Source organism: Lygodium microphyllum, chromosome 29 (genome assembly GCF_053477565.2).
Source record: "Lygodium microphyllum isolate KBCC chromosome 29, Lygodium_microphyllum_v1.1.10, whole genome shotgun sequence".
NCBI classification, from domain to species: Eukaryota; Viridiplantae; Streptophyta; class Polypodiopsida; order Schizaeales; family Lygodiaceae; genus Lygodium; species Lygodium microphyllum.
The window spans coordinates 77,174,074-77,462,431 of record NC_141163.1 but is presented as its reverse complement, the minus strand read 5'-3'; the positions used below and the strand labels follow the sequence as shown (position 1 = coordinate 77,462,431).

Below are 288,358 nucleotides of genomic sequence, written 5' to 3'. Positions count from 1 at the left end.
ATGAAGGTAGAGCATGAGGTTAGCCTCGGTTTACCCTCATTTCTATGTTTTTGTCCGTATTTATTGCTTTCTCTACAAAGAAATACACATAAAATGACTCTTACACCTATCAACGATTGCAAAACATTAAACGATAGGCTGAGAGGGGAGTTTGAGCGTCAAAGTACAATCTTAAATCTGATTTATGTGTTGCATCATGGCTATCGGATGTTGTTTTAAAATAAAGGAAAAGGCAGCATGAGTGTAAGGCCCGGTGTCTCTCCTCGTTTCAATATATAGACGTTAGTATGGAAATCATGGAAAGATTGCTTTCGCACGATGCACAATGCTGATTTTCTATTTTTTGTGCACTAAACCATTCACATTATGCACTATGCATGGTTCATGGTATCAAAGGAAAAATCTCCTGGACTGCATAGCAATTGTTTTCTTAGGACTTTGACCCATGATTGAGAGTGTGAGGTTATCCCTTGCTGTAGGATAGAGGGTCGGTTTCCTAAGGGACTGTTAAGTGAGGAAGCATGGTATATCTCCTGGAAATACGAGAAATATAAAAGAGAGGAGTTTGTGTTTGTATGTGTTATATGTTTAGCAACACATCAAAGGGCCAATCCCTGCGATGTAGGAGAGCTGCAGTGGGGCCGCGGTGTTTCTACCATGAGGTTGCCTCCCTATGTTGAGATATCGAGCTCCACTCATGATATGCTAGGGTGACCGTTGTGTATTTATGTCACCGACGTGTCAGTTTGCAGATGCGGTTGATACACCGCCCATGAATAATAGCTACATGACAGCTATTCTTATCTACTCTAGTTCGTGGCTCAGTTAGTATGCCACCTTAGTTAGTTGAGTTTGGTTTGAGACCCATATATAGGGTTCTTCTATTTCTTTGTATGTGAGTTCTTTTTGGCTTACACAACTAAGAAGAGGAAAACTATTTTTTCAGCCTCCACCTTTGTGTGTATTCCCCCATTGTGCAAGCAAGAAAGCTACAAGTGAGACTCCTTCCTTCTCTCCCACAATCTTGACATGGTATCAGAGCCTTGTTCGTGGTAAGGAGCTCAAGAAAGCAAGCCAAGCTCGTGGTGTTCTGGTAAGAGGAGTAGTGTTGCTTTCATTTTCTATTTTGGGAGCAGATCTCTGCAGGTAGCACAGCCGGAAATTGCAAGAGTGCATTGTCTCAAGTTGAGACACCCTTCGCGGTGAAGCAAGAGGGCAGTATATGCTGCGGGACAGGGTTTTAGCCCTTGGCGACCCTGTTTTTTTTATTTGAGGCCATTTCGGGGCCTGTTTTGGAGGTAGAAGTTTTCTGCACGCACTCAGGAAAAGGCCCAGTTTTATGCTGTGCAGCCAGTGTTCTACAGGTCGGTGAAAAGTTACTGTAGAAATTGCATCGTATGCTTGTGCGCAGAGACATTGGGAGTTACAAAATCATCCATGTTGCTTGTTGATGCAAAATCGTCACTAGGAAGTGACTATGTGGTCAAATACCACTTTCGTCAGTTTTGCAGATTTGCCTTTGTGAGGCTGAAGCTGTGTTCTTTGCAGTGATAGAATTTTTTGCAATGTTGTGTAATGGCGTTTGATTCTCTCTCACAGATTGTCACTGAAAAGCTTGACAAGAATAACTTCCAAGCATGGAAGTTTAGAATGACAAATTTCCTTATGGGAAAAGGATATTGGGAATTTGTTGCAGGAAATTAAGAAGAACCAGTTCTTCCTGATGTTCCCAATCAACAGCAAATGCAGACATTTAAAGCATGGCATGAGAGAGCCAGGAAAGTTATGTATTGGCTGTCTATCAGCATTTCAGACTCTATGATTGTGCATATTCAAGATGCAAGTACGCCAAAGGAGGCATGGGATACTTTGTCAAAAATGTATAGCACAAATACGCAAGCCAGGAAAATGCAGCTCAAGCAAGAGTTGCATAATGTGCAAAGAGAAAATATGAGCATCAATGACTACCACATGAAGGTGAAGAAGATTGCAGATGCACTTGCTTCCATTGGGTCGCCAGTGGAAGATAATGATTTAGTTTCTGTGACCTTGAATGGTCTAGGAAAGGAATATGCACAGTTTCGGACATCCATTTCAGTTCGATGTCGTATTGCTGCGCATTCGAGGTGTGAAAACCACCCAAAAATTGTGTGTGTGATTTGATACTTTGTATATACTCAGTTGTTGTGTTTACATTTATTTTCTGCGCATGAGTGAACATGATGAGATGCTTTCAGCCTATGTTGATACATGATGCTGCAAAAGGTTTGGAATCATTGCTTGCCAAAATCCATCAGCACTATTGCTCGTAGACTCAGCAGAAGGGAGCCATTGACAGTAGGACGGATTCACGGTTTGAGCTCAATGACTGAGGCTGCTCCAACTGTGGCAAGACATGTTGTGCTGAATTACTTGATGACATTGTTTAAAGTTGCTTTCCTGTTGTTAATTGAGCTTGGAGTGTTTCCTTTGATGTGCGGGCGGTGGTTGGACATATGTACTCTAAGCTTGTGGGACGGGATTTAAGGAACACATTGTGTTAATTTCAGATTGTGTCTGTTCAGCATTTTCATGGTGACCTTTTGGTTTACTCTGCACTAGAACAAAGGAAGGGAGATGAACTTTTTCAATGGAAAGGAAAGGAGGAGACTAAAAAAAGAAAAGGATTTTTGAAAAGCTAAAGAGGGAGGGAAAAAAGAGGCGTATGTGACAGAAAAAGAGGGAGAGGAATTACGCTAATGGAGGGAGGAACAGAGCATTAGAGGGAAAGGAGTGCTTGTTGCATTCCTGGGGAAAAATTACCAGTAGAGGACTGGTGTGCTCCAGAGGCAGAAACGAGCAGGACCTTGGATCTGCTCTTGCCGCCTTGTCTCTCTAGCTTTCTTGCCTTCTGCGCTGCGACGGAACTGAAGAAGCATGGCGAGTTCGGAAGGATATGATGCTTGTGTTTATGATGCCAAGATGGAGCAAGTACAGCATACTGAACACACGAACTTTTATTTAATTGGTCAACCTGACTGCAGACGGGGAAGAAATAAGCTCAACTTGGAATGAGGTCTGTGAGAGTTTTGATGAAATGGGACTACATGAAAATCTTCTGAGAGGCATCTATGCGTATGGTTTCGAGAAGCCATCTGCTATACAACAGAGAGGAATAGTGCCCTTTGCCAAGGGCTTCGACGTTATTCAACAGGCACAGTCTGGAACTGGGAAGACTGCCACATTTTGCTCTGGGATCCTACAACAGCTTGACTATAGCTTGTTTGAGTGTCAGGCGCTTGTTCTGGCACCTACCCGAGAACTTGCATAGCAGATTGAAAAAGTTATACGAGCTTTGGGGAACTACTTGCAGGTGAAAGTTCATGCATGTGTTGGTGGTACATGTGTTAGAGAGGACATTCGGATTCTTCAGAGTGGAGTACATGTTGTTGTTGGTACTCCTGGCCGCGTGTATGACATGCTTCGACGTGGTTCTCTACGTCCAGATTACATCAAAATGTTTGTTCTGGATGAAGCCGATGAGATACTGTCTCGAGGTTTCAAGGATCAGATTTATGACATCTTTCAGTTGCTTCCACAAAAGCTACAAGTTGGAGTATTCTCAGCAACCAAGGCCACTGAACCTGCAGGGCTAGTTCCAGTTTTTTAGGAATCTGAGCAGAATGTTTTGAGCTTGTTGGTGATTCAGCATAGCTTCCATTCAGTGAAATTTATGTTAAATTGTTTGACAGAGACACCTTTACAGCAGATGATCCTCTGGGCTGCTGTGGTTCCATTGAACAAAGTGTTTGTGAAAGGATTTTTAACTGCCAATCTCTTACAAAGTACTCGGGAAACAAGGACAACCACAGGGAGAAGTCCAAGCAGGCTTTAAATTTGATGTCCAAGGTGGAGTTTCAAGACAATTTCAGTGCCTTTGACTACAAAGTTTGGTCTCACAATTGAAGATGTGCTTTCTCTTTCTGCTATCAAGGCTGCTTATTGTTCCACAGGATTTGTTGAGTCAATGATTTAAAGAGTTCCAAGAGAAGCTTCATAGGGATTCAGACTACATGAAAAATTCGTTGATATGAGTCTTTGTCTTTGTCAAGACGTTTATTGAAGATGCTCATAATCAGATGTAGCTGATTGTATGTTTCATATTATCTGAAATTGAGCTTTCAAATTGAATCCGAACTCGCTAGATTGATATTCTATCTTGAAATTTATCAAGGTCTTCTGTAGACGCGACTTTTCGAAAACCCTTTGACATCTTTGGTGAACCCGACGTGAAAGCGTTGCAGAAATTTCAGGATGGGAGATACTTTAGCCTCTATTTCAGCTTCTTCTACAACTCCAGCTGCATCTACTTGAGCTCCATCAATGACTGCTGCGTCAAGTACTTCAACAGAGGATCTAAAGCAGATTTTGCAGAATATGTCCATGTATATGCAGCTCCAAAATCAGCAAAGACAATTGTATATGCAGCAGCAACAACAATTGCATCAACAACAGTTGTCTCAACAAAGGCAACTCTATTCAGAGCAGGAGAATGCAAACAACGCGATTAAGGCTATTGAAGCAGTTGAGAATGAGAAGAAGCTATTTGACGGGCATAATGTTTCAGCATATTTGAAGACATATGAGATCAAGATGGGGTTTTTTGGAGTTCCTGCTGGACTTATGAGTAAGTACTTCCTTCGTCTTGTCACACCCGCTTTGAGGACAAAAGTGACTGATCTTTTTATTCAAAATACACATTGGCAAGATTTTAAGAAGGCCCTGAAAGAAGAATACTTCCTTGAGGACTTTGGTATGGCTACTCGGCGGTCATTCCGAGAGTGGGTCTACATGCCAAACAAAGGTCTAGCTGCTTCGAAATTGATTCGAGAATTTAAGGAAAGGTATAGTCAGCTTGATGCCATTGAACAAAGAGCATTGGATGTTGAAAAAGTTTAGCTTTTCTTGCAAGCTGAAGATCCTGCTCTTCAAGAAGAATTGGGTGAGCTTCTTGAGGATCGCACGAAGCCTATGGGTCTTAAAACTGATTGGTAGGATGCTCAGGATGCAGTCTCGACTTTGACCAAGAGGAGGATATGGAAGACCCGCCTACAGAATGGTTCCATGACACCTACACCATCATCTGCTCCTATGCCTACTTCTATCCCTGTTATTTCTTCTCCTCCTCAGCTAGTTTCTTGGCCTATGCCAATGCCTACTGTTTCTACTCCACCTATTCCTCCTGTTCCACGACCGATGCCTACACCTTCTGCTCCAAAACCATCCGCTCCATCGGTGCCTACCTCTCTTGATGACATAATCAAAGGCATAACATATTTGACATTGGAGTCAGTCAAAGCAGAGTTGGTGGGAAAGTTGAAGGAGCAGTTTGCTTCGACTGCGCCTACTACTTCTTCTAGTGCTCCTACTGCACATAGGAGTGCTCCTAGTGCACCTAGGAGAGATCGGAGATGTATTTGGTGCGATAGTACGGACCATCAGCATTGCAGGGATTGTGAGTCTTTTCAGGATGCAAGGAGGAAGAATTTGGTATATTGGGGGCAAGATGGTAAGATTTGGTTGACTGAGACAGGAGCTCCACTTGCTACCAACTTTGGTAAAGGTGGAATGAAGAAGTTAGTGGATGACATGGCTGCGCGTACTTCTTATGTGACAGCTAGAGGTGATGCTTCTGCATATGGAGTCCAGATTGAGAAAGGTTCAGAGACTCAGTCAGTGCTATGGACTTATGCTATGGAGACTACAAACAAGGGGAAAATTTAGCAAACTGTTTTGACTAGTGCAAGCTCTAGCATCAGATCAGAGACAGGTTGGGACTCGCCTGTTGACAGGTATTCTATTTATGCTTATTTGGCTAAGTCTCATGGTGCAGATGTACTTGTTGAGGAGAAGCGTAAGAGGGATGAAGAAAATCCAAGTGCAGCTAAGAAGACTAGAGGGGGTGAGTTTGTTACTCCACCTACTGCAGGACCGTCTTCACGATCAGGGCCAGATCGACAGATGGAGGATGCTCAAAAGAGAGAAAAGAGGCAAGAGCCTAGAGAGAGAAAGCAGCCAGGGTTCAGATTGATGTCCGATATTGAGACATCTACAGACATGAAGAAAATCTTTAATGATAAGGTATTTGGGACTGAGGTGACTTTCACTATTTCTGAGGTTTTGGGCATCTCAAAAAGAGAGTTTCAGGATCAGTTTTAGGAGGTTTTGAAGAGGAAAAGACATTCATTGTCTACCACTGATACACAGGGAGTTTTGATTGGGGAGTTGGATGAGGATGAGGATGAGGTTATGGTTGAGAATGCTTCTGTTTTTCCGCAGGAAGAGAAGAGGGTTCAGCCTATGCATTATGCTGAAATTGATGAGCATGTCTTGATACCGCGTAGTCACTTTTCGCGGAGCCATTGGGCTAGGGCAACTACAGAGACGATGGTAAAGATTGGAGAGAAACATGTGCCTTATGTTGCATTGGTTGATTGTGGTTCAGAGATTAATCTCATAGTTCATGGAGTTTATGAGAGTAACAGATGGCCTATGGATGTAGAGCATGGGTGGCGTATGAGAGCCGCCAATAACACTGCAGGTGATTTGTATGCTGCTTGTCCTAGTGTCAGGGTTTCTATTGGTGATGTAGAGGAGGATTTTCATTTCTTTGTGCAGGATTCATGCTCTTATCCCATAATTCTTGGTCAGCCATTCATCACAGAGATGCGCATGGAAACAAAGGTAATGGATGATGGATCTGCTTATGCACGGATTCGCAGTAAAGATGGTATGAGAGTAGTTCAGTTTATGAATGTATGTGTGAACCATGTTAGAAACAGAGATACTCTCAGAGATGCACCTTTGCCCACTGTGAGGGATTCGGGTTTTCATTAGGTACCGCCGTTTCGCGAGACGATGGTGGTACAGAGGAGAGGAGATTGGAGTTCTCACCTCCTGGCAGCGGTGTTTTCTCCTCTGGGTTTGTTGGGATTTCAGCAAACAGTTCGATGAGCTATTAGAAGACTTCTAGGTTGCCTAGAGCTGCCAGGCAGTATATATGCAGGAAGGAGAAAAATTTGAAAAATGTAGGAATTTTGGAGGATGATGAGCACATAGATGGTATGTATGACAGTGTGATTTGTGCAGACACGATGACAGAGATGGGAGATATGCTAAAAACTGATATGCTGAATTGTCATGGTAATGTATTAGTGCAGTCCCTGGACATGTTTCATGAAATTGCAGATTTTATGTCACAGATTGAGTCAGAGGCTGAGGTAACTCAGCAAAGAGTATTGAGTGCTGAAGAAATTCAGCAAACAGAGTTTCCAGCTGGTTATAATCAGCTTTCAGAGAGACAGTGTTGAGATATCGAGCTCCACTCGTGATACGCCAGGGTGACCGTTGTATATTTATGTCACCGACTTGTCAGTTGCAGACGCGGTTGGTACACCGCCCATGAATAATAGCTACATGATAGCTATCCTTATCTACTCTAGTTCGTGGCTCAGTTAGTATGCCACCTTAGTTAGTTGAGTTTGGTTTGAGACCCATATATAGGGTTCTTCTATTTCTTTGTACTTGAGTTCTTTTGGCTTACACAACTAAGAAGAGGAAAACTGTTTTCAGCCTCCACCCTTGTGTGTCTTCCCCCATTGTGCAAGCAAGAAAGCTTCAAGCGAGACTCCTTCCTTCTCTCCCACAATCTTGACATGGTATCAGAGCCTTGTTCGTGGTAAGGAGCTCAAGAAAGCAAGCCAAGCTCGCGGTGGTCTGGTAAGAGGAGCAGTGTTGCTTTCATTTCCTGTTTTGGGAGCAGATCTCTGCAGGTAGCACAGCCGGAAATTGCAGGAGTGCATTGTCTCAGGTTGAGACGCCCTTCGCGGTGAAGCAAGAGGGCAGTATATGTTGCGGGTGAGGGATTTAGCCCTCGGCGACCTTGTTTTTTTGATTTGAGGCCATTTCGGGGCCTGTTTTGCAGACGGAAGTTTTCTGCACGCACTCAAGAAAAGGCTCAGTTTTATGCTGTGCGACCATTGTTCTACAGGTCGGTGAAAAGTTACTGTAGAAATTGCATCGTATGCTTGTGCGCAGAGACATTGGGAGTTTCAGAATCATCCTTGGTTCCTGTTTATGCAAAATCGTCACTAGGAAGTGACTGTGTGGTCAAATACCACTTTCGCCAGTTTTGCAGATTTGCCCTTGTGAGGGTGAAGCTGTGTTTTTTGCAGTGACAGAATTTCTTGCAGTATTCTGTAATGGCGTCTGATTCTCTTTCACAGATTGTCACTGAAAAGCTTGACAAGAACAACTTCCAGGCATGGACGTTTAGAATGACGAATTTCCTTATGGGAAAAGGATATTGGGAATTTGTTGCAGGAAATGAAGAAGAACCAGTTCTTCCTGATGTTCCCAATCAACAACAAATGCAGGCATTTAAAACATGGCATGAGAGAGCCAGGAAAGTTATGTATTGGCTGTCTATCAGTATTTCAGACTCTATGATTGTGCATATTCAGGATGCAAGTACGCCAAAGGAGGCATGGGATACTTTGTCAAAAATGTATAGCACAAATACGCAAGCCAGGAAAATGCAGCTCAAGCAAGAGTTGCATAATGTGCAAAGAGAAAGTATGAGCATCAACGACTACCACATGAAGGTGAAGAAGATTGCAGATGCACTTGCTTCCATTGGGTCGCCAGTGGAAGATGATGATTTAGTTTCCGTGACCTTGAATGGTCTAGGAAAGGATTATGCACAGTTTCGGACATCCATTTCAGTTCGTGAAAGATTTCCTGATTTTGAGGAGTTGATTGCTCTTCTAATTTCTGAGGAACAGAGAAATGGTGGTGCATCTTCTTCAGGAGGAACTTCAAAAGAAGCTGTCTTCTACTCAAATGCTGGAAGAGGTAGAGGCAGAGGTAGAGGAGGCCGATTTGGAGGCCGTGGCAGAAATCAGAATATGCAGCAAACTCAAGAAAACCAGTCCTATGGAGGAGGACGTGGTAACTCTAGAGGCAGGGGGAGCCAAAGAGGTCGTGGTGGATGGCAAAGAGGCCAAAATGCAAACAGTAATGTTGAATGCTACTACTGTGGTAAAATGGGTCATATGGCTAAAGACTGCTATAAAAAGCAGAATGACATCATGAATGGAAAACTGCAACAAGGGAATTATGCATCTTCTAGTAGACAGGGTGATGACAGAAATGAGCATTTGTTCATGGTGCAGCACATGAACAATTCTATGACAAGTGCAGAAGAAAGCAATGATGTATGGTATGTTGACTCAGGTGCATCAAACCACATGACAGGTCATGCAGAATGGATGGAGGATGCAAGGAAAATGGAAAAACCAGGATTTGTGGAGACTGGTGATGATACTGCACATCCTATTGTGCAGATTGGAAAAATTCCCTTGTCTATGCAGGATGGGAAAAAGAAATACCTGTCCGATGTATTTCATGTCCCGAATATCACCAAGAATCTGGTTTCAGTTGGTCAAATGGTTGAACAGGGCTTGCAGGTCAGATTTAATCCTCATGGATGCTTTGTTGAGGATATGAAAAATAAAGGTCGCTTGATAGCAAAAGGAAAGAAGAAGGGCAGAATGTTTACATTGGATGCAGACATGTCTGAATTGAGTGCAGCAATGTTTGCACATGGGACCGGTGTAGTTGCAGATATTGATATCTGGCATAAACGCATTGTTCATGTTAATGTACAGCGACTTAAATCAATGCAGGCCCAAAATATTGTTGCAGGATTGCCCAAATTCAAGGTTGCAGAAATGCATAAGGTATGTGAAGCCTGTCAGTTTGGAAAACAGGCAAGGAAACCATTTCCTAGACATGTTCAAGAGAGTGAGAAGCCATTGGAATTAATTCACTCTGATGTGTGGACAACTAAAGCTGCATCTCTTGGAGGCTGTCATTATTTTGTCAGTTTTATTGATGACTATAGCAGAAAAGTTTGGGTGTATTTTATGAAAAAGAAAAGTGAAGTTTTTGGGCATTTCAAAACTCTTAAAGCTATGGTTGAAAAAGAAACAGGCTTGCAGATAAAATGCCTAAGGTCAGATGGAGGGGGAGAGTACCTCTCAAATGAGTTTGCAAAGTTCTTGCAGGAGCATGGCATAAAGCAGCAATATTCATGCAGTTATTCCCCACAACAAAATGGAATTGCAGAAAGGAAAAACAGGCATATTGGAGAGGTATCTCGTGCCATGCTCAATGAAAAAGACTTGCCAGATTTTTATTGGGCTGAAGCAGTTGCTACAGCAGTCTACATAATGAACAGGACTCCCACTGCAGCAATACATGGAATGACTCCAGAGGAGAGGTATACTGGTAGGAAACCAGATATTTCTCATTTGAAAATTTTTGGTTGCATTGCCTATGTACATGTGCCAGATGAGCTGAGATCCAAGTTGGATCCAAAAGCTGAGAAGTGCATCTTTATTGGTTACTCTCTGCAGCAAAAAGGGTATAGATGCTATAACCCTTCTACTCGTAAGTTTACAGTGAGCAGAGATGTTGTTTTTGATGAGATGAGTAGCTGGTATAAACCAGTAAATGTGATTGATGATGAAGATGCACAAAATGGTAATGCTACACAGAATTCACAGCAGCAGTCACAAAATATTAGTGGACCTGGAGCGTCCTCTAGCAGTGGTTCACATTCTTCGCCATGGACAGGCAGATTGAGATCAGGAGAATCTTCTCAAAGCAATGCAGATAGTGGTATGCAGGTATCACGAAAAGGAAAAGAGAAGGTTGATCAGCCCATGTTTGATGTGAATGCAGGTCACTCTTATGTGGATGGTGAATCCAGTGGCTCAGAACAGAGCATTGATGATGAGTTGGGTATTCCTTCTATTGTTACACCTGGAGTAAGGAAGACCAAGGATTTTTTGAGAGCACCTGGGAGTGAACCTACTTTGCGCAGGTCTACAAGAGCTAGGTATCCTGTGGATAGGCTGAAATATGATGGATTTACAGCCATTCACTATGCATATATGGTCAAAGTGATACAGGAACCAGAACCCACATCTTTTGAGCAAGCCATGGGAAAAGAAAAATGGGAGAAAGCCATGGATGAAGAAATGGATGCCTTGGAAGCAAATGCTACATGGGAGTTAGTACCTTTGCCTAAAGGTAAGAATGCAATTGGCTGTAAGTGGGTTTATAAGGTGAAGCACAATGCTGATGGTTCTATGAACAGATACAAGGCAAGATTAGTAGTCAAGGGGTATGCACAAACATATGGCATTGACTATGAAGAAACATTTAGTCCGGTTGCAAGGATGGCAACCGTAAGAGCAGTCATTGCTATGGCTGCATCAAAGGGATGGTCTTTACATCAGATGGATGTAAAGAATGCCTTCTTGCATGGTGATTTGCAAGAAGAGGTCTATATGGAGCAGCCACCAGGTTATGTGCATGCTGTTCATCCTGAGTTTGTTTGCAGGTTGAAGAAAGCCTTGTATGGCTTGAAGCAAGCACCTAGAGCATGGTCTGACAAGATAGGACAGTATCTTGTCACTATTGGCTTTCAGATTTCCAAGGCAGATTTCTCACTTTATGTGAGAAAAACAGAGAAAGGTATTATGCTGCTTGTCATTTATGTTGATGATTTGATTATGACAGGTGATAGTGATGAAGATATCCTTCATGTGAAAATGCTATTGAAGCAGAAGTTTGAGATGAAGGATTTGGGAGAGCTCCGTTATTTCTTGGGCATTGAGGTGATTAGATCACCAAGTGGGATACAGCTCTTGCAGAGGCAGTATGGATTGGACATGCTGTCCAAATATGGGATGACAGGCTGTAAGCCTATTTCAGTTCCTTTGGAGCAGAATGTGAAGCTGAGCGCAGATGTAGGTGAGCTTCTGGAAGACCCTACTATGTACAGACGCATAGTAGGAAGCTTGATTTATATGACTATTACCAGGCCAGATTTGAGCTATGCTGTTGGATTGGTAAGTCAGTTTATGCAGGCTCCAAGGAAATCGCATTTGGATGCGGCTAGACGCATACTCAGGTATGTGAAGTCCACATTGCAGTATGGACTATTTTATGAGACTGGGGTTCAGATACAGTTGCATGGATACACTGATGCTGATTGGGCTGGTAGTATTTCTGATAGACGATCTACCAGTGGATATGTGTTCTCTTTTGGGAGTGCTGCAGTCACTTGGAGCAGCAAGAAACAGCCTACAGTTGCCTTGTCGAGCACAGAGGCTGAGTACAGGGGTGCAGCAATGGCTGCATGTGAGGTAGCTTGGTTGCATAAGCTACTTTATGATATGCATCAGTCTACAGATGGGCCAGTTGTCATTTATTGTGACAACATGAGTAGTATACACTTGGCAAATAACCCAGTCTATCATGCTAGAACAAAGCACATTGAGGTGCATTATCACTATGTGCGAGAGAGGGTTTTACTGGGTCTTATTGATCTAGTTTATGTCAGCACAGAGGATCAGGTAGCTGACATATTCACGAAGGCATTGGGCGCAGAGAAGCTGCGCAAGTTCAGAGACCTGCTTGGTGTGCAGGAATTGGGATTGAGCTCGAGGGGGAGTGTTGAGATATCGAGCTCCACTCGTGATACGCCAGGGTGACCGTTGTATATTTATGTCACCGACTTGTCAGTTGCAGACGCGGTTGGTACACCGCCCATGAATAATAGCTACATGATAGCTATCCTTATCTACTCTAGTTCGTGGCTCAGTTAGTATGCCACCTTAGTTAGTTGAGTTTGGTTTGAGACCCATATATAGGGTTCTTCTATTTCTTTGTACTTGAGTTCTTTTGGCTTACACAACTAAGAAGAGGAAAACTGTTTTCAGCCTCCACCCTTGTGTGTCTTCCCCCATTGTGCAAGCAAGAAAGCTTCAAGCGAGACTCCTTCCTTCTCTCCCACAATCTTGACAGACAGAGGGCTGAAAATTTTCAGCCAACAGAGTTTACTGCTGAAATATTTCAGCATCCAGAGTTTGGGGCTGTTTCTATGCAGTCCATAGAGCAGAGGGCTGAGAATATTCAGCCATTGGAGTGCAGAATTGCTGATTTACAGCAAGGTTTATGTAATGCAGAAGAGCATAATGAAGCCAGGGTTGACACGAAATACAAAACTGTGGATAAGAAGGTGAAGCCGGTTGCTGTACCGCTTCCACCTGACAGTGATCAGCAAATAGAGAGGGCTGCTAAACAGCAAATTTTGAGGAATCCGGAGCATATTGGTCATAAATTTTTAGTAGAGACACTTGCTGAATTGAAAATTGGAAATGGTGATTTCTTGTTACCCATAGAGAAGCAATGCTTTCAGGAGATGCTTTTGCATCATGGAAGGGGATTTGCTTTTTTGCCACATGAGATTGGATGTGTGAATCCTGATATTGTTGCTCCTATGGTCATTTTTACTATTCCTCATATTCCATGGAATCTCCGACCTATTCCAGTGCCTAAAGCACACTTGCCAAAGCTGATTGATTTATTGAATGAGAAAATCAGGATGGGAATCCTTGAGCCTTCATCTACACCATACTCAAACAGGTGGTTTACAGTTCCAAAGAAGAATGGTACTCTTCGATTTATTCAGGACATGCAGCCAGTGAACAGAGTTACTATCAGGAATGTTGGTATAGGTCCAGTTGTGGATGAGTTTGTAGAGGCATTTGCTGAACGTGCCATCTATTCTTTGGGTGATTTGTACTCAGGTTATGATCAGTTTCAGCTGGCTTTGGAAAGTAGGGACATAACCACCATGAGAACTCCTATTGGGCTTGTGAGGATGTGTACCTTGCCTCAAGGTGCCACTAATTCTGTTGCGCATATGATGAATGCCATGCATAAGGTCCTTTGTGATTACATACCTCAGCTTACTATGCCTTTCTTGGATGATGTGCCTATTAAGGGGTGTGCAGAAGAAGAGAAGAATGAGAGCCTAAATGAGCAGGGATGCAGATACTTTGTGGTTGATCATATTTCAGCATGTGAGAAGATTTTGGCCAGGTTAGAAGAAGTGAACTTGACACTTTCAGGGCAAAAATCTGTTTTTGGAGTGAATGAGGTTGTCCTTGTTGGGCATATGTGTGGATATTATGGCGGAAAACCCTCACCTGATAAGGTGAATGCTATAGGCAAGATTGCAGAGTATTGTTCTACTACTTCAGAGGTACGGAGATTCATTGGTGCTTGTGTGTTTTATATGATTTGGATACCTCATTTTGCACACATAGCAGATTGTTTGTATCAGCTGCTTCGAAAGGGGCAGAAATTCTATTGGGATGAGAGCCACACTAGAGCCATGCGAAAATTGAAGAAGTTATTGCAGAATGCTCCTACTCTCAGAAAAGCGGATTATAATTGTGATAGGCCTATTGTATTGACAGTTGACACTAGTCCAATTGGCATAGGTTGGGCTGTGGGTCAAGATGATGCAGATGGAAATAGGTATGCTATTCGGTTTGGGCGAAAGTCTTAAACGAGAGACAGAGGAGATATCCACAAATCAAGAGGGAGTTATTGGGGATTGTCACGGCTCTCAAATGTGACAAGGAGTACTTTATTGGAGCTTCAGTTGTGGTAGAGACAGATTGCTTGCCATTGATTGGTATGATCACGAGTTGCTCTACTCCGGATATAGCCATGTTGAGATGGATTGCATACATCAAGTCATTAAATCCGGAATTTAAACACATAGCAGGGAAGGATAACCCAGTGGCAGATATGTTGTCTAGAGCCAGATATGATGATGAGGAGACTCTACTTGCAGAAGAGGATGATGCAGAAATTTCTGCCACTATGGTTGATCATGTTTGTCGTGTTTATGATATTGTGGCTTTCACAGAAGAGCTCTATGTTGGAGATTGGTTACAGATTGGCAGGTACCTTAGTACACTAAGCAAAAGAGATGAATGGACAGATGAAGAGTTCAAGAAGATTAGAAGGAAAGCCTATGGTTATTCTCTCAAGGACAGATTTCTTTGGAAGCATCCGAAGAAAAGAGGCGGATTACCTTTGCGGGTTGTCTGCGATAGAGAGACACAGTTGCAGGTGATGAGGGAGTTTCATGAGAGTCCTTGGGCTGGTCATAGAGGAGTGTGGGCTACTTATGAGAAAATCAAGGAGAAATATTGGTGGAAAGGCATGTATAGAGATGTTTCTCACTTTGTTGAGACTTGCAGAGACTGCCAGATGTATTCAGTAGTGCGTCATAGAGATGAGCTTCATCCGACCTATCCGCTATGCATTCATTATAAGTGGGTAGTTGACTTGGTTACCATGCCTATGGGTTTATGGCAGATGAGATACATTGTTTTGGCTAGAGAGGATCTTACTAATCATGTTGAGGGCAGATCTTTGAGAACGAAGACCACTAGTGCAGTGTGTAAGTTCTTATTAGAGGAGATTTTCTGCAGGTATGGTTGTGTGGGTAAGATCACTGCGGATCGTGGTGAATTGGATGCAGATGAAGCTAGGGAGTTTTTCTCTCAGCTAGGAATCAAGTTGGCTCTAACCACAGCATATAATCCAGAAGGAAATGGGAAAAGTGAAAGAGGGTATCCGCCGATAGTGAAAGCATTAGCCAAAGCATGAAGAGGACGGATTGGAGAATAGCCGAGACTTCTACCATTTGCTTTGTGGGCTGATCGTACGACTCATAGTGTTACCACAGGATATATGCCTGCAGAGTTGATGTATGGTTAGAAACCTGTTATGCCGATTGAGACTTGTGCTTTGACTTGGTCAGTTTTACCTTGGCAGGAGAATTTGACGAGAGAGGAGCTCTTAGCTCTTCGGATTCGACAGTTGGAGAGGAGACCTGAGGATATTCAGCTAGCTATTGATAGGTTGAAAGTTGCTAGACTAAGGAACAAGGACAGGTTTGATAACAGGCATCGCTTGCGGCCTAGAGCAATAGAAGAGGGAGATTGGGTATTGGTCTTTGATAGCAGCCTTGAAAATCAGCATACTGCACTTCCGAAGATGGTGAAAAGATGGTTTGGGCCATACATAGTCAGACATGTCTTTGATAATGCAACATATGAGCACAGAATTGGATGGGACAGTGCTTAGAGTGCCTATTGCTGGAAAAAGAATCAAGATTTTCAAGAAAAGGGATGATGAAGACTATGCATTGGAAGAATTTTCAAGAGAAGAGCAACGACAAGAAAATCCAATGGAAGAGACAGATAATCTTGTTGATCTACCGGAAATGCATAACGAAGAGATTGATCTGTTTGTAGATCTTGATGATAATGATCATGGGTAGTTGGCCCATCCGGAGGATGCGCAGGATTAGAGGGGGTGGATGTCGTATTGCTGCGCATTCGAGGTGTGAAAACCACCCAAAAATTGTGTGTGTGATTTGATACTTTGTATATACTCAGTTGTTGTGTTTACATTTATTGTCTGCGCATGAGTGAACATGATGAGATGCTTTCAGCCTATGTTGATACATGATGCTGCAAAAAGGTTTGGAATCGTTGCTTGCCAAAATCCATCAGCACTATTGCTCGTAGACTCAGCAGAAGGGAGCCATTGATAGTAGGACGGATTCACGGTTTGAGCTCAATGACTGAGGCTGCTCCAACTGTGGCAAGACATGTTGTGCTGAATTACTTGATGACATTGTTTAAAGTTGCTTTCCTGTTGTTAATTGAGCTTCGAGTGTTTCCTTTGATGTGCGGGCGGTGGTTGGACATATGTACTCTAAGCCTGTGGGACGGGATTTAAGGAACACATTGTGTTAATTTCAGATTGTGTCTGTTCAGCATTTTCATGGTGACCTTTTGGTTTACTCTGCGCTAGAACAAAGGAAGGGAGATGAACTTTTTCAATGGAAAGGAAAGGAGGAGACTAAAAAAAGAAAAGGATTTTTGAAAAGCTAAAGAGGGAGGGAAAAAAGAGGCGTATGTGACAGAAAAAGAGGGAGAGGAATTACACTAATGGAGGGAGGAACAGAGCATTAGAGGGAAAGGAGTGCTTGTTGCATTCCTGGGGAAAAATTACCAGTAGAGGACTGGTGTGCTCCAGAGGTAGAAACGAGCAGGACCTTGGATCTGCTCTTGCCGCCTTGTCTCTCTAGCTTTCTTGCCTTCTACGCTGCGACGGAACTGAAGAAGCATGGTGAGTTCGGAAGGATATGATGCTCGCGTTTACGATGCCAAGATGGAGCAAGTACAGCATACTGAACACACGAACTTTTATTTAATTGGTCAGCCTGACTGCAGACGGGGAAGAAATAAGCTCAACTTGGAATGAGGTCTGTGAGAGTTTTGATGAAATGGGACTACATGAAAATCTTCTGAGAGGCATCTATGTGTATGGTTTCGAGAAGCCATCTGCTATACAACAGAGAGGAATAGTGCCCTTTGCCAAGGGCTTCGACGTTATTCAACAGGCATAGTCTGGAACTGGGAAGACTGCCACATTTTGCTCTGGGATCCTACAACAGCTTGACTATAGCTTGTTTGAGTGTCAGGCGCTTGTTCTGGCACCTACCCGAGAACTTGCATAGAAGATTGAAAAAGTTATGCGAGCTTTGGGGAACTACTTGCAGGTGAAAGTTCATGCATGTGTTGGTGGTACAAGTGTTAGAGAGGACATTCGGATTCTTCAGAGTGGAGTACATGTTGTTGTTGGTACTCCTGGCCGCGTGTATGACATGCTTCGACGTGGTTCTCTACGTCCAGATTACATCAAAATGTTTGTTCTGGATGAAGCCGATGAGATGCTGTCTCAAGGTTTCAAGGATCAGATTTATGACATCTTTCAGTTGCTTCCACAAAAGCTACAAGTTGGAGTATTCTCAGCAACCAATGCCACTGAACCTGCAGGGCTAGTTCCAGTTTTTTAGGAATCTGAGCAAAATGTTTTGAGCTTGTTGGTGATTCAGCATAGCTTCCATTCAGTGAAATTTATGTTAAACTGTTTGACAGAGACACCTTTACAGCAGATGATCCTCTGGGCTGCTGTGGTTCCATTGAACAAAGTGTTTGTGAAAGGATTTTTAACTGCCAATCTCTTACAAAGTACTCGGGAAACAAGGACAACCACAGGGAGAAGTCCAAGCAGGCTTTAAATTTGATGTCCAAGGTGGAGTTTCAAGACAATTTTAGTGCCTTTGACTACAAAGTTTGGTCTCACAATTGAAGATGTGCTTTCTCTTTCTGCTATCAAGGCTGCTTATTGTTCCACAGGATTTGTTGAGTCAATGATTTAAAGAGTTCCAAGAGAAGCTTCATAGGGATTCAGACTACATGAAAAATTCGTTGATATGAGTCTTTGTCTTTGTCAAGACGTTTATTGAAGATGCTCCTAATCAGATGTAGCTGATTGTATGTTTCATATTATCTGAAATTGAGCTTTCAAATTGAATCTGAACTCGCTAGATTGATCTTCTATCTTGAAATTTATCAAGGTCTTCTGTAGACGCGACTTTTCGAAAACCCTTCGACATCATGTTGAAAGACTTCCTGATTTTGAGGTGTTGATTGCTCTTCTAATTTCTGAGGAGCAGAGAAATGGTGGTGCATCTTCTTCAGGAGGAACTTCAAAAGAAACTGTCTTCTACTCAAATGCTAGAAGAGGTAGAGGCAGAGGTAGAGGAGGCCGATCTGGAGGCCGTGGTAGAAATCAGAATATGCAGCAAACTCAAGAAAACCAGTCCTATGGAGGAGGACGTGGTAACTCTAGAGGCAAGGGGAGCCAAAGAGGTCGTGGTGGATGGCAAAGAGGCCAAAATGCAAACAGTATTGTTGAATGCTACTATTGTGTTAAAATGGGTCATATAGCTAAAGACTGCTATAAAAAGCAGAATGACATCATGAATGGAAAACTGCAACAAGGGAATTATGCATCTTCTAGTAGACAAGGTGATGACAGAAATGAGCATTTGTTTATGATGCAGCACATGAATAATTCTGTGACAAGTGCATAAGAAAGCAACGATGTATGGTATGTTGACTCAGGTGCATCAAACCACATGACATGTCATGCAGAATGGATGGAGGATGCAAGGAAAATGAAAAAACTAGGATTTGTGGAGAGTGGTGATGATACTGCACATCCTATTGTGCAGATTGGAAAAATTCATTTGTCTATGCAGGATGGGAAAAAGAAATACCTATCCGATGTATTTCATGTCCCGAATATCACCAAGAATCTGGTTTCTGTTGGTCAAATGGTTGAGCAGGGCTTGCAGGTCAGATTTAATCCTCATGGATGCTTTGTTGAGGATATGAAAAATAAAGGTCGCTTGATAGCAAAAGGAAAAAAGAAGGACAGAATGTTTACGCTGGATGCAGACATGTCTGAATTGAGTGCAGCAATGTTTGCACATGGGACCGGTGTAGTTGCAGATATTGATATCTGGCATAAACCCATTGGTCATGTTAATGTACATCAACTTAAATCAATGCAGGCCCAAAATATTGTTGCAGGATTGCCAAAATTCAAGGTTGCAAAAATGCATAAGGTATGTGAAGCCTGTCAGTTTGGAAAATAGGCAAGGAAACCATTTCCTAAACATGTTCAAGAGAGTAAGAAGCCATTGGAATTAATCCACTTTGATATGTGGACCACTAAAGCTGCATCTCTTGGAGGCTATCATTATTTTGTCAGTTTTATTGATGACTATAGCAGAAAAGTTTGGGTGTATTTTATGAAAAAAACTCGTGATATGCCAGGGTGACCGTTGTGCATTTATGTCACCGATGTGTCAGTTGCAGATGCGGTTGATACACCACCCATGAATAATAGCTACATGACAGCTATCCTTATCTACTCTAGTTCATGGCTCAGTTAGTATGCCACCTTAGTTAGTTGAGTTTGGTTTGAGACCCATATATAGGGTTCTTCTATTTCTTTGTATGTGAGTTCTTTTTGGCTTACACAACTAAGAAGAGGAAAACTGTTTTTTCAGCCTCCACCTTTGTGTGTATTCCCCCATTGTGCAAGCAAGAAAGCTACAAGTGAGACTCCTTCCTTCTCTCCCACAATCTTGACACCCTATGTATGTGATCGAGGTGTTATGCCTAAGTACTTTGGGATCTCCCTTTGAGGAGTTTAGGGAAATGTTGGACTATGAACTATAAATGCATGAAATAAGCTTTAGGACAGTTTGTCCTTTAGCATTTGATAGATGCTTCTAGTCCATGAGGCCATGAGGGTGTTTGTGTGTAATGAGCATGAGGTCCGGCTAGTGCTATAGCTAGTGCCGGCCCATTTTAGGTCCCATCAACAATACAGTATAGTACCAGAGCAGATATAGAACAGTTACATAGCAGAGATAGAGGCTCTACAGAAGGTCTACAGGGGGTTACAGAAGGTCATCAGAGAACATCAAGTCCTCATAATTCATACTAAAACCATTCCAAACTATCAAAAACTATTCAATAAGCTTCCAAAAGATCTCAATCTTTATCAATCATCAATCCATACTTCATACAGAAGAAAATCAGAACAAAAAAGAAGCTATACAGAACCAATTAGAACCTATCAGAACATCATAGAGCTTCATATCTCCACTAAAAATCATCATGAGCTTTGAAAACATAATCAATATCATCCAAAAAACTCTCAAACACTTCCATTATCAACCATACATCACTTTAAATCCATCAAAAATCAATTATTTAGTCCTCAAAAACAACAAAAATTAGTAAAAAAATCAGTATTTTTCCACTCTCAACATATCCCCACACTTAGAAAGGAAGCGTCCTTACGACCTAAGGAAAATAAGAATATAAGTTCACTAAAGAGCTCCAATTAATCTTCTGTAGGATCTTCAATAATCTTGCCAAACCACGACCCCAACTTATCACCTATATCTTTAGAAAAAATACTACTAAAGGAAAACTTCGTTATTCATTAACACATTTGATCAACATTGAAAAGGCATAACAAATTTGTAAAGGATATAAAATATTTTTCTTCAGCTTTCCACCATAGGCTTTCCATCCACCATCAATAGTTTGAAAAGAGCTCTTGAACAAATTATTCAACCAGTAGGAACTCATCACATACAAATATTACAACACACATACTAACACAACCATCTGAATGACACCTCCAAAAAGAGATATATATCATTAAGAATCATCCAAAATATATTGCAAAGGTATCAATGAAAGTGATCCCTCTTGAAGGCTTGGTGGTTTTGAAAACGATCCATGGAGAAGGACTCATCCACAAATGTCTTTGGAGGATTTTGAAAGAACTGCAGGTAGCACATCCTTTCTAGCAAAACAAGGTATCTGCTAGGGAAACATAGGGCATGAAAATATAGGACATCCAAATGTTGGGAATCAATGTTCACATTGACACTCATACAAAGATTTGGAATGGCCTTTTGATCGTTATGGGAATGCCTATGTATGTATGCTAGATACCAAGCAAAATGAGCTGTCAATCTCACTGAAGGATCTAGAGATTGTGAATATTGGTGAGAAAAATGAAGGTAATTCTGGTATGCTTGACTAGCAGTTGTCCAGTCTCCTAGAATTAATGGCTAGTTAATCTGGGGTCTTGTGAGAGAATTAGTCAAGCTCCATCCTCTTCTTCTCAGAATTTGCTGATCAAATCCTTCGTACTCACTAACCAACTGAGGGGGTTGAGAAATAGAAGTAGCAGGAGATGGAATTGGAACAAGTAAAAGAGGATGAAGAGATGGGTAGGCAAAATCATAAAAGGAGGAATATGCTAAAGAAGGAGTGGCTGAAAATTTAAGCGAATCGGTTAGAAAATGTGTCAATTGATAAACAGGAAAAGTAGAAGGTATATGGATAGATGGAGAAGGGCATGGTGGAGAAGGAAAAAAGACTCAATCTTCGATGAAAGAACAATAGGTAAATATAGGAATTTGAGGAAAACCCTGGGGTTGGAAAAGGAGAGGTAAGATAGCTACTGAGTTGGTTTGATAAAGGGAAAGATAGGTATCATAGAGATGATCCATTTGTTGGTAGTACAATAGGCTAGGAACAGAGGGACCTAGGACAGATCTTCTTTGGTAGGCATAAAAAAAGGATGAATCAAATGGATGGTTTTTGGAAAGGTAAGCTAGGAGATCCACCCTCAGTTGGTTAGTGCTCTACACATAAGTAGAAGCTGTATTCTAACGTTGATTCAGGACCACATAATCAATCATTGAATGCCATGAATTGTCAGGGCAAGTAGCCACTTTTGAAGAATAACACTGAAACATGTCATCTATCCGCAACTCCAAATAGTTGACATACAAAACAGCTTGCAAAACCACATCCCCCACATACTAGGCCAGATCTACATCATCTGAAATCAACAAATCACCTCGTAGATACATGTAAGATAGCAACATGGTATCCGTCATCACAGAATCTTCAAAAACCATACGGACCACTTATGTCAGTAAATCAGAAGACCAAGCCCCACTCCAACCATCCTCTGGAAAAGCAAGATCCATCGTTGAAAGCTTCATATAGAATGCCAACTTCTGCAACTGATAGTGGACAAAGAAAGAATGGTTCGGAGGAACATAATCTTGAAAGTGCCCAAATGTAGACCATAACAAATCCATCTTGGACTGTAATCTTTCCACTTTATCTTGAAATAATGGACACAACATGGCCTGTCTCTAGAGAACTGCCAAGTCCTGTTGAGAGATAAAAGGAATCATAGGAACATTGGGGCTTGGAGGAACACACTGCGACTGTGCCAGTTGGTCTTGCAACTGCTTAATCTAGGAAGCTTGTGATTCCACTGTATTATGAGCAATCTGTAAGGCTAATAGTTTTGCATCTAAAAGAGTCTGAAACTCTTGAGCTTCTTTGGACATCCTCTCTTTCTCCTCTGAGACTCTAGTGACCTCCGACTGAGCTTCTGTTAACTAAATCTTCAAAGAAGATATTTCTTCTCTCTGGGTCTCAATCATTTGGGTCTGCTGATCCATCTGCTTAAATAGATCTACAAGTGTGTCTTTAGCAGAGGCTAACTCTGTAGTTGCCTTATGCAACTAGTTTTTGGATTGTATCAGTTCTTCATGGAAAGAAGCATATAACTGTTGAACACATGCTGTCACTAACTGAAGGAAGGATTGAGGGAGTTTTATCTGCCACACGCTTCAAGCACTTCTACTGAATGACCAATGGAGGAGGAGAATCAAGATCCTCTATGTCAATAGGTTCTGAATCCTCTGAAGGTGGAAAGGGAGGTACTAGATCAGATGGAGGAGGTGGAAGCACACCCTTCTGAAGGCCTGAGCAATATCATGATGCTTTCCTCTTTTAATTAGTGTCATTTTTAGTCCACTACACAAGATTGTGTTTATGAGTCCAAGCTTCCATATTGGAACCTAATTCACTTGTGTAATAGTTGTCTACTCATTGTCTATGTCAACATGAATCTAACCTTCATCTTCTATCCACCATAGCTTTTGCCATGATCTAGATTCAACATTGTAACATGGTATTAGAGCTGAATTGAGCATGGCCTAGCTCTCCTTTCACTCCTCTCAGCTCCTCTTCATACCACATTGGATGTTCTGTTTGGTAGTAGCAACTCTCGCAACCTCCAACACTCTTGTATCTCTGGTAATACCTGACCACCTTGTCGCTTTAGAGCCATTGTTTGCAAGTGGATTCGAGAAATAAAAAAGGAGGAATGAATTTGGGATGGGAGAATATAAGAGAAGATGGCTTAGTCGAAGATCGAGACAGAAGGGGTTGAGCTAACTCTCTCCCTCGCATCCTCTCGAGATAACTCCTCTCTCTCTCTCTCTCTCTCTCTATCTCTGTCTCTCTAGCTCCATCTTGTAGCCTCTTGGAGGGGTATCCTTCTACCTCCCTCTCTCTACCTTCCTCTCACAAGAGCCCTTTGTTACAGCTAGATAATTATTCTCCAACGATGAGATTTTCAAGCAGTTACAGAAGCAAACCAAGGAGATTCTGGATGTCAAGAAAGTGATAAACACTTTAGGAGTATCTTTTTCCATGATCACTGATCCTCTTTCAAAGTTAGTCTGCCAGTTCCTTCAAGACAGGTTTATGCCTGCCAAAATTAGAGAAGAAGGGTTATGGCTAAGAAGAAGAGCTCTTTATGGAGGGGATCTTGGCAAAATCAATAATCTAAAACTGCTAAGATGCAATCTGATGCTCAAATCACAAATCTGATGGTTCTGTTGGCTCCGAAAGGGGGGTAAAACCCCAAGACACTTACTCAAAAATCTTCCAAATCACTCCTTCTTTTTCCTATTTGGAATGTTGTTTCCTACCTGTAAACTATGATCTCGACACGTGCGATTTCCCCAATACTTTCTTTTGCATTAAATCTCCAAAACTCACTGAAAAAGCCACTTACTTCTTTTACATGACACCTTGTTCTAGAAGTTTCCATAGCTTTTATGATCCAAAATATAAAAAATATGCTAGTTTTGTCTAAAAATCTAGTATTTTTTTACCATCCATACTATACATACTGACACTAATGAATTAATATGGCTCATAACTCTTGTTCACGTGGTAACTTTTATGATGGTGGGAGACTATAGTCCTTGTCAATTTAAAAAAAAAAGCCAATTATGATCCTCATTTTTTTAAATTAAATTAAATTTTTAGTTAGTTAGTTATGAATGTTAGTTAGTTTTTTACTTTAGTTATTAGTCTTTAGTTAGTAACCTTACTAACTTACTAATTCACTAACCAATTTTCAAACTAACCAACTAACTTTTAATTGCATGGAAGTATTACACTCGAGTTGATTTTATGTACATGAAAAGAATCATAATTTGACACTTGCTCACAATCTCAATCGCAATCACATTCATAGTCTCAATCTCGAATTTTGGAAGAAGATGATGACTTTTCTCTCATATTTTCCCCAAAACGAGTTTACATCTCCAAAATAGGTATTTTGCAATAACTACACACTTTTCAAAAAAAGTGCATACCAAAATGGGTGTGATCCTCCTAAATCATCACTCACATGCAAACCTATCAAAAATGGGTAGAAGCATAAATAGCATGATACGTTTTTTTTAGTGTTGGAAAAATTTTATTGTTCCTTTTAGAAGACTCATATCTCTAAAACAGTGAAGAATTGGATCAAGCATGTGAGACAACAAAATATTCTCCTTAATCTCTTCTTCAAACTTTGTGAGGGGAACTTTGACTAGATTTTACTCTGTTTGATCACAAATCAGCTTTTAAAATAGGTCTTATACTTAGAAGTTGAACTTTTAACCAAAAACTTGCCATCACCAAAAATTTTCAACACACTTAAAATGACCTTAAAATAATTTCTAGACACTATCTATATACATGTCAAACAAAAGTTCAATATGCCTTTATTAGATATCACACTTGCTTATGCCACATTGAGGGTAATTTCCAAGCAAGCATTCCTTTGCATGATATTCAATGTTGACAAGCTTTGGGCACAATATGAATTCCCATGAAATACTTATGTGAAAACACTACTCTAAAAACTCATTATTTGTTCTGGTTGTGCCTACTGCAAGCCATCTGCAACCACCCAATAATCAAGTACACCACCTTGTTGTGCTCTATCCCAACACAGATCGAACATCGTTGCATGTTCTCTTCATCTCGTGTGACTGAACTAATATCTAAATGCCTCAATATAGCTGCACCTTAAAACAGGGCCAACTAGCCTATCTAGGATCATTTGTCCTTAAGGATGAACACACTAGCTGAGCATAATGCCAGAGATTGACTACTTTTCTTATTGGCTATCTTATTCTCGATTAGTTGTTGCTTGAGATAGGAGTCAATTGCTATGAATTAAGAGCTCCCTCCACCCCCGTCCCCCATCCCCCCATTCTATAAGGGCTTTGTAGCTATACCATGCCATTGCTACCGAATGCACCTATATAGGGAGTAGTAGTGACTCAAAGCCTTGCCTTGTTTCCACTCTACATGTGATTCCCTATACCCAGTGGTGAACCTTCTTATGTGCGGCATCACGAGGGTGTAGTCCTGGGATGTGTCTATGTTGTCCCACTTTTTGGATTGAATAATACAAGAGTATACCTTGAGCTCATATATCATGTTACCTTTTTGTGCCGTGTTGAGTGTGTAATGAGTGCAGGTTTATCACACTTGGTATCAGAGCGACTCTTGCTCGAAGTGAAGGAGTGCTCACGGAAGCAGGAGGAAAGATCCAGTGCCTCGAAGAGATCAAAGTTGTAATGACCCATAGCACGACGCCCCACATCGCGTCGCCCCACATCGCGATGCCCCACATCGCGTCACTCCACGTCGCGATGCTCCCTGATGTGTCGGCCCCCAGCTTGGCACCCCAACCTCGACACCCCACCGTCTGAAGACGTGATGCGGCTTCCCCGCGGCACAAGCCACACCACCACAGGTGAAACATGACTTCCTCGCATCGACACCACCACCAACCACATGGAGGACGAAAGGGAGAACATCACCCTCCCAACAATGGAGGAGAGGAAGAAGAGTAGAGGGCAAGAATGGAGAGTGGCCCAAGAGGAGAAGGTGGCCGGACTGGAAAGACAATTAGATGGTATGTCAGGCATGCTGGAGTCAATATGGAGGAACATGCAGATGAAGGAAATGGAGGAAGAAAGGAAGAAAAAACTAGAAGTGGAGCAGGGCTATAGAGAATGGGGGATACAACAACAAGAAGAGGAGAAAAGACACAGAATGCAAGAGGAGATGGATAGAATGGGTAGAGAGGAGACATCTAGGAGGGCGCAAGATACAAGAAAAGAGAAGGAGAAAGTAGTAGAATTAGGAAGTAAAAAGAAAGACAAGAAGAAGGAGAAGAAGTACCACCGTAAAGAGGAGGAAGATAGTGATAGTTCAGAAGATGATTATGGAAAATTCAAGATGCCCCAACCAGCCAAGTACAAGGGAGAGAGAGATGGGTTGGTTCTGAAGAAATGGATCGCAGAGGTGGACAGGTACTTGATGTATTCATGAATAACTGAAGACAGGAAGGCGGAGGTGGCAGCCATTTACTTGGAGGAGGACGCTGCCAGTTGGTACCTGCTGGAACAAGAGCAGGGCCACACCATCTTTTCGTGGGAAGAACTCCAGGAAGAATTGAAGGACTACTTTATTCCAAAGATGGAAAAATTCAAAGTGAGAGATGAATGGAGGAACCTCAAGCAAACACAGGGGAAGATGTAAGAATATGTAAGCAAATATAGGCAAATCATGCTGCAGCTACCAACCATGGATACAGACACTAAATTACATGGATTTTTGTTTGGGATGCAAGAATGGGCTAGAAGAGATGTGGAGAGACAGGAGCCAATAAGCTTAGTAGAAGCCATGAGAATGGCCGAAAGACTAGTGGACCTGGAAGGAAAAAGAACAGCACAGGGGAACCAAAGTAGGTTCAACAACAACAACTTCAACGACAACTCATGGAACCAAAGGCCCAATGCCCCTAGAGGGGCATTCACAGATACAAGGAGCCAAAACACCACCACCACCATGGCCGTGTCACAAACCACTTTAGTACCAAGAGGAGCAGCAGGAAGATGGGGAAACAACCACTACAAGCCAACCCCTAGCAAATCGTATGGGCCCGTAGGATCAAATACATCATGGTGGAGACACCCAGGCCCATCCGTCGGAATCAGATGCTTCAGATGCGGGGGTCCACACTACCAAAACAGATGCCCAATAGAAGATACAGCTTCATCAAGTGGATCAAGGGTGAATGCAACTAGCGTATATGGAGGAGAAGAACCACAACCACCGCACATCCAAGAAATCCCAAATGGAAGTGAGGAAAGCATGGACCACCCAAGGGTAGGGACAGTTAGCGCCCGACCCCAATGCATGGCAGCCAGAGTAGCGGCAGTTCACCATCTATACATCAAAGGCCGAGTGGGTGAAGGAAACCAACCTATCATGGTGGACACAGGAGCAACTCACAACTTCATGACACTAGGGTGTGCAACAAAACATGGATTAAAACTATCGAAGGCCCCAGAAGGATTAACAATAACATTCACACAAGGAGAAGCCAAGGAAGTGAAACAAATCTTTGCAGTCCAAGTAGAAGCCGACAAGTGGAAAGCAAAACTCAACTTCTTAGTAATCCCCATGGATGATTTTGAAGTGATATTGGGCTTGGAATTCTATGACAAGTATGTCATTTCAATGTTTGGTAAAGGTATAAATGAAATGATGCTAGATATGCAAGGAGAAGGCATCAGAGTACCATGTGAAAGAATGCAACTACCTGGCACGACCCCAATCAAAGCGCAAATGAAGGAGAATAAGCCAGGAGTATCATGCCAAACAGTGAAGCCAACTACAACCCAACCAAAGGGCAAGACCCAAAATGCACCGGTCCAAGGGACCATTATCATGCCATGTATCATGACATGCAATGCCAAGCAGGTGGAAAAATCAGTCAAACAAGGAGATATGGTCTATCTATGTATGATGACCAATTGAAGAAGAAGAAAATGGCAAGAAACCCAGACAAAAGAGCAGGAACATAGAGATGGCATAAATACTTGAAGATTTCAAAGATGTAATGCCAGCCGAGCTACCCAAGGGTCTACCACCCAGGCGAGATGTGGATCACAAAATTGAGCTGATCCCAAGGTCTGCCCCACCGGCCCGAGTTCCCTATCGCATGAACCACACCGAGCTCATGGAATTGAAGAAACAACTACATGAACTAGAAGAACAAGGGTTCATTCACCCTAGCAAATCCCCCTTTGGTGCCCCAGTGTTATTTATAAAGAAGAAGGATGGGGGACTTAGACTCTGTGTAGATTATAGGGCCCTTAACAAAATCACCATAAAAAACAAATACCCCATGCCCCTAATGGAAGACCTCTTAGATAGATTGCACGGGGCCAAGTACTTTAGCCATATTGATCTTAGATCAGGATACCACCAAATCTGCATAGCCGAAGAAGATATCCCCAAAACAGTCTTCCGCACCCGACATGGTAGTTTTGAGTGGTTAGTACTAGGATTCGGCCTAATCAATGGGCCAGGCACATTTTGTGGCCTCATGGATGGAGTATTTAGACTGGAGATAGATATCATTGTCATTATCTACATAGATGACCTCCTAGTCTACAACAAAACCTTAGAAGAGCACAAGCAACACTTATGCCGAGTTTTTGAGAAACTGCGACAGCATCAGTTATATGCCAAGCCTGAAAAATGTGAGTTCACAGTGAAAGAGTTGGAGTTCTTAGGATTTATTGTAGGAGCAAATGGAATCAAAGTGGATCCTAAGAAAGTGGAAGCTGTCCAAAGATGGCCTGTACTGAAAACTGTAAGAGAAGTGTGGGAGTTCCTCGGCTTCACAGTATTTTGTCGGAGATTCATCAAAGATTACAGTCTCATCATTGCCCCCCTCTCTCACCTCACCAAAGAAGATCACTCTTTTACATGGGGGAACATGCAACAGGGAGTCTTTGAGCAGATGAAGAAGTGCATGAGCCAAACTCTCGTCCTAAGGGTGCCGAATTTCACCAAACCCTTTGAAATCTCTACAAACGCATCTGACTACGTCATAGGAGGTGTACTTGTATAGGAAGGTCACCCCATTGCTTATGAGTCAAAGAAATTTACCGATGCTGAAACAAGGTGGAGCACACATGAGAAGGAGATGTTGGCAGTCATCCACTGCCTTAGAAAATGGAAGCATTATGTTCAAGACAAGCATACAATAGTCTTCACCGACAATATCTCCCTCAAATACTTCCAATCTCAACCCAAGTTATCAGCAAAGCAAACCCACTGGCTAGACTTCCTAGCAAAATTTGACCTGGAGATTAAGCACAAGCTTGGCTCCACTAACAAGATAGCAGATGCCTTGAGCCAGAAAGTTGACTCGAAAGCTGTCAGTGTGGTCAGCAGCAATTTCATAGAACTAGTCAAAGAGGCCCTAGAGCAAGACCAAGAAATGCACATGATAATCAGAGATGTGGAAGCAGAGAAGACCCCACATGGAATGTACACCTTAGAGGAGGGTAACCTATTTTTAGGCAAGAGATTGTATATCCCCAACAATTTGGAGTTGAAGAAACTCATCTTGCATGAGATACATGATGGCAAAATTGGAGGCCACAAAGGGCAAAGCAAAACCTTGGAGGCCCTTAGGAAGTAGTCCTTTTGGCCGAATATGAAGGAAGAAGTAATAGACTACATCAAAACTTGCCCCACTTGCCAACTGGTCAAAGCACCACGATCAAGACCAGCAGGACTACTACAACCATTACCGGTACCCAACCGCCCATGGGACGTCATCAGCATGGACTTCATTGTGGAACTACCTGTGTCCCATGGGTACACAATCATCTTTGTAGTGGTGGACTATTTTTCCAAACAGGCCCACTTCATCCCGGCCAAACCACCACTAAATGCCAAGGAGGTAGCACGCCTCTTCTTCACACATGTATTCAAACTTCATGGCTTATCACTGGCCATTGTATGAGATAGAGATGGAAGATTCATGAGCGACATGTGGAAGGAACTTTTCAAGACCCTGGAAACACAATTGAGATTCTCATCATCCTTCCACCCAGAGAAAAATGGACAGACAGAATGAGTCAACCAAGGTATCGAAGTCTATCTCCGGAGCTATGCCTGAGTGGACCAGAAAGATTGGGCCTTGTACCTTGATGTCTTGGAATCTCACTATAATAGCTCCATCCACTTGGCAATGGGGTACACCCCCTTTGAGTTAGCCACAAGAATCTCACTATAATAGCTCCATCCACTTGGCATCCGGAGCGGCCAAAGCGGAAGATCAAGATGCAGAAGAATTCCTAAAGAAATGGAGAGATCGAAATGCAGTAGCTAAGCAAAGCCTCGAGCAGAGCAAAGTCACCATGATCAAGCAAGCAAACAAGAAGAGAAAGGTTGTACTATTCGCCAAAGGAGACATGGTGCTAGTTAGCTCTAAGAATATGTCACTTCCCAAAAATATGACCCCCAAGTTCAATCACCGCTACTATGAACCCTACCAAATCACTCAAGTGCTGAATGAAGTCACCTACAAATTGGACCTGCCAGACAGTGTTTGTGTTCATAATGCGTTTCAATAGTCAATGGGGACGGCGCATACCAATGCTCCATTCCAACGGTCCCTTCAAAGTAGAAGCATTCCTACGACGCTGGGAACAAAGAGGCTTCCTCGAATACCTCACCAAGTGGCACGGGTGTCCACTCAAGGAGGCCACTTGGATCTCAGAAGCGGAGGCCTGCGAACACGGAAAGGATGCCTTCGGCCTTTGGCTCGAGGAGAACCCCTTGCCCCTTCCAATGACCCTTGAGCCTCTCTAGAAAACCAAAAACAATGCGGTTCTCAATCATAGACCCCAAAATGCCTCCACTCCTCAAATGTAATCGAGTCAAGGGTGGACCTGCATGGTAACAATCATCAAATAACTCTAAAAACAAAGCCCCAATTTTTCAGTCCTAGTGTGGCAGCTTGCTAGAAAAGGTTGTGTTAAGACCCCCAAGTCCTAGTGTGGCAGACACTGGCCAGTCTGATAGTATAGATTGTGTTAAGACCCCGCGGTCCCCTTAGACCGACAAAAACTGACCAGCTTGCTAGGAAAAGCTGTGTTAAGACCCCGGATGAGTCAAATAACAAACGCTACCCTTAGATTTTTGAGGACAGCAATCCAGTAAGCGGGGGTGAGTGTAAGGGCTTTGTAGCTATACCATGTTGTTGCTACCAAATGCACCTATATAGGGAGTAGTAGTGACTCAAAGCCCTGCCTTGTTTCCACTCTACGTGTGATTCCCTATACCCAGTGGTGAACCCTCTTATGTGCCGCATCATGAGGGTGTAGCCCTGGGATGTGTCTATGGTGTCCCGCTTTTTGGATTGAATAATACAAGAGTATACCTTGAGCTCATATATCGTGTTACCTTTCTGTGCTGTGTTGAGTGCGTAACAAGTGCAGGTTTATCACACGTCCCCCCCCCTCTGACCTACCAGAACCAGTTGCGTCAAGATAGCATGCCACATCCTTATCCAGCTGCTTCCATCCTACTAGCACATGGCTTTCTCCTATGCACTCTCGCCAATCGCCAAAACAAGACGTTGATTGTTCTCCCCTTTGGTGTCCCCCATCAACCTTAACAAGAAGCCATAGAAGCTCGGCTTTCCTCGAAGCTTCCTCGCTTAAATTGGAAAACCTTGACTTTCATAATCTACGATCCTCCCACTCTCTATCTTTGGCCTTAAGTTAAGCCTTCCCTTTCCTTCACCATTGAGCTTCTTCTGCTACTCCCAAACCTCATCTTCATCTTCTTTTGGATAATGCAAATTGATTCACTGGGCCCATTAGAAAAGGGTATTTTTAAGCCTTAATTACATGTTGTTCTACTTTAAAGCACACATACACACACACAAGCATGCACACATACACCCACATTAAATACATACATACCCGCATGCATCCACAATTATGGAAATAAACATACCAAAAAAAAACACTCAACATTTCAAGCCTTTCCAATTGCTCATAGGTGGTTCACATATGTAATGTCCCCATTACTTAGTTTATTTTAATAAAAAATGTGCATATACATTCTAAAAATTGATTTATGTTGAAAAAAAATTATACATTTGAAGATAATTGAGGAGGTATTATATGCTAGTTCATGGAAGGAAGGCTTGGAAAACCCTCCCAAGACAAGCTTATTAAAACTATGTTTGTAACATTGAAGTTCTATAAATATTGAATTACTTTTAGGGATAGGGACTTAAGTTTAGTTTATCAACTCCCTACTAAAGGAAAAAAAGGCATAACTAATCCTATCTAGATTAGAAAAAGAGCCTCAACATGGATTATAAGCCTTCCAAAATAGCTATTGAAAATGCTAGTCTTCTCCTTTCGACCATCAATAGTTAAGATTAAGTAATTAGATAAATATGGTAGAGATAGAAAGGAGCCCCACGTGCATATAGCAGTTATTTCCCTTAATTGTGCATGAAGCGAGACTCTTCATGGCATTGTAAAGTATGAGAATTGAAGAATCATCATTCAAATAATTTTGATAATCTTTTAACTCTTAAGTATTTGATTTTAGAAGCCAAAGGTTCCCAACAGAAAGAAATCAAATATGATTTAAAGACACTTGAGGTAAAGAAACTAGAGATAGTCAAGAGATTGAAATCTCTTCTAGGTTTAGGATAACATATTCCCTTAAGTTCATGGAAAATCTACAAGAAAATGGAACCTCAAATTGGAAGGACAATACTTAGATCAAGTTCCTAGACACATAAATTGCATCTCAAGGATTGTTTGATGCATTGGAAAAGCTTTTTAATGCTTGTGTATTCTAATTAGGATTCATATTAAACTAGGTTGAGCCTCGATATGCACTACATCTCCCCTAAGGATAGTTGTAAGAGCCCTCTATCAAGGGTCTATTCTTGTCTACTTCAAATACTAGAACCAACTATGGATACGAGAGGTCTCTCTATAGGGTTCAATTACTAGCTAGGAGATGACGAGGGTTCACATCTTAGCTAGGAAATGACAAGGGTTTACACGTTAGCTCTCATTGTGGATCCCTCAAGCATGTAGGGTTAGTCCAACCCCTATAAGCTCGGGATGGTTTTCCCAAAAGGCCCTGATACTAGATGAGGACAGATTGTTGGTAACACGTTTGGAGAGAGCCTTATATGGATGATTGATTTGATGTAGATGTTAAAATATTAAATATTTGAAATAAAGATTTTTTTGATTTTTTTTTCAAATTGTTTTCATATAGTGCAACTAAATTACATGAATGAATCTTATGTCTAAAAAGCTGATTAAGGAACTTACTTTTATGTATTGAATTAGATATGCTAGGTAATTAGACAATGAAGTTACTCCATTATAAAAGAGTGACATATGAGGACAGATCTAGTCCTATGATTGGTTGGTTTCATCAAGTCAAGATGTTTTCATCGAAACATTAGGAAAGGTGCAACTAGGGAGTATTGATACATTGGCAATCATAGAAAGATTACTTTAGAAATTTGACCTTGTGTCATTTTAGAGGGGCCACAATGGTACTTTTCCTTATGGACATAGGGGCCAATATGCTAGCTGCCTCTCATTTCACACCCTCTTTGAACCTAGTGTGACATAGGTTCTCTTTGGTTCGAGTTTGTTTACTCAAGCAATTCCCTATGACCAACACTAGATAAACATATAGATTACCTTACTAGTATTTAAGAGCCTTATGTTTAGGTCCAAACAATCCTCATGAGAATAGGGTATAGTTTCCATTTCAAAAGGTAGAATCAAGTGATGATAGGCAGTAAAGTCAATGATATTCTAAAGGAGTTTTGGATGGCATCACCTACATTGTCTCTTAATGTGCTATCAACACTCATGCTCTCAAGGGAGCATGTAACAAACACTTTATACGTGGTATGAAAGTCGAATTAAAAACTATAGTGAATGACACGTAGATAGACCTATTTGCAAACCCGTCTAAGATGGAAATTTTTATGACTAGACCCTCCTAATTGGTGTAATACTTCCACGTAATAAAAGTTAGTTGGTTAGTTCAAATGTTAGTTAGTCAATTAGTAAGTTAGTAATGTTACTAACTAAAGTAAAAAACTAACTAACGTTAATAACTTGTTAACTAACAACTTAATTTTTTAAAAAAAATTGAGGATCCTAACCCGACGTTTTTTTCCAGATTGACAAGGATTGTAGCCACCCATCATGGAAGTTACCATGTGAACGAGAGTTATGAGCCATATTAGTCATTAGTGTCAATGTGTATAGTATGGGTGGTCCAACTATTGTGGATATTATTTTTTGTAAATATCCTAGAAGCTATGGAAACTCCTAGAATAGGATGTCATGTGAAAAAAGCAAGTGGTTTTTTCAGCCAGTTTTGGAGATTTAATGAAAAAGAAAGAAGGATTGGCAAAATTGTGTACGTCACGATCACAGTTTACAAGTAGCAAACGGTACTCTGAACAATGAGAAGAAGGGGTAATCTAGAAGATTTCTGATCAAGTATCTTAGGGTTTTACCCCACTTAGGAGCCAATGGAACCATTAGATTTGTGATTTGAGCATCAAACTGCATCCTAGAAGTTTTAGATTTCTGATTTTGCTAAGATCCTCTCCATAAAGAACTCTTCTTCTCAGCCACCACAACCCTTCTCTAATTTAGCTATAAATAAGAGGCATGGAGAATAGTTTAGAAAAGCATAAGGAGACCCCGAGAGGCTACAAGAGGGAGGTAGAGAGAGGGAGGTTGAAGGGTACTCCTCCAAGAGGCTATGAGACAGAGCTATTGAGAGAGAGAGAGGTTTTACCTCGAGCGGTTGCAAGGGAGAGGGTTAGCTCAATCCCCCCTATCTCAGTCTTCGACTAAGCCATCTTCTCTTATTCTCTCCCATCCCAAATTCAGTCCTTCTTCTTCATCTCTCAAATCCACTTGGAGACAATGGCTCCAAAGTGACGAGGTGGAAAGACCATGGGAACCACTGCAACTGATTAAGAAACGAGTATTGCCAGAGATACGGGAGTGCCCGAGGTTGTCAAAGTTGCCACTACCAATAGAACATTGGGTGTGGCAAATGCGAGTATGAGCAAAGATGAAATTCCCAATGTCGTCGTGCCAAACCACGTTATTTACTACTAGGTTATTATTTTGCCACTTAAAATAATAAGGTTTTTACCAAAAAATTGCATAAAAATATTACCTTCCATATTTTTCACTTACACAAATTGACAACTTCATCTAGAAAGCATACTAGTAGACACATAAATGATTAATTACTATGAATTGCAGCTAGATTAATTGAGATTCTAAATTGTAGAATCATGTTTGAAATAGTTGCTAGAGGTTATTGCACATATGTCTTTATGCACACTCGATATAGTTATGGTCAAACGTGACAAGGTTAAGGTTGATTAATGCTTGTTATGAAAAGTGAATGTCTATTTAAGGGTCTTCTAAATCATCTCATTAAATTACTATCACAATATTTTTTCTAAAGGAAATTCATTTATGTTGGGTAAGTTAGCCCCAAATGGGAAATTCTTGACTTGCTTAACATGTTGTAAGAGATGTACTCAACACTTCTTTATGGGGAGGAGAATCCTCATTAGAATGTAAGTTTACCTTAGGATAAGGTCTACGTTGGCTATGGAAGTTGTGAGCTGTACGATGGTGTGATTGTGGTTGCATCATTTGATATACGTTTAAAAGGACTGTTTGTGTTTGGTAGAATCTAGATCTCTAATTGAAAACATTGACAAATAGGATAAAAGGAAAGTTAACGCTAGGCTACCTCCAAGCTAGCTACAAGATCACTAAAAATTTATTGTTTGTTGTTGGACAAATGGCAACAACAGAGCAAAATCCGCAAGTCGGATTTAATAGAGATGGTTGTTTTATTAAAGGAATGGTTGCAAGCTTATTGTTGCTAATGGTGGCTGCAACCTTGAATGGTACTAATCCTTGAGTTTGAGGTAGCCATGTTTGCTCATGACACTAAAGTAGTTAGAGATCTGGGACTCCGGCATGAGCACATTAGACATGTAAACATACAATGGTTGAAAATCATACATCAAAAGGAGATTATACTTGGTTTGCCAAAATTTAAGTATATGGATTTAGGACATATATACTTTGCTTGCTAGTTTGCGAAGTAAGACTTTTGTTTGTTTGTTAGATATGTCTCTGTGTTTATGGAGGAGGATCCATTACTAATCACTTTCCTCACAAAGAATAGTGCACATGAAGCTTCTTGAGTCTTGCCTGCAAAGGTGGCAATCTCAATCACTGGTGAGGGTCTAAAGGTGACAGGAAAAGGATAAGAGATCAAATATGGAGGTCTACAATTGTGTATTCAGATTTGACATTCTTCTCCTCTACCCTCAAATGCAAGAGGACTGCTAACAACAATATGTATCTAGGCCTTATCAAATCTTACACTAGCCTAAATGATGCACACTGTAATGTGCCCACCTATCGGCTATCTAAGCATGTTTTTAGTGGTCCATCGAGAGACAAATCTAAGCGATGCCACCCAACACTCCCATGTGAAAGGTGAGAAGGATTGAAGCTTGCTTGGAAGAGCTATGGTGGGAGAGCAAGAGCAAGAAAGAGAGAGAGACCAAATGGGAACTCCAACAGTCACAATGTGTGACTGGGCCTTCCTTTATTCAAACTATCACTAAAAGAATAATGAATAAAGTGATGGGTGCCCACCACCTACAATGTGCAGTGGTGAATACTGTCAGTGTAGTAATACACGAGCGGATAAGAGGAGGCACCTTTACCCCCAACAACCTCCCACTTAAAGGCGAATCTGTCCCAATGCAGAGTGAAAATAAAAAGAAAAGACCGTACAATGTACACATGTACAATAAGATTAGGAAAAACATCATCTCATCCAACACCCATCAATCTCCTGAGGAAGGCAAAGCACTCAAGTGAGGCTTTTCATGAGCAGATCTGTAGGATTTTTGTCAGTGTTGGAGATCTTGAGAAGGTCAACAAACCTGTCCTCCACGACCCCACATATGAAGTGATACCTCACCTCAATGTGTCTCATCTTCACATGGAAGACCAGATTCTTGGCTAGCTGAATAGCGCTCATAGAATCCAAATGCAGCGTAGGTATAACATCAATCCCAAGGTCATGAATCAAACGGCCTAACCATATGGCATCCTTGCAGGCCTCAGTGGCTGCAACATACTCGGCCTCAGTGGTAGAGAGATCCGTACACTTCTAAACCTTGGACATCTAAGAGACAACACCTCTAGCATAGGTGAATACATAGCTAGAAGTGGACTTTCTATTATCTGCATATCCTACATAATCAGAGTCTGTGTACCCCACAACTCCTATATCCTAGCTGCCATAGCAAATACATATATCTACTATGCCCTTTAGGTATCTCATGATGCCCTTCACGACATCCCAATGCTTCTTGCCAGGTTTAGCCATATATCGTGCTACAATGCCAACTGTAAAGGCAATATCTGGTCGAGTAGCTATCATGGCATACATCAAACTACCCATAGTTGATGCATAAGGGATCTTAGCCATCTTGGCCCTCTACTCATCTATCTATGAACAATCGACCTGTGAAACCTTCACATAAGAAGGTAATGGATAGCCAATAGGCTTCACATTCTGCATGTGAAAATGCTCAAAGACTTTATGAATGTACTCCCTCTGTGAGAGGTAGAGTAGTCCCTAATGTCTATCGTGCTTAATGCGCATACCAAGAATGTGAGAGGCTTGTCCCAAATCCTTCATCTCAAAGCTCTTCTTCAGCTGAGATTTAAGAGCATCCAACTCATCATGAGCTTTCCCTGCTATCAACATATCATCCACATAAAGTACCAAAATAATCAGTGAGCCATCATGGGTTGTCTTAATGTAAAGACATGGATCCATAGCACTCCTGCTGTTGTAGCCCTGTGACTGCATAGAGGCATCAAACTTATGATATCACTCCCTAGACGCCTACTTCAAGCCATAAAGACTTTTCTTCAACTTGCACACTAGGTACTCCCTGACAAGTTCTGCAAAGCCCTTAAGCTGCTCCATGTAAATCTCATCATGCAAATCCTTGAGCAAGTCAGATATATTGGGTGGCTGAAGCAGCTTATGGACCTGTGCATGAAGGAGAATATGACAATATTTGCTCATTTGAGCCAGTTCCATGCTATTCTCAACCCAGAACTTGATTTCTCAAGGCATTACCTTTAATGCTGAGGTTACTCCATTGTTTTTTCTTGGGACTTTGAGTGAGTCATGGGATGTATTCCGCACTGCCTTATGTGCTCATGCTAATATTTTGAACTTGCCTGATTTAGAGAGCGCTCTTTTGTAGGAAGAGATCAATCATAAGAACTTGGATGTCTCTCATGTGTCGCATGCTTTGACTATTAGAGGCAAAGATAGTAATGGAAAGAATGACCATGGGAATGGACGTGGTAGAGACTTACAAAAGTCTAGGTCTAAGTTGTGTGGTAAGTCATGCAACAAGTCTCATGGGAGAAATGCTAATGTGACATGTCATCATTGCAACAAAAAGGGTCATGTATGCTCATAGTGTCATGAGTTGCGCAATGAGAAGCGCAAAGAGAAGGGGAAAGACAAAGTACAGGAAAAGTCCTCTAATTGCAGCATTATGCCTGCGAAATCTAGTGTGAAAATCAAGGAGATAAATGTTATGTAGACCAATGACTCCAATGGAGAATACATACTTGCAGCTAGTTCTTGTGATGCTATGCTATTGACTAAGGTTCACTCTATGTATATGCAGTGCTCAATTTTGGAATTTGGTGCTTCATTTCATGTTACACCATGTCGTGAGTGGTTCCATTCCTACTGCACTATCTCTGGTTCAGTTCACTTCACTTGCTATTGTTGGCATTGGGGATGTATAGCTGCAGTTCTCTATTGACAGTACTTTTCTATTACAGGATGTACGTCATGCACCTGTGCTTACATGCAGTCTTATATCTACAGGGTAGCTTGATGATGTTGGGTTTCATGGTTCATTTGGGGATTCTTCTTGGAAGATCACACGTGGTAGACTTGTGCTTGCTAGAGATGCCAAGGTTGGAAGACTTTATCCTCTTGTACTTGATGGGTCCTCTATTGATTGTGTTTTGTTAGTGAGTTCCATTCCACATATATCTCTTTGGCATGCCTGTTTGGGCCATATGTCCTTGAAGGGAATGCAAATGCTTTCTGGTTTGCACTACTTACTGCCCCTTGACTATGCATGTTTTGATTCATGTGAGCATTGTCTTTATGGCAGACAAACTAGGAATACACATAAGAAGCCTGGTAGGACATGCATGAGTGAGCCCTTGGCATTGTACATTCGGATGTCTGTGGGCCCATGCCCTATCAATCTATGGGTGGTGCAAAGTATTTTGTGATGTTCATTGATGATTTTTCACGTAAAGTTTGGGCTTACCCCATTAAGCTTAAGTCAGATGTCTTGTCTATGTTTCAGAGACGGCTTGCATTGGTTGAGAACCAGATTGGGCATAGACTGAAATGCCTTAGGACTGACAATGGGGGAGAATATCTGTCATGTTCCTTTGAGCAGCTATGTGACGAGAGGGTTATTAAGTGTCAGTTAACCGCCCCCTATACCCCACCCCAGAATGGTTTGGCTGAGCAGATGAATAGAACCATCTAGGAGCGTGTACGCAGTATGCTCAGCCATGCATGCCTACCATATAGCTTTTGGACTGAGGCAGTCAGTACATCTGTGCATGCCATAAATAGATCACCTTTCAATGGTTTGGATTTCCAAGTTGCAGAGGAGGTATGGAGGACAAGGAAACCTCCCTCTTATGCACATCTATGTGTCTTTGGATGTGAGGCATTCTGCCATGTGCCCAAGGGCAAGCATAGTAAGGTGGATCCTAAGAGTGTCAAATGCATTTTCCTTGGCTATGGAGATGCAGGCAAGATGGGTTACTACCTTTGGGATTTGCATGTGCGGAAAGTCATTTGCTGCCATGATGTAGTCTTCCATGAAGACAAGATGCATAGGCAGACTGAGAAGGTAGTAAAGGTACGCAAGGTTATATTCTAGGAGGAGCAAAGTGTGCAATGCTAGACAGGTAGCAGAGTGTGCAGTGAGATGGTCCACTAGAGCTAGACGTCCACCTGATAGATTTGAGCCCTTGATGCATTATGTCTTGGTTAGATGCAAGAGAGCCTCTCACTTGTGATGAAGCTATGCATAGGGGTGACAGTCACTCTTGGGAGAAAGCTATGCAGTCTGAGATAGAATCCTTGCATAAGAATATGACTTGGGATTTGGTTGCATTGCCTAACGGCAAGAAGGCTTTGCTATGCAAATGGGTGTACAAGCTGAAAAGTACCCCTAGGCACCCCAAGCTGGCTCATAAGGCAAGACTTGTTGCTAAGGGTTTTAAACAGGAGCATAGAGTTGACTTTGATGAAGTATTTTCTCATGTGGTCAAGATGATCACCCTATGCTTGGTTTTGTCCTTAGTCGCATAGCTTAACTTGGACATGTATTAGATGGTTGTCAAGACTGCATTCTTGAGGCTCGGATAATGGTGGAAGCAATGGTGCAAAGATCAAGGTGTTTCTGAAGCCACTGTCACTTAGGCTCAAATGAAAGATGTTGTACACGGACGATACCTTCCATCAATCTACCAGACTTTGACGATGAATGAATTCTTCAAGCTAAAGCCTAGGATTGACCTTGGAATCCTACTACTCAGAGTTTCTAATCCTACTAAAATACACACCACCTATGGATATTGCATAACGAGTATCCAAGTTTTGCCATGGCCTGAACACTCCTCTGAACTACCTGTTGAAGCAATGCATCCAACCATTTGCAAGATGCATTACTTCGAGCAAAGCCAATCATCCAAGAACTTGGATCGAGAAATTGTGACAAAGATGATTCTTGAGATCAGGACAAGAGATGCCACATGTGCGAAGAGATAGAGCACATTCATAGGAGATGTCTATACCGTGCAAAGGCACCAAGTTTGACATTATTCCCTATACATAATAAGGCTTTAGTTTATTGATTAGTTTTGAACTCTACCCCTTGTAACTTTGCTAAAAGGGTTGTTGAGCCATTTTTCCCTATGTGAACACTTTTGTAAGGACCATCCCATTTGGGTTCCAACTTTCTTGGGAAGACTCATGATGGGCATCATAATACAAAACCAATTGATTACACTTCTTAGTCTGAAGGTCATGAAGCATTTTCATCCACTTATTCCCTACTTCCTAATGTAATGAGACTTGTAATCTAATCTTGTCAAAATGTGCAAGCGAAATGAACCTTTCTTGCAACGCTTCCTCTTCTCCCAAGGAATGATTTAGAGCAAACCTTATTATAGGCAATGCTACCACTGCAATGAGCTAGGGCACATCCACGCAGATTTCCCTGATTTAAGTTTAGAAGATATTGAGCCCCAAGAAAACGAAGCTACACAAGTGCAATCTTTGGATATATAGAGGAATTAGATGAAGACGAAGACCTAGAACCCACTACACCTTTTCAAGATGATTAGCAATCCTAGAAATTCTATCGACAGATAATACAACTTATATTGGGAATAAATCCTACTCTTGTATCTATGTTCAATTGCAATAATATGAGTTGCACTACTTGATTCATTACAAGTAGTGCACCGGACGCATGGTGGGTCCTAATCCTCCATAGGCCTTAAGCCCCATTAATGCTTGTCTTCCCCATTTATTCGAAGATGAGGACATCTCGAGTTCTCTAAGGGAGAGAGGATGTAATATCCCCCACTCGCTTTGTATAGAAACCCCTCCTCCTTTTTAACAATTAAAATTAATTAAAAAAAATTAGCCCCCCTGTCAATGCTAACAATTGGTGGAGGGAGGGGGAGATGTAGTATGAGAAGGCGAATTCGGAACAAGAGGGAGATGACATGGATGATGATGATCACAATGATGAAGAGGAGTACAACGATCACTATGCAATTGATGATGATGTTAATGGGGAGGAGGGGCACACATGTGCCACCTCTCCCCCCCCCCCCCCCCATGAGTAGACTGCATGGTAGTAGCCAAATTTTCCGCCTAGGTGGAGGGAAGGGCCTCCATCACCCCCCCAATAATACCCACCACTCTCCCTATAAAGCCCTCCCCCATGGAATTAAGGAAGTCCTAGACGTTGCGTGGCATGCTGTAGGGTGAGAGAGAGCGAAAGAAAGAAAGAAAGAAAGTTATATTAACGTCTTCTAAAGACCAAAACTGGCCTATGAGACAAACTATGATACAACTGATGAGGTCCAGCTATCCAAAATAAAAGTGCTGAATGAAAAGCTAAAAACTGAAAACTGAAAATACGGTGCTGTGATTGTGATAAGTGTCGTGTATGTGTATGTGCATATGTAGCTCTGGTACTCCAGATAATGGCTACAAAGGGGGAACAAATGTCAGCTGTGATAGGGGAACAACTGTCGGCTATGATAAAGTGGTGCGATGTGTATATGTAACAGATGCATGGAGATATACTATCCTGGGATGTAGTGCAGTCATCGAAGTCGCTAATAGCAGGTGATCCCTCCTGGATGCAGGATGTGGTACATCGGTGGTGGAGAAAGAGCAAACTGGAGATCTGAGATCCAATGTGTCGAGTGTCGTCGGATCTCAGTCTATTGTCGATGTAGATCAAGAATCCTCTGGATCTCCTGTCAGTGTGGCTGTGGGGTCCGAAACCCACGGATCCTCGTGCGGCGTCAGGTACGCTGGTCCTCAGCCTGCTGTAGTGTGAGCCCGGAGGTCTGGCTGGAGGCTGATACAGTAGCTCTCACTCTGTCTGTCTGAAAGAACTGTGTAATAGTCATCTGGGTTTGACTGGGACCCGCTGTGTGCTCTGCTCTCTGATGTGCCATGCCTCTCCCAGAAAATAGCCAAATGATCTCTGATCCATATCAGTCATACATCCCTGAAGTGAGCTGCTCAATGTGTATCTAGATCTCAACTCTGAGTATGCCGGGCATCTGAGAACACAATGCTCCTCACTCTCCACCTCTGATCTGCAAAGGGGGCATATCCTCTCCTCTCGTGGGATGCCACTGGCTCTGCCACTCTCAATCATAAGCTGATGTGATGATACCCTGAGCTGTCCAATAAGAACTCTCAATCGATGTGGCATATAGATCTGCATATATCTCGGAATCTCTATGAATCCCTGCTCTAATATGCTCAAGAACTGTGTATAGAGAGAAAGAGAGAGAGAGAGAGAGAGAGAGAGAGAGGGTGACAGAGAGAGAGAGAGAGGGAGAGAGAGAGAGAGAGAGAGAGAGAGAGAGGGTGACAGAGAGAGAGAGAGAGGGAGAGAGAGAGAGAGAGAGAGAGAGAGCAAGAATATTCCTAGGTTCCTCTCTCTTCCCCTCCTTAGAGGGTGGCCACACACATTTTCTATTTTCCTTTTTCCCAAGCTCATCCCCTAACCCGCAAACCGATTTTCCCCAATCACCCTTCTTCTTGAGCAAGTGGCTATTGAAGTCTTGTGTGAGTCGCATCTTAAAGAGAAGAAGATCGAAGATGGCCCCTAAGAGAAAAATGTCACACGTGGATGGAAATCCCTTAACAAGCAATGAAGCTTCAGGTGAGGGCATCAGTACTAATCTAACTACGGTACCGGTCGTAAGTAATGTGTTTCCAAATTGATAGATGCTTGCTTTGATTCCCGCATGAGATACATTAAGCCGCATACTATGCCGCATGAGAATAGGTCATCGAAAGGGATAGGTTTCATCTCACATATTCGAAAGATGGAGTTTGCAAATCGCAGGTATCAAGACAGGTAAATTGCATTTAGTTGCTATGTGACAAATTCATACATAGCATAAATAGCATATAAGGTTCCAAGGTATTGTTGACTCCCTCTTCTTGCAAATTAATAGCTATGTTTTCGCCACGTGAAGGGATATGTTGAGCTTGCACACCTAATGGATTACATGGCAAGCAACTTATTCTAAAAGAGAATAAATTTTTAAGCTCTAGACCTTTGCCCAAGCTCTTGCTATCAACACGAACTAATAGCTCATGTTGATAGATTGGAATCTTGATGTTATGCATAGTTAGTGTAAACAACAATCATAAGGACTAAAACTAAGATGCCTTGAGGTACTACCTCCATCAATCCAACTCGCATCCCCTCCTAACCTGTACATCCTTTGACATGTGCCAAATTCTTACAGATCTACAATGTCAAAAGAAGTATCTTTTGCCATGTCAATGTCTTCATGTTCTACCTCTTCTTCTTCCATATTCTCATGTTCATGCTCAGTATTCAACTCCTTCAACTCATATGCTGAAGACTCCCTATATTTAAGGAGCTTGATACTTTTTCTAGTCATTGGAGTCCTTAGAGCAGTCCCATCCATCTCATTTAATGCATAGGTAGCATTGTCAAAAGACAAACCTTACCACACATGGACCAAACCAGCGCTTTTCCATCTTCCGAGCGGTACTATGTTGATTTTCCAAGCTGTTTTCTTATAAAGCAACACCCAATCCCCTTCTTGTATAGATTGTGGTCGAAGTCTGTGTCGCTTTTCAAACCTCTTCTTGTTCTTGATCCTTGCAGTCTTCAATTTTTCATGGCTATCTCAATGTCTTCAGGCCTTCTTTCTAACTGTCTAATGCGTAGGACCAGCAAATCTTCTCTATTCAAACCCTCTTCCCATGGTAGAACACTCCAAGTAGAAATAGTCTCCTCAATAGGCATGATTGGTTGTTGTCCATACATTAATTCAGCAGGCATATACCTTGTAACTGCACTATGAGTGGTCCTATCAGCCCACAAAGCAAAGGGTAACATTCTTGGCCACTATTTCATCCTACCTTTGCATGACTTTGCTAATGCCTTAATGATAAGCTGATGACCTCTTTCACTTTTGCCATTTTCTTCAGGATTATAGGCTGAAGTTAAAGCCCAGCTTGATACCCAATCATGAAAAGAAGTCACGAGCCTCATCCACATCCAATTCTCCTCTATCAAACCACTTTATCAACACAACCATACCTGCAAAAGACTTCTTCTAATAAGAACTTGCAAACTGCTGAAAATCATGGTTAAGTGATGTTACATATGCAATCAATCTCTATCACTACATGAGCTCCCATAAAATACTCCCCAGTACACTTAAGGGCTGTCATACACCCCAAAGCTCTCTTTTGACTTGAGAACACAGTCATTGCCATTCATTGAGGACCTTTGCTCCAAACCGAATGGCATACCTATTCCCATCATCATCATCTTGACCCACTGCCCAACCAATGCCAAATGGGCTTGTATCCACGGCGGTGAGAATAATAGACTGCCCATTCTTATAATTTTCTCTCTTTAGTGTTGGGGCTAAAATCAATAAGCTCTTTAGCTTCTGAATTGCCTTCATATGCTATTTTTCCAACCAAAATTTTTTCCCTTTTCTTAAGAGTGATATAAACTTTCAACCACATGAACAAAATGTGGAATCCATATCAAGTAAAAACATGCACCCAAAAATCTTCTCATCTTGAATACATTCAAATACGTCTCCCGCATCCTACTTATGATGGCATCAATCTTTACTGGTGAGGGCTTTCCTATCTGGTCCACACATGTGTCCAACAACTAATACTTCCTCCACTCCAAAAATTGACTCTGGCGTACCGACTACTAAATATAGTTTATGACATTTGGTGGTCATTTGGGGTCGTCTGGGGTCTTTCCTAGCTGCCATTGTCCACACTCCACTGGAATGTTTGGACTTTGATCAGTCTAGGTGACCCCACCTCGTAGAGGAACATCCTGCCACATCCCATGAGGATCAACCTGAGTGTTTCCTGCTAACCTAAAAATCTCCTATCTTTAGCTACCTCACGTTTGGAGGTGTCCTTCGAGGGACTTCTCATCTGAATGAAGAGGGGTGATTACCCTTGCTTCATGGAGTGCAACACTTTTTTCTAATAACGGGCTCGAGTTCGTGGAACCCTAACATGTTCTAGGATAGCCGCTGCAACTTTCCCCTAAGATAATGGTCAGCCCGAGTTCTAAGACTCTTACCCTAGGGTAAGTCATCATGTCGGCTCATCCTATTTTTTCCTTTCAAGAAAGCACTTGACTCATCGGGTCCACCTTGCCATCGAACGCCTTCCATTAGGAAAGGTCGCTCACCTGCTTCCCTTTAAACAGTGTTTTCTTTAGTTATCTAAACAAAGCATACTACCATGCTATTGAACACATTAAATCAACTTCATTAATTATCCTTTTAGCACAGGGTTTGTTTCATATATTCGTTAATTCATGACGCGAAAACAATGAAATCAACCCTTTCAAAGCATTGGATAAAAGCATATTTATATATTTTTAGTTCCACCCTAAGAAACAGAGGTACGTGTGCCCTCAAAAACCAAAGAAGCGTTTCAAGCCTACATCTCTAGGCTCCAATGCAAAATCGAATTGATAACAATATAGATTTCTTGAATCGCATTGATAACAGTATAGATTTCTTCTCTGTCAATAAGTTTCGACCAGAGCCCCTCATGGTTATGAGCTGCCATAAGAGGGAACCTTCTGTATTGGACCGTCGTAATAATCCATATTTCATATGTTGTCTAGGATAGTTTATGATTACAAAAGTCTTTCCATGGCCAAATCGATAGACACTATTCTTATTTAAATGAGTCTTCAATTCTATTAACAATGATCATTATCATAGAAATAAGTCTTATTTGTTTAAATGTTCATGGAAATTGTTAATTTTTAGTCAAGAGAATATCTCAAAATTTAATGATGCACCTAAATAATTATTACTTTAACTATACTTAACTTTTAAAAATGGAATTAACTAATTTTTCTTTAGTTAATATTTAATATTTCTAAGAATTCCACTAATGTCATTCTTATAAGTATGATACTAAAATTTATGGTTAGCTCAATCATGGAAAGAATTCTAATATTCTATATATGTTTCTTTAATACTAATTCTAATATTCTAATGATGCTATTTTTCTAATAGATTACCTTGGATAAGCCTTAAGCTAGATATTATGCTAAATAAGATTTTTGACTTAACATTTTATGTGAAATTTCCTAGAGCATAATAGTTAGTATAACATTCTAAGTTAGAAAATTTTCAAGCATACTTTTTTCTTCTTTAATATAACATTCTATGTTAGGATTTTTCTAGAGTATAACAATCATTCTTTTTTTAAAAAATTGACGTTATTATCCCATGTGTACATACAACTAATTTTTTGCTTTTTTCCAATGACTAGAACCTAATCTAACTTTGACTATAATTATTACTAATTTTTTCTTTCTAAAAAGGAAATATCATTCGATAAAGAAAAAGATCATTCAATATTTTTGGATTTTAGAGAAAGAAGAAAATTAAGAGAAGTTTTTGGCAGCGTAAGGGTGTCATTGTCGCTTCTTTGATCGCCCTTCTTCATAGCAGAGTCTGTTTAGCTTCACACTCATGCTCTTACAATGGAGGGGAGGGGTCTTATTTATAGGGGGTGTGGGATGCTGCCTGTATAAGCGGCATCTGAGGTGTCACATGGTGGCACAATGAAAATGATGGGTGATTAGTTGATTAACTGGGTGTTCGTTTGTTAAAATTTTCTTAGTTCTTTTTAATATGAAAATACCATGTGTAGGATATTTTCTAGTGAGGTGGTAGTTTGAAATTTTTTAGAAAAATCTCGTGTTTTTATTTTAAGAGAAAATTAGAAAGAGGGTATGAGGTGTCTTGATAGGGGTGAAAGTGGCTAAAAATATCCCAATCTTTTTAATGAAAATTGGGAAAATTAGAGGAGGAGTGCTGATGTGGCAACTTAGGAATTTTCAATCAATAAAAAAGAATCTTGTTTTTAAAATTTTCATGGAAAATTGGGATATGAGAAATGAGATGTCTTGTGGAGGTTAAAAAGTACTAGGATTTTTCTAAAAATTTTTATATGATTACTGGAAAAATAGGGGAATGAGTACTTATATGGCAAGAGATGGAAGAAAAAGTACACATTCTTTCTAATCATTGCTTATTTCTCTCTCACCATGTCTCATTCTCTTGTAAATTCGTACTTACAATTGAACTCTTTCTCTCTTTTAGTAACTACTCTTTGGCTTTTAATTAGAATTAGACTAACTGGATGATTTTTCTTTTCTTTCCATTTTTTCTTTTCATACATGCATAATTTCTTACGTGTTTTATTGATGACTAAGGTGGAGTTTTCATGATAAGGAATAACGCACATACACTATTGAAAATAATTCACCCGTATTTGCAAAAACTATTCTTGTTGCACATGTTTGCATGCTTTTAAGTAAATTCACAATCGTACATCAAGAGTGAGTTCACAAGCGTAAATTATATCTTTATTTATGAAATGTGCATGCACATGTTCATGTGTATACATGTGCACATATGCCTAAGAAGGAGTTCACATGGATAACTTATCCCCATCGATTTGGTACTTTTAAGGTTTAAGTCCTTTGGCTAGTGGGAGAGGGGGGGAGTTCATGCAAGGATCAATGATTTTGCTCGTGTATACGATAAAGAAAATTGCAATGGGAGATTTCTTAAATTTTTTGTACATTTTGTGTTGACAAGGCTATTTGTTACATCCTCTTCCCCTTAGAGAAATCAAGATGTTCTCATCTCGAGAGAAAATCTAGGTGATCTCTCCAGATAATGGACTCCTTGATCGAGGTGGCATCTTCTTTAGGGAAGTCCTTCCATTGTACAAGGTACTCACAAAGAGTACAATTTTTGAGAGGCTTCTCTCTAACTTCTAGAATTCTCTCAGGCTAGACTTCTAAGATTCCTTGAATTGGCATTACAATCTATCCATCATCTAAGACAGGATCAAGACTTGGGACATACTGTTTTAGAATATTTACATGGAAAACATTATGAACTTTGAGATGAGAGGAAATTTCTAATTTGTAGGCATCCCTACCAAGTCATTTGATAATTTTGTAGGGGCCACAATATCTAGGGCTTAGCTTCTTGAATTTTCCAAGAGATAGAGAACTTTTCTTAGGTCGAACCCTTAAGAAGACCTTCTTGCCCTCCTTGAATGTGCAAGAAGTTCTATTGGTGTTTGCATAAGCCTTTTGCCTATCTTAAGCAGCCTTAATGTCTTGACGGATCGCTTTGGTCTTCTCTTGCATTTATTCTAGCACTTTCCTAGATGCTTTGACCCTTAAGGTCAGATCTAAAAAATTTAGAGGAGACAAGCACTCTTGCCCATACAATGCCTGAAAGGGAGTCATACCAATGCTTTGCTGGTACAAGGCATTATAAGTGAATTCCACCAAGGAAATATATTTGATCCACTTCTTAAGCTCTCTACTGCAGTAAGCTCTTATAATGTCCTCCAGTACTTGATTGACCCATTCACTTTGCCTATCCTGTTTGTGGATGATAAGCAGTACACTGAAGCACAATTGGGTTCCAATATCCTGGAAGAGACAAGTCTAGAAATTGGACGTGAACAATGAATCTCTATCACTGACTATCCTCTTTGGCAATTCGTGCAGTCGAAAGATCTTCTTGACAAACAACCTAGCAATGTTAGATGCTTTGAAGGTAGTCTTTACTGGGATGATGTGAGCAACCTTTGTCAGCAAATCCTCAACTACTAGGATAGAATCATAACCTCCTTGCACCATAGAAAGGCCAACCATAAAGTCCATATTGATACATTCCCATTTCATTTGTGGAATGTCAAGTGGTTGTAACTCTCCCGGAAGTTTGATCCTTTCTGCCTTGATTGGCTGGCAACTCAAGCATTGAGTCACGTACCTCAGAACATCATCTTTCATTACTGGCTAGTGATAGCTTTTCCTAATAGTGTTGACAGTCTAGTCCAACAACTCTCCTTCAAGGTGATAATGTTTGTATCTGGGTTCTAATTTTGAACCATCACCTCCTACTTTGATGGTCTCTCTTAACTCCAAATAATCTATGTCATTGGGAATCTCTGCAGCCACTGCTTCCAAGATGGGATTGCTTGGCATGGAAATTAGGCTAGTGAGAAATCCTCTGTTGCTAGGATATTCTAAGAATAAAGCATTGAGGAATGATTTCCTATTCAAGGCATCAGCTACCACATTTTCCTTTCCAAGGCGGAACTTGATCTCAAAATCAAATTCCTAAAGCATTTCAATCCATCTCCTTTGCCTCATGTTCAAATCTAGCTGTGTCAAGATCCATTTAAGACTTTTATGGATCAGTCATTACAAGTGTGAACCTTCTGCCTAGTAGATAATGACACCAAAGTTTCTAGGTATGGATGACTACTGAAAGCTCTAGGTCATGCATAACATAATTCTTCTCATAAGGTTTCAGCTTTCAAGAAGAATACGTGATTGAATGACTTTCTTGAGTAAGGACACATCCCAAAGCCATGATTCTTGCATCAGTGATGACCTCAAATTCTATTGAGAAGTCTGACAACTTTAGGACAGGAGCAGTGGTGAGACACTCTTTTAGCTTATCAAAGCTTTCTTATTCTCATTCTGTCCATACAATCTTAACTTGCTTCTTGAGTAGCTCGGTGAGAGGTGTCGCAATCAAAGAATAATCATTGATAAAAAACTTGTAGGCTACCACCGTGTCAGACCTAGAAATCCTCTGATTTCTCTAACATTTTGAGGTGGTAGTCAATCTTGGACATCCTTGATCTTTCCGAGATCTACGGATATTCCTTCCTTTGAGACAATGAATCCCAAGTATTCTATCGTCTTCTTGAAGAAAGAACACTTATTCTTCTTAGCGAAGAGCTTGTTCTCACGAAGCAGCTCGAGAACAGTCCATAGGTGTACTAGATGTACTTCTTCTTCCTTGGACTAGGTGAGAATGTCATAAAAAAATGTGAGTACAAACTCATCTAGATAGGGCTTGAAGATATCCTAGACCAACCTATTGAAAGTGGCAGGAGCATTTGTCAGCCTGAATGACATTACTATGAATTCACAATGGCCATACCTAGTATTAAAATCTATTTTGGGAATGTCCTCTTCTTTTAATCGAACCTAATAATATCCAAATCTCAAGTCAATTTTTGAGAAAATCACAACTTCTTGTAATGTATCCAGTAATTCATTGATTCGGGGAATCAGATACTTATTTTTTATTGTAACCTGATTCAGACCCCTATAGTCAATGCATAATCTAAGGGTTCTTTCCTTCTCCTTCTGGAATAGGATAGGTGTACCCCAGGGAGAATTACTTGAACGAATGAAGCCTTGCTCTAGCACTTATTTTAATTGCTCTTTCAGCTCAGTAGCTTCGGGTATTGACATCTTGTATGGCCTTCTTGCCAATGGTTCAGCTCCAGGGATTAATTTTATTTCATGATCTACTTCCTATTCAGGAGATAGTTCAGTTAGCTCCTCATGGAAGACATTAGTGAATTCACCCATCAACCATGAAGGTTCTTCTTCATCTTTGTTATCCCCCACTTTGTTTAATTTTATCATATAGATAGGGAGCTCTTTCCTGATACACTTCAGGATTCGACTGGCTTTAGCTAGTTGGATTTTTGGCTTGCCTAACCGTCCTTGTGCTTGGACTATTTCACCTAGGAGATTCTTAAATGTAATTCATCCTTTTCCACAATGAATATTTTCCTGATTGGGACTCAACCAATCCATTCCTAGCAAATTGTCATATAACCCTAAAGGCATAACCCAAAAATTTGCTTTTGTAGTTTCCCCATCTAAGTCAAAATGTATGTTGTTTATGGCATGATTTGAGGCTGTTTCTCTACCATTTTCTAGCTCTACCATCAGTTTTCGAGCACGCTTAGGATTTAACTTCAACCTCTTAGCACATTTTTGGGGAAATAAAGAAATGAGTTGCACCACAATCAATGAGGATTTTAAAAGGAATACCATGATATTCTATCAGTGTTTGGATGATAGAAAATTGCCATCCATCACCCTGATTATTCACAGACGCGTCAATGGATCCTCTCGACTTCTTCTTACATAGTTGGATCCACTTCTTCCAATGTGATGACACATGCACAGATTCCAGTTCCATAGCTTGCTCCTTGCCCCATTCCATGACTAGCTCCTCATCTTGCTCCTCGCCTAGCTCCACGCTCACATCCTCTATTATTAAAATTCTCATTTCTTTGAGGACATTGTGGGACATTGGCATTGGCATTGACATTGGCGTTGGTCCCTTTATTTGGGCATTCAGAGCAAAAATGACCTAGTTGATTACATCTCCAGCATCGTGGCTCATTATTCCAGTTTCTATTTATATTGTTATCTCCGCCACGATTTTTAGGAGCATTGATTGCATTAGCTTGTCCTTGATTGTAACGCCTTTGCTGTTGATATCCTACCTGTGCTCTTTTAGAGAAGGGAAATCTATTGTTGAACCTATTATTTGACTTAGAGTAGGTCTTTGCCAAAGGTTGTGCCCTTAATAGTGCATCTTCCAAGTCTGTAGGCCTCATTGCTTCCAACTGTTCATTAAGGGAAAAATTTAGACCCTGGCATAAACACTCCACTTGTTGCTTCATTGACAAGTGAGGAGCGTACTTTTGCAGGGTCACAAACTGAGAATAGTACCCTTCCAAGGTCATTCCTAGCTGTTGAGGTCAAAGAACTCATTCATCTTGTGAGTTCTGTTGAGATATCGAGCTCCACTCGTGATACGCCAGGGTGACCGTTGTATATTTATGTCACCGACTTGTCAGTTGCAGACGCGGTTGGTACACCGCCCATGAATAATAGCTACATGATAGCTATCCTTATCTACTCTAGTTCGTGGCTCAGTTAGTATGCCACCTTAGTTAGTTGAGTTTGGTTTGAGACCCATATATAGGGTTCTTCTATTTCTTTGTACTTGAGTTCTTTTGGCTTACACAACTAAGAAGAGGAGAACTGTTTTCAGCCTCCACCCTTGTGTGTCTTTTAGCCCTCGGCGACCTTGTTTTTTTGATTTGAGGCCATTTCGGGGCCTGTTTTGCAGACGGAAGTTTTCTGCACGCACTCAGGAAAAGGCTCAGTTTTATGCTGTGCGACCACTGTTCTACAGGTGGGTGAAAAGTTACTGTAGAAATTGCATCGTATGCTTGTGCGCAGAGACATTGGGAGTTTCAGAATCATCCTTGGTTCCTGTTTATGCAAAATCGTCACTAGGAAGTGACTGTGTGGTCAAATACCACTTTCGCCAGTTTTGCAGATTTGCCCTTGTGAGGGTGAAGCTGTGTTTTTTGCAGTGACAGAATTTCTTGCAGTATTCTGTAATGGCATCTGATTCTCTTTCACAGATTGTCACTGAAAAGCTTGACAAGAACAACTTCCAGGCATGGAAGTTTAGAATGACGAATTTCCTTATGGGAAAAGGATATTGGGAATTTGTTGCAGGAAATGAAGAAGAACCAGTTCTTCCTGATGTTCCCAATCAACAACAAATGCAGGCATTTAAAACATGGCATGAGAGAGCCAGGAAAGTTATGTATTGGCTGTCTATCAGTATTTCAGACTCTATGATTGTGCATATTCAGGATGCAAGTACGCCAAAGGAGGCATGGGATACTTTGTCAAAAATGTATAGCACAAATACGCAAGCCAGGAAAATGCAGCTCAAGCAAGAGTTGCATAATGTGCAAAGAGAAAGTATGAGCATCAACGACTACCACATGAAGGTGAAGAAGATTGCAGATGCACTTGCTTCCATTGGGTCGCCAGTGGAAGATGATGATTTAGTTTCCGTGACCTTGAATGGTCTAGGAAAGGATTATGCACAGTTTCGGACATCCATTTCAGTTCGTGAAAGATTTCCTGATTTTGAGGAGTTGATTGCTCTTCTAATTTCTGAGGAACAGAGAAATGGTGGTGCATCTTCTTCAGGAGGAACTTCAAAAGAAGCTGTCTTCTACTCAAATGCTGGAAGAGGTAGAGGCAGAGGTAGAGGAGGCCGATTTGGAGGCCGTGGCAGAAATCAGAATATGCAGCAAACTCAAGAAAACCAGTCCTATGGAGGAGGACGTGGTAACTCTAGAGGCAGGGGGAGCCAAAGAGGTCGTGGTGGATGGCAAAGAGGCCAAAATGCAAACAGTAATGTTGAATGCTACTATTGTGGTAAAATGGGTCATATGGCTAAAGACTGCTATAAAAAGCAGAATGACATCATGAATGGAAAACTGCAACAAGGGAATTATGCATCTTCTAGTAGACAGGGTGATGACAGAAATGAGCATTTGTTCATGGTGCAGCACATGAACAATTCTATGACAAGTGCAGAAGAAAGCAATGATGTATGGTATGTTGACTCAGGTGCATCAAACCACATGACAGGTCATGCAGAATGGATGGAGGATGCAAGGAAAATGGAAAAACCAGGATTTGTGGAGACTGGTGATGATACTGCACATCCTATTGTGCAGATTGGAAAAATTCCCTTGTCTATGCAGGGTGGGAAAAAGAAATACCTGTCCGATGTATTTCATGTCCCGAATATTACCAAGAATCTGGTTTCAGTTGGTCAAATGGTTGAACAGGGCTTGCAGGTCAGATTTAATCCTCATGGATGCTTTGTTGAGGATATGAAAAATAAAGGTCGCTTGATAGCAAAAGGAAAGAAGAAGGGCAGAATGTTTACATTGGATGCAGACATGTCTGAATTGAGTGCAGCAATGTTTGCACATGGGACCGGTGTAGTTGCAGATATTGATATCTGGCATAAACGCATTGGTCATGTTAATGTACAGCGACTTAAATCAATGCAGGCCCAAAATATTGTTGCAGGTTTGCCCAAATTCAAGGTTGCAGAAATGCATAAGGTATGTGAAGCCTGTCAGTTTGGAAAACAGGCAAGGAAACCATTTCCTAGACATGTTCAAGAGAGTGAGAAGCCATTGGAATTAATTCACTCTGATGTGTGGACAACTAAAGCTGCATCTCTTGGAGGCTGTCATTATTTTGTCAGTTTTATTGATGACTATAGCAGAAAAGTTTGGGTGTATTTTATGAAAAAGAAAAGTGAAGTTTTTGGGCATTTCAAAACTCTTAAAGCTATGGTTGAAAAAGAAACAGGCTTGCAGATAAAATGCCTAAGGTCAGATGGAGGGGGAGAGTACCTCTCAAATGAGTTTGCAAAGTTCTTGCAGGAGCATGGCATAAAGCAGCAATATTCATGCAGTTATACCCCACAACAAAATGGAATTGCAGAAAGGAAAAACAGGCATATTGGAGAGGTATCTCGTGCCATGCTCAATGAAAAAGACTTGCCAGATTTTTATTGGGCTGAAGCAGTTGCTACAGCAGTCTACATAATGAACAGGACTCCCACTGCAGCAATACATGGAATGACTCCAGAGGAGAGGTATACTGGTAGGAAACCAGATATTTCTCATTTGAAAATTTTTGGTTGCATTGCCTATGTACATGTGCCAGATGAGCTGAGATCCAAGTTGGATCCAAAAGCTGAGAAGTGCATCTTTATTGGTTACTCTCTGCAGCAAAAAGGGTATAGATGCTATAACCCTTCTACTCGTAAGTTTACAGTGAGCAGAGATGTTGTTTTTGATGAGATGAGTAGCTGGTATAGACCAGTAAATGTGATTGATGATGAAGATGCACAAAATGGTAATGCTACACAGAATTCACAGCAGCAGTCACAAAATATTAGTGGACCTGGAGCGTCCTCTAGCAGTGGTTCACATTCTTCGCCATGGACAGACAGATTGAGATCAGGAGAATCTTCTCAAAGCAATGCAGATAGTGGTATGCAGGTATCACGAAAAGGAAAAGAGAAGGTTGATCAGCCCATGTTTGATGTGAATGCAGGTCACTCTTATGTGGATGGTGAATCCAGTGGCTCAGAACAGAGCATTGATGATGAGTTGGGTATTCCTTCTATTGTTACACCTGGAGTAAGGAAGACCAGGGATGTTTTGAGAGCACCTGGGAGTGAACCTACTTTGCGCAGGTCTACAAGAGCTAGGTATCCTGTGGATAGGCTGAAATATGATGGATTTACAGCCATTCACTATGCATATATGGTCAAAGTGATACAGGAACCAGAACCCACATCTTTTGAGCAAGCCATGGGAAAAGAAAAATGGGAGAAAGCCATGGATGAAGAAATGGATGCCTTGGAAGCAAATGCTACATGGGAGTTAGTACCTTTGCCTAAAGGTAAGAATGCAATTGGCTGTAAGTGGGTTTATAAGGTGAAGCACAATGCTGATGGTTCTGTGAACAGATACAAGGCAAGATTAGTAGTCAAGGGGTATGCACAAACATATGGCATTGACTATGAAGAAACATTTAGTCCGGTTGCAAGGATGGCAACCGTAAGAGCAGTCATTGCTATGGCTGCATCAAAGGGATGGTCTTTACATCAGATGGATGTAAAGAATGCCTTCTTGCATGGTGATTTGCAAGAAGAGGTCTATATGGAGCAGCCACCAGGTTATGTGCATGCTGTTCATCCTGAGTTTGTTTGCAGGTTGAAGAAAGCCTTGTATGGCTTGAAGCAAGCACCTAGAGCATGGTCTGACAAGATAGGACAGTATCTTGTCACTATTGGCTTTCAGATTTCCAAGGCAGATTTCTCACTTTATGTGAGAAAAACAGAGAAAGGTATTATGCTGCTTGTCATTTATGTTGATGATTTGATTATGACAGGTGACAGTGATGAAGATATCCTTCATGTGAAAATGCTATTGAAGCAGAAGTTTGAGATGAAGGATTTGGGAGAGCTACGTTATTTCTTGGGCATTGAGGTGATTAGATCACCAAGTGGGATACAGCTCTTGCAGAGGCAGTATGGATTGGACATGCTGTCCAAATATGGGATGACAGGCTGTAAGCCTATTTCAGTTCCTTTGGAGCAAAATGTGAAGCTGAGCACAGATGCAGGTGAGCTTCTAGAAGACCCTACTATGTACAGACGCATAGTAGGAAGTTTGATTTATATGACTATTACCAGGCCAGATTTGAGCTATGCTGTTGGATTGGTAAGTCAGTTTATGCAGGCTCCAAGGAAAACACATTTGGATGCGGCTAGACGCATACTTAGGTATGTGAAGTCCACATTGCAGTATGGACTATTTTATGAGACTGGGGTTCAGATACAGTTGCATGGATACACTGATGCTGATTGGGCTGGTAGTATTTCTGATAGACGATCTACCAGTGGATATGTATTCTCTTTTGGGAGTGCTGCAGTCACTTGGAGCAGCAAGAAACAGCCTACAGTTGCCTTGTCGAGCACAGAGGCTGAGTACAGGGGTGCAGCAATGGCTGCATGTGAGGTAGCTTGGTTGCATAAGCTACTTTATGATATGCATCAGTCTACAGATGGGCCAGTTGTCATTTATTGTGACAACATGAGTAGAATACACTTGGCAAATAACCCAGTCTATCATGCTAGAACAAAGCACATTGAGGTGCATTATCACTATGTGCGGGAGAGGGTTTTACTAGGTCTTATTGATCTAGTTTATGTCAGCACAGAGGATCAGGTAGCTGACATATTCACGAAGGCATTGGGCGCAGAGAAGCTGCGCAAGTTCAGAGACCTGCTTGGTGTGCAGGAATTGGGATTGAGCTCGAGGGGGAGTGTTGAGATATCGAGCTCCACTCGTGATACGCCAGGGTGACCGTTGTATATTTATGTCACCGACTTGTCAGTTGCAGACGCGGTTGGTACACCGCCCATGAATAATAGCTACATGATAGCTATCCTTATCTACTCTAGTTCGTGGCTCAGTTAGTATGCCACCTTAGTTAGTTGAGTTTGGTTTGAGACCCATATATAGGGTTCTTCTATTTCTTTGTACTTGAGTTCTTTTGGCTTACACAACTAAGAAGAGGAGAACTGTTTTCAGCCTCCACCCTTGTGTGTCTTCCCCCATTGTGCAAGCAAGAAAGCTTCAAGCGAGACTCCTTCCTTCTCTCCCACAATCTTGACAAGTTCCTGATAGATAGGGGGTAAGTAGTGATTTTGGGCAACCTCCTTAATCTGATTCTAGGTAGCATTAGGCTCTGAGATTGATTTGTCTTGACACCACTATTTCCACCATAGTCTGGCTTCACTTGTTAGCCTCAATCTTGCTATCATTGCCTGATTAGCAACACTTATGCGACTAACTGAGAAATAATCTACCACATTTGCTCTATCCAGGTTTTGGCATTAATGGCGACTTTCGCTCCTTCACCATTAAATTATAATGGGGGCTTTACTCGTTTGAGCAAAAACTTTATTTCTTTCTCCTCAACCAACTGATTCTATGATTGGGACAACAACCACCATCGGTGTAGGATTGGAAGGAACCTGAAATTCGATAATTTCTTAGCATTCAGAAAATTCATGATTTATAATACTTAGAAATGATAAGTCTTCTTTATCTCGAACCAATATTTTTTTCAACCATGACAGAATCTTTCCCCCCAAAAAAAGAAAAGTATATCATATATTTTTAACAAACACCATAGACTTTACAAATTTTTTTGTCTTCATGGGCTTATCCAGCAAACTACTAAAGCTCCATACATATTTTTTGGCTTCTTATATTTAAGAAAATTTACAAATTTATCCATGGATTCTGGATAAAGACAAGGAGTTATAAGTAGGAGGTTCTTTGGATGTATCCAATGTCAAATAGCTATTGGGAAGATTTGGCAGTTCCTCCACCTCATAATTATCTTGATGAGCACAATAGGCTACCATCACCCAATTTGGTTGGATGATGTTGACAATGGAACTGTAGATCCATTGATTTAGAGACATTGTCACGCCATTGCTATGCACTGGCGGATTCATATCACTTCTATGAAATATATAGAGCATGACTAGTTGGAGTCCTTTTGCCCAACATAATGCCATAATCTATACTCAATACTGCTTAATGTATCAGCAAAAATTGGCCAGTAAATAGGTGTCTGTGCCCAATTTTCCTCTAGGGTCCATCGCTCATGATTAGCCTGAATTTTTGGGGGGAATAAAAATATTTTCCATAATGCAAAAAATTTCCTCTCTTAGTGAAAGAGAACATCAGGTTCACACTGTTCTTCATCCTGCACATAATTTCCAGGATGATCCATTGATTTAGAGACATTGTCACGCCATTGTTGTGCACTATCGGATTCATATCACTTCTATGAAATATATAGAGCCTAACTAGTTGGAGTCCTTTTGCCCAACATAATGCCATAATCTATACTCAATATTGCTTGATGTATCAACAAAAATTGGCTAGTAAGTAGGTGTCTGTGCCCAATTTTCCTCTAGGGTCCATCGCTCATGATCAGTTTGAATTTTTGGGGGAATAAAAAAAATTTCCATAATGCAAAAATTTTCCTCTCTCAATGAAAGAGAACATTAGGTTCACATCATTCTTCATCATGCACATAATTTCCAAGATGATCAATATTATTTAAGAAAAATTCCAGTGTGAGATTAGTAATATTTTTTTGACCAATAATCCTTGGCCTCAAACTGCATCATTTTACCTATAGATCCATTCATAAATAATTCCTACGAATTTCCTTTCTAGGATCTTTTCCAGGGATTGTGCTTATGGCAATTTGGCCTAGGTCATCATCTCTTAATGTGTGATTATTCTTTACAACATTTTAAAAAAATTAAAGTTTTAAAAAATAAAATTTTCTTGCTTTGATACCACGTGTGACGTATTGACCGCTAAATATAGTCGATAACGTTTGGTGGTCGTCTGGGGTCTTTCCTAGCTGCCACCGTTCACACTCAACTGGAATGTTTGGACTTTGATTAATCTAGGTGACTTGAGGTCCACCTCGCAGGGGAACATCCTACCACGTCCCACGAGAATTGCCTTGAGTGTTTCCTCTTGACCTAACAGTCTCCTATGTTTAGCTAGCTCACGTTCGAAGGTGTCCTTCGAGGGGCTTCTTGTCCAAATGGAGAGGGGTCATTACCCTTGGTTCATGGAGTGCAACGCTTTTTTTTAGTAACGAGCTTGAGTTCGTGGAACGCTAACGCGTTCTAACACAGCCATTGCACCTTTCCCCTAAGATAATGGTCAGCCCGGGTTCTAAAACTCTAACCCTAGAGTAAGTCATCGTGTCTGCTCTTATCCTATTCCCTTTCAAGAAAGCACCTAACTCATCATGACTGCCATACCATTGAACACCATTTATCTAGAAATCTCACTCGCTTGCTTCCCTTTAAACATTGTTTTCTTTAGTTATCTAAACAAAGAATACTACCACACTGTTGAACAATTAAAATCAACTCCATTAATTACCCTTTTAGCACAAGGTTTGTTTCACGTCTTTGTTAATTCACTACACAAAAATAGTGAAACCAATCCTTTGAAATCATTGGATAAAATCGTATTTATATATTCTTAGTTCCACCCTAAAAAACAGAGGTATGTCCACCCTCAAAAACCAAAGAAGCATTTCCAGCCTGCATCTCCAGGCTCCAATGCAAAATCACATTGATAATAGTATGGATTTCTTCTCTGTCTTAGGACCGACTACATATTCTAGGAATAAGTTTCTACCAGAGCCCATCATGGTTATGAGTCACCATAGGAGGGAACCTCCTATAATGGACCATCTGTCCTAGGCACTAGTCATACACTCTAGGCAGACCAAAAAATATATCCAACTCATTCAAGCTCCAGCAGTTGACCCCAGGGGAAAGTTAACTACTGAAATTGCTCTTAATCTGGGTAAGAATATTTCCTTCCATTAGTGAAGAAATTGCAATCACATCTAGGTTTCGAAAATAAAAAACCATCAACCATCTAGTCCTTTGCAGTCAATATTTCTTGAGCAATTAATGCTACTAAAAACACTAATTTATAAAGCCAATTATAACTTTAACCAAAATATTTTTCAATGACTTTCATTTCGATAGCCAATAATTTCTGAAGTTTTCCATTCCCTTCTTCTTTCTTTTTGCAGCTATGGACTTTTTTCGAGAAGACTTTTCTTGATTTATTTTGCCAATTTCCTAATTTTTCAAAATTATGGCAACTAATTCTTTTCTTTCGTTGATTACCTTCTTTCCCTATGACAATTTTTTCTAAGTTTACTAAATCAACCATTTCCTATACTTCTGCATTTATATGTTTTCTCACCCAAGAGTTAGGAAATCCATTTCTAGGTAATAATCTATATTTTGTATGTTGTCTAGGATAGTTTATGATTACAAAAGTCTTTCCATGGCCAAATTGATAAACACTATTCTTATTTGAATGAGTCTTCAATTCTACTAACAATTATCATTACCATAGAAATAAGTCCTATATGTTTAAATGTTCATGGAAACCATTAATTTTTAGTCAAGAGAATATCTCAAATTTTAATGATGCACCTAAATAATTATTACTTTAACTATACTTAACTTTTAGAGATGGACTTACCTAATTTATCCTTAGTTAATATTTAATATTTCTAAGGATTCCACTAATGTCATTCTTATAAGTGTGATACTAAAATTTATGGTTAGCTCAATCATGGAAAGAATTTTAATATTATATATATGTTTCTTTAATACTAATTTTAATATTTTAATCATGTTAGTTTTCTAATAGATTACCTTGGATAAGTCTTAAACTAGATATGATGCTGAAACAAGATTTTTGACTTAACATTTTATGTAAAATTTCCTAGAGCATAATAGTTAGCATAACATTCTAAGTTAGAAAATTTTCAAGTATACTTGTTTATTCTTTAGTATAACGTTCAATGTTAGGATTTTTCTAGAGCATAACAATCTTTTTTTATTTAAAAAATTGACTTTATTATCCCATGTATATATACAACTAATTTTCTAATTATTTTTAATTACTAGAACCTAATCTAACTTTAACTATAGTTATCACTAATTTTTTCTTTTTTTTTTAAATTTATCATTCGATAAAGAAAAAGATCACCAAATGCTAACATTTAAAAATCAAGTTTGATCATTAATTTATTGAGCTTTTCTACTTTAAAGTAGTAATCTAATTTATGCTTTCAAGAATAAAATGACTTTTATGATTTTTTAAATAAAATAACATTTTTAAAATTTATTTTAGAACCTGGTTTTGGCTAGGATTATTCGTAGCCAGCCCCGCATTAAGTGACAATGTTGGTGGCGTAGCCACATTTGGGGATGATACCACACCTCGTCTTCTTGGGACGGCATGATGAGGATATTTTTGGATTTTAGAGAAAGAAGAAAATTAAGAGAAGATTTTGGCAGCATAAGGGTGTATCGTCACTTCTTTGATCGCCCTTCTTCACAGCAGAGTCTACTTAGCTCCACATTCATGCTCTTACAATGGAGGGGAGAGATCTTATTTATAGGAGGGAGGGGGGATGGGATGCTCCCTGCATAAGTAGCATCTGAGATATCACATGGTGGCACCATGAAAATGATGGGTGATGGGTTGATTGACTGGGTGTTAGCTTGTTAAAATTTCCTAAATTCTTTTTAACATGAAAATTCCATGTGTATGATATTTTCTAGCGAGGTGGCAGTTTGAGATTTTTCAAAAAAATCTCATTTTTTTATTTTAAGAGAAAATTAGAAAGAGGGTATGAGGTGTCCTGATGAGGTTGAAAGTTGCTTAAAATGTCTCAAAATTTTTAAATGAAAATTGGAAAATTAGAGGAGGATTACTGATGTGGCAAATTAGGACTTTTCAATCAATAAAAAAGAATCTCATTTTTTATTTTCTCATGAAAAATTAGGATATGAAAAATGAGGTGTCTTATGGAGGTTTAAAAGTACTAGGATTTTCTAAAAAATTTTATATGATAGTTGGAAAAATAGGGAAATGAGTATTTACGTGTTCGCGTGCTTTTAAGTAAATGCACAACCGTACATCAAGAGTGAGTTCACAAGCATAAATTATATCTTTATTTATGAAATGTGCATGCATGTCTTCACGTGTATATGTGTGCATATATGCCTAAGGAGGAGTTCACATGGATAACTTATTCCCATCGATTCGATACTTTCAAGGCTTAAGTCCTTTTGCTAGTGGGAGAGGGGGAGGGGGAGTTCATGGAAGGATCAACGATTTTGCTTGTGTATACAATGAAGAAAATTGCAATGGGAGATTTCTTTATTTTTTTGTGTGTACATTTTGTGTTTTCAAGGCGGTTTGTTACATTGACTTTTCTCCTGAAAGAGTCAAATGCACTTCTTCAAGACGGCTCAAAATCATGTCAGAATTAGCAATATGATCAGCCCACAAATCTTCTATTCTCATATCACATCCTTTGATCAGCACATCATCAAGAAAGGGTAAGGTCAATTGAGGAATATACTCCCTCAAAACTTTATACATAGCATTCATCATATGTGCCACTGAATTGGTTGCTCCCTGTGGAAGCAAACACGTCCTAACTAATCCAAGTGGTGTCTTCATAGTAGTGATATCCCGACTTTCTAATGCAAGATGGAACTGATTATATCCTGAATATAAATCACCCATAGAGTAAATTGCCTTGCCTGCAAATGCTTCTGCAAATTCATCCACTATTAGGCCTGATCCAACATTCCTTATGGTGACCTTATTAACTGGTTGTAAATATTGTATAAACCTCAAAGAATCATTCTTCTTTGGAACAGTGAACCATCGATTCGAATATGGAGCTGAAGGGGGCTCCAAAAGCTCCAGCAGCTTAGGCAAATATGCCCCAGGTACTAGAATAGGATTTAAATTACATGGCACATGAGGTACTATAAAGATCACCATAGGTGGAACTATGGTCGGATCAACACATCCAATTTCATGTGGCTGAAACACAAAGGCTTTCCCATTCCTTGCCAACATCTGCAAGAAACAAGCTCTTTCTGTAGACAAAAGAAAGCTTGTATCACCATTTTTTAGCTTTTGTAAAGTCTCAACTATAAATTTATGTCCTACTCCATGTGGAACCCATAAACTAGGTTGTTGAGTCATTTTTTCAGCCAACCCATCACTTTCAGGTAGTAAAGGCAAAGCCACATGCTTAACCTTCTTTGCAATAGTTTTGTACTTTGTATCCACCCTTGCTTCAACCCTGCTTTGTAGCCCATATTGCAGCCCATAACATTCATGCTCAACAAACTCTTGAATGACTTCTTATATCTCTAAAGTGTTAGCATAAATAACCTCTTTTTCTACCCTGTTTTCAACATTAATTGCTACATAAATTTCAGTCATTGTAACAATATCAATCAGCCCTAAAAATAGCCCTAAAATACCTTCATTTGCAACCATCAAACCATATGTCTTCAGCTCTTTTTCAACCCATCCTACATATTTCTTTTTAGCCCTACACATAGGTAAAATATTCTTAAAACTGCCAAGACTACATGCTATCCATTCTTGCAATCCAAACACAAACATAGTTTCCCCCTTTCTTGGAGACATAATTATCTTTCTAGAGGCATTGCCATAGCCTCCACTTACAACAATGTTGTCTAAAAACAATTAAACTCTCATGCATTAGGTGGCATGGGATTATCCCGTAGTCTATCCCAATTGCGGGGATGATTCACATAAATAGTAAGAAATTGTACAGCCTTTGTATTGTCTTTACTCCGAACCCAAGCATATGAAGAACCATCATCCAAGGCTTTTGTTTCTAGCCTTGATTTTGAAATATAGGGTTGCCTCAAAATCATTTGATAACTACATGAATCCTGCATTAAAAAATGATATTCATCCCACTTTAACAATTGTCTATGTTGTAGCACGAGCTCAATGCGTTTCTGAATAATGACTAGTTGGAATAACATGAGCATCTTCTTCTTCATATGCTTGTTGATGGACATCTCCATTATATATAGCCTTCTCTCTATGCTTATTGTTACCCATGAGACCAATTTTAGCCACAAGCTTATTGTCTACACTCCCATTTAACCCATTTTCAACATCAACTTGCTCCAAATTAGCGTTATATACATCATCATATTCCCTAAAAAGTTATTTCTCTATGTCTTTGTCAACCTGCATCAATGCTATTCCCTAAAAAGTTATTTCTCTATGTCTTTGTCAACCTGCATCAATGATTTTGAAATATAGGGTTGCCTCAAAATCATTTGATCACTACATGAATCCTGCACGAAAAAATGATATTCATCCCACTTTAACAATTGTCTATGTTGTAGCACGAGCTCAATGCGTTTGTGAATAATGACTAGTTGGAATAACATGAGCATCTTCTTCTTCATGTGCTTGTTGATGGACATCTCCATTATATATAGCCTTCTCTCTATGCTTATTGTTGCCCATGAGACCAAATTTAGCCACAAGCTTGTTGTCTACACTCCCATTTAACCCATTTTCAACATCAACTTACTCCAAATCAGCGTTACATGCATCATCATATTCCCTAAAAAGTTATTTCTCTATGTCTTTGTCAACCTGCATCAATGCTTGCAAAACTTCACCATCAAACTATCTTTTTTGTTTCAGCATATCAATGATTACATTCCAAGAACTTTGCCAAGTGTGAATTCCACTCTACTGCCAATTATGCGATCTTCCAAGACTTTTTTAAGGTTTGTGGTAATCTCAAGATCTGATTATTTCCTTGTTTCTTCTCTTGAGATGTATCCTCCATAGCATGCTCACGTATGGCTTTTCCAACCTCTTTCTACTGCTCCATTTTACTTCATGTTATGCGTTTAGATGGGCCTCAGGAGGAAGGACCAGTAGTGTCCTCATCTCTTCTTTTCTTTTCTTTCACAAGAGATTCTTGATTGTGAACCTCAACCAAATAAGCATAGGTTGGAAATGAATCCACTAGTACACTCCATCCTATTTTCCCTTGTATACTTTGACTTGCATTAGCCAATTCAGAATTTGTTGTTTTGCCCTTTTCCATATAATGTAATGCTTGCATCCAAACAGAGATTTTTCTTCAGCCATGCCTCCTTTACGAGCTTCATCAATCCTTTCAATTCTCAACCCATATGTGGTTGCATCTATGCCAACAAATGCTATCCTTGCATCCATATCTTTCAACCTCTTCTGCATGCCACCATTTCCAAAATTTGGCTCTATTGGAAGACCAGTTTCTGTTGCATGTATTTTTCCAAAAGACTAACCTTTTTGCTTCCCCTTCACAGTAGGCTATACAGTCTCGCTTTTCATGCTGTAAACTGTCACACCAAATGCATCTCCTATTATATCCTTCTTTATACGGTCTTTGGGTTGTTGCCTAACTCTTCTCTTCTACCTTGACACCCAACTTTTCGACCTTTGCATAGATTTTTGTCAAATTTAGCCTGAAATCATCCACGCCTTTGATTAATTCATCCACATCATCACCTTTAAGGGCCGAATCAACAGGTATAGCTGATTGTTTTGCCATAGCTACAGTCACCTTGGCTACAATTTCAGCCCCCTTTTGAGCACTGGCGGGTGTGGTGCCTCTACCCCATCTTAATCTCATCCACTCTCTCTTTACCAACATATGTACTCCTGCAATTACATTAGCCCAATCTAATTTCAGTCCCGTTTTAGAAGAGGCATCTTCTAAATGATCATTCAGCTTCTCCTACAAGATAGGATCTACAACCTTTAGAAACAAATCAATTTTGTGACTCTCCAATGATTGCTGCTCATTGGCATCCAACTATGCATGCTGAGTTTCAAATTCAAGGAGCAAAGCAGTAGAAGCCAACCCTTTATTGGGCTTTTCAATCCAATCTATAAATGTCTTTTTGGTTACCAATCCTACATCTTCCAATAAAAACTCTTCTCTCAAAGCTTTCTTAAAAGCTACCCAATCAACATCTCTTCTATGTAACTCATTAATCCAATCATGCAATGCATGCATGGTCAAACGAGAGAAATACCGGCTCCATGCATACTGCGGTACCCCATGAAACAATATCTTTTCTTCATACAACTAGATGAAGGCCGAAACATTTTAACCTTTAAATTGCTTCAATTCTTGTTCCACTTCCTATAATGCATTCACAGTTAAGGAATCAATTCTTTCTACTTCTTGCCAAGTTTGCATCTGCTATTGTAACAATAATTGCTGCTATTGTTGTTGCTACAACAAAGCAATCCTCTATTGTAAAGCATCACCACCACTTGATCGAGCAGAATCCCCCATCTTTACACATCTTTGATGTCGACTTTCACATCGGATTCACCATTATCGAAGCATTTGGGGTCGAAAGTCTACCATGAGGATAAGAGACAGTAGGGTGAAGGGAGATTTAGGGAGAGGAGTAGATGGAAGAGACGGGCCTAAAAGAATTAGGAGACGTAGAAGAATACTCATAGAGATGAAGCCTATCAATTTATTTTTGCATTATGAGAAGATAAATCTCTTGTAGACAAAAACGTGCATAAAATAATACCTTCCTCTATGTTGCTCAGATCGCCAATCTGATGCCTCTATTGGCTCTGAAAGGGGGGTAAAATACCAAGACACCTTGCTAGAATTCTACCAGATCACTCCTTCTTCATCTCCCACTTCGGAGTGTTGTTCACTGCCTGAAAACAGCGATCGCACGTCGCAGATTTTGCCATTCTTTCTTTTTACATAAAATCCTTTCAAAATGGCTGAAAGCTATCCACTTTCTTTTACATGTCATCCTAATCTAGAAGTTGTCTATAGCTTTATGGATTTTTACAAGAGAAAATATCTAAAATATAAAAAATTGGCTAAACTTGTCCAAAAATCTAATATTTTTGAAGCATCCACACTACGGACACTAACATTGATGTCTAAAATGGCATTGGCTCTCTAAATCGATAAGAAAACCACACTCTAGAGTTTTTCACACCGTGTGCGCGTAGCGGCACAACAATGCAAACACCGATGCCACACATATACCCTTGAAAGTCATGACATGAGCTCAAATGAAGTAGGCTGATGTCTCACTTCCAAGGCCTAGTAACTTAGATGCATCCTCTATAGGGAAGAAGAATCAATGATGGCGAAAGAAAAGAGCCGAGGTAAAAATAAAACTCAAAATCGAGAGTGAGACTACATTAACCAAAGGTAAGCAAGTTGTGAATGCTGAAGCAGAAACATTTGCTTCTAAGATGAGAGAAAAGGGAAGTGCTAAGGTTGGAGAGTATCATGATCTCCCAACTAGCATCTGCAAGTTGTAGATAAGGTCAAGGAGTGGATAAAAGAAGCCCATGCACACTTTGAAGATACTGATCCTATAGTTGAGGATGAGGTTGAGGAATTCTCAACCACGAGCCCACTAGTCCACCAACCTCACCTTCATACTACTTGAGGGCAGGAGAGATCATGCAACCACATGAGCAACTGCATGGGTGGAGTGAGAGGACTAGGAATACACAAATGGTTCAAGATCACTGGCAAGGAGCCCACAAAATCGAGGAGGGAAAGAAGGATGTTGGCTTGCTAACAAAACTCATGAGGACTCCTATGACAGTGTCCTTGGGGAAACTTCTTAGAAAAAACCCTGTACTCTAGCAAGAGTTGAAAAGATGGTAGAACACAGTGATGACCATAAACCACAAGACTTTCCAGACCATGATGCCATGACATCCATACCCATCCTAACACACTAAATCCCATGTCTAAGTCCCCACAAAATAAACACCTTTTGGGAGGGCACTAAGATTCACACAATCTTACTACCTGTCGTTGCCTTAGGAGACACCACATGAAAGGGGATAGTGGACATGGGAGCAAGAATTAGCATGCTTAGTCATGCAATCTTGCAAACTTGGGGAAATCCACCAGTGGAAACTGCAAGGTTCAATGTCACCCTAGCAAACGGAATGAAGGTTAGACCCTTTGGAGTCCCAAAGGATTCCACTAATAAAGATAACGAGAATTCAATTCTCCTAAACTTCATAGTCATAAAGGGAGTGGATTATGATATCCGATTGGGAAGGCCATGGATGAGAAATGCCAAAGTAATAGAGGGCTGGGGTAATGGTCTAATATCCATGGGCAATAGATCTAAAGCAATCCGAGTAGAAATGGATACTTGGAAGACCTCACCCATGGATTTAGAGGGGCTATCTCTAACTTGTTGAAGGGAAACTCAAAAGAAATAAGTGATTATGGGGCTTTAACAAAGTACATCCCTTGACCAGAGGATGAGCAGGATTAGACTCACGTGTTGGCAACCATTTATCTTCCATTCCCAGAGGAAGAGGACGAGTACAGGAACAAGTGATGTGAATTCTGCAAGCAAATCTAAGAGTGCCATCACTTCTAAGATCCTCACAGTACCTCTGTGCATGATGGTTGGAAGTCCCATCATAGACCAATTAACATCAATTGCCTATCAAGTTCAAGAGAACAAACTTGAGCTTCAAGAAATCCTTGAACACTTATCAAGAAAGCTGGACAACAACCTGGTCGACAACCCATTTGCCAACCTAAAACCCCTTAAGGATCTTATGGAAAGAAGGAGTGGCAATGGACCAAGGTGCATGATCTAAATTTGTCATATAATTGGGCTCTCTTGGCAAGTGAGAGGAGAGTACAGAGACCATTGCTCCATTGGTGAGAGGAGAGTAAGGAGGAAATACAGACCATAGAGTATGATTTGAAAGGAGGGGTACTTGAACAAGTCATGGCAGACTCTAAACCATAAACCCCATTTCGACTTACCTCATCGATGAGTGTAAGAGTTGCAGCCATCACAAAGCTTGAGGCTGCGAATGAGGAAGCAGTAGCACCAATCTACTTGCGGATCACTGTGACCTCCCAAATGACATGCACACTTGATGCACTAATTGATGAGGGAACTGACACCAACATCTTGATGCATGAACATTGGACCACATTGGGTCAACCCCAATTGCAATCAACCAATGCAAAATTATGCCCATTTGGAGGGAAGTCCGACCCACTCTTAGGGAAATGCAAATTGATAGTTTCTATCGAGATTGAGAGTCTACTACTCACTTTCTACGTGCTACCAAATAAGCAAAGTGTTGACAAGGAAACCCTACTAGGACAAGCATTCAAAAATAACTCCATTGCATTGTAGAATATGACTTTGTTAACCTTGGCACAAGAAGAAAGCAAAAAATGTGGAAAATTGCAAGTTTGGACCTAAAAGAGGTGGCCTAGGAGGAAATCAAACACAAAAGAAGAAGCAAGAAGGAAAACAGACAAAAGTGCAAGGGCAACTCAAAAGCTAAGCCAAAGGCAAAAGCGCATTCTTAAATGCAAGGCACCCCTAAAACTTTTTGTAAAAGAGCGCCATGCTCCCTCCTATGCAAATTGTAAAGGTAGATGGGCAGTAGAAAGGAAGATAAGAAGAAGGGAGGACAATGGGAAAGAGGGCCTAGGCCATGTAAAAAAGGGGATAAGGGGATGACCACACAAAAGGGATTCAAGTTTTTGTATATAAAGTTAAAAAGTGAATGAAGAGCTCATTGTTTGGTGTGTGGCAAAAGTGGACTCATCTTCTTCTCTCCTTCTCTTCTCTTTGCTTTTTTGTGAGTGCTTGAGGAAGGGAGTGTGAGTGCTTGAGGAAGTGAATGTGTGAGGGCGAGGGATCTTGGAGGTGAAGCTCTCAATCATCTTCTCTCTTATGCTTCTCTTCTCTTCTCTTCTCTTCTCTTCTCTTCTGTCATCTCGCACGTGGCTATGGAGGATGGAGCTTGGAGGAGGAGGCTTGAGGATGCTTGAGCTTGCATCACGAATCATGGAGCTACCGAAGTGCTTGAGGGAGGAGGCAACTCGTTTGGGCATCAAGGTAAGCTCACTACACCCTAGTGTAATAAAGCAATTTTCATGCTACCTTAGTTAGGTAATTAGCCCATTAAATTGGAGTATAAAAGGCAAGAGGATGCCAATGTAAATCATCTTTTAGTCATTTTTCACATCTCCAATTCTTGGAGCTTGAATGTAATTCCTTCCCCACCATTGTAAGAGGCGAGTTTCTTGCAGCAGCTGTCATCAATTGATTATCAAGCTTCCATGGCTTCAACATCTCTTGTAATTCTTGGTTGTAAGACATCTTGAATAAAGAAAAGGCAAGCTATGGTTCTCAACATTTCTTGTTGTTTAGCATTTCTTGTTAATCTTTGTGTTATTTCCACTGAAAAGGAAACCTTGATTTCATTTGGTATCAGAGAATGGACTTTGATCCATGGAAAGAGTCACTTTCACGGAGAAGTTAGTCACAAGGATAGGTAGTAGGTAACTGGAGTACAAAGATTTGGTCACAATGGAGTACCAAGATTTGGTCACACGGTTTGAACCGTGACTAGGTAGTTGGGATTCTCTGCAACAAGTTGAGATTAATTTTGGAGGTTTCTTGAAGGAGATCTTGAGGAAGATGGGGATTTTTGGTTGAAACAGCTGGTTGTGGTCAAATGGAGACCCATTTTGAAGGTTCTTGACCCTAATTGGAGTCTAAACAAGGATCATAGGAGTTAAACCTTGGTTACCTTTTTGAGTCAGCTTCTCTCTCTTCTTTCTATCAAGCTTTCATGGTGGATCTTGGCTTCTATTTTCTTCCAGGCCTTTCAATGGCTCAAGCAACTCCCAAGGTTGAAATCCTTGTAGTTTAAGCTCTCTATAGAGTAGCTTTAAGCTTGCCTTACCTACTTCTCATTTTGAAGTAGGAGAGTATGTATTTGCGCTGTTTGCACTGAAAGTACACTTCCTTACCTCACAAAAAATTTCAGCCACATAAGCCTTGGCTATTGCTTTAGAAAGATTCTATAGGGATTCTTCAAGCTTCTCAACAAGCATACAGAGTTATTTCTTATTCTCATGATCATTCTTGATCTCCCAAACCCTGGCTATGGCAGATTTTATGACAACAATGAAATCTCTTGAATTTTCTTGAAGAGGTCAAAGGGCTTTTACTCTATCAAGCTTCCTCAACACTCAAGGGACTGACATTGAACCATTCTTGGACTTGAAGCTTCAAGGATAGTTGGCTATGGAGTCAAAATAGGGCATCAAGCTTTAAGCATCAAATTCTTGGATCATTCTCTTCCATTTCATAGGGCCTTTGCTCTAAATTGCTCTAAATCACTTCAAGGACCTCTGTTCTACTTCAAGTAGAAGAATCCAAGCAATGTATTCAAGATTGAAGGCCAATCTTCTCTTGAACTACAAGTATGATAGAGATTAAAGAATTTCTTTGAAATCTCCATCAAAGAGGCTTCAAATTCAAGGGATTTTCATTTATACTACTCATTGGAGCTGAAAACTAGATCTAGACATCATTCTTGGATCATATCTGGAGCTAATGTGTGGGATTATGGAGTCCTATTCTTCTCTTGATCATTTGTTGGATTCAAGAAGACAGTCTATCAACCTTTATGGCAAAAATTTGACTCAAGCAACATCTTCTTCTTCAATCATTGAAAGAGGTACTTCTATTACTCTTCTTTAATCTCTGCAATTTCTCATTCAATTGTTATTGAATTTCCTATTGCTGAAGGAGAGGTTAAGTAGAGTACTCTTGCATTGAGCTTCAATCTCAGCATTGATTGAATGAACCATAATACTCAAGTATTGAGACATTGAATCTTGAATCCCAAGCATGAATTGATTGATGAATCAACCCATTGAAATTGAGGATATCATTACTCTTTTCATTATTTGATCGATCAGTCCATAGCATTAACCATTGTCAAGAATCGCTTGGTGGGGGGACTTGCTCAAGATGCTGTGCCGAACACACACAGAATGCACAAGGAGAAGCTCACTCAAGAGACAAAAAGAGAGATGGAGGCAAAAACGTTTTCTTGCTGGTGTCTTCTTCTTCTTCCACACACTTTACAATGTACACAAAGTATAGATACGATACAACATAAAGGAAAGTGGCCTCCTAAGTCAAACAATGCATAACCGACTACACTAGTCGACTGGCGCTATAACTATGCCAGCTGTAAATAGGTGTAACAAACTCAATATAATAAGTAATGAGTCAGTGGCCATGTGAGAGTCATAATGACCACCGACATGCTAAGTGTAGATGTGTGGATCCATCTAACCAGGTGGTCCATCATCAATGTCCGCATGTGTTGAGCTTGTCATCTCAACACTTCCCCTCAAGCTCAATTGCATCTCTGCAACTCCAAGTAAGCTTCGAAACTTTTGAAGCTTCTCTGTACCCAATGCCTTCGTGAAGATGTCAGCTATCTGATCCTGCGTACTGACATACACCAAGTCAATCTCACCTGCTAGTACCTTCTCTCTTACAAAGTGGTAGTGTACCTCAATATGTTTTGTCCTGGCATGGAACACAGGGTTCCTAGCCAACTGTATACTGCTCATGTTGTCACAATAACTGACAATTGGGCCTTTCACCTGCACATCTAAATCAGCCAATAACTTTTGTAGCCATACTACCTCACATGCTGCAACAGCAGCACCTCTATACTCAGCCTCTATACTCGATAAAGCAATTGTAGGCTGCTTTTTGCTACTCCAAGTAACTGCTGCACTACCAAGAGAGAACATGTATCCACTGGTAGATCTTCTATTAGACATACTACCAGCCCAATCTGCATCTGTGTATCCAAACACTTGTACATCTGTACCTACCTCATAGAAAAGTCCATAATGTAATGTGGACTTCACATATCTCAATATGTGTTTGACTGTATCCAAATGTGGCTTTCTAGGTACTTGCATAAACTGACTCACAAGACCAACAACGTAGCTCAAGTCCGGCCTTGTAATGGTCATGTAGATCAAACTCCCCACTATCCTCTTGAACATAGTAGGGTCTTCTATCTCATCCCCAACATCAGCACTCAACTTTACATTCTACTCCAACGGGACTGAAAGTGGTTTGTATGCTGTCATACCATACTTGGACAACATATCCAAGCCATATTGTCTTTGGGATAGCCATATATTATCATCACATCTGATCATCTCAATGCCAAGGAAGTACCTTAGCTCACCTAAATCCTTCATCTCAAACTTCTTCTTCAAAAAGTCCTTGACTTCAGCAATCCCACTATCACTATCACCTGTAATAATCAAGTCATCCACATAGATGACTATGATGACCAATCCTGCATCTCCCTTTCTCACATAAAGTGAGTGATCAGCATCAAAAACATAAAAGCCAATATTTCCAAGATACTCTCTGATCTTGTCAGACCATGCTCTAGGTGCTTGCTTGAGCCCATAGAGCGCCTTCTTCAACCTGCACACATAAGTGGGATGCTCTAAATCTTCATAACCTGCTGGCTAATCCATATACACTTCTTCTTGGAAATCACCATGCAAGAAGGCATTCTTCACATCCATTTGCTGCAACCTCCAACCTTTGGCTACTGCCAAAGCAATCACACATCTGACAGTTGCCATCCTAGTAACTGGACTGAAGGTTTCTTCATAATCTATGCCATATGTCTGGGCATAGCCTTTTGCAACCAGCCTAGCTTTGTACCTACTAATAGAACCATCTGCATTGTGCTTAATCTTATAAACCCACTTACAGCCAATAGCTTTCTTGCCCATCGACAATGATACTAGATGCCAAGTCTTATTGGCCTCTAATGCAGCCATCTCCTCATCCATTGCTGCATCCCAATGAGTATGACCAATAGCATCCTCAAAACAAGTGGGCTCAACATCCTCAACTAGTTTCACCATATAAGCATAATGGTGAGCTATATAACCTTCAAAACCAAATCTTTTAACAAGGTATCTGACCCTGCTAGATCTGCGTACCACCGGATCACTCAATGGAGCCTTTACATTATTATGAGCTCTCTGTACACCTGGCGTCCTGACAGAAGGAATACCAAGATCATCATCCAAGCTCTCTGAGCCACTAGAGTCTCCACCAAGAACTGCATCAATGCCATCTGACACTTTATTCTTTCCTTTGTCCTTACCTGTAGTGCTACTAGATGCACCTGAAGATGTAGAGCTACTCCTTAGTCTCCCAGACCAAGGACTACCAGATGATGTCTCTGGTCCACTAAGAGTCCGTGATTCTTGCTTTTCAGCCTGCACATGAGTGTCGTGATCATCATCATCATCCAATGCATCACCACTAGATGCATACCAACTGCTCATTTCATCAAAGATGACATCCCTTCTCACTCTGAACTTACATGTGACAGGGTTATAACAGCGATACCCTTTCTGCTCTAAAGAGTATCCAATAAAGACACATTTTTCTGCCTTTGGATCAAGCTTCTTTCGTAACTCATCTAGCACATGAACATATGCAACACAGCCAAATACCTTTAAGTGCAATACATCAGGCTTCTTGCCAGTAAAGCATTCTTCAAGAGTCATCCCATGAACTGCAGCTGTGGGAGTTTTGTTCATAATATAAACAATAGTATGAGCAGCCTCAGACCAAAAATGCTTAGGCATATTCTTTTCAACCATCAAGGCGCGTGCAAATTTTGCAATATGCCTGTTTTTCCTTTCTATAACACCATTTTGCTGTGGGGTGTACTTGCATATGAACTGTCTCTTTATCCCATGAGACCTCAGAAAATCACTGAACTCATTCGAGAGGTACTCTCCCCCTCCATCTGACCTCAAGCACTTTACTTTCAAGCCTGTTTCTCTTTCAACTGCAGCATTGAAAGTTCTAAAGTGCTCAAATGCTTCACTCTTTTCCTTCATAAAATATACCCACAGCTTTCTAGAACAATCATCAATGAATGTGACAAAGTATAAACTGCCTCCAAGAGATACATTTTGTGTAGGTCCCCCAAATGGCTGTATGCACAACATCAATGATATTTCTACTTACATCCCCGTCATGTGAAAAGGGTTGTCTTGCCTGCTTACCAAACTGACATGTTTCGCATACCTTATGAAATTCTGCAACTCTAAATGTAGGCAAACCTGTAACCAATTCTTTGGACTGCATTAATTTCAGCCTTTGTACATTTGTATGTCCAATGCGTTTGTGTCAAATTTCAATATCTGCAACAACACCTTTTCCTTTAGCATACATAGCAGCATTCATAGTAGGAATTTCAGCATCCAGAGTAAACATATGTCCAACTCTACTTTCCTTTGCAACTAACCTGCACTTGTCATTGAAGTCTTTTACAAAGAAGCCCTTTGCATTAAATCTGACTTGCAGCCCTTGCTCTACCATCTGACCGACTGACACCAAGTTCTTTGTGATAGATGGCACATGTAATACATCTGAAAGACTCTTTGTCTTATCATCATGCAAGGACAAGGAAACTTTTCCAATGTGTGAAATTGGGTGGCATGAATCATCACCCGTTTGCACATAACCTGCATTTTGCAAATCCTGCATCTCTCCAAACCATTTTACATGGCTGGTCATATGATTGGATGCACCTGAAACAACATACCAAACATCATCATGTGTTCCCTTTCCTGTAACAGCATTCAGCATATGCTGCATAACAAACAGACGTTCATTTTTGTCTTCATTCTGTCGTGAAGACGATGCATAGTTTCCTTGCTACAACTTACCACTACGAATATCATCTTTCTTAGTATAACATTGGGCTGCAATATGACCTGTTTTGCCACAGTAGTGACACACAATACCAGAGTTGTTAGAACCTATGTCCTACCATCCACCTCTTCCTCTAAAGTTACCAGACCTCCTGAAACCTGCATATCGCCAAATTGCTGATTCAATCTATTTTGCTAGTTGTCACTACCACGTCCTATACTACGGCCTCTTAAAGAGAACCTGCCACGTCCCCTTCCCGAAGTGGAGTAGAAAGCTTGGACCTGTTCACCACTTCTTTCAGATGTCTCACTCTGCATACAGATCTCTTCAGTAATCATAAGGGAGACCAACTCATCGAAATCTGGAAATGGCTTTCTGACATATACGGAAGTTACAAAAGACTTCCAAGCCTTTTCATTGTTAAGTCCACCCAAGGTAGATGACACCAAATCATCATCATCGGGCATTGCATCAATCGTTGCCAAGGCATCTGCAATGCTCCTTACCTTCAGTGCATACTCATTGATAGACATCTTCCCTTTCTTCGATGTATTCAACTCTTGCTTGAGTTGAATCATTCGTGCCTTTGTATTTACGAAAAACATACTTTCAAGTACGGTCCAAGCTGCATATGAATTCTCTGCATTTCTGATATGTTCCAGCATATTATTATCAATTACTGCAGACAGCCAATACATGACTTTTTTGTCTTTTGCATTCCATTCCTTCCGTGCCTTTGTCTCTTCTGCAGTTGGAGGATCACTCACCTCCGGCTCCTTTTCTTCACCTGATACAAACTCGTAGAGGCCTTTTCCAATAAGGAAGTTCGTGACACGGAACTTCCATGAAGGGTAGTTGTTCTTGTCGAGCTTCTCAATGATGGGGTTTCCACTGTTCTCTGCCATTATCACAAAACTGATACCAAACAACAAGCAAATCTTATGCAATCTTTCACAACACGTGTACAGCACTACATCAAGCAACCTTTTTCACTGATTGCTCAATAGCACATGTAATATGCAACCTGTTTGCAGATAAACCTTATATTTGCTTCCTGCAAACACCTCAAAAATTATAGATTCGCAATCTGTAACTTGCGCACCCACTTTTGGTCAATATAGCCAAAATCACAATGTACCCTGAAACTGTTGTCCGCAACCTTGCGGCTCCAAAATGGGGCCTGAAATGACCTCGGATGGCCAAAATAGCAGAATAAGCCCTAAAGGGTCTATCTGCAGAATACACAGTGCTCTTCGCGCACACCAAATCTCACTGCAATCTGAGATTTTTTGCTTTGCCCTGCTTCTGGTGCCTCCATAGGCACTGTCCAAGAGAAAGAGTGGAAGAATGGGAGAGCTTCTTACCCGTGGATTGCTTGCTCGAATCCTTGGCTCCTCTCCTTTGCTTTAGCCTTCAAAACCAGCCTCAATTAGTGGTCAGCTCTGATACCATGTCAAGAATCGCATGGTGGGGGGACTTGCTCAAGATGCTGCACCAAACACACACAGAATGCACAAGGAGAAGCTCACTCAAGAGACAAGAAGAGAGATGGAGGCAAAAACGTTTTCTTGCTGGTTTCTTCTTCTTCTTCCACACACTTTACAATGTACACAAAGTATAGATAAGATACAACATAAAGGAAAGTGGCCTACTAGGTCAAACAATGCATAATCGGCTACACTAGTCGACTGCTGCTATAACTATGCCAGTTGTAAATAGGTGTAACAACCTGAATATAATAAGTAATGAGCCAGTGGTGGCCATGTGAGAGTCATAATGACCACCAATGTGCTAAGTGTAGATGTGTGGACCCATCTAACCAGGCGGTCCATCATCAATGTCCGCCTGTGTTGAGCTTGTCATCTCAACAACCATACAATTTCCCTTCAATTTTGATAATGGATTGCTTAACCTTTAACTTTTGGGTCTTTTGCTAATTCAATCTATTGAGATTACCCAATAAATTTGTAAAAGGTGAGTATATTAAATCAGTGAGTCACTGATTACTATAGGTAAACCTTTCTCATCCTCATTTATATACATTTTACCTTTCGAATCCTACATATCATGGAAATATCAAAATCTTGATATAGCCATGCATATTATGCCCTAGTTTTTAAAACACTAGCTTTGTCATGTATATTCTGATCAAGGAAAAAGGTCGAAGCTAGACGAGATAGCAATACAATAGTGAGGTGACCCTCCCTTGCTATTTATGACTCCGTGGGGGTGCACAACTTGGCTTGGAAGGAACTTTGCACACCTTTCAAAGTTTTAGAGTCCATTTAGGTGCATATCTACCATTTTATCCCTCTCCATAGGTAGTGGACCACGAAAGACCACTTGGGAAAGAGTGGACAGAGACTTGAAGACTTTTGGTACCAAACAGGGCAAAACACAGCAGTTGATGACAGTTTTGAGCAGAGATACATGTCTATAGGTACTTTGAAGGTGATCAAAGGTTGGTGACAGATCCTACAGGTTTTACTTAATTTCCCATACGGGATTCTTAATGATCTATGACCAAATGGGTTGAAATAGGGTCCAAAGACTGAGTTTATAGGTGGTTTTACAGATTGTTGTCTCATCCTCGATAGTCATAAAGAATCAATTACATAAGTGGGATATTTCGTTTTGAAAAATTGGTTCTCATATTCTATGCATAGACCCTAGCTATAGAGCACCTCATTTGGACCTACCGTTCAAAAGTTTTGGTCATTTTAGTGATAGGTGGTCATTGTAGGCAGCACTTGGACAGGTTGACAAGGTACACTATTTTGATCTCAAGAAACCATATACCTCTCCCAAACTTGTAACCTCAATAAATCTGGTATAAATAAGTGTTATTAGATTTTTTTAGAGCTATTAAGAACTTAGACTGGAGGAGTATAGCTCTAGTTATTGATTGTTCTTTGACAGGTACTCCTAAGTTACTACAATTTGTATGATGGCAAGAAATAAGAAGAAGGAGCAAGTGTTGGAGCACATTAATGAGGGATTATAATATTACAATGTTGAAGAAAATCCTACCATAATGGCCACAAATCAAGGATAGGAATTTATGGGCAATAGTACAACTAATGAAGAGATCCAAGGGTTCCTCATGACAATGATCCTAAAACTGAAGTAAATGTCACTTGTGACTCCAATGATTTCAGCAACTATCAAAGCAAGTTGATAATATGAATGAAGGTTTAATCTAATTTACCCATTCAATGGATGACAAGTTTGGTCAAATGATTACACATATGGAGCAACAAAACCATAGGTTGGATGCCAAATTTGAACAACTGGTTACAATATTTAGCAACTTGGGTAACAAATTGCAAAGCAGTCCACCTTCCCATGCTGAAGATGTACCTATTATTCATGGCAATGTGAGGTCCACAATAGCCCACTAGCATATACCATCGACTTTTGAACATGGAGGACCTTCTAAGGTGAATGAAATAGTTCAGCCTCATACTAGCTCTTGGAATAGAAACAGGCCAAACTTCACTAATTCAAGAGATAAGGGATAGCAAGATTATTCCCTGCATGATGTCAGAAATGAATTTTTTCATGGATGTCATCCCTTCTATAAAGAGTTCGGTTCTCAGCATGCTCAAGTTCATAATGTAAGAGATGATCAAGGGCAATATGCACATGATAAAGTAAGGAATGGAGATAGTTCCCCGCATGCTTAAGATTATGATGATAGGTTGCCACACGGGATATCCACTCATTACCAAAAATCACATGGAAACTCATTGTTTGGTCATCAATCTTTTGGAAATAATCGAAATGGGCAGCATTCATTTACCCCTAATCATGGACAGCAAGCAATAAGTGATCATTTTAATAGGCAGCGGTTTTTTGGATATACCAATCATATGGGCAGCACTATCATTATGACAACGAGTACAAGGACAAGATTAGCATATCCAATTTCAAAGGAGATAACCTTCACTGACTGAACTTGAGGAATGGATCAACAAACTGGAAATGTATTTCACTCTCTACCCACGCAATGATCAAGCAAAGATTTGTTATGCAGCCCTACACCTAGAGGGATATGCACATACGTGGTGGAGATACATGAGCAAGATTGGAGAGAATTTTCAGTCTTGGTGGGAGGACTTCAAATCAGCCACCATGACTCAAGTGTTTGTGTCACCTATGGAGAAGAAAAGGCTTGAAAGGAAATGGTATGATCTTAGGTAAAGGGGTTCTACCGCGAAGGAGTATTCCAATGAATTCTTAAACATTTCCATGTATGTGGTCCTTTCCAATTTAGCCAAACTGAACAAATATAATTTTGGTCTTGATCCAAACTTTCCAACTGAACTTGGGGCAGCCAAGCCTACAAATGTCCACGCAACCATTCAATATGCTAAGAGGTACAGCCACAAATATAGAAGAGATTTGACTTCATTTTAGCCCAAAATAGGAATGAATTACCCATCAAATCAACCTATGAGATTTGGGCAGAAGTTCAACCAACAAATAAAGGGATTTAGAGTTGAAAACAGGTTTCAAAATAATTTCAGCAAGGTTCCAACTTACCCTACAACATATGCTTCAAAATAGGGCAATAATTTCAAATATAATGTTGATCCAAAAGGAGAATTCAAAAGGGCTAAAGGTGCAAGTAAGCAATATCCCAATAACAACAACAACAAGGCACTTCCCAATGACAAATCCAAGGGTCTATGCTATAAATGTGGAGAGAAATGGTCTCTTAAGCACAAGAGAAGTGCAAAGGATATATGGCAAAGTCTAATATGTTGAATATTGAAGACTCTGATGAAGAGGGGACACAAGAAGGAAATCTTTTGAGTAGAGGCATTTTCTACTTGTGATGATGAGATGCATGAGCATGATGATCAGGACACACAGGAGGAATTAGAGCCGGTTAGTAGTTTTCCTTATGATCCAAGTGGTCCATTTGATCCTGGTGGATCAGAGATTCATGATCCTTCTATGGTTTCTTGTCAACCCATGTTATATTCCATATCTCAGGATGCATGGATGGGTTGTAAAGATGAAAATACACTTCGGCTCAAGGGTACTATAAATTCAAAGGTTGCTCATATTCTCATTGATACAAGCAACACACATAGTTTTGTCAATGCCAAATCATTGTACGAGCTAAAGTTACGACCTCAAGAAATAGATGCCCCACTGAAGGTACAAGTGGCTAATGGTGCTCAGAGTTGAGCATAGAGATATGCCGGTAGACTTCTATTGAATTATCACAGTCTTGCACTATTATGCAGACTTGATTGTCCTAGATATGGATCCTATTGACATCATCATTAACTGCGATTGGCTTAAATAGCTTGGAAATTTTTCTTTGGATCTAAATAATATGTTCATGGATTTTACTTGGAATGGATAGCAAGTAAAACTTAATGGCATAGAGAGAAAGCAAGTGGAAATAATCAACAAGAAGAAGATGAAGAAGGAAATTAATGCTATGTCTTGCATTTTCACACTTCTTCTATCAAAGGCAAATGAAAATCAACAATCTACTTCACCTAAGGAGCAAGATCCAGGTCTATGTAAACTTTTGGAAGTGTTTAAGGACATATTCCAGCCACCTACATCATTTTCTCCTCAACTAAGAAGTGGATCATCCTATTGATTTAATGCCTGACACTAAGCCCATCAAGAAACCTCCTTACAAGTTATCCAAGTATGAGAGAGAAGAAGTAGAGAAATAGGTTAAAGACTTGCTAGAAATGGGTTTTATTCAACCTAGCCAGTCACCTTTTTCTTCTCCTGTACTACTTGTCAAGAAGAAAGATGGGTCATATAGGATGTGTATTGACTATGGAGACTTAAACAAGAGCACCATAAAGAATAGGCACCCAATCCCCCGCATTGATGATTTGTTGGATGAACTCAAGGATGCAAGAGTTTTCACTAAGATTGACTTAAGATCAGGATATCACCAAATCAAGATGAAAGAAGGGGATAAGTACAAGACAGCTTTTAGAACAGAAAGAGGTCTCTACCACTTCCTAGTTATGCCATTTGGACTTTCAAATGCACCAGCAACTTTTCAGGTTCTTATGAACAAGATATTACAGCCATTCTTGTATAAATCAATATTGGTATTCTTTGATGATATTCTCATCTATAGCAAGAATAGAGAGGAACATTTGAAGCATGTCAAAGAAGTCCTTCTTACCTTGAGAAGACACAAGCTTTTTGCAAAGGAAAGCAAGTGTACTTTTATGGCTGATGAGTAGAATACTTGGGTCATATAGTTGGTGAGAAAGGAATTATGGCAGATCTAAAGAAGGTCCAATGCATCAAGGATTGGCCTATACCATAGAATTCTACTTCATTGAGATGATTTCTTGGATTATCTTCTTTTTATAGGAGATTCATCAAGGATTATGCCCATGTTGCAGCTCCTCTCATTGACAGATTGAAAAAAGAAGCTTTCTTTTGGGATGCTACCGCCACTATGAGATTCAATGAGCTAAAAAGTCTTCTCATCTTAGCACCTATCTTAGTGTGCCCAGACTTTTCTAAGGAGTTCACTATATTTATTGATACTAGTGGCAGAGGTATTGGGACTATTTTATGTCAAGACCATGGTGTTATTGCTTATGAAAGTAGGAAGTTGGATGATAGAGAAAGAGAACTCTATATCTATGAGCAAGAAATGTTAGCTATTCTTCATGCAATCAAGAAATGGCACCACTACATTTATGGCAGCCATTTTAAGGTGAAGAGCAACCATCGTGTGCTGAAGTATTTCCTCTCTCAGTCAAATATCTCTCCCAAACAAAGACGATGATTAGCCATACTTCAGGGAAATGATTTTAATATTTCTTATATGGCAAGAAAGGATAATGTAGTGGCAGATGCCTTATCTAGGATGTGGGCATGTTTTGTTTCTACCATCTCTACCATACATAAGATTGGATCTAGGACATTCAAGAAGCATATCTTTTAGATGAGCACACTGCCAATATTATGAAGAAATTAAAACAAGATGATAGATCTAAATTTCCCAATTTTAAATGGAAAAATGGACTTCTTAGTTTTAAAGGGAGAGTATACTTGACTCCTCGGTCATCCTTTAGGTCTCAAATTTTACAAGAGATGTATTCTTCTCCTTTGGCAAGATATACTGGATTGTTTAAAACCTTTGACAAGATCCATAAATGTTTCTATTGGAAGGGACTTTGGAAAGATATCAAGGAGTATGTGATGCAGTGCTTACCATGCCAACAAAATAAAGATTCAAAATTATTGCCTACTGGTCTACTGCAGCCTTTGCCTATCCCACATGGTAAATGGACTGATATGAGCATGGATTTTATTACATGACTTCCTACCACTAAGCAAGGCTGAAATAGCATTTTTGTTGTGATTGATCATCTTACAAAATCATCCCAATTCTTACCTACCTACCAAAGTCCAACATTCAGCCCCATCAGATCAGTTCATGGAAGATATTTTCAAACTTCATGGATTACCTATGAAGATTGTTTCTCACATGGATTACCTATGAAGATTGTTTCTCACATGGATTCCAAGTTCATGGGGAATTTTTGAAAAAGCATTTTTACTTCCATGGGTACCAAATTAACTCTAAGTGTGTTGCCTACCATCCACAAAGAGATGGCCAAACTGAAAGGGTCAATAAATGGTTGGAAATCTACCTCAGACACTTTTTCCATGATATACAGAATGCATTGGATCATTGGATTCATTTTGCGGAGTTCTGTTACAATAATACTCATCACATGAGTATTGGTATGTCACCATTTGATGCATTGTATGGATATAAATCCAAGTACCTTCACCATTGTTTCATGACGAAGTGAATCCTCTTGCTAGAGAAGAGTTGAAAAAGATGGAAGCCTTAATGAAGAACTAAAAAGAAAACATCAGGAAGGCACAAGAGACAATGAAATTATATGCGGATGATAACAGAAGACATGTGGATTTTGAAGAAGGAGAATGGGTAATTTTGAAAGTACCTAAGTCTCGTTATGCTTCTCTCAAGGGTGGACATAATAAGCTTTCTCATCACTATTATGGTCCATATCAAATCACAAAGAAAGTTGGAGATCATGCTTACCAACTTGATTTTCCTTCAACCACATACATTCATAATGTTTTTCATGTGTCTCAACTCAAGAAATACATTGGCCTTGACATACAAGTTCTTGAAGAACTACCTCCTCTTGATGAAGATGGCTTAATTATCTATGAGCCCGAAAGAATTATTGGCAAGAGAGAGAAGGTTCTAAGGAACTGTATTATTATGGAATATATTGTCAAGTGGAAGGGTTTACCTATGGAAGAATCATCTTGGCAACATACTTCATATCTAGATCAATTTCCATGGCTTCTTCAAGAAGATAATTAGTTCATTACACAGTGAACATCTTGCTATTATAATTTTTTGTCATGAAAACAATTGACCTGTAGACATCAAAATTGGATTTTGATTATATGGATAGATACCAATGAAGTATATACTTCATTTCTATATCTCATATGCGTCATTCCAACATTTCTATCCAAAGTTATGGGTCATTTACTATCACTACCCTATTCAAGTCAACACTCCAAATCTCCACTATTTTGAGCTTATTTTGGAGATTATTTTTAATGGAAGATTATCTTCTTCAATAGACAACTTCAACAAGGATATTCAACATTGGCCTCTCATTTCTTCACATTTACCATCCACTTGTCCTTTTAGTCTTCAAAGTTTTGAGGACAAAACTTTTGGGTAGGGATGGATTGTAATAAAGCAATTTTCATGCTACCTTAGTTAGGTAATTAGCCTATTTTAAACTAGAGTATAAAAGGCAAGAGGGTGCCAATGTAAATCATCTTTTAGTTATTTTTCACATCCCCAATTCTTGGAGCTTGGAGCTAATTCCTTCCCCACCATTGTAAGAGGTGAGTTCCTTGTAGTAGCTGTCATCAATTGATTCTCAAGCTTCCATGGCTTCAACATCTCTTGTAATTCTTGGTTGTAAGACATCTTGAATAAAGAAATGGCAAGCTATGGTTCTCAACATTTCTTGTTAGTCTTTGTGTTATTTCCATTGAAGAGGCAACCTTCATTTCACCCGGTAGGATCGAAGGCACATCGGCTAGGTGAGAGATAGCCATAGGTGCTCGCTTGAAACGCTCGAAGGAATAAAAGGTCTGTGGGTCTTAGCGGTTGAGTGTGAGCTTGCCTTTACATTTTGGTTTCATTGCTGGGACCAATGGATTCCAGCTTGAGTACTTGCGCACTTCAAATCGAGGGTTGAAGTAGGGTTTATCCCCAAACCAGTGCTCTTCATAGGTAGGAGATTTGGGAGTTTTATATTCAAAACAAGTAAGTATTTTGCATTATTGATGATAAGCTAGTAGGAGAAATCATTTTAGTGCTTTACTTTTGATTTTTGTTGCATTTAGAACTACAGGTAGGATCGAGAAATCGAAGCGGGAAAGCTTTAGGGTTGCTACTATAAAATAGGCCCAAACAAGCCACAACTAAAGAAAAATGAAAAAAATGAGTGCTTGAAAGGGTTTTTGTCATTAAGAGAGTGATTGGAGAGGTAGCCTTAGCCGATGAAGGGTTTATAACCCATGAGGCTAAGGAAGAGCTCATTTGCAAATGTTCATTTTGAGAGAGTGAGTGAGAGAGAGAGAGACCTATTGCTCACATCGAATTGATCTATTCACCTAGGCATTTTTAGCTCATTGCAGGTATGCACAACTCTTATCCCTTGTCTATAGCTTTGATTTAGAGGTGTTTGCTACAGGATGTGTGGTAAATCATGTGATTCGAGTGATTTATTATTGCGTCAGCCAAAATCATGCTGCGTTCCGGCCCATTTGAGTGAGGATGATTCTAGGCTAAGTCCCAAAATCGGCCCTCAACCCTCTTGTATTTGGCCATTTGGCCCACTACCACCTGGACACCCACCACTCGGCCCACTTGATTCGGCCCTCAACCCATCCAAATCAACCATTCAGACCAACTTGGCATTCGCCCCACTTGACACTGTCCTAGCGATAGTATCCCATGAATCTAAAGCATGATCACACTGTCAAAGAAAAAATTGATAAGCTAAGGAGAGCAAGATTCATCTATGAGATTGAGCACATAGACTAGATTTCACCCATAGTCATTGTACTAAAAAAAAAAAGGAAGATCAGAGTGTGCATCAACTACAAAAAGGTAAACACTACACGATGAAGAACAATAATTACCCATTGTCGTACACCGAGCACATTCTCAAGAGAGTGGCTAGTAAAGATGCCTATAGTTTCCTAGATGGCTTCTCGAGGTACAATCAGGTGGAAGTGCACCCTGATGATGTCTTTGCCACCACTGAGTGGGGAGTCTTTGCCTACATAGACATGCCCTTTGGGTTGACTAACATGCCATAGCTACCTTCCAGAGGATCATGTGTGCTATATTCAAGAATATGCTTAGGAAGGAGTTAGAGATTTTTGTTGACCATTTGTGTGTTCACTCTACTTGGAAGGAACACTTAGACAAGCTCCAAGAATGGTGTCGATTATATCATCTCTCATTGAATCCCTTAAAGTGCTAGTTTTGGGTGAAGCACAGACGGATCCTAGGGCACGTGGTATCAAAGAATGGCATTACCTCTGACTTCTCGAAAGTTAGGGTCATTGCCAATCTTCCACCACCCACCACTGGTTACAAGGGATTTCAGTGCTTCCTAGGCCATACAGGGTATTATCGGTGGTTTCTATTGAACTATGCATTGATTGCTAGACCTCTATACAAGCTGCTGATTATATTTGAGTGGATCGAGAAATGCCAACACACATATGAGGAGTTGAAAGAGGCTCTAACTACTACACCAATTCTACAAGCCCCAGATTGGTGGACAATCACTTTCCATGTTCACATTGATGCTTTTAAATTCATTGTAGTAGCTATGTTGTGCCAGCCTGATGAACACAACTTTGACTATCATGTGAGCTTTGCTAGCAGAAAATTCACATATACAAAAATGAATTACTTGACAATAGAGAGAGAGGGTTTAGCCATGGTGTTTTTTGTAAAGAAGTTTCAACATTATCTTTTGGCTACACATTTTACCTTCTTTGTTGGACCATCAAGCCTTGCTTTACCTTGTCAATAAACCGTGCACTACAGGATGCATAGCTCGATGGTTACTTTTGCTTTTAGAATTCAACTTCTCTGTGGTTGTACATAAAGAAAAGCACAATTATATGGTTGCTCGTTTCACATCCCCACAAGAGAAGCCGCTGGACCAACCAGCCATTGCAGACGAACTACCTAATGCCCATCTATTCATCCTATCTAGCAAAATAGATTTTTTTAGAGCTAATTCAATGTCTTATTGGGAAGATAACATAGTCCAAGTGCTTGAAGCATAGACTCCCTAAATGACCAATAGAAAAATCTCGACTTAGGCGACTCATTCTCAAAATCCAACCTTATCAATTGATAGAAGGGCAACTCTATCGGCTAGGGCAAGATGGTACAAATGTGTGTGCGAGCACGAAATGCACAACATGCTTGTAGAGGCACTCGATGGAATATCACCAGGGCATTTCAGCGAAGACACAATAGCCTGCAAGGTGCTACAATCTCAACTATGGTGGCCTACTTTTTTCCAAGATACAACACAATTTCAGGGCATTTCAGCGAAGACATAATAGCCTGCAAGGTGCTACAGTCTCAACTATGGTGGCCTACTCTTTTCCAAGATACAACACAATTTGTAAAGCATTGTGATGAGTGCCAAAGGACTAAGGTGCCGGTTTGCAAGGATAAATGGAGTTGAGTTTGATCATTGCAAGGCAACCATTCGAGAAATGGAAAATCAACTTCATTGGGCCAATAAGTCCCACAGCACAATACTCACAAGCAAAGTACATCATTGTTGCCATAGACTATCTGACACGAAGTGGGTGGAAGCACAAGCTACAAGAAAGAATGACGCTAGGACCACTACCAAGTTTCTTTGGGAATAGGTAATCTCAAGATTTGGCTACCCCATCGAACTCATTACCAAGGCACACACTTCATCAATGAAGTGATTGCTCATGTCCTATCCACCTTTCTAATCATCCATCGGAAATCCTCACCGTACTATCCTCACGTTAATGGCCAGGCGAAGTCTATGAATAAAATTCTAGTAAACATCCTGACTAAGGTAGTCTCTACTTCGCAGAGCGACTAGGATAACAAACTCATGGTAGCCTCATGGGCCTACCACATAGCTTATAAAATGGCTATGGGAGGGACAAACTCCTTTCAGGTTAACCTAAGGGACATAAGCAATTCTACCTGTAGAGTTCTTCATTCCTACCTTGAGAATCGCTCATCAAGAGAGATGGGATGGAAACGAGGCATGGACAAAGCACCTAGTTGAGCTATAACGCCTATCAAAAACTCAACTTCTGGCCACCCATGCGCCAATTGTGAAAAGACAAGACGCAAAAGTCAGTTTGACAAGCATGTCAAGCAGCGCAATTTTGAACAGGGAGACTTGGTACTACTGTACTCAGTCAAGGAACATAAGCAGAAAATGAATTTTAGAGGGCTAGGGCCTTTTTGAGTTTGCACATTAATCAAACTAGCAATGTGGAACTCAAAATCCTAGAGGGTGAGGGCATAGGCTTCTTCAATGGTAGCCACATAAAGAAGTACTATCCTCCCTCTCACCCACTAGATGAGCAGCCAATGCTAGAATTCCTTGTCAATGTGCGAGTGGCCACTATCGTAGAGATTGATGATGAGGATGAGGAATCAGTAGAACCAGCCTACCTAAGCATAACCGTCATTGCCAAGCAAAAACACACCTTCAATGCATTGATCGATGAGGAAGTTGACTTTAATGTCTTAACTCACAATCATTGGACTCATATTGGCAGACCACAGTTGCAACCCACCAACACCAAACTCAGCACATATAAGGCCGATCATATACATTCTTGGGAAAGTGCAAGGCTGCAGTCTCTATCAGGTCTAAAAGGATACCACTGATCTTCTATGTGTTGCCAAACATCAAAGATGCAGGTGCAGAATCACTGTCAGGATGCACATTTAAAAACAAGCTCATTGCAACGTCGACTATGAGTCCTAGCATATCCACCTCGCCATAGAAAATGTACTTATAGTTACTGCTTTCAGCAAGGGCTACTGTGCGACTCCTTCAAAGTCCACAAAGCCACCAATAGAGAAACTCACCGCCAGGTCTAAGAAGGGGGTCATGACTCGCCACCACCCACCAAATCTAAAGACCTGCAAACCACTAAAGCCAAAAATAAGACACCTGAACCAAGGCTTCAATGGATACCTAAACATCAAGGCTTGCCACCTAGGAGCAGACATCCATGGCCCCACAAGACTAAGGCCCCACACTCGAAATCTAGGAGGCCAAAACAAAACTATAAACATCGACGTATGGTCACAAGCGGCAATGGATGCCCAAGACCTTATTGCAAGCACAAGGCTACTATGCGGGTAACACCTAGATCTGGATACCTAAATCCAAAATGGCCAAAGGCCTTATTCAAACACCGCCCTCAAGCTTGACCACACAAAACAAAAAGACAGATCAGGCACTCAAGTCACAAAATACTCAGGTTGCTAAATCCATAGAACCTTCGAAGCCTAGCCCCATAAAATCTAAAACAATATATAGGCCAAAACTACAGCTCGCTACTAATAAATTGTCTCAACTTGGGCCTACTAGTGCTCCTTAAATCTCAGAAGTACCATTAGTAGTCGTAGCCTGGCTTATTAAAAAAGAGACCAAGCCACAAACTCAGAAGAAGCAACTAGAGCCACAACAATCAAGTGATGCTGAACTCTTTGAAAGGTGAGAAGGATTGAAGCTTGCTTGGAAGAGCTATGGTGGGAGAGCAAGAGTAAGAAAGAGAGAGAGACCAAATGGGAACTCCAACAGTCATAATGTGTGATCAGGCCTTTCTTTATTCAAACTTTCACGAAAAGAATAAAGAATAAAGTGACGATGTAGGGCGCCCACCACCTGCAATGTGCAGTGGTGGTGTATTGTCAGTGTAGTAATACATGAGCGGCTAGGCAGAGGTGACTTTACCCCCAACAACCTCCCACTTAAAGGTGAATCTGCCACAGTGAGGAGTGAAAAGAAAAACAAAAGACAATATAATGTACACATGTACAACAAGATGAGGAAAAACATCATCTCATCCAATGCCCATCAATCTCCTAAGGAAGGTAAAGTGCTCAGTAGTGAGGCTTTTCGTGACCAAATCTACAGGATTTTTGTCAATGGAGATCTTGACAAGGTCAACAAACCTGTCATCCAAAACCCCACATATGAAGTGATACCTCAGCTCAATGTGTTTCATCTTTGCATGGAAGACTGGATTCTTGGCTAGCTAAATAGCACTCATAGAATCCAAATGTAGCATAGGTATAACATCAATCCCAAGGTCATGAATCAAATTGCCTAACCATATGGCCTCCTTGCATGCCTCAGTGGTTGCAACATACTCAGCCTCAGTGTTAGAAAGAGCCGTACACTTCTAAACCTTGGACATCCAAGAGACAACACCTCCAACATAGGTGAATACATAGCCAGAAGTGGACTTCTACTATCTACATGTCCTGCATAATCACAATCTATGTACCCCACAACTCTTGTATCTTGGCTGCCATAGCCAATACACATGTCCATTGTGCCCTTCATGTATCTCATGATACCCTTCATGGCATCCCAATGCTTCTTGCCAGGTGTAGCCATATAGCCTACCAGAATACTAATTGCAAAGGCAATATCGGGTCGAGTGGCTATCATGGCATACATCAAACTGCCCACGGCTGATGCATAAGGGATCTTGGCCATCTTGACCATCTGATCATCTGTTTGAGGGGGACAATCGGCCTGTGAGACCTTCACATGAGAAGGTAATGGACATCCAATAGGCTCGACGTCCTGCTTGCAGAAACGCTCAAGGACTTTATGAATGTACTCCTTCTATGAGAGATAGAGTAGACCATGATGCCTGTCATTCTTAATGCGCATACCAAGAATGCGAGGGGCCTGTCCCAAATCCTTCATCTCAAAGCTCTTCTTCAGCTGAGATTTAAGAGCATCCAGTTCATCATGAGCTTCCCCTTGTATGAGCATATCATCCACATAAAGTACCAAAATAAGCAATAAGCCATCATGGGCTTTCTTCATGCAAAGGCACGGATCCATAGCACTCCTATTATAGCCCTATGACTGCATAAAGGCATCAAATTTACGATACCACTCCCTAGGTGCGTGCTTCAAGCCATAAAGACTTGTCTTCAACTTGCACACTAGGTGCTCCCCACCAGGTTCTGCAAAGCTCCATGTAAATCTCATCACGCAAATTCCCATACAAGAATGCAATCTTGACATCCATCTAATACATGTCTAAGTCAAGCTACGCAACTAAGGATAAAACCAAGCATAGGTGGTCATCTTGACCACAGGAGAAAATACTTCATCAAAGTCAACTCCATGCTCCTACTTAAAACCCTTAACGACACTCCCTTATGCACAAAATCAATGTGCCCATGCTGGAGAGCTTGGTAGCTCGCATGCTGTGGATGAAATAGACTGGAACGGCTACGTGCGAAAAACCATTGATCAATCCACTAAGGCACTAGCCTTGGGTAGCAAGCCAAGACATGTGACAAATCCCCGGCATCAAAGGGAGCTGAGAGGAAGAGACTATCATCCAAAGCCTTGTTCATCGGATATGGGGGAATCTTGACTGCCCTCATCCACAAAGCTGTAAAGGAGATGCTCAATCTAGAAGGAGCCAATGAAACACCTAGAAGGTCACCTCCCCAACGAGAACAAGAACAGTCAAGTGAAAGAATAGTTAGTGATGAGGAGGGAGCACCAGAAGGCTAGTCCAACAAAAGAAAATCAAAACCACCCAAGAAAAAGATGACATGGGAGAGGCAGAAAGAGAGAATGACAAAAAAGGAGAAGGAAGAGCTAATAAAAGTGCAAAGAAAGTCCAAGAAAGCCAAAGAAGAGAGAAGAAATAAAGAGAAGAATGAGTTACAGAAAATAACAAAAGAATCAAAAGGGCAAATGAGAAACAGTGAAACAAGAAGACAAAGAGTTGAGAAGATAAGAAGAAGAGGACTTGGCACAAGCTCTACCTGCACATGTCCATTGAGCAATGATGCATATACGAGGAGTTGGCAAATCCACCTTGCTACCATCAAGCATGTTAGAATTGTAATGGCTTTCAGCAAAGAGCACCACAGTTATCCCAAATCCTATAGTGCTACCAATAGCTAAACCTAGTGACCACCTAAGGAGGAGAGTGGTGTGTTTCAATGTGCTTCCATAGTGTCTAACCTTTCACATCAAAGGACCATGGGCAAAACACACAAATGGATTTCCATGCATAAACCACAGTTTCATAATTGTCAAGTACCAAACGCGTGTAATTTCCATACCTCTTACTCTAGGCCTAAATAGAGGAGTTGGAACTCCCATAGTGCACATGTGATTGAGCATCGTTGGGTCCAAAAGGCCTTGTTTTGTGAGCCCAAGGATATTGAGGGTAATGCCTCACTATGGTTTCCCAAATTGGAAAATCCTAACTCGGATCCCTGATCTCAAGCCCCACACACTAAGCTTCCACAACCTCAATCGAAACAAGGAGGAGAGGATCTGAGATAGAGAGTGCTCAATTCCTCAGTGTTCTAATGGCCTACCAACCTAAAGTGCAACCCACAGTCCAAGTGCAACCAAATATAGTACTGCCTAGAGGCTCTAAGATAATCACCAAGACCCCCAACACCTACACATCAATACAATTGCAACCCTCACAATATGAGCCTGCCATACCCACTACAACGGATCTTCCAGTAGAAGGGCCCAAAGTCAAATCCTATCCTACCCCCAACCAAGCCCTAACCACCAGAACATCTTAAGCCTCCCCCACCACAACGATCAATTTTGGAGGTGGCATCCAACATGGCCATGGCCATGGTGGAAGATTTGGCCACATACATCTAAAGGCTGGATTTGACTTTCACATTGTTTACCTAGAAGAAGCTATGAACGTTTAGACCTAGGTCTACTTGACAAGCCTATTATAGCAACCGAAGTATGTTCCTTACCGTGTTCTTGGGAAGACTACAAATTCATCTTCATTAAAACTTCCGCTATTGGAAATGAGATGATCAGTGATGAAATTTCCCAAGAGAAGGCCGAAAGCCAACATCTAATCACATCTTATCAAAAAAGTAAAATTTCCATGCCACTCTAGGAACTCTCTGAACTCCAATGTCTCGTTGAATAATCTGAATCCAATTTCATGTGTAAGTGGTATAATTTGCACCTTTCATGGGCCCAAGAGGGATATCAAATCATAACCAATGCAAAGCAAAGATGTGCCATCAAGACCTCAGAGTAGAATCCAACCTACAGATTGTTGACCACGTAGGTCCAAATCCTATGGACGAATCTCTACTTGTGTGATGTATGCCAATAGGGATTCATCCATAGGATTTGGACTGTTATGCAACCCTTGAATATGGCCTCAAGTTTTACTACTGGTTCTTGAGATAGTAAGACACAATACGCACATGCTGAAGTCCCATACACTTTGATTCCCACAATCCTAGGAAGGATTTTCATCCTTCCAAGGGGAAGGGAGGGTGATGGAAATGGATGAAAACTCAAATGAGAATTGAATTTTAAAGAAAAATGATGAAAGTATGGATTGATTGGTATGTGAATTCTTAACTTGCGGATTTTTGTGGATATTATTCCTCATTCTATGAGATTTTTTACTTTCAAACACTAATCTTTAAGCTTAGTTTTTGTGCAAGAGTCACCCTTTGAAGAGAACTAATGGTGGATGTTGTGTGGCGATAGGAACCTAAATGGCAGGACAGCACGAAATCCAACAAGCTTCCCTTTTTGGAGGAGGAGCATAGAAGATATGGATTGGCCATGGAAATCAGGGCATTCAACCAAGTAGAGTATCATAGCATCCACAACCTCGAGCGACGCAGTGGTTAGCCAAAGAGGCAATGGCCCAGATGGTGGAACAATGCAGCTTTCCCAACAAGTTCGTGGAGAAGGTGGGACAAGAAATAGACCATACAAAGTGCACTAAATTCCTAGGGACCTTCGATGTCCAAAGGAACATGGGCAAAGTGACCATCAAGCGGCAGGGCTAGACTTCTAGAAGTGTGGTAGTCCTCCTTAGCCCAAAGATTGTAGAAAATGCACAGAGACTAGCAGAGAAGCAAGAAAGAAGACCCGAGAGGGACATATATGGAATGCTAGGGATGGACAAGAGAAGCGTCTACACCAACCCATAAGGAGCAACGGGATGATATGGCATCAAAAGTCATCAATGAATAGAGGAGCATGGCCAACCACCCCAATGCCAAGAAGCCTCAAGTGAAAGAATAATTAGTGAACACCAAGGTTCATATCACTCAAGGCAAGGGGGAAGAAGGAAGATTACCCTCAAGATCCCCATACGGAAGGCCTGCTCCACCACTAAGGAGAACACATAGCTACAAAGGGTAGAAGAGGAGTCAAAAGAAGACTAGAAGCAGAGCACCAAGGGAGGCAAGAGGAGGAGGAAAGGTTGAGGGAACAAGAAGAAGAGGAGATTGCTCTTGCTATTCTTAGAGATCCATGGAGCAACCCTCCTGATCTCAAGAATTGGCAATGATAAGCCCAACAAGGGAGGATGTGCCAAGTACAAGTGCGTAACAGTAGCGAAAGAAGCTAAACCAAGACCGATGGTGGAAGGCAAGGGTAAAACCCCAATGCACCCTATCTCCCACTAGTCTTGGCCACACCGACAATCACACCAATATAGGGTGCTCCAGAGGGAATGGTCAATGAAAGCAACCTTATGGCTTGGGCGCAGTACCTAATCAGCAAGGTACAAGAGATTACACCTGTACCCATCGAAGGAGCCCCTCTTGGAGGAATCAAGAGACTAGCTACCCACTGCTGATGCTAAATCACACCTAGGGCCAAAGGTTACCCACTTGGAAGTCTCAACCACTTTGATACCTTTTTGGCCATGCGCCATAATGAAGATCAAGATGAATTGGTGGAGGAATTTTAGAACCAACTCCACAAGGCAACTGAGGACAAAAAGGTCGCCCTTGCTTAGCTCAAAGAAGAAAAGGCTACATTCACACACGATGGAGCAAGCAAGGGCGATGACAATCGTTAATAGGAAAAAGATTTCATTAAAAGAGGCCTTGAAGGAAAGAGAGGGAGAGCAGAGTCTCAAGGAGCTATATGAGGAAGAGAGGGAAAATTGCATCTCCTTGAAAAAATGTGTGCCTTCAACTCCCGCAAAAATAAGCACCTAGAACTAGAAATAAATGAGCTAAAGAGACAAAAAGAACACGCTACAAAGGAGTTGCATGATGTGAAGAACCAATGGGATGAGGAGAATAAGAGAAAACTAGTCGAGCTGCATAACCAACTATAGTCAGTTCTCCATCAACAAGGCATGCTTAAAGAGCAGGTGATGAGAAAAACCCATGAGCTCGAGCAAATGAATACAATGTGGCAAGCGCAAGAGCAAGTTATTTCCACTTTGGGGCCCAGTACTAAAACTAAGAGTTACAGTAGATAGATTAGGAAAAGAACATAATAATGGGAAGCCACAAATGAATATCGAGTCAAAAACCTGGTCTACAAGCTTGCCACTACCAAGAGTGATTGTCTCCTAGCATAGAAAGCAAAGTTGTGGCTGTTGAGACAAGAATGATGGAGCAACAATGTGTATTCTTATGAACAATGTTGAATGTCATGCATCCAAGAGGAGAAGAGATGGTAGAATAGCTCAAGAGAAAGTTAGAATTGGCAAGAAGGGCTCTACAGCATGGACTACATGACAGGGCACCCAAGACTAGCACCCGTAGGAGCAATGCACTCACCTACTCTCAAGTGGCTTAACGGTGCAAGAACTTACTTTGCTAGGACTTGGAGAGCTAGAACGGCTAGTACAACCACCATAAGAAGAGCCAGTGTAGGGCCGTCCAAGAGGAGGGACTAACTTCAAGGAAAATCATCAAGAGGAAGAGCTAATGAAGGAGTCAAACCCCCCTATGCTGTCTCACAAGAGCTAAGAGAAGAGTAAGGGGAGGAAGCTAGGCCACCCGAACGAATGGTGGAGGAAAGGCAAATGCATAGAGAGAAAGTGGAAACAACCAACATGAAGTTTCAGGCTAGGACACCTCAACTTCCTCAAGTGGACATCTCTCAAAGTGAAGAGTGCAATCCCATCAACAACTCGGGCCAGGAATTTGTAGTGTGGGAGCAATGAGAAAAGTGCAGCCCCTTCAAGTTCTCCTTCACCTTCCCTTGCTCATTGGACAGAGTACTATCTCGTAGGGTGGTGGAGGATGTCATCAAGCTCTCGGGTAGTCCGGGAAGGAGATGGCTAGAGGACCGAAGGAGGTACCCCACTAGGTGGCGGCGGCGGGAGCCTACCAACTATTGGGAAGACAAGGTGGCAGAGGTACCCTAGAGGGTGGAGGCATATGAGGCCCAACCAAGGTGGTGCTGGAACATCTAGGACTCCAACTTGGAGGCCTAGAGGATCACTTTTTGTAGCACACTACCTTACAAGCGGGATGATCTTATCTACATGCCCTATCCAAGAAGAATTGGAGTTGATTTCAACTCAAAAGTGCATAGTAGATACGACTTCCCATTGATCTATAGTGTAAATGCCTCAATCCCTGAAGAGAGTCTATTTTTTACCAAAAGGGATCTCCACCCCTCTATAAAAATTTTCCTAATGAATTCTCCTCATACCCTGACCTTGCTTTCATCACCACTTGTAATTACCTCCACCTACCACCCCTCTTTTTTGACCTCAATGATGGGATTTCTAGCTATGCAATGGTGCACCTCATGATGAAAGCCACCCTCTTGCCAACATTTTTCATGAATCTCTTAGAGGATATGAGTGATAGTAGATTCACCAAGTGTAACCACCCATTTTTGTCCTCTACTCCACTCAATGTCAAAACTAGCTTAAAGGGGTATCTACAAAGTAGGGTATTCCTCAGCAAAGCCCTCAAGCCATCATGCAATTTGGCCTCGGCTCCACAATCCGATGCTCCTTAGCATGCTCCCTCATTTAAATTGTTTATTCAAAAAAAAAAGAAAAAAAATAGGGGAGGAAAGAAAGAAAAAGAAATGAAATGATAAGAAAAAGTATGAAGATAAGAGCAAGGTAGGAAAACACACCCCACTTGACGAGTGCCACAATCATTGCACCTAGGGGTCCTCAAGTTGGGCAAGTCCAGTAGCCAAGGTCAACCGATTCCATTCCTAAACCCCTAGCCCTTTTTTGCCCCCACTTCATGCTTAGGCCACATCAAGGGCAGGACATACTTATGGAGATCACACTCACGTATGGTTAGTAGACCTATCTCCCTAAGTTACAGTCACTACACTTTCCCCATACACGAACTGGGTCCTCAAGTGTGGGACAACAACCTAGGCTTGCAGTTCCAAGTTCCACTAGCACGGATATAATGCACCACACAATAAGGTAGACACATCCCCTAGGCAGTGCAATTTTCTTTTCCTTCTCAGATGCAACCAACCACTGGCATCAGAGGCCCTTGACAACCACTCAAAGTAGCCATATTCCTTGTACCCTCAATCTCCACAAACTCAACCATCTTGACATGCTTCTCTCCCATGTCCAATTCTCACAAAATCCCCATCACCAACCCACAAGGTAAACCTTCAGCAACCACCCAAGCCCATACCCACAAGTGCCATGGGACTGGGACTCAACCCTAGGAGGAGGGTAATGTTACAGACCCATACATCCCACAAGGAAGCAGAGGAAGACCAAGGAAGCCCAAGTCAAAACTCGAAGATGGCCCAAGTGATAAAAGTGAAAAAAAAGGCAGGCTTAGAAAAAATGTAGGAGTGCACTGAATATTCTAGCAAGGAAAGCACAAGGCACAATGTAGTCCATTCTATAAAAGAACAGGAGGCTCCCTCTTGTGCACATTTTAAACGTAGAAGGGCACGAGGAAAAGAATCGTGGATAAGAAGAAAGACATGACGAAAGAAGAACTTGGCTAAAATGGCCAGTCATGTAAAAATGGGCATGGGTGCCCAAAGGGATAAGGGCATGTATAAATGTCAAAAAGTGAATAGAGAAGCTCATTCTTGGTGTGTGGCTAAAGTGGCTCTCTTCTTCTCTTGTTCTCTTCTCCTTTATTGTGCTTTTTCTTGTGCTTGTGTTTGAGAGAGGGAGAGTGAGAGTGTGAGGGAGTGAGTGTGTGAGGGTGAGGGACTATGGTGGATAAGCTCTCCATCTTCTCCTCTCTTCTTCTCTTATCTTCTCTTCTCTTGTCTCTCGCATGCGACTATGGAGGATGGAGCTTGGAGGTAGAGGATTGAGCTTCCTTGAGCTCACATATCGGATCATGGAGCTACCGGAGTACTTGGGGGAGGAGTCTACTCAATCAAGCATCAAGGTAAGCTCACTACACTCGTAGGGTTGAGAGTGCAAATAGCTACGTGAGAGGTAGCCATAGCATTCTTCTTGAAAGGCTTGAAGCAATAAGCGGTCCATGGGTCTTGGCAATTGAGTGAGAGCTCCCACATATTGGATGGCAACACTTATCTCTATTAGTGTGATGTTAATTATGTATGCACACTACTTGACAATGGAATGAGCTTCATTATCTGCTCACTTGATAGTGCATTTGGAAGTTCTCTTTTATTTTTCTTAAGACCTACTATATGCATGATATCTATGTTGACTAGATGTATGGTTTACTGACACATTGAGGTTTTGACATAACTTGGTTCTAGTTGTATGCCTCTTCACTACTATTTTTTTCTTCTACTACATATCCTTGTTGTTTCCCTAGAAATTCCTTATAGTGGAAGCTTGGTATTTCGTTTTTCCACTATCAGATTCTCGTACTGCTCTATTTCTTACAACAATGTTGTAATTTCATATTTATGCATCGATGTCAGGAGAGTAGATACTTTGATATGACAATTTACTATTTTCTTCTATTCGACAATGTGATTTGGGGTTGATTTGCAGTCATTTATACAATCCCTCTTATTGTACTATGCTTTCATTTGTTGGCATGATGGCTAATGGATCAAATAATAGTATTATCTTTAATATTGACTAGTTGGATTAGCACTAATTACAGCTATTGAAAGGTACAAACATGGCAAGTTTTAATGGAAATTTTGCATATTAAGACATTGACACATGAGAGTGTCAAGCTCAAACACTTTGATGTAGAGGATTGGGCTGAATTGGATGATTTATGTAAAGCCATAATCATTTTCTCACTCTCTAATTACGAATGGGCTAAAGCAACTCATAGAACTTTGTATATGAAGGAGGGGACTTCCATGTCCACCTATTTAAATGAGTTGCATTCTATTTTCATCCACTTGTCTTCACAACTTGGGGCTGAATTTAAAAATCTTCCATCATTGTTCTTGTTAGTTACATTACCTAAATTATGGGATATATTCCATACTACTATGTATGCAAATATGCTTGTTGAAGGGCAAAAATTGTAGGATATACATTGTACATTATTGAATGAAGAGGTTAATAAAAAGAATGTTGATCCTTCTTGTAGCTCTCATACTTTGATAGTCAAATGTAGTAATGCAAAGAGTAGTAATAACAACCACGAGATAGACGCTTAGATGTATCATTCTCAGTCACATGGGAAGTCTTGTAATAAGTCCCATGACCATAAGTCCACATTGCTAGCAATATCATATTTGGCCATAATTCCGTAAAATGCATGATGACCAAGCGCAAGAAAAGGGAATGGGAAAAGTGCAGGAAAAGAATGATGATCACACCATTGTCTCTAGCAAGTCCAATTTTAAGATTAAAAGGATCAATGTTGTGCGAATTGATTCTCATGATGATTACATACTTGCGATCTCTTCTATTGATGTTTTGTAGCAACTAACTAATGCCTCATCCACCTATGCTCATTGTTGGCTGATTGATTTAGGGGCTTCATTTCATGTTAACCCTCATCACAAGTGGTTTCACTCCTATTGTAGGATAGCATCTGTCAGATTGGGTAATGAATTGGAATTGGATATTATTGGTATTGGAGATGTACAGCTACACTTTCATTTTTGAGACCATTGCCTTACACTTGTTCATGAAAAATGCCTTTAGAATCTCCCAAGAAAACTTTTGCTAAGAAATAAAGATTTAACTAGGTTCTTGAGATAGCCCAATACTCAAGGAGAAGTGCATAAGCCCCAAATTTATAGTTTCTAACTCATAACTTAGCATCTTCTAGTGTTTTGAAGCATATCGTCATGACCTCATGTGTAAGAATCAAAAGCATTAAGTTTTGGTGCCATCCACTTGGGACTATTTCAATCTATACAATTCCTTTCCAATACTCAAGGAGAAGCATAAACTCCAATTTTATAGTTTCTAACTCATAACTTAGCATCTCCTAGTGTTTTGAAGCATGTCATCATGATCTCATGTGTAAGAATCAAAAGCATTAAGTTTTGATGCCATCCACTTGGGACTATTTCAATCTATACAATTCCTTTCTAAGCTTACAAACCCTATTTTCTTGATTGGACACCTCAAATCTTGGTGGATCTGCCATCCATTTGAAGAATGACACAAATAGTACTACTAGGCCTATCGATTTGAAGGCTAGTACTACATAAATAGTGGCTATGCTAGTTGTAGGTGTAAATGTCTACTAAAAATTAAAGTCTTCTACTTGTGAGTAGCCTTTTGCAATTAGTCATTTCTTTAAAATCTTGAAAACCCCAATCTATTTATTCTTATTCTTTCAAACCCATTTAATACCAATTGTTTTTCTATATACTAGTAGCCAATCAAGTAATTCCTAAATCTAATATAAACTTCATCACTTGAGAGGTCCTCCTCCTCCTCCTCTATAGGAACTTTAAAATCAACTTTATAATTTAGTGTAGCGATATGATGGGTTACTTTTTTTCCAATGATGATGTAGAGTATCTTATCTCCTCCTACATCTTTTTATGCACAACTATGTTCATTTGGCCAAGTCTCTTATAGCAAAGCTTACTAATGTCCTTTAACTAGCATTTATAAGAGATACAAGCTCATGTAAGGTGTCTTCTCTCATTCCTTTGCCAACCACATTGAAACATCCATTAAGAATATTGTATATCCCTATATTTAGAAGAGAAACTTGAGGCAACATTTTAAAATCAACTATAAATAGTAGATTCTTGCTTATCTAAGCTAGATATAGTTGCGATTGAGATTGTGAGTGAGAGTGAGATTGTGATTCTTTTCATGTACATGAAATCAACTTGGGAATTTGGGAGATTTGAGCTCTGCATTGGAGTGCAAGTTCTAATTGTGCAATCTATTGCTTCTATATTTCCTTCAAACTATCATGCAAATTTCTCTTTCTCTCTTTCTACTTGTGTCTCTCTATTGAAAATTGTGTTAATTTATATCAGATTGTGACTAGTTGTGTTGCATACAGTACATCTAAAAGCCTCTTAGACTCCCCATTTGATATTAGAAATGGCATAATATTCTTCAAGGTGAGAAGGGCTTGTTGCAAAGAATTAGATCTACACTAAGGCAATATGGGTTGTATCTATAGTGTCATATTATTTTTAAATGGATTTAATACATTCAATACCCCATATTGTTGTTTGCCTATACCATAGAATAGCCACTAATTGAGAATAAAATACGAAACAAATAAATAGCATAAGAGAAGAGAATTCCAAGACTTGCACGATGACATAAGATTGGGTACAATCTTCCCCCACGCATGGGTGAGTACCTCCCCCATGCATGTATTTATAATATTAGAATAAGCCTTTGTGCTCAAAATACATTAAAAGTATCATTTTTGTGTTTCTTGCTTTTCTCACCTTGCATGACTTACTTGTGTGCAAATAAATCAAAACAAACTCTATTCTAATAAATTAATAAAATAATATTTGTAATTATCTAGTGAATACATTAAAATAAATCTACTATACATGTGTTTACACAAAGTCCTTATGTTGATAAATGTATATAAAATGTAATGCTTTCAATAATACTTTTTTAGTTGTAGAGTTCATAAATTTCACTTATTAGGATGTGCACTTCAAAATAATAATTTTGGTTAACTCCATCTAGTTATATGCTCACCACACCAAGACATAGTAGTATCCTTTCCTCTATCTACCAAACATAATGTGACCAATAACATATGCTTGCATTTGTAAATAAGTCATTGATTATGCAAAAAGTAGACAAAAAATCCACAATAGAAATATAATTTCATAACCTTCCTTGGGGGTTAAAAAGCAATTGTCCCTAGTTGATAACTCAAAGAAAATTCAAGAGTGACCAACCACATGCTAGTGCAACTGGAGAATGTGCATTGTATACTAGTGTTTACCTATTATAGTGAATCTCCATTATAAAATTATGTGGATTATCTACAAAACATTGCCTACTATGGCAATTCTATGCTCGTTGGATATCTAATGTGATTGTGAGTTGTGGGCATTTTTTTAATTAACATATTACAGAGTTAGCAATGATTTCTAAATACATTGTGATTCTTCCGCAAAGTGATTTTGTTCTTGACTAAATACATATGGTATTGATTTCCTATTCACGTAGTAGTCATGGTCAAGGATTACTTTAGGAATTAAAATTAAGTATTGGTCTCTCTAACAAAGGTGGATCATCAACGACAAGAGTAACAATAGGTGTTCTCTTGAATGGTTTCAGCAAACTAATATGAAAGGAATTATATATTTTCTAATGAGAAGGAATGACCAATCTAAATGCATTGTCATTAATCTTGTGAATAATTTTGAATGAGCCATAGTACCTTGATATTAACTTAATTTTTGGATGCTTTTTAATGGATTGAAGCCTCTTTTTTTCAAATCTCAACCAAACTAATTGGAATTGCTTAATCTTTTCATTGACTTCTTCTAGAATTTTCATATGGTTAATAGCCAAAGAGATAGCAGAGCCAGAATATCACTAGCAATGGTCATCTAATAAGGATATGCATTTTTTTCCCATAAACTACTTTGAAAGAAGCTTCACCACTTGTAGAATGTTAGATATTATTGTAAGCAAATTGAAGGATATATAGATGTTGGTCACAATTACTAGTTGAATCAATTATGTAGGATCTAAGAAGGTTAATAATATTGGTTGTTTCAATCAAATCATTACTCTCAAGTTGAAAAGATGAAGTAAAGTCCATCTTAGAATCTAAATTTTAAAAGAGAGCTGCCCAAAAATGATTGCAAAATCAACCATCACAATCAAATATGGATAACCTTAGGAAACTCGAATAAGAAAATATGGTATTAGTAAGCAATTCACTAGCTTGTGGAGCAGACAAAGTCTTTTTACAAGGAATGAAATAAGCATGTTTACTAAATCTATCAACAATGTTCCAAATCATATCATGATAAGAGGATGTACTAGAGAGAGTAGTTATAAAGTCCATAGAAACTTGCTCCCATGGGCCACTAGGAACTGAAAGAGGCATAAGCAAACCATATGTTTTTTAATGGTATGCTTAACTTATTGGCACACAATACATTCAAACACAACTTTTGCTATGCCATGTCTCATGGCTAGCCTATAATAATACTCTTTTCATGTAGCTATTATAGATTGAATACCTCTATGTCCCATATATGCAGGCTAATGCATGCTCCTCATAGCAACATGTCTAAAAGGTACAATGATCCACAACTTTCTTTGATAATATAAAAATCCATTCACATAAGAATAATTATAAAAAACAATAGTGTTAGTGTTTTGAAATCTTTGATAAATAAAAGAGAAAATTGGATCACAAACATACATAGTAATCATTGCATCCAATGTTTGAATTTTAATAGTGGAGATATTATTTAAATACAAACATGTAACTCTATCAAATCTAAGCAGGTGGAGTGATGCAATACTTTCTTGTAATCTATGACTTCATGCATCTAAAACAACATTCACATGTCTTGGTTGATATTGGATTATGGGATGAAAATTTTTAATATATCAATCCAAAAATTTATATTCATTCAATAGATGTTTTATGGCTTGTTAAGAAGTTTTTATAAGAACTTCATATCCCAAAATAATGTTTCTAAATATCCAAAGTGTAAACTACAAGTAGTTATTCTTTATCATATGTACTCTAGCTTTGTTTAGGGGGTTTTAAAAATGAGGTTTCATAGGCAATAGGATGGTCATTCTACATCAAGACTACTCTTGCACTCAACCATTAGTATTAGTTACGATTCGAAAGAAAGGCTAGGAGAAAGTAGGTAACTAAAGAATAGGTGCATGGATCGAAAGGTGCTTCAAAGTATCAAAGGAAATTTATTGACTAGGGTCCCAATAGAAAACAATATTTTTATGCAACAACAAAGGCAAAGCAATCAGGGAAGAATTTCTAACAAAATTTATATACACCCTAGCTAATCCTAGGAAAGATCAAACTTCATGTACACTCTTAGGATTATGCCCATCTTTTATGGTCTGAATTTTCTTCAAATCAACAATGATACCCTCAACACAAACTAAATTACCCAAATATTCATTTTGATGTTAGATGAACAAAAATTTATCAAGACTAGAATACAAATTATTTTGATGCAGTAAATCAAACAGAATGCAAATATATTTTTTATGTTTCTCTTTTGATTTACTAAAAACAAGTGATCAAAGAAAACATTTACAAAACCTTGACAATCCAAAAAAAACTCTATTCATCATTCGAGCTAATGTAGGTGGTGCATTAGTAAGATCAAAAGGCATATTAAGAAATTCATAGTGTGACCAAATTGTCTCCTAAATGTAGTCTTGAATACATTTGTTGAATCTACATAAATTTAATTATATCCTAACTTAAGATCTATCTTGTTAAAAATTTTAGCTCCTTTAAGTTTATCAAGTAGATCATCAACTCTAGGAATCAAATATCAATTTCTACCTATAACTTTATTCAAAGCTCAATGATCAATGCACATTCTATGCATTTTTTTTAACTTTTCAATCAATAAGACATGTATCTATGCAGATGATAATGTAGAAGACTCAAACTTTTCAACTTCAATGACAAAAATCATGCATACCTTGTGTTGCTTTTTAATTGCTCACTCAGCTTGCATATAGCTAATTAATAGAAATAATTCAATTTCAAGGTTGTTAGTCAAAGACATTGTTTGTCCTTAGAATTCAAACATTAGTATGCGAGTATAGCAATCAATGTCATAAAATTAAATTGATGTTTGAAAGGCATACCAAGCATAATGTTTGATGATTGAAGAGGTGCAACTAAGAAATTACGTTTCTCTTTGTATTTTTCCATAGAAATTTCTAACCCCTTAATTTTCCATGTTCCATTGTGCATAATGCCTTGAATGTCATATTTAACCTTGTAGAATGAAGGATTAGTTTCTAGTTGCAACCTTCTAACCAAATTTTTTGAAATAAAATCATGAGAACCACCATCATTATGAAAAATAGTCACATCCCAATCATGCACAAAACCTTTAATCTTCAATAAAGCATGTAAAGAAATAGGTGTTGTCATGACGTTGCGCATCCACTTACAAAAAGCCTTGGAGGATGGCCGTGAGTTAAATGTTTAGTGTTGCCAAAGTCAACGCCACTAGTAGTATGCTTTTTATTATTGAGAATAGTAGCCTATACATATTTTCTTTTGCTTATTTTACTTCACATATGTTAGGAGAATAATGGAAGGAGATGGGATCCTCTTATGACTACAACAAGACATAGTAGGTCTAGGACCATGGCAATAGCTAGTGCCTATATCTCATTGGGTTGCCAGCACTTTGCACCAACCTTTGAGTCCTCTAATATGGACACATTGTACTAGAAAAGCTACCTTACTATTCTAGAAAATCTTACCATGTGTGAGCTTTGAGGATAATCAAAGAACTTATAAAGAGCACTATCTATACACCACTAGAGCAAGGCTCAAAATGATAGCCTTATTATCTTGATTCTTTATGTGTATGACATGATGATTGTTGGAAAATTAGGCATGGATGTAGATACCTTTTTAAAAAGATTACATGAAACCTTTGACATGGAGGAATCAGAAAATGTTGGTCACATTCTTGATATTCACATTATGCAAGATTGAGACAAAAGGATACTCTATTTGTCTCAAAACAAATACATTGGAAAGACATTGGAGCATTTCAATATGGAAGAGGGGAAGGATATTAGTGTTCCATTGCCTCCATGTTTGAAAAGTCTTGCCAAAGATGATAACCTCAAGTTAGATGAGAAGAAGGCTAAAATGGTCAAGGTTCCTTATGCTTCTATAGTTGGTGGCTAGATATACCCCATGGTTGCTACATGTCCAGACATTGTCTATGTAGTGGGAGTTGTTACTAGGTAGTAAAGAGTATCATGAGATACTTGAATGACACTTGATCTTTGTGCGTATGTTTCAAAAGAAAGAATACATATATTCTTGGATATGCAGATACTAATTTTGTGAATATAGACTCTAGAAGGTCTACTATAAGTTTTCTCTTTACCATCACAAGTTGTGCAATCTCTTGGATTTCTCAAAAGCGCAAATGTATATGGCTTTACCTACCACTGAGGAAAAACGTATTATAGCTAGTGAGACCTACAAGGAAGATATATGGCTTACTTGTCTAGTGGGAGACTTGGATATTACAAGAGGCATATCTACATTGCACTATGATAGTTAAGAGTATCATATAGTTGGCACAGAACCCTATCTTTCATGCAAAGACAAAGCACAATGTTTGCATGTTGCAAAGTGCTGATGGGCATTGGATAATATCATCACTTTCTAGAAAATGCAAGCTTTTATACATTGGCCTAAAGCCATCATGCTGCTAAGAATCTGGTGGAGAAGAAGGAGAAGAAGAGAAAGAAGACAACGAAGAGCTTCACCTTCCCTTAGTCCTCTCTCTCTCTCTCTCTCTCTCTCTCTCTCTCTCTCTCTCAAAAATGGAGGTAAGATGATATAATAGAAAAAGAGAATAAGAAGCTTCAATAGTTGCATTGATAGAGCTTCTGTAGCATGGATGCACCAAAAGGGTAAATACAACTAAGAATTCCCAGCTATATATGGATACAAATTAGGGTTAGGGTTATGTCACCTCTCTAGGATGATGCACCATTTTAGCAATAGGGTTTGTTGCCTCACTTTGCATTATAGGGTTTCCACTAGTGTGAAATAGGGTTTGTGTCCCTTTTTCATTTTAGGGTTTCCACCACTATGAATTAGGGTTTGCACCCTCATTTGGGTGTCCTACCCCTTTTGTGGGATCTAGGCTAGGCACATAGCATGCTTAAACCTTAGCCTAAATAGACCAAGCCTATGACATATACATGAGCTTACAAGGAATAGGGTGGCAGCTAGGATTTCCATTGGTGTTCACACTCAAGCTACACCTTCACTTGTAGCATTAGCCAGGTTAGGAACAATTATTGCAAAAATTAATGTTGCAATCATATTCAAGGCATTATGTCATGAAGACGAGTGGAGAGTGAAGATGCTAGATGGGGGATGCATACTTCCGTTGTTGTTGCTGTTGCTGTTGCCATTACTTGGCTTTTTGGAAACTAACTCTAGAGATGCTTAGCTTATTGTTGTCTTTCAGGGGGGGATTACAAATCATGTTAGTTATAGGAATTTCGCTAGAGGGCAGTGTACTATAATCATGGGCACTGCTACAAACAAAGTAGAGATTTGAGACCTTTGTTAAGGGCATGATAACAAAGACATTGCAGATTTTGTGTGATCATACTGAGGGATTTTGGTCAGTAACACTTGGACCAAGGGATGGACAACATGTATACTCTATACCATGTCATGATGGCGAATATTGCTCCAGTGAACTTGAACAACATGTCTATGGGGATTGAACAAATGCAATGCTGAATTTTTTTTGTTCAAAATGTTAATGATGAAGAAGAGGAAAATAAACAATATGATGGACAAGATGAGGAACAAGAAGAGGACAATGAGCAAGATGAAAACCAAGAAGATGAACAAGAAGAGGACAATGACCAAGCAGGTGAACAAGAAGGGGACAATGAAAAGCTTATACAAGCTAGTGGCATAGTAGTTGAAGATCTGCATGAGATACTTACTAATGTAGATGCTTATATTGAAGGTTTTGAAGTCTTGGAGCAACCTCATGATGATCTTATTGAGGATATGCATTAGCTTACATTTAACTAGGGTATACAAAAGTCATTGAATACATATGATCATGAGTACCTTGATCATGGTTATAATGATTGGCATGTGTATGATGATAATGTAGCACATAATGTGAAAATACGTGAAGATTATGTCATTGTGCTTCCCTATGACCAAGGGTATTATGGATATGATTATGCACATGATTATGGAGATACTTCTTTGTACCCATTTGATCTGGGTGGTCGGGAAGGAGCATGTGATTGATGGTAATTCTCTTCTCTTGAATAATCACTATGTTGGAATACATTTTGATCCAAGAGGTTAATTGATTATTTGGGGACTCATTCAGACTAGCATCCATCTTGGGAAAATTTTCTTATCTTTAGAAGGCTCTTTTGGCTGAAGACTAGTCAACTATGGCCCTCTTTTAGTGCACGAAGACTATAGACAACTCACTATTTTAAGCAAAATTTTACTTTGAGCTATGGACAACAAAGCACAACCTAAATTGGCTGCAAGCATTTGCAAAGAACTCCATTTTGATGTATGGCATGCCTCGATCGGAGTTTTCTACAAAAAGCTATATTAGATTTACTACAACATGTACTATAGTAGACAACATGCTATCCATTGTCTGTAGGTGCCTTTACATGAAGCTATAGTGGATAAGTTTTCAGCTTTATCATCTTAAATGGATGTATGCATGGTTTTCTTGGTTTTCCACTATTATACATCCCATTTGTATCATGATAAATCTTCAAGATTCTCCCTTTTATTTTGGCAACCATTGTAACAGAGTAGTACTCTAACTTTCCTTATATTCACCCATTGTAATATGTGTCAAGAAGTGAATTGGAGAGAGAGAAAGAAGAGAGAGAAGACTGCAAAAGAGAGAGATGAAGTGCAGAAGTGAGCGAAAGTCTAGTTGAGAAGAGAAAAAGACAAGAAAGTAGGAAAGAGATGGTTGGCATCCATGAAAGGACAAAAAGAGAAAGATGAAACAAGAGAAGACACTTGTACTAATGTCAAAACTGGTTACAAAACGGTTGGTATCTTCACCTTTTATACCTACCCCTATGTACCCCATTTTCCATCTCTTAGATTTCATCCCTACTCAAAGAAGTTTTTGTCCTTAAAAATATTGGTGGACTGTTTAGAATGGCTGAATGTAAAGGAAATCAGAGTACTCCTCAAGTGGCTTCAAAAAACAGGCAAAGCACTAATATCTACTAAGTAATGGATGAAATCAAAAGTGAAAAAGTGAATAGACCATATGGACATCCATTTGAAATTATAAAACTAAAAACTAAACCACCATAACTCCAAGAAAAGACACCTGCAAACAATAGGTAGCTTATTGTCTACTACACACCTTGCTGTAGTAAAATTGAGATATCTTTTGATGGGCACATCCAAATCAAGTGTGCTATGAGTCAAAAGAAAGCTTATCAGATATATTTTCAGCCCATATAGTTATTTCTCCTCTGTAATCAAATCAAAATCGAAACTAAGCCAAAACAGTAAGTTGTCCATAAACTGTCTAGAGTAGAATAAGAGATAAAATGACTAGTTTTCAACCAAATAAACCTTTGAAAGATAAAGATTTGGACCCCAAAATGGATGTTGGCCTGATGAAGGTGCAAAATCCTACCCATAACCTCCTAGAACAAAAGGTATACCAACATAATAATGATCAAGAGGAGAAAAACTATCATCAAACTTATAATCTTGACCACCCGGGTCAAATGGATAAGAAGCAAGATCTCCATAATCATCACCATAAGCATATCCATCATCTATCATATTATAGCCATCATGAATCTCATGTACATCCTCATTACCAACATACCATTCATCAAAATCATTATCCAAGTTTTCATAACCATGATCATATGCATCCAACTCCTCTTCTAGTCAATGTAGTTCCTGATTGAGAGTGAGCTGATGCATATCCTCAACTAATCCATCATAAGCATGATCGTGAACTTCAGAGTCTTCATTTTCAGCATGCGCATATTCTTCCTCAAATGATCCAAAAGGCTGATCACTTACCAAGTGATCTTCATATACATTGTCTTCTACTAGAGGATCAACTTGCTGATCAGCTTGGTCTTCTTCATATGGTTGATCTTCACGATCGTCATCTTGGTCATTAGCCTCTTCATGCTTTTCATCTTGCCATCATAGATCCCATTGTCCACTTCAGTATCGTCATTACCTTGAAGAAACAAAGAATTCAACACTGCATTTGGTTGATTCCCATTGATTTGATGTCCAAGATCTATGGAATAATCCTCTTCATTCTGGCTTTACAAAGTATTTGTTGTCCATGATTTACTTCTGCAAATTTAGATATAAGACCAACATCAAACTAGTTCAAAGAAGTAATCACATCTTGTAGAGTAGGCTAAGCACTATCCTTGAAGTGATTACACTAAGTAGCAATTAATGCAAGCTTTTTTTTTCCATGGTGTGTTTCATGAAAAGATTAATAGCCATCTCTACACAATGGCAAATATCATCATGGTAAATACAAAGACGAATCAAGATGAAGGTAGCATATTCCTCTATCTTGGTAGAACATTTCCCAAGAAGTTTGACCAATGAAAGCATACCAATATCCAAGATTTCCCATGCAACTGTCCTTCTAATGAAGTCCATGATCTTCTACTATAACCAATGGAGGTGTATGAACCATCATAGTCCACTGATTAACATCAACCTCAGCAAAGAGAGTAGAAAGTAATACCAATGCATATTCTAATTGTTGATGAGATGATTGATTAAGCAATGATACCAACCAATGTAATGCATCCCTGCCTTGAAGAGACTGTAAAAGAGTAGTACCATTGCTGTAAAAATACTTCATTGATGCCCACAAATCAGCTTGAAGCTCTAGTTTTTCCATGGTTAGTAATCCCAACAACATGCATTTAGCTTCAACATTACATATGCATCCTTGTATGATATTGTTATCATAGAGATTAATAAGAGCCTGCATTACACCTTGCTAAACCAACTGACAAGTGTGTGGTTACAACTAATGAATAAGTACTTGCTCAACCAAACTCACATCTATTACTTCCAATGCCATTCGATAGTCATCATAAGCCATAAAATCATGTCCCAAAGTACCCATAATGTCTACCATAGGAATATCCAACCTATTAGAATCAACATCTCTAATTAGACCCATAATACTCTGCTTCCTTACTTGTGGAAAGTGTAGTCCTACAGTACCTACTACAGGTACTAAATCAGCCTAACTTTTGATTGAAATCTTCAATCGACAATTTTTTTTTATTCAAATCGAAGCTAACACTTTCCTCTTCAAACATAGCACTTAACAATAAATTTCAGAGCAGGTCAGAAAAAGATATGATAGCCCAAAGTTGGCTGTCTGAAATTGTCTACAACTTGCTCTGTTTGAATGAGCCTAAAAGAGGTCTATAAATCCAACTTTAACCATGTTGAACCTTGTATACTCACAAATAAAACCGAAGGCACTTTGGAGGGTACCAAGATATCAATTCATGATCAATGAAAAGTAATCAAAGTCCCAGACCACCCATTTTAATGACTACAATGAAGGAGCAATGTCCTGCAATCACTGTATTAATGGAATCACTAGCAAGATGAATCAATCAATGCCAACATAAGTATATCATCTTATCACCACTACCAACAATAGAAAGACATTGTTTTAGACAAATCAACATAAGCATTTAAGTGGCTTACTGAAGATCCCATGCCACCACAAACATGTCATCAACATGACCCATGTAACAAGTAATGCTTGATATCCAAGAGCTCAGAAAAGAGTAATGACTTTTCAGCTTGTTGCCATCAAAAGCCCCAAAATATTGCTTCTTAATTGAATCCCATAACTCCATAATCTTCAATCTTACCAAGGTTAAAGAGCCTTACTCAAAGAAGGCAATGAAGTTGCTGGAATTGATAGCTATGGTTGGAGCTTATCATTGAGCATTCAACATTAGAGAATGCCTCTTGGTACTTCAATTAATGAAGAAGTTGAAGAAGAAAATATTTGATGGTTTCCTACTCGATTCAACAAGAGAAGCTCCATGGTGCTTCTACAACGGAAGAGAACTAACCTTCAATCTTCAATGTTGGCCATGAAGAAGCAAACCATGTAGAATCCTTGTAATGAAAATACTTTAGCTCTCTTTATACTTTAGAAACCAAGAATGTCAAGTTTGAAGAAGGATTCCCAAATTTATCCTCCATGGAAGCTTGATGAGTTGAAGAAAGCTCCAATGTCTCTAAACTTGCTCAAATTTTGAGAGAATCTTGTTGTAGTTGAACTCCAAAGATGAAATGAAGAAAAACCCCTTTGAATTTGAAAAATTTTGTTCAAGCTTTAATGGCTACCCATGGACTGCACAATTAGGGTTTACACGAAAGCTTGAGGCTGAAGAATGGAGTGCAATCTTTGATGATTACTTGGAAGATTTCTCTTGCCAATGACTAGTTGGAGTACCAAGACCTGAGGATTAAGCAAGGAGAGCTGCTGGGAATCAGCCTAAAAAATGTGCCGTATTTTTTGGGGACGTCCTGCATACCATTGTTGAGCTTGATTGGGTCTGACCGGTAATATACATGAAGCTTTTGAAGGGAGGAAGCTTGGTCTTATGTTACTTTGTCAAGAGCAGTAGGGGTTTCAAAGATGGAAGGAGATCTTGATGGTAGACTCTATGAAACCTACAAGAAGCTACGAGAAAGGAAAATGAGAATCCTCTCTTTGTAAAGTAACCACAATTTGTTTCCATTCTAAGCTCAGTTAACTCCTATTTGACCAAGTTACCTTCAAAATAGCTTGTAATGGATACACGACCTACCATTTTAGCCATGGTTTCGCCAAATCTCTCCGAGATCTTTGTCAGAGTCCCAAGTTTAGTCTCTGCTCCAAGTAGAACACCTGCAAGTATCTGCCATGTGGCTCCTGTACTTGCTGTCCAAGAATTAATTGTGTAAATTTTAAGAAAATTGTCTAAAATGAGGAAATTAAATGGACCAAAAGCCTAAGCTTTGATACGACTTGTCAAGAAGTGAACTAGAGATAGAAAGAGGAGAGAGAAGACTGCAAAAGAGAGATAAAGAAGTGCAGAAGTGAGAAAGTCTAATTGAGGAGAACGAAAGACTAGAAATGGAGAGAGAAAGACACGAAAGTAGAAAAGAGATGGCTAGCAACCATGAAAGGATAGAAAGAGAAAGATGAAAGAAGAGAAGACACTTATACTAATGTCAAAATTGGATACAAAACTGGTTACAAAATGATTGGTACATTCACTTTTTATACCTGCCCCTATGTACCCCATTTTGCATCTCTTACAATAAGTCCCAATTTGTTTTGAGGACAAAAACTTCTTTTGAGTGGGGATGGAATGTAAAGAATGGGAAATAGAGTAGAAAATAGTAGAAAATGAAATAATACATGGCAAGTATAAAAGTTATAGGGACTAGTTATTTTTTACAAATTTAATATCAGTACAAATCATTTTCTTGCTTTATCTCTCATCCAACTTTCATGGCTAACTTCTTCATTCTATTCATGTGTTTCTCTCTCTTCTCCTAGTATTTCTCTTATCTCTTCCCTTTTTTTCTCTTCCTCTCTCTCTTGCAATATTCTCTCTCCTATCTCTCTCCCCTAGTTCACTTCATAACAATTACACATTATCACTTAGGGCAACCTAGTTGCTCCCAAGGATAGAGACGCATTGAGGCTTGAAACTTTCTAAGAGAGAGAGAAAGCTTGAATGATCTTAGATAAAAAAGATCATGTTCAATCAATTGTGGGTGATTTATTATGAACATATTTTTTATAACAAAGGATAATGTCATTTCTAAATTCGTCTCTCCCTATTGAGCAAAACTCAAGGGTTCCATTATTGCCCGATACCTTAACAACTCATGGAAGGACATTCTTAAATAAATGAACTAAGGATAACAAAGGATAATGTCCTTTCTAAGTTCCTCTCTCCCTATTGAGCAAAACTCAAGGGTTCCATTATTGCCCAAGACCTTAACAACTCATGGAAGGACATTGATCTATTCAACCACAAAGAATAGATGTCATTTCATTATTACAACCTTTATGTATAAGAAGGAAGCTTTTCAAGATGATTTCTCCCATCCAATTAGAAATTATCAACTCATGGTAGGACATTCTCAAATAAGTGAACTATTCGACCACAGAAGAGACGACACTCTCGAAGCTTGGATGGTATTCAATTATTTTGGCTATCTTCTAGGGCTTAGAATCATCCTCAACAAATGATTTATTTGGTTTCATGGAAGATCAAAGGCTAAATTTGAAAGATGGCTAATTGTTGTGATGGTATTGTTGGGAGACCATGAAAATGTTAGCCTTCATTCTTGTTTGTTTGGCCTATTCCTTGCCTTCCAATAAAATAGTAAGGAAAATTTTGAGAAAATCATCAAGGATTCTTAGTAGCTATAGGCTATTACACACTTGGGACAACCTAGTTGCTGCCAATGATAGAGGGAGATTGGGGCTCAAACTTTCTAAGAGATAAAAGGCTTAAAAGAATCATGTTCAATCAGTTGTAGGTTAGTTATTATGATGATATTTTTTATAACAAGGGATAATATCCATTCTAAGCTCCTCTCCCTCTATTGAGCAAAACTCAATGGTTCCATTATTCCCAATACCTTATCAACTCATGGGAGGGCATTCTCAAATAAGTGAACTTTTCAACTATGAGGAAGAGATGGCAATTCATTTTTACAATCTCTATGGGTAACAATGAAGCTTTTGAAGATGATTTCTCCCTCCAATTAGAAGCCTAATCCATCTAGAGCCATTCTAATTGGGGCATCAAAGATGCTATGATATTTGGATTTTGATACCTTGCAACCTAAAGTTCATGGACTTCCATGGATGGGGGGAAAATGTTGTTCGTGGATGATTCTTTTTTGTTACAATTATGTAAAACATTATTTACAGGTTTTAGTTTTACATAACCACTTTGAAAGCTAGCCTTAAATAGTTTCGTGTTGCTTCCCTTTAGGTTATATACCTTTTGTATCTTACGATTCTCTAATATAACATTCGTCATAGACACATTAACTGTCTCGAAGCAACCCCTTTGCTTACCAAGTTGTAAATAGGACTTATGTTAAAGAAGATGCCTATTCCTCTTTAAGTGAGTTAGCCGTGTGTGTTCATAGCAAAAGAAAATATCCTAGTGAGAATCCATCAAATTTTGAAAGCTAATTAGGACTATCATTATGGAACCCGTGCAAGGATGATGTCCATCACAATCATATGTATTTTGCTACAAAAATAAGGCATTTCTAACTTATTACAAGCCTAATTTCCAAGAACTTGCACATTTAAGGCTCTCATGAAACTCCTCTAACACTTATGTAGTAGCGTATAGGCTTCTTAGGAGAGGAACTTGATCTTTTGTTCCTTTATCTTTGTTGGGGACTCCCAATGCACATGTACACACCTCTCATTTGAGTACTCTTCACTCCCAATATATATACACCTATATACCTCTTGTATAAATCTTAACAAGTTGCTTGGAAATAAAAAGTACAAAACATTACTAGGTTGACAATTACTATTAAGATATCTCAAAAGTTGTGCAAATGAATGGAAATTGCAATGCATAGGATAAGTGAGGCAAATTTTTTCATTTTTCGAATTTTGTACCATGAAATAGACATGTATGAGCTTGAAGGTAAATGTACTAAAAGGCGGTGACTTGGTGACATTGGGCAAAGATTCACCCAATGAACTCTACTCCATAACCATGTTCTATCCTACTTGTATAGGTATATCTTGGTCACATGAGATGGGACTGCCAAATTCTTGCCTATATTAGCGATAGATTCCTTCTATGCTTGTCTAGCCTCACAAGAACCAAGATCATCCAACCCAGTGTAAGTAGTTTATTATACATATTGTATTGATATAATTGGTGCATAAAGAATAATGCACTATTTTGTATTCTACCGTCTTTTCCTTCTTTTGTTACAAACAAAAATCTTGTGCTCAATGAATGGACATGGAGTCATGTTATATTACATCACTTTGTACAAGTCGTTCTTTCTGTATATCAAAAAGTCACTCTCCAGCCTCGCCAGAAGATCACTCATCAGTGCATCTTCAGCGCAAAAAGCAGACACAATCTCATTTTTAGAGGCCTGCAAAATTGAATTGCTTTTGCGGATCAGAAGAAACTCTTATCACTAAATCTAATTTCACAGTTTAAAAAACAGTGAAGCATGCAATGTATTACCCCATCATGCCTGGTCAACCAATCCATGACAGCCTCCTCACTTGGCACTGCAGGAGAATTCAGACTTCTAGAGCATTCATCCTCTGTTTCTACCCGTTTGCACTGTGCTTCATGTCTCCAGATTGGGGCCCTTTTCAGCTTACTACCAAACGAAAAGCTTGAATCATCTGTCCATGGAGGCCTTGATCCTAGATCTTCATGAGTAGATGCCAAATTATGTTCGGCTTTCAGCTCATTTTCAGAAGTAATAGAACCATGCTCCTCAATTTCTCTTTCTTTCTTATCTAGTTGACTGTCTTCATTAGCAGCAGTAGGAACAGGAAGGTTCAGGTCTTCCATCATCAAGTACATTCTGATGTGCAAGTAGGTGACCTGTAGCACAAATGAGACCTCTCTCTCTCTCTCTCTCTCTCTCTCAAAAAAAAAAAAAAGAAAAAAAAGAAAAAAAGAAAAAAGAAAAAACTGTTGAGCCACTAAAATTGAGGCATGCACTATTTAAAAAATGTTGTGAATTAATACCTATTTTATTCTCCATTAAACAGCTCCAAAAATGTTAGTTACTAATAAATACCAGCATCATTTTTGGATAGTAGGATAAATGCTACCATCAGTTTGATCTTTTATGACTTCAAAGTTAACACATTATATGGTTTCAAGTTCCAAGTTTGAAGGTCAAAAATTGTAAATGTCATATTTTTCTTTGGGGTTTCTCCCAAATAATTAGGGCCACATATGGTTCATCCCCAAGGGCTGAGCCATACTCCAATCATACTTTTGTACCCATATGCATTTGCCCTATGGAACATATAAAAAAAACTATACCTATTTCCCACCTTAGAGTCTTCCATTGTTGTCCATGCACAAACACACCAGATGATAAGAGAGGTAAGCTCATGTCCAAAGCAAAGGTACATATCTTTCTAGGCTATTCTCTGGAAGCCAAAAGCCTATCCTTATACGAACATGATTTTCGCTTGGAGGGATGTTATTTTGATGAAAGACATTATCCAGATATCCGAGTCTACATCTTTGGATCCTTTTACATCTTCTACAGCTAGTACTCCTATTGTGTTGTCTAAGTCAAATCTTCATCTGACACTTGAACCCACCTCTACACAGTCATCCACATTACAACCACTTCCTAGGGACCTGTTACCTCACTAGTACCAAGAAACTATGCACAAATCAGGGATGCTTCCACTTGATTCTATCTCCAAGGGCCCTAGATGCTCTCTTGGGCTTGCTTATACTACTTCATTTATATGTGTCTTTATGACAGATTATATAGCACATTGTGACCCAGAAAGTTGACAAGAGGCCCTCACTCATCGTGAATGGTGCACTGCCATGGAGGAGCTTGATCGAGAGCATTGACAATAGCATAACTTGAGCATTGGTGGATCCTTCGAGTCACAAGGTCATTGGTACAAAGTGGAATTTTCATATTGAGCTCAGGTTAATGGAACCTTAGATGTGCCGACAGAAGTAATGGTAAGTCTCCATCTTCATCACAGGATCAGCATTGATTATCTTCATCATGGGATCAGCATTGGTCAACCCTCCTCTTTGACATAGGCATTAGGGGGAGAGGGGGCCCCTATAGCTTTCCCTTCCACTGGCTAGTGGTGAGAGGAGGCTTCTTCACTTGGTGTTAACAAGATTGTTGCCACCACCTTCATTGATCTTGATACATGTAAAAAGTCACGGCAAAGAAGTAGAGATTGCTGTATGTCTAGCAGCTAAATCCTCCCTAGGGAGAAGATCAACATGTTGCACAAGGTCTAACTACCAGTGTAGAAGACACTTGAGTTTGGCTATATGTCCTTGGATGCCCATGGCAAAGTCAAAGACAAAAGGATTCCGGGTGATCCAATTATGCTAACAGCCCCAAAATCTGAGAAAATGGAACAAGACCCTCATATGTGGCTGCACCAGGGTGGCATATTTAGCCCTAGCAAAAACCCAATCAAAAGGGCATAGCGATAGACCAATAATCACTTGCCAAATATCTATCAAAAGAGCCCAAATTTTCCTAGCCAAAGGGGAGGAAATAGATCTATGATGCAAAGATTCCATGCTGATTGTACAAAAAAAATTGTCATTTGAGATTGAGCACTTGGAAAGGGCCAAAGCAAGGGGAAGCCCACAAATGATCACTCTCCAAAGAAAGACTTTGCATTTGAATGGGGTCTGGTTCAACCATCCTTCCATCACTGTCATTTCCAACCAAGCCTTGGATTTATGCATGCCCCAAATCACATTGGCTTGTGTTTTCCAACCAAGCCTTGAATGAGGCATACATGAAAGGGCCACGCTTGTGTTTTCCAATTGATCAATTTTGCTTCCATCTTTTTGGAGATATGTTCTAGCAAGTATTTTGCAAGTATTTTGATTGCACATCAACACCTAAAGGATATCCCAAGTGTCTAACAACATTGCCACAGTACACCACCACCCCTTGCCATTCCAAGGACTTGATGTCACATTTAGTGCAGCTCATGAGGGGTGATTTTGCAACATTAACATGGAGACCAAAAGCATACCCAAACAATATCCAAACATCCAATGCCTTACGAAGACTATCCTTCTCTACATGTAAGATCATGAAGGTGCCATCTGCTAGTGATTGTGCAACAAAATGCTGTCCAAAACGAAGAGATAAACCTGCCAATGAGCAGAAGATGCGTTGCGAAGGAAAAAAACAAGAGCTCAATGGACAGCCCTACTGGACCGAGAGTGCAAGGGGGAAGGGGGCAATATCACCACCATTTAACATAACCCTCAAAGAAGCATCAGCATCGATGGTATGGATCAACTTGAACATACACGGCCCAAAACCCATAGAACGCATCAATTCTACAAGAAAGGACCAATCCAAATAAACAAAAGCTTTCTCCAAATCTAATTGCACTAATACCACCTCTTGGTTAGAGTGTTTGGTTTGCACATTTAGAACATTATGCAAAATGTTTCTACTCTTAAATGAAGCCATACTAATTGGGGTGCAAAATGGCAAGGAGATGTCTATGGAGGCAATTAGCCAACACTTTAGAGAAAATTTCATACATCAAGCCCATTCAAGGAAATAGGTCTCCAATGTTTCAATATTGATGGACTTTCAAGATCAATTTAATAACTCCCTCCTTCCATCATGCATAGGTCTCAAAAAATTCATTAGTGAGGCCATCCCAATCAGGGCTTTTATCCATGGGTAAGTTCAATAAGACATCCATGACCTCATCCTTAGGAATGCCACTTTCCAGTGCAACCTGCATGTCGGATGAAATGTGGTCCCAAACCAAGTAATAAAAAGCAATGGGCTATAGAAATATGCTCAGAGAGATATTGGACCGTTCCGAGAAGCTCCAAAAAATAGTTGGGACACGTACGAACAATGGACTACAGATCTGTAACCATATCCCCATCTATATGCTATAGTCTAACCGTATTCTTATGGGCAAGGGAAAAATGCAAACCACAAAAGAATTTATGAGACTGGCAAAAGGCATCTTGCAAATTGTCAATCAAAGGTTTAAATTTAGCCTGCTAATACGATCTCATATGGAACTACTGGATAAGATCAACCAATCGCATAGCCAGTGAGGACAAGAATGTATCATTCAGAGACTAAAGAAGCAATGAATGCAACAAGGCTAATAATTCCTATGCTGCCTGTCGATGTTGTTTGCAAAGGGATGCATGATGGATGCCATATTGTTAGCGACCCTTTGTACATAATTAGTAAATTGCCCAAAGGTGTGAGCTCCTCTTGACAGGAAATTAGACACACATTGGTCAAGAAATTGCCGCATATAACCATTGAAGCGTGCTTCAAATAAGACAAATTAAAGCGCAATTGCTGAATACATTCCAAAAACTGATTTTGCAATAAAAAAGATTGATTGAAACGTAGAGGCAAACGAGCAAGCAAGGCCTTAAAAGGCATGAATTGGCCTATGAGTCAAAACCAAAACCAAAGGATAGTGATCTGACAAAACATGCTATCGCTCCACCCACATATCAATCACTGCAGGAAAAAAAGAATCGCTCTGACAAATGTAGATCCTATCAAGTCTAGCCAGGTGTTCGGATACTGAAGAGAACAATAAGTATATCCAAACTATGAAGGATGCATCCAAGTCCACATGTTGAGAACAATAAGTATATCCAAACTGTGAAGGATGCATCCAAGACCACATGTCTTTTTCCAAAGACACAAGTGCAAGTGCATCCCAAGCCTGTTGCTCAGAACCATCCATGACCAAGTGCGGTGAAGTGGCTTGATGCGCAAATACACATGCATTAAAATCATCCATAACAAAACCTTGACGAGCCATGGAAAGGCAGTGCAAGTCATCCAAAGCTAACGATGTTCTTGAGCAGTAGAAGGAGCATACATGCCCACCAGCCATAAAACCTCACCCTCATATATGATTTCCACCATCAAAAATTCCTCGAGGGTCTTAAGAAACCAAGGATGGTTGCAAGGAAGATCTAACAACCAACATAACTCCAAATTTATCCAAAGCTAACGATGTTCTTGAGTAGTAGAAGGAGCATACACGCCCACCAACCACAAAACCTCACCCTCATATATGATTTCCACCATCAAATTTCCTCGAGGGTCTTGAGAAACCAAGGATGGTTGCAAGGAAGATCTAACAGCCAACATAACTCCAAATTTATGTGGACACACTGTATAATCCCTGTAAACATAAGAACCTGCCAAAGCATGTTGTTTGTGCTCCACAGAACAAACACATCCCAATTACCGGCTATCACAATTCTCCACAACCGATACTACTTACTACTCAAAGAAATGCCTTTAACATTCTATAAAGTAAGTCTCATGATAAACCACAAGAGAGAAAACTATTGAATCACCACTTTCGCTTTCTCTTTAACATCCATAGCTTTAGTAGATTGAAATCTCTCCATCTCATTACAGATCACATCTACAAGATCCACCCTCTGCAAACTAGCGATCGAAGCCCAAGAAGGAAACTACTATTGTTGAGAATGTAAAACATCCCGAGGAGGCAAAAGCCTCCCACACATGTCAAAGCGCAAAGCAGAATTAGAGGTACTTTTATCATCCACACCAACTGCACGTACAAGCGAAGTTTGAGGTTTCCTATAAAAATCCCTACCTCTTTGTTAAAAAGTCTGAGTAATAGGATGAGGAAGTGAGTGAGCAGGAGTCGAATGAGATTCTTGTCTAGCATTACATCTAACCACAGTGACCCAAGAATCATGTTGAGGAGGCAGATTTTGACCAATCAAATGCGATACACGCTCAATACCAACTTGGGAAGCATCCCTATTACCATCATCATGTCCATGCACGGCAAGAGGCATAGGACCAACATCTTGCTGTTGCTAAGTCATCGACTGGGGATCATGCTCTTGCATATCCATGTCAGGATCCAAAGAACGCTGCAATACCTCAGGGCTTCTATCACATTTGGAAATAAAATGGCCCAATTGGCCATATTGAAAGCAATGTCCAACAAATGTGCCCCATTTAAGCTAAAAAAACCAACGTTTGCAATCCAGGGACCTCAAAACGAATTTTGGTTGGCCAAGGTTTTCCTATGTCCCAAAGCATACGAGTCTTGTTCTTATTGTGAGAGACCAAACGGGGCTCCACCAACACCTCGCCAAGGGTTTTCAAAACCAGAGGAAAAAGTTGCCAACGATGTGCAAGAAAATTAACCACCTCCACCCAAATTGGGCATGCTTACCTAAGCACCTCCTGAAACTCAGCCATAGGCCTCCATGGGACCACGTGTACTAGCTGACCATCCATGAACAAAGGAATATGTTGCATGATGCGAGCACACATCCGGGGTATGAAAAAGGACTTCAAAAAACCCCCTCAGTCCATCATAAATGTCTTCAACAAGAGGGGTGACAAGCATGGACTGTAACCAAGCATGAATTCTAGAAATCAAAGGAGTCCTTCCCATCATCTTACGGCGTTTTCCCATCTCATTCCCTTCCATCAACTGCCTAGAATCCGCAGCCAAAGAGTCACCATCTGACTCCACTGAATCTTTCTCATCCCCATGCTTAATATGCTGGTCAAGAAAAGCCACATCAATACCACTTGACGCCTACATATACGCCATATCAAAGCTCAACCTTTGAGTGTTGCGTAGAATCTCTCCTCTGCGCGCGCGTGTGTTTGTGTGTAGAGGCCAGCTTGCTCTCTTTGTCTATGCCTAGGGGCACGTTGCACGCGCAGCAGGATGTACCATGTGCAGTCTTTGCATGTCTATAGTCTGCTGTCCACCAGGGCACAGATCTGTCCTTGTTGATGTCTATCTGATTCCTCTGCTCTCTCTTTTTTTTCATGAAGATAATTGAATTAAGGAGTAAATATTTACATCAGATCATCAGGTCAGCATTCTCTCTATATCTCTTACTTTCTATTACATCAGACCATCAGGTCATCAGAGAAACTGACGAAAGACTATCAGGACTTTAACATAAAGAAATCACACAGAAAGGACAGCTGGAGTAGAGAGAACAATAGCCAGCCAAGGAGCAGCAATGCCAAGAAGAACCAGGTCAGCTGATAACATTGAAGAAATCTGCCATAGCACTAAACCTCAAACACAGGCCACATGACCATGGATGCCCGAAACTGAATAAAAAATAAAGGCATTCCAAGTATGCCAAATATGCCACAGGGCAGTCCATCTAAGGAAATGGAAAATGCAGGTATAATCAGAATGCAAAGAAGGCACAGAGGGCAGCTTTCCCATAATCCATGAATGGGCTGTTATCCAGTGCTGAGTCGCCAAGAACCACACACAGGAAATAAAACTCCAGATTTGTGGAGCAACCGGACAAGAGACAAAGAGATGAAGCAATGTTTCATCACATGTAGTGCACAATCCACAACGACCAGCAAAGATCTTTCAAGCACGCAACACCTCTCCAGTTGGAAGACCACCAATCAACAGTCTCCACAAGAACTTTACCTTGATAGGGAACCTTAGACTTCCAAAGCTGAATGAATCTTTCCTGCCACTTCTTTTTGCCATCCCTTATATGCCATAATTTATTCACCTTTGTAGTGACCCATCTCTTGGCCTCCACCATCTAATGATGCATCTGGTTAGCAAACCTCTTCTCGAAATCATCCGGGAGCACAAGCATCCAATCACGCCATGGATATAATGGTTGTAGCACATGCAAAGGAGAGAACCTCTCAAGTCTGGCTTGTATGGATGACCAGATGTCACAATATGCACGGGGTACTCCAAAGTGCTGACGAATATGCCGAAAAGAATAAAGACAGGACTGCCCAAGAATAACACCATCAAAAATTGTCTGCAACCCCAAACGAGCCATCCGACTAAACTTGACTCTCCGCAAATCTTTGTCTAGCCAATCCAACAACCTGGAGGATGCTAGTACTTTCCTTGCAATGAATTAACCTCCTTACGAATATCAGGGGGACTCTAGATTGAAAAATGTAAGATCTCCCTCTAGGATGCAATCAGATGAGAAAGGAGAAAAGACTGGGAGACCTTTATAGGCCTCGAGGAATTATGCACATGCCACTAGGAAGCATGAATAACCTTGTTACCATGATAGGTGCCAATCTTTTCAATGAAAAATTTAGCAATCTCTGAGCAAGGATGACTTTGTACACATAAAGCCTGCAAAAGGGACAACCTCAAGGTTGTCATATGCAAATTAACATCCAACAAAGCTGCATCCCTCATCCGTGTAGGCGTAGTCACATGCTGCCACTAAATCCACACCTGTCCCAAACGATTGCCTTTCTTTTTCCACGACATGAATTTGATAGGTTGAACCAATTCCAAAAGGGACCTTTTGTCCAGGGAAGCAATGGAAGAAAGAACGATATCATACTGATCATGATACATTGAGCAACTTTAAGTCTGACATGTGAAGGCCAACCTTGAGATTTCCAGTACATGAACCTATCATGAATCCGAGAGGCCGTCCAATCCAGTAAGGCACGGGGAGCTACCTCCACACCGATAGGATATCCCAAGTGTCTGGTTATATTTCCCTTTGAGATCACAATTCCATGTCAGTTCAAGGCTTGCAGATCATTCTCCATAAAGGAGAGTAGTGTAGATTTCTGAGTATTAATGAAGACCCAATGCCAAAGTAAAAAGATCCCATGCCACCATTGCCTGATTAACATTAGTGCAATCAGCCTTAAGAAACATAAAAGAATTATCTACCAAAGATTGACCCACAAGTTGAGTTCCACTGGGAAGAGACAAGCCAACTATCTTGCCTTGATCAGTCAACTTATCCAACAATGAGAGCATCCGGTGAGTGACCAAAGCGAACACCAAAGGGCTGAGAGGGGAGCCTTGCCTAAGAGACCAAGATAAGAATCTCCTCTGTGATCCCTCCATTAAGAGCAATATGAGCCACAACACCTTGACTAATGGTATCAACAAGAGAAACCATACGAGGACCGAATCCCATTGTAGACAATAATTGCTGCAAAAAAGATCAGCTAACATGATCAAATGCCTTCTCAATATCAAGCTGAAGCATAATTCCTTGCTGGCTTGAAGCTTTGGCATAGTCAATTCCCAGTTGAACATTCAAAATGTTATGTATTATATTCCGACCTTTAATGAAACCATATTGACGTGGATGAACCAGGTGCAGAAAAACTTTTTGCAATCTGTTGGCAATGATTTTAAAGAAGATTTTATATAATGAACTCATAACAAAAATGGATCTCCATTGTATCAAATAGGTTGGAAAGGGAAACCGGAGAGAAAACCGTGGGCAACAACCTGATGCCAAAAGGCATATTTCACGGTGGATTCCGGGCCACAGTGGATTTCGTGAGGTTTTTCGGTGGATTCCGTAAACTTTGATAACCGGGGCTCATACACAAAGTGGATTCTTTGTGCGAGAAGTTGATGGGGACGCCTGTCCTTTTCGGGCGTTTCATTAATTTAGTGTGTACATGGGTGATTCCATAGCGGGTGATTCCGTAAAATGCATATTAAATTAATAAATATTTATGAGTTTAGAGTGCGCACTCGTAATAAATTAAGGTTAGGATTTATTTCTAACCAGTTGATTTATTTATTGTAGCTGAAGACTGCTAGGTATTCACTTTTGTTGGTTTAATTGTATTATTTTACTAACGATTGTGAATGCTTCGGTTGATGTGTAGAGATAGCAGCAGTGGCGGAGGAAAGCATTGGAGGATAGCAAGTATTCGATTTATTGATTATATTTTGATGGGCGCATACCTTAGGTATGGCGCCTATATTTTGTCACGCCTATTTATTGAGGCATTGGATATTTATTATTATTTTGTATGCGCATGGGCGTACGATTATGTTATTTGTACTTGGACATTGTATTGGGCATGCCAGACTCTTTGGGCACCGCCTACTAGCTTTATTCCTATTTTGTGTTAAAGCAAACTCAAAAGCTAAAAGCTTGCTATTTTGTAATTTGGGCTATTATTTGAGCTTGAAGATGATTAATACATAAAATACATGCTTTGTGGAGCGCTCACACAAGGCATGGGGGGAGATTGCACCCAATTGGTCTCTTGTTCATGTCGTTCATGCTTCTTACCTTGTAATTTGTGCAAAAAGTAGAGTTCTATTGTTCTTGGGGACCCTCCCGCATTCACTACGCGAGCGTACAGCATCCGATCTGCGCACCAATGGTATCAGAGCGAAGCTGAGATCAAGAGCTTCCAATCGCTACCCATCTTGTGCGAAGGCGGAGCTCCTGGAACGATCGGGCTCTACGGTCAATCTCGTCGCGAACGGTCGATACAGGCAGATTCCTGGTGATCAAGAACCCCTGTTTCCATCATCAGATTGCGAAGGACCGGCCTGCAGAGACGGAGGACCACTCCTATCTCTTCTTCATCAAGTCATCTTCATACACAGAGATAAGTCTCCATAGCCCAAAAGCTTAAAAGCTTTTATGATTATCAAGTTTAGTATTAAAGCTTTATAAGCTTCAAACGTAATCGCGTGGTATCTCGGGAGACCTCCGAATTTTGCGCCGCATTGCAAAAACGGCGCCCCCCCCCCTGCAAATCGGGACTTGCTGCCACACTACTAAGCTTAATCACTTAAGCAATAAGTCACTTAAGCTTCTCAACTCAAAAAGTCTGCAAAGTTCAAATTCTGCAAGTCTATCAAGTCGAAGTTCTAGAAGTTCGACAAAGCAACTAAGTTCTGCAAGTCTACAAACTCTGCAAGTCACATAAGTCTGGTACTCTGCAAGTCAGATAAGTCAATTGGAGTCAAAACTGACTTCTATTCAAAACTCATAGAAGGGTTGTTCCTGCGCAGAAACTCCGAACTTCAAAGTTGTTCATTGGAAGGTACTCTACGCATACGCAAGTTTGCTGAAGCATTTTCAGCATACGAAGAAGAATAAAACGCAGATTTTTCAAAGATTGTGAAAGCCACACCCAAACATACATAAGCCTTGTATTCCCGAACTTGAGCTACGCTCATCCCGCTAACTTGATTTTGAGAGTGAGAGGTCTTTTGAGTTTTGCAGGATGATGGAACCACATATGGATGATTTAATGGCTGAAGGCGACCTACCTGAACCTACAATGAAGCAAAAGCTGAACTTAATTATGATGCAGTTGGATGAAGAACGACGAGCTAGGCAAGCATTGCAAGTTCAATTGGCAAATTTACAAAGATCGTCTACCGACAAAGAGGAACCTCAATCTGAAGATCTTATCCGACGTACTATCGACGCGACTCTCGAAGCTCAAACCATCCGCAAGGAATCAAAGATAAGTAAAAGAAATTTCAAATTCCGTACTTTCAATGGCACTCGAGAGGGAAAAACTGTTCTTGCATTCATTAGTCAGTTTGATGACTACTTTCATGAGGAAACCTATGCAGAAAAAGATAAAATCAAGTGTGTCACTAATCATTTAGTGGATAGAGCATCTCTTTGGTGGACTGTAGTACGCAAGAGTATAGATTGTCCCACTACCTGGGAGAATTTCAAAAAGAAGTTTATGCAGAATTTCCTTCCTCCACAATTTCATGAGAAAGCCATAAAGCAATGGGATCTTCTTCAGCAACGGGATCGTCTGGACTCCTTGGGCATTATTACGCTGAAGTTAATATGTTCAAGCCTGCTACTCTTAAAGACGCAATTTCATTAGCTCACGAGACTGAAGACAAGCTGCGAGGTAGAGACAGACATCCACAGCAATTGCAAGTCAATGGTAACTATGGATCTAAGCAATTCAACTCAAATTTTAGAAGATTTAATCAAGGTCGTTTCACTTCATCATCTTTCCGTAAAAATTGGGCAAAACCACCTGCTTTACCATCCAATGTCAATCAAAACCCTAAGCCTATTCCACAGCTAAATCCTAATGTACCTAGACTCCCTGCCATTGCAAACAATGTAACCAAAGCCAAACCTATAGTATGCTATAAATGCCACCAGCCTGGACATCTACCAGCAAATTGCCATTCAAAGAAGCCACCTGCCCATATCAACTACCTTGGAGCAATGGAAGATGAAGAACATGAAAATATGCCTGATTTCACGGAAGATGAGGACGACACTAATACTCCTTCGGATACTTTACCAGGTATGCCAACTCCACATTCTTTATTGACTATGAAATATTTAGTGCATGGAAAGGAAAAGATTATTTTGCATGATGATGGTAGTACTCATGATTTTATTTCAGCAAAGCTAGTAAAAGAATTGAAGTTACAGACTGTACCTACGCATTATCGCATCAAAGCAGCATTCTTAGGCACTAGATATAATGGTACACAAGAAATACATGACTTAGAAATTCAAATTGGTCAATACACTGAAAGAAGAAATTTTCTAGTTGTTCCATTACAGTCAAGTGACATTATTTTAGGTATGCCTTGGCGTCACCAGCATAACCCGGATATAGATTATTCCACACATTCAATTAATATTCAATTTCAAGGCAAACATATTACATTGTATGGTATGCATGCATCTAATGCTTTTCCACTGCTTTCGCATACTCAAGCTAAACGTGCATTACGCAAGAGTAGTAAATCTTATCTCATTTGAATGAACGAACTGCAAGTTAAAGAAAATCCTATGCACCCTAGGCATAAAGAATTTCTTGCACATTTTAAAGACTGTTTTGCCGAAGATCTACCATTTGGTTTACCTCCTTCACGTCCAGAAGACCATAAAATAGATTTGATTCCTGGTACACAACCACCTTGCAAAGCACCATATATGCATAACCAAATAGAGCAAAAAGAAATTCAAAGTCAAGTTGAGGAATTACTAAATAGAGGATTGATTAGACCTAGTAGTTCTCCATTCGGTGCACCTGTTCTGTTAGTCAAGAAAAATAATAATACCTATCGTATGTGCATTGACTATCGAGCTTTAAATAAGATCACTGTAAAGAATAGGGATCCAATTCCTAGAGTTGATGACCTTATGGATAAACTACAAGGATCTACTATATTTAGTAAAATAGACCTTAAGTCTGGTTATCATCGGGTGAGACTAGATAAGTCAGACATATTCAAGACTGCATTTAGGACACAGTTTGGTCATTATGAATTTTTAGTGATGCCTTTCGGATTGACTAATGCACCTGCTACATTTAGTAGAATAATGAACCGTATATTTTTGAAATATCAGTATTGTATAATTATCTTCTTTGATGATATTTTGGTGTTTAGTCAAAATGAGAAAGAACATTATAAGCATTTATAATTGGTTTTCTAGTTATTAAAAGATAATCAACTGTATGCAAATCCGGAAAAGAGTGAATTCTTTAAAACGGAAATTGAGTATTTAGGTCATATTGTATCATCTGATGGAATTAAAGTTGACCCTAAGAAAATAGATACAATATTGAATTGGCCTGTACCTAAAAATGTGCATGAGTTACGATTATTCCTAGGTCTTGCTAGTTTCTATAGGAAGTTTGTACGTAATTTTTCATTACTTGCTTTACTACTAACCAAACTTCTGAAGAAAGGAATTGTTTATCATTGGACGGATAATCAACAGAAATCCTTTGACTTATTGAAACATGCATTAACCCATGCCCCTGTCTTACAGTTGCCTGATTTTAATAGACCATTATTTCTAGTAGTGACTGATGCTAGTGGATCAGGAATAAGAGCCGTACTTATGCAAGGCAATCATCCTATAGCCTATTCTAGTAGTAAGCTGAAACTCTCTGAATTGAAATATTTCACATATGACAAAGAACTATTAGTTGTTGTACAAGCATTAAGACAGTGGAAACACTACTTAATGGGTTCAGAATTTATGATTAAGACCGATCAGCAAAGTATTAGACATTTACTTAGCCAACCCCAAATATCTGACTGATATATCAAATGGGCATCCTTTATTCAAAGTTTTCATCCTATCATTCAATATCAACCCGATAAAGAAAATGTAGTGGTTGATACATTAAGTTCATAATATTTTTGTTATATCTTTTGATTCTTTGATTGCTATGAAAGATACTTATCATCAGGATATTACTTTTCATGCTGATTGGAATAAATTAGTTCAAAATAACTTGATTCCTATTGATTCACTGTCATATAATGATGGATTTATGTTTTATGAAAAGAGATTGTGTGTTACAGTTCCATTCCGATCTTTTGTTTTGAATGAGATTCATTGTCCTCCATATCAAGGTCATAAAGGTATCATATCTACTTTACGTACATTAACTGAAGATTTTTATTGGCCGCATATGGACACTGATGTATCTAACTTTGTTTCTGAATGTATGATTTGTCAAAGAGTTAAGAGACATCATGGTAAACAGTATGGATTACTTATGCCTTTGTCTATTCCATCAAGACCATGGGAACAAATTTCTATGGATTTTATTACTGGTTTACCTAATACTAAATCTAACCATGATATCATCTGGACAGTACTAGATAGGTTTAGTAAACAAGCATATTTCATTCCATGTAAGAAAACTTTAACAGCATCACAGGCAGCACAATTGTTTTTTAAAACTGTTTTTACTAACCATGGATTACCAAAAGTTATTATTTCAGATCGTGATTCTAGATTTTGTAACAACTTTTGGATTACTCTGTTTGCTAACCTTGGCACAAAAATTGATTTCTCATCTGCATTTCATCTTGAAACTAATGGATAAACAGAAGCCACTAATAGCACTATTTTAGATCTTTTACGTGCTTATACTATTTCTAAATCTCAGACATGGGATACACATTTGCATTTATTGTAGTTTGCATATAATAATACACCACACACATCTACAAAAAAAGCACCGTTTGAAGTGATTTATGGTTATAGATTATCTACACCTGTTGCATCTTTGTCAAATAGAATTCAGAGTGCTGATGATATTGCTAGTATGCATAATACTATTTTTGATGAGGTTAAAGACATGATTGCCATAGCCCAGCAATCATATACCAAACAAGCCAATAAGAAAAGACAAGCAATGAATTTCAAAGTTGATGACTATGTTTGGTTGAGAATAAAAAAACGTAGATTACAAAGTGTAGATAGACACCCAGTTGTGAAATTAGCCCCTAGATTCTATGAACCATTTAGGATCATTCATAAAATTAATGACAATGCATCCAAGTTAGAATTACCACCTCACTTGAAAATTCACAACACATTTCATATTAGTTTAGTAAGACCATTTAGAGGCCAACTACCTGTACACCCTGTTTATGAAAATCCACCTTTGTTAGAGGAAGAGACTGAAATACTTGAACCTGAAGCTATCATAGATACTGATTTTATGACCACTAGAACTGGCCGAAGATATTCTAGATATCTAAATTTAAGAACCATCCTGTAGAAGAAGCACAATGGATGCACGCTAGAGACTTAAATGCTTTCTCCACTCTGTTAGCTCCACATTGAGCTAATAGCAATTGAGATCAATTGCTATCCCACCCCGGGGGTATGATGCCAGGAGACATATTTCACGGTGGATTCTGTGAGGTTTTTCGGTGGATTTCGTAAACTTTGATAACCGGGGCTCATACACAAAGTGGATTCTTTGTGCGAGAAGTTGATGGGGACGCCTGTCCTTTTCGGACGTTTCATTAATTTAGTGTGTACATGGGTGATTCCATAGCGGGTGATTCCGTAAAATGCATATTAAATTAATAAACGTTTATGAGTTTAGAGTGCGCACTCGTAATAAATTAAGGTCAGGATTTATTTCTAACCAGTTAATTTATTTATTGTAGCTGAAGACTGCTAGATATTCACTTTTGTCGGTTTAATTGTATTATTTTACTAACAATTGTAAATGCTTCGGTTGATATGTAGAGATAGCAGCAGTGGCGAAGGAAAGCATTGGAGGATAGCGAGTATTCGATTTATTGATTATATTTTGATGGGCGCATACCTTAGGCATGGCGCCTATATTTTGTCACGCCTATTTATTAAGGCGTTGGATATTTATTATTATTTTGTATGTGCATGGGCGCACGATTATGTTATTTGTACTTGGACATTGTATTGGGCATGCCAGACTCTTTGGGCACCGCCTACTAGCTTTATTCCTATTTTGTGTTAAAGCAAACTCAAAAGCTAAAGGCTTGCTATTTTGTAATTTGGGCTATTATTTGAGCTTGAAGATAATTAATACATAAAATACATGCTTTGTGAAACGCTCACACAAGGCATGGGGGGAGATTGCACCCAATTGGTCTCTTGTTCATGTCGTTCATGCTTTTTACATTGTAATTTGTGCAAAAAGTAGAGTTCTATTGTTCTTGGGGACCTTCCGGCATTCACTACGCGAGCGTACAACATCCGATCTGCGCACCACAACCGAATGACAGCAATCTTCCAGTCTAATGGCATCATACCAAAATTCGACACTTGGTGACACAGGCAAGTCAATGGGTCTTTAAATTGCTCCACATGAGCTAAAAACAGCTCATTAGTAGGAAGTTCATCCTAACTAGGACTTTTCCTTTGGGGCAAGTAGGACAGCACTTCTTCCACTTTATCTTCTGAAATATCAGCCTCCATTAAATCCACCCATTTTGGTTTAACCTAATTACTAACCAACTAGCAAATATATCGGTGAGTAGAGTGAACAACATCAGAAAAAAGCTCTTGCGGACCCAACAAGGACTTATAAAAGTCAACACTCATCCGAATGATGGGGGCAGGATCATTCACCATAACACCCTACACATCCATTAAAGGCACAAAATTTTCCCGGGCATATTTCTAGTGCAAATGAGCAAAGAATTGATGGGATTGACAATTATTATCGTATAAAGTTTCAGCTCTGGCCAGCAATTTGTATTTTGCATATTCATTTTCCTGAAGAAAATGAACTCTACCTTTCAACCACTCAATGCATGTGAGCAAGTCATCAATAGAATCCCCTCATTGACTCAGAGACAAGGAGTGGGCCAATAAAGATTAGGCATACTGCAATTCAGCTCGTAAAGAGGAAGCATGCTGAATACCATACTGATGGGATAACTCTCGCGCATTATCCCTAAAAACAGCCCATGCGTCCCTCCCTCCAAACAGGACGTTCAAGCTAAAAGAAGTGATCGGTTGCTGAACACATTCCGAAAACTAATTCTACTGCAGAAAAGATTGATTAAAACGAAGAGGAAACCGAGCAAGCAGAGCCTTAAATACATCAACAGGTTTGTGGGTCATTTCCAAGACCAAAGGGTAGTGATCTGATAAGACATGTTATCGTTCCACCCACATGTCAATGACAGCAGGAAGAAAGGAATCACTCTGACAAATGTATATCGGATCCAATCTGAGATGTTAGGATGCTAAAAAGAACGATAGGTATATCTTGATTGTGATAGATACATCCAAGACCACATGTCTTGCTTCAAAGACATAGCTGCAAGGGCAAACCAATCTTGTCGCTCAGGACCATCCATGAATGAGTGCAGAGAAGTCACTTGATCCCCAGATACACATGCATTAAAGTTACCCATGACAAAACCTTGATGAGCCATGGCAACGCAATGCGGGTCATCCCAAAGTTGACGACGTTCCCTTGCAGGAGAAGGAGTATGCACGCCCACCAACCACAAAACCTCTCCCTCATAAAGTATTTCCAGAATCACAAATCGACCTCGAGGATCCTGAGAAACCAACGATGGTTGCAAGAAGGATTTGATTGCCAACATAACTCCAGATTTATGTGGAGCTCGACCACTTCGAAAAACTACATAATCCTTATAAACATAAGAAGATCCAACCAAAGCGTGCTGTTTATGCTCCACAGCGCAAAATACATCCCAATTTCCAGCAAACACAACTTTCCACAACGGATACTACTTGCTGCCCGAAGAGATACCTTTCACATTCCACAAAGCAACTCTCATGATAAATCAGAAATGAGAAAAACTACTGAACCACTGCTTTTCCTTTTCCTTTTATGTCTATAGCTTTAGCTGCCTGGAATCTCTCCATCTCACTTCGGATTACATCTACAAGGTCTGCCCTTTGCAAACTAGCAATCGAAGCATGAGAAGGAAACTGTTGTTGCTGTGAACGAAAAACATCCCTAGGAGGCACAAGCCTCCCCTGCGAATCAAAGTGCAAAGCAGAATCGGAAGTCCTTTTATCATCCCCTGCCGGTGAGCACGTGAAGATTGAGGATTCATGTAAAACCCCTTACCTCTATGTTGAAAGGTTTGAGTGATTGGGTGCCGTGGTGGGTGAGTAGGAGACGAAACGAGAAGCCTGCCTGGCATTACGTCTAACCACTGAGACTCAAGAATCCTCCCGAGGAGACACATCCCGCTCAATCACAAGCGAAGAATACTCAAGACCAACTTGAGAAACCTCCTTTCCTTCATTACAACCATGTTGGGGAAGCATCTCAGGATCAGCTTGTGGCTGCTGAAGTATGTGTTGAGGATGGTGGTCTTGCATATCCATGTCTAGATCTATAGTTCGCTGCAAAACCTCAGGATTTTTGTCACATTCTGAAATGAAATGACCCAATTAACTACATCTGAAACAATGTCTAGCAAAAGTACCCCCATTTCAACTCATAAACCAAAGTTTGCAGTCCTAGAACCTCAAAAAAAAATTTAGTTGGGCAAGATTTCCCTATATCCCAATGCATGCCCTATTGCTATTGCAGGAAGCTAGTCGAGACTCCATCAACACCTCACCAAGGGTTCTCAAAACTAGCCGGAGGAGTCTCCAAAGATGCGTAGGAAAATCAACTACCTCCACCCAATTTTGGGCATGCCTGTCTCAACACCACCTGAAACTCGGCCACGGGCCTCCAAGGGACCATGTGAACAAGCTGCCCATCCAAGAACAAAGGAATGCGTTGCATAATGAAAGCCCGCACTTCCGAGGAACGAAAAAGAACCTCAAAAAACCCCTTCGAACCATCATAAATCTCTTCAATAAGAGGGGCCTGCACATGCCCTGAAGCATCATCTTGGCACTGTTCAACACGAATCTTGGTGATCAAGGGAGTCCTTTCTGTAAAGTAAAAGATGGCTGCCCTCTCATGGAAACCGGCAATCCTATAGGACCAATTCTGTTTCCATGACTGCAACTACATGATCCCCATCTGGTAAAGAGTTAGCTTTGCCCTCATTAACATGGACATAATCCGACATAACATGATTGGCAGTGGCCAACATGAACTGAAGAGACCCATTAGGTTGTGAACCAAAAGCATGAACCTTTGGCGGAGGCAAATTTGGGGGGCATAATACCGGTTCTTCAACCAACATCTTTTGACATTTATCTATCTCATCCCCATCGATCAACGGCCCAGAATCCTCAGCCAACAAATCACTATCCGAGTTCCTGCGCATATACGTGCACACTGAATCCTGTGAAACATTAGGCCCAAAATCCGTCAGGCCAGCATCCAACTTTTTACCTTTTTTGGGGCATGCCTCTAGCCAGTCATTGCTACGGAAATCCAAACCCAGGACCTGTTGTTTACCTTTATCGAACACATTAGGTGGCTGGGGGGCCTCCTGTGATGGAGTATCAAGCACCATGTCATCCATAGGCAGCCCAACATGCGCATCATTTGAAGACGGTTGCCTCTCGGGGCATTCGGCCATAAAATGCCCCAATTTTCCACACGAAAAGCAGTGTCCGGCAAAGTTGCCCCATTTCAAGCGAAAGTGCAAAGGATGCATGCCAGAGCAATTAAGGCGAAGCCACGCAGGCCTTTTCCTGGCAGTGTCCCATAACATACACACGGTTTCAATTCATGGCCCTTAGGCTTGGGGAAACCAGCACCGTTCCCACAACGGCCATGGCGTCCTTTAACAATGCCCAATAGACAACCGGACAATTTTCCACTTCAACCCACACCAGGCATTCACGTTGAAGCAGGTGCTGAAAGTCTGCCATAGGGCGCCATGGCACAACATGGACCAAACGGCGATCAAAGAACAATGGCAGTTTGGCCAAGAGCTCAGTCCGATGCTTCTCCGATTTCAGCAACACCTCATAGAAGCTGCGGGGCCCAACAAAGATCTCCTCAACACACTCCCCTTGTAGTAAATGGTGCAGCCACTGGCGAATATGAGAAAGCATTGGGATCCTGCCAGTGAAGAAGAGTATAACCGCACGATCATAAAACACCAAAAAAGAGCGCAAGACAGTTTTCGGGTCCACCGTGGCTTCCAGAACTTCTTCAATGCCCGAGTCAGAAAAAGCTTCATGATTATGCTGGACATAATCGCCAAGCAGAGTATTGGCAAACTCCAGCAAATGCTCCCAGTCAATCTCCTGCGAATCCACAGAATCACAGGCAACCTGTGCATAGGAACGTTCCTGATGACCCATTATCTTGTCGGAAGTATGCTTGGAGCGTTTGCCCGCAAGCAGAAAGTCAGAACCAAGAGGCATCTCCTCTGTGCAAGAAACCATATCCTTCGGTTTCTCTGTATCTGAATCCGGACCAAGGGCTGGCACCGTCTGGTCTATGAAAGCCATATCCAGCCCAGCCATGCTTCTGTCCTCTCTCTCTGTCTCTCACTCTCTTGCTCTCTCACTGTCGGGCCAGACCGTAGGGAAAGCACGCTGCAGGCGCTATCAGCGGGGCGAAGCCCTAGTCACAGCAGTAGGACGTAGGCGGACGGCAGCCACAAAGGGGGAAATCCGTGGGGCCGGGCAGCGTTGGCGGGGAAGGAACTGGGCGATGGCCAAAGCCATAGCCGCAGGCGGGGAGTCACTGAGGTGCCATGAACAGTGGAGCAGGCCGCAGCTGCGACAAGGCGACCTGGCGGCGTGGCGAACCAGCAACCAGGCACGCAGGCGATGGAACGAGCAGGCAAACAATGGGGCGCACCTGTGACGGGGCGAACGGGCAACGTGGTGAAAAGGGAACCAAGCGCGTGGGCGACGGGACGAACAGGCGACCAGGCGGCTAGGCAACGGGACGCGTAGGCGCGCAAACGACAGGACGCACAGGCGAGCGGACGACAGGGCGACCAGGCGGCTAGGCAACGGGGCGCGCAAGCGAGCAGACGATGGCACTTAGCTGGTCCAGGCACCCACGTCCACCCGGACGAAGGCCTAGACATCCACACCACAAACAAATTAAAGCCATCATCGAACGCCACAGGAGACAGATGCCGAGACGCCTCAGCCATGCAGAATACACCTCCTTAGAGGGCAACATCTCATTGATGGAGAGTTTTCCTTTTTCTACTTTCACTTTTAGATCATTGACATGTTTCCCTTTTATAGGATACTATTTCATTTTTTCAGTCTTATAGGCATGTTTTTCATCTTTTCTCGTTTCATATGAGAAACACACCATCATTGTATGTATTGCTTTGGTCTCATAGGCCACATTGGCCTTTTAGAGACGTTAATATACTCTCTCTCTCTCTCTCTCTCTCTCTCTCTCTCTCTCTCTCTCTCTCTCTCATGCAGATAATTGAATTAACTACTAACTATTTATATCAGACCATCAAGTCATCAAAGAAAATTGACGAAAGTCTACCGAGACTTTAACACAAAGAAATCACACAGAAAGGACAGCTTGAGTAGAGCGAACAATAGCTAGCCAAGGAGCAGCAATGTCAAGAAAAACCAAGTCACCTGATACCATAGAAGAAATCTGTCATAGCACTAAACCTTGAACACGGGCCACATGACCATGGGTGCCCAAAACTGAATCAAAAATAAGGGCATTATGAGTACGCCAAATATGCCACAGGGCAGTCCCTCTAAGGAAATGGAAAAGGCAGGTATAATCAGAATGCAAAGAAGACATAGAGGGCAGCTTTCCCATAATCCATGAACGGGCTGTTATCTAGTGCTGAGTCGCCGAGAACCACACGCGGGAAATAAAACTCCAAACCGAGCAAGAGACAAAGAGATGAAGCAATGTTTCATCACGTGTAGTGTAGAATACACAACTAGCAGAGATCTTTCGAGCACGCAGCACCTCCCCAATTGGAAGACCACCAATAAGCAACCTGCACATGAAGACTTTACCCTAATACGGAACCTAAGACTTCCAAAGCTGAATGAATCTTTCCTGCCACTTCTTTTTGCTATCCCGAATATGCCATAATTTATTAACCTTTCCAATAACCCATCTCTTGGCCTCCACCATCTAACTGATAATATATCTAGTTAGCTGACCTCTTCTCAAAATCATCAGGAAGCACAAACATCCAATCACGCCTTGGATACAATGGCTATAGCGCAGACAAAGGAGAGAACCTCTAAAGTTTGACCTATATGGACGACCAAATGTCAAGATATCCACGAGGCACCCGAAAGTGCTAACGAATACGCTAGAAAGAATAAAGACGGGGCTGCCCAGGAATAACACCATGAAGGACTGTCTACAACCCCAAACGAGCCATCCGATTAAACTTGACTCTCTACAAATCTTTATCCAACCAATCCAACAACCTGGAGGAAGCCAGTACTTCTCCTTGCAGCGAATTCTCCTCCTTACGAATATCAGGAGGGCGCCAAACTGAAAAACGCAACATCTCTTGCCATGATGCAATCAAATGAGAAAGGAGAAAAGAGTGGGAGACCTTAATAGGCCTCGTGGAATTAAGCACATGCAACCAAAAAACATGAATAACCGTGCTACCATGAGAGATGCCAATCTTTTCTATAAAAAATTTAGCAATCTCTAACCAAGGATGACTCTGTACACATAGAGCCTCCAAAAGGGCTAGCCTCAAGGCTGCCATATGCAAATTAACCTCCAACAAAGCTGCACCCCCCATCCTTTTAGGCGTGGTCACATGCTGCCACGAGATCCACACCTGTCCCAAACAATTGCCTTTCTTTTCCCACAACATGAATTTGATAGGTTGAATCAATTCTAAAAGGGACTTCTTAGTCCAAGGAAGCAATGGCCAAAAAAGTGATATCATACTGATCATAAAGCATTGAGAAACTTTAAGTCTGACATGTAAAGGCCAGCCTTGAGATTTCTAGTACATGAACCTGTCATGAATCCAGGAGGCCATCCAATCCAGTAAGGCACAAGGAGCTACCTCCACACCAATAGGATATCCCAAGTGTTTGGTTATACTTTCCCTTGACATCACAATTCCATGCCAGCCCAAGGCTTGCAAATCATTCTCCGTACAGGAGAGTAGTGTAGATTTCTAAGTATTAATATGAAGACTCCATGCCAAAGCAAAAAGATTCCACGCCACCATTGCCCGATTAACATTAGTGCGATTACCCTTAAGGAACATAAAAGAATCATCTGCCAAAGATTGACCCATAAGTTGGGTACCACTGGGAAGAGACAAGCCAACTATCTCGCCTTAATCAGCCAACTTATCCAACAATGAGAGTATCAAGTGAGTGACTAAAGCAAACAGCAAAGGGCTGAGAGGGAAGCCTTGCCAAAGAGACCGCTAGATAAGGCAATTTCCTTTGTGATCCCTCCATTCAGAGCAATACGAGCCACAGCACCTTGACTAATGGTAACAACAAGAGAAATCATGCGACGACCGAATCCTATTGTAGACATTAATTGCCACAAAAAAGACCAACTAACATGATCAAAAGCCTTCTCAATATCAAACTGAAGCATGACTACATGCTGGCCTGAAGCTTTGGGTCAATTCTCAATTGAACATTCAAAATATTGTGCATTATATTCCAACCTTTAATGAAACCATATTGACGTGGATGAACCATATGCTAGCGAAGATATATGCCTCTATTGTGGAGAATGAGTTGAGTTGGTGGGCAAAAACAAAGGGGATACGGTCTACAAGACAACTTGGCTTCTGCCAATGATACAAGACATTAGACCACATATTCACACTGAGGGTCTTGGGACAATCATGAAGGCAAAAAATCTATTGTTGTTTCGTGGATTTCTGTCAAGATTTTGATATAGTAGCATGTGCAAGACTCATGCAGAGGTTGTGAATCATTGGGGTCCTAGAGGATATGCAGTGGTGTATTTATGCATTGTACGAGACAATGACAGGTAGAGTATGAGTGCTTGGAGACATAACAGACTCAATGTCTAGCATGGTTGGTGTAGAGCAAGGCTGTCCGCTCTCTCCTTTGCTGTTTGGATTGTACATTGTTTTAGATCACATACAAGATGGGTGGTGTGGGATCCAACTTGGCTAGGGTATTGATACCAATTTTATTGAATGCTATAGTGCTCATCTCCAATTCACCCGAGGGGCTACAACAACATCTGGACGCATTCCATGTGTTTTGTGAAGAGAAAGGCCTCAAGGTTAATCTTGGAAAGACTAAAATTATGGTCTTTAACACCTCGGCAGCTTGGGTGACATGCTCAGAGCATCACTTTATGTGTGGCGATCCGTCTGTGTGGAAATGGTTAGATAATATGTATAGCTTGGGGTCACTTTCAAAGGGCGAGAGTTTTCATGGAAGGATACTTCAGAGACTAAACTTGCACGGGCATATGTAGCTCTGGGCACTCTAGAGCAACAATATGCACACATATAGTTCCAGGAGCCCCGTACCAAATTGTGGCTCTTTGACACTTTAGTTATGCCCGCACTACTCTATGGAGCAACTATTTGGGGCCCAAGCCTTTATCATACTAGACGAGCACATCTCATGGACGGTAACGCACCTAAAGCACAACATTATGATGGCTGAGAACATATGGAGAGACCGTTGGTCATGATGATAGCACGTATGATAAGGGCGAAAGCCTCAGTACCACAAGAGATCATCCGAGCAGAATTGCGTGCAGCACCCATGGTAGTGGAGGCACTATTCCAAGCAATCACCTTCCTCCAGAGGATATGGCAACTCCCTAAAGACCGATACCCTAGGCTACCTCTGGAGTCTTCAAGAAAACTTGCAGCAAAGAGAGATAGACAGTGTTGGTACGCACACATGAGCACATGGCTGAACTTGCATGGCATGAATATAGACAGATTGCCACCGTTCGATTACAATCTTGATTATCCCACTTTCAGTCTCATCTGTTCAGAGTCGAATAGAGTGATCAGAGCAGACATCACTGAAGTAGAGAGAGAGAGGACTTGGTCCAAGCCCCCTTTCCCATTAGGCACGAAGATGGCACAATACCAATGTCACTTGTTGCAGCTTTCCCATGATGGTTTCATAGTGAGGCTGAGCAAGATGGATGCTCAACTTTCTCACGGGCTTCGAGTTGCTATTGGACAGATCCGCACCTCATCACATTAGTTGATGCTTGAGATAGATTGATGGAGCAGTATTGCAGCAAATGAGAGGATGTGTCAGCTTTGTGGATGGGAGGCAGAGGTGAAGGAACATTACATTTGTAGATGCACTATATACTATGATATCCGAGGCCGCTACCATTGCCTCTTTAAGGAGGGCCTTGGACCATTGAGACGACAAGTGATGGACTATGAGAACCAGATGTCTGGCCTTTTCTTATTGGAGCTCCAATGGTGCAGAGGAACATTGTCACGAGATCGGAGGCAACCCTAGTCACATCCTAAGCAATACAGCATTCATTAATGAAGCTCCTACCAACACTCTGCATGCCGCCATCGCACCTCCCCCATCTCTCCTGCCGCCATAGCGCCTCCCCCCTTCTCTGACCGTCATCGCGTCCCCCTCCTTGGCCGCCACTGTGCCACCCTCCCATCGCTTGGCCACCTCTGCATCTTCCCCACCCCCCCCCCCCCCGTCTGTCCATCACTGGGCCCCTACCGACGTACTGTCCTTCTACCGCCTAGCAGCCTGTTCACCACTGGGCCCCCTACTCCCCTCCCCCCGCCTTCTACTCCGCCCCGCCCCCCCCCCCCCCCCCCCCCCGAGTGCCTCGCCACCCACCTACTCCCCCTGCGACAGCCCTCCCGCCTGCCCCATGCGATAGCCCCCCACCCTCCTCCGCCTGACTCACGCCTATCCCGCACCCTTGGGCCCGGCCCTGTGCAGAGTTCCCCCCCCCCCCCCCCCCAAACGCCTGGCCGCCCTAGAAAGGACTGTCCCCCCTGCCCTGATAGCCTGCTGCCCCCCCCCCCCCCCCCGCCCGCCCCCGGCGCCTTGCCTTCATCCGCAACCCCGAATCCGTTCGCAGTGTGTCAAAACAGAAGCGGTCTCCCCCCCTTGCCATTGATCCCCCACCCTCCAAGTTGCTCCCTCGATCTGTAGCAACTCCCCCCCCCCCCAGGTAGCACCGCAACGTGATTGGTAGTCCTCGCAGAAGGTACGCGCAATGGAAACCTCTGCTCAGATGCCAGTGCACTCAACAAGTGCCCTCCAGCCAAATACCTTGCGCGTCGTCCTCTTTGAGGAACAGCTCGCGATTTATGGTCAGGTAGTAGGACATTTCCCAGCCAAGGCCCAGCTTCGGGACTGGCTTCACTCCACGCTGCGCATCAGCACAGCGCAGATCATGGAGGCGGTCCTAATGGGCCAAGGGATCTTCATGGTTTGGCTCAGTTCGGCGGATGCAGCTCGCGAGTTACTCGCCACTTCACCATATGCATCCACAAAGGGGGCCATATACATGGTCCTTTGGTACATCGGCTTTACTGTGGAGGCGTTTGCACTCCACAACAGGTTTCTCCAACACCAATCACCCTTCTTTTCCCCGGCCTGGCGATAGAGTATCACCAGTTGGTGGAAGACTTTGGTCGGCTCTTTAGCACTATCCTTCCCGCATCCTTCGCGAATGCAGTGACAGCCGAAGGAGTCCCAAAGGTACGGGTGGCAGTGAAAGAGGTCAAGAATATCCCACAGTTCCTAGAGATTGAGGCAAGCGGGCACTCCTTTAGGCAACAGGTCATTGTGACGGGGCAGCCAGGGCAGTGCCTGTGCTGCCACGACTTTGGGCATCAGGCAACAGGTTGCACACGATTCGGAGCCAAGGTGGCTCTGTCGACAGGCCTGTAGGTGGACACTGATGGCTTTATACGGATCCAAAGATGATAGAGAGGGAGACGGCAAGGGGGTGCAACCACCGTCTTAGACCCAGCCTCGGCAGGGAGTAGGAGGGCGTGTGACGCCCCCTCGGCAGAGCACTCCACAACCCCCCCCCTACCCGTCCCACCCGGTAGGACCACAACCCCCCACATCCACCACCCGTGCCACAAATTACCTCTCCTGAGTCCCCACAAGCTCCACACTCACTGCCCTCCACATCCCATGCCCCCCCCCCACTGACCCTGGCCCACAGCCCCCCACTTCCAGGACCACCAACCCCCCCCCCTCCACACCCGCCATGTACTTCCATCCATCCCACCATCTCTCGATCATCCTCCCCCCCACCACCTCCTGTACCAAGCACCCCCCCTGATCCGCACCTAGTTCAAGTGATCCCCCACAAACCCACCCCCCCTCCGCCCACAGGAGGTAATGAGCGACACACTCCTACATCCTCTTCGCACCAACAGTCCTCCCCCTCCCATACAGCCACCAGCTCATCCACCCCTACCGCCCGTCACACGTTCCCGAGGCAGGAACACCTATTACCACAGGAGTTCTTCCGCAGTGGCCCATGGTCTTACTTGAGAGTTGCGGAGCGCGGAGAGTTCCCACTACCTCTAGAGGTGGGGATCTTCGTGGTTCGTAAGTGAAGGAGGGGCAAGGTCCATCTTCTAGCACCACCGGATGGACCAAACTATGCTTTTTTTCTTCAATCCTCTCACTCAGGGGAGTGGACGACGACACAGATAGAGGAAGAGTTGAAGAGTCAGGTGGCGGACCACGCGTCCCAGTGGATGGGAGAAGAAGGACTAGCATTTTTTTGCATAGCAGTGGCCTAGTTGCATGATGGACATTAACTGGTGGGCTGGTGCCGAGGTCCCTCACCTAAGCATTATCTTTCGAGCCCCTCCACAATGGAGAGCTTCGAGGGATGTGATCGAGTGGCCCCTGGCACATACGGCCCGTTTCTACCAATGCACAGAGTCTGGACTCTCCGTATGGCTGATAGATGCATTAATAGTACCACCTAGAACTTCTATCACCCCTATGGTCCGGCCGAGGGCCACCATGGGGGAATGGAGCTCGCCGTCCAGACCAGCGGCAAAGCACACCTGCATGCCTCATAGCTCCTCCTCGTCATCAGCAGCCTCCACACCGAACAGATGCCTATTCGGGCAGTCACAGGTTTCCCTATGAGCTTATACCTTGCATCTTGAAATGTGAATAGCATCCACTACAGTGGGGCATGTGGTTCCAAGAAATTGATTGCTCGACAAGAGCTGCAACCTGCCTTGGCCGGACGGATCGACATCTTACTTCTACAGGAGCACAAGCTCACCCTCGCCCAAGCCCAGCGGGTAGGGAAGGTACTCCCAAGCAGCTCGCACACTTACTAGGAGCACGCCATAGGTGCCCAAGGTAGGAGTGAAGGCATGTGCACCTCTATTGGTTCGAGTCTTACCACTTGTGTTCGAGACCACGGGACGATAATGGCAAGGAGGGTGCTATGGATCAGATTGGATATTGGGGACTCGTGCCTTGGAGTCCTTAATATCTATGCCCCTACGGAGGTTAGGGCACGCAGCAGGTTCTAGGTGGAGATCGCACAAGGACTCCCAGAGGTGGACTCCTGGATTGTTGGAGGAGACTTCAACAACCTGGAGGCTTTGGAGGACCAGCAGGGCAGAGGGAGAAACTACCAGGGCATGGCCGGGGAGGAGAAGGAGGCATGGGAGGTGTTTCTACTGGCAGTAGGGGCACGCGATGCCTAGAGAGACCCTACCTTCCACAGGAGGGAGAGGTCGCTGGACTTCTCTTGGGGATACAGACGGCTAGGTGGAGCCTTGCTGGAGCGGTTGGACAGGTTTTATGTGGGTGAAGGGGGAGGCTCTCAAGGAGTCTAGATTGGGCAGTTGGCGGGCACCACGTTGTCTGATCATTGCTCGATTCTCCTGCACTAGATCCCCCAGCACCTGCCCTAGATTCACGTCATAGTTACCTGGAACGGGGAACGGGAACGGAAGCGGGACCTCCTGGAACGCGGGGAATGTCCAAGGTGGGGGAACGGGAACGGGGGGGAACGGCACATATCTTAAGTGCCTCAAATATGCCCTGCATGATCAAGTTGCCCCAAAGAATGTCCCTCTAATTGCCCCAATACCCCTCAATGCTCCAAATTGACCCAAATGTCCCAAAATTGACTCGATTACCCCCACAACTCCAAATTTCTCATGAATTGCCCCAATTATTCTAGTTTCCCTTGAAATTAGGCAATATAAATGGATGATTACCTTGGAATTGAGAATAGGCTGAAAGTTGATTGTGATTTGCAAGAATTCATAATGCATCAAATTTGAGCTTTGCATGGACTCCTAATTGGCTTGTGGGTTGTCTTGACACTTTGAATATTCAAGAGAGAGAGAGAGAGAGAGAGAGAGAGATTAGTTGTCGGACCATTTCCCCCTCCAGCTTGAGATGCGGGCACACTCTGTTGCACCTTTTGTGCAATTCCTGGATAGGCTCCCTTTACGTTTCAACTCCTCTTATTTGAAGCATTCAATTTTCCAGGGCTATATGCAGCAGCTGATTGAGAGGTTCTTATTGGACTTCGCCTCTGAGGGCTTGCCTTCATTTGCACGGCTGCTCTCTAATGTGCAGCGGGTTGCTCGCCAGTATGCGATCCATCATGCCTCGCTTTGCCGCCGACGTCGACATGCAGCAGAAGAGTTACTGGCTTTGGTCCGTTCCTTGCTCCTGGATTCCCCTGATGATGATTTTCTGCTGTCTCTGGAGAGGCGATTGGCCCATCTTATTCAAGTGTTTCAATTGAAATCTTATCAACAGGCCAAGCTGCACAACTTGACGGACACATTGCAAGATAGCGCCTGCCAGTCTCATAAGTTCTTTCGCGCCTTGCATGAGTCTCCGGCTCGCGAAAATATGACCAGACTCCAGGATTCGGAAGGTCGCATGGTCACGGATCCGCAGACCATTGTCACTATGTGCAGAAACTATTTTATGGAACTTCTTGGTTCCTCTTCCTCGCCTTCTAGCCAGGTTACACATGCCCGCTCGGTCTTCTATCATCTGGTCCGCCAGCAAGTTCCAGTTGATATGCAAGCCGCTTTGGAGACGGATATTTGCGAAGAAGAGGTTATGGACGTTTTGTTGCATCTGCCGAATGATAAAAGTCCTGGCTGGGATGGTCTCACTAATGAATTCTTTCAGTCCTCGGCCACGCAGTTGGTGAAGCCATTGGTGGCCATGTTTCAGCAGGTGTGGGAAACGGGGGTCATGCCCTCCTCATGGAAAGAAGGCCTTATCAAACTAATTCCAAAGGTCCCTTCGCCGTCAAAGTTGCAACACTGGAGACCAATCTCTTTGATGGGCTCCATGTATAAAATCTACTCCAAAGTGCTGGCGAATCGGCTTCACAAGCACCTTCCAGCTATTGTGCATCCTCTCCAATATGGTTTCATTAAGGGCCGCAACATTCTGCATAATATCTTAAACGTGCAAATGGCTATTGACTATGCGCAGCACTCCAGTCAGGAAGTGGTATTGATCCAATTGGACTTGGAAAAGGCGTTTGATTATGTGGACTGGTCTTTCATTGCAGACCTCATGTCGGCTATGGGCTTTGGTACCCGAATGTCCCGATTGATCTACACCATTAGTGCTGAGGCTTCCTCCAGAGTTATGCTTAATGGTGGAGTTACAGAGCCATTTGTCCTTGCACGCTCGGTCAGACAGGGTTGTCCTTTGAGCCCTCTCTTCTTTGCCCTGGCGACTCACCCGGTCCTTTTAATGTTATCCTCCATGGCAGCCTCTGCTCAGCTGGCCGGGCTGTCTCTTCCGTTGGGTCAGCACTTCGTTAGCCAATCCTTGGCTGATGACACCTTTATGATTTTGCAGGCGGACAGGGACAACATTCGAAGGGCATTAGATGTTTGGACACTCTTTGGTCAAGCCTCTGGGCTTCGCATCAATGCCCTTAAGTCAGTCATTCTCAGTTGTACGGAGCCTGATTTACAGTCCTTAGGCTGGAAAGGCCAGGTGGTTTCCCGTGGCTCCATTGTCAGGCATCTTGGATACCCATTGGGGGTGGATGTACGGCCAAAAGACCTGCTAGAGTGGATTTCACAAAAACTGGCGGCGAAGTTTATGTATTGGAAGTCGCAAGCGTGGCCATTCCATGTCCGCCTCAAAGTGGCCCAAACAATCATGCTTCCAATGCTAACGTATTTCCTGCCTTTGTTGCCATGGACGCCTACTACTTTGAAGGCCCTCACTCATCCCATCCGTTTCATGCTGTGGAAGAAGGATTCACTGCAGGCCGGCATTTCCTGGATTTCATGGTCGCACGCATGTACCCCTAAGCGCATGGGTGGAGGAGCTATTTTGGATGCACACACTCATATGTTAGCTCTCCGGTGGTCCCTTTTTCGTGCCATGTGTGTGGATCATCACCCATGGACCATCATAGCCCGTTATTTTCTTGAGGACAGCGGGCTCCGCCATGGCAACACACGGCTTCGGTCCTCCTGGTGGCATGTCCTTAATGCTGACTCTCGTGTTTCCAGTCCCTCTTCCTCTTTGTTACTGCACTTGGTCGGCTCTTGGAAAGTGGTGCTCCAAAAGGCTCGTTGGCACCCAGTAGGGGACCGCTTGCAGACTAACTCCTTTCAGCTGGAATTGTTGGCAGTATCCCGACTCCTTTCATGGGAAGATAAACATCAACTCAGACCAAGATTTAATCGCATGGCCCGTTTAGGTGTGACGTCGGTGGCGGATGCTACCCTTGCCACTCGCAATGTCCTCGTATCGTTTCGGACTGCTCGGCGACTCTTCAAGATCCCGCGTGGATACCGTGATTTATGGGAGCAGCTTTCGTCGGACCTTCAGAGTCGGCAACCCTTTCCTGCCTTGATTGTGGATCGCCCTTGGCAGGACTGGGACCTTGCAGGCCGCCTGAGTCTGGAAAAGGCCTCTACTAATCAGGTGTATCATCTTCTTGTTCAAGATCACCAATGGCTGGGAGAGAAAGCTAATACTGTTTGGGGACTGCGGAAATCGTTGTCATGGTGGCAGAAAACGCTGATGGAGGGCTAGCTAAATAAGACACCTTTCAAATGCAAGGTTTTTCTTTGGCGGGTGATGATTGGTGGTCTTCCTCTGGCCTCGGCCCTTGCCAAGCGTCGCATTTCGAATGGCAATTGTTTCTTCTGTACCACACCGGCGGAATCGGCCCGACATCGTTTTCTCTCTTGCCCGCTCGCCAAGAATATCTGGTCACTCTTGTCGCACATTTGGCGCGCGGTGGTGGGGTCCTCGCTAACTCCTTTCGACTGGGTTTTTGTGCGCCCGAAGTATCCCGCACCGCCACAGTTGCATGAGAAGCTCTTATTTCACTTTTTCAGATATTGGGGATGCTGGCACATTTGGACCACGCGCAATGCTTTTCTCTTTGATTCGGCCTCTAATGTACCCCGACATATTGCCAGGCTTAAAGGGCTCTTGCATTGGCAGCTAGATATCATCCGACACTCCGACTTGCTCCCTCGGGAGGATTTGCATCCGTGGCATATAGCAATTGCCTCTGGGTCGATGCCATGATTGGTGTAACCTTTTCAGTGCATTACTACGGGGCTTCCCCACACGGCCCTCGTGTATCTTGTAATCAGAAAAAAGAGAGAGAGAGAGAAAGAGAAAACCTCTTCACATGATGGCTTTGTGTCATCATGTATCTTGTAATCCAGTAATCTTGTATTTTTTTCGTAATTAATACAATTACCTTTTACGAAAAAAAAAAAAAAAAAGAGAGATTAGTGTGTGCACATTAGGCAATGGAGATAGGTGAACATGTAGTAGTAGAAGTGTGATATAAGCAAAAAGAAAAAACGTGGAAAAATGTAAATTTTTGGTCAACAGGCCTGGAATGGCCGTTCCAAACAGGGAACGGCCCAGGGAACGGCAGGGAACGTTCTCTAGTCGTTTCACCTCCTCCAAGGATCTGGAACGCATTAAACCGTTCCTATAGGCCGGAACGGCCGTTCCCTGTTTCTATGATTCACGTTCTTGTCGGATCCCTGACTCAATCTACAAGAGGGAGGAGGTGACGAGACAGATAGAGCAGATTTGGACTAAAGAGTGGGACAGGAGAGGCCACATCGTAGAGGAGGTTGCAAAGGCCCTAGCTAGGTCGAGAAGATTTTGCCAAGAGGCAGCCATACAGGCCAGGCAACAGAGCTGGGAGGAGGAGAAAGCACTCCGACGAGACCTTGCAACCACACAGAGATTATTACGGGTGGCACCATGGGATCCCACTCTCCGTGCACGGGAGGTGCGTGCACGAGCAGCCATTGCTGGCCTAGAGGACACAAGCTTTGAGTTCTCTTTCCGCACCTCAGCAGCTTTCTGGGCACGGAAGGGGGACACGATGTGCAGGGAGTTTTTTTCAGGTGCACCAGCCTGGCACCTCAGGAGAGTAGATATGCAGCCTCCAAGATCAGTATGGGAGGACGAGGTGATGGAGATTGCCACCGACTACTATCATCGCCTCTTCTAGCAGTAGACAGCCTGAGCTAGAGGACAGCGATGTAGATAGCAGGTCTGGGATAATATCCCGTCCCTTGTCACAGAGATGGGACGCTCCCTCCTAGCACCCTTCACAGAGAAGGAACTAGAGGAGGCTTTCCATACACACGACGGGTAGAAATGCCCGGGAGAGGATGGCCTCTCTAAGGCTTCCTTCACTATCTTCTGGGAAGTGGTGAAGGACCCCCTACTGTTGGCCTTTCAGGAGATTTTCACTTCAGGACAGATGCTAGGGAGTCTATCGGCAGGCCTTATCAGTCTTCTCCCCAAAGGGGGAGACCGGTTGGAGCTTTCCCAGTGGAGACCGATCACCTTACTATCAATGGCCTATAAGGCATTGGCAAAGATGATTGGTAGGCGACTACGCCCCTTGCTTCCAAACATCATCCATGACACACAGATACGCTTTGTCCAAGATAGGAGCATCCTAGACAATGTATTCACCTTCTTTGAGGTGACAGAGTGGGCCCAGTACAGTGAGCAAAGACTAGTTGTACTACTCTTGGATTTTTGAGAAAGCCTATGATAGGGTGGACTGGGATTTCCTAGAGAGCACCATGATGAGGTTGGGTTTCCTCCAAGCTTGGATATCCGGGGTCTCTGCACTTTACAGATCGGCCACCATAGGGTTCTCATAGGAGGGAGGCGAGGGGAAGAGTTTCGGCTGGAGAGATCGGTCCGACAGGGCTGCCCCCTGGCCCCATACTTGTTCCTTCTCTTTGCAGAGGCGATGTCTCACTTCCTCAGGTCACGTGTGAGTGGTTTATGTGGCCTCCGACTTCCAATAAGAGAGGAGACCGAGTTGTTAGACTCAGAGTATGCAAATGATACAGCGCTTTACATAGAGGATGACGAGTTGATGTTGAAAAGAGTGAGGTTGGCTCTTGAGGTGTTCTGTTCTGCAGCGGGAGTGAAAATCAACTGGCGAAAGTCGGTTGGTTTCCTCACAGACCCGGACTCTAGCACGGAGTGGGGCGTCCACCTGGGATTTAGATGGGTGAGCAGAGAACAGATCGTCTGGTACCTAGGGTTCCAGGTGGGACTCGACATCACTCCCGCCCAGCAGTTTCTTCCAGTCCTCAATTCTATTCAGAGAAAGCTGACCTACTAGAGCACGGCTCGCCTCTCACTAGCCGGCCGAGCCTTGGTAGTTAACCAAGTCCTAGCGACGGCCTGGTACATCGCCTCGTGTTGGTGCTTCTCCTCCTCCTGCGTAATGCAGCTTCGCCGCCTAGTGCGGAATTTCCTTTGGTCCGGGTCAGACGGCTCCAAGGATTCCAGGGCCAAGGTGGCGTGGGCGACCATTATACGACATCGGTCAGAGGGAGAGCTTGGGATCATAGACCCAAAGTATCAAAGCATGGCCCTCTTGGGCAAGCTAGTTGTCCGCGGCCTCACACCAAGAGGGCAGACCTGGAAGGTCCTATCGCGGGAGGATCTTCAAGACTGTAGACCGAGGCTTGGCGGCGGTGAGTGGACGCCGTCCCTGAGATGGATCTTCACATCAGCCCAGATCACCCTTCCTACACAGCTTGCTCCGTGTGTGGCAGGGCCTCCGCAAGGCCCTTATCCAGAGCCCCCCAGGCTGCCAGGAGGAGATAGATCGTCAACTAGTGATTTGGAACCCCCAGGTCATGGATCGGAAAGGGGCACAGATTGGCGAGCGCCCCCACACCCAGTGGGCTGGTTGGGAGGCTGGCCCGGCCCGTACCATCAAGACATGGCGGGAGGTATACAGAATGGCAGACGAGGAGGTGTTGAACCAAGCATCAAGCTGCCAGCGAGGAGTGGAGTTGAGGAGGGAGATAGACGCAGTGATACCTCAGAAGTGGCTTGCTCCCCCGATTCGAGAGCCGATAGAGCCCGGGGAGGTATGGGCCGCTACGTTTTCACCAGCAGGCATCCTCCTACAGGTGGCAAGAAGAGTGGATGGCGCTCCACCATGGACCTTTCTCACAGTGCAGGAGGGGGGGCGCGTCTGGCTCTTGACAGAGGGCAGCAGGATGAGGGGATAGCTGTCCTTTCATGGAAGAGGATCCAGGTGGTTGGCCTTCAGGGAAAGACATGGCAACTAGACCCTTTGGTCTTTTGGCAAGAGCTCAAGGAGTGGCGTCTCTAGATCAGGGAAGAAAGACCACTTGAGGAGCTGGTGTTGGATTCGGGAGAGTGGCTATGGCCGGCCATTGTGGTCGCCAAGAAGCCACCGAGGTTCTTGGAGTACACCGCCAGGATTGGCAAACACGTACAGATGTGGGAGGACATGGATTGGGCGCGGTCACATAACAAGCACTGGGTGGAGCACAACATCACGAAGCCATTCCGACGGACCTTCTGGCGCCGCCTATGGGATAACTGGAGGCCGAGAAGGGTATCGTATTTTTTATGGCTGGTGACACATGGAGGCTTGGCGGTGGGAAGCTGGCTTGCCCACATGCAGAAGGAGGGAGTTTGTAAGTGCTGCACGCAGCAGTTGATGGAAACCCCAAAGCACTACCTTTGGTCATGTGAGGCAGCACAGCTCGTGTGGAGAGGAGTATGCCGCATCTTGCGCTACATAGCACCCAGCCTTGGATGTATCTCTTGGGGTGCTTTCTGTTGGTAGGCCATCAGCCAGGGCCGTCACCTTCTGTATGAGGCCGAGATGCAAGACACGATATTCATGATCGAGGCAAGGTCATGCGCAGTGGTGGATTTAGAGCCTCTACCCATCCACCAGGTACTGGAGCCCACAGCAAACCGCTCTGAGGTATGGGAAATCATAGGGAGTCTTACTGGTTGGCATATCTGAAAGGCGCGGTGTCAGGTGGCTTTCGGCGGAGAGAGACTTTCAGTACAAGCGACCCTAGCGGAGCTCTGGACCTCCATCATCCACTCCCTTCAAGGCTAATGGAATCAGGTGCAGGGCGAGTCCAGGGCTCGTCAGGAGCTCCGAGGTCATTTCATGCGCACTTGGGGTGGCCAGGACCTGTTCTTCGTGATGCAGGCAAGCAACCCCAAATGGCGATAGACCCCCCCTCCATGGCTTCTTGCCCCTATCCCCCCCAGACCGCCCTGAGAGGCTTGTATATATGATGTATCTGTGACTTTCACCAGCTCCAGCTTGGTCTGTTGAGCATGAGCACTTCTTTGTATTCCGGTTTTTTTCTTAAGTAATATAATTAGCCACACCTTATTTGCAAAAAAAAAAACCCCAGTCACATCCACCCCTCCAAAGAGCAGTTACAGACTTTTTCAATATAGCTAAGCCCCTGGCCACTACCACCTTAGACACTATATATCCCATTGACAGACACCATCAAGGCACATCATCAGGTGGCATCACAGTAGAAAGAGCTACAGAGTTATGCGGAGCACGATGCCCTAAGGCACCTGCTCACCAATGTAGGCATGCTCATATGCGACACATTTGCGTCATGATTGCTCGTTACAGACGAAGATTACCACGTGGAGTTAGTCGAGAAAAGCTTGCAAAGTCTTGGTGGATTCCATAGAATGAGAGGGAGATATTCTATACTCTTTTCAGTTTCTTAGTTTTCCATATTTTTAATTTTCCATTTCAATTTATCATGTAGACCTAGACATAATTCTGTTTTCTTCTTTGACAAGAGATGATGATGCCAATTGTAGTAGTTATGGTCTCATAGGCTATTCTCATCTTTTAGAGATGTTAATAGATCTTTCTTTCCTTCTTTCTTTCTTTCTCTACATACATGAGGATTTTAATGCACCGGCTAGGGTCCCCCGACAAAGGGACTTTTACATACAAGAGGATACCATGCTCAAAGAGATTGATGTAGATGAGGTGGGTCTACACAAGATGTCCCAAGACAAAGAAGTAAGTAGCTATGGGACACACTTACTAGCTCTAGGAAGTGCACATGGATTAGCCATCTTCAATGGTCTATCATGTTGGCCAGGATCAAATGCTTTGACATGTTGGAACCATAAGCAAGGGGCAAGTATAATGGACTACTTGATAGGATCACCATCATTAATACTAGACATCAAGAACTTTGAGATCTTGGGGAGATCGATAGAAATAGAAGTGGAAAATGGCATATTGACCTTTATAGTCTCTTGTGGGCACAAGAGAGACACTGCACCGTATGTCCCCAAGCACCCAAATACCACTTTGCAAAGGAAACTTTACATGTATATAGTGGCTTTGAGCGTGATAGATTACAAATGCTAGATTTGAGTAGATCATTAGAAGAATGTACAAGAGATTTGACGGAGGCCTTGCATACTTCAGCTATGTAAGCATTCCCACACCTTGCCCCCACACAAAACCCCATGCTCTATGACCCCCCAAAATGGATGGCATGATGATGAGTGCAAGGACACTCATACACGCCTACAGAGAGAGAGAACTTCGGGCACTCGAACACATAAACAAGCAAGGATGCTCTTCAGATGCCTAGAGTGGAAGAAGAAGCGAGACTACTTAGCAAAAATTGAGACAGAGATATACCAACTGTTTTTGGGACAGGATAGCAAAAGAGCATGGAGAATGTTTCATAAGAGACAGTCCCCCTATTCAGATTACATCACCTGATGCTTGGTAACATTATAAGTCACAGTTATATGATGTACCGGAAGAGACACACATATTGCCTCCACACGCCCGCAAACTAATGCAATGGTCCTTTTTCACAAGATGGTTAGAGAGGCAATCTATAGACTACAGAATGGTAGGGCACAAGATGAGGACGGTCTAGTGGCAAAGCACTCCTCACATGCATATGACACACTGGAACCCATATTGGCAAGTATGTTCAATAAAGTAGTATGTGGGGAATTTCCAGAAATATGGTTAGACCATACTATATTTCCACTCTTTAAGAGTGGTGACCCTCTGATTCCTAGTAACTATAAGACCATCACGATTGGCTACACACAGTCTTGCTTGCTCCCCCTCCGTATTACTTCTCTCTCCACATATTCTCCATATGCTTGGCGCACACACACCTTCGGTAATCCCTAGGAACTTATTCTAGTAGTGTGTTTGTCAAGTGCTATTACCAACAAGGGACCAGCTTAAAACCCCAGCTTAAGTATTGTGCTTAAGGGTGCTGCTTGGGAGAAGCAAGGGGCCACCTTGTGTAGATAAGAAGGGGGGTTAGCTTCTGTGTCTGAAGCAAAGAAAAAGAAAAGAGAAGAGGAGATTTATTGGAAGGTAGAGCCATTGGTCTCCAAAATGCATCATCTACATGTTCAAGACACCTCCATCAAAATCAATAACATCAACAACATCATCACATCTTTACCAAATCAGCACCATCCATTAAACAGCCGCCTTTGCCACAATTTCCTTATCTATTTTAAACAGCCTTTCATATTCTTATAAATGAAATGGTTTATTGCTCATTCAAATTGTTGGTCAAAAACCCTTGTTCACATTAAATCTAAGCTCATTATTGTGTAGCTCAATAGTAAAAATCTGTTTTCGAACTTCAGGCTGTTTGAAATAGATCAAGTATAAATTGTCAGATGGGAGAGGATCGAGGTGCAGCTGAAGTGCAGTAGACAGTGTGAGAGTGAGAGACAGAGTTGAGCACGATACCCAATGCAATAGTACTGAATAGAGAGTTAGCTGAACGTACAAATGATAACCCTTATACCTTAGGGTTATAAGGGGTTGTTCACACCCGAACACAGTAAGTGCCCGTAAGTGTGCACCACAAGCACATACAAAATAGTACACATAATCTGGGGGAAAAAACCTCTCCTACCGAGAGTAAAAAGTGCCCCAGTGTCCTAGTGATCACCCGCACACTCCCATATGAGCGTAGGCGTAAGTAAGGCGTGTGAGATACCCAACAAACCCCCCTGGAGTGAAGAGTGATCAAGTGTACAAGGATCATCCGCCACCAAAGGGCGTCAAATTCAAAGCATCGCGAAATGCTTCAAATTTGTCTCGTGGAAGAGCTTTGGTGAAGATGTCTGCCACATTGCTGGTGGTAGGACAGTAGACAAGGCTGATATCACCTGCATGTAGCCTCTCTCTGACAAAGTGGTAGTGAATCTCTATGTGTTTCGTGCGAGCATGAAACACAGGGTTCCGTGCCACTGCAATGGCACTCTGACTGTCAGTATATAAAGGAGTAGGCTCCGTAACAGATACATCCAAATCAGCAAGTAAGCGTCTAAGCCATACGCACTCAACTGCAGTAGTGAAGGCTGCCTTGTACTCAGCTTCACATGACGACGTGGCAACAGTGGATTGTTTCTTGCTAAGCCAAGAAATGCATGACGAGCCAAGAAAGAAACAATTGCCACTAGTGGAGTGACGAGTATCAAAATCACCAGCCCAATCAGAGTCACTGTAAGCATGTAACTGCAGTGGTCCCCCCTTGGCATAAAGCAATCCAAGAGCTCTAGTACCCTGCAAGTAACGAAACACACGCTTCACAGCTTGCCAATGCGACATACGAGGCTGATGCATGTACCTGCTCAAAACTGAAACGGCAAACTGTATGTCTGGCCGAGTGTGGCATAGATAGATGAGACATCCCACTGCTGGAGCATAAGTATGGATATCAAACAAATCACTGTCATCATGTAATGACAGTTTGAGCCCAGGTTCCATGGGTGTACAAACTGGCTTGCAATCCTGTAAGCCAAACTTCTCAAGAAGTTGCCCAATGTACCTTGACTGACATAATCCAATGCCTCTAGCATCATGTACAAACTGGATGCCCAAGTAATAGTGCAAAATACCCAAGTCAGACATGTCAAAAGTTTGCTGTAAATTATTTTTGAATGCTGAAATCTGATCAGCACGTGTTCCAGTGAGCAAAAGGTCGTCTACATATAGACACAAAATCAGCATGGATCCCCCCTCTTTATGTACATAAAGGGTAGACTCAGATGGGCTGTTTACAAACCCCTGACTAAGCAAGAAGGCATCTATCTTTGCGTACCAAGCTCGTGGAGCTTGTTTCAAACCATATAGAGCTTTTTTCAGCTTGCATACTAAATTTTCTGAGCCTTCAACTGCAAAACCAATGGGCTGCTGTACATACACTTCTTCCTGAAGTTCCCCATGTAAGAATGCAGTCTTTATATCCAGCTGATGCACTTTCCAACCAAAATGTGCAGCCAAGGCAATCATAGACCGAATGGTCGTCATACGGGAGGTAGGAGCAAAGGTCTCCTCATAGTCAATGCCCTTTTTCTGTGCGTAGCCTTTAGCTACCAGCCGTGCCTTGTACTTATCTATGGATCCATCTGCATTCCTTTTCAATTTGTAGACCCATTTCGTACCAATGGCATGTTTGCCAACTGGCAAAGACACCAAATCCCAAGTATGATTCTTATGAATAGAATCCAATTCAGCTTGCATGGCTGCCATCCAATGCACACTATGTCGTGCATCCTCAAAACATTCAGGCTCCTCATTATCATGAGTACATGCTGCCATAACAAACTCCATGGAATGTGCTGAATCATGCAGTCGAGTTTGCCTTCGAGTACGACCAGCCAAGGGTGTTTCCAAATGACTATCTCTCATAGTCTGCGTGTACCATCTAGGCACCTGTCTTGCTTCCTGACTGTGTACAAGTTCTTGCTGAATTTCAGTTTCAGCAATGTGCTGATTTACTGCATGTTCCATAGGAGCAGCTGGCTGAACATTAGGTTCATTTGCTGAAGTACCAGCTGAATCACCAAATGTGATGGGCAGCAGCCCTTCAAAGACATCACGGGCAGCCTGATATGTATCAAAACCAGCCAAGGATAATTCTGATTTTTCATCAAATACAACATCCCTGCTGACAAAAACCTTCTTGGTCACGGGATCATAGAGTCTGTAGCCTTTGCTTTCGCTGCTATATCCCATAAAGATGCATTTTACAGCCTTGTTGTCCAACTTCTTTCGAAGTACCTGTGGAATATGGGCATATGCAAGACACCCAAAAGTACGGAAGTGGCCAACAGAAGGTTTGCGGCTGTGCCAAGCCTCAAAAGGTGTGACGGTTTTCAAGGCCTTGGTAGGGCATCTGTTCAAAATGTGGCAAGCGCACATGACGGCTTCCATCCAAAAACTATGAGGCAAACTCTTTGCCTTCAGCATACATCTGGCCATCTCCATGAGTGACCGATTTTTCCTCTCTGCTACCCCATTCTGCTGTGGAGTATATGCAGTAGTGTACTGATGGATAATGCCCTTCTGCTGCAAATAAGAATTCAGCATAGAGGACATGTATTCCCCCCCTCGGTCCGAACGGAGAGTCTTAATCTTGCAACCAGACTGAGTTTCCACAAGTGCACTGAAAGCCAAAAATGCATCATACACTTCTGACTTCTTTTTCAAGCAGTAGACCCAGCACAAACGTGTAAAGTCATCAATAAATGTTACAAAATAGTAACAACCACCCAATGACTGTGTCTGCATGGGCCCACAAACATCCGAATGCACAAGCTGCAATCTGGCTGTTGCTCTAAAAGCAACATCACGGGGAAAAGAGAAACGATGCATTTTCCCCAAAATGCAACCCTCGCATAAATGCTCAGGAGGTCTCTCCAAGAGAGGTAATCCATCCAACATCTGAGTACGCTGTAATAACATCAAGCTGCCATAGTTTACATGCCCCAAACGAGCATGCCATAACTCTGCCTCTAACATAGCAGGAGTAAGAGTGGATGTCAAATATGCAGACTGATCTACCGAAAGAGCATCCAACTCATATAACCCATGACACAGAGAACCTGTCAAGACCAATGTCATGTGTTCCTTGTCACGGACCATGCAACGGTCATCATCAAAGGTGACCTGCAAACCACAACGTGCCATAGAAGAAATGGAAAGCAGATTCTTCTTAATGCCAGGCACATACAAAGCATCCTGTAGGCGGAGAATAGAGCCATCAATGGCTGTAAGCTGAATCTCCCCAATACCACGAACAGGGTATGATGCATTATTAGCACACTGAACAGACTTCCCAACGGGAGGTGCACCAAGAGAAGCAAACAAATCTCTACGAGATGTGATATGCCGTGAAGCACCACTGTCAAAGAACCAAGTGTCAGCATCTTCTGTAGAGCTAAATGCTCTATCAGCCCAAGAGACATCATAACTGCAAGTGTAAAAACAATAGTCCCTGTCTGCAACAAAGGACGCGGACTCACTGGCAGTGGAAGGAGCTGCAGAAACAGACATCCCTGACTCCTTCTTCTTCTCTTTGGCGATGCGCTTCCTGCACTCAGTGATGTAGTGGCCAGGCTTCTTGCAGTAATGGCATTTTCCTTTCTTGGCTTGCGTGCCCCCCTGTTTCTGACTTGTCTGTGAAGTGTTACTACTACCAGAACTCTGCGAAGCATTTTTCCCTTGGCTGTTTTTACCCTTCTGCCTTGACATAAAAGCCTGCTCAGAGGCTATACCATCCACACCACTGTTCCGTCTAGTTTGTTCCTCCTCTAGAAGCAAACTGACAAGCTGAATGAAAGTGATGGGCTCTTTCGAAATCCTCATAGTGAGGTTCAAGGCAGTATGAAAAGCCAAGTAAGAGGGAGGCAGTGAATTCAATGTCGTAGAAATCAGCTGCGCATCTGAGTAGTATTCATCCACATTCATGAGTTGCTCCCGCAAGTCCTGAATTTTGTTGAGATGATCCTGCATAGAATCACCCTCATTCATCTTTAGAGTCTCTAGCTCTTTCTTCAAGAAAGAGATGCGAGTCTCATTCTTTCCTGCAAACATCTGCTCCAATATCAACCAAGCTTCTTGTGAAGAAGCTGCTGAACGAATATGAGGAATGATAGAACGCTGAACTGCCAATGCAATCAGCGACATAGCCTGTGCATCCCGTGTATCCCAAGTTTTCTGAGCTGCAGTTCTTGGGGGAAGTGGCTGAGCGGGCTGAGGTGGAGGGGGCTGAGGTTGCCCTCTTGCACGTCCTCCTGGAGGAGGAGTAGCGGGAGCCACAACTCCCGGTCGTGCTTCCTCTCCACTGACATAATCCCACAAATTTTTTGCCACTAATACATTCTTCATCATGAAAGACCAAAGGGAATAATTGTTCCCATCCAATCGGTCTTCCTTGGACACATAGGTGAATACATCTCCTCCCTGATTTGCCATTATTTCCCAAAAGGCAATTGAGCAATGTCAATGCAGTACCGGCTGGAAATCTGCAAATTTCCAGAAATTGCAGCAAACACAAGTCTGCAATTAATGTGCAAAGGGTACTTTTTCAAAAAAACTGTCACTGATGCACGCTTCCCAAGGTGCAATTAGTGCTCAGCAGCACTAAAACATCAAAAGCCCCAAAATTTTCTGCCCAAAATTTCTGTCACAAATGTCTGTTACAAAAGCCCCAAAATGTGCATTCAATGTGTCACAGACTGACACAGCACGTTTCCCAATGCTGAAAACTGAACCTGCTGTTCAGCACGTTTCCCAATGCTGAACCTGAACCTGTTGCACGAACTCCTGTGTAAAAGAAAAGTGCAGAATGTTACCTCTGCGTGTTGACGACGGGCACGATTCCCGAGGTAATGACTGCTGGGTACAGTCGGACTGACGCACAGGTACAGGTGTGCAGGTCCAGTGACACGCGCAGGCAGGACTGGGCGCGCGCTGGGCAGAGGAGGCGGCACCCAGGACTGAGTGGTGGAAACAGGTGGCGCGCTGGCAGCTGGAGCTGACGGCACAGTCTAGCTCAGCGCAGGGAGGCTGCGCAGGCAGACTGACAGGCGAAGGGGCACGCTGGGCAGACACAGGACAGAGGACACGCTGGGCAGAGGTGGCAGCACGCAGGTACAGGTGGCGCGCTGGGCAGGGCGCGCTGTGCAGGACAGATAGCACGCTGTGCAGGACACGCACAGGTACAGGCGGCTGGGGCAGAACTGGCGGGGGCTGGCTGAACTGGAGTGGGCTGCAGACTGCAGACTGAAGACTGCTCTGAGCTGAGCTCTGATACCAAATGTCAGATGGGAGAGGATCGAGGTGCAGCTGAAGTGCAGTAGACAGTGTGAGAGTGAGAGACAGAGTTGAGCACGATACCCAATGCAATAGTACTGAATAGAGAGTTAGCTGAAAGTACAAATGATAACCCTTATACCTTAGGGTTATAAGGGGTTGTTCACACCCGAACACAGTAAGTGCCCGTAAGTGTGCACCACAAGCACATACAAAATAGTACACATAATCTGGGGGAAAAAACCTCTCCTACCGAGAGTAAAAAGTGCCCCAGTGTCCTAGTGATCACCCGCACACTCCCATATGAGCGTAGGCGTAAGTAAGGCGTGTGAGATACCCAACATAAATCACCTCTCAAACAAGCTATATTCACACTTGCATAGAAGTGGAACTAATTAATTTAAAAAGCACAAAGAGTTGCTTCTATGCAAGCTTTTGAGAACTTCACGCGACCAAAGATACCAGTCTCTAAAGCATCCTTTTGAGCATCTTGTAAGGAGTTAGACACTATTGTATAAGTCACCGATAAGACTTCTCCATTCCCAATGTCAAAAATTGAAGTACTAGAAAAATTGAAAGGAAACTGTCTTCACACTAGGAAGATGACAATCATGTACCCCCTAATGCGAGAATATCTTTGGAAAACATTCGAAGAGCCTGAGGCTATTGACAACCCAACTTGAAGAAAAAATAATAAGGCACTCCAGATAATAGTATGAGGCTGGTCAGATGATGTTTATCAGATATCTAGGATTAAAAATGCAAAAGAAGCCTAGGATGAGTTGGATAAAAGCTTTAGCCTGCAAGCAAAGAATTCAACGATAAAAATTCTAATAGAGTTTTTCAAGCATGATTTAAACAATTATGATTCCTTCACTTCACCTATAAATAAATTTAAAAGCTTGACAACGCAAGTGTCTTCTATTGGTAAACCCATCGAAGATGATGAAGCCCTTGTTCTACTAAGAAGGGTTATGAGGAGGTGGAAGCAACCTTGAGAAATGTACCACACAGGACTCTAAATTCGGTGGAAACCACACTCTATGAGCAAGCAAACAAAATCAAAGAGGAGACCCAAGAGACTACATCGAGCCCAGTAGTATCTACACTCTATAGCAAAGGATCTTCAAAGATTGCAGGACATGCAGGAAAGTTGGTAACAAGGAATAAGACTGCTGGAGCAAAGGGAAACCCAAGTGCAAGAATTGCAACCAATTTGGACACCCTCAGAAAATTTGCTAGAAACCAAAAGCCAACCATATACAACAATCACCATCTTTTAAATAATGTAATGAAACTATCTTCTGAAGTGTTATACTACCTACACTCTTTTGACACTGCATGAGCTAAAAGGTCTTGCAAGCAGTAAGGAGGGAAGCCTACATCCTTAGGTGCAATTATCTATAGGGTAAGCCAGCACCAAGGGAGAGTGTTAGAAAGTGTGGTGCTAGAGGCGGTGTTAGAGGCACAAGCAATGTATGGTTCAAAAGTGACAAGTGCTATAAGCACAACGACTATATCCCATAAGCAAAGGGTGGAACTAGGTCCTAGCTGAAAAACTATAAATAAATGTACTTGGCTCAACTATCAAACAATCAAACTTCCTATGCTATCATGGTTCCTACTTGTTCTTCTTCTTTTCCCCATAGTCCATTCTCTTCATCTTGCTGAAACCATGTTTTGTAACATAAAGAGCATACACAGACTCATGGGCTACAACTACCAACTAGAATCCAACTCCCAAAAAGCAAACAATTAAAAACATAGGAGCAGACCAAGACTCAGATATGAGGGTTTGAAAGGACTAGACTAGCCTTATCAAAGATGGACTCACATTTATGTTCATTAAGAGGAAACATGGAGTCATAGTTAGCATGTAAACGGATCACCTGTTGATGTACGTGTAGAAAGTGGGTAGCTAAGCGGATGTTAAAAGTATTAGGTAACAAATATGAAATTCAACCAAAACATAAGACAAGCTTCCAACAAGTTTTTACCAAAACCAAACAAATTGCTGCCAAGTACTCAGTTAACAACAAGAACATTGAGACTTACATGCTCAGATACTTGCTCTTTTATTGGCTTCAATCTATCCCTGGAACCAGCTCTCTCAATGCCTGCTTTCACTTCTGCAACAACTTTGGAAAAACCGGTTTCAGCACAGAGTCTTTCCCAGTCTAAAGCATATCCTGCCCTGTGACAGTCCATTATGTAGTCTGCAACAGTTTCCTCCTTGATTGGTTTTGGACGATATGGATGATTCTACAGTTACATTCATTAATTAGAAACTGGCGCCAAATTTATATCAAGCCTAGTAGACACCCATGACAAAGATAGAAAACTATCCCCAAATTAACATGATTGAGCTCAATGACATTTGGAAATCCAGGGTGGCATCGGTGAAAAGAAGAGTAACTCACTGCAATTTCTGAGATGAGCATACCCTGCTCTTGCCACATTTTCCATGCCTCAACCTTTGCAGGAGTTGCCTTCACTTCTGAACTTTGAGATGATCTTGAAACACCTTGAGTTTGAGGTACCACTGATGGACGTACCACTGACAGGATCCTCTCTACATTATCCAAGGGCAAACCAAGATCCATTGAAGCTTTCTGGATGGCTGCAAGAATTTCATCACCATGTTTCATAACAAGCCACTGAAACAAGCAGGACACAAGACTTTGATCAGAAGCTTAACATTGGCTATAAAATAAGACAAATCTACACCAAACTTTATGCTAAAGCAGCCTTTTCTTCCAGTCTGTTGCCTGGATAAGGAATGGCTTGGGGCTTTATGCACGTACGAAATTGTGGCAAGACTCACTGGCATGATCTAAGGTATCCTCTTATGTCCACTAGCAAGAGATGTCGACAGCCAATGATTACGCAGCAGTGAGCTATCGAAATATGTCAATGTGTGGAACTTCCTGAGCCATATTCTGTTGAACATATAATGTGTGGAACTTCCTAAGCCACATTCTGTTGAACATATGCTAACCTAATTATTAACTTGTCTTTCAAGTCACTAGTAAGAGATGATCATGACTTGAGGAACAGTGCCTTAGACTACTGTTAAAGGACCATCTTCTCGACACAAGGATGTTCAAGGGAGCCTATTTTAGCTCACTATACATGTTATCATATCACGCTTCACTCAAATGGAGTGGGCTGTGAGACATTGCCATAAATGAAGCTTATTTCTAGTATCATTGCATGGACAGCTGGACAGTCGAGGTGCAGCCAGGCTAATGAGTCTCTCACTTGCAACTTGCTGGAGATCATCCATATTCTTAGAAGCAGATGGGAAAAATACATGGAGATTCTGACTGCATGAAAAGGAGGCAAGATGCCTTCTTAGACATTTGGGATTCTACCACCTTCTCCCATGTAGGGAGCATATCTTAAGCCACTCTACATGGGATCATTCACACTATCACACTTTACTTAAATGGAGTAGGTTGGCAGACACTGGCACAGATGGAAGCTTATTTCCAGTATTATTGCATGGATATCTGGACAACCAAAGTGCAGCAAGGCTAAAACCGTTCTCAATGATACCCCATTCCAAACATCAGAGTGACCTGTTCTCCAGGACCCACTGGTACCAGGAGGTATTCTGAAGCACCAAGGTAGAACATGATCAGTAAAGCCATTGCTTTTGGGGTTGTACTACATCCACACCCTCCAAGGCTACATCTGTGAAAATTGCCAAGGTGAAAAGAAGACTAAAAGTCAATACAATAAAATTATGGGTGACCTAAGATGACAGGGTGTGTACTCCAGAAAAAAGAGGGATCTGGGAGAGTAACAATGACTAAAGTGCCAGAAGAACCTCCATACTTATGCTAGTACATAGCCAAGACATTGGGTAGGTAGATTGGGATTTCATAGATAGCAAAGCATAGACGCATGAAAATGTTGGAGCACCAAGAAGAAAAATACTACTACTGAATCTGAAAAGCAGAGTACCTCAAGGCAATTGTGATTCAAAATACTTGGGTACGTAACTACAAATTCCTTGATACATGGCAGAAGAATTTTGACGCCAAGCATGTTATTTGAGCAATTGTGAGATGTTGCTTGAGGCAAACATCAATGCTGTGAAAATTCTTCAGCTCTCTGGCAAATTCCAACCTCAAAGCAAGTTTTATGTGCATAGCGTGGGCAGCAATCGATCTGCTAATGCTTTAAGCAACATGATTGTGCAGAATAACAATGCAGCAAAGTGAACTGGTGCCCCAACCGTTTGATACCTCAAACGTGCTTACACATAAACATGATGGAAATCTCAAGGCCAATCTAACAAGGGCTCATGAGCACTCAATAAAGAAGCAGCAGCAGATTAACAAATCTTCTCTTGTGCTGAGTCCACTTTCAGTGACAAAATATTTACTTTCCAGCCTCTTTTTGATTTTGGTACTTCAGATGTTTTCATTAACCTGCAAAGCAGCAAAATTCAGGCAACTGAATGCAGCCAAATCAAGCCCTACAAATTCTGAACCCTATAGACTGTTGATTTCTGCATAAACCATCCAAGATGTATACACAACCAGCTTCTGATACACTCAGGCAACTTTACCTGATTAACACCTTCAATATTTAGGAGTCGTGCTTTACTTGAGGGGCGAATTTTTGCAAGATTTTGGATAGTTGACTCACTGCAAACTGCATACCTGTAATGCCCCAAAATTTATATGTATAAGTGGCATTCCATCATTCCTCTTCTAAAACTTACAATGCCAAGAACATGACCAACTATCAAATTGTATATCATTATAGATGCTTGAAAGCACAAGGATGATCAATAGATAGTGGACACATCAGATACACATGTAGCATAAATCAGAATTTCCTGATGAAGTATAATTGATTTTATGGCCGAATGAAGATAAGTATGGAGAACACATATGAAAGACTTTTACATACTTGGCCTAAAAGAAGAAAAATGAGATCTGAGAGATTAAAAACAACCCACACTTAAATTCAATTCTTTATATATGCATAGATGTATGGAACAAAATATATATTCATTTATTTCTGTTACTTATCTAAGCAAACAGTCATCAGATCAAAAGCAATAGCTATGAAGCTGCCAAGTTTCTCAATTAGTCTAACACTACTCCCAAAGAGAATCCCACATGACATCAACTGCTGTGTGTGTGTGTGTGTGTGTGTGTGTGTGTGTTCAGAGATTAGAATGCATTTTGCTCAATTGACATTGGACTTCTAGCAATTTCATATTTATCCAGATGGCTCGTAAGTTGGATATTACAACCAGTTGGTTGGGTCAAACAAATGATGAGTACTGCTTTTGAGAACATACAAAACTATCCAAGGCCAATGTTAGAAAGATTGAAGAATATTCAAGGCTGCTGACTTTCTTGTTGCACCTTGTAAGACATACACTATACTGTTGGGAATGCCTTGGCACTAACATCTGCAGACCTTTTCTAATTGTCCACTCAAAACTGTCCATTTTGCTCACCTTGCCAAGCCTTTGCGATCACGACCAATGCCCAATGGGAGACTAGCTGATGCAAGGTCATCCCAGTCATGGCCTTCTAGTGCATTCACTACAAAGTACGGAGAAGTAGATTGCAATGCATCTACACACATTGAAATCACCCATCAGCAAGCCCGGTCTACTAAGGGACAGACTGGTTGTAAGTCATTGCTATGAAGCACGACAATGCGAGGCTTAGATACCAATACTTCGAGCACCCCATCATCCACAAAATCTGCGAGCACTGTGAAGGTATTTTGGCCATGAAACCCAGACTTGGAAGTAGAGGGTTTATCCTCATTCTTAGAAGCTGGTTGTAACAGTGGTTTCAAGGAGTAACCACCTCGCCCTTCTTATCAAAGGCAAAATGGGCTAGTGGATCCAAGAGCAATGAGCGTGCAATCTTGAGTTACTGAGCAACTTGGAACTAGAGTAAGGCATATGAGTTGCATTTTTCTTATGAGAAGACTTATCCTTTTTATATGCATACATATGAAAGGAGTCTTGGGATCATGACGATGCACCATCTGGTAGCTCAACATCAAGCTTTTTCCCCTTTTTGGTACAAACATCAGTCCAAGTAGACTCAGCACAGGCTGAAGACAGCATGGGCTGTTTAATCTTTCTGCACAGGGTGTATATTGACGCCAGACCCAAGAGCCATCATTGGGATCATGACGATGCACCATCTGGTAGCTCAACATCAAGCTTTTTCCCCTTTTTGGTACAAACATCAATCCAAGTAGACTCAGCACAGGCTGAAGACAGCATGGGCTGTTTAATCTTTCTGCACAGGGTGTATATTGACGCCAGACCCAAGAGCCATCATACCCATGTCAGCAATGAGATCAACCTTGGCATCCATTTTTCTGGGGCACTCAACCATGAAGTGGCCCAACTTCCCACAAGAGAAAGAATGACCTATAAAGTGCCCCATTCGAGTTTAAACTGCAAGGGATGCATATCAGTACAATTCAAGTGCAACCAATTCGATCTGAGTGTGGTATCCCATAACATGCATATGTGATTTTAGTTAGCTACTTGCATACTCAAAGGCACCAAAAGAGTGCCAATTTCAGTCATCATACCCATGTCAGCAATGAGATCAACCTTGGCATCCATTTTTCTGGGGCACTCAACCATGAAGTGGCCCAACTTCCCACAAGAGAAAGAATGACCTATAAAGTGCCCCATTCGAGTTTAAACTGCAAGGGATGCATATCAGTACAATTCAAGTGCAACCAATTCGATCTGAGTGTGGTATCCCATAACATGCATATGTGATTTTAGTTAGCTACTTGCATACTCAAAGGCACCAAAAGAGTGCCAATTTCAGTCATCACCCAAGCAGGGTTGTCACGTCCAATGGCGTCCGATTAGTAACGTCCAATACTAGTACGGTACTAATCGGACTAATAAATCTTGGACCTACGTCCGATGCTACGTGCGATGGAAAAAATTGTACATATAAAATTAATACCTATACTGAATGTTGGGACTCAAAGTAATATACTTTAAACATTTACAAACTTCATACTAGAAGTTTACATATTAAGAGCTTCAGATATGGCAAAGGAGAGCTTCAGGGACTGGGGTTAGAGAGCTTGAGGAGAGAGAGTTTGAGAATAGAGAGCTTGAAAGTTGAGCTTGACATTTGAATTTGAAATTAGAGAGGGAAAGAGAGGGAGAGAGCATATTGCTAGAAGGAAGGCAAGGAGAGAGAGAGACAAAGAGAGAGAGATAGAGAGAGAGAAATTTCCGCCTCAAGATCATCAATGGCTGGCTGTTAAAGCTAATTCTGTATGGGGTTTGCGGAAATTTCAGTCATGGTGGAAGACAACGGTGATGGAGGGCTGGTTGAATAAGACACCGTTCAAATGCAAGGTCTTTCTTTGGCGGGTGATGATTGGTGGTCTTCCTCTTGCCTCGGCCCTTTCCAAGCGTCGAATCTCGAATGGTAATTGTTTCTTCTGTACCACTACTGTGGAATCGGCCGGCATCGATTTATTTCTTGCACGCTGGCCAAGAGGATCTGGTCGCTCTTGTCACAAGTTTGGCGTACAGTGGTGGGGTCCTCGCTCACCCCTTTCGATTGGGTTTTTGTGCGACCAAAATACCCCACTCCGCCACAGTTGCATATGAAGATCTTGTTTCACTTCTTCAGATTCTGGGGATGCTGGCACAATTGGAACACTCGGAATGCCTTTCTTTTTGATTCCGCCTCTAATGTGCAGAAACACATTGCCCGGCTTAAAGGTCTCTTGCATTGGCAGATAGATCTCATTCGGCACTCGGACTTGCTCCCTCGGGAGGACTTGCTTACCTGGCATATGGCAATTTCCGCTGGGTCTTTGCCATCAATTGTGTAACTTTTGTGTGGCTTAGTACTGGGATCTTACACGTTGGCTTAGAGCCCTCGTGTATCTTGTAATCATGAAAACTTGTACTCTTTTTTCGTAATTAATACAATTACCTTTTACGAAAAAAAAAGAAATTTCCACCTCAAAGTGGCGCAAACAATTATGCTACCAATGCTCACATATTTCTTGCCATTGCTGCCCTGGACTCCTACTACTTTGAAGGCTCTCACGCGCCCTATTCGTTTCATGTTATGGAAGAAGGATTCCTTGCATGCAGGTATTTCGTGGATTTCGTGGTCACATACATGTAACCCCAAACGCTTGGGTGGTGGGGCTATTTTGGATGCTGAAACTCATATGCTGGCCCTTCATTGGTCACTTTTTCACGCTATGTGCGTGGATCATCACCCGTGGACCATTATAGCCCGTCATTTTCTGGAGGACAGCAAGCTTCGACATGGCAATACACAAATTCGGGGCTCCTGGTGGCATGTCCTTAATGCAGACTCTCAGTTTTCCAGCCCCGCCTCCTCTCTATTATTACATTTGGTCGGCTCCTGGAAAGCGGTGCTCCAAAAGGCGAGCTGGCATCCAGCAGAGGACCGCTTGCATGCTAACTCCTTTCAACTAGAATTGTTGGCAGTATCAAGATTACTTTCGAGGGAAGACAAACATGAGATTCGACCAAAATTTAACCGCATGGCCCGTCTGGGGGTGACTTCCGTTGCGGACGCCACCCTTGCCAGTCGTAATGTCTTCGCATTGTTTCGTACGGCCAGGAGACTTTTTAGAATCCCGCCTGGCTACCATGACTTATGGGAGCAGCTTTTGCTGGTACTTCAGGCCAGGCAACCTTTTCCTGCCCTTGCGGTGGATCGTCCTTGGCAGGACTGGGACCTTGCAGGCCGGTTGAGTCTGGAAAAGGCCTCTGCTAATCAGGTGTATCATCTTTTGATGAAAGATCATCAATGGCTGGCTGTTAAAGCTAATTCTGTATGGGGTTTGCGCAGTCATGGTGGAAGGCAACGGTGATGGAGGGCTGGTTGAATAAGACACCGTTTAAATGCAAGGTCTTTCTTTGGCGGGTGATGATTGGCGGTCTTCCTCTTGCCTCGGCCCTCTCCAAGCGTCGAATCTCGAATGGAAATTGTTTCTTCTGTACCACTACTATGGAATCGACCCGGCATCGATTTATTTCTTGCCCCCTGGCCAAGAGGATCTGGTCGCTCTTGTCACAGGTTTGGCATACATTGGTGGGGTCCTCGCTCACCCGGTTCGATTGGGTTTTTGTGTGACCAAAATACCCCACACCCCCACAATTGCATATGAAGATCTTGTTTTACTTCTTCAGATTCTGGGGATGCTGGCACAATTGGACCACTCGGAATGCCTTTCTTTTTGATTCCGCCTCTAATGTACCGAAATACATTGCCCGGCTTAAAGGTCTCTTGCATTGGCAGATAGATCTCATTCGACACTCGGACTTGCTGCCTCGGGAGGACTTGCTTACCTGGCATATGGCAATTTTCTCTGCGTCTTTGCCATCGCTTGTGTAACTTTTGTGTGGCTTAGTACTGGGATCTTACACGTCAGCTTAGAGCCCTCGTGTATCTTGTAATCATGAAAACTTGTACTCTTTTTTCGTAATTAATACAATTACCTTTTATGGAAAAAAAAAAGAGAGAGAGAAATTTGGGACCCAATCACTCAAACCTTTCAATGCAGAGGTAAGGGGTTTTACATGAATCCTCAATCTTCACATGCACCGATAGAGGATGATAAAAGGACTTCCGATTCTACTTTGCGCTTTGATACGCGGGGGAGGATTGTGCCTCCTAGGGATGGTTTTCATTCACAGCAACAGTTGTTTCCTTCTCGTGCTTTGATTGCTGGTTTGTAGAGAGCAGACCTGGTAGATGTAATCCGAAGTGAGATGGAGAGCTTCCAGGCAGCTAAAGCCATAGATGTAAAAGGGAAAGGGAAAGCGGTGGTTCAGTAGTTTTTCTCATTTCTGATTTATTATGAGAATTGCTTTGTGGAATGTGAAAGCTATCTCTTCGGGCAGCAAGCAGTATTGGTTGTGAAAATCTATGTTTGTTGGAAATTGGGATGTATTTTGTGCTGTGGAGCATAAACAATATGCTTTGGCTGGATCTTCTTATGTTTATAAGGATTATTTTCTTTTTTTGAGTGGTCGACCTCCACATAAATCTGAAGTTATGTTGACTATCAAATCCTTCCTGCAACCATCGTTGGTTTCTCAAGACCCTCAAGGTCGATTTGTGATTCTGGAAGTCCTTTATGAGGGAGAGGTGTTGTGGTTGGTGGGTGTGTATGCTTCTTCTACTGCAAGGGAACGTCATCAACTTTGGGATGACCTGCACTGCCTTGCCATGGCTCAACAAGGTTTTGTCATTGGTGACTTTAATGCATGTGTTTCTAGGGATCAGGCAACTTCTCTGCACTCAGTCATGGATGGTCTTGAGCGACAAGCTTGGGATGCCCTTGCAGCGGTGTCCTTGAAGCAGGACATGTGGTCTTGAATGTATCCATCACAATCAAGATATACCTATCGTTCTTTTCGACATCCTAATACCTGAGCCAGATTGGATCGGATATACATTTGTCAGAGTGATTCCTTTCTTCCTGCGGTCATCGACATGTGGGTGGAACAAAAGCATGTCTTATCAGATCACTATCCTTTGGTCTTGGAAATGACACTTAGACTTGTTCATGTATTTAAGCCTCTCCTTGCTCGGTTGCCTCTTCGTTTTAATCAATATTTTCTGCATCAGAAATCAGTTTTTGGAATGTGTTCAGCAACTAATCGCTTCTTTTAGCTTGAAGGTCCTATCTAGAGGGAGGGACACATGGGTTGTTGTTAGGGATAATGCGCGAGAGTTATCCCGTCAGTATGGTATTCAGCATACTGACGGGATAACTAATCGCTTCTTTTAGCTTGAAGGTCCTATCTAGAGGGAGGGACACATGGGTTGTTTTTAGGGATAATGCGCGAGAGTTATCCCGTCAGTATGGTATTCAGCATGCTTCCTCTTTACGACCTAAATCGCAACATGCCCAATCTTCATTGGTCCCCCTCCTTGTCTCTCAATCAATCAAGGGATTCTACTAATGACTTGCTCACATGCATTGAATGGTTGAAAGGCAAGGTTCATTCTCTTAAGGAAGAAGAATAAGCAAAATACAAATTGCTGGCCAGAGCTGAAGCTTTATATGATAATAATTGTCAATCCCATCAATTCTTTGCTCGTCTGTACTAGAAATATGCCCGGGAAAATATTCTGCATTTGATGGATGAGCACAGTATTATGGTGACTGATCCTGCCTCCATCATCCGAATGAGTGTTGGCTTTTATAAGTCCTTGCTAGGTCCGCAATAGATTTTTTCTGATGTTGTTCACTGTGCTCGCCGATATATTTGCAAGTTGGTTAGTAATCAAGATAAACTAGAATGGGTCAATTTAATGGAGGCTGATATTTCAAAAGATGAAGTGGAAGAAGTGCTGTCCCACCTGCCCCGAAGGAAAAGTCCTAGCTGGAATGGGTTTCCTAATGAGTTGTTTTTAGCTCATGTGGAGCAATTTAAAGACCCATTGACTTGCTTGTGTCAGCAAGTGTGGAATTCTGGTATGATGCCATTAGACTGGAAGACTGTTGTCATTCGATTGTTGCCCAAGGTTCCCTCTCCAACCTCTTTGAAACAATGGAAACCCATTTCTGTCAGGGTTCATTATATAAAATCTTCTCTAAAATCATTGCCAACAAATTGCAAAAAAAAATTCCGCACCTAGTTCATCCACGTCAATATGGTTTCATTAAAGGTCGAAATATAAAGCATAACATTTTGAATGTTTAACTGGGAATTGACTATGCTAAAGCTTCAGATCAACAAGTAGTTATGCTTCAGCTCGATATTGAGAAGGCATTTGATCATGTTAGCTGGTCTTTTTTGCAGCAATTATTTTCTACAATGGGATTCGGTCCTCGCTTGGTGTCTCTTGTTGATACCATTAGTTAGGGTGTTGTGGCTCGTATTGCTCTTAATGGAGGGATCACGGAGGAAATTGCCTTGTCTCGGTCTCTTAGGCAAGGCTGCCCTCTCAGCCCTTTGTTGTTCGCTTTGGTCACTCACCCGATGCTTTCATTGTTGGATAAGTTGGCTGATCAAGGCGAGATAGTTGGCTAGTGATACTCAACTTGTGGGTCAATCTTTGACAGATGATTCCTATATGTTCCTTAAGGCTGATAGCACTAATGTTAATAGGGCACTGGTGGCCTGGAATCTTTTTGCTTTGGCATCGGTCTTCATATGAATACTCAAAAATCTACAGATCTCTCCTGTACAGAGCATGATCTGCAAGCCTTAGGCTGGCATGGAATTGTGATCTCAAAGGAAAATATAACTAGACACTTGGGATATCCTATGGTGTGTGGAGGTAGCTCCCCGTGCCTTACTAGATTGGATAGCCTCTCAAATTCATGATAGGTTCATGCACTGGAAATCTCAAGGTTGGCCTTTACATGTCAAACTTAAACTTGCTCAATGTATTATGATCAATATGATATCGTACTTTCTGCCACTGCTTCCCTGGACTAAGAAGTCCCTTTTGGAATTGGTTTAGCCTATCAGATTCATGTTGTGGAAAAAGAAAGGTAATCGTTTGGGACAGGTGTGGATTTCGTGGCAACATGTGACTACGCCTAAATGGATAATTTGCATATGACAACCTTGAGGTTGGCCCTTTTGCAGGCTTTATGTGTACAGAGTCATCCTTGGTCAAAGATTGCTAAATTTTTCATTGAAAAGATTGGCACCTATCATGGTAACATGATTATTCATGCTTCCTAGTGGCATGTGCTTAATTCCTGGAGGCCTATTAAGGTCTCCCAATCTTTTCTACTTTCTCATCTGATTGCATCTTGGAGGGAGATCTTACGTTTTTCAGTCTATAGCCCCCTCTGATATTCGTAAGGAGGTTAATTCATTGCAAGGAGAAGTACTGGCATCCTTCAAGTTGTTGGATTGGCCAGACAAAGATTTGCAGAAAGTCAAGTTTAATCGAATGGCTCGTTTAGGGTTGCAGACAGTTTTTTATGGTGTTATTCCTTGGCAGTCCCGTCTTTAACCTTTTCCGCATATTTATCAACACTTTCGGGTACCCCGTGGATATTGTAACATCTGGTCATCCGTACATGCCAAACTTGAGAGGTTCTCTCCTTTGCATGTGCTACAACCATTATATCCATGGAGTGACTGGATGCTTGGGCTCCCGGATGATTTTGAAGAGGTCTGCTAACCAAATGTATCATCAAATGGTGGAGGCCAAGAGATGGGTCACTACAAAGGTGAATAAATTATGGCATATAAGGGATGGCAAAAAGAAGTGGCAGGAAAGATTCATTCTACTTTGGAAGTCTAAGGTTCCCTATCAAGGTAAAATCTTCTTGTGGAGACTACTGATTGGTGGTCTTCCAACTAGAGAGGTGTTGTGTGCTCGAAAGATCTCTGCTAGTTGTTGTGTCTTCTGTACTACATGTGATGAAACATTGCTTCATCTCTTTGGTTGCTTGACCGATCTGGAGTTTTATTTCCCGCATGTGGTTCTCGACGACTCAACACCGGATAACAGCCCGCTCATGGATTATGGGAAAGCTACCCTCTCTGCCTTCCTTGCATTCTGATTATTCCTGCCTATTCCATTTCCTTAGATGGATGCCTTGTGGCATATTTGGCATACTCGGAATGCCTTTATTTTTTATTCCATTTTGGGCATCCATGGTCATGTGGCCCGTGTTCGACATTTAGTGCTATGGCAGATTTCTTCTATGATATCAGCTGACCTGGTTCTTTCTAGCATTGCTGCTCCCTGGCTGGCTATTGTTCACCCTACTCCAGCTTCCTTTCTGTGTGATTTTTTCTTTATGTAAAAGTCCTGATAGCCTTTCGTGAGTTTCTCTGATGATGTGATGGTCTGATGTAATAGAAAATAAGAGATCCAAAGAGAATGTTGACCTGATGGTCTAATGTAAATATTTACTACTTAATTCAATTATCTTCACGATTTAAAAAAAGAAATTTGGGGTATGTACAAGTGTGTTGTGGAGAGGAAGCCTAAACAACACCTAGAATTTACCCCAAAAGTGACCCCAAATGGTCACAAACAGGCACTTGAAACAGTCGGACAGTTTCCATCGGACATGATTAGACGTGTCGTACTGAACAGGACGGATCCGACGAGTTGACCCGTCCATCGGACGTGGACAACTACGCACCCAAGCAGTCAGCCAAGTCGGCCTCTTGAGCCATAGAGTAAGCTTCCCTTGTCAAGATGGTCACCCATGTGTCTGTAGTACTAAAGAACTAAGGTGCCCATCGTATCACCTCCCATCAACCAGGCAGTCAGCCATGTCTTTGTAGTACCATGGAAGCAGATCGCCTATAGGACCAACTTCCATTAGGTTAGTCAGCCAGGTTTCCATAGTACTGTCAAAGCAGGCCGCTTGTGATAGTGGTCCCTCAGTCTTGCCTATAACAGGATGCTAATTCTGGGTGCCAGGAAGGATGACATCGATGTGGGATTATCTGGCCTTGAGATGCCACTTGATGTCCATCACACATATAGGTGATTGCTTTGTGATCGATGCAAAAACAAACATCACTCGTGCCAGAATTTTGGGCACCTATGGAGGGGGCAGTAAAGGTCAAGGTGCAGTGTGGAACCATTTACAATGCAATGTCCCTTTGACATAACTTCTATTTGCTATTGCCCTTGCCCTACATGTTACTAGTTGCAGGCCATGCACATGACAGATGGAAAGGTTTTAGAAACAATTGGCTGCTCAGAACCTTGTTGGTCTCTTGCTGGGTGGCCTTTTGCCCAAACCACATGCACTCTGTGGCCTGATGGTTTGGCTGACCAATGACAATGACTGAAGAAACAAGGGTAGAATTGCTTGCTACTCTCTCTAAATTCAATGGGATCCTCTGGATGGTTTTGCATGTCAACTCGAACCTCCAACACCCTTGTGCCACATCTACAAATGTGGCAAGAAGTATGGTGTCCAAAGTGCAATTGAAGTTCTCTACTAGGTGATCAAACTCTATGCCAGCCCATCAAATGAGGATCACTGGAGATTGTGGGAACTCCTTGCCTAGGAAACCCGGAAAACACTTGCTGTCATGGAGCTGTCTTACTAGGGCTTTTTGGAAATGATTCCCATCTGGAAAACGATCGGAGAATTACCATTACCAATTGAGCAGTCTACAGAATAGAAGTTTGAAGCATAAAGATGCCGTGCTCCATGAGAACAGCATCACTATGTGTGAGATGCCTTTGAGGAGGGTAGAGTGAAGCTAGACATATAGCTGTTCACTCAAGAACCTATCCAAAGGCTATTGTTTCAAAGTACTCCTTGTCCAACACTTGCATGGACTAGAACTGCCCATCTAAAAGTATGAACCGCAAGGCAGCAATGATCGTAGTTGTGAATAGGGGCAGTGGTGGCTGTTGGAAAAGCTTGCCAAGAAAGGAGGTTTTAACCACAACATACTGGTAGAGGGAGGAGAGGGTTGGGTCAAGGGCACAACAAAAACACATATATAGGGAGTAGTAGTGACTCTAAGCCCTGCTTGGTTTCCACTCTACATGTGATTCCCTATACCTAGCGGTGAACCCTCACATGTGCGGCGTCACGAGGGTGTAGTCCTGGGATGTGCCTATGTTGTACCGTTTCTTTCATTGAATAATACAAGAGTATAACTTTCTCTAACATATCGTGTTACCCTTCTATGCCATGTCAAGTGTGTGATTGAGTGCAAGTACATTACACTTGGTATTAGAGCAACTCTTGCTCGGAGTGGAGTGCTCACAAAAGTGGGAGAGAAGATCCAATGCTCCGAAATCGTGTCGTGATGACCCATGTTGCGACGCCCCACGTCACATCCCCCCACATCACATCGACAAGAAGATAGATACTTTAAGTATGCTAGAATCACTGAAGACAAGAAGAAAGAAGTGGTAGCAATCTACTTAGAGGAGGACGCTGCTAGCTGGTATCTACTGGAACACGAGCAAGGATACACTATCTTTTCATGGGAAGAACTTCAAGAGGAACTCAAAGACTACATCCTGAAGATGAAAAATTTCAAAGTTAGAGATGAGTGAAGGAATCTCAAGCAAACACAAGGAAAGATGAAAGAGCATGTCAGCAAGTATAGGCAATTGATGTTGCAACTACCCAACATGGATACAGACACAAAGTTACATGGATTTCTATTCGACATGCAGGATTGGGCGAGGAGAGACGTTAAAAGACACAAACCAAATAGTTTACCAAAGGCCATGAGGATGGCTAAAAGACTAGTCGATCTAGAAGGGAGGAGGACAACCCAAGGGAGTCAAGCTAGATTCAACACCAACCTTACCACCAACTCTTGGACCCCAAGACCCAATCCCCCAAGAGACCCGTTCTCAGATATTCAAAGTCAAATCTCGGGAAAAACCCCAACCGTGTCGCAATCATCCTTGGTACCAAGAGAAGTAGTTGGACGACGGCAAAATAATCACTACAGACCAATCCCTAGAGCATCTTATGGGTCTACACGATCAAATACATCATGGTGGAGACCCCAAGCCTCAACCAAGGGGTTAGATGTTTCAAGTGTGAAGAACCCCACTATCAAAATAGATGTCCCATGGAAGATACAACCTCAACAAGTGAGCCTAGGGTCGCAGTCACCAATGCTTATGGAGGAGAGGAGCCACAACCCCTGCACATCCAAGAAATCCCCAGTGGAAGTGAAGAGAGCCTAGACCACCCAAGAGTGGGGACAATTAGTGCACGTCCCCAATGCATGGCAGCTTGGGTAGCAGCAATACATCACTTAAACCTCAAGGGAAGAGTGAGTAAAGGGAATCAAGCAATCATGGTAGACACAGAAGCCACTCACAACTTTATTACATTAAATTGTGCAGCTAAACATGGACTCAAACTGTCTAAGGCCCTAGAAGGATTAACAATGACCTTTGCACAAGGAGAAGTAAAGGAGGTCAAGCAAGTCTTTGCAATGCAAGTGGAAGCAGGTAAATGGAAGGCTAGACTCAATTTTCTAGTCATACCCATGAACAACTTTGAAGTCATTCTAGGCCTGGAGTTCTATGACAAATATGTCATTGCAATGTTTGGAAAAGGAATTAATAAAATGATGTTGGATATGCAAGGAGAGGGTGTAAGAGTACCATATGAGAGAATGCACCTCCCAGGCAAGACATCAATCAAAGTGCAGATGAAGGAGAACAAGCCTGGAGTCTCATGCCAAACTACGAAGCCAGCACCTAATAAACCACAAGCACCAGTCCAAGTAACGCCTCAACAAGTTGCCAATATTTGGCCTCACATCATGACCTGCAGTGCCAAACAAGTGGAGAAATCAGTGAAGCAGGGAGACATGGTGTATTTATGTATGATCCAACCTATCGAGTAGGAGGTCGCCAAGAAGCCCAAACCACAAGTTGGCAACAAAGAAGTGGAAGCGATACTTGAGGAATATGCGGATGTGATGCCAATAGAACTACCCAAAGGCCTACCCCCCAAAAGAGAGCTAGGTCACAAGATCGAGCTAATCCCAAGGGTAGTCCCACCGGCTAGAGCCCCATACAGCATGAATCACACCAAGCTCATGGAGCTGAAGAAACAATTACATGAATTGGAAGAGCAAGGATTTATCCGACCCAGCAAGTCCCCTTTTGGTGCCCCAGTGTTGTTTGTCAAGAAGAATGATAGGGGGCTCCGATTATGTGTAGACTATAGGGCTCTTAATAAGATCACCAGCAAGAACGAGTATCCCATGCCCTTGGTTGAAGACCTATTAGATAGACTCATGGAGCCAAATATTTCAGCCTTATAGATCTTAGGTTCGGGTACCATCAAATCCGTATAGCAAAAAAAGACATTCCCAAAACCTCCTTTCATAACCATTATAGAAGCTTTGAGAGGCTCGTCCTAGGGTTTGGATTAAGCAATGGGTTGGGTACCTTTTGTGGCCTAATGGATGGAGTATTCTAGATCAAGATAGATGTCTTTATCATTATCTACATAGATGATCTACTATTGTATAGCAAAACCTTAGAGGAACACAAGCTACACTTAAGATTAGTCTTTGAGAAGTTGAGACAAACAAACTGTATGCAATACCTGAAAAATGTGAGTTTACAATGAAGGAGTTAGAATTCCTAGGGTTCATCATAGGCGAGGAAGGCATCAAAGTAGATCCAAATAGAGTAGGGGTAGTAAAGAATTGGCCTGTGCTAAAGATTGTGAGAGAAGTTCGTGGATTCCTATAGAGTTCACGATGTTTCGTAGAAGATTCATCAAGGATTACAACATGGTAATGGATTCACTATCCCACCTAACCAAAGGAGATAGGAATTTCACATGGAGAAGAGACCAACAAGCCGCTTTTGAGCTGATGAAAGAATGTACGAGTCAAACCCCCATCCTCAAAGTGCCAGACTTTACCAAACGCTTTGAAATCTCCACATATGCATCAAATTATGGCATTAGGGGAGTGTTGATGAAAGATGGGCACCCCATAGCTTATGAATCCAATAAGTTCACAAACACAGAAACTAGATGGAGCACACACGAGAAGGAAATGCTAGCAGTAATTCGCAGCCTTTGAAAATGAAAGCACTATGTACAAGACACAAACACACAGTTGTATTCACAAACAACAAATGTCTCAAATACTTCTAGTCCTAGCCCAAATTGTCCACTAAGCAAACCAAATGACTTGACTCTCTAGCCGAGTTCGACTTGGAGACCAAACACAAGCCAGGCTCCACAAACAAAATAGCAAATGCCCTAAGTCGCAAGGCCGATTTGAAGGCAGTGAGTGTGGTCAATAGCAACTTCCTTGAGTTAGTAAAAGAGACTTTAGAACATGACGAAGAAATGCATAAGATCATAGAAGAAGTGAGAGCTAAAAGGATACCTCATGGCATGTATACCCTGGAGGAGGGAATTTTGTTTGTAGTCAAGAGATTGTACATTCCCAATAGTGCGGAGTTGAAGAAAGCCATACTACATGAAGTGCATCATGGGAAGTTAGGGGGACATAAGGGACAAAGCAAGACACTTGCAGTCCTCCAAAAACAGTTCTTTTGGTTGAACATGAAGAAAGAAGTCATAGACTATGTCAAGACTTGTCCTACTTGCCAACTAGTGAAGGCACCACGCTCCAAGCCAACAGGTTTACTTTAACCAATGACCTCTCCTCACCTCCAAGCTGCCCCTTGATCTCCCTCCACCCCCCCCTAGTTGCCTACACCAACATCCCCCCCTCCAATAGCACAGCACCTTGATCAGTAGGTCCTCAGCAGGGACACGCAATGGAAACCTCTGGTCAGACGCCAGTGCATTCTGCGAGTGCCCCCCAGCCAAACACCTTGCGCATCGTCCTCTCTCAGGAACAGCTCTTAGCCATTTGTGCCACAGAGCTCGAACTGAAAGAAACAGTAATCTTTGGTCAGGCCGTAGGACACTCCCCATCCACAACCCAGCTTCGGGATTGGCTTCACTCCACACTATGCATTGGCACAGCGCAGATCGCAGAGGCAATTCTCATGGGTCAAGGGATCTTCATGGTTCGACTCACCTCTGCGGACGCAATCCGTAAGCTAGTAGATAGCTCACCTTATGCCTCCACGAAGGGTGTCATCTATATGGTTCCCTGCTATAGTGGCTTCACAGTGGAGGAATTCACACTCCACGACAGGTTTCTTAGACACCCGGTCACCCTACTATTCCCCGGACTGGCAGTAGAGTATCGTCCATTAATGGAGGACTTTAGACGGCTCTTCGGCAAAGTTCTTCCTGCCTCCTTCGCAGATGCAGTGATAGCCGCAAGAGTCCCGAAGGTACGGGTGGCTGTGAAAGATACAAACAACACACCAAAAGTTCTGGAGATCGAGGCAAGCAGACACTCCTTCAGGCAACAGGTTATTATGACTGGGCAACCAAGGCAGTGCTTGCGATGCCATGACTTTGGGCATTAGGCAGCAGATTGCACGCGCTTCGGAGCCAAGGCCCCTCTGCCGATAGGCCCGCAAGTGAATGTTGACAGCTTTACACGGGTGCAACGACGACAGAGAGAGAGAGATGACATGGGGGGCCTCAGTTAACCCCTCAAACACAACCAAACAACAGAGAGCAGGAGGACGAGCGACAGCGGACCCCCGACAAAGCACCCAACAACACCCCCCAGCTCATCCCACCCAGTAGGATCACAAACCTCCACCTCCACCACCCACGGAGGCATCACAAGCTGCCCCACCTGAGATCCCACTCACACCCACCCCCTCCTCATGGATCCCCCCCCCCCTCGACCCTATCCCACAGCCGCCCCCTTCCAGGACCACCCGCACCCCCCCCAACACCCACCTCCTACCTTCAATCACCCCACCATCCCTCGATCTTCCTCCTCCGCACCATCTCCCCGGCCGATCAATCCCGCTGATCCTCACCAAATACATGTGACCCCCCCCCCCCCCAACCCATTCCCCCCTTCCCACAAGAGGTGACGAGCCTCATATGCCTATATCTTCTCCTCACTAGCAGCCTTCTAGTCCCCCCCCCCCCCTCCCCACACAACCACTAGCTCTTCTGACCCAGTCGCCCATCACACTTTCCTTAGACAAGCGCAGCTGCTCCCACAAGAGTTCTTCCGCAATGGTCTGTGGTTCTACTTGAGAGTTGTGGAGCGCAGAGAGTTTCCACTACCTCTGGAGGTGGGCATCTTCATGGTCTGCAAGTCAAGGAGTGGCAAGGTCCATTTACTAGCACCACCGGATAGATCAAACTATGCTTTCTTCCTTCAGACCTCTCATTCAAGAGACTAGACGATAACACAGATAGAGGAGGAGGTGAAGGGTCAAGTTGCGTACCACATCTCCCAGTGGATGGAAGAAGGAGGACTAGCACTCTTTTCCCAGAAGTGGCCAAGATGCATGATGGACATTAACTGGTGGGATGGAGCTGAGGTCCCAAATCTGAGCATTATTTTCCGAGCCCCTCCACAAAGGAGAGCACTGATGGATGTGATCGAGTGGCCCCTCGCAAGATAGAGGAGGAGGTGAAGGGCCAGGTTGCAGACCACATCTCCCAGTGGATGGGAGAAGGAGGACTAGCACTCTTTTCCCAGAAGTGGCCAGGGTGCATGATGGACATTAACTGGTGGGCTGAAGCCGAGGTTCCAAATTTGAGCATTATTTTTCGAGCCCCTCCACAATGGAGAGCACCGATGGATGTGATCGAGTGGCCCTTCGCATAGGCTGCCTGCTTCTACCAATGTACAGAGTCACACCTCTTAGCCTGGCTAATAGATGCCCTAGTGGTACCACCTAGAGCATCTATTACCCCCATGGTCCGCGCTCGAGAGCCACCATGGAGAAATGGAGTTCACCTTCCAGGCCTACGGCAAAGCGCATTCGCATGCCCCATAGCTCTTCTTCTTCATCAACAGCTTCCACACCAAACAGATGCCTATTTGGTCAATCACAAGCTTCCCTATGACTTTACATGTAGAGACGATCAACCGCCGAGATCCACGGACCGCTTATTACTTCAAGCGTTCCAAGCTGAGCACTAATGGCTACCTCTCATATAGCTGACCCACTATCTATCTATGGGTATAGTAAGCTTACCTCCATGCCCAATTGAGTTACCTCCTCTCCCGAGCACTCCGGTAGCTCCACGATCCAAGTGCAAGCTTCAAGCAAGCTCCATCCTTAAGCTCCGCGCTCCAAGCTCCGTTGTCGCGAGCAAGACAAAAGAAAAGAAGAAGAGAGAAAAAGATGGAGAACTTCTCCTCCCGGTCCCTCGCCATCACACACTCACTTCCTCACACTCTCACACTCCCTCTCTCAAGCACAAGCTCAAGCAAGCAAGAACAAAAAGAAGAAGAAGAAGAAGAGGAGAGCTACTTTTGGCCACACACAAGAATGAGCTTCTCATTTACTTTTCAACTTTATATACAAAACCCTAAATCCCTTTTGGGTGGTCATCCCCTTATTCCCTTTTTTACATGGCCAGCCGTGGCCTAGGCCCTTTTTCCCATTGTTCTCCTATCTTGCGAGCTTCCTTCCTACCGCCCATCTACCTTTACAAATTGCACCGGCACTCTTAAAATAAATCATGGTACGCCCTGCGCCTTTTTTACAAAAGTATTGGCTTGCACTTTTTCTCGTCCACCTTCTCCTTGATTTAGGACTTTTCTGCACTTCTTATGTTTCCAATTCTTCTTGGCGCGCCTTCGTCTTCTGTTTTACTTTTTCCTTGGCCTTGTCTTTTGCTTTAGATTTTTTGGCTTTTCCACCTTGCTCGTTTGAGGGTTAACATTACATCTAGCATCCTGGAATGTGAATAGCCTCCACTACAATGGGACACGTGGTTCTAGAAAGTTGATTGTTCGGCAAGAGTTACAACCTACCCTTGCTGGACGGATCGACATCTTACTTTTGCAGGAGGACAAGCTTACCCCCGCCCAAGCCCATCGGGTAGGAAAGGTACTTCCAAGAAACTCACACATCTACTAGTACTACATCGGTGCCCACAACAAGAGTAGAGGCGTATGCACCTCTATTGGCCCAAGCCTTACCACCTGTGTGCCTGACCACGGGACGATTGTGGAAGGGAGGGTCCTATGGATCAGATTGGACATGGGGGACTCATGCCCTGGAGTCCTCAATGTCTACGCTCCTATGGAGGTTAGGGCACGCAGTAGGTTCTGGATGGAGATTGCAACAAGACTTCCAGAGGTGGACCCTTGGATTGTTGGAGGAGACTTCAACAACCTAGAAGCCTTAGAGGACCAGCAAGGTAGAGACAGAGACTACCAAGGTATGGCAAGGGAAGAGCAGGAGGCATGGAAAGTCTTCCTCCTTGCGGTAGGAGCATGTGATGCCTGGCAAGACCCAGCTTTTCACAAGAGGGAGAGGTCGCTGGACTTCTCTTGGAGATACATGCGGCTAGGTGGAGCTCTCCTGGAACGGCTGCACCAGTTTTATGTGGAAGAGTGGGGGTGCTCTCAAGGAGGCCAGGTAGGGTAGTTGGCTAGCACCACCTTGTCTAATCACTGTCCGGTTCTCCTCACAGTTGACGCTCCAGCTTCAGCCCTTGACACGCGATCCTATCAAATCCCTGACTCAATCTACAAGAGAGAGGAGGTGAGGAGGCAGATTGAGCAACACTAGGGAGTGGGATAGAAGGGACCAGATCACAAAGGAGGTTGCATAGGTCTTAGCCAAGTCGAGCAAGATCTGCCAGGAGGCAACCCAACAAGCCAGGCAACAGTGCTGGGAGAAGGAGAGAGCGCTCCAATGAGACCCAGCAGCCACGCAGAGACTACTCAAGGAGGCACTAGGGGATCCCACTCTTCACATGCAGGAGGTGCGCACACAAGCATCCCTCACCGGTCTCAAGGACAAGCGCTCGGAGTTTTCCTTCTGTACCTCAGCAGCCTTTTGAGCGCGGAAGGGGGAGATAATGTGCAGAGAATTTTTTCAGGTATATCAGTCTCGCACCTCAAGAGATCAGATTTGCAACCCCCATGACCAGTATGGGAGGATTTACTCTAGCCCAAATGAGGTGATAGGATTGCCACTGACTACTACATACATTTTTTTCAGCAGGAGGCAATCTCACCCAGAGGATAGCGGTGTAGACAGTAGGTCTGGGACTGCATTCGGTCCCTCGTCTCACAGAGCAGATGAGACGCTCCCTCCTAGACCCCTTCACAAAGAAGGAATTAGCGAAGGCTTTCCATGCAGAGGACGGGCAAAAATACCTAGGAGAGGATGGTCTTTCTAAGGCCTTCACTACCTACTAGGAGGTGGTGAAGCACCCCCTACTGCTAGCCTTTCAAGATATTTTCAGCTCAAGACAGATGCCAAGTAGTCTATCGGCAAGTCTTATCAGTCTCCTCCCCAAAGAGAGAGACCGGTTGGAGCTATCCCAGTGGAGACTGATCACCTTGTTGTCAGTGGCCTATAAGGCACTGGCCAAGATGATCGGTAGGCGACTCAGCCCCGTGCTTCCAGACATCATTCATGACACACATATAAGTTTTTTCTAGGATAGGAGCATCCTCAACAATGTTTTCACCTTCTTCAAGGCGACCGAGTGGGCCCACCACAGAGGTCAGGGATTGGCTATACTTCTCCTGGACTTCGAGAAGGCCTATGAAAGGGTTGACTAGGACTTCTTAGAGGGCACCATGGTGAGGTTGGGCTTTCCCCAAGCATGGATCTACGAGGTTTCTACACTTTACAAATCGGCCACTAGCAAGGTTCTCATAGCTGGCACGAGGGGGAGGAGTTTCGGCCAGAGAGATCTGTCCACGGCAAGGTTGTCCTCTTGCCCTGCATCTGTTCTTACTCTTTGCAGAGGCAATGTCCTACTTCCTCCGGTTACATGTGAGTAGGCTACGTGGCCTTCGACTTCTGCTGAGGGACGAGACAGAGCTGCTAGATTTAGAGTATGTAGATGATACCGCCCTTTGTATAGAGAATGATGAGTTGATGTTGGAGAGAGTGAGGCTAGCTCTGGAGGTGTTTTGTAGTGCAGCTAGAGCGAAAATCAACTGGCAAAAGCCAATTCGTTTTCTTACAAGCCCCAACTCTAGCACAGAGTGGGGCGTCCACTTAGGCTTCAAATGGGTGTGCAAGGGACAGACCATCCGATACCTAGGGTTCCAGGTGGGACTCGACATTACTCATGCCCAGCAGTTTCTTCCAGTTCTCCACTCTATTAGGCGGAAGCTGGCCTACTGGTATCTGCCTTTCCTTAGCGGGCCGAGCCTTGGTGGTCAACCAAGTCCTCCTAGAGACGGCTTGGTACATTGCCTCATGTTGGTGCTTTTCCTCATCTTGTGTAGTTTAGCTTCGCCACCTATTGCGGAATTTTCTCTGGGCTGGCTCAAACGGTTCCAGGGATTCTCGGGCTAAGGTGGCATGGGAGACCATCATCCAGCATCGGTCTGAGAGAGGGTTTGGGATCATAGACCCAGAGTTCCAAAGCATGGCCCTTTTGGGCAAGCTAGTAGTCCGTGGGCTCCCACCGAGAGAGCAAACCTAGAAGGTCCTTTTGCAAGAGGGTCTCCAAGAGTACAAACCGAGGCTTGGTGGTGGTTGGAGGCCGTCCTGGAGATGGATCTTCACGACTGCCCAAATCACACCACCCAGATCTTCCTTCCTCCGCAGCCTACTTCGTGTGTAGCAAGGCCTCCGCAAGGCCCTAATTCAGAGGCCCCAGGATGCCAAGAGGAGATAGACTGCCAGCCGGTCGTCTGGAACCCCCAAGTCAAAGATCAGGACAAGCTACAGATTGGAGAGGGCCCCCACATCCACTGGGCTGGATGGGAGGCTAGCCTTGCTTGTACTATTAGGACATGGCAGGAGGTGTACAGGATGGTGGAGCATGAGGTGTTGCAGCGGGCATCAGGTTGTCAACGAGGGGCTGAGGTGAGGACAAGGGAGATTGACTCAGCGATCCCTCAGGAGTTGCTTGACCCCCCGATCCGAGAGCCAATGGAACCTGGTGAGGTATGGGCCACTAGATTCTCACCGGCGGGTATCCCCCTACAGGTGACAAGTAAAGTAGGCGGCGCCCCCTATGGGATTTTCTTCACCATGCCAGATGGGGGGCGTTTGGTCCTTGATAGGAACAGCACGATGAGGGGATCGTTGTCCCTCCTTGGAGGAGGATTCATGTGGGTGGTCTCCACGGAAAGACCTAGCGTCTCGACCCTTATGTGATCTGGGAGGAGTTCCGAGAGTGGCATCTCTGGATATGGGAGAGCAAGCCACTTGATGAGCTGCAGTGGGACCCTAGAGAGTAGCTATGGCCGGCCCCTGTGGTCACCAAGAAGTCGCCGGGGTTCTTGGAGTACACAGTCAGGATTGGTAGACATGTACTGATGCAGGAGGACATGGATTGGGTGCCTTCGCATAGCAGATATTGGGGGGAGCACACCATCACGAATGCCTTCCGTGGAACTTTTTGGCGCCACCTATGGGACAATTGGAGACCGAGGAGGGCGTCATATTTCCTTTGGCTTTTGGCACATGGAGGTTTGGTGGTTGGGAGTTGACTAGCCCAGATGCAGCAGGATGGAGGGTGTAAGCACTGCCCACAGCAATACTTGGAAACCCCAAAGCACTGCCTTTGGTCTTGCGAGGTGGCACAGCTCGAGTGGAAAGGAGTCTGTCGTATTCTCCGCCTTGTGGCACCCAGCCTTGGATGTATCTCGTGGGGGCTTTTTTGCTGGTAGGTAAGCAGCCAACCACGGCCGTCACCTTTTGTATGAGGCTGGGATGCAAGACACGATTTTCATCATTGAGAATAGTTCTTGCGTAGTGGTCGGCTTGGAGGCTTTACCCAGTCGCCAAGTACTGGAGCCCACAGCAGACCACTCAGAGGTATGGGAGATTATAGGGAGTCTTACAGGATGGCACATCTAAAAGGCAAACTGTCAAAAGGTTTTTGGCAAGGACTGCCTTTCTATACATGCGCGACTTTGGCAGAGCTTTGGACCTCCATCATCCACTCCCTCCACGACTGATGGGACCAAGTGCAGGGAGAGTCTCGAGCTCGTCAAGAGCTCTGTTTTCACTTTTTGCACACCTGGGGCGGCCAAGACTTGTTCTTCATGATGCAGGCAAGCAGCCCCAGACGGCAATACACCCCCCCTTCATGGCTTCTTGCCCCCATCCCCCCCAAACCGCCTTGAGAGACTTGTATACATGATGTATTTGTGATTTGCATTAGCTCCAAATAGTCTGTTGAGCATGAGCACTCCGTTGTAATCAGCCTTTTGAGTAATATATTTAGCCACATATTACTTGCAAAAAAAAAAAGCATATGTTCCTTCCAAAGAATATGCGTCCCCAGTTCAAGCATTGTTACTATGGACCCTACCGCATCACTCAGGCCCTGAATGAGGTGACCTGCCAGAAAGCATTTACATCCACAATGCATCCCATGCATGCCCTCTGCACAGGTTTTACCCCAACACCCAATGGGGGCAGCACGTTTCCTTACTTCATTTCAATGGCCCCTTCGAAGTAGAAGCAATCCTTTAGCACTGAGAACACAAAGGTTACCCAAAGTACCTCACCAAGTGAAAAGGGCACCCTCTCAAAAAGGCCACTTGGATTTCGAAAATGAAGGTCCGCAAACATGGCAATGAGGCCTTCGCCACCTGGCTCAAGGAGAATCCCAACAATTCTTCCAATACCTTGAATCACCACTTAACGTACCATAGGACTAGCAACGTCTCCACTCCTCAAGTGTAATGGAGTCAAGGGTGGGCTGACATGGTGGTAAGAATAAAAGCAAAAAGGAGTCTAGATGGGCAGACCCTGACGAGCTTGATAGGAAAAGTTGTGTTAAGAACCCCAAGTCGTAGTGTGGCAAACACTGACCAACCTCATAGGAAAGGCTGCGTTAAGACCCAGCTAATGGGTAAGTCCTAGACCGACAAACACTGCCCAGCTTGTTAAGACCTCAGAATGAGTCAATAAGCCCTACCCTTAGATTGCTAAGGACAGCAATCCATTATGTGGGGGTGAGTGTAAGGGCTTAGTAGCTATACCATGGTGTTGCTACCCGAAAATGCTTATATAGGGAGTAGTAGTGACTATGAGCCCTGCTTGGTTTCCACTCTACATGTGATTCCCTATGCCCACTGGTGAAACCTCACATGTGCGGCGTCACAAGGGTGTAGTCCTCGGATGTGCCTATGTTGTATTGTTTCTTTCATTTAATAATACAAGAGTATACCTTGCTATCACATATCGTGTTACCTTTCTGTGCCATTTCGAGTGAGTAATTGAGTGCAAGTGCATTACACTTGGTATCAGAGCAACGTGCTCACGGAAGCAAGAGAGAAGATCCAGTGCCCCGAAATCATGTTGTGACAACCCACGTCGCAACACCCCACGTCTCTTGACCCCAATCACGATGTCCCTCGGCACAACGACCTCCAACACTACAACACCAATGAATTTTTACACCTTATAAGCCATATCCTCTAAATTCAGCTCCACCATCAAGGGATAGGAGCAGACATCTGCTGTAGGTCCTCTCTTGACACAGGCGGGGCAGTCCTATCAGACAGGAGGGTGCTGCAGTTTGGGCGAAAGTAGGCAGGGCAGGTCATGATGCTTAAGGGAGTTTGTCGGCAAGAGGCAAACAGGCTCCATTCACATATCATCCTTGTGGACAATGTGCCTGAAATAATGATTCCCTGTCATATCACAAAGAATTCACTATTTTTGGCATTAATTTGGAGCTTGTATCATTCCAATTTCTCAAATAATACATCAAAGTATTGGCAATGTTCTTCTTCATTCTTAGAGAAAACCAAGATGCCATGAAAGAATGTACCAATGAGACTTCTGTGCAGCCCAAAAAAATATGTCCATTACACAATTGAATGTAGCTCATGCCATTGTCAAGTTGAAAAGCATCCCAAGGTGATTATATAGCCATTAGGGGCCCACGAAGACACTCAAGCATCACACGTATATGTTGATATTTGTTTTTAAGTCAATCTAGTTAAAGATTGATGCACAAGAAAGCTTATGTAAAACATCCTCAATGCACAGAAGCAAAAGCAGATTGTTGCAATTGATATTATTATGAGCCATGAGCCCTGGAGTCCAAATACATGGTGTAAATCACATCTTTATTTTCAACCAAAAGCACAGGCAAATAAAAAGGAGATGAGGTAAAGTGTATCAATCCCTTTTCTAGTAAGCCATTACTTGTCTCATGATCTTTTGTGGTTGTTGGAGCTGACTCTATAATTAGGCCTCTTAGGTGGTGAAGAATTAGGAATGAGATGAAATTGATGATTCTAAACTATTTTCTGAAGGCCACCCCTGGAAGTGCATTAGAGAAACCATCAACATATTGACAAAAGAATTACATCTATTGGATTTTCACTTTGCACCAACCAAATTACCCAGATCATCCTTTCTTTATAGCCTGTTATGGGTTTGTCAGGGTTTACTGATGATCCTAGAGCAGAGGGCCCCAGTCTATCAAGAGGTGGAGATTGACAGGCAACCTGTTAACTGGAACTCACAGAATCAAGATCCTGAAAGGATGCAACTCAAGAACCACACTCACATCCAGTAGGCAAGCTGGGGGCACTGGCCCTACCTGCTCCATGAAGGTTCAAGGTATGGAGAGATATTTACAGGGGTGCAGATCCAGAGATACTGTAGGAGGCAACAGAATATTGGAGACAGGCAGAGGCAGGGAGGTGGAAAATTAGTGGAACAACCCCCTAGGCTTGGCTAGCCCCTTCTCATTGAGAACCTGTGCAGCCAAGGCATGGATGGGCAACACAGCTTTCACTTATGGACATTCCAGTGCACGTGGAAGATAGAGTCAACTGTGCCCCCCTAGACACCCTCTTTTCTATGTAGGAGGATGGCCATTTAGCTCTCAATAAAGGGCACCAGGGTCTTGACTTCTATGACATCCCTTGGAGGAGATTCAGAGTCATAGGCCTCCAAGGAAAGATATGGCAGTTGGATCCAACATAGCTTGTTCAGACATCCAGGAGTGGAACCTTTTGGTTTGATTGGGTAGGCCTCTGGATGAGTTGGATTGGGACCTAGGCGACTGGCTTTGGCCAGCCTCAGCCTCAGCCAAGAAGCCAGTGAGCTTCACATAGCCCAGGTTGGCAGACACATCTCGATGCAGGATGACATGGGCTGGGCCCCATCATGCAGCAGTATGGGCAGAGCATAGCATCAATGGATGATTCCTGCAGACCTTTTGGCTATGCCTAAGGGCTATTTCATGGTTGAGGAATCTCCTAGTTCCTATGGCTTGTACTGCAGTGATATGGAGTGTACAACTGCTGCCCATTCCAGTGCCTAGAGACTCCAAACTTCAAAGCAGTGCCAATGACCATGCAAGGTAGTGGATCTGGTGTGGAAGGTGACTGCCCTTCACTGCATTCAGTAGTGCCTACCCTGGGTTGCATCTCATGTGGGGCCTTGGCAATCAGTTAGCCAAGGCTGCCACTTACTATGTGAGGCAGAAGTGTAGGGTATGATCTTCATCATCAAGGTGTCTTCATGTGCTGCGGTAGGCCTGGAGGCTTTGTCCAGCCACCAGGTAGTTGGTCGAGACTGTTCTTGCTTATATATATATATATATATATCAGAGCCTGCTCCCACAACAGAACTCACAAGTTCGACTTTTCATTTAAATATACCAACTAACTAAAAGCAGACTTCTTTATGTCCCTTTTAAGTTGTTTCTGTGAGACAAGTGGGGTCGGTCCTGTTTTTGGCCTTGGTTTATGTCTGTCAGATTCTGGATATACCTTCCATTCAACAAACCGAAGTCAGCATGGAGCCATCTGGATCAGATCTATGTCATTCATGATTATATTTTTTTGTCAGAGATTTTGGAAATTAAAGTTTTGCAGCAATATGTTCTATCGGATCACTTTCCCCTGCAGCTTGTCATGCTCAATCAGCACATTGGTATCTTTCCATTCTGGGCAGGCTGCCCTTGTGGCTTCTGTAACTATAGCAACCTATCATGCCATTTTGTATGACCATCTCTACATGATCGCACCTTATTAGCCTTTTCACTAACCCATCTTTTATCCTCTATCATCTTATGGTACATTGTATTTGTTGAAAGCTACAAAAAATCATCAGGCTGGGTGAAACTCCCACCTTGCCAAGGACCAAAGTCCTCAAATTAGAATGAATGTGCTGCCCAATTTTCTCTTCCAACCTAGACCACACCAGCCAATGATTTCAGGTATGCAAAAGTATTGTCATAGAAAACAAAGAGAATAAATTCGACTGGTGAGGAATAGCAGAATCCCCCATCGTCCTTAGACCTAATCATGTCATTCTACTGAGCTTCTTTCTAACCAATGATCTATCTGGCAAATGCAGCAATCCAGGAATAGCTAACACTTAGGATGTAATGAATTGGTATTTTGTATGGACTCTCATGGACAACAGTGAGTAAAAGACAATAGGTCTTGCCAAGAAGAGATCAAGTGTGATAGCAAAACCCACATAGGGCATTTAATTCTCTAAGAAGAATTCAAAACATGCCAAGGTAATTATAATATGGCCAAGCCCAACACAAAATCATAGCCCCCCCCAAAAAAGGCTTCAGAGGGGCTTGTACGAATGGAGGTAAGGCTGCAATAAATTAGAATAGTGTTGAAGGCCTCATCATATATCCTTAGCGTTAATTTTAAAGGTAGCTCTTCAACTTGACCAAGTAATTGCAAATGACATCATCACTAGGCAAGGTCCTGTCTTGTGTGCCAAAAGTATTTTTGTTTGCAAGATTTTTTCAATTTCTTCCACCTCAAATAATTGTCTTTCCCTAGATCATCAGTAAGCATATCCTTAAATGGTGTTAGCATATGCAATATAAACTATGTCACATGAATTTCAAATACCATTGAAGAGCTAACCTGAAAGCAACATCCTTAACAGTCTCAATATCCTGACAAACCTAACAAAGCCTACAACTTGCAATGCTGCCCTTTTTTTTACAATGCTCAGGTGTAGCCTTTTCAAAGTTCAACAAAAACCAATCAGCATCTTTAGGTTCAACTCATACCTATGCTTATCTACCAATTTCTTTTGCTTTAATGTTCAAACCACTACTGTGATTTATCACATCTTTGATGAACTGATAAGCAGAAAATCTTTCAAACTTTGTCCCCAAGACAGGAGGAGGAGGGACTTCACCATGTACAACCTCAAAAGTGCTTAATGGTCGTTAAAACAAAGCGGCTCCTTCACAATAAAAAAGTGGGGATTGTGGAAAGTAGACCAAACCCAATATGGTACCGATGCAGTACCATTGTTCATTATTAATTTAATGCTGGCAAAATCATACCCTTTCAACAGTTTAATCTAGAGGGCATATGTCCTTTGATCGCTTGCAGATGCTCCACTGATAACAACCATTGGTAATAGGGTGGAATATATCTTACTTACGGTGCAGTGAAATTTTTCTTGGCTAAATTTGCTCTTTCATTGAGCAAGGACTGACAAAGCTTGGTCTCCAACTGCAAGCCAAAGTTTGCAACGTGATTCATCAACAAAGATCATCCACACTTTCTTTGTGACATGTAAGAAGTTAAGATGCTTAACTGCATGGCAGTAGAATTTCAGGAAAAGGACCAACCTCTGACATTGTGGGTATCTGATTTTGTGCTGTCTCATGTGAATCACCAAGAGCCAGTCTAGGGTTGGCAGCCAAACCAGCCTTTTTCATTTCTTCTTCAATCATCACTGCGTTTGGAGTTATAAACACAGGAACTTTCTTTTTTGTGACATCTTGCAAGATCTTTTTGCCTGCAGCACCAAGACTGTTGAAAACCATAAAATTAGGATGAAGGATGTAGCAATCGACATCTCCAAGAGAAGGTCATTTTCATTGTTAAATGTTCCTGCTTGCAACTCTTGTTTCCCCTTTGGATTTGTTAGCACATTGAGCCCCAAAGTGTGAGGCAGTGCCCTGTAAAATACACTTGAGAAACGCTGTGTAGGAGGACATAAAGTCAAACAACAACTTTGTCTGATACTTAGTAGTCATATGGCTGGTAGGTTCTTTGTAATTAATAGAAAAGGCCATTACAGACAAAACGTTACCTTACAAACCTAAAGATGTCCTGCCGAGTCTCTTCCAAATAACCTGCCAGCATTAAAAGGCCTAGTCAAACCATCATTCCATTAAAAATATTTCACAGATCCAGCAAACAGAAGAACTACCCATGGAAAGTAGCTGATCTCCTAAGGCCTTCCACCAATTTGCAGATCTATTGCTGCCTAGACCATGAATGGGAAGTTCATCAAATTTGTTTTCAGTAATTTTTTTTGCCTGCAAAATTTACATCAGTACATTACATGAAATGCCAGTACTTTTAACTTTTGTGAAATGTACAACAATAATATCTTTTCAGGGAAAAAAAGTCTACAAATAACACCTGGGAGAAAATCCCCTTGAGGTAAAATAGAAAGTACAAGGAACTCTATGAAGAGCAGCTAAGTACGTCAGAAATACAATGGTTGTGTTAGCAACCAATCTGGTGGACTATTGTTAGGGGCAGTCTGGAAAAAGGTGCCAAAGTCCCACATTCGCAAGGTCTCTCCCCTCCTCACCCTCTCAGAGCTGCCATGCGTCCTCACCCAAGTAGAACGTGGATGATCTCTATCCAAATCCTCAAAAGGATCTCTACTGTGGATACACCTTGAAGGTCTATAGCATGGCTGCACCTTCCAGCCCAAATATACTAGGCTATAATACTAGCAATTAGCTTCCATCAATGACAATGTCTCTAGGTCCACTATGCCTTTAAGTAATCTGGATTGAGGATACTGCTTAAATATTGTATAATGATGAGAGAAGAAAGGCTCCCTTGGGGCCCGAACATCCTCATAGGCACATGCTAAGCCTCTATCTGTGACCCAAGCCAGTGTCCCCCAAGTCACAACCATGGTCTCTATTGTGCCGTGGAGTATTATCCTAAGGCCTATTCTCCATACCTCTTAATCTTTGGGACAGTCCCATAAGCAGTCTCTCTACGTCGTCTCTAGCTCACCACATCTTGTACATGCCACTAGGTTCTTGTGCTATCCAAGCGTAGTGTCAACCGCTAAGCTTATGGAAAGAGGAAGATCTTCGTAGGCCTAAAGCTGTCGTCTAGCCTCCTTCAAAGTCTGATAAGAAATGGTTTGAGATGCCTTGTCCTTGCCAATGGGAGGTGGTTGTTGGCTGTGCTCTGATCCTACTCATCCAAATCCTCCTCCCAAGACTAGTACTGCGGTCAAGGAAGGCCACGTCACATGGCCTATCAAGGAATGGATCCCTCCCCACCCACTGTCTTGAATACCACTGTAATCACTAGAGCGGCCTTGGCCAACAGGAAGTGATGTACTATATCACAAGAAGATTCTAGTTAGGCAACCACCACTCTCGGTGCTAGTGAAAGCCTCGTTGAGTTCCAATAAAGGAGCTCCTATCTAATGCTCAGAAGAAGAGGTGCCAACTGTTGCTCCAAGATAGTGTCAATTCCAACATTGGGAACCCACATGAAATCCTCGTGCGGTCACTATTCCCACTGCCTAGTGTCACAAACACAAAATCCATAGGATTTTTGCTAGTTGATTAAGGCACACTCTGCTCTGCAAAATATCTCCGGGGCCGCTACAAAAGCCCTAAAATTACTTTCATCGCCGTCTAAATGTACAACAATGATGTATGAAACATATTAAATATTAAAAATACTATGCGGTACATAAAGGGAAAGACTCTTAAATGGTACCAGGCAAGAGACATCCCCTATTCATAACAGAACATCCCTTACCAAGAAAGAGGCATCCCCTATTCAGAACAGAACATCCCTTACTTATAAGATGAAAAATCTTGTAAAAGCCTACATGAGATACATGATAATTCTCCTGCAAAATGGAACATAAAACATAAAAAATCAAGCCTTATTACTGACTAGCTGATTTGGACGATAGATTTTTGTTAAACAAAACTCACTGACATGTGGTTGGGAGTGCCAAATAAGATCGGCAGTCTTATCAGCCTGCTAGATATGCCAAAGACCTCAAGCTGCTAGTCCTTGCAATCAGAAGAACCAAATAGCAAACACCGCTTGTACAATGAGGTTTTTGAATATGCAATGCTGTACACGGTTTTAATGATTACCCCATCTTAGACAAGTCTCTGAAACAACAGGTAGCATCACAGAATCCAGTTGTTCATTGGCTCAATATGGTATTTTGTGAAAGCAGAGAAATCCTCATGCTCTTTGGATGTCATAGGCAGCTTTCCGGGAGGCCCAAATGACTGCCACCATTGTGATTGCCACAAGAAAAAGTTGGATCAAAGACATTAAAATTTGAAAAAAAAGAACATCAAAATCTGCATCCCATAAGCAAAGATATTAAGAACAGGTAGCATTACAGAATCCAGGTGTTCGTGGGCTCAATATGGTATCTGTGAAAGCAGAGAACTCCTCGTGCTCTTTGGATGCCACAGAATGCTCACTGGAAAGCCCATAAAATCCCTAAGGGACTCCACCAAGAAAAGAATCATCGACATTGGGGCTGAGCTGGAGTTAGCATTGTTAATGAGTGTGTACTTTGCACATGGGGGAACCCTCCAACAAAACCTGTTCATTTCAATCTGACTATCGCTAATGGATTCAAAGTCTGCCCACAAGGCATATTAAAATATTGGCCAGTCAAAATATTTGAATCGCACTTTTTAGTTAACTTTGTCATCATGAAAGGGGTTGACGATGATCTATTGGTTAGACATTTTTGGATGTGAAATGCACAACTCATAGAAGACTAGGGCAACCGTAATGACTGCCACCATTGTGATCGCCACAAGCAATTGAATTAAAGACATTAAACTTTGAAAAAAAAAGAACGTCAAAATCTGTATCCCATAAGCAAAGACATTAAGATAATTGAAAATGAAGCAAATGATTAGAGGAGTGACAGCTAAACAAATCAAAGGAACTAGAAATTTGATTGTAATCACAAGTTTACTGACACCTTTAATAAAATCAGAAAAGATTTGCTAGACCTCTAGACCTTGAATAAAAATTTGATATCAGTGTCAAAACAAAGTCAAAGAAATACCCGTGATCCTCGCAGCAGATCAATTGGCAGATTGATGCCAAATCTACCACCACAAAGGTTAACTGAAGATAACAGTAAATACACGTCCTCTGACATGTCTTTTTTGGTCATTTCTTCAGATCTTGTGCAATTGTCACAATTTCCTGCTCAAAAAAAGCTTAAAATTATTATGTCTCAGTTGTTGCATGCATTTTGAAACTTGATACCTGTAAGGTTCAGATATACTCTATCTTCTTGACTCAACTTTCAAGCTATTACAGAAGGGGAGCAGGAGTGAGAGGCCTAACAAAAAAAAGGCTCACATCCCACTTTCTTTCCACAGAAAAGAAAAATCTATTGATGACAACTCAGAGAATAAATTATCTTGTAAAGTTTTAAAAAAAGAAGCTTGCAGACAGGTCCTAGTTATACAACAGGCGAGCTCATGATTGTAAATGCAAATAGCTCGGCAAACCAGGTACAGACCACAATTATCATAAGAAACATTCTCGCCAAAATATTCCAGTATGAATTTCCGTCTGCACTCAACAGTTTTGCAGTAGCTTTCAGCAGCCTGAAAGACCTCGAGCACAACTTTCCGACGCACTGCCTGTTGAGCACCAATCCTCCAATCAAAAAACGAAATTTAGTAAGGCAGACATTTCAACTTGCGAAATGGAAACACAGTCATTTCAGAGCTTTCTCAAAAGGAGGTAGCAGATTTTCAACATGGGGGAAGAAGGTAAGAAACAAACACACCGTCTGAGCTTCAGCAGAATAGAAGTCAGCTTTGCCAAAATCAGCACGCGTGTAATAAAGCCAACAGGTTGAAGGCAACCCATCTCTTCCACATCTCCCACTTTCCTGGTAGTAAGACTCTAAGCTTTTGGGACACCCGTAATGTATGACCCGTCGAATGTCTGGTTTATCTATACCCATGCCAAAGGCAACAGTAGCAACTATAATTTGCAGCTCATCACGTGCAAATGCTCTGAACATAAGACAACATTTCAGTTTGATAGAAATGGCTACATTCAATATCTGAGATGAACAAAGCAGAATGCAAAAAGAGATTCCACGAGCTCCAAGGAAAATGTGTAGCTAGCAAAAAGGATAATACATCTGATGCCATCTTCCTTAGCTACTAAGCAGTTATTCAGCATGCATAGATATAACAGTTCTCACAAAGCATAAACCTTTTTTTTAACAGCTACTTTCTGTTCGTTTATCATAAGTCTGCAATAAGAGTATCCTAGCATATTCGCATGTATACTCCCCCTTCTTCAATGCTCTTACCTGCTGCCCACCATGCACTATGCCTGCTTGCCATCGTACCCCCCTGCCCAGTGCCTTCAGATTCCCTTTTTCTGCTAGCTGCCATGTCTCCTGTTGAGCCTGATCAACTGCTCACCAACGTCACAGTCCTGCCAAAAAGTTTTCCAAATGCAAATCCTATGTTTGCTAAGTAGAGGAAATCAGCAAACAAGGATTCAGGAGCTCATCTCATACCTTTGATGGACAACAGCTTGCCTCTCTCAGCGAGCAAGATCCAGTCCTGCCAGGGACAATCATGAACACATGCAGGAAAGGGTTGCATAGGCTGCAGCATCCTGTCAAGCTGACCCCATAACTCGTGATACCCATGAGGAATCCAAAAAAGTCTCCTAGCTGTGCAGAAGGACATGAGCACCCTGTGGCGCACTAGAGTAGCACCAGCAACAGAAGATAGACCCAAGCGCACTACATGGTTGAATTTGGGGCGATCCTCTTGTTTCCCATCCCAAGAGAGCAGCTGGGACACAGCCAACAGCTCCAGCTGAAAAGAATTGGCTGCCAAACAATCCTTTCCAAGATGCCAACGCACCTTTTAGAACCAAGCACCAAGAACAAACCAAATGATTCACCAAAGAGGAAAATGAAGTCAAAAAGTGGGCATCAGAGTTGACAATGTGCCACCATGAAGCCTGCACGCTAGCATTACCATTAACAAGGCCCGTTCTTCCAAGAAAAAGTGAGCAATAAAGACCCAAGGGCGATGATTAGTGCACATAGCTCGAAAGAGTGGCCAACGAAGGGCCACATGAGTCTTTGCATCGAGAATAGCTCTACCGCCCATGTTTTTAGGGGTACAAGCATGACTCCAAGAGATCCAAGAAATTCCTGCATGCAATGAGTCCTTCCACAACATGAAGTGAACAGATTTCATGGTAGTAGTCCAAGGCAGAAGTGGTCAACGCATTGGCAGCATGATGGCCTCTGCAACTTTGAGACATACATGGAAGGGCCAAGCCTAGGATTTCCAATAGACTAATTTCATCTCCTTCTTTCACAAAATCCATTCCAGAAAAAGTTTTGGCTAAACATCAACCCCCAAGGGATACCCAAATGTCTAACAACACTATGTCTAACAACACTATCATGAGGTATTATCAACCCCTACCATCCCAAGGACTGAAGATCAAATTCAGTGCAGCTGACAAGGGAGGATTTGCAGCATTAACATGAAGACCAAAAGCATGACCAAAGAAATTCCAGACATCCAATGCCTTACGGAGATTATCCCTTTCTATAGTAAGAATCATGAAGGTGTATGACTCAGCAATTAAATGTTGTCCAAAAGGACAAACCAAACAACTACCTAGTGTGGCCACCATATGAGATAACATAGTATCAGATGAGCCACCAAAGGAAAAAACAAAGGACTTAAAGGGCAGCCCTGTCTAACTAAGCACTGAACCATTTAACATCACCCACAAGGATACATCAGACTGATCATATATATCAACTGGGCATAGTTACCAGGAACGGGGAACGGGACCCCCCGAAACGGGGGGAACGCCTAAAGTTAGGGAACGGGAACGGAGGGAACGGCATATATATATATATATATATGTATATATATGTATATCTATATGTATATATATGTATATCTATATGTATATATATATATATATATATGTATATATATATGTATATATATATACATATATATATACATATATACATATATATATACATATACATATATATATATATATATACTATATATATATATATATGTATATATATATGTATATATATGTATATATATATGTATATATATATGTATATGTATATATATATATATATATAGAGAGAGAGAGAGCTCATAGATTTGCAAATTGGTTTATCTAGTAGCATGGTGGAAGTGAGAAGGGTGAGCTAGGTACAATATGGGACAACTAGATTATGGGTAGTAGTATGGTAGGCATTGAAAAGGTCATGTTCGACGACCTAATGGATCACGCTTTTCAAGGGGGGGACAACAACACAATTAGTAGCAACATGATTAGTAATCATATGTCACACACACCCACACATGCACACATGTTTGTATATATCTGTGTATGTGTATCTATCTCGTGTGTGTGTGTCTCACCCACTCACTCACTCAAGCAGGCAAGAGAGGCGGGGGGCCGCAGGCCAGGCGGGCAGGAGAGGCGGGAGCAAGTAGGGCCCAAGCGAGGCAGGCAACAGAGGCGGGAGCAAGCGGGAGCAGGCGGGTTCCAGGGAACGGCCGTTCCAAACAGGGAACGGCTGCTGGAACGGCTCGGAATGGCACGGAACAGGCAAGAACGGGGCTAGGAACGGGCAGGAACGTTCCATGGGCATTTCGCTCGTAGACACATACTAGAACGCGTTAATCCGTTCCTAAGGCCCGAAACGGGTGTTCCCTATTTCTATGCAACTGGGACATATGCGGCCCAAAGCCCATGATATCCATAAGCTCTATAAGAAAGGACCAATCCAAATAACCGAATGCCTTTTCCAAGTCCAGCCGCACTAAGACCACTTTTTTATTAGAATGTTTGACATAGCCGATCCCCATCTATACATTCAGTACATTATGCCATATATTTCTACCCTTGATGAATCCATATGGAATGCAAGCACAATCTCAAGGAGGCACCTGTGGAGTAGATCAGCCAAAACTTTGCAGAAAATTTTTTACTTTGACCCCATTAGAGAGATGGATCTTTGATGTTTCAACATGGAGGAGAAGGCACTTTCAAGATCAATTTAAGAACTGTTAGGATAGGATTCAGCAATAAGTGCACTCTCACACATTCTCACATGGTGGATGTGACCTTCCAACACTCTTCTATCTTGTTGTTGACTTGTTCACTGTGAGTGTGTGTGGGTGGTTTGAGTGGGCATGTATTGCTGAATGCTCATGTGAAGAAGTGTTCTCTCTTTTTTTTTGTAAAAGGTAATTGTATTAATTACAAAAAAAAGGTACAAGTTTACATGATTACAAGATACACGATGGCTCTAAGCCACCACGTGTAAACTCTCTCTCTCTCTAAAGTAGTAAATGACAAAAGAGTTACAAAAAGTCATGGCAAAGACGCAGAGGAAATTGCCATATGCCAGGGAAGTTAAGTCCTCTCGAGGGAGTAAGTCAGAGTGCCAAATGAGATCTATCTGCCAATGCAAAAGGCCTTTAAGCCTAGCAATATGTCCCTGAACATTATAGGCTGAATCAAAAAGAAAAGCATTCCAAATGGTCCAATTGTGCCAACAGCCCCAGTATCTAAGAAAGTGAAACAAGATCTTCATATGCAACTGAGCCGATGTGGGGTATTTGGGCCGTGGAAAAACCCAGTCAAAAGGGCTTAACGAGAAGCCAACCACTGCTCACTAAACTACCGACAAGAGTAACCAGATTTTCTTACCAAGAGGGCAAGAAATAAATCGATGGTGGGCCAATTCCACACTGGTGGTGCAAAAGAAGCAATTGCCGTTGGAGATTCGACGCTTGGAAAGGACTGAAGCCAGAGGAAGACTGCCAATCATCACCCTCCAAAGAAAGACCTTGCATTTGAAAGGTGTCTTGTTCAACCAGCCCTCCATCACAGTTACCTTCCACCATGACTGAGATTTACGCAAACCCCATACAGTATTAGCTTTAGCAAGCAGCCATTGATTTTAATAAGAAGATGATACACCTAGTTAACTGAGGCCTTTTCCAAATTCAGCCGGCCTGCAAGGTCCCAGTCCTGCCAAGGACGATCCAAAGCAAGGGCAGGAAAGGGTTGTCTACTTTAGAGCACCATCAAAAGCTCACCCCATAAATCACGGTATCCACGAGGGATCCTGAAAAGCCTCCTGGCTGTACGAAACGATATCAACACATTGCGGCTAGCAAGGGTGGCATCTGCAACTGAAGTCAAGCCCAAACGTGCCATGTGGTTAAATTTTGGTCTAAGCTCATGTTTACCTTCCCAAGAACGTAATCGCAAGGTTGCCAACAGTTCCAGTTGGAAAGAGATAGTAGCTAAGCGGTCCTCCGCTAGATGCCACTGAGCCTTCTGGAGAAACAATTTCCAGGAACATACCAAATGAGCAAGCAGGGATGATGAAGGACTAGAAAACCGGGAGTCCGTGCAACTGAGATGGTTGATTTCAAAGCATTGATACGAAGGCCAGAAGCATGACCAAAAAGGGTCCAAACATCCAATGCTTTGCGAACATTATCCTTGTCCGCACGCAAAAGCATAAAGCTATCATCAGCCAAGGATTGACTAATGAAGTGCTGACCAAAAGGAAGAGACAATCCCGCCAACTAAGTAGAAGCTGCCATATGAGATAACATCGAAAGAATCGGATGAGTCGCAAGAGCAAAAAAGAGAGGACTCAAAGGGCAACCCTGTCTCACAGAGCGTGCAAGGACAAATGGCTCGGTAACGCCTCCATTCAGCATGACTCGCGAAGACGCCGCAGCACTGATGGTGTAAATTAGACGAGACATCCGAGCACCAAAGCCCATAGTAGACATAAGTTTTGCAATTAAAGACCAGTCCAGATAATCAAAAGCCTTTTCCAGGTCCAATTGAATCAGTACGACCTCCTGATTAGAATGTCTTGCATAATCAATCGCCAGTTGCGCATTTAATACATTGTGCAGAATGTTTCGGCCCTTAATGAGAGCATATTGGAGAGGATGCACAATGGCAAGAAGATGCTTATGGAGCCGATTCGCCATTACTTTGGAAAAGATTTTATACATAGAACCCATCAAAGAAATTGGTCACCAATGTTTTACCATAGACGGCGACGAAACTTTTGGAAGCAGTTTGATAAGTCCTTCTTTCCATGAGGAAGGCATGAACCCCGTTTCCCAAACCTGTTGAAACATAGCCGTCAATGGTTTCACCAGTTGAGTAGCAAAAGCCTCAAAGAATTCATTAGTGAGACCATTCCAACCAAGACTTTTATCATTGGGCAAGTGTAACAAAACATCCATAACGTCCGCCTCACGAATATCTATCTCCAAAGTAGTTTGCATGTCATGTGAAACCTGATTGCGGACCAAATCATAGAAAACTGAGCGGGCATGAGTAATTTGGTCCGAAGGTGAAGGAGTAGAACCAAGAAGGTCTAGAAAATAATACCTGCACATATTCACAATAGTCTGAGGATCAATGACCATTTGACCTTCTGGATCCTAGAGTCTAGTCATATTCTCTCGAGCACGCGATGCATGGAGAGCTCGAAAGAACTTATGAGTCTGACAAGCATTGTCTTGCAAATTCTCAGTCAAATTTTGCAATTTGGCCTGTTGATAAGATTTCAACTGAAACTCTTTAATGAGATCCGCCAAACGCATAGCCAATGGCAGCAGAAATACATCATCTGGAGTCTCCACCAGTAGAGAACAAACCAAAGCCAATAATTCCTCCGCTGCTTGTCGACTCCGCCGACAAAGAGAGGCATGATGGATCCCATACTGCCGAACAACCCGCTGCACATTAGAAAGCAATCGTTCAAAAGAAGTATCACCCTGAGAGGAAAAGTCCAATAAAAATCTATCAATCAATTGCTGCATATAACCCTGAAAGATTGAATGCTTCAAATAAGACAAGTTAAAACGCAAAGCGAGTCTATCCAAAATTTGCTTAAAAGGTGCAATGGGGTGAACAAGTATCTCAAGCTGTAGAGGAAAATGGTCCGACAAGGCATATTGCTGCAACACTTTCATTTCCAGCATCTTAGGAAGAAAAGCATCATCCTGCATTATGTACATGCGGTCCAACCGCGACCATGTACTTGTGTACTGCGCCGAATGAAAAGTAAACCTTGTAGAAGAAGGGTGTAGCCATGAACAAAAGATCTTGCTTAAGTACGGCAAGAGCAAACGCATTCCACACACGGCTTTCCGGAGCGTCCATCACCGAATGTTCTGATGTGGACTGCGAAGGATCAACATACATATTAAAATCCCCCATCAAAAAACCCCGTCTGCCAAGTGACAAGGAGGTCTGCAAAGTATTCCAAAGATCCCGGTGGGATAAAGGGTCATTTGGAGCATAGAGCCCAAGTAACCATAAGATCTCTCCTTCAAATAAAACTTCAATTACCACAAAACGACCATGTACATCATTCTTAATAAGAACCGGCTGATATTTCTCATGGACAATCATAAGCACACCAGAATAATGTATGGCATGTGTACCTGCATAAAACAAGCGAAACCCATGGCAATCCGCAACTTTTCCTACTTCACCGTGACTCTTGTGCTCAACAGCACACAAGACATCCCACTGATTCTCATGCAATAAACTCCACATAGCATGTTGCTTATTGTGAGAACAAATGGCTCGCACATTCCACGTGGCTATCTTCATGTGTATTCAAAAAAAGAAAATCAGGAACGAGGCAAGGCTTGCCTCGATTTAACCTTTTCTGCTAGAATGTCAAGAACTCTCTCATCTAGAAAATCAGCTAACACGGCAAAAGAGTTTTGATGGCCAGATTTCAAGGTAGATGGTGTATCCACTGTCTTGGGGATGGAACGGGGATAACGACGATCCCAAGGGGTAATCACATTACCTCTAGCATCAAAAGAGAACTTACCAGGTGGGCCCTTCGAACCATCCGTATATACTTTCATAGTAGGCTGATTGTGAGGAGCCGAAGAAACCCTAGCATGAGTAGTGTGCTCTGAAGACAACATGTCTTTCCTGCACGTATAAGTACTCAAGGAATCTTGTGAAGCATTAGGCACAGTATCCGCCATGCCAGCATCAAATCTTTTACCTTTTCTTGCACGTACATCCACCCAGTCATTATCATGGGAATCCAAACCCGAAACATGTTGTTTGTCTTTATCCAAAACTTTAGGTGACTGGGTCGCATCCTGCGACGGAGCATCAAGCACCATATCTTCCATGGGAGACAAAACATGCTCAGCATCTGAAGCCGGTTGCTTTGCTGGACATTCGGCCATAAAATGCCCCAATGTTCCACACGAAAAACAATGCCCTGCAAAGTTACCCCATTTCAAACAAAAGTACAAAGGATGCATGCCAAAGCAATTAAGACCTAACCAAGCAGGCCTTTTCCGAGCAGTGTCCCATAAAATATACAAACGGTTACGATTCGTGGCCCTTAGGCTCGGGTGAACCAAAATAGTGCCCACAACGGCCATAGCATCCTTTAACAGTGGCCAATCAACAGCCGGACAGTTTTCCACTTCAACCCACACCGGGCATTCGTGTTGAAGCAAGCGCTGAAAATCTGCCATTGGGCGCCATGGCACAACAAGGACCAAACGGCGATCAAAGAACAATGGCAGTTTAGACAGCAGATCGGCACAATGCTTCTCGGATTTCAACAGCACCTCATAAAAGCCATGGGGCCCAACAAAAATCTCTTCAATACACTCCCCTTGTAGTAGACTTTGCAGCCAGTGGTGAATATAGAAAAGCACTCAGATCCTACCAGTGAAGAAGAGTATAACAACACGTTCATAAAACACCGAGAATGAATGCAAAACATTTTTAGGATCCACAGTAGCTTCCAGAACATCTTCAATTTCAGAGTCAGAAAACGCTTCACGATTATGTTGAACATCTTCAATTTCAGAGTCAGAAAACGCTTCATGATTATGTGTTTGAGAGCCTTCAAAGTAGTAGACGTCCACGGCAGCAATGGCAGGAAATACGTTAGCATTGGTAGCATAATTGTCTGAGCCACTTTGAGGCGGACATGGAATGGCCACGCTTGCGACTTCCAATACATAAACTTCGCTGCCAATTTTTGTGAAATCCACCCCAGTAGGTCCTTTGGCCGTACATCCACCCCCAATGGGTATCCAAGATGCCTGACAATGGAGCCACGGGAAACCACCTGGCCCTGCCAGCCTAATAACTGTAAATCAGGCTCCGTGCAACTGAGAATGGCTGACTTAAAGGCATTGATGCGAAGACCAGAGGCCTGACCAAAGAGCGTCCAAACATCTAATGCCTTTCGAATGTTGTCCCTGTCCACCCGCAAAATCATACAGGTGTCATCAGCCAAAGATTGGCTAATGAAGTGCTGCCCCAAAGGAAGAGACAATCCTGCCAGCTGAGCAGAAGCCGCCATTGAGGATAACATTGAAAGGACCGGGTGAGTCGCCAGGGCAAAGAAGAGAGGACTCAAAGGGCAACCCTGTCTGACCGAGCGTGCAAGGACAAATGGCTCTGTAACCCCACCATTGAGCATAACTCTTGAAGAAGCCGCAGCACTAATGATGTAGATCAATCGGGACATCCGAGTACCAAAGTCCATAGCAGACATGAGATCTGCAATGAAAGACCAGTCCACATAGTCAAACGCCTTTTCCAAGTCCAATTGAATCAATACCACTTCCTAACTGGAGTGCCGCGCATAGTCAATAGCCATTTGCACATTTAAGATATTATACAGAATGTTGCGGCCCTTAATGAAACCATATTGGAGAGGATGCACAATAGCTGGAAGGTGCTTGTGAAGCCGATTCGCCAGCACTTTGGAGAAGATTTTATACATCGAGCCCATCAAAGAAATTGGTCTCCAGTGTTGCAGCATTGACGGCGAAGGGACCTTTGGAATCAGTTTGATAAGGCCTTCTTTCCATGAGGAAGGCATGACCCCTGTTCCCCAAACCTGCTGAAACATGACCGCCAATGGCACCAACTGCGTGGCCGAGTATCAAAGAATTCATTAGTGAGACCATCCCAACCAGGACTTTTATCCTTAGGCAGGTGCAACAAAACATCCATAACCTCCTCCTCGCAAATATCCGCCTCCAAAGTGGCTTGCATATCAAGTGGAACCTGCTAGCGGACCAGATGATAGAAGACCGAGCGGGCATGCGTAACCTGGCTAGAAAGCGAGGGAGAAGAACCCAGAAGTTCCATAAAATAATTTCTGCACATATTGACAATGGTCTGCGGATCAGTGACCATGCGACCTTCCGAATCCTGGAGTCTAGTCAGATTTTCGCGAGCCGGAGAAGCATGCAAGGCGCGAAAGAACTTATTGTTAGAGTTCATAGCCTGTTTTTTAGGCAGCAGCACAGCTGGTCCAGCAGTCGGACCAGCTGCACAGTCGGACTGTGCAGTCGGACTGCCACGTGGAAGTCTGACTGCCTGCAGCTATTTTTATCAGGCTGCGCGCCATTTTTGAGCCCCGTTCTAGGTGATTTTTCGCCTATTTATTGCTGACGTTTTCAGCAGTCTGGCCACTATTCTCTGTCGCAGATTACAGACCGGTGCCGTGCAGATTTCTGTCTCTGTTCACAGATTTCAGACAGCAGACAATGCAGACTGCAGCAGACTTCGAGGTGGACAGCAGGTCGCATCGTCGAGGTGGAGACACGCAGTCCAGCGCACTGCGCCCGTGTATATCTTTGTATTCAGCATTCTTTATACAGCAGATCTTCATTGTACACTGTCTCTTTCTCTCCCTTTTCTCTCTGCGTTCTCTCTCTCTCAGTCCTACGCTTCCGCACCGCTGCACTCTGACATGGTATCAGAGCAGTGTTTGAGGGCTGACTGAGCGCAGAATCAACCTGAAAAGGAGTTTCCATCGCGACACAAATTTGCGTTTTTTGCGTTTAAGGGCAGACAGGAGGGCTGCGCCTTGGAACAAGGCTGAAACGAGTGTGGGCGCACAGGAAAGGAGTACAGGTGGTGGATTTGCTGCTGTATACTGCTGTTTTACGCGGAGAAAGTTTGAGTTTTCAACCTAAAAGTGCAGGTTTTGCTTTTTCATCGCCTCCGGCGGGTGAAGAAGCTTCGGGACGCGGAAGAGCCTTAGCAGGCTGAGTTTACCCAGTCAGAGGGGGCTGCTTTTGCGTTTGAGAAGGCATTGCAGGTGAAGATGTCTACAGAGATAGACTTGGAGTTCCAGGCGATTATGGACCGGAAGGTGCCTGTCCTACCGGCTCTTCCTACAGATCAGAAGCTCGACGGCGACAACTACCGCATTTGGCGCGTTATGATGTTGGCCATTCTGGAGTCCTATGATTTGGCGGAGTTGGTACAGGAAGATATTGACCGGCCTTTGGTAAGAGATGAGTCCAAACTCTCTTCCAATGCTCGTGCGGAGTTGGCCAGGGCCCAGTCTCATTGGGACAAACTGAATGCCAGGATTCAATCCTTTCTCTTTCTATCATGCACTACAGCCGTGATCGCTCACATCGAGCACTTGACGGTGGCTCGTGAGATATGGCTGGAGCTTGATCAAATGTACAATCGGATGACTCTGATGAAGAGGGTTTCTTTGGAGGTACAGATGCGGACCTTGTCCGTCAATAAGTCTTCTTCGCTAAGGGAACACATTAACAAGCTAAGGCAGCTACAGATGCAGGTTCAAAATGCGGGGAAGCCAATTTCCTCCGAAGACATGGCGATTACACTCTTGTCCCAGTTGCCGCCACGATTCGGTACATTTTACTCTGCCCTTATTGCTTCGGGGAGAGAGTCTACTCTTCGGTGGGAAGAGTTGGTTCCTATGGTCTTGAACCAAGAGGAACAGTTAAAGGGACAGAATGCTTCCAAGACGGAGGCGTTGACAGGTCAAGCCTCTCAGAAGAAGGGGACGGACCAAAAGAAGAAGAAGGGGGATAACAAGTCCAAGAAGGACAAGGAGAAGGACAAGGACAAAGACTCCACATGCCATATTTGTGGAAAGACTGGCCATTGGAAGAAGGATTGCCCTGACAAAGACTCCAAGGACACCAAGAACAAGGAAACCAAGGATTCTGGAGTGGTGGCTGCACCCTCATCAGCTGCATTTCTACATTTAGTTATCATTGAGGACGCTTCACCGAATGCTTCTGACGCTGCGATGGCGGCTCCCCAATCTCGAGAGTGGATTATTGATAGTGGTGCCTCACGGCACATGACTCCTTCATCAGATGGTGTTGCCCAGCTGCGACCTTCGCGTGGGCAGGTTCTCATTGGAGACAGCTCTTCAGTTTCTATTGCAGGTCGGGATAATATGCAGCTTATTCCGGATGGACGAGGTGGCACCCATACCTCAGAGGTTTTGCATGTACCAGGATTGGGGTACCATCTCCTTTCAGTTCATAAGATTTGCTCCCTTGGTCTTTTGGTGGAATTTGACAGTTCTACTGTGCGAGTCCTTGATCGTGAATCAAGGAAGGTTCTATCATCTGGATATGAGGAGAACGGCATTTACAAACTGAAGTCTTCCACTGCCCTCTCTTCTCTTCTTCTTACCTCACAGTCACAGTCTGAGTTATGGCATGCTCGGTTTGGTCACCTGAACTATGACTATCTTCGGAAGGCGTCACGTGGACAGCTTGTTCGAGGGTTGCCGGATATAGTGGTGAGCCAGCAGCCATGTGTCTCCTGCATACGGGGGAAGCAGCATAGAGATGTCATTCCCCACACCGCTTCGCGGCGGTCTACTTCACCGATGGAGTTAGTATCTACGGATCTATGTGGCCCTATGCGGAATGAGTCCTTGCGTGGGAACTCGTACTTCATGCTGATCGTGGATGATTATAGCAAGATGACATGGGCCTATTTTTTGGCACTAAAGTCAGAAGCTTTCTCGCACTTCAAGGATTGGCTTCTCTTTGAGGAGAACCGATCAGGCCGGAAGTTGATGACCTTGCGATCCGACAAAGGAGGTGAATTTGTGTCTAATGAATTTGCTCGGTTTTGTGCAGATAGAGAAATTCACCAGGAGTTTGCCAATACTAATACTCCTCAAGAAAATGGTATTCTAGAACGGAAGAACCGCAGTGTGATCGAGATGGCGCGCACCATGATGGAGCACCGACAGACCCCTCAGGTTCTGTGGGCCGAGGCTGTGGCTACTGCAGTCCACATCCTTAATCGATCCCCTACTTCGTCTGTGGAAGGGATGACTCCATTTGAGGCTTATTTTGGGACGAAGCCAGATGTTTCTTACTTTCGGGTCTTTGGGTGTGATGCCTATGTTCACATTCCCAAGGCTCACCGTGACAAATTTGAAGCGGCTTCCCGAAAACAGGTATTTGTTGGCTACAGCTCCCAGTCCCAAGGCTACCGACTGTATGATCCCGTCAAGCGGGATGTATATACTAGCCGTGATGTGCGGTTTGTGGAGGTTCCGGCTTCTTCAACGGGTGAGGAGCATCCCGTTCTTGGAGATCCAGGGGAGAGTTTGGCTCCTTCTACAGTTCCACTGGAGCCTGTGCCGTTTGATTATGATTCTGTTTCTGACACAGAGTCTACTGTTCCACCGGATCCTTCTGAGGAGTTACCACCGGTGGACATTCCAGAGTCTTCTACTGATGGAGAACAACGAGGGGAGGTTCGGCCTCCTCCTCGCTGGGCCCGTGACACACTCCGTGATTCAGGGATCGAGGGGGTTCCTGAGGAGTGGGGACCGCAGGATGGTCCGCGGCGGTCACGGAGGCACCAGGCGCATTCTTCGGAGCTTGTTTGCTCCAATTATTGTTTGATGTCCCAAGTTATGCAGGATCGAGAGCCCACCTCCGTGAAGGAGGCTTTACAGTCCGCCCCATGGAAGAAAGCTATGGAAGCTGAGTTGGAGGCTATTGAGAGGAATGGCACTTGGTCACTTGTGCCACGCCCCCCGAAGAAGAAGGTGATTGGAGTCAAGTGGGTCTTCAAGACCAAATATCTCAGTGATGGTACTTTGGATAAGCACAAGGCTCGCCTTGTTGCTAAGGGTTTTGCCCAGCGCCCAGGGATTGACTGTCATGACACCTTTGCCCCTACAGCTCGTATGGCAACCATTAGAGCTGTTCTTGCTTTGGCTGGCCATAGGAGATGGCCTGTTTATCAATTGGATGTGAAGTCGGCCTTCCTGAATGGTGATTTGAAGGAGGAGAGCTACGTTGAGCAGCCTCCTGGCTTTGGTTCTTCGGATGGGAAAGTCTACAGGTTGAAGAAGGCCCTGTATGGTCTCAAGCAGGCCCCGCGAGCTTGGAACGAGAAGATTGATTCGTTCCTCCAAACTCAGTTGGGATATCGGCGGTCCAAGGCCGATCCGCAGCTGTATGTTCACACTTCCGAGGATGGTTGTGTGCTGTTTGTATTATATGTTGATGATTTGATTGTCACAGGTGATGATGCACAGCAGGTCCAGGAGACAAAGTCAGCTTTACATCGGACGTTCGTGATGACGGATTTGGGGCTACTCCATTTCTTTTTAGGCCATGAGATTTATCAGTCTGAGAGGGGGATCTTTATCTCCCAACAGAGATATGTACAGGAGCTCTTGGTGTCTTTTGAGATGGAAGATTGTCGGGCCCTCTCTACTCCTATGGATCCGAACTGGAAGGCCACTTCCCACTCAGCTTCTCCTTTGGCGGATGCTTCCCGCTATCGACAGTTGATAGGGTCCTTGATTTGGCTTCTCAACACGAGGGTTGATCTATGTTTTGCTGTTGGGCTCTTGGCAGGGTTCATGAGTAAACCTAAGACGGTGCATTGGCAGGCTGCTCAGAGGATACTTCGGTATCTGAGGGGGACGTCTGATTTGGGGATTCATTACCCCGCAGGGACAGATGGGTCTGATCTTGTACTTGCAGGTTGGCGCGACTCGGATTGGGCCGGTGACGTGGACCACAGGCGGTCTACAACAGGTTACTGCTTTACTTTGGGTGCAGGTGTTATTTCATGGAGTAGCAAGAAGCAGCCCACGGTAGCCCTTTCGTCTACTGAGGCGGAGTATCGGGCCGCATCTTCCACCACATGCGAGGTAGTGTGGCTTCGGAGATTGTTGGAGGAGCTTGGGTGCCCCCAGACTCGTCCTACATTGCTGCGATGTGACAATGAGAGTTGCATTGCCTTGGCAAGAAATCCTGTTTTTCATGCCCGGACGAAGCACATTGAGATTCAGTACCACTTCATTCGAGAAAAGCTTCTGGATGAGACCATCACTGTGGAGTATTGCAAGACGGAGGATAATCTTGCGGATTTGTTTACGAAGGCGCTTCCTCAGGCTCTACTTCGGCAACATTCCAGATCCCTCAGGCTTCTACCCTGTCCAGGCTCTGAGAGGGGGTGTTAGAGTTCATAGCCTGTTTTTTAGGCAACAGCACAGCTGGTCCAGCAGTCGGACCAGCTACACAGTCGGACTGTGCAGTCGGACTGCCACGTGGCAGTCCGACTGCCTGCAGCTATTTTTATCAGGCTGCGCCCCATTTTTGAGCCCCGTTCTAGGTGATTTTTCGCCTATTTGTTGCTGACGTTTTCAGCAGTCTGGCCACTATTCTCTGTCGCAGATTACAGACCGGTGCCGTGCAGATTTCTGTCTCTGTTCACAGATTTCAGACAGCAGACAGTGCAGATTGCAGCAGACTTCGAGGTGGACAGCAGGTCGCATCGTCGAGGTGGAGACACGCAGTCCAGCGCACTGCGCCCGTGTATATCTTTGTATTCAGCATTCTTTATACAGCAGATCTTCATTGTACACTGTCTCTTTCTCTCCCTTTTCTCTCTGCGTTCTCTCTCTCTCAGTCCTACGCTTCCGCACCGCTGCACTCTGACACTTATGAGACTGGCAGGCACTATCTTGCAATGTGTCAGTCAAGTTATGCAGCTTGGCCTGCTGATAAGATTTCAACTGAAACACTTGAATAAGATGGGCCAATCGCCTCTCCAGTGACAGCAGAAAATCATCATCTGGGGAATCCACGAGCAAGGAACGGACCAAACCCAATAAGTCCTCTGCTGCATGTCGACGTCGCCGACAAAGAGAGGCATGATGCATCCCATACTGCCGAGGAACCCGCTGCACATTAGAGAGCAGCCGTGCAAATGACGCCAAGCCCTCAGAGGCGAAGTCCAATAAGAACCTCTCAATCAATTGCTACATATAGCCCTGAAAAATTGGATGCTTCAAATAAGAGGAGTTGAAACGTAAAGGGAGCCTATCCAGCAACTACATAAAAGGTGCAATAGGTTGTGCCCGCATCTCAAGCTGGAGGGGGAAATGATCCGACAACGCATATTGCTGCAAGACCTTCATTTCCAGCATCTCGGGAAGGAAATCATCCCCCTGCATGATATACATTCGGTCCAACCGCGACCAAGTAGTTGCATATTGTGCAAAATGAAAAGTAAACCCTGAAAAGGAAGGGTGAAGCCACGACCAAAGATCTTGCTTAAGTACGCGCAAAGCAAAGGAATTCCGCACCCGGCTTTCCGGCGTATCCATTACCGAATGCCCTGAAGTGGACTGAGAAGAGTCAACACACATATTGAAATCTCCCATCAAAAACCCCCTTCGGCCAAGTGACATGGAAGCCTGCAAAGTCGACCAAAGATCCCGTCGGGAGGCGGGATCATTCGGAACATAGAGGCCCAGCAACCATAAAATCTCTCCTTCAAATAAGACTTCGATTATCAGAAAGCGGCCCTGCACGTCATTTTTAACAAGAACAGGCTGGAATTTCTCATGGACAATCATCAGCACGCCCGAATAGTGCGTAGCATGTGTCCCTGCATAAAACAGACGGAATCCATGACAATCCACAACTTTTCCTGCTTCATCGTGACTTTTGTGCTCAACTGCACACAATACATCCCACTGGTTCTCATGCAAGACAGTCCACATGGCATGTTGCTTATGGCGAGAGCAAATGCCTCGCACATTCCACGTGGCTATCTTCATATATCTTCAAAAAAAGGAAGTCAGGAACGAGGCGCCTGTTGCCTCGATTTCACCTTTTCCGCGAGAGCATCCAGGACACCCTCATCTAGAAAATCAGCCAATACTGCAAACGAATTCTGGCGACCTGCTTTAGAGGTAGAAGGAAAATCCACTGCCTTGGGAGTGGGGCGGGGATAACGCCGATCCCAGGGTGTAATCACATTACCTTTTGTATCAAACGCCAGCTTAGCAGGTGGGCCCTTGGGACCGTCTGTATAGACTTTCCTTGTAGACTGATTACGGAGGGCAGACGGGGCCATAGTACGCGCAGCCTGCTGTGAAGTGAACATTTCTTTCCTGCGCATATACGTGCGCACGGAATCCTGTGAAGCATTAGGCCCAGGATCCGCCAAGCCTGCATCCAACTTTTTACCTTTTTTTTGACATGCCTCAATCCAATCAGTGCTACGGGAATCCAAACCCAGGACCTGTTGTTTGCCTTTATCCACGACATTAGGTGGCTGAAGGGCCTCTTGTGCCGGGGCATCAAGCACCATGTCATCCTTAGGCAGCACAACCTGCGCATCCTCGGAAGACGGTTGCCTTTCAAGGCATTCGGCCATAAAATGCCCCAATTTACCACATGAAAAGCAGTGCCCTGCAAAGTTGCCCCATTTCAAGCGAAAATGCAAAGGATGCATGCCAGAACAATTGAGGCGAAGCCACGCAGGCCTTTTCCTGGCCGTGTCCCATAACATGCATAAACGGTTTCGATTCATAGCCCTGAGGCTTGGGGGAACCAGCACTGTTCCCACCACTGCCATCGCATCCTTCAACAATGGCCAATAGACCGCCGGACAATTTTCCACTTCCACCCACACCGGCCATTCTCGTTGAAGCAGACGCTGGAAGTCGCCCAAAGGGCACCATGGTACAACATGGACCAAGCGGCGATCAAAGAATAATGGCAACTTGGACAGGAGCTCAGCTCGATGTGTTTCCGATTTCAACAGCACCTCATAAAAGCCGCGAGGTCCAAGGAAGATCTCCTCAACACACTCCCCTTGCAATAAATGGTGCATCCACTGGCGAATATGTGAAGGCACTGGGATCCTGCCAGTGAAGAAAAGTATAACAGCACGGTCATAAAACACCGAGAAGGACCGCAAGACTGATTTCGGGTCCACCGTGGCTTCTAGCACATCATCAGTTTCCGCATCACAAAAAGTTTCATTATTATGCTGGACATAATCGCCAAGCAGAGTATTAGCAAAGTCCAGCAAATGCTCCCAGTCAATCTCCTGCGAATCCACAGGATCAGAGGCAACCTACGCATAGGAACGTTCCTGAGGACCCATTGGCTCATCAGAAGTATCCTTGGAGCGTTTGCCCGCAAGCGGCAATTCAAAACCCGGAGGCATCTCTTCCGTGCACGGCACCATATCCTCCGGCTCCTCTGTATCGGAATCAGAGCCAAGGGCTGCCACCGTCCGGTCTAGAAAATTCATATCCACGCCAGCCATACTGCTGTCTTCTCCCTGAAGAAGTCGTCAGGCGGCAGTCGTCAGATGGGTCTCCAGGCAGCGCACAGGTCGAGGCGATCCTCTCTCTCTCGCTCTCGGTTGCCTTAGCTCTGCACGCGGACGTAAAGCAGGGGACCACAGGCGAACAGGCGTGCACTCATTCAAGCGTCTCTCTCTCTCTCTCTCTCTCTCTCTCTCTCTCTCTCTCTCTCTCTCTCTCTCTCTCTCTCTCTCTCTCTCTCTCTCTCTCTCTGTCTGTGTGTGTGTGTGTGTGTGTGTGTATGTGTGTGTGTACAGGAGTACACAGGTCAGGTCGCGCAGGGCAGGGCAGGGCGGCGCGCAGGGCAGGGCAGAGCGACACGCAGGGCAGGGCGGCGCGCAGGGGGTAACGAGGGAAAGCAGACGCAGACGAAGGAAGGTAGCAGACGCAGACGACGGACGACTAGTGCAGGTCTGACCAAGGACGCAGGGCTGACGAGGACGGGCGACGGGCGCAGTACTGGTGGCGACAGGCGCAGGTCAGGTGACGACGAGCGCAGGTCTGACGACGGGCGAAGACAAACAGGCGTGACGGCGGGCAGGTCAGGCGCGACGGCCAAGGACAGGCAGACGTGACGGCGGGCGAAGGACAAACAACCGGCAGCCGAACCGCACGCGCAGGCGGCAACATCGCCATCACTTCTCTCCCCGCCATCACTCCAACAGCCCCTCTCTCTCTCTCTCTCTCTCTCTCTCTCTCTCTCTCTCTCTCTCTCTCTCTCTCTCTCTCTCTTCCCCCCCCTCTCTCTCTCTCTCTCTCTCTCCCCCCCCCTCTCTCTCTCTCTCTCTCTCTCTCTCTCTCTCTCTCTCTCTCTCTCTCTCTCTCTCTCTCTCTCTCTCTCTCTCTCTCTCTCTCCGTAAAAGTCTCTCTCTCTTTTTTCGTAAAAGGTAATTGTATTAATTACGAAAAAGGTACAAGTTTTCATGATTACAAGATACACGATGGCTCTACCCCATCGTGTGTAAAGAGCACACTATCTCTTTACAAGAACCAAATGACCTAAGAGTTACAAAGTTATGGCAAAGACGCAGAGGAAATTGCCGTATGCCAAGGACGTAAGTCCTCCCGAGAGAGCATGTCAGAGTGCCAGAGAAGATCTATCTGCCAGTACAAGAGACCCTTATGCCTAGCAATATGCCGCTGAACATTATAGGCGGAATCAAAAAGAAAAGCATTCTGAATGGTCCAGTTATGCCAACAGCCCCAATATCGAAGAAAGTGAAACACGATCCTCATATGTGGCTGTGTCGGTGTGGGGTATTTGGGCTGCACAAAAACCCAATCAAACGGGCGTAGCGATAAACCAACCACCACTCGCCAAACGGCTGACAAGAATGACCAGATTTTCTTAGCGATGGGGCAAGAAATAAATCTGTGACGGGCGGATTCCACAGTAGTGGTGCAAAAGAAACAGTTGCCGTTGGAGATTCGACGCTTGGAAAGAGCTGAAGCAAGCGGAAGACCACCAATCATCACCCTCCAAAGAAAGACCTTATATTTGAAGGGTGTCTTGTTCAACCAGCCCTCCATCACAGTTGCCCTCCACCATGACCGGGATTTACGCAATCCCCATAGAGTATTAGCTTTAGTAACCAGCCATTGATGATCTTTAATCAAAAGATGATACACCTGGTTAGTGGAAGCCTTTTCTAAATTCAGCCGGCCTGCAAAGTCCTAGTCCTGCCAGGGACGATCCAAAGCAAGGGCAGGAAAGGGGTGTCTGCTCTGGAGCACCATCAAAAGCTGTTCCCATAAATGCCTCTATCCACGAGGAATCCTAAAAAGCCTCCTTGCTCTACGAAAGGATATCAACACATTGCGACTGGCAAGGGTGGCATCCGCGACTGAAGTTAAGCCCAAATGTGCCATACGGTTGAATTGTGGTCGAAGCTCATGTTTACCTTCCCACGAAAGTAACCGCGAGACTGCCAACAATTCCAATTGAAAAGAATTAGTAGCTAAGCGATCCTCCGCTGGATACCACTGAGCCTTCCGGAGGACCGGTCTCCAAGAACATACCAAATGGGCAAGCAGAGATAAAGAAGGATTGGAAAACTAAGAATCGCCATTAAGAACATGCCACCAAGAACTCCGTATTTGGGTATTACCATGTAGACGCCCGTGATCCTCAAGAAAATAACATGCTATAACGACCCATGGATGATGATCCGAGCACATGGCGCGGAAAAGAGACCAACAGAGTGCCAGCATATGAGTTTGGGCATCTAAAATAGCCCCTCCACCCATGTGTTTGGGGGTGCACGCATGCGACTAAGAAATATAGGAAATGCCTACATGCATGGAATCCTTCTTCCATAACATGAAATGAATAGACTGAGTAAGAGCATTCAGTGTAGTAGTAGTCTAGGGCAGCAATGGCAAGAAATATGTGAGCATTGGCAACATAATTGTCTGGGCTACTTTGAGGCGAACATGGAAGGGCTAGGCCTGATACTTCCAATACAGAAACTTAGCCGACAGTTTCTGTGAAATCCACTGTAGTAGCTGCTTTGGGGGAACATCAACACCCAAAGGGTACCCAAGGTGCCTGACAATGGAGCCACGGGGAATAACCATACCCTGCCAGTCCAATGACTGCAAATCCAACTCCGTGCAGCTGAGAATGGCTGATTTCAAAGCATTGATACGAAGACCGGAAGCCTGACCAAAGAGAGCCCAAACATCTAATGCTTTGCGAGGGTTGTCCTTGTCCGCACGCAGAATCATAAAGCTGTCATCAGCCGAGGATTGACTAATGAAGTGCTGTCCAGAAGGAAACGACAATCCAACCAACTGAGTAGAAGCTACCATATGAGATAACATCGAAAGAACTGGATGAGTCGCAAGGGCAAAGAAGAGAGGGCTCAAAGGGCATCCATGTCTGACAGAGCGGCCAAGGACAAATGGCTCAGTAACGCCTCCATTCAGCATGACTCGCGAAGACGCTGCAGCACTGATGGTGTAAATCAGACGAGACATCCAAGCACCAAAGCCCATAGTAGACATAAGTTCTGCAATGAAAGACCAGTCCAGATAATCAAAAGCCTTTTCCAGGTCCAATTGAATCAGTAGGACCTCCTGATTAGAATGTCTTGCATAATCAATCGCCAGTTGCGCATTTAATACATTGTGTAGAATGTTTCGGCCCTTAATGAAAGCATATTGGAGAGGATGCACAATGGCAGGAAGATGCTTATGGAGCCGATTCGCCATTACTTTGGAAAAGATTTTATACATAGAATCCATCAAAGAAATTGGGCGCCAATGTTTCAACATAGACGGCGAAGGAACTTTTGGAAGCAGTTTAATAAGTCATTCTTTCCATGAGGAAGGCATGATCCCCGTTTCCCACACATGCTAAAACAGAGCCATCAATGGTTTCGCCAGTTGGGTAGCAAAAACCTCAAAGAACTCATTGGTGAGACCATCCCAGCCACGACTTTCATCCTTGGGCAAGTGTAACAAAACATCCATAACCTTACACAAATATCTATCTCCATAGTAGCTTGCATGTCCTACGGAACCTGATTGTAAACCAGATCATAAAAAACTGAACGGGCATGAGTAATTTGGCCTGAAGGTGGAGAAGTGGAACCAAGAAGGTCGAGGAAATAATTCCTACACATATTCACAATACTCTCTCTCTCTCTCTCTCTCTCTCTCTCTCTCTCTCTCTCTCTCTCTCTCTCTCTCTCTCTCTCTCTCTCTCTTTCGTAAAAGGTAATTGTATTAATTACGAAAAAAGTACAAGATTACTTGATTACAAGATACATGACGACAATCTAAGTCATCATGTGAAGAGGTTCTAAGTACTACAAGTTACAACGTCATGGCAAAGATGCAGAGGAAATTGCCATATGCCAGGGACGTAAGTCCTCCCTAGAGAGCAAATCAGAATGCCGGAGAAAATCCAACTGCCAATACAAGAGGCCCTTAAGCCTCGCAATATGCCGCTGAAAATTATAGGCGGAGTCAAAAAGAAAAGCATTCCGAATGGTCCAGTTATGCCAGCAGCCCCAATATCGAAGAAAATGAAACACGAGCTTCATATGTGGCTGTGCAGGAGCGGGGTATTTGGGCTGCCCGAAAACCTAATCAAAGGGGCGCAGGGTGAAACCAACCACTCCTTGCCAAACAGCCGACAAAAATAACCAGACTTTCTTTGCGATGGGGCAAGAAATAAATCGGTGGCGGGCGGATTCCACAGCAGTGGTGCAAAAGAAACAGTGGCCATTGGAGATTCGTCGCTTGGAAAGAGCCGAAGCAAGCGGAAGACCACCAATCATCATTCTCCAAAGAAAGACTTTACATTTGAAGGGTGTCTTGTTCAACCAGCCCACCATCACAGTTTCCCTCCACCATGACCGGGATTCACGTAATCCCCATAAAGCATTCGCTTTGGTGGCGAGCCATTGACGATCTTTAATCAGAATATGATACACTTGGTTAGCAAAAGCTTTGCTTAAAGTCAGCCGGCCTTGTAGGTCCCAATCCTGCTAGGGATGATCCGAAGCAAGGGCAGGAAAGGGTTGTCTGCTCTGGAGCACCCTCAAAAGCTGTTCCCATAAAGGCCAGTATCCACGAGGGATCCTGAAAAGCCTCCTAGCTGTACGAAAAGATATAAGCACATTGCGACTGGCAAGGGTGGCATCCGCAACTGAAGACAAACCCAAACGGGCCATCCGGTTGAATCGGGGTCTAAGGTCCTGTTTACCTTCTCATGCAAGTAAACGCGAGACTGCCAGCAACTCCAATTGAAAAGAGTTAGTAGCTAAGCGATCCTCCGCTGGATGCCACTGAGCCTTCTGGAGGACCTGTTTCCAAGAACACACCAAATGAGTAAGCAGCGACGAAGAAGAACTGGAGAACCGCGAATCAGCATTAAGAACATGCCACCAAGAACTCCGGATTTGGGTATTGCCATGTAGAAGCCCATGGCCCTCAAGGAAATAACGAGCTATATCAACCCATGGATGATGATCCGAGCACATGGCGCGGAAAAGCGACCAACGGAGTGCCTGCATGTGAGTTTGGGCATCTAAAATAGCTCCGCCACCCATGCGTTTGGGGGTGCACGCATGCGACCAAGAGATCCAGGAAATACCTGCATGCAATGAGTCTTTCTTCCATAGCATGAAACGAATAGACTGAGTAAGAACATTGAGAGTCGTAGTAGTCCAGGGCAACAATGGCAAGAAATATGTGAGCATTGGCAACATAATAGTCTGGGCCACTTTGAGGCGAACATGGAAAGGCCATGCTTGAGATTTCCAATACATAAACTTAGCCACCATTTTCTAAGAAATCCACTGCAGAAGCTGCTTTGGGGGAATATCAACACCCAAAGGGTACCCAAGGTGCCTGACAATGGAGCCACGAGGAACAACCAGACCCTGCCAGTCCAAGGACTGCAAATCCAACTCCGTGCAGCTGAGAATGGCTGATTTGAGGGCATTGATACGAAGGCCGGACGCCTGACCAAAGAGGCTCCAAACATCCAATGCTCTTCGAAGGTTATCCCTGTCCGCACGCAAAATCATAAAAGTATCATCTGCCAGGGATTGGCTAATGAAGTGCTGTCCTGTAGGAAGCGACAGTCCGGCCAACTGAGAAGAGGCTGCCATATGAGATAACATCGAAAGAACTGGATGTGTTGCAAGGGCAAAAAATAGAGGGCTCAAAGGGCACCCTTGTCTGACAGAGCGGGCAAGGACAAATGGCTCAGTAACACCTCCGTTCAGCATGACCCGCAAAGATGCTGCAGCGCTAATGGTGTATGTTAGACGAGACATCCGCGGACCAAAGCCCATAGCAGACATAAGTTCAGCAACGAAAGACCAGTCTAGATAGTCAAAAGCCTTTTCCAGGTCCAGTTGAATCAGTACGACCTCCTGATTGGAATGCCTGGCATAATCAATTGCCAGTTGAGCATTCAAGACATTGTGTAGGATATTTCGGCCCTTGATGAAACCATACTGGAGAGGGTGCACAATGGCCGGGAGATGCTTATGGAGCCGATTCGCCATTACTTTGGAAAAGATTTTGTACATTGAGCCCATCAAAGAAATTGGGCGCCACTGTGTCAACTTAGATGGCGAAGGAGCTTTTGGAAGCAGTTTAATAAGGCCTTCTTTCCATGAGGAAGGCATGATCCCCGTTTCCCACACCTGCTGAAACAAAGCCTGCAAAGGTTTCACCAGTTGGGTAGCAAAAGCTTCAAAGAACTCATTAGTGAGACCATCCAACCGGGCTTTTATCCTTAGGCAAGTGTAACAAGACGTCCATAACCTCTGCCTCACAAATATCGGACTCCATAGTAGCTTCCATGTCCTGCGGAAGCTGATTGCGGACCAGGTCATAAAAAGCCGAACGGGCCTGAGTAATTTGGACCGAAGGTGGAGAAGTGGAACCGAGAAGGTCACGGAAATAATTCCTGCACATATGCACAATAGTCTGCGTATCCAGGATAGGGTGGCCTTCTACATCCTTGAGTCTGGTCATATTTTCTCGAGCAGGAGAGGCATGGAGAGCTCGAAAGAACTTAAGGGTCTGACATGCACTATCTTGCAAAGTTTCCGTCAGATGTTGCAATTTGGCCTGCTGATATGATTTCAACTGGAATGCTTTAATAAGATCAGCCACCCGCATGTCCAGTGCGAGCAGGAATGCATCATCCGGAGTGTCCACCAGCAGAGAACGAACCAAAGCCAGCAAATCCTCTGCTGCCTTGCGACGCTGCCGACAAAGAGAGGCATGATAAATCCCATACTGCCGAGCAACCCGCTGCACATTAGAGAGCAATCTTTCAAAAGACGCAGTGCCCTGCGAAGATAAGTCCAAGACGAATCTGTCAATCAATTGCTGCATATAGCCCTGAAAGAGTGCATGCTTCAGGTAAGATGAGTTGAAGCGCAAAGGGAGTCGGTCCAGAAATCGCTTGAAAGGTGCAATGGGTTGTGCAAGCAGCTCAAGCTGCAGAGGGAAATGGTCTAACAAGGCATATTGCTGCAACACTTTGATGTCGAGCATCTCGGGAAGAAAATCATCATTCTGCATGATATATATACGATCCAATCGCGACCATGTTGTTGCATACTGGGCAGAATGGAAAGTAAACCCTGTAGAAGACGGGTGTAGCCAGGACCAGAGATCTTGCTTAAGAACAGCAAGAGCCGACTCATGCCACATACGACTTTCCGGCGCGTCCATTACCGAATGCTCTAATGTGGACTGGGAAGAATCCACACACATATTGAAATCCCCCATGAAGAAGCCCCGTCTGCCAAGTGACAAGGAGGTCTGCAAAGTCTGCCAAAGCTCCCGACGAGATAACGAATCATTCGGAGCATAGAGGCCAAGTAACCATAAGATTTCCCCTTCGAATAAAATTTCAATCACCAAAAAGCGGCCATGAACATCATTTTTAATAAGCATAGGCTGATATTTGTCATGTACAATCATGAGCACTCCCGAATAATGCATGGCCTGTGTCCCTGCATAGAACAGTCGAAAGCCATTGCAATCCACCACTTTTCCGGCTTCACCGTGACTCTTGTGCTCAACAGCGCACAGAACATCCCACTGATTTTCATGCAATACAGTCCACATGGCATGTTGCTTGTGGCGAGAACAAATTCCTCGCACATTCCACGTGGCTATTTTCATGTGTAGTTAAAACCAAATCAGGTACGAGGCACAGGTTGCCTCGATTTGACTTTGTCGGCAAGAATGTCCAGGACTCCCTCGTCCAAGAAATCCGCCAACACAGCAAAAGAGTTCTGAGGACCAGATTTGGAAGTAGACGGCATATCTGCTGGCTTGGGGTTGGAACAGGGATACCGACGGTCCCACAGGGTAATGACGTTACCTCTGGTATCAAATGCCAGCTTAGCAGGGGGACCCTTTGGACGATCCGAATACATTTTTCTGGCGGGCTGATGACGGGGGGCAGAGGAAACCATAGCAGGAGCAGAGCGCTTGGAAGACAACATTTCCTTCCTGCGCATATATGTACGCATGGAATCTTGTGAGGTAGTAGGCACAGTATTTTCCATGCCAGCAACAACCCTGTTGCCTTTTTTTGCACGTACTTCCACCCAATCAATGGCGCGGGAATCCAGACCCGAAACCTATTGTTTACATTTGGCCAGAACTTGGGGCTGGTGGATAGCATCCAGCGACGGGGCATCACACACCATATCTTCCATGGGCGGCGCAGCATGGCCAACATCGGAGGTATGTTGCCATTCTGGGCATTCAGCCATAAAATGCCCCAACTGTCCACAGGAAAAGCAATGCCCTGCAAAATTGCCCCATTTCAATCGAAAGTGCAACGGATGCATGCCCGAGCACTTGAGGCACAACCAAGCAGGCCTTTTTCTTGCAGTGTCCCATAGCATACACAAGCGGTTGCGATTCACTGCCCGGAGACTGGGAGGGACCAGAACAGTGCCCACCGCGGCCATAGCATCCTTCAACAGTGGCCAATAAACAGCCGGGCAATTTTCCACTTCTACCCACACAGGGCATTCACGTTGCAGCAGACGCTGAAAATCTGCCATTGGGCGCCATGGAACCACATGAACCAACCGGCGTTCAAAAAATAAAGGCAGTTTAGACAGGAGAGCAGCATGGTGCGTCTCTGATTTCAACAGAACCTCAAAAAACCCTCGGGAGCCAACAAAAATCTCTTCAACACATTCCCCTTGTAGCAGACTGTGCAGCCACTGGCGAATACGGGAAAGCAGTGGGATTCGACCAGTGAAGAAGAGTATCACAGCGCGATCATAAAATACCGAAAAGGAGCGTAGGACAGTTTTTGGGTCCACGGTGGCGTCCAGAACATCATCAGGTGCTGAGTCAGAAAAGGCTTCCTGATTATGTTGAACATAATCGCCAAGCAACGTGTTGGCAAATTCCAGCAAATGCTCCCAGTCAACATCCTGAGAGTCCACAGGATCGGAAGCAACCTGAGCATAGGAATGATCCGGAGGAACACCTATCTCTTCCGAAGTATGCTTGGTACGTTTACCCGCAGGCTGAATGTCGGGACCAGGGGGCATCTCTTCGTTGCACGGAACCATGTCCTCAGGTTCCTCGGCATCAGAATCCGGGCCAAGTGCTGCCACTGTTTGGTCTATGAAATCCAGATCCAAACCAGTCATCGTGTGACGATTTGATCTTGAAGGAGGACTACAAGTCTCTCTCTCTCTCTCTCTCTCTCTCTCTCTCTCTCTCTCTCTCTCTCTCTCTCTCTCTCTCTCTCTCTCTCTCTCTCTCTCTCTCTCTCTCTCTATGTAGCCCAGAGAGCACTCTGAACTGTGCAGGACGCTACTTGCACTACGAGATGATGAGACTCGCTCACCCTTCTCAGCACCACAGCTTGCAGAGTGGCGCCCAGGAGCAGCAGGACGTAGGGCAGATGGTTAGTGGGGCAGCAGATGCAGCATACCTGGACGAGATGCTCTATTCGTCTAACAACCGTCAAGATTAGGGTTACAGCAGGTCGGCCCTTCTGCAAAAATGGGCGAACGCGAGCAGGAGGGCCAGAGGACAACCGGATGATCGAGTCAGGGCAGGCGTCTGCAACGTGGCAAAGTGACGGGACAGTAGTAGATAGGCGTGACGAAACACCCAACAGGTCCCGCAGGTCTGACAGGCGACAACAGCGACCAGCAACGGTCGCTATCACGACCCGCAGGTCAGATTGGCGGCGGCTGGTCAGACGGGCTCTCCTCCTCCCCCTCTCTCTCTCTCTCTCTCTCTCTCTCTCTCTCTCTCATAATGTGCACTTATATTAATCACAAGAAAACTACAAGAGTCACAAAAAAGTAGCAACAGAGACTGTTGTATGCTAAGAAACTAAATCCTCCAGAAAGAGAAGGCCAACATGTTGCACAAGATCCCGTTGCCAATGGAGAAGACCCTTCAACCTAGCGATAGGACTTTGGACCCCAAAGGCTGAAGATGAAGGTATACCGAGTGACTAAGTTATGCCAAGATCACTAGAAGCTAAGAAAATGGAACAATATGTTCATATGTGGCTACGTAGAAGTGGGATATTTTGCCTTGCCAAAGACCCAACTCTCTCTCTCTCTTTCATAATGGGCACTTATATTAATCACAAGAAAACTACAAGAGTCGCAAAAAAGTAGCAACAGAGACTGTTGTATGCTAAGAAACTAAATCCTCCAAAAAGAGAAGGCCAACATGTTGCACAAGATCCCGTTGCCAATGGAGAAGACCCTTCAACCTAGCGATAGGACTTTGGACCCCAAAGGCTGAAGATGAAGGTATACCGAGTGACTAAGTTATGCCAAGATCACTAGAAGCTAAGAAAATGGAACAATATGTTCATATGTGGCTACGTAGAAGTGGGATATTTTGCCTTGCCAAAGACCAAATTAGAGGGATACACAAAAACTCCCACCACAACTCTCCAAATGTCAAACAGTCCAGACTAGATCTTCCTTGCTTAGGAAATAAGCTTGAAATAAATCTGTGGTGAGATGATTCCACAATGGTAAGTACAAAAGAAACAATTTCTATTAGAAATACAGCACTTGGAAAGGGCCAAGGCAAGGGGCAAACCAATGATCAACATTTTCCAAAGAAAGACTTTGCATTTGAATGGAGTCGTAATGATCCATCATTCCATAACAATCAATTTCCACTCAGCCCTGCTTTTATGGAGTCCCCAAACAGCACTAGCCTTGGTCACCAACCAATGATGGTCTCTAATCAAGAGATGATAAATCTAGTTAACCAAAGCATCCTCCAAACACAACCAATTGCAATTGTGTCGAGATCATGTCCCACAAATCATGGTACCCACAAGGAATCCCAAAAGCCCGTTTGGCTGTGTGGAAAAACATCAGCACACTATGAGCCAACAAAGTTGCATCTCCAATAGAAAACAAGCCCAACAATGCCATCCAATTGAACCTAGAGCGATCATCTTGTTTTCCTTCACAAGAGAGCAACCAAGACACAACCACCAATCTGCAAGAAATTAGAGTATAATCTGTCCACTAGGTGTGTATTCATTTTTGAAGAACAACCTTCCGCAAGTATACCAAACAGGTCAAGAGAACAAAAGAAGGAACTGAGAGCTAGGAGTCAATGGTTGAGCATGTGCCACCATGAACCCTAAATTTTAGTATTCCCATGAACAACTCTCGGGTCTTCAAGAAAAAAGTGAACAATAGAGACCCAAGGCTGATGACCAGCACACATGGCTTGAAGTAATGACCAACACAAGAGCAGCCATGTGAGTCTCAACATCTAAAACAGCCCCACTACCCATGCTTTTTGGAGTGTAAACATGACTCCATGAAATCTAAGAAACACCAGCATGCATAGAATCCTTTTTCCATGGCATGAAACAGATGTGGCAAATAATGCCACTCAAATTACCATTGGCCCAAGGCAAAAGAGGCAAATAATAGGTAACCATAGCCTATAGGAAACATAATAGTTTGTGCCACTTTGAGGTGCACATGGAAAGGCCATGCCTGAGATTTCCAGTAAAGAGACTTAGCTTCCAGCTTTTGAGAAATCCATTGCAGCAATTGTTTAGGCTGAACATCAACACCCAAAGGGTAGACCATATGGCACGCAATATTGCCCCATGGAACCAGCCTGATAATTCAGCCAAAGCACACCAAACTTTGCATTGATGACCAGTTGTTATAACATCTTCCCAATTTGGTGGCTTTCACAAGACAATTTTGCAGCAGGAATTTCGAAAATTAACTTTTTGGCAGTCAAAACTTGATGGTTGTTCCAATAAAAATGGGCATTCACTGAATATAACATGTCCTCCAGAAAATCCATGATTACAAGCAACAAACATATAATGAAACAAAACCTACAGTATGAGATTTCAGCCTTAGGAAGACAAAAATGCAAGCATAGCTTTTGACTAGTTTCACACCATAAAATGCTCTGACCCATATACTGATCATAGGGTTTAATGGAAACGTGTAAGAAGGCAGGCAGTTTGGAACAAATTTAAAATTTGCTGACCTGTGTACTTCTCCACGGACCTTCAGGCCCATTTGACCATGATAACTGCGAGCATCACATCCTATGTGAACTAAAGCCTCAGTAACCTGCATAGCCAAAGTGTACTTTTAGAAGTTCCAAGTCACTATGTAGCACTTTGGCAAGAAATGTGATATCTCTTGCTTTTCTAGCAGAGAAGTACAACTGCCTAAGATATAGTGAATGAATTGAAATAGGAAGGTCAATGTAATGTGGTCAATAACTCTAAGCCATTTGTGAGTTTCTCATTTCAAGGATCTAGCCCTAAAAGTGATTATTTGTGTGTTCAAATCTGGATGTTCAAATTTATTCCAGATTTCAAATCATCCTTGTTATGCACAATATCACCTGATCAGTACTTTTACAATTTTATGTTATACAACAGTTATCTCCTGCTTGTGAGCCTCATCACTCGCACATTAGAAGCTTTTCACTAAACCACTTAGCAATCACATTTTTTATTCTTTAGGTCTTTATGACTATGACAAGCTGAATGCTAACATAATAGAGCAAATGATCAAGATCAGTAATGACAAACTTGTGCTATCAATCACCCTAAAACCTGCCATCATTTCTTCACTACCCCAACAAGTAGCATATGATTTCTCCAATCAGTGCACTTATTGTACTTTTCAGCATTGGCACAAAATGGGCATCTCAATGCCTTTTCTGACAAATTCCTAAAGAAGACTAACAGCTTCAGATCCAAGAAGATTGCACTCTGACATTAAAGTGTCTTCGCTCTGACAATGTTGGGGGATATATGTCCAAAGCCTTTCAAGACTTTTGTGACAACAAAGGGATTAAAAGGGAGCTCACTGCCCCTCATAATCCACCCCAAAATGGTGTTGCAGAGCGTATGAACCGGACCATTCAAGACAAGGTCCGTACAATGCTGTCACATGATGCTTTACCTCATGGATTTTGGGCAGAGGCTGTTATGACAGCCGTACACTTGATTAATCAATCACCAAACAAGCCTTTTCGGGCGGGGGGGGGGAGCGGGTTGCGGAGTCCCTCAAGAAGCGTGGTCGAGCAAGCCACCTTCGTATGCTCACTTGAGAGTGTTTGCCTGCGAGGCATTTGTACACATTCACAAGGAAAAACGCATCAAACTTGAGCCAAAGTCCTATAAATGTATTTTCCTAGAATATGGTGATGAAGGTGAAATGGGATATCGATTATGGAATCCTGAGAAAAGAAAAGTAGCACGCAGCAATGATGTTATCTTCCAGGAAGATCGCATGCACAAACAGCTTGAAAAGACAAAGGAGTTCAGAAGGGTAGTATTCAAAGAGGATGTACCAATAGGATAGCAAAGAATGCCTGTTAGACAGAGGATATTTAGGTATATCATAAATACAAATGGTTGTGTGAACTATTGATCTAGTACACTATAATGGCAAAATATCTGAGGGGCAATATGGAAAAAGATGTCTAAGTCCCAGGTCCACAAGAAGGCATCTCTCCTCCTCCTCCTCTCAAAGCCACCTTGCAGAGAGTGTGAATGATCTCTATCCAAACCCTCAAAAGAGTCTCCGTTGTGGATACATCTTGAAGGTCTATAGCGTGGTTACACCTGGCAATCTAAATGTACCAAGCAATAATACTAGCAATCAACTCCAATCTATGACAATGTCCCTGAATCATAGTGAGATGGGATGGGTTTTGGAAATGGGGACAGAGACTAGAATTGCCATTCCTTGTCACCATAAGAGGACACGATTGGGACGGTTTAAGAATATGCTAGAACTAGAACAAGAAACTAGAAAATGGCCATTACATCTTACTATGCCTTGGGTTCATTGTGCCTACGAGTAATTTGGATTGGGATCCTCCTCAAATACTATCCAAGGATGAGAAAACAAAGACTCCCCTAAAAATACTCATATCCACATTTTGAGCCTTATTAGTGATCCAAGCTACATATCCCAAGTTGCCACCATGGTCTCTCTTGTGCCATGAAAGATCATCATGAGGACTCTCCTATATAACTCCTTGGCTTTGGAACAATCCCAACAAGCAATGTCTCTGCGTCTCCTCCAACTCACTACCATAGTTTTTATCTTACACATATGATTGCTAATGTAGACATGAAATCTGGAGTATGATATCATGTTTCAAACTTGACCCCTTACTTTCCATGGGTTACAACTAGAAAAAGCACAAAACCTAATGATTTTATCAAACAAGGTGTCGCTTCCTATAGACAACATCGTATGACAGTAACCACCATCTATGCTTAAATTGTTTCTTGATTCATTGATTGGAAATCAAAGTCTAAATTTTCGGTGAATCAATGTGTGTCTTGATCATTGAATGCCTTACTAGTAGTGACTATTTTGTAGTGACTTCCAATTTTTCACTCAGCTCATTATCTTAATTGCTCTAGATACATTTTTACTAGTTTTTAAAATTGATATTAGGGCAACATATAATTCAGTCCCTAGGCAAGAATCATACTCCAATGATACTTTCATACCCATCTACGTATGATGTATACGCATGGTTGCCGTATGAGAAAACAAGTACCCATTGCTAAGCTTCCATGAACAAATAGCCATAGAAAGAGAGATATCTTCCTAGGCCCAAAGTTGTCATCTAGCCTCCTTCAAAAGTCTGATAGGAAATGATCTAAGATGCCTTGGCTATGCCAATCGGAGGTGGTTGTTGGCTGTCCTCCAATCCTACTCATCTTAATCCTCCTCCCCAACCTAGTAGCTATGTGACGTACATTGTCTATACTAGATCTATACTATATGATTGCCATCACCTAATCTCATTGTCTTTTAAACCTATGAAAGTGTGCAATGGAAGAGGAACACAAACACGGAGAGAAAAGGAGAACAGAGAAGACAGCAGAAATGGAAGAGAAATCTGCACTGAATTTGGAAAGAATGTTGCATACAATGATGGACTGATCAGTCCCTGCACGCAGCCCAAAGCATCAATGAGGACACCAAATCAGGCCAAAAGATGATGATAGCACCAAAGACAGTGGCAAAGACTGTGAAGATGACGGAGAGGAAGTGTGCAGCCAGCAGCCCCTACAAATGATGGAGAAGAATGCAGCAATCTAAGTGTGTACGAACTTGCAAAAGGAAGATGATGATCTGTGCAACTGGTAGGGGGGCTAAATATAACCAACCAACCCTAGATCTGGCTGATTGCTCTAAAAATGGCAAAATATGTTGTGAGCCAAATCAAAACTGGCCAACCAGCATGTCTGGGGCTCAAAAATGCAGTTGCAACATCCTGGGAAGTCCAAGCGGGGCTGATCACACTGGGACAGGGTACCTGACCACTGCACAAGCTGAACACTGGCTAAACACACAGTGTGAACACTCCTAACACTCATAGAAGCAGAAATGCATGCTCCAAATAGAGCTGCCTCCTCTATCAAAGCACATGACAAACATGTCAAAGCTCTTAATGTCCCCGTTTGACTCAGACTTAAGGTCGCAGGCAGGAGATGACATGACATGACAAACATGACTCCTAACAAAACCTAGCTTGAGTAATAATGTTATTAATCAATGTAGACCCACCTTCCATAGGCGTCTTCATCTCCTCGAGCTCACTACTATTTAACAATAATAAGTTGAGGTATGTTTGTAACATCTTCCTCTATTTTAAATTCTATTTCTCTTTTCCTTTTCCTTTAATTAAACTGGCAAGTTCACTCAAATATGAAGTTTTTTGTTCAAATCAAGGAAGGGCTTTGGAAAGTTTCATGTTTACATTGCAATTAGTTTCTCAAACCCACAAATGAGCTAAGAACTCACATTGGCACTAAAATGAAATAAATGCCCGTTGTAAATATAGCTCCACAGAGTGACAGTTTTTTGTTCAAATCAAGGAAGGGCTTTGGAAAGTTTCATGTTTACATTGCAATTAGTTTCTCAAACCCACAAATGAGCTAAGAACTCACATTGGCACTAAAATGAAATAAATGCCCATTGTAAATATAGCTCCACAGAGTGACAGAGAGAGAAAGAATAAGTCAGATACCTTCTATCCTTTAAACACGTCAACATGAAGCCTACAGCCAGCTCAAACACATAAATAGAGCTTTACTGTTGCAGTGCATCTATTTTCAGGCCCATGTTAATCCTTCACAAGATAGGTACATTGACTACCTCTTCCACATCTTTGATTGTCGTACAGTAGATGATTGTTGAGCCTCCTTTCTTACAATCCCTCATGACCTCATTGGCAAGCTCTTCCCTGAAACTATGACTTCGGCTTATGTTTCTAACACCATAGAAAATGTTTGGACGATCAAATGTGGACACCACCTCAAATAAGTCTTCCAGCTGCAATGATCTTTTTATATCTTCCCGCACTCTGTGAAAACAGCACAGCTCATTACCAAGCTTTTGACAGCATCATACTTGTAGATATCCATTCTGAATATAAAGCCAAAAACAAGCAGAATATACAAAGAATGGTGGTGAATAAGTGATGAACAAATTTGTGAATGTTTGAGACTCTAAATATGTCAAACATTTTATTGGCATAATCATCACTATTATGCATTACTCCTCAACCCAACATGCAGAATTTTTAAAATTTGTTATACCATTTAGAAAAAAAAAATCATTTTACCAACTTAATTATGATCAAGCACAGGATGCACTTCTCAGACACGGTCCCATCTTGAATTTATAAACGCTTATCACAGAAGATAGTCAATGCATACAGCAAGCTATTGGTGCTTGCCTGTGCCCTTTACCTTGAGTGACAAAAAACTTCCTGTTCTATTTGACAATCATTCAATTATATAGGCCTCTCTTCTTACACATTCCAATTGAAACTTTATCTCCACATGAATTTAAGAATAAATTTTGGGTTTTCAGCTTATTTTCTCCTTGGCAAATTTCTTCATTTGGACTAGGTTGTAGGCTTTGTCAACTATCTACTGCAAGAAACCATTAAAATTTCCACCAGGCTGATTTCCCTCCATTCGTGTGCACCAGATATTCACTTAGCATCTCTTTAAGACTCCTTTGATCTTGGAGATCATCCACAAAATTAGCAAGAATTGTTTTACTTACGTTTTCACAACAAGATGTCTCACACCCTAAGACTAAACCAATTGCCTTAAAATCATCATACCCACTGAGTCATTATCATCTCTACCTAGTTGCTCTAAAAGACCAGCTTTAGAGTTCTCCTCCAGATCCCTTGTGCCAGTATTTTTTGTTTAGCTGCTCTTTTGGTCACAATGAGTATAAATGCAAGTTGTTTACACAAAAGAGTTGGCAATGTTATGCAAGTTTACAACATGCAGGGACAATTTGTTCCCTAAAGAAGTCAAAAATTTTCACTTTGGATACTGGCCATATCTGTATGCCAAGTTGATGTCCAAAATATAGGACTTACTCCGCATGACTGTTGTCAATAACAATTGGATGATTTTTTGCATGCTTGTGAGCAAGAACAGACATAAAGGTCCGTACCCATCTTGCAAACCTTTATCACTACAAAGGCGCCACCCAAGAACACCAATTAACAGTTGCTAGTGACATTAAATCCTTTCTGGAATTTCTAACTAATCACCTTTCAGTTGCTGTAGCTGTAAGGGCCATGACAGGTATATTTGGAAGGTATTGTCTCAACTTTTGAAGCTGCTGGTATTCCTTTCTGTGAAAAAAACAAAACAAGGAACAGTATAAGTTGTAGAAGTGTCTCAGTTGAACATGAAAACCAAAAGAAAGAAGGAAACCCTGACCTGAAATCATGTCCCCATTCTGAAATGCAGTGTGCTTCATCTACAGCAACTAATGAGATTCCCCTCAAAACCAGGGATGACCAAAAGCTGTGATTAATCATCATAAGCATTCACAGATATGAGCTTTTGAGCAAAGTGTTATGCTATGTGTGCCCTAACAAAACAAATTTTTAATCCAGTTTCACAATGGCATAGCTGACTTTATCCCCAGTATTAAGTGCAATTCTATAGTTATTGCAAATGGTTGTGCACAATAAGGAAAAAAAGCCCAGTTTAAGTTGCCTTCTAAAATCAACCTTGAACTTCAGATATGCACATAGTTTGTATCATTGATTTTAACCTTTGGTGTCTTTTTTGCCATGGGTTCTAGACATCATTTTATCCCAAAGAGCTCTTTGGAAAATAAGCACCTATGATATAACTCTACTCTTCAAAATTTACTGTTTCAGTTAATGCCTTCCTCTTACTCAATCTAAGTTTCATGATTGCTTTCCTCTTAGTCAATCCAAGTCTCATGATTTGTAGAAACCTATTCTTCATTGTGTGGGACAAGACAACGTGGGAGTCAGATTAGAAGTGGGATGTGGTCTTAGTGTAGGTGTGAAGTAAGAATTCTTCTCTGAGGCTGGTCAATTCCCTATAAAAGTGTCATGGCCTCATCATTGGTCTGCCCTGCACTTTGGTTCCCGAACAATGTTTTAGGTTTACTTTCATGGGAGGAAAACAGGATGGATCTTTTTTCTGTTTCAGTCCCGATAAGCTGAGTGTTTTTAGAGTGCCCTGATGAAGAAATTGCCATGATTGCATTCCTCACAGTCGACTATGCAGGAATTGATATTAACTAATAGAGTGGTGCTGACATAGGCTGATGTAGCAAAAAAGAGGATAAATACTAGCTTACATGTCATCAAGGTTGGGATCATTCTCTTTCTATCAAGAGATACACGAGAAGGCTAAGATCTATAGAAAGGCTGTAACTCTTCATCATAAAAATGGATAAGAGCAGAGTCCATATCAAATTAAAGCTTCTGTTCCCATATCTTGCAGTCAAAAATGCTGATCCAGCCTTCCCTTAGGGGTTAGAAGCTGTTCCCAACCCGACTCAGAGACCTGCCCAAGTTTTGGCAAAAGAAACCAGGCAAAACTGCAACCACCATCCTTGGTGAAAATGGTAGCAGGGTAAGTCTCGTCAGAAGAAGAATAACTATCTGGCTGTTGCCTTGGGAATCAGGGAAGCTCTGATTAGAGACTTGGAACTGACATGAGGATCCACTGAGCTGGAATGTCAGCAGCGCGAGTTTTTTCCATAAGTTTCCATATGTCATACGCATATGGGGTACAGGAGTATGATTGGAGTACTGTTCAGCCCAGGCCTAAACCATACATGGCCATAATTTTATCTTAAGAAACCTAAAAATAAAATATTAAAGGCATTATATAGCTTAAAACTGGGGAGGAATGGGGTGGTGTGTCAGGTATCAAGTGTGATATCCCCAGAATTTCCCACATCAGGTTTTTGTTCAAATAAGGTCAAGTATGACAATTTTTTCCATGCCTCACATCTGAAACAGCTTTTTCCACATGAGAAATTTGCACACATATGCACAGGAATTTGAGAGGAAAGCTGTAAAAATGCAGCTGGGTCTAAATCTGAAAACACAAGGTGAACCTGTTCAAATATTACTCCCACCCAGTCCACCATTGCAGCACCTTGTTTGTCATGAGGATGCGAAATTTTGAGATGCTTTAATCTTGCTCATAACATACATTTGATTAAGTTATTAATCAAATGTGCAAGGTTGTTTAAGCACATGTGATGCATATGGCAAATATTCCATAATAACAAGCCAAGGACCCCGAGGATACAATGGGTACCAAAGGCAAAAGTTGTAATAAGTTATGTCCGATAGGTACGAGGTGGTACCCAGTGTCAGATTTGGGCCTAGACCAATTTATTGGCCACTAATGTCAATAGTGACATTAGAGACGAGGCATTAATTAATAATTAATGCCGATCTAAGGGTCAATAACTGCTCAAGGATACTTGGAAGACAAACTGGCCTAGCCAATTTAATTATTGGCTAATGAAATTAATTTTTTAAGCACTAGAATAATTTTTAAATTAATTTTTAAAAATTACTATTCTAAAAATTAATTTAATAAGCTGGATAATACTGGAAAATGGGATTAGAAGGCTGTCACTTGGCAAGACTTGCCCATACAAGCGGGAAAAACGTTTTTAGGAGCTAGTGGAGTCTATTCCAACCATTGTGAGAGAGAAGGAAGCTGTTAGAGAGCAAGGAGAGGCTGCTAACGTGAGACCATTGTGCGGGAAAAACGTTTTTAGGAGCTGGTGGAGTCTATTCCAACCATTGTGAGAGAGAAGGAGGCTGTTAGAGAGCAAGGAGAGGCTGCTAATGTGATTTGCAGCCACCAGGGATCAGCCCTATAGCAAGTGACAGTGATTTGGAGCCCTCCAGGAACAGGTGATAGGAGCCCAAGATCCTTTTGGTGCAAGTGACAGCATACAGAAGAGGCAAAGTCTTTTTGGCAGTCCTAAGCTGTAGGTGATAGCTTCCATGGCTATTTGAGCAAGGCAACAACAGTTTTTCAACATTTCACACAATGAAATTCTGAAATTTGTCTCTCTACAGTACTCTCTCTCATCCCCTAGCTATCTCTCAAGTTATCTCAGCATTTTCTAGTAGTTTGAGCCATTAGAGGAAGAGACTTCTGTTAATCTTTGTTGTAAACCCTAAATTTCTGCAAAAATTAGGGTTTGATAGTAACCTCAAGACCCGTGCCAATGGTAAAGGCATTGTACACTGAATTTACACCTGAAATTTGTGTAATTGTCAGGGGATTCAGATGCTAGCCCATTCATTGCAATTTAGGACAGCATTTGGCCAATTGGTGGTTCCATTTGTGCAAGTCTTGGGTAAAAAATCAAGTGGCAATTGGCCTAAATTGATTGCTGATTGTTACTACAGCAAAGAGGTTTTTTTGAACAGCAAAGGAAATTGTGAATCTCATCTTGTACTCATTCCATTCGGAATCAAGTTAAAGAAATACCGAAAGGGACACCAATTTTGGAGCCAACAAGATATCCAATGTTTGAGATTATTAAGCTAATTTGTATATTTCAAGTTATATTCATTTGTTGACTGTTGTAGTTAAATACTTAAGCAGAGAATTACCGCCCTTTCCAAGAAGGAAGGTTGGTCTTACTGTTCTTGATCCCTGCACAAGAGTCGAAGTTGGAAAGGTTGGGTGGACTAGTCTACTGGCCTTTATTGAGGTCAAATTGTTGTATTGCAGTTGATCAAACATGAACCAGCTCTTAACATATTGGAAATCTGTTATAGGAACTTTAGCCCACTGCCCACATGCCGGATGACATGCACCTGCTACATCCCATGAATGAACATATGATGCACACTCACACATGCAAAACCATGCCTAAGGAAAAATTGTATGCCCAATCTGCTATACAATGAGCCAAATGACACACATGCCCAATAAATGAATGGATGATCCCACTATGTGGATTATCTCACAGCAGTGGGACTATTAAAAGAATATGACTAGAAGTCATCTAGCTTAGCTACTAACAAGTAAATCCCCAAATTAGTTCATTCGGATAGGGTGCCAGCAATATCTTGAAAAAATACATAAATTGTTTGAAAGCTAGGAAAGTAAGTTGCACAGCATATATACCAATAAAGGCTTTTGGGAGACTTTGCAAGTTGGATGTATCGCTTTGGTATGAGAAGTGAAAGATGCAACCAATCATCCTCAATCTTCAGAGCATACCTTCCACTGAAGATGTTTGTGAGGCCCATTGGAAGCAACATCATTACTCATTTAGGAGGTGGATATTGAACTGCCTAGTGTCTCCAAAAGTCAAACTATAGTGAGAAGAACTAGAGTGTAATGTGGCCTGTATTGCAAGGCCGATTTAAAACTTTAAAAGATAAAGCAAGGCTTGATGATCAACAAAGATGACAGAAGGAATAGCAAGCAGATAGTGTCAGAACTGCTTGATTGCATAGACCATTGCTAACCCTAGTGGTGTAGTTATTCCAGCCCATCTGTTAAGCTAAAAAATATGCATTTCCATTTTAACCTCAATTAACTCATTTTATAACCCAAAACTCAAAATGCTAGAAAGCTTTTGTATCCCATGAGCAAAGCCACAAAATTTGGTTACTTCCTCATCTGTAGATGGAAGGGGCTAGGCCAATTTGTCTTCCAAGTATCCCTGAGCAGTTATTGATCCTTAAACTAGCATTAATTAAGTGATTAATACCTAGTCTCTAATGTCACCACATTGACATTAGTGGCCAATAAATTGATCTAGGCTCAACCTAGTACTTGTCAAGCATAACTTATTGCAACTTTTGCCTTTGGCACCAACTGATATCTCAATTACAACTTTTGCCTTTGGCACTAACTGATATCTTGGGGTCATCGATTCCACACTTTGAAACAATTGACTTGCACCTCACATGTGCAAGACACATTAGCACATTTGATTAACTTTTAATCAAATGCTAAGCAAAGCAATACAATTTCACATCATCCTGACAGACCACCCCCTTGAAATCTCTGCAATCATCCTCAATTGCACTACATTGTTCCAAAGGAAAAGCATACTATATTTAAATTTCCATAAGGTATCACAATCACAACATTCGCCACTATTGTCCAACCATGCCATATTCCCCAAACCTGCTGAAAATTTTCAACCAACATATACATAACATAAAACTGAAAATTAGTCCAAAACTCTTGCTACAAACCCATTGGATGCATCCATAACTCATGTTTCTCAACTTTTCTAACTTCAAAACCACTGGTAAAGCATATTCTCAACATAAACCATGGCCGAAACTGTCAATGGCATTTACTAACATGCTACTATCCATGGAACCAGCCGTAAACCATTGAAAACTCAGCATAATCTGATCATAAACTGACCACCTACTAATCTAAGAACTGATCACTTACTGATTGCAAAATCTAATCAGAAATTGATGCAAAAAATGATGTAAAATTGATCCCAAGAGTGACCATAAACGATTCTCAAACTAATCAAAATTTGAGCTGAAACTAAACAAAAAAATTTCTCAAACTGAGGCAAAAACTCAAGCCAAAGTGATCATAAACTAATGCAAAAGTATAGTTTCAATGCCCAAGTGAAATCCGTACTCATTTGCATATATCTCATAGTGACTAGTGCATTGAGTAGTGACCTCATGGCAAACATACTGTCAACACAGTACCTTGGATGCATGCTGAATACGTCTGAAATCCACTACATACGAAAGTAACTGGTGGAGTGAAAGTGCCATCTCTCCCTTGAGCATCAAGCAATGCTCTGGACCCTCGCTCTACTGAACCTGACTAAGCCCCAAAGCTCTAACTAAAAGGCATCTCGATAAAGTTGCAACAACTAAGGATGGTTTGCCAAGTCATCCTCTTCCATCCACATTGCATCTATTGGTGAAACAATGTTGAAGCTTCATGTGTACCTTATACGCTAGAAGCACCAAATGCATTAGGAAACAGTCTTGTTTGCATACTTTGGACCATTGCAATGTGAGTGTGCATGGGAATTTACATACTACCAACCATACCAAGATACATTTTCCCATTTATTGCATGCATTACTAGCTGTATTTTTCCTCATGACCAACACCATATGGATCATTCGCATAACCAGCATTAATACCATGAGTCCCAAGCACAGTGGGCTGCATATATGCATTGCCAAACTTGCCACTTTGTGCCCCAGCATCATGCCAACATTGTTATACATGGGGTCATGCATATTACCAGCCGCACCCAGATACATTGGGCCTTACACACCACGCATTGGTTGCTACATATGATAAGGAGTTGTGTCATACATCCCTGTATGCAGTCCTTGATCCACCATAGCATGGAAACTAGTGCCACCACCAAATAACCTGACTGCCCCATAGCATGCATGCCCTACCGTCCTAAAAAATATTGGATTGGCACTTCCAAGTTGGCCTTGCATATGCATCAATTGCCCCATTGGCATCATTTGCTTATGCTCACTACCCACGTTTGGAACATCATGTTGTTGTATTGGCTCTTCTGTCAATGCATCTTGCTCTTTTGAAACGCTTGAAGTCGACTTTTTGTTCTTGCCTTTACTGCCCTCCTTTAAGGATTTAAAAAGTGCATGAACTAAGAATCATTTGCCAATTGCATAAACATTTCAACTGTTGTTCTTAGCTAATCTTTAAACTCGTCATCAAATTCCTCTTCCTCTTGTTGGTCATCATCTTCAAGAGATCTAGAAGGGCCACATTTTGGTCGAAAACAATATTATCAACGTGATGTCCATACTATGTGCCTTCTCCAAGATCAAGCATTGCATTTTTACCAACACTTTGTGAATTTTAAGATTGAGAGGCATCATACCATGCTGAATTTTGACTCCATTAGATAGGCTTCTCAGAAGAAGTTAGTAGAGGGACTTCCAACTTTTTCCCCCATTCACACTTTATGCCCTAGTTACTTATGGGGCAAGTAGCATAAGCAACCTCATCCACAAGTTGCTTCTCACAAGGCTATTACTCTCGACTAGAGATGGTGCATACCAACTTCTACAGACCTATAGGCATGGCCTCCCTTGGAAATGCCAAATATCTAGTACTCGTGAATTTTAGCAAGTACATGTGGCCTTATTTTCTAGAGTACAAGGGTGAGACATACTCTAACTTTTGTGATTGAAAGGTGTTTGCTAAAATGCAAACAAACTTTTAACGTTCGTGGTGTGGAAGCAAATCATGGTAGAGAGTTCTGCTCCAAGGTTTTTGACAAGTTTTGCAAAAAGCATGGGATTCAGATAGAGTATTCTCATCCAAACACACCACCTAAGAACGGTATGGTGACACACACCAATGGGACCATGCTTGAGATGGCCCATTTAATGTTAGAGCATTGAATAGGCCATCAATAGAGCACCAATAGGGCCATCAATTGAATGGTATTGTGAAGCACACCAATAGGACCATGCTTGAGATGGCCTGTTTAATGTTGGAGCATCAAGATCTTCCTTATTCACTTTGCGGTGAGCTAGTTACTACAATGGTACATATCCGCAACACATAAACCTCCTGTTTTTTGTGTGCAAGGGAAGAAGAATCATGTCTACAAGTTAAAAAAGGCCCTCTATGGCCTAAAGCAAGATCCTAGGACTTGGTACCAGCTGATTAATCGGTTCTTTCTACAAAGTGGCTTCCTTCATACAGATCATGATCCCAACCTTTATTACAAGGTTGAGGATGATAGGTATACTTTGGTCATCTTATATGTGGATGACTTGACTATTACATGAAGTAATTCACAATAGGTGGATTGGACGTGAGAGATTTTGTGAAGAAGTTTGGCATGACAGATCTTGGGATTCTACACATCTTCCTAGGTCTTGGGATTTATCAACTAACATAGGGCATTCTTTTTCTCAACACAAATATATCTCCGAGCTTCTTTTTGTCACAACTCTATAGAAACAGAATTTGAATCCTTTTTCATTAATTTGTCTATATAATGATTTATTAAATTTGTTTTCTTTGCACTAATTATTAGATATAAAGAAAAGTGCATTGGAGCTGGCCACTGATGTGAGTGGTCACAGGTTATGGTGGACCCACGCAGTGGGTTAGAGAAAAGATAGATCACACTTCCACCTATATGGCCCGATTAGGCGCCTGTGACTAGAACTCACGCATATCAAGGTTAGACTCGCACACAGAAAGGATTGATGCCTTGAAGTGTGGGCTAGATCCGCCACAATAGACAGTTACAATCAACAAGATGACATGATCATGAAATGCTTGTACAAAGTGCATGTCTGGGCTGAAAGCTTGAAATGCACATTTCTATGCATAGGAAAGTCATATGAAGATTCGGATACCAGTTTTGCGATGTACATGGAAAAAGCTTTCATATGACACCCATATTGGAGGGGTCCCTAAATTTTAGGAGATTCCTAAATTTTAGGAGGTCCCTAAATTTTAGGAGCCTTGAATTAGCCTAAAAATGCTAGTCCTAAAAAATAGGGATGTCATTCTAAAAATAGTAAGTTCTGTACTCTGACTGTGCTTACTAAATTTGGTTGTTTCTATTCTTGACAATATTCAACCCAAAAAAGAAGGCCATAGAGAAGAGACAAGTGTCAAGACACTTGTCACGCAAGTTTCCAAGTGTCCCACCACTTGTCACATCTCATGACATGTGGCTGGACACTTGTCTTGTGCTACTCCACTTTCCCCTTTTGTACTAGCTCTTCCCTCTCCTATAAATAAGAGCTCGTTTTTCTTCATTCAGCATCATTTTTCTTTGCTGTAAACTCATGTACAGCACCCACAGATAGCCAGAAACTGGCCCCATCCATCCCCATCATCATCCCCCACTTCTCCATTATCAAATTCCTCCATATTCCCTCTTCTATCACTGCTGTTTTACAAGACAGCAAGCCTGTAAATTCATTACAGCACCTCCTTCTTGAGCTCTTTATTCCATTTTAGCTACAAGAAGCAAGCTCTATCCCTGTACTGCTGATCAACGATGGAGAAAGGCTGAATTCCCCTTTTTCTTCTCTCATACTGTAAAGAAATCAGTTCTTATCATTGCATAATAGATAATGCATGTGTGTTTGTACATCTTTGCATGATCTTGTGAGAGTGAGAATTACTTCTTCTCACTCTCAGGTTGATTGTAACTGAGCTCTTCCCTAAGGGACTTGGGTTGAGCAGAAATACATTCCTTCGGGGGGGTTTGCCCATCTTCAACCCTCAATCTTGTCTCCATTACTTTTACATTTTTATGGTGTAATTTTGTGAGTAATTTTCATTTTCAGCTTTAAGTGTTCATTCTCTTTTATATTAAATCTCGAAAACAAGCAAATATCATAATTGTTAAGCATACTACATTGTTCGGGGCGTTTACATCTTTCTTCCATTTAAGCAACAAGAAGTAAGCCCTATCCATGTACTGCTAATTAACAAGGGAGAAAGGCTGTTTTCCCCTCTTTTTTCTCTCATACTGTAAAGAAATCAGTTCTTATCATTGCATAATAGATAATGCATGTGTGTTTGTACATCTTTGCATGATCTTGTGAGAGTGAGAATTACTTCTCCTCACTCTCAGGTTGATTCTAACTGAGCTCTTCCCTAAGGGACTTGGGTTGAGCAGAAATACATTCCTTCAAGGGGGGGTTGCCCATCTTCAACCCTCAATCTTGTCTCCATTACTTTTACATTTTCATGGCTGAAATTTTGTGAGTAATTTTCATTTTCAACTTTACGTGTTCATTCTCTTTTATATTAAGTCTCGAAAACAAGCGAATTTCATAATTGTTAAGCATACTACGTTGTTCGGGGCATTTACAGTGGTATCAAAGCTTTGGTTCGGTCCTCACCCCAACACTGGTAGTGCTTACGATTATCAGTTTGTTTGTTTTCAGCCCTTGCATTGAGTGCTTGAGCATATTTTTCTTAGAGTCTCAATGGATCAGTCGAGTGCTATCATTCAAGCCATTCAAAGTCTTAGAGACGAGAATCAGCAAATTCGTGAGCAACTTCTCAAACTAGAAAAAGTTGAGAATCCCAAAGAATTCAAGGAAAGAAGCCCATCTACTTCAAGGAGACAAAGCCATACCAATGAAAGGAGCCGATCAAGAAGTCCAACTACTTCTAAGAGGCAATCCCATTCTACTTCAAACAAAGAAAGAGATCGCGTCAAAGCTCATCCTCTTCTTCAAAGTCATCTGGCGCCTACTCTGATGGACCCTCTTCTAGTGACGAAGAGTCACACCCTTCTCGTGGAAGACCTCATCATCGTCAAAGGCGTCGACATTCTTCACCCTCGTCTCCATCTTCATCCCCATCAAGCACGTCACCATCTTCAATCTCAAGATCCAAGCATGGACGAAGGCATAAGAAGAAGAAGAAGACTAAGTCACTATCTCAACTTGAAAAGAAGATCAAGTTCAGTATGTATGATGGTTCCCGAAATCCTGATCTTCTTCTGAAGTTTATTCGTCAATTTCAAATTTTGTATGGTCGTGACAAGTATAAAGAAAAAGAAAAGATTAAGTTTGCAGCTTTACATTTGACTGACTTAGCCCATACTTGGTGGACGGGGTTGGAATATGATCATGCTGCCCCAAAATCATGGCGGTCCTTTGTTCGCATGATATAAAGCCAATTTCATCCTGTTCATTTCAAAAGAGATGTAAAAATGGAATGGGATCGGCTTTGGCAAAGGAAAAATGAGTCACTTAGCGACTATACCAAGAGATTTTGGGAGCTACTTTTGAAGGTCCAACATTTCAAGAAGATCAGCAGTTTGGAAAAGCTTAGGAAGTTTCAAGGAGGTTTGCATTTTAAACTTCATACTGCTCTTAATCATTATCATTGTTCTAGTCTCAAGGAACTCATTGACCATGCTGAGACATGGGAAATGGAGCACAATGGCAACAAATCATTCCAAAAGAATGATAAGAAGAGAGTAGCTGATGATGAGGAGTATTCAGCCCCAAATGAAGGACAAAAACAGCGGCAAAAGCAGCCATCAAATCAAAAGAAGATGAATCCCTATGCACCTCCTAATGCTCCTCAATTTCGCTCCAATCTATATCCACAAGCAAAGCAACTTTCCGAAGAAGAATAGCAGCGCTTCATGAAAGAAGGGAAGTGCTTTAAATGTGGACAAACAAGCCACATAGCGAAGCAATGTCCAAACAAAGGACAAAGCAAGGTTTCTGACAACAAGCCTAAGTCGCCAGTGAAAATCAATGCTATCAGTGATGTAGTTGCAAACACAACTCACACTCCAGAGATGTGCAAATTATTAAAAGCTTGGGGACAGCTGCAAGGTAAGCAAGCACTATTCTTGATAGATCTTGGGGCAAATGAAAATGTCATTTCCTTGCAATTAGCTAAAGAGCTTGGATTAAAGAATGAAGAGATAGACACTCCGGCAGAAGTTCGCCAAGCTTTAAATGCCGATGAAGGTGACACAGTGAAGACTGTGATACCCTACATTGGCAAGCTCAAGTTTCAAATTCAAGGCTACAGTGACGAAGATACCTTCTGTATCGGAGACCTTGATGGTTGCGATGTGATTCTTGGCATGCCCTGGAATCATAGAGTAGATTCAACCATCTTCTCTTAGAAAAAGAAGGTAGAACTCACCAACAAAGGCAAGAAGTACGAGATCCAAGTTGGAGTTTCTGGAGACACCATACCTATGGTAAGCCATATGCAAGTCTCTAGAGCAATTAAGGATTGTGTTCAATGTTGTTTGCTTTATGTCACTTATGTAAAAGATAATATGAATGCTGAAAACCAAGAGCGACTTCAGCTCTTGGAAAAGTATAAAGATTGTTTTTCGGAAGATCTTCCTTATCAGCTTCCCCCAGAAAGGCCAGAAGACCATCATATTGATATTATTCCGGGCAGTTCTCCTCCTAATATAGCACCATACCGTGTGAGCCGTCCTCAACAAGAAGAAATCAGAAAGCAAGACGAAGACCTACTCAACCGTGGGCTAATTAGGCCAAGTAGCTCACCATTTTGTTCACCGGTTCTTCTTGTTCAAAAGAAAGATGGCACATTCAGGATGTGCATTGATTATCGATCCCTCAACAAAATCACTGTGAAGAATCGGTTTCCTATTCCCAAAATTGACGACATTTTGGATCGTCTAGGAGGCTCAAAGGTTTTCAGCCGCATTGATCTAAAGAGTGGTTATCATCAAATTAGGGTAATACCACAAGATGTACACAAAACTGCTTTCCGCACTTCATACGGTCTTTATGAATTCTTGGTGGTTCCTTTCGGATTAACCAATGTACTAGCCACCTTTAATCGAATGATGGAGCGCATCTTTAGAGAGCATCGACAATATGTCGGTACTTTCTTTGATGATATTCTTGTCTTTAGCAAGAATGAAGAGGAGCATCAGCAACACTTGGAGATTGTTCTACAATTACTTCAACAAAATCAACTCTTGGTAAATGGTAAAAAGAGTGAATTTTTCATGCATAAAATAAATTACCTTGGGCATGTCATCTCTTCTGAAGGGATTCAGATGGATTCTGAAAAGATCAAGATAATCCAAGAATGGCCTCATCTTCATGATGTACATGAGGTGCGATCGTTTCTTGGCTTATGCTCTTATTACCGCCGCTTCATCAAGCATTTTGTACATATAGCTTCTCCACTTCATGACCTTAACAAAGAAGAATACCTCTTTCCAATGGCAGGAAAAAGAGAATGCAGCCTTCACAAGGCTGAAAACAGCTCTTACTTCTGGACCTATTCTTATCATTCCAGATTTGGTAAAACCATTTGTGGTGGAAGCAGATGCTTGCGGTGATTGTATTGGTGCAGTGCTAAATCAAGAAGGCCATGCTGTAGCCTTTGAAAGCCGCCGTCTAAATGATGTGGAGAAAAGGTATGACATTTATAAAAAGGAGCTCTTAGCAGTGGTTCATGCTTTGAAGATATGGAAACATTATCTTTTAGGCAATGAATTCCTTATTAAAACTAATCATCAGAGCTTGAAGTATTTCAAGACTCAAAAGCATTTGCAGGAGAAACATGCAAGATGGGAAAATTTCTTGTCTATGTTTCATTTTCAAATTATGTACACTCCAGGGAAACAAAATGTAGTTGTTGATGCACTTTCTAGAGTGCCTCGCATTGCAACTATTATAGTGGCTCATCATGAAGACTTTCAAACGATGAAGAATACTTATGATGAAGATACTGATTTTGCAGCAATTTGGTTACAGCAAGCAGGTTCTCATCCAGATTATTCCATCAAAGATGGTTACCTTCTCATGAACAATCGCCTTTGTGTCACTCTTCCTGTTCGACAAAAGGTGCTTAAAGAAAGTCATGAACCCCCTTATGCAGGGCATAGAGAGAGGGCAGCCACTCTAAGTGCAATTGAGCACTACTTTTATTGGCCAACATTACAAAGAGATACACATAACTTCATTGAGGCTTGTCTAGTATGCCAAAAATCCAAGTATGATAGGCAGAAGACTCCAGGATTGTTGCAACCTCTTCCAGTACCCAAAGATCCATGGGAATCTATCACAATGGATTTCATCTCAGGTATTCCAAGAACATCTCAAGATCATAATATGATTTGGGTCATAATTGATCGATTCAGCAAGCCATCACATTTTATTCCATGTCATAAAACATTGAAATCCGCACAAGCTGCAAGACTTTTCATTCAACATATCTTCAGATTACATGGTATGCCTTCTGAGATCATTTCAGATAGAGACTCCAAATTCACAAGTAACTTTTGGCGTGCTTTATTTGAGAATTTGGAAACCACTTTAAAGTTCTCAGCTTTTTATCCTCAAACTGACGGCCAAACAGAGGTGATGAATCTCACTCTTTTGGATATGTTGAAAGCTTATGTTAGTGAACATAAGTCACAATGGGAGAAATATCTTCCATTATTGGAGTTTGCTTACAACAATACAGTGCACTCATCCACAGGGAAAGCTCCAAATGAAATAGTACAGGGTAAAGTGATTCCTCCTCCAATTATTCGCACTAAAGATAAGATTTTTGCTGTGCTGATGAGTTTGCTTCAGATTTAAAAACAGCAAAAATCAAAATCGAGCCACTATCAAAGTTGCCCAAGAGCGACAAAAGAAGCAAGCAAATAAACGAAGAAGACCTTTGGCTTTTGAAAAATGTCAATATGTCTTGCTAAAGTTTGATAAAAGCAGGCTCAAACAAGGTTCCGGTCAAAATTCATCTTTTCCAAAGCTCTCCAGTAGATACTTTGGACCCTTCAAAGTGATTGAGAAAATAAATGAAGTTTCTTATCGACTTGAGCTTCCTGCTCATTGGAAAATACACAATGCTTTTCATGTAAGTTTGCTAAAACCTTACATAGGACCAGAACCAAAGGAACCCATTACTAAAGATCCCCCAGATGTTGAAGAAACAGAGCAACTCTTGGAACCTGAACAGATTTTGTTTCACAAGGATCGAACCACGAGAAGTGGCCTTGTGACACGAAAATTCTTACTAAAATTCAAGAATCTACCCACAACAGATGCACAGTGGGTAGATGAAAAATTCATGAAGGATTACCCAAGCATTCTTCAGCCATATCAAGAAGCTTTTCAGCTGAGGACAGCTGAATAAAAGCCAGAGGGCTGTCACAACTCTATAGAAACAGAATTTGTATCATTTTTCATTAATTTGTCTATATAATGATTTATTAAATTTGTTTCCTTTGCACTAATTATTAGATATAAAGAAAAGTGCATTGGAGCTGGCGACTGATGAGTGGTCACAGGTTATGGTGGACCCACGCGGTGGGTTAGAAAAAAGATAGATCACACTTCCACCTATATGGCCTGATTGGGCGCCTATGACCAGAACTCACCTATATCAGGGTTAGACTCGCATACAGAAAGGATTGATGCCTTGAAGTGTGGGCTAGATCCGCCACAACAGACAGTTACAATCAACAAGATGGCATGATCATGAAATACTTGTACAAAGTGCATATGTGGACTGAAAGCTTGAAATGCACATTTCTTTGCATAGGAAAGTCACATGAAGATTCTGATACAGTTTTTGCGATATACACGGAAAAAGCTTTCATATGACACCCATATTGGGGGGGCCCTAAATTTTAGGAGGTCCCTAAATTTTAGGAGCCTCGAATTAGCCTAAAAATGCTAGTCCTAAAAAATAGGGATATCATTCTAAAAATAGTAAATTCTGTACTCTGACTATGCTTACTAAATTTGGTCGTTTCTATTCTTGACAGTATTCAGCCCAAAAAGGAAGGCCATAGAGAAGAGACAAGTGTCAAGACACTTGTCACACAAGTTTCCAAGTGTCCCACCACTTGTCACATCTCATGACATGTGGCTGGACACTTGTCTTGTGATACTCCACTTTCCCCTTTTGTACTAGCTCTTCCCTCCCCTATAAATAAAAGCTCGTTTTTCTTCATTCAGCATCATTTTTCTTTGCTGTAAACTCATGTACAGCACCCACAGATAGCCAAAAACTGGCCCCATCCATCACCATCATCATCCCCCACTTCTCCATTATCAAATTCCTCCATATTCCCTCTTCTATCACTACTGTTTTACAGGACAGCAAGCCTGTAAATTCATTACAGCACCTCCTTCTCGAGCTCTTTCTTCCATTTTAGCAACAAGAAGTAAGCCCTATCCATGTACTGCTGATCAACGAGGGAGAAAGGCTGTTTTCCCCTCTTTCTTTCCTCATACTGTAAAGAAATCAGTTCTTATCATTGCATAATAGATAATGCATGTGTGTTTGTACATCTTTGCATGATCTTGTGAGAGTGAGAATTACTTCTCCTCACTCTCAAGTTAATTGTAACTGAGCTCTTCCCTAAGGGACTTGGGTTGAGCAGAAATACATTCCTTCAAGGGGAGATTGCCCATCTTCAACCCTCAATCTTGTCTCCATTACTTTTACATTTTCATGGCTGAAATTTTGTGAGTAATTTTCATTTTCAGCTTTAAGTGTTCATTCTCTTTTATATTAAGTCTCGAAAACAAGCGAATTTCATAATTGTTAAGCATACTACGTTGTTCGGAGCGTTTACACTTTCAAAGTTTGGTATGGTTACATGTAAGTCCATGTTATGCCCCATAGACCTTGAGTCTAATATGGGACTACTGGAGATTCCCTTGACAAGACAAACCTTGGGATCCTACACATCTTCCTTGGTCTTGAGACTTACTAGTTGACATAGGGCTTTTTTTTTCCCGACATAGATATATCTTCGAGCTACTTTCAAAGTTTGGTATTGCTGAGTCTAAGTCCATTTCATGCCCGTAGACCTTGAGTCCAAGATGGTGACTACTAGAGATCCCCTTACCAATGCTACTTAGTACAAGTTTCTTGTTGGATCTTTGACTTGGCTTATCTATACTCGGCCAAACATTTCTTTTGTGGTAACATTGCTGTCTTCTTTTATGAAAACTCCTACTCAAGCTCACTCGAGAGCCACCTTGCACATCTTTGCACTATTTACAAGGGACTCCATCCTACATGATCATGTATGGACAAGGGGCCACTCTTGTTGGATGGAGTGACTCAAATTGGACAGATGATGTGGAGTCTAGAAGCTCCACTACTTACAGGTTCTGCTTTCTCTCTTATTCAGAGCTATCTCATGGAGCAATAAGAAGCAGTCTACTATGGCCTTATCTTCTACTGAGGCTGAGTACCAAGCACTTTGTTCTACCGCTCAGGAGGTACTCTAGCTCTACCAATAGTTGGCAGAGATTGGCTTTCCACAAACAAACCCACTCAGTTGTGCATGTATAACCGATGTGCCTTAGCTCTAGCAAAGAATCCTATTTTTCATGCTCGCATGAAGTACATCAAGATTCACTACCATTTTGTACAAGAGCAAATCGTGGATTCCGAGTTAGCGATGGCCCACTGTCCCACAAAGGACAATGTAGTAGATCTCTCCACGAAGCCTTTGTTGTACGCTTTGATGCTTCATCACATGAGATCTTTGGGTCTTCAAACACTCCCAAGAACTAAGATTGTGTCAGTTTGTCATCCCCACGTTGTGAACTCTATCAGAGTCTAATGGAGACAAAGAAGCTCTCACTATTTTAGCCTAGTCTAGATGTGTGTATTTCTTTTTTTCTGAGATTTAAGTGTGTTCACACTTGAACAAGCACACTTGCATTTCTTTTTCAGCAGTTGGGGTGCCTATTATGAGTGCCCATGTGGGCAGCCTGTCTTGATTATGAAGCCAGCATTTTCCGTCAGTTTGGCAGCTGGTCAGCAGCATTTAATGCAGCTGCCTGATTCAGCATTTTCGCTTTTATGTTTTGGGGTCTGCAAGCTATTTATAGCCCTCATCCACTTGTGGCAGATCATTCATCATCCATCTGCAAGTCATCTATGATGGCGCCACTGAGGCCATCTATCTGAGAAGCTTGCTAACAAAGCTCCAATTCCCATGCACCATCAGAACTATGATCTACTACAACAACCAAAGTGTGATACCATTGGTTGGTAACCCCATGTTAAGTCCAAAGACGAAGCACATCAGGGTGCACTATCATTTTACCAAGGAGTGTTTTCAGTGTGTTACTATCATACACTTTGGTTTTATCTTCTTTGTTCAAGTATTTCTTTACCATGTCTCACCCTCACGCAACTCAAACAGAAGGTGTTCTTCATCAACTCTTGCTCCTCTGATCAATCAAGATTTGTACGATCGGTCAATGTCCAGGTCTAAGGACGTTTCTGATTACCAGGTCTATTAAGAGTTGCATATAAACCTGAGTCTTTCATCTACAGGCTGGTTCTCTATCTGTCATCTGCTGTATTTGTGAATCTTAGAACTGTACATAAATTGTCCATGTGTACACCATGGTTCTGTCTTGTAAAACCTAAAATATAATATAAGTTTGTCTCAGATTTAAAACTCTAATTCCTGCATGTTTGATCAGACTGCTCAGCATATAATAGTCTGGATTTGTTCTCCTGTGTTCATCAACTGAAATAGCTTCCTTTTTGCATGTGAGGATTCTTGTAATCCCAACATCCATGCTTTTGATGTACCAAAAGCCAATGAAAACATCACTGGTTTGAAACAGCACACAATAACATCAAGCGTGTTGCCTTTGTCGAGAACATTTACCTCTAGATATCCTTTCCTATAAATTCCCGACGGATTAATGATTATTTTGTATTTCCTTCTCTCAAATAGCATTAAATGAATGTATAGAGTAGTCCACCTTTCAGACAATGAAAGAGCCTTTTCCGGTGACATGAATACTATTGCATATTCTCCATTTTTAGCCTTGGAGAGTACACTGACATCAGATTGAGAACTACTCATATGTTCAGCTTTCACACCACGTTCTTTTAAGCCCATGACCTGCAATACAGCTGTACGAGTCAAACTGCTATCGAATTTACATTGGTGCTGGCAGTCTCACTCTAGTTATACAATGACTTGTAAGTAGAACATAATGAATTCACCATCATGCTCAAATTATTTACCTGGTCCTGCATTAAACTGATTAGGGGACTTATTACCACAGCAGGTTTTTTCGATACCAATGGGGGCAGCTGATAACTGTAAAACCACACAGATATCATACAAATGGGTGCAATGGCATTAAAAAACCCTCTAGAATAATTAAAGCATAACAACAATACAGAAGTTAAAAGAAAGATGCTGCAAGAATTAATCATATTCCTGTACATCCATTCTGCCTATGACCTGTGAGCTTTAGGAAGTTGAGATGGCATAATAAATGCTCATCTCTAGATACAGGCTGCAGCAACTTTCTAACCCAAATCTAAAGCCTTTGGAGACATCATTAATTCACCATGTGCAATTTGCAAACCTTTAAAGATGTAAGCCACTTCAGGTTTTAACCATCTTGCAATGTAGAAATATTGTTAAGTAAACAAGCATAATTATTGTAAGTACAAGCTCACATGTCAAAGCTATAGTGAAGAGATTGGAAAACAAATCTGCACATTGGGCATCATGGGCACCAGCCTTCAGAAGCTTTCAAGGTTTGTGATCTGAATTAATCAGTTTGTAGTTTGCAAGCATGCTTAAACCTGTTTATACTCTGGCCAGTGATTGTAACTCTTCATGCCAGTTCTTGTCAACTTGATGTGAACTCAAGTGAACTACTAGATCACTCTTAACAAAGATCAGAAAGCTGAACCAACAGCAGAGTGACAGTTTTGGCCTATGCCATTGAATGTAAAGCTTCAGCTTTAGCTCATTAAGGCCATCCTTGATCTCTACATAATGCAATCTTCTGTTTGTAAAGTCTTGTGAGCTCACAAGGGAATGTCAAACAAATGTCCATTGGAATAGTAGCATGATTTTCTCCTCTCTATAGAGATTAACTCCCAAATGCACTTGTCCTAGACATGTGAAAGATTTCACAATAATGCATTACCACAAAGACTTCCCACTTCCAGTAGCCATCACCACCAAACAATCTTGTCCTTGCAGAACTTTCTGTATTATCTCCTTCTGGAAAGGTCGAAAATTTGTGTAGCCAAAGAATTTCTGTAATCAAACAGCAAAAACAAGTTAATGTTGTAACTGTACGACCAGATAGGTTCTGAATTGGGAAAATTTTTATTGCATCCAGATGCAACACTTCTTCTAAGATAGTTCTGCTATAGAACAAAAAGCTGAAATTTTCTGTACTGGGCCATGACAGCTCAGTAATACTATGGAAGTAAGTATGAAATAGTCCTGAATTCCCTGATTTTCTTTTTGTTGATTTCTCCTACAGCCAATGTTCTAAATACATAGTCTCACAAAGGGTGATGCTGCCAAGGAAGTCTAGCACCACAAAACAAGTATCAGAAACATGGCAAAAAACACACTTGCAGCCTGCACTTAGCGAATCTGCATTTGCAGTCAGCACTCTGCCAAGAAGGGGTAGCCTTCAAAGTTAAAGAAAACTAATTTTCAATCAAATTTCTCTTCTTTGGAAAGGAAAACGCTATAATAATAACCACCTAACTCGAATAAACCAAGACCAAAAATACAATGCAAGCCCTATAAATGACAACAATAAGTTTACAAAAGAGAACTTTTCTGAGATATCAACACAAGGATTGTGTAGAGATTAAAGAAAACAATCTATAACTGTTAGAGATTTGTTCATCCCCAACATGCTAAGCTCAAAATTCATTAGCTTCATTAAAACAACCCCAAAACAGGATTATTTAATGCATTAAACATTATTATTTCTATAAATAGGCATACTGCCCTCCATCCAGCTACAATCTCATTTTTACAGCATGCGGGTTCTAGAGCTTTGTTGTCCACACCCCGTACATGGAGGATATCTCAGCCGAAGCTGTCCACCATTGTCTTCTACCATCAGCCTGCCTGCTTCTCACCCATTTATTGCAGATTCGGACAGTTTCCAGCCATCTCCACAATGCTAGTCAACCAAATGGCTGCTGTCTACACTAGAACTTTGCATTTGCTGCTGTTCATTGCCAGAAAAGCTGCATTTTGCTTTTGCTCATACTACTACCGCTATCCTGTCCATAACTTCCCAGTACTGGGTTTTGCTATTCTTGACCATGTTGCCAGCTGCCACATTATCATTTCCCTCCTGCATTTGCAATTTCCAGCCCATCTTCTACCCATCTCATACTAATCCAGCATCCCACTACTGTGTTTGGTGTTGCCAAACACAACAGAGGCTGCCTTGCTGCATTTTGGGATCCATCAGAATATGACAATCTCTCCAGCTCATACTCTCTACCCGGTCCTGGAGACATGGGAGTTCAAGGATCAATATTCTTCACTACATAATGGGTTTGCTGTATTGAGAATTGTATTCTATTCAATATTCATTCATTATTAGTCATTGTGTTCCTTGTCTTTGTGTTTACTTGACCCTAACTATGTTTCTTTATCAATTTATGCGTTTGTCATACAATTGTTTGTGTGTTTTCTATGATAGAGCATTTCTTTACATAGTATCCAAAACCTAAGCCCTCGATCAAAAAGCTCACCTTGAAAGTAAAAATTACAGAAGGGAAGATGACATCGAACACTTCCACACCTACTCAGTAACCAAAGGAGCCTACGTCAAGAACTGAGCACAAGGTGGCATCACTCCCAACTCTCACATAACCGGAGATCGTTCTAACTATGTTGGAGACACACATCATTATTCCATCACAGATGGAGAGCTATAGCTGATCTTTGATCACAAAGCCAGGAAGTTTAAAGAGCTTTGAAGGCAAGCCTTTAAACAAAAGTTGCGCGAAGATGATACAATTGATTAGATGTTGCACATAAATGTAATGATGTTGCAAACGGAGATCGTTCTAACTATATTGGAGACACACATCATTATTCCATCACAAATGGGGAGCTACAGTTGAAAGCAAAAATTACAGAAGGGAAGATGACATTGAACACTTCCACACCTACTCAGTAACCAAAGGAGCCTACGTCAAGAACTGAGCACAAGGTGGCATCACTCCCAAAGGAGCCTACGTCAAGAACTGAGCACAAGGTGGCATCACTCCCAACTCTGCAAGGTTCTGACATAATCGGAGATCGTTCTAACTATGTTGGAGACACGCATCATTATTCCATCACAAATGGGGAGCTATAGCTGATCTTTGATCACAAAGCCAGGACATTTAAAGAGCTTTGAAGGCAAGCCTTTAAACAAAAGTTGCGCGAAGACGATACAATTGATTAGATGTTGCACATAAATGTAATGATGTTCCAAACGGAGATCGTTCTAACTATATAACAAAGGACTCAAAACCCTACCCCTCAATCAAGTAACCCCCAATAGGGGAAACAAGGGTGATGGCAAGCAAAATCAAGAACAGTGGCAAGGCCAGACCCACATTGCCGCCAGTTAGCCATCGCAACCAATATCATTCTCAACTCTAGAGAGCATGTTTGATTGGTGTGCTAGATATGAGGCTCACCTAGTCTCCATGGAGACACAGAGGCTTTGAGTTTAGTCCGCATTTGCAAGTTACCTCCAAATGAAGTGACCGCCGCAGAGACCCACTCTACCTAACCAAGCATATCATCTACCGTTTGGATCATGGATAGTGGAGCCATCCATCACATGATTCCCATCCAAGACTTTTTCTTCTCCCAAGCCCCTACAACCGAGAATGTCCATCATGGGAAAAATTCCTCAGTCAAGATCCACGGTCTAAGTCATGTCAAGTTTGATGTTGACGAGAGCCAAGATCTCGCTTCATTGGACAATGCATATTATGTCCCTCTACTTGGGGTAAACTAATTGTCCATTTAGCATCTTAGTCAATTGGAGAGAGCAATCTTCTTTAGAGCGAACATAGTCAAGGTCATACACTCTCAAATTTGGTTTAGTGATTGCTCACAAGGCACAACCTAGTGGCCTCTACAAGATGACTTAGTTTCTTTTCTAGCCGGTTGCCAAGGTCTTATAGGTCCACTACTTCCAAGCTTTAACCACTACACAAAAGCCTAGTGGCCTCTATGAGATGACTCAATTTCTTTCCCAGCCAACAATCGAGGACTCAAAGTCCCACTGCTTCCAAGCTTTAGCTACCACACAAAAGCCTATATACAATGAGTGTCTTTGGCAATATCACTAGGACACCTTGGGTACAACTCGCTCTATAAGCTATCACACCATCAAATAATTGAGGGCCTTCCATGCCTAAAACTATTAAAGGATATTTATCCAACTTGTCAACTTGGGAAAGCAACACCACACGCCATTTTCTTAGTAGGCCACACTAATATATATAACTAAAAGTATATGTATATATATTAAATTTTATATAAATATATAACTAATTATAATATGTATATTTTAATTTTTATGAATATAAATAATATTTTTATATAATAATTAAGTATTAATACATAATATAAGGATTAATTATAGATATATATCACTAGCATATCAAGTATAATCATGATAATATTCAATTATACTAACAATATAATATCTCGAGGAAATAGAGAGAGGGAGAGAGAGCCTCCTCCTTACTTGTCGAGGAGAAAGGAAAAAAGTTTTAAAAATGTAGAAAAAAAGAGAGAAAGAGAGGAGGTTTTGGACAATGATGAGAGGCTTTCACGTGTCACCCCAAATCCTTCTAATAATACGTATAAACGAACTTGGGCTTTTTTCATTTAATGCAAAATCTTGTTTCAATATTTTATACCCCCATCTCACGTCAACTCACTTCACCAACTCCCCCTCTCAGAATGAAGTCATAGAGCATAGGAATGGGACTGTGATGAACACAGCACGCTCCGTGCTGTTTGCAACAGTGCATCCTAAGCACCTTTGGGTCAAGGGTATTAACACTTCAGTGTATTGTTAGCAAATCTTCAGTGTACTGTTAGCAGATATGTTAAATCATGGCTGAGTCTATGCATGTCAGTGGGCTAGGGCACCATAACATTTTCTAGATTATTTAGGCATTTTATCTGGCATTTTATGATGATCATTTTAGCATTTTATGCTAGCCAACCTGACATCATTTATGGCATTATTTTTGCCTATTTATTTCAAGCACTCCTCCACCACAATTATAGTATCATGCATCATCTGTCACTCATCATCTGACAAGCTCTAGTGGAGGGAGAGGAGTAGGTGGCAATGCCTTCACAACTCGTGACTCACATTGGTTCTGTACTATCTCATATCTTGGTGTATGAATTCCATTTCTAGAGCATCTCTTTGCTTCTGAGTTCTTTGTGCAGTGTTGTTTTCTTTTGCAATGTTTCTCTTTCTCTTTCCTTTGTCTCATGTATTCAGTACTCTATTACAGCAGTTTTCTACGCTTCCATCATTGCATCCACTTCTGGCATGGTATTAGATTGCACGATCATTGTTCCTACTGCTGTTTTACACTGTTTCAGGTCTGAGTTTTGACTTTTCATCTGCTGTTTGGACCTGTTCGACCTGCCGCACGTGATTTGCAGCCTGGGCGACCATCCTCTGCTAATTTTCGGCCTATTCTTTTGGCTATTTTCTTAGTATTTTGCAGTCTGCCATCTGCGTTTACAGATTTCTGGGGCTCCTTCAGGGCTGGGGACCTGTTATTGATCCTTCCAAATCTGCATTTTGGGGACAGCCGCCTGAGGCAACCTGTTTTCATGCAAGTCGACTACATCTAATGCAGCTCCTATCTGCGTTTTACTAATCAGCATCTGTGTTTTGCTTATTTGCTTCTATGCAACGCTGGACGACAGGTTTCAGGCTATTTTTTGGTTGTGTTTGGTCCGTATTTTCCTCTTGTGATACACTGCTCAGCTTTAGAGAGAGTTTTTATATATTCACCTGTCGTGTTCTCATCACTACACTTTGGTTATTATTGTTGATCCTTTCTTTATGTGCTTTATTTACTGCAACGAACTCATGCAATCCTTTAGAGTCTGTATTTTTGGCATACTTTTCTCCCTAAAGATCCCTTGTATTTTTTTCACCTTCTCTGTATCTCCCTCCTCATGGCTCCTCCAGCATCTCCTCCTGATGGTCAGCATGCCAACATTATTTCCTCATCTATAAGTGTTATGTTGGAGACTTGTGTTCAACTTCACGTTTCTATGAGGATGCTATCTCTTGGTGCTTCAGATGTTCCAATTTTAGAGAGGGGAGCCTAACGATGGAAGAAGCAAAAGTCTTAGTGCTATTATTGTGGCAAGAAGGGACACCTTCAGAAGGACTGCAAGACATTAGTAGCTTTACGACACGAGCAAGTACGGACGGTGATGAAGGGTGACAACTCTCTCGGCGAGTCTTCCTCATCTCTAGGTCCAAGTTTAGGCTTCAACTATGTGGCCCCAACGATGGCTACAAGGGCCTCTCTTCCAAGTTACTAGTACAAATGATACGGCCATCCCTCACAACTCTCCAGTGCCAGAGATGGAGTGTGAGAGGGTGATGAGACGGGGTCGGAGAGCCTCATCTATACAAGTATACAGGTGCACACATTCTCAAGAGGGGTTTTCTTGAAGCATCACAAAGTCTGGCAAGTTCAAATCTTGGAACTGGGATTGACATCTAGGTTCATGATGAGCTGGTTCTCTGACAAAGAGCGGGATTGGCTCTTAGCCTGAGCTCACATGAGGGGACACTTTGGCAGTCTGGCCAAAGAAAAATCCATGGTCACATATGCTCAAAGGCATTTTTGATAGGATGGTCTTGCATGCTACTACGAGGCATTTTTGACAGATATTGAGAGCTACTATGATTCTTCTCTATTTTTAGGGGCTGATACGATCACATCAACATCGAATTCTCTCTAAGGCACCTTGGTGGTGGCTTGCGCACCCACTGCTTGGCTATCCATGGTTCTACTCTGGTAGTCTATGTTATATATACTATGATGGGCTCTTATCATTGTATATTCTATTGTATCCCATCACCCATGATTTGAGAGAGGGTGTTAGCAGATATGTGAGTTCCTGGTTGAGTTTATGCATGTCAGTGGACTAGGGCACCATGACATTTCCTATATTATTTAAGAATTTTTCTTGGCATTTTATGATGTTCAATATAGCATTTTATGCTGACCGACATAACATCATTTACAGCATTTTTTTGCCTATTTATTTCGAACACTCCTCCACCATAGTTAGTATCATGCATCATGTGTCATTCGACATCTAACAAGTTCGGGTGGAGGGAAAGGAGTAGATGCCAGTGCCTTCACAGCCGGTGACTCGCATTGGTTCAATACCGTCTCATATCTTGGTATATGGATTCCATTTCCCAAGTATCTCTTTGCTTCTGAGTTCTTTGTGCAGTGTTCTTTTCTTTTGTAGTATTCTCTCTCTTTCCTTTGTCTCTTGTATTCAACAGTCTATTACAGCAGTTTTCCACACTTCCATCTTTTCATCCACTTCTGATATATACATCCTCAACCAATGCCTTGTCAGAAGTGGAGCAGCGGTGGAAGCATAAACATGTGCTGAAATAAACTGCTGAAACACAAGACAAGAAGAGAAAAGAAAGAACACGATACAGATGAGAACTCAGATGTATGCACGGGAAATGGAATCCATATATCTGAACACGAGACAGTCGCATACAACAGTGAGTCACTGGCTGCGTGGGCACTGGCATTGGCTCCGGTTCCTCTCTCCATAGAGTCTGCAGATGGTGAAGATGAAGTGACTGACTGAGGAGGAGCCACTGAGTATAAATAGGCTAAAAAAGTGGGGAGCAACAATGCTGGTCGGACAGCATTAATGTTGGCCGACTGGTGCATAAAATGTCCCACTGGCATAAAATGCCACACCAGAAAAATACCTCATAAAAATGTCCAGCCCAGATCAAGCTCAGACTCACACATGAGCTGACAAATACTCTGTTAACACCCTCTCTCAGATCATGAGTGATCTGATACAATACAATAGTACAATGAAAAGGGATCAAAAACTATACAACATAGAACCACCAAGTAGAACCATGGATACCCAAGCAGTGGGTGATCAAGCCACCACCAAGGTGCCTCGGAGAGAACCTGATATCGATCGTACCAAACACCTGAAAATAGAGAAGATCATAGCATGTCTCTGTGTCCATCACCAATGTCTCTCAGTAGCATACAAGACCATCCTGTCAAAAATGCCCCTGAACATAGGTGACCATGGATTCCCCGCCTTTGGCCAGACCGCTAAAGTGTCCCCTCATGTGAGCTCCAGACGAAAGCCTCCCGCTCTCTGTCAAATAACCAGCTCAGCATGAACCTGGATGTCAATCCCAGCTCCAGGATTTGATTCCGCCAGACTGAAGTCGATGCGTCAGGGACGTCCCTCTCTGGAACCTGTGCACCTGTATAAAAATATAGATGAGGCGCGGCTGCCCCATCTGAACACCCGCTCACACTCCCTCTCTGGCACAAGAGAGTCGTGAGGGATGACCTCATCACCACCACTAGAAAGCAGGCGAGGAAGGGGCCACCAAGCCCTTCCCGCGATCCGAAGAAGAGGATCCCTTCCGCGCCTTGGACTTCACCTTTGTCGGAGGATCGAAGTCGGAGTCTGAGGAAGGAGAGGACTCATCGGTAGAGTCAGCATCCCGCTTCGTCTTTTGCTCCTTCTTCCTGGAAGCTGCTAACTTCTTGCAGGCCTTCCGCAAATGTCCCTTCTTGCCACAGTGGTAACACTCGGCCTTCGACTTCTTCTTCCCGTCACCCCTCTCTGAAGCTACATAAACCTCACCTCCATAATGTGCTGGAAGCCGCCCTTGTAATCTCAAGGATGCCTCATGCTTATCATCAGTGGAAGTGCATGGAGCCATATGGAGAGGATAAGAAGAGAAGTAGAGAAGAGATGGAATTGAGAGAGGAAACACAGCCAAAACACAAGCACAGACTACAGAAAATGAGAGTTCACATGCAATAGAACCCAAAATCTGATCAATAGAAGACAAAATCTGCTGCAGAAAGTCAAAAAATCAGTCAAAAACTGCCAAAAACAGCAAAAACGGCCTGAAGTAACAGTCAGCCAGCCACGAGAGACGCTGAATCAGCAAAACGCAGACTGTAAACTGCAGAAAAACAGGTAGAAAACTGTCGCCAGCAGTTGCCGATGAAAAACGCAGGCAGCAGAGGGTGCGGAGGCAGCAGGCGATGGCAAAACTGCAAAAAACGCAGGCTGAAAACAGTCCCAAAACAGGTCGCCTGGCTGCGACAGCAGCCGTCTAATCAGCAGGGGTACAAAACAGTCCTGAAATCAGCAAGAAACACAAATCCTGAAAACTGATACCATGTCAGAAGTGGAGCAGCGGTGGAAGCATAAACATGTGCTGAAATAAACTGCTGAAACACAAGACAAAAAGAGAAAAGAAAGAACACGATACAGATGAGAACTCAGATGTATGCACGGGAAATGGAATCCATATATCTGAACACGAGACAGTCGCATACAACAGTGAGTCACTGGCTGCGTGGGCACTGGCACTGGCTCTGGTTCCTCTCTCCACAGAGTCTGCAGATGGTGAAGATGAAGTGACTGACTGAGGAGGAGCCACTGAGTATAAATAGGCTAAAAAAGTGGGGAGCAACAATGCTGGTCGGACAGCATTAATGCTGGCCGACTGGTGCATAAAATGTCCCACTGGCATAAAATGCCACACCAGAAAAATACCTAAAATACCTAATAAAAATGTCCAGCCCAGATCAAGCTCAGACTCACACATGAGCTGACAAATACTCTGCTAACATGCCTAACTACATCAGTTCCTCAAAGGACTCCCTTTTGAGGCAATTTTTGGCACATGATCTATTATTTCCCATTTGAGAGTCTTCAAATGATGTATACACGTACTCTCTTGATGCTACAACAAGAAAGCTCATTCTTCCTCGAGCTAATGTCCTGATTTTTGTAGGCTACTCTTCTGACACAAAAGCCTATTGTTTATTCAATCCTCAAACAAAAAAGGTGATTGTCCGAAGAGATGTCATTTATGATGAGAGGGATATTATACATAGCATTGCACTAACCTCTACGTCAATTCCTTCTTACACGTCAGAGATATGTTACACTTATCGTGTTCCTCCTATGTCTTGGTATGAACACTTCCTTATCTCACATCACTTTTTACCTTCTAGCTGGAGAAGGGTTTTTTTGACCGTGTGAACACCCGTCAATGGGTGTGGCACTTAGTACCTTAAGGATTGTACTTTCATTCATTCTCACATAATGGATATGACCTTCTGAAACTCCATTATCACCTTCCAAAACTCTCTTCTCTCTTGTTTCACCATGAGTGTGTGTGAGTATGCACGTGTTGCTAAACCCTAACCTAACAATGGTATCAGAGCTATATCTCTTCTCGACCACCACCTTGCTCGCACACCGCCATAGCTGTCGTTGAGCCTCAAGCTCCGTTGCTCTCTATCTTCTCAATCTACATGCCACCTTCAATTACTTGCTTGTTGTACATCTTCATCGACAATTTGTACACTATCTGCCTCTTGCCTATCGATTGAATCCACATGCAACACGAATACTGGTCGTTTGCAGCCCTGCAGCCCATTACGCAACCCAATGTGAGCTCCAAAGTTTGCCAACAGCTACACGCATACCAATAATCACCCCCAACAGCCTGCACCACATCATCATTAGCATTAAATGTCCTAACAGCCTTCACAAATTTATCACCTGTCATCCAACATTATTTTACATTAAAATAATCAGCTCCCAAGTCTTAATCAACATTACGCCTTTTAGATTGCTCCTATTTGCACACAGTGTCCCTACAAAGCACAAAATTTGAGAATTTTACAACATATACAAATTTCCACTCAAATTCCTTTCAAAATTTTGAAACTTTTGTCTAAAAAACCCAAATCCCACCAGAATTTTGGAGATTCTGCATTTTGTGCTAAAAAATTCTTGTGTTGTGCCAAAATTTGGAGCTTTTTACATTCAAGCTTCAATTTCACCAAATTTTACCAATTAAATTTCGGGCTTTTGTGAAATTTTCCCAAATTTATCAGCATTGAGGCCAATTAGACCTTCTACATCAACATTTGTGCACATTGGAATCCATACAGCTGAAAATTCTTCATTAATGCTATTAATTCTTCAAAAATTTGTGATTTTTGGTCCTTTCTTTGCTTTATTTTTTGTGTTGCAACTAATTTGTTCTTTGGACATCAACTAGTTACAAAAAAATCAAAAACTTTAACAAGCAATGGCCGGGCAAAATGATTTGCTCAACATGTTTGGGGACTCAAACAAATTTGATGGCACTGATTATCCCATGCGGACATACATGATGAAGCATGTACTTATTGTCAAGCAGCTTTGGGGTTATGTATTATGATTCAAAAGATGGGCATGCCTGCCCTGCCACACAGAATGCCATAGGTTCTTCTAGCTCATCCACAATCACCAATGGATCTTCAGCTCCAACTCTCCTCCTGCACCTCCCACAACAGATCAATTGAGATGGGATGTGCATGATGCCGAAGCTCATGCTTTGATTACACTTTGGTGTAAGAGACAAGTTATTCAACATACTTGGTCGTGCACAATGGCCAAGGATGCTCGAGATAAGCTTGCTATGTCGTATCAAGTACGCAATGAGGTTCGTGAAGCCTATTTGCGTAAACAGCTTGAGATGGAGCACATGACAGAGGGTGATTTTATGGATGTATAAATTACACGTGTCAAGGACATTACGAAGCAGCTTGCTAATATTGATGAAATAATTCCCGATGCATCTCTTGTATTTATGGACTCAACTGGTCCACCTGATACTTATCAGATTTTGCCACTACACTCCGTTTACTTGCAAAAGGAGATGTTAATGCTTACACATTTGATGTGTTGGTATCACTATTGTTACAAGAAGAGCAATCAAGGCTGAATCGCTCTAATATAAGTATGGATAATCAAGCATTTGCAACCAACCATCAAAACAAAGGGAAGTCAAGGCAACCCCCAAACTCCAAAGAAAAAGGCAAAATAGCTTCTTCCATGGACTCCTCAAGCACCAAGGATGATGATGCTAAGAAAAAGAAACGCGATTATTGCAAGAAGAAGGGGTGTGTTATTGAAGAGTGCAGAAAGAGAATGACAAGTAAAAAGAAGAAACAATCAAGCATGAGTGTTGCTGAAAATTCAGCAAATGCAAAGAATGCAACTGCACATTGGCAAGCTTGGACATTGATCACTCTTATACTTTTGTGGTGCATTGTTCATATGATCCTTCTTTACATAAGCATGGACATTTGGTTGCTGAAAATTGCAGCACATGGTATTTTAACAGTGGCGCTTCTAAGCACATAATGTCCTTTCATGACTTGCTTGTATCATATGCAAATGTACAAAAGGGGGGACCAGTTGTATGTGCAAACAATGCTTCGTATGCAATTCAAGGCATTGGTCAAATTCCCATTATTCCAATGGATGGGAAACTATCATGCTTAAAAAGGCCTTGTATATGCTAGGCATAAAGAAAAACTTGCTTTCAATTTCAACCATTGCATGTGTTGGTTTTGTGGTTATATTCCATATGGATCAATGCAATGTCTATGATTGCAGTGATAGGGATATCCTCATTGTCACTGATACTTTGTACAATGGACTCTATTAACTTGATTTATATAAGAGGAGAGCATTAGAGGATGCATTATACATTAATCCTACCATTGTGGCTAACACTGAGTTATGGCATGCTCAATTTGGTCATCTTAACTATGGCAAGTTGCTATGCCTAAGAAGCAAAAATATAGTGCTCGATCTCCCTCTGTTGAAAGCACATATTCACAATGTATGTGAAAGTTGTGTACTAGGCAAAATGCACCATGCTTCGTTTCCCAAGGGTGGTACTATGCGTACTAATCAAAAGTTACAACTTACACATAGTGATATTTGTGGGCCCATACATGTCAAATCCATCGAAGCATACTTGTACTTTGTTACCTTCATTGATGATATAACTCATCATTGTTGGAAATATGCTTTGAAAGCACAAATGAGAAGTATTTGCATGCTTTAAAGCATTCTTCGCCTTGGCTGAAAATGCACTGGATGCAAGCTAATTATACTACGTACCAATCAAGAATGGAATATATGTCACGGGAATTCAATTTCTTTTTGGTTGAAAGAGGCATTATCCATTAGTACACTACCCCTTACACACCTCAACGAAACAATGTGGCTAAAAGAAAAAATCGCACTTTGATGGAAATGGCACGTTGTATACTATCACACAATAAGCTAACCCCCAAAGTTTTGGCCTGATGCTATCATGTGTGCAATGTATGTGCTGAATCACAACCAAACTAAAGCATTGGCTGAATGTATGCCTTATGAGCCTTGAAGTGGCCCGAAACCAATGGTGTCACATATCTGTGTCTTTGGTTGTTTGGCATATGCTTTGGTACCACAACCAAGAAGACATAAATTGAAAGACAAGGCTGTCAAATTCATATTTATTGGTTATAGTGCAAAAAGTAAAGGGTACCACTTATACCAACCCTCCACCAAGATTTTTGTTAGTAGAGATGTGATACTTGCTAAACATGCTGGTCAATCCTTCATGGACTGCAAAAACCAGCCCAATGTGGAGCCTATGAACATTTTGACAATTGGTTCCCTTTATTTCAACAAAATGCACCTAATTTTGGTCAATTTCAAAGTCCTATTGAGGGTTTATAGTATCAAAATCAACAGTAAATACATGTTGAATAGCAACCTGATTTTCAGCCATTGATGAAGGCATTGCTGACTATGAAGTGGCCGATGAGAGAGTTGCTACTTGGGAAGCTAAAACAGTCCCTAGATAGCAAACAGCTCGTTCCTCTTCCCGATAGAACTAGAGCAACCACTCGCCGTGCACACGGTAACTTGGTTGCGCTGGCACTTGTAGATACCGCATGCAATGAAGAACCTATTTCTTTGCATGCCACTTTACAAAACAAACATTGGATAGCAGCTATGCAATTAGAATTAAACTCTATTGGTAAAAATGACACATGGGGCTTATGTCACTTGCCTGCTAGCAAGCGTGCTATAGGCACTTAGTGGTTTTACAAATTAAAATGCAGATTTGATGGTAGCATTGATCACTACAAGGCACATCCTGTTGCCAAAGGATATGCCCAACAATATGGGATTGACTATGATAAGATGTTTGCACCCACTTCACGTATGACCACCATTCACAGTGTCATTGCTTTGGCTGCTCATTATGATTGGCATGTGCATCAGTTGGATATGAAAACTACTTTTTTGAATGGTGATCTTCATGAGGAGATTTATGTCACTCAACCTCCTAGCTTTGTTCAAAAAGGGTCAAAAAGCAAAGTGTACCATTTGCATAAGGCCCTCTATGGTTCAAAGCAAGCACCTAGGGCATGGTATGAGAAGATACATGCATACTTCATTACTCTTGGCTTCAATAATTCTCACACATTGAGAGCATACTTTACGTCCGCAAAGATGGGGATTGTAACTAGCCTTCCTTCCATGGATGGGTGGTAAATCCTTGATTACAACTTAATTACAGCAGCAAACAATTAATGCAAATCTGAAAATACAAATTTACCTACTGATCTTGGACAATGCACACCCAATTGGCCCCAAAATTGGCACCCCTTTTGGTATTTCTTTTGCTTTATTGAAGAAAAAGTTAATTTACAATGGGATTCTCCCGATCCCCTTTGCAATCCAAACTCCCCTTGCTATCCATAGTGACCAACAAGTCTTCAATCTATTTTATCCCTTTATTCAGGCACTCAATTGGCCTTCATCCACTTCATAGATGATGAAAATGCCCCAAATTCAATGGCTCGCTAGTCCTCCACTTGAATTTAGCTGAAATTCACCTTCAGCCCTGTTGAATCCAAATTTCTGGCACGCTTCCCAAGGCTGCTGCTAAACCCTGGTTTCTATTGTAGATTACGGTTTACAGCAGAGAAATTTGCAATTTCTCAGCCTCCAAGGGTCCAAAATGCTGAGATCTTCATAGCAAAGCTGTGAAATGGCTGTGGGATGTGAAAGAAAGCTGTAGAGAGAGAAAAGGATGATGGTTGCCCCTCACTCTAGATGGTTCTCCCCTTTCAAAAGTGTGTATAACTAGCTGAGCCTTCTCTTTGCTTGGATGGGAAGGATTACCAACAAAGGGAATTGCATGGGAGTCTTCAATAGTTTAAGATTCTCTTTATGGCTTGCTTCCAATTTTCTTTATGGCTAAGATGAGCTCTTGGAATAAAGTTTTGTTGCTTTGCTGCAAATCAGAGATTCCTTGGTTTACTTATGCCATTCCTTGCAACAAACCTTAATTCATATGTGTTAAGCGTTCATTCAAAGCCTTCAAATCCTTAGAAAGGCCTTCATTGACATGTCCCAACTCTTTTGACAGTAGGAGATAATCATTCCCTGCATGCTCTTCATGTATGTCATGCTGTCCTTAATGTGTGCTATAAGCAATCCCAATGCTTAATTCTTCATCTATTTGATCAATATTATAGGCTTCAACTGTGTAATTTTGATCCTCTTGTAAGTCTCTGACACCATCATTCAATGCCTCAGTAATGGGATCTTTCTTCTTATTCCTTGTAGTCTTGCATGTGAAAAATGCTCAAGAAGTTGCCCACTGTACTTAGAGTGCTACAAAATCATGCCATCCTCAATTACAGTAACTGTATTCCAAGATAGTAGTGCAAATGGCCAAGATCTATTACATCAAAAGCATACTGCAATTCAGCTTTTAGAGTTGAAATATGTCTCTCATGAGGTCCAATCAACATCATATTATCCACATAAATAATGAGAATCAAGAGGTTATCCCTGTCATGAGGACATGTATTTTTGAAACCTCACTTAACATGTGGATTAATTTTTAATCACATGATTAAGTAAATGTTGCACATGTGAGGTGCAACTGGGGTTAAAGTAAATTTACGAGCCTGGGACCCGAGGAAATCGTGGGATGTCCAAGGCAAAAGTTGCTATAAGTTATGCCGCACAAGTACTTGGTGGTATCTGGTGCCAGTTGTTGGTCTAGGTCATTCATTTGGCCATAAGCGTCAGTTGTTGGTGACATTAGAGAAGTGGTGTTTAATGGTACCTAACACCAATCTGATGGTCAAAGATGGCACAAAGACACTCGAGAATGGAAGTTGCCTAGCCAATTTAATTATTGGCCAGTCAAATTATTTTTCAGAGCATTGAAATAATTATTAGATTAATTTTCAGTATTTAAAGACTGAAGATTAATATTTAATTATGGATAATGTTGGAAAAACCATTTTGAGAAGGTTGCTACTTGTTAAAAATGCCCAAGTAAGATTAAAAAACGTCTTTACAGGCTGGAGAGAGGTATTTTTAGTGTAGTCAGTCTGCAAGAGAGAGGGAGGAGATGCTGTTGGTCTGATTTGCAGCCATTGGAGGACCTTCTGAGGCAGCCAAGGGTAGGAGAATACCAATCAACAACAGCTGACAGCATCTACAAGCTGTTGAGACAGGGCAACAACAGTAAATGATTGATTTTCTTCAATTCTTTGTATCTACAAGTTGTTGTGGCAAGGCAACAGTTGCATTTGATTGATTTTCAATCATTCTTCGTGACAAAACTCTATGCTTAATAGCTCTATGGAAAGCTTATTTTATGGGGATATACCATATTTCAAAATATATGGACTTGGGTTGGATACTTTGGGTGGAACAATGTCAAACAGTGTCCCCCTGTATGCTGTCTGGGTGTTGTCTCAACATACCTAGTGTCAAAAAATCAGTAATAACTTGAGCTCCCGATGTTGGATCACCAAAAATTTTTATTCAAATTGGAGCTTAGGATCCCCTCTTCTAATGGAGCTATCAAGTTTCTAATTTGGATCACGACAGAATTTGCTATGATTGAACCTTCAAGTCTAAACAGGAAATTCCTGCACCCTGTCCACCACCTGTAAGTACCATGTTTGACCCTGTAGGAATACCCTGGGTAGAAGTCTCTACTCCTGTTGAGACAGACCACAAGTTTACACTGGAGGATGCAAGAGAACCTTTTGATGCTTCTCTTTATCAATAGGCTATTGGTTGTTTACTATACTTGTATAATACATGGCCAAATATTCAATTTGGGGTCTCTCAGATGGCACACTTTATGCACGGACCCAGTAGTACACATTGGCAAGCAGTTAAATGTGTCTTTCATTATCTCAAAGGCACCAAACATTGGGCATTTTCAGTCCTAACGCACTAATCTTTGCTTACATGCATATATAGACAGTGATTGGGCTAATTGTTTTGACACAAGGGCATCCACTAGTGGCAATTGTTTCACACTTGATGATTCATGCATTTCTTGGCTGAGCAAGAAGCAATCTACTGGTGTGGAGTAGGCTATAAACTAGGGGAAAATACACCACAAATTTGGCCAACAATTTGGGAGCTAAATAACACTTGTTGCTCAAAAAAATGGTTGTCAACATGAAGAAAATGAGTTCAAGTAGTCTTTGTATCATCCATTGTTGCTAGATGTTGCAAATCAAGGGGAGACACTAGGATTTTTGGTAGAAAACTCCATGAAAAATTAAAAGGATGAGGAAAAAGAAGCTCTCTTGAAAGAGTGACTACAATTTAATGTCAAAAGTGGTGCACCCACTCCTATCTACACTAACAGTCAGAGTGCCATGGCATTGCGAGGAATCCAGTTTTTCGTGCTCACACTAAGCACATTGAGATGCATTATCATTATGTCAAAGAGGCTCTATATGCAGAGGAGATTGACTTGGTTTATGTCTCTGCACATGACAACTTGGCAAATGTGTTTACGAAAGTTCTCTGGATAGAAGTTCGAAGCCTTTCGCAAGACGCTCAGCTTGACAACGTTTGGGGATTGATCTACCTATTCTCTATATACATTTGCACTAAGCACATTGAGGTGCATTATCATTATGTCAAAGAGAGGTTGCATATGCAAGGGAGATTGACTTGGTTTATCTCCCTACACGGTTTACGAAAGCTCTCTCTAGAGAGAAATTTGAAGCCTTTCACAAGGTGCTCAGCTTGATACCGTTGGAAATTGATTTGCCTATTCCCTATATACATTCACATCATTCGATCCAGGGGGGTTTGTTACACTTATCATATTCCTCCTAAGTTCTAGTATAAACACTCCCTTATCTCACAAGCACCTTTTACCTTCTAGCTAGAGAAGGGTTTTTCCCCCGTGTGAACACCCATCAGTGGGTGTGGTACTTAGTACCTTAGGGATTGTACTTTCATTCATTCTCACATAGTGGATGTGACCTTCTAGCACTCTCTTCTCTCTTATTGTTCGCTTGCTCACTGTGAGTCTTCGGCTCCTAACCCATCTATAGAGTCATTTGAGCCCAATCTAATACCCGCTCTTAACCCACCTACAGAGTCTTTGGCACCCAAGCCTTCTGAAGACCTATTACCTCGCTAATACCAACATTTCTTGTGGGATTTGGACATCCTTCCACCAAATTCCACTCCGGGGAGCCCTACAAGATCTGCCCAGCTTGCATCTAGTATTTCCTTTGCATTTGTCCTTATGGTACATTATGTAGTACATTCAAAGCGGAAGAGTTGGCAGGAAACTCTAAAGTATTCCCAATGGTGAGAGGCCATGAAAAAGGAGCTTGCAAGCATTGGCCGAAATGAAATTTGAATATTGGTGGATCATCTGAGCCACAAGAAAGTCATCGAGACCAAGTGGATCTTTAGAACCAAATTGAAAGGTGATGGAACTTTGGATAAATATAACGCTCACCTTGTAGTGCAAGATTTTTAACAAAAACATGGCATAGATTATGAGGATACCTTTGGACCCATTGTGTGGTTGAGATCATTTTGTTTGTTAGTCGCACTCGCCACTCATTATGGTTGGCCAATCTATCAAATGGATATCAAAAGTGCCTTCCTGAACAGTTATTGGGAGGAGAAAGTCTATGTGGAGCAACTCTCAGATTTTCTTCTACTAACCATAAAGACAAGGTCTTTCATTTACAGCAAACTCTTTATGGGGTTGAATCAAGCACCGCGGCTAAGGTAAAGTATCAAGCTCTCTTTGATGGCACCACAAAGACCGTCTACTTGAGATGACTACTAGTTCTTCTTCATTTTCTATGTGACTCTCCAACTATCATCTACTGCAACAACCACACTGCCATAGCACATGCTAATAACCTAATCATCACACCACGAACACGGCATATTGAAGTCCACTTCCATTTCACTAGAGAGTAAGTTGAGCTAAACACCTTACACCTAGAGTTTGTGCCTTCATCAAGCACTTTTGTAGACACTTTGACCGAGGTGGTCAGCTATCCACCAATTCTCCAATACTTGCTACATAGAATCCTCCCCTATTACTTCAAACTGACAAGAAGAGAGTGATACCCTTTGGCTTTTCCTTCTACATTGAGAGGGAACAATCTTCTTCGCTTGACCATGTCAAGATTTTGGTTTATTCGTTCCTTTAGAGACATTGATTATTTTATACATTGTGTCATTATCCGCATCCTCTAGATGACTATGATTGAAAACCGGCACTTGGATAAGTGAATGATTCCCTTGCAAGGGCACTATCCAAGCGACATTGTAGTATGATCATCTGCATTGCCTCTTGCATAACTCCAATGCATCGACATTTTGTTCCTATAAACATATATCTATGCATATGTATCTATTTTCAATCTTTTGGAGTGATCAACTCTAGACCCACCATATTCACAGCAATAGACATGGCAATCTCCCCTACTTGCTTTGCTTACTTGGCTTCCCTAGCTTACTTTCACCCTTCTTTTTTTACTTCACCGCATAACCCCCGTAAATTTATTCATCAATCACTAATACCCAACGGTGATTGGGATAGCTTGTTTGTTTTATGATTACCATCCCTTTATTCTCCCCATAGGACACAAATCACTTAATAGTACAAAAACTAATTGAAAACCCTTACTTAAACTTATATCTATTCAAACAATCAAAAGCCCTCCCACCAAAACAGGGGGAAAAAAAAAAAGCAAAGTCCATTGTGGTCCCATTTACCTTTGCAAGTCCTAGTAGGCCACTGACCAATTGACGAGCACCCTTGGTCCAATGCCTTGGCCTCTCTAGGGTGATCACTTGGACACCCTTGCTAAGATTACCATCACCTCTATAGTCTTGGTAGGTCATTGGGCAATTGACAACACCCTTTGCCCGATGCCTTAGTTGCTTTGAGGTGAGACACTTTGGGATACAAAAAAAGAAACTTTGGGCTTGGGCTAGTATAATCCCTTTCCGGTTTCAAATTTGGGCTTGAGAGAAAGTGTTCATCTAAAAATACATTAGCTTCATTAAAACACCCCAAAACATGATTAATTAAAAAATTAAACCTTATTATTAAAATGAAATGCATTCCTAGAGACTATTTATGTCCCATATGTTAGCGATTATCAGGTCCTGGCGGCGCAGGCAGCCACGTGGCAATCCAGTCGGACTGACCAGTCGGCTGCATTTAATGCAGCCGACCTGCTCTTTCTAGGCGCATTCTTTTTGGCTATTTATAGCCGACGTTCTACACATCCTCACACACTTCTGATTACAGATCTCAGACTGGAGATTCGTGCAGATTACAAACTAGAGATCGTGCAGGCTGCAGTGTACTTCCAGGTGGACAGCAGGTTGCATCGTCAAGGTGGAGACACGCAGTCCTGCGCACTGCGCCCATGTACATAACTGCATATCTTTGTATACAGCACACTTTATACAGCAGATCTTCATCTTCCACTGTATCTTTCTCTCTCTCTCTTCTCTCTGCGTTCACTCTCTCTCTCAGTCTCCGTCCCACGCTTCCGCATCGCTGCACTCTGACATGGTATCAGAGCAGTGAAGAAGGGCTGACTGAGTGAAGAACCTACTTGAAGAGGAGATTCCATCGCGACACAAGGCTGTGTTTCCAGCGTTCGAGGGCGAGCGGGAGGGCAGCGCATCGGAACAAGGCTGAAGCGAGCATGGGCGCGCAGGAAAGGAGTCCAGTTGGTGAATTTGCTGCTGTTTGCTGCTGTTTGAAGAGGAAGAAGGCTATGTTTTCAGCTTTCAAGTGCAGGTTTTACTTTTTCATCGCCTCCGGCGGGTGAAGAAGGTTCAGGACGTGGAAGAAAGAGCCCTAGCAAGCTGCGTTTTCACAGTCAGAGGGGGCTGCTTTTGCGTTTGTGAAGGCATTACAGGTGAAGATGTCTACAGAGATTGACTTGGAGTTCCCGACAATCATGGATCGGAAGGTGCCTGTCTTACCAGCTCTTCCCGCAGATCAAAAGCTCGATGGCAACAATTACCGCATCTGGCGCGTGATGATGTTGGCCATCCTTGAGTCTTACGATTTGGCGGAGCTTGTACAGGAGGAGATCGACCGGCCCTCGGTGAGAGATGAGTCCAAACTCTCTTCCAATGCTCGTACGGAGTTGGCCAAGGCACAGTCTCATTGGGACAAACTGAATGCCCGGATTCGTTCTTTTCTTTTTCTATCTTGTATTACAGCTGTGATAGCCCACATCGAGCACTTGATGGTGGCTCAGGAGATATGGCTGGAGCTTGACCAGATGTATAACCAGATGACCCTTATAAAGAGGGTTTCTTTGGAGGTGCAGATGCGGACCTTGTCCATGAACAAGTCTTCTTCGTTGCAGGAGCACATCAACAAGCTTAGACAGCTTCAGATGCAGGTTCAGAATGCGGAGAAGCCGATTTCCTCCGAAGACATGGCGATCACACTCTTGTCCCAGTTGCCGCCACGATTCGGTGCTTTTTACTCCGCCCTTATTGCTTCAGGGCGTGAGTCTACTCTTTGGTGGGAAGAGCCAGTTCCTATGGTCTTCGACCAAGAGGAACAACTGAAGGGACAGCATGCTTCCAAGTCAAAAGCTTTGACAGGTCAAGCTTCTCAGAAGAAGGGGAAGGACCAAAAGAAGAAGGAGGAGGACAACAAGTCAAAGAAGGACAAGGACAAAGAACCCACATGCCATATTTGTGATAAGACCGGCCATTGAAAGAAGGATTGCCCCGACAAGGACAAGAAGGACACCAACAAGAAGGATTCGAAGGATTCTGGAGCGGTGGCTGCACCCTCATGAGCTGCGTTTCTTCATCTAGCAGTCATTGAGGACTCTACACCGAAGGCTTCTGATGCTGCGATGACAACTCCCCAGGCTCGAGAGTGGATCGTTGACAGTGGTGCCTCCCGGCACATGACTCCTTCATCAGGTAGTGTTGCCCAGTTGCGACCTTCGCGTGGGCAGATTCTCATCGGAGATAGCTCTTCGGTGTCTATTACAAGACGGGGTGAGATGCAGCTTATTCCAGACGGACGTGGTGGTACTCATACTTCAAAGGTCTTGCATGTACCAGGTCTAGGATATCATCTACTTTCGGTTCATAAGATTTATTCACTTGGACTTTTGGTAAAGTTTGACAGTGATTCGGTGCGAGTCCTTGATCGTGGGTCAAGGAAGGTTCTCTCATCAGGATATGAGGAGAACGGCATCTACAAATTGACGTCTTCTACCGCTCTTCCTACTCTTCTTCTTACCACTCAGACACAGTCAGAGCTATGGCATGCTCGGTTTGATCACCTTAACTATGATTATCTTCAGAGGGCGTCACGTGGACAGCTTGTTCGAGGGTTGCCGAACATAGTGGTGAGCCAGCAGCCATGTGTCTCCTATATTCGTGGGAAGCAGCATAGGGATGCGATTCCCAACAAAGCTTCGCGGCGGTCTACTTCCCCAATGGAGCTTGTATCTACTGATCTTTGTGGCCCTATGCGGAACGAGTCCTTGAAAGGGAGCTCGTACTTCATGTTGATCGTAGATGACTTCAGCAGGATGACTTGGGCCTATTTCCTGGCGTTGAAGTCGGAGGCTTTCTCCCACTTCAAGGATTGGCTTCTCTTTGAGGAGAACCGATCGGGCCAGCGATTGAAGACCTTGCGATCTGACAAGGGTAGTGAATTTGTTTCTAATGAGTTTGCTCGTTTTTATGCAGATAAAGACATTCACCAGGAATTTGCTAACACCAACACTCCTCAAGAAAATGGCATTCTTGAACAGAAGAACCGAAGTGTGATCGAGATGGCGCACACCATGATGGAGCACCGACAGACACCTCAGTTTCTATGGGCTAAGGCTGTGGCTACTGCAGTCCACATCCTTAATCGATCCCCCACTTCGGCCGTTGATGGGATGACACCTTTTGCAGCTTACTTTGGGCCTAAGCCCAATGTTTCTTATTTTAGGGTTTTTGGGTGTGATGCCTATGTTCACATTCCCAAGACTCATCGTGATAAATTTGAAGCGGCTTCCCGAAGACAGGTGTTTGTTGGCTACAGCTCTCAGTCCCAAGGCTATCGTTTGTATGATCCTGTAAAGCGGGATGTGTACACCAGTCGAGATGTGCGGTTCGTGGAGATTCCGGCCATAGCAGCGGGTGAGGAGCATCCCGTTCTTGGAGATCCAGGGGAGAGTTGGGCTCCCGAGACAGTTCCTTTGGAGCCAGCACCTTTTGATTCCAATTCTGTTTCCGATACAGAGTCTACTGTTCCACCGGTCGCCCCCGAGGAGTTACCACCGATGGATATTCTAGAGTCTTCAGCTAATGGAGAGAGACGAGGAGAGGTCCGGCCTCCTCCTCGTTGGGCCTGTGACACACTCCGAGATTCAGGGATCGAGGGGGTCCCTGCGGAGTGGGGACCGCAAGATGGTCCGCGGCGGTCACGGAGGCACCAGGCACATTCTACGGAGCCTGTTTGCTCTAACTATTGTTTGATGACCCATGTTATGCAGGATCGAGAGCCCACCTCCGTGAAGGAGGCTTTACAGTCCGCACCATGGAAGAAAGCTATGGAAGCCGAGTTGGAGGCTATTGAGAGGAATGGCACTTGGTACCTCGTGCCTCGCCCCTCTCATAAGAAGGTGATTGGCGTCAAATGGGTCTTCAAGATCAAGTACCTTAGCGATGGTTCTTTGGACAAGCACAAGGCTCGCCTTGTTGCTAAAGGTTTTACGCAGCGCCCAGGGATTGATTGTCATGACACTTTTGCCCCCACTACTCGTATGGCGACTATTCGAGCTGTTCTTGCCTTGGCTGGCCATAGGAGATGGCCTGTCTACTAGTTGGATGTGAAGTCGGCCTTCCTCAATGGTGATTTGAAGGAGGAGATCTATGTAGAGCAACCTCCTGGCTTTGGATCTTCAGATGGGCAAGTCTACAGGTTAAAGAAGGCCTTGTATGGCCTCAAGCAGGCTCCGAGTGCATGGAACAAGAAGATTGACTCATTCCTTCAATCACAGTTGGGATATCGGCATTCCAAGGCCGATCCGCAGCTTTATATACACACTTCCGAGGCTGGTTGTGTGCTTTTTGTGTTGTATGTTGACGATTTGATTGTCACACGTGATCATGCACAGAAGGTCAAAGAGACGAAGGCATCTTTACATCAGACGTTCGAGATGACGGACTTGGGTCTACTCCACTTCTTCTTGGGCCATAAGATTTATCAGTCTCAGAGGGGGATTTTCATCTCTCAACAGAGATATGTACAGGAGCTCTTGGTTTCTTTTGCGATGGAGGATTGTCGAACCATTTCTACTCCTATGGATCCGAACTGGAAGGCCACTTCATATTCAGATTCTCCCTTGGCGGATGCTTCCCGCTATTGACAGTTGATTGGCTCATTGATTTGGCTCCTCAACACTCGTGTTGATCTTTGTTTTGCTGTTGGTCTCTTGGCGGGGTTCATGAGTGAACCTCAGACGGTGCATTGGCAGGCTGCCCAGAGGATACTTCGGTATTTGAGGGGGACATTTGACTTAGGGCTTCACTATCCAGCAGGCACAGGTGGTTCAGATCTTGTACTTGCCAGTTGGAGCGACTCGGATTGGGCTGGTGATGTGGACCACAGGCGGTCTACTACAGACTATTGTTTTACCTTGGTTGCAGGTGTTATCTCATGGAGTAGCAAGAAGCAGCCCACCGTCGCCCTTTCGTCTATTGAGGCAGAGTATCAAGCCGCGTCTTCCACCACATGTGAGGTTGTGTGGCTTCGGAGATTGTTGGAGGAGCTTGGCTGCCCCCAGACTCGTCCTACTTTACTGCAATGCAACAATGAGAGTTGCATTGCCTTGGCCCGGAATTCTGTTTTCCATGCCCAGACGAAGCACATAGAGATCCAGTACCACTTCATCAGGGCGAAGCTTCTGGATGCGACCATAGCTGTGGTGTATTGCAAGACGGAGGACAATCTTGCAGATTTGTTTACGAAGGCGCTTCCCCAGGCTCTACTTCGAAGACATGCCAGATCCCTCAGGCTACTGCCCCATCCAGGCTCTGAGAGGGGGGTGATAGCGATTATCAGGTCCTGGCGGCGCAAGCAGCCACATGGCAATCTGGTCGGACTGACCAATTGGCCAGCCACGTGGCAGTCCAGTCGGACTGACCAGTCGGCTGCATTTAATGCAGCCGACCTGCTTTTTCTGGGCACATTCTTTCTGGCTATTTATAGCCGACGTTCTACACATCCTCACACACTTCTGATTACAAATCTCAACCTGGAGATTCGTGCAAATTACAGACTGGAGATCGTGCAGACTGCAGCGTACTTCGAGGTGGACAGCAGGTTGCATCGTCGAGGTGGAGATACGCAGTCCCGCGCACTGCGCCCGTGTACATATCTGCATATCTTTGTATGCAGCACACTTTATACAGCAGATCTTCATCTTCCACTGTCTCTTTCTCTCTCTCTCTTCTCTCTGTGTTCACTCTCTCTCTCAGTCTTGGTCCCACGCTTCCGCATTGCTGCACTCTGACACCATAACCACAAATCCTAACTAGAAGGATCCAAACTTTCTAAAAATAGGCATGCTTCCCTTCATCCAGCTACAATCTCATTTTTGCAACTTGTATTAGAGATTTTTTGTCCACACCCCATACATGGAGGATATCTCAGCCAAAGCTATCCACCATTGTCTTCTACCATATCAAGGCGTCTACTTTTCAACCATCCATTGCAAATTCGGACAGTTTCCAACCATCCCCACACTGCTGGTCAACCAAGTGGCTGTTATCTACACCAGATCTTTGTGTTTGTTATTGTTCATTGCCAAAAAACTTGCGTTTTAGCCAGATCTACTACCACCTACAATTGTCGATAACCTAGACAATTGCATTTTTCCTTTGCCCATATTGCTGCAGCCCAAGCTGTCCACAACTTTCTGGTGCTGCGTTTTGTTGTTTTTGAGCATTGTCAACTGCCACATCATCATTTCCCTCTTGGGTTTGCAATTTCCAACCCGCATCTCACACTAACTTGGCATCCTAGTGTTGCATTTGTTGCTACCAAAACACATATGGAGACTACCTTGCTGCGTTTCAAGATCCATCAGAGTATGACACACTCTCCATCTCATACTCTCTGCCCTAGTCCTCCAGACACGAGTTTGGGGGTCAGTATTCTTTAGTGCATCACGTGTTTGCTGCATTGAGCATTGTATATTCATTATTATTCAGTGTGTTCATTCTCTACATTACCCTAGCTCTTACTATGTTTCCTTATCAATCTATGTGTTTGTAATATGTTTGTTTTTGTGTTTTCTGTGGTTGTAGAGCATTTATTTACAAGGACGGGCATAGGTTGTGTCAAGACAATTTAGGGCAGAACTTTCCAATTTGGAGCAAATCAAACGGTTTTCAATGCAATCACCAGCATTTATTGTGCATTTAGGGCAGATTTTACCAATCTGGAATAACTGAAGGGTACGAATTTACATAAATTTGAGGCTCTTATAGGCTTCCCAAAAGAAGGGGAAGCAAAAGCAAAAGAAGGAAGACAAGAACAAGGGCCAAAGAATCCGAATGTGAATTCTTTGCAAAAGAGATCAAGTATTTAAAGCATATTATCTCAAAAGAGGGTATCAAGATGGATCCAAAAAAAGTTAGGGCCATTATGGAGTGGTGACCTCCAAGGAAGAAAAAATAGCTAAAGATCTTTCTAGGCTTATCTAAATTTTATTGTAGATCGAGATTATACTAAAATAGTCGTTTCCATGACCGATTGACTTAAAGGAAAAGGAAAGGACTTTAAATAGGAAACAAGACAAAAGAAAGCTTTAGCACAATGCCAAAGCCATTATTGTGCTTGGAAAAAAACACATTAACTTACTATCAATCAAACTAATTTGAAGGGTTGTAAGGTACAATAGGCTAAACTCCTTCAAGAGTTCGACAATGAATTACAAAATAGGAAAATACAACATTGTTGCAAACTCCATCCATAGAATGCCCATATAAGAGAATCTAGCAGCCAAAGATAGAGCCAGAGCCTATGAATGAAATGCTAAATCTTGCACAAAGCACCATTAAGATGGTACAAGATAGAGCCAAAGCCTATGCTAACCACATAAAAGGCCTCGTGTGTACGGAAGAGAGCAAGTATATATCTGAAGGTACTTGAGTAATCCAAAATCTTGAAAATAGGACAATGTCTAAAGCTACAGCCTATCTCCTAAGTATTGTGGTCCATTCACAATACTTAAGAAGACAAGTGAAATGGCTTACAAGCTTCGACTTTCAACCACAAGTACAATACATCCAATTTTTCATGCAAGTTAAGAGAAAAGTTGGGTGGACCTAATAATCTCATCTTAAGGGATGAGATAGTGCAGCTCTTTAATAAACAATCCCTTCCACATCAACTTGGAAGAATTTTAGATGTATACTAAGCAAACTAGGAGTATTGTCTACCAAAAAAGTTTAGTAAAATTGAAGGATTGTTCAAAATAGAGTTCACAATGAGAGCAAGTAAGCGCTATTTTTAAAAGATTTTCCACCTTACAATTAGAACTTTCTAGCTTTTATTTCAAGAACCAAAACAGCTCTTAAGAGAGACTCGAGAGTGACATAAATTAACGTGGCAATTAACTAATATGAGTCATGTTCATGGGTAATACCCTTTCTCCTCATTAATGTTGCATCCTACTCTGCAAAGACCATCTATCTTGCCATCAACCTCTCCATCTTCACTAGAAAAGCTTGTAGCAAATATGTTGCAACCTCCTAGAATGAAAATCCTTGGTTGAAGATGTAAGACAAAATACAAGCCTAGTAGCACCTTGGACTAAGCTTGTTGCCAAGAGAGTTGCCAAAGTCTACATTGGACTATGCCAAGTTATTTGCATTGATAGCACACATAGCTACCATTACATTAGCCACTATCTTGGTTGTCCATCACCTATGACTGATCTTTCAAATGGTTGTAATGTCAATGGTGACCTTCAAAAAATAGATCATATAAAGCAACCACTAAGATTTAGTGCCTCAAGATCAAATAGCTATGTCTATTGCTTGCAAAAGCCGAGGGCCTAAAGCTAGTAGCCCAAGCATGGCATTTGATAATAAACCACTTGTTCAACACGCATGACTTCAATAGGATAAGATTCTCATCCAATCAAACCCTCAACCCAAACTTTGGTTTTTTGGTTGAGGATAAGATTCTCATCTAATCAAACCCTCAAGCCAAACTTTGGTTTTTAGGTTATTGGTTTATGTATTCTCACTACAATTTGAAGCTATGAATGTGTTGTCAAACTAAGTAAATAAATGATCTTTGATTGCCCACAATGTTTGGCCCCTCACCACTTTGTAGAGTCTTCTCAAAATACTACAAACATCATTTGGCTGTGAGGTTGCATTAATAAGTTTACCATAATTTGAAGCGTGGTTTGCTGTAGTTTAGGTTTTTGTAGCCAACTCTCCAATGGTAAAATAGCAACCTTATGTAAAGCTTGAGATTTACAACTCCAAACCTTATAGTTTAGGTTTTTGTAGCCAACTCTCCAATGGTAAAATAGCAACCTTATGTAAGGCTTGAGATTTACAACTCGCTCACATAATATAACCCCAAAAATAAGCATCCAATGCCTTACTTTCTTGCATGTAGCTATATTGGATCCACCCTCTCTTTTTTTTTCGTGAAGATAATTGAATTAAGTAGTAAATATTTACATCAGACCATCACGTCAACATTCTCTCTATATCTCTTATTTTCTGTTCCATCAGACCATCAAGTCATCAGAGAAACTCTCTCTCTCTCTCTCTCCCTCTCCCTCTCCCTCTCCCTCTCCCTCTCCCTCTCCCTCTCCCTCTCCCTCTCCCTCTCTCTCTCTCTCTCTCTCTCTCTCTCTCTCTCTCTCTCTCTCTCTCTCTCTCGTAAAAGGTAATTGTATTAATTACGAAAAAAAGGTACAAGTTTACATGATTACAAGATACACGATGGCTCTAAACCATCGAATTACAAAAGTCATGGCAAAGACGCAGAGGAAATTGCCATATGCCAGGGAAGTAAGTCCTCCCAAGGGAGTAAGTGAGACTGGCGAATGAGATCTATCTGCCAATGCAGGAGACCTTTAAGCCTCGCAATATGTCTCGGAACATTAGAGGCCGAATCAAAAAGAAAGGCATTCCGAGTGGTCCAATTGTGCCAGCAGCCCAGTATCTAAGAAAGTGAAACAAGACCTTCATATGTGACTGTGCCAGTGTGGGGTATTTGGGCCGTACAAAAACCCAATCAAAAGGGCTTAGCGAGAAACCAACCACTACTCGCCAAACCGCTGACAAGAGTGACCAGATATTCTTAGCGAGAGGGCAAGAAATAAATCGATGACGGGCCGATTCCACACTGGTGGTGCAAAAGAAACAATTGCCGTTAGAGATTCGACGCTTGGAAAGGGCTGAAGCAAGAGGAAGACCGCCAATCATCACCCTCCAAAGAAAGACCTTGCATTTGAAAGGTGTCTTGTTCAACCAGCCCTCCATCACAGTTGCCTTCCACCACCATGACTAAGATTTGCACAATCCCCATATAGTATTAGCTTTAGTAACAAGCCATTGATAATCTTTAATCAAAAGATGATACACCTGGTTAGCTGAGGCCTTTTCCAAATTCAACCGACCTGCAAGGTCCCAATCCTACCAAGGACGATCCAAAGCAAGGGCAAGAAACGGTTGTCTGCTCTGGAGCACTAGCAAAAGCTGTTTCCATAAATCACGGTATCCACAAGGGATTCTGAAAAGCCTCCTGGCTGTACGAAACGATATCAACACATTGCGACTGGCAAGGGTGGCATCTGCAACTGAAGTCAAGCCCAAACGTGCCATGCGGTTAAATTTTGGTCTGAGCTCATGTTTGCCTTCCCAAGAAAGTAATCGCAAGGCTGCCAACAATTCAAGTTGAAAAGAGTTAGTATGTAAGCGGTCCTCCGCTGTGGATGCAACCGAGCCTTCTGGAGAACCAATTTCCAGGAGCATACCAAATGAGCAAGCAGGGATGAGGAAGGACTAGAAAACCGAGAGCCTGCATTAAGAACATGCCACTAGGAGCTCCGAATTTGGATATTACCATGCACAAGCTCGTGATCCTCAAGAAAATAACGGGCTATAATGACCCAGGGTGATGATCCAAGCACATGGCACCGAAAAAGAGACCAACGAAGTGCCAGCATATGAATTTCGGCATCCAAAATAGCCCCATCACCCATACGTTTGGGGGTACATGCATGCGACCAAGAAATCCATGAAATGCCTGCATGCAAGGAGTCCTTCCATAACATGAAACAAATGTACTGAGTAAGAGCATTCAAAGTAGTAGTAGTCCAAGGCAACAATGGCAAGAAATATGTGAGCATTGGCAACATAATTGTCTAAGCCACTTTGAGGCGAACATGAAAGGGCCAAACCTGCGACTTCCAATACGAGAACTTGGCTGCCAGTTTCTATGAAATCCACTCTAGTGGTTGCTTTGGCCGAACATCAACACCCAAAGGGTAGCCAAGATGCCTGACAATGGAACCATGGGGAACAACCAGTCCCTGCCAGCCCAATGATTGTAAATCTGACTCCATGCAATTGAGAATGACTAATTTGAAAGCATTGATATGAAGACCAGACACCTGACCAAAGAGTGTCCAAACATCTAATGCTTTGCGAAGATTATCCTTGTCCGCACGCAAAATCATAAAGCTGTTATTAGCCAAAGATTAACTAATGAAGTGCTGTCCAAAAGGAAGAGACAATCCAGCCAACTGAGTCGAAGCTGCCATAGAAGATAACATCGAAAGAACCAGATGAGTCGCAAGGGCAAAGAAGAGAGGACTCAAAGGGCAACCTGTCTCACAGAGCGTGCAAGGACAAATGGCTCAGTAACACCGCCATTTAACATAACTCGCGAAGAAGCCGCAGCACTAAGGGTGTAGATCAAGCAGGACATCCGAGTACCAAAGCCCATAGTAGACATAAGTTCTACAATGAAAGACCAGTCTAAATAATCAAAAGCCTTTTCCAGGTCCAATTGAATAAATACCACTTCCTGATTAGAGTGCCTTGCATATTCAATAGGAAATCTGCCATAGCACTAAACCTCGAATACGGGCCACATGACCATGGATACTCGATACCGAATCAAAAATAAAGGCATTCCGAGTACGCCAAATATGCCACAAGGCAGTCCATCTAAGAAACTAGAACAAGCAAGAATAATCAGAAATGCAAAGAAGGCACGAAGGGCAGCTTTCCCATAATCCATAACCAGATTGTTATCCAGAGGTGAGTCGCTGAGAGCCACATGCGAAAAATAAAACACCAGATTTGTCGTGCAACTAAACAAGAGACAAAAAGATGAAGCAATGTTTCATCACATGTAGCGTAGAATACACGACCAGCAGAGATCTTTAGAGCACACAGCACCTCTCCGATTGGAAGACCACCAATCAATAGTCTCCACGAGAAGACTTTTCCTTGATAGGGAACCTTAGACTTCCAAAGATAAAAATCTTTCTTGCCACTTTTTTTGTCATCCCTAATATGCCATAACTTATTCACCTTTGTAGTAACCGATTTCTTGGCCTCCACCATCTGATGGTATATCTGGTTAGCAAACCTATTCTCAAAATCATCCGGAATCACAAACTTCTAGTCACGCCATAGATACAATGGCTGTAGCACTGGTAAAGGAGAGAACCTCTGAAATTTGACCTGTATGGATGACCAGATATCACAATATCTACAGGGTACCTGAAAGTGTTAACGAATACGTTAAAAAGAGTAAAGATGAGAATGCCCAGGAATAACACCATCAAAAACTGTCTGCAATCCCAACCGAGCCATCCGATTAAACTTGAGTCTATGCAAGTCTTTGTCCTGCCAATCCAACAACCCAGAGGAGGCCAAGACCTCTCCTTGCAGTGAATTCGCCTCCTTGCAAATCTCAGGAGGGCACCAAACTAAAAAACATCCACCCTCTCTCTCTCTCTTTTTTTTTCGTAAAACCCTCTCTCTCTCTCTCTCTCTCTCTCTCTCTCTCTCTCTCTCTCTCTTAATGGGCAATTATATTAATAATATGAAAAGTACAAGAGTCATGGCAGAGTCACAAAAGAAACTACCTATGCCAAGAAACCAAATCTTCCTTGCCAATGGAGAAGACCCTTCAATCTAGTGACATAACTTTAATCCCCAAAGGAAGAATCAAAGAAGCATGCATTTTGGGTGACCCAATTGCACCAATAGCCCTAGAGTCTAAGAAAATAAAATAATATCTTCATATCTATGGATGTGCTAGAGTGGGATATTTTGCCTTGCCAAAGACCCAATCAAAGGAAAGCAGCAAAGGTCCTACTACAGCTCTCCAAATTTCTCTCCCAATCGAAGGAAAGCAGCAAAGGTCCTACCACAGCTTTCCAAATCTCTCTCTCTCTCTCTCTCTCTCTCTCTCTCTCTCTCTCTCTCTCTCTCTGTGTGCGTGAAGAAGTTTCAATTAATGTATTGAAGTATTTACATCAATAAAATAAAATAATATCTTCATATCTGTGGATGTGCTAGAGTGGGATATTTTGCCTTGCCAAAGACCCAATCAAAGGAAAGCAGCAAAGGTCCTACTACAGCTCTGCAAATCTCTCTCCCAATCAAAGGAAAGCAGCAAAGGTCCTACAACAGCTCGCTCTCTCTCTCTCTCTCTCTCTCTCTCTCTCTCTCTCTGTGCGTGAAGAAGTTTCAATTAATGTATTGAAGTATTTACATCAGGGCTTCTCGCCAACCAACCATGCTTGAAGACAAGCAGCAAACACTCATGAAGCCAAAAGGCAATGAAAACACAATGCTACAAGAACCAAAGAAGGGATCATGAAATGGGGACAACAAGGGTCGAGCATGGATGGAGCACACGCTCACTCTCTCTCTCTCTCTCTCTCTCTCTCTCTCTCTCTCTCTCATCGATCAAGGTTAAGGTTATTGTATGGATGCTCTCCAGATTTTGAAATCTGCCAACCTTGGCATACGATATCAAAGGATATCATACTTAATATGGTAAGGTTCCGGTTGATAATGAACTTTGCAGCTCCCCTCTCTCTTCCTCAAAATGTGTACGTGTGTGAGTGTGAGAGAATAAGAAGGAAAGCCCCTCCATGCGCTGTAGTGATGCAACCAGAAGAAGAACGACAAAGGAAAAAACTCCACACTGCTGTCAGACAAGAACAGTGTATGCACCTTGAGGGTGGCCTCCATGACCTTCTGGAACAACAACACCTTCTGGAACAACAACGGGCACCTTCACGCACGTGCAACGATCAAATGGCGCCAAACTGCTCTTCAACTTGTTTGCTCGCGGGAGGTATCTTATGCAGGTAAGCTTCACACAGGACTCGCTACTTTGTACTTATTGCAAATTACTCCTATATAACTTAGGTAGTAAGATGAGAAAAAATTACATATGGTAGTGGAAGTAGCATATGAGTTAAAAGTATCTCGAAAGCCTCACTAAATCTCTAATGTCCATCCTACCAAGCATACAAGATAACTTCTAGAAAGACTTAGCTCTTTCGGATAACAATGTGCTAGGAGACATCAGGTCTCATCCCTTCAAAAAGCCTCTTATTCCTAACTTTCTATATTGTTTGCAATTCCATAATTTGAATCGTGTTGAGTCCCATCTTGCGTACTTCGTCATGATCATCGAGAATGCCAAAAATGCAAAACTATGCATTCCCAAGAATCGTGCCCTTGTTGCTTAGACTTCCTAGAATGTCTTCTTAGAGGAGCATTGTTATGCATTCATGTCTCATTGATTCCCAAAACCCCACAATGGCATTTACTATCCATAATGACTCTTTTCATTGGATTCTCTCTTATACATAAAGCTCCCATAAACATTTTCCATCATAACAATATGTCCTTCAATGGCATCTACATAGACCATGTGAGTTTGAGCACCCTTATCAAAGCATCATAAGAGATGTCTATTCCCCAAATCCTTTGCACTCGTGCTATGTCTGGACAATTGGGCTCATAGAGTATCTTCAAAATCATGGATTTTAACTTGGCTACCAAAGGCTTATTGGCAATCAACAATTGCATTACACAATTGCCTCCCTCTCCAAGCCATATATGTATCAATCTATGAATAAAATATTTCATGAGTTCCCAAGATAGCTTCAAGGATTGAAATGCCATTATCCTCCCTTGAAACTCTTCTAGAGATAGGAATCTTCCAGATTGGTTAATGCAACATGCCACCTTAAATGCACCTATTTTTGCAAGATTTGTAACTCGTCTTCCTAGTCTCCATGCAATGGGAGGAGGTATCCCAAACACCAAGCAATAAGAAGAACGAGCCACTTCATACCAAGAAAATGCATCTTCTCTGATGAAGCTTCTTCGTTTGTTTTTTTGCAAAGTGGATCTTGAGCCATACTTCTCGCTATAGTCTCTGCGTACTCTGGAAAATACTACAAACAAATGAACCAAAAGGGTATTCACGTTTGCTCCAATGGAATGCCAAACAAGTTATCTATGAGCAAACAAGTCTAATTCATAAGTAGCTTTGCCCACTCCTCCCAAACAAACCAATACACCAAAAATTATCCATATGAAGAAGCCAAAATAAGTACAGATACCAAATGTCACAACAACTCCTAATCCATAAACTCCAAATCATCACTGTCAATAGGCCATACCAAGCATAGATACCAAACAATAAGAGCAACAAAATATTCCTACTAGCACTATCACAAATCAAAGTTGGCCAGATGCTCAGTAGTCATCATATGGAGACACTCTTGCCAAAACACCCATCGCATCATTGCCTACTTAAGAGCTGCTAGTAACCTCCTCAATCTATGTCTTCCTAGGATGAAGAAGAGGCAAAGCATGTGATGAAACCAATGCCCCATCACCATCCATTGAGACATAGAGACATCCTATCTAGAGGCAAGCCTATAGTAATAGGGATGTACCACAACCCAACTTGAGGGCAATCCCCCCATGACAACAAAGAAGCTCCAAGTAACATGCCACAAATGCGTAGCTCCTCTGCATTGGCCCGCTCAAATCATCCCCACACTGCTATCACGTGCTCCACTCTCTAGAGGTAAATGGTGGTAGATGACTGAGTCAAAGGGTTCGAGTGTCAAAGTGCCTCAAATTGATGCCAGGAGGCATATTCCACGGTGGATTCCGTGAGGTTTTACGGTGGATTCCGTAAACTTAGATGACCGGGGCTCATACGCAAAGAGGATTCTTTGTGCGAGAAGTTGATGGGGACGCCTGTCCTTTTCGGGCGTTTCATTAATTTAGTGTGTACATGGGTGATTCCATAGCGGGTGATTCCGCAAAATGCATATTAAATTAATAAACGTTTATGAGTTTAGAGTGCGCACTCGTAATAAATTAAGGTTAGGATTTATTTCTAACCAGTTGATTTATTTATGTAGTTGAAGACTGCTAGGTATTCACTTTTGTCGGTTTAATTGTGTTATTTTACTAACGATTGTGAATGCTTCAGTTGATGTGTAGAGATAGCAGCAGTGGCGGAGGAAAGCATTGGAGTCTAGCGGGTTTTCGATCTTTGGACTATATTTTGATAGGCGCCACGCCTATATTTTGATTATGTCTATAGAGACATTGATTATTTAATATTATTTTGTATGTGCTTATGCGCCTGGATATGTTATTTTTATTTGGACATTGAGATTGGGCGTGCCAGACTCTTTGGGCACCGTCCATTAGCTTTATTTTCCTATTTTTGGTAGAAAGCAAACTCAAAAGCTAAAAGCTTGTATATTTTTGTAATTGGGCTATTTTTTAGCAAAAAGATTGGAAATATATATTAAATACATGCTTTGTGAAGCGCTCACACAAGGCATGGGGGAGATTCAACCCAATTTGTCTCTTGTCTCATGTCGTGCTTGTTTTTACATTGGTTTTTGTGCTAAAAAGTAGAGTGCTTTGTTCTTGGGGACCTTTGGGAATTCACTACGTGAGCTACCTGCGTCCGATCTGCGCACCAGTGGTATCAGAGCGGAGCAGAGATCAAGGGCTTCCAATCGCTACCAATCTCGGGCGAAGGCGGAGCTCCAAGAACAAACGGCCTCTACAGTCAATCTCGTCGCGAACCGTCGATACAGGCAGACTTCTGGCGATCAAGAACCCCTATTTCCACTCTCAGATCGCGAAGGACCACTCTCTGTCGGTAGAGGACCACTCCCTCATCTTCATGAACAAGTCGTGATAAACCAGTAAGAGCCATATCTCTATTTTCAAAAAGCTTAGTGTAAAAGCTTAATACAAAGCTTGAGAAGCTTAAAAAGCTTCAAATCGTCAAAACGTGGCCAAGAGGAGGGATTCCGAAAAATCCGCGTGAAGAAAAACGGCCCCCCCCCCCCCCCCTTCACGATCAAAAAACGGCGCCTTCTTAAGCTTATTAGCTTAAGCTTAATTTATTAAGCTTAAGTCATCAAGCTACTCTGCAAGTTCTACTGGGCAGACAAGTCTGCAAACTCTCAGTCACGCACTCCAGAAGTCAAGTTTCGCAAGTCGACACTAATCAAGTCCTGCAAGTTTTGCAAGTCGGCTAAGTTCAGCAAGTTCACAACCTTGCAAGTCTGTTAAGTCTGCAACTCTGCAAGTCAGACTAAATCAGAACTGACTAACGCTCGAAACTCCTAGAAGACTTGTTCGTTTGCAAAAACTCTGAACTGGAAAGATGTTCGCAGCAAGCTGTTCTACCT

At 42.4% G+C, this 288,358-nt stretch overlaps 1 protein-coding gene and 2 pseudogenes across 2 annotated transcripts; 2 read left to right on the top strand and 1 right to left on the bottom strand.

Annotated features, from left to right (window-relative positions):
* The first annotated feature begins 3,007 nt into the window (after nt 1–3,007).
* LOC148010823 (eukaryotic initiation factor 4A-13 pseudogene) lies at nt 3,008–3,945 on the top strand (annotated as a pseudogene).
* Nucleotides 3,946–17,152: 13,207 nt separating this feature from the next.
* LOC148010822 (eukaryotic initiation factor 4A-13 pseudogene) lies at nt 17,153–18,144 on the top strand (annotated as a pseudogene).
* Nucleotides 18,145–116,771: 98,627 nt separating this feature from the next.
* LOC148010821 (uncharacterized) lies at nt 116,772–285,085 on the bottom strand. 2 transcript variants are annotated; one of them, XM_087671274.1, is made up of 20 exons: nt 284,841–285,079; nt 252,229–252,341; nt 251,306–251,381; nt 251,038–251,180; nt 233,196–233,282; nt 233,024–233,107; nt 231,601–231,808; nt 227,444–227,529; nt 197,684–197,915; nt 197,411–197,534; nt 196,946–197,088; nt 194,057–194,165; nt 193,937–193,979; nt 193,470–193,653; nt 193,280–193,350; nt 165,913–166,006; nt 163,754–163,990; nt 163,389–163,595; nt 117,404–117,775; nt 116,772–117,308 (listed from the first exon to the last, which is right to left on the bottom strand). In XM_087671274.1, exons 1-20 carry the CDS (start codon nt 284,856–284,858, stop codon nt 117,186–117,188), a joined length of 2,754 nt encoding a protein of 917 aa, XP_087527400.1. In that variant the 5' UTR covers nt 284,859–285,079; the 3' UTR covers nt 116,772–117,185. The 2 variants fall into 2 exon arrangements, with proteins under 2 accessions (XP_087527400.1, XP_087527401.1); XM_087671275.1 differs by lacking the exon at nt 116,772–117,308 and having other exon boundaries at nt 117,557–117,755; nt 284,841–285,085.
* Nucleotides 285,086–288,358: the final 3,273 nt, after the last annotated feature.

Coding starts and splice junctions, on each gene's coding strand:
- LOC148010821 (XM_087671274.1), bottom strand. Junction 197,089..197,410: donor TGTTTCTTATGATAATTGTG/GTCTGTACCTGG, acceptor TTTTTTGAGCAG/GAAATTGTGACAATTGCACA. Junction 166,007..193,279: donor AAGAAAAATTTCACTGCACC/GTAAGTAAGATA, acceptor GGGGCATTACAG/GTATGCAGTTTGCAGTGAGT.